Consider the following 288,358-nt stretch of genomic DNA (forward strand, 5'->3'; position numbering starts at 1 on the left):
TCTCGGGCAGGGTGCCAACCCACCGCAGGACACACACAAACACACCCACACACCAAGCACACACTATGGCCAATTTAGAATCGCCAATCCACCTAACCTGCAAGTCTTTGGACTGTGGGAGGAAACCAGAGTGCCCGGAGGAAACCCACGCAGACATGGGGAGAACATGCAAACTCCACGCAGGGAGGACCCGGGAAGCGAACCCAGGTCCCCAGGTCTCCCAACTGCGAGGCAGCAGCACTATCCACTGTGCCACCGTGCCGCCCACCCTTGATATTATTATCTTTTTATTATTATTATTATTGTTGTTTATAATGATTCACTACAAATATAAGAAAAGCAGAGCCATTCAAATTTGAATACAGCAAAAGCAGATGCAGCAGGAGTAATGAAGATTAAAAAAAATGGCTGATGTGCTGTGGGCAGCATGTTGCAACACATTAAGGCAGAGCTTGCTATTCAACATTAAATTTAAAGAAGAAATATAAATGTTATGTCTGTTCATGTCTGTTCATGCTTGTACTCATTTCTCTTTGTGATGGTGCAAAGCAAACCTTCCTGATACATCTGTGTGTTCTAATGCTGTCTTGAATGGCGCTGACTGAGTAGGTGTCCTAAGTGGGGGTCCTGAGTCAAGTGAATAGCGTACCCGAATAACAAATACAGAATTTTGTTATCCCAAATGACATGAATACTTCCTATAAATGAAAAATGGGGGGAAAACTCTAAAGAAGCATATAATACTTTTCCTCAGCTACTCAAAATATCCACTCCATTGTGTTACAAAGGCCATGAGATTATTCAATGAAGCAAGCTAAGCAAGCAAGCTTCACTTAATTTGATCAATCAGGCTTATCCAAGCCATTTTTGGTTCCACCAAAGAGGATTAGGGCAAGTCGCAGTCGGTAACCAAGGTAAATAAATGCACCCTCTCTGTCTGGTGTGACCAGAAGGGGACACCACTGAGACCCAAGCCCTCAAACACAACAACACCAACACAAGTCCCTGGTTTAAATAATAATAATTTATTTTAGCAAATACCTTCACCAGAGACCTCTTTGTGTATCTTACAGAAGCACCCAAACACAATTATTTTCTTTCTCTCTTTTTCTTCCTCACCTTCCACTCCTCCAGGTGAACTTCACCCTCCATCTTCTGAATTTGACTCCCAGATGTGAGGTGTCAGATTCCTTTTAAGCCAGACCAAACAGTACTTACTGTGTTACTGCGCTGCATGTTGGAAGCACTTCCTGGTCAGGCAGAAGTACTTTAAAGTAAGGGTGGTTTGTTGCTGCAGCTCCCTCTGGTGGCACCATGGCTCCCAGTAGGGCTGTCTCACAGGACTGCAATTCCCTACCTACCCTGTGTGGATCCATGCAGGCACCACAGCCCAGGGAGCCTGACACCTATTATATCAGTGGAGCAAATAGCCCATGTGGGTAGTCTCCCATCTCTCCTTTATACTGGCATCCTGGCCGAGTTAGCATACGTGATCCATCCTGCCCAGAATACCAGCTCATTCTTGGTGTCCATGATACTAGATACCAGGACAAAGATGACACTTAGCCCAGTCTTGTGGGTTGAGAGGTTATGGAACTCCAGTTTGATAGAAGGAAACCTCAAAGAAAGGTTTCACCTTCTTTAGCATAACTAATATTATTTCATTTTTGCATACTTCTTATAGTTATTAGCACCTAGATTTTCATAGTAAAGTAAGGTACAAATAAGAAAAGAGAAAGTTGAAGAACCTTTGGGTATATCCATGGTATACCCATTCCAATGAAGTATCAATTAATCAGGTCACTCATATTGCACATTGGGCACATTGGGCTTTCACATCACAAGTACCAAGATTGGTAAAGGACAGGTCAGACTTCTTGTCATTTTTTGATAAGTAGCTCAATCTCCAAACATCATTGATACAATAGACTACATACATATGAATAATGGAATTAGAGTCTGTTTATGTAAACTACACACCATTTATAGCTTTAATGCACATTTAAGACCTTTTTTAAACAACAGTGATATGAAAGGACAGTTTAATTGTGTCATTAGTCATTCTGGTCAGGGCAAATTCCAAAACAAGACTGAGGCATGAAGTTGGGGTTGTTCCACCGTGGCAGAAGCTGCAGGTTTCTTCTTGTTCTCTTAAAGCCCAATGTAGGCTTGCATATAAATGTATATTCTAGTAATTCCAAAGTATACTTTAGCAATGAATTTTCAGTTGCTCCGATGTACACCTCGCATTACACATATGGCTACTAAATACATAATTTCAACACTGCATTAAGTATGACATTCACAAACTAGTACGTTTACAATCAAACTGGGCAATTTGAAACAAATGTCATAATTTAAATAATGCCATTACCATTTAAATATTTAATGCACAAATTCAGAATCATATTGCACTTAAGACATTTAATCTGCTCTACTGTAGATTACCACATATCCTCCTCTTACTTTCTTAATAGCAGATACATTTTCTTTTTGTGTAATTACAGATTTGTATGATTTGTATAACTCAAGTACGACCTGTTATGCAGCTGAAAAGGCCACTACTCTCTCTGTGATATATTTGTCTTTTTTACATAAAAAAACAACAAAACAACTCCAGAAAGTATGGACTTTAACTCATGTTGTGCACTTTTACGAACTATTCTGTAACATTCCATCAGTTTCAGACATAGATTCACAGTCACTCAATCTGTAGACGTTACACTCTCCCGAGTGTCACTTTAAGCCACGATGGATGCTCTTCATGATCGTTTCTATCATCAGTGCACACAAAATCGTGGACTACCTAAGCCCTTCCTGAGATAATGAAAAACACTGCATGTTAGTGGAACCGATCTAGACTAGATTGTAAGACTAGGCTAATTCAAGCGAAAAGTAACCTACTAAATCTTGATTTCAACAGGGCACTTTGAGCAATATTATGCAGTCTGTTCAAATGTGCCTTAGTTTTTAAATAAAAGCAATACTACAATCATCTGATGTTGAATCTTTTTCCTGAATAATTTATGCTGTATCCTAGGATTCTTTGCTCCTTATAACTTTATGTTCACTCTCAAGCGTACAAATCAAACAGCAAAGAATAAGTCCAGGTTTTGTTTGTGAAATACCTCAAAGTAGATTCTTGCGGCTTGTTTTCTTGCAATGATAATTTCATAGCTCTGTTGTCACATAAGTCTAAACAAAGTCTTGAAATTGCTGAGCTCAGTTTCTCAGTATATTGACTATGGGTTTGATTCTTGTGTGCACTCAACATGTTATTTTACTTGTGAATTCCTGGAATAGCCAATATGCGTAAAAGGGGCAAGTAAGTAATTTCATAGAACAAACAATCCACTTCATACCTTCTTTATGCTGTCATGATCTCTTAAAATAGTTCCCATAGATCTCATTTGATTGTTCAAAATGTGTGTATAAAGTTGCAAACTAAAGCAGAGCCAAGTGGAGTTACAAAGTTCTGGAGGCTTTTAAAGTATCCTGGGCTGCAACAACACGATACAGCAATTATCTAAAAAAAAGAGTTTCTCAAATAGCAGGTGTTTGGCCAAAAAAGAACACATTTTCTTGACATAATAGAAGATTTCAGGTGCAACTAATTTTCCTTCTTTCTTCTTTTTTCTCCCCATCAAGACTAATTTCCCAAACCCTTCCAAAGATGTCACTTTTTTCCAATCACTTTGCCTGAGTAGCAGATTAACGACAATAGTGCAGACTGTGATTTGGCTGTAACCTGAAGAAAAGAGGCCAGGTGGTGGGCGGCATTGGAATCAAAACACTGCCGTTTGCATTCTGGCAAGGAAAAGTGAAAGAAAAAAAAGAGAAAAAAACAGGAAGGGATCTTGTCATAATAGCTGACAAAAAATTAAAGAGAGCATAAATTAGAACAATAGTTAAATCATTACAAGTCATTTCTGTAGGTGTCACAGTGTTAAGTCGTTTATAGCATAATGTGTGTTTGTAATAAAGTGAGACACAAAAAGCTTGAAGAATGAAATGAAACATGGAAGATACATTTCCATAATGAAATATAAGAATTTCTAAAACCCTTCACAGTAATCAATGACCAGCAAGCGTAATGCAGGTACAATCTTCAATTGCTGATTACAGCTGTTATTATCCTACCATGAAGAAATGTTGGAGTGTTTAACCGCAGATTCTGTACCTATGAAAGACTCCAACTCAAAGCAACTGTGAAGCATGAAATATCACTAAGCTCATTAGCTCTTACCTTCCTTATGTGAGGTCAGTGCTCTTAACATAATCTAAAATTAAACACTTGTTCTTAAAAGCATTTAATCACTCTAATGGATATAAAGAAAATGTTAAATGAGTAATTGCAGGACTGACATCTGAATGAATGATTTTCCAATTTACTTTTTCAGTAAATGTGCTCACTGCTTCCGTTCCAGCCTTCATTCATGAAGTTTGGCTTCTACAATAAAACCTGAACAGGAAAGTAAATTGTCTGGAATAATATAAAGAGCTTGCCATCCACCTGTTTTTCATACTTGTTTTTTTCTAATATTTTTGATAGGTTTGTTCTCATAACACAGGTACAGGACACCAGTAAAACCAGTAAAGCCCATATTACCACCAGGCTGATTTTAGTGTACAGTAATCCCTCGCTACTTCGCGGTTCACTTTTCGCGGATTCACGACTTCGCGGATTTTATATGTAAGCATATCTAAATACATAACACGGATTTTTCGCTGCTTCGTGGGTTTCTGCGGACAATGAGTCTTTTTACTTGTTTCCTCAGTTGGTTTGCCCAGTTGATTTCATACAAGAGATGCTATTGCTGAGAAGCTACCCAATCAGAGCACGCAGTTAAGTTCCTGTGTGCTGCTGATTGGCTCAGCGACGGAGTGTTGCATTAACCAGGAAGTCTCATCTCACTCATTCATCATTAACGTGCTAATGCTTCAGGGGCCGTGTCCAAGCACCAACAGAAGATGCAAATGATTGCAGAAAAGGTAAAAGTTTTGGATATGTTGAAGGAAGGGAACAGCTACACCGCTGCAGGACATCGATTCTTTTTATTTAAAAAGGAGGAAAAGCATATAAGATCTACGGCCGCAGTGTCCTTTAACCAGGGTGCAAAACGAGTTGCAAGTGGACGTGATAAGGCAGTAGTCTGGATGGAATCTGCTTTAGGAATCTTTGCAACAAGGTCGACGACGTTATGACCGCCTACAAGCTGCTACGTGTACTTCGCTATACAGTAAGTGTAAACTTATCTACCGATTTCATATTGCTTAGCAGTTGTCCCTGTTTTTAATAGAGTAAACGGTGGGTTGTAAACAATACAGGGAGGGTTTAAAAACGTCCAAATACACGTTAAATAATTAAATAAATATGGTGTCCCTACTTCGCGGAAATTCAGTTATCGCGGTCGGCCTTGGAACCTATCTCCCGCGATAAGTGAGGGATTACTGTATAAAGCTTGTCAGACACATGCAAGTTGGGGTAACCACAAGGTAAATCCACCACCGAACTCAAGAGGGTGCTGTTGGTAACACCTTCTCCTGTTTTGCTTCCCTGACAGACCAGCTTAAGGAGTTCTGATATTACATCGCCTACCGCTAAAAAGTCCCATCCCTTCCAAATCAGATGGGATATAAAGAAGGATGAAGTTGTAAGTTTTGCATTCATTTACAGAACTTGCATGTGAATGTGTGCTTCAACACTTCACCCACGTCTGTTTAAAGATCTGTGATCACAGCGACCTATATGGTTATTGTTTGTTGCTTTGAAAATAACCTGTTGGGATTTTTTCATCCATATCATACAGTGAATATCCTTGTAGTATCCAAACCCTTCTTTTTTGTTATTTGTTTTTCTACTGTATAAGCTACTGTATATAAAGAAAATGTTTACTTTTTGACCAAATATGGGCAATTAATGTTCCATGTGTATTTGCTATGAGGGAGAAATTCAGAATATTCAGACAAAATCATAACACTTTCAATTAGAGGCTATGTAGGCATACATCTATTAGCTGATTACTGCAATATATAAGAAGTCCATGATAAAGTGATTGTTTGGTATTAAGAAGACTTGCAATACATCTGTCAGCTTTGGTGATATCATGACATTGTTATTTCGTGGCTTTGTTTTTTATGGGTGCTTCCATTTTTATGTGGCTGCTTTCATGGGCACCACTATTTGGGATTTTTTGGATATTATGATGCTGCATGATTACTACACAAATGATGCACCCATAATATCATCTGGGTCATGACGTGAAAGATGGGTGAACACAGTGAAATGTTTCTGAAATTTAAAATTATATCTTTTAAAGGAAAAAACACTAAAATGGCTTGCTACAAAAAATTAAAGGGAGAGTTACTGGTTCTGATCTTTGTTTAAATCTCACTTTGCCTTTTTAGATCCTTTTAATGCTAACAACTGATGTCTCTTCTTGTGTGCTGATTTTTGGCTTTGTGGAAGACAACTCTTTAGATATTTTTCCAAAAAGCTAACGCTTAATCCACCTCTCCCAGTCAGTTATCAAATAAATCATGAGAGCTTTCATTCTATCGGAACAACAAAAGACAACATCAAAACAGGGGCTACCTATAGTGCATCTGTTAGGCATTTGTTGCTACATAACAAGACCACAACAAAGGCTAAATCTAAAACTATTTTCTTTGAATTAATTTAAAGTCAGTGCTCTTATTTGTTTGACTGATCTGTATTCTATGTGAACATTTTGTTCATAAAAAAAGAGTGTTTTACTTGCTGGGATTGGTTAAAGCTACCCCATGAACCTTCTCAGGATGATATGGGTATAGAAGGTGGGTGGATGGATGTTTGTGCTCCATAGTAATAAGTGAATAATACGTACAACATAGTAAAGCTTTAAAGCCTTTACTGTAAAGTGTAGCTGGGAAAATAAACAGAAACATGATGAGAATATGCCAAGCCCATATAAAATAGAAAAACCAGGCCGGCAGTTCAACAAAGGTCACCCCTACAGCCATACATTGTTGTGTATGACAGAATCCATGTATTCGTTTTGTAAAACATGTTTTTTATAGTCACCTATCAGGACTACATCAGCGCTCCATCGCTGTTTATGATTTTCCTTTGTATTTTTCATTTTTCCCTGATCCCTTAATGTTGTTCTGTTTATGTTTTGTTGTGTATCTGTATTTTCACCCTGATCCCTTATGTTCAATATTATTCTGTGTTTATACGGTAAAGGCCACCACCAGAATTAGCCCTGTCAGTGTTGTCAATCATCTGAGAGGATTATGAAAGACTGCATTTGCCACAGACTTATAGTACTGCAGTGTCATTAGCAGGTTTTGCTCTCTCTGTTTCTGGCTAGCCTTCACTAATATTTTTGTTCTTCTTAGTTTAGCACATCACTTTAAAGTTTTTGCACTATTTTGTACTTTTTGGTTTGCATTTTTGGTTGTCTTGGTAACTTTCCATAGTATTTGTTGTAAATACTACTTCTACAGTCTTGTTTTCATTTCTGTCATTGTTTGTGTATTAATATTGTTTTTAATGGTGGTGATATTTTTTAATCATCACTTTCATGACATCACTGCATCATTATTTTGTAGTTTGTTTCTATTTTTGGCTGCGACTACTTTATTGTTAACAATGACATCTGGTTACTACCATATGACCTCCAGATTTAACACAGTGGCATGCTACCCAGTTTCAGTCAAAGCCCATATGAAGTCCTAGGTGGATGGTCACCCTTGGTGTCTGGAGTATATGCCCCTTGAGTTACCAAAATGGTGCCCCTCAAAGTGGTGAGCTGTGGGGGTGCAACAAGGTCCAGAGTGTGAGCTGTTCGAGTCACACAAATGAAGCCCCACGGTGTCCATAGTGTGTATTCAGTATTATTAAATTTTGAGGCTGGTAAGGGGCTTCCATGGTGTCCCGAGCACACAAAACAGTGCCCCATGGTGTCTATAGCATGGTTAGTTCAAGAGTATACACTGCTGCAGTTCCATAAATGGTGCTCCTCTGTCTCCGGGGTGCACGCCCCATAATTTTCATAAATGGTGCCCAAATGGATTGACTGGCTTTGATGCTAAAAGCAGTGCCCAAGATTCTGGATAAATCTCGAATCTTTGAACTGTGATTACTTGGTACAAATCGTTTTGGGAGTTTGGATTTTTGCTTATTATTTTGATTTTTAGCTAAGTTTTTTTTTGTTTTTTACCTTTTTTTATTTGTTTTAGTTTTTCTTTAATTTTGGCAGCACATTTTAGATTTGCTATTTGCTCTCATCTCCTGTTTCAGTCTCAAGTCTGTCCTTATCTGGCCAGTCTTTTTTCCGTCACCAGCAGTACATTATTTCAGGTGTTTTTGTGGAATGTTTAACCTATGTCTTTGGAAACTTGTTGTAAACTTTCCATATTATTTCCTTCCTTTTCTGGATGGCTTACCTGTTTTTTGTAACTGTGCTTTATTATTATTATTTTAACTTCTTACATATTTTTGAAAGAGTTAATTAATTTTGAGTTTAATTAAATTCTTAGATTTATACATTGTATTTCTGAAGAATTTTTTTGCTATGGTTATTATTTTCTTTAATTTCAGAGTTAAGCTTCCCAATTATTTAGTTTAAACAGTTGTTTAATTTACTAGACAAAAAACTAATGACAAAACATTACCTAAGTGATTTCTTTTTATGTCTTTTAGGGATGGTTTTCACTCTTGTGACCTTCCAGTTTGGAGTTAATTCCTAACATCAGCGGCCCTACTGTTTTTGCTCCAAGGAATTTGGAGGCTTGCAAATAAAGCCAATAATTCAAAAGCTGACTGCAAATTCATCCCAGAAACGGACTTCAGACTAGAGGATAAATGACCTCTTCTTGCTAGGACAGCTGGAGCAACACTTTGAATTAGTGAGCTAGTAGGGCCAGATATTTGGAGAAAATGAACCAAAGACAAAAGAGAGAGTGCTTTTGTGTGGAATTTTAGTACATTTTAAGATACGCCAGCCACCCTACTTAATAAAACTGTCTCAATAGCTAATTGTATAGTTGACTGTCATTTGTGTCTATTCTTGTAACTTTGTATCATCCTTTCTTTCTAAGCTCTTTAATAATATCGCTAAACTCACATATTTTAAGATAATCTCCTGTTTTTTAGGCTATTAATGTACTGATCATAAATTATGTATTGATTTTTTGGACCTTGACCTCTACTAAGGGAGCAAGTATGAAATACTCAAAGAAGCAAAACTTTCTTTAACATACCAACTTCTTTCCGCTTTGTGAAAAAAAACACTTATACCTACTTATTTATTACACTGTCATAATTTTTATGCTTATGATGATGACATTGCACAGTATGGGAGTCCTTTTTTTAATAAAGCATAGTGGTGGTGGCATTTATGTATAAGATTAATTTCATTTAGGGTTAGGGGTAGGGTTATTTCTAATTGAATCTAATAGATGTCCTATTTCTTTGCAACACCAATATATTTTTCCTCTTTATATATTTTTGCTTGAGAAGGTGTACTTCAGGTATGTGACATCCTGCATGCTGTAGTGTGAAATTTCCATGACATCAAAATGTCCTTTGCTGCCCAATAATAATAATTACAGGCAACACATCTCATGGATCAGTAGTGGTCGTGTGGGAGGTCCTGAGGGGTATGCTACAATAGACTGGGGTGGTTTGTCAGGTCTATCATTTGCAGTATAATTAGATTTGGTCTCATCAGATTAGAACTCCACACCACCTGGATCGTCCGTCACTTTAATATTTACTTTAGTTAAACTTCACCTTCTTTTTTAAGAATTACCTGGTTTTACATCTTTCACTTGCCTTTAATTTTATCTTGGCTACTAGAATGGTTCTTTGAAAGCTGCACATCATTGAGGTCTTGAACTTAAGAATAAACTAAATGCTGTTATAAGAGTATTCAGCGTGTGTGCCTGTTATAAAGTGGTGTCAACAAATCCTCCCGCTGATAATTTTGACTTTGACTTAAAGTTTGCAAAGGAAAATGTTAGGACTTCCTTCTAAAGTTACTTTACAAAGTGTATTGGGTAAGTTTTGTTAACCCAGAGGTTACTTTGTTAATTCTCCAGAATACAGACAATTCAGGTGTGTCCATTATTCGGCTACTGCTGTGTAACAAGACCGTAACAAACACTTTTTCCTTATTTATGTTATAGAATTCCATCCATCCATTGTCCAACCTGCGGAATCCAAACACAGGGTTCACAGGGGTCTGCTGAAACCAATCCCAACCAACACAGGGCACAAGGCAGGAACCAATCCTGAGCAGGGTGCCAACCTACTGCAGGATACAAACACAAACACACCCACACACCAAGCACACACTAGGGCCAATTTAGAATCGCCAATCCACCGGAGCGCCCGGAGGAAACCCATGCAGACACGGGGAGAACATGCAAACTCCACGCAGGGAGGACCCGGGAAGCGAACCCAGGTCTCCTAACTGCGAGGCAGCAGCACTACCACTGCGCCACCATGCCACCATGTTATAGAATAACATTTCCAAAATTATGATACAGAATAATTAAATTTCCAGTGAGTAATTCCATGTTTCATATTAAACTACAGGGCCATTCCCAGTCCATCTGGAGAGCTGTGAATTCAGATAACCCATTATGCATTTGTCTTTGAAACATATTGAAGCATCTAAAAGGTTGGCAGAAACCCAGCATGGTTACTTGAAGACAACATTATTAAATTCTTGGCAAACTCTATACAAGCTTTGGAGAATTCCTTGCATGAAATTTTTTTTCTCTAATTTTAATAGAAAAGGGTATGATTTTGCTTCTTTGTTATAGTGGGAAGATTACAGCTCTTTCAATTTAATAAGGTTAGGTGACAAGTGAGCAATGTGGTTTAAGATATCACAACAGATTTTTATTACAGTGATAATCCCACTTTGTATACAGCCATAAGAGGATTAGGAGTTATTGTGGGTCCAATGTTGTCTGACGGGTAAGCAAAGAATTTTCCCCAGTATGGTCTAAGTATAAGGCAATGCCAAAACACATTGAATGGTTCCTGGCTACACTGCTTACATTTACTATCAGGAGCTAATTTCTTTTTGGTTAAGATAAATGGGAGCAGCATATAATTTTTGGTGGAATGGTGCTGTGCTATTCATAAATTGATGATGAGTTTATCTTATCAATAGCCAAGTTACATTCTTTATCTGATATTTTGATGGAAAGGTCCCATTTCCAATGCTCTGTTGAATCACTGGGGTTATTTTTGAAATACAATGATAAAACGTATTAACACTTCCCATATTTTCAATAGATAGATAGATAGAAAGACAGATACTTTTTAATCCCAAGGGGAAATTCACATACTCCAGCAGCAGCATACTGATACAAAAAACAATATTAAATTAAAAATGCAGGTAAATAACTTTGAATAATGTTAATGTTTACAAACCACCCCCCCCCCCCCGGGTGGAATTGAAGAGTTGCATAGTTTGGGGGAGGAACGATCTCCTCAGTCTGTCAGTGCAGCAGGACAGTGACAGCAGTCTGTCGCTGAAGCTGCTCCTCTGTCTGGAGATGACACTGTTTAGTGGATGCAGTGGATTCTCCATAAAACAGTGTTTTGGCACTTACAATATTGTAAGATAGTACAGTTTCTACAACTGACATTGGAGGAATCTAAAGAAAATCTGTCAGATAGTTTTTAACAAAATTTCTAACTACTGTAGCTGAAATGGGTGACTGGATGGCTTCATTTGAGATGTAAGTGTTCTAAGGATGCAAACATATTTTAGTTTAGAAAGCCCCAAAACTGCAAATGCCAAGAGTCTTCCATATGTTAAATGCTTTGTTAAGTTAAGAATGGTTGGCAGTGGTGATTATCTGCAACTGACCATACTATCTTGGACTTAAACCATATTCTGTACTGATATAATATTCTTAGGAAACATCGAACCACCAGATTCACGCTTAATTGACAGTAATTAGTAGTAGCGGAGGGCAGAGCAAGGCACATAAAGACGAATTTGAACAGAATGTTCTTTCTATAGCTAACCAAGTCAATACAGCTTATTTTATTTCTGCATTCTTCAACAATAAGACTAGAACTCAACAATAAGACTAGAAGGTAGGTGGTGCCATGCCCACTTTGCATTAGACCTTTGTACAATACATTTTCTTATTAATTTTGTTTGAAGCAAAAGATAATTTTCTTCCCCTTAAATATGCTTTGGGTGTTCCCCACAGTGTTTGCACAGATGTCTCAGCAGAAGCAGTTTTATTAACAAACAATATATATATATATATATATATATATATATATATATATATATATATATATATATATATATATATATATGTATAAAAATTAATGTAAAGAATTCTTCAGCTTCTATTAATAATGGGCTGAATTACCAGCTGAATGGATTAGGGATATTTAATATTTTAAGTTCCAGGAAAACAGGAGAGTGTTCAGAAATAACAATGCAATCATAATGGCAAGCCTAAATAGAGTGAACCAGGTAGTTATGGATAAGAAGGTAGTCAATTCATGAATATGCATGGTGCCCTGAAGAAAAAAAAGAATATTGTCTAAGATATGGGTAGAAAAACCTCTATGGGCCGGCGAAGTTATGGACCTTGATTAAATGTGAAATTACTAAAACTGTCTTAGACATCAGAGTTGCAGTTGGGGGATGATCTAAAATAGGTTTAAATACACCACTGAAAACACTCATTTCATTATAATGTTTTGCTTGCTTTCGTTAAAGAGGGAAATTACACTCTAAATTCTGTATCAAGTGCATATACAACATACAAAGCTAAATTTAGTTTACTTTATTTTCCCTTTGAATCAAGCATTACCTCAACAGCAGAAAACAGAGTTGCTTTATGGATCAATATTTCCAGTCCTCTAGTCTTCTAGTCATAGTTCAGGTAAAATATCTGGTCTTTAATTATTTTTAAATTGGTCCCCTGCAGAAAGACTGTTTTCGACTTTAATATTCTAAGATGTGAAACTATTTGAATTCATGTTATAAAGTTTTTGTATTTTAGAATTCATATTTCCTTGACAGAAGAAAGGAATGCCATCTTTTTAAGATCCTTTTATTTTCAAATGATGAGAAGTTTCAGATGCCAAGTGTAGCATTCTGTTATGCTGTAATGTCACAGCCTTGGTATGGAATAAAAGAAAATATAAATAATGTAATTACCATTTTTCAACAGTTAAAAAATGCTGACATAATCAAATTATTAAAATATACTAGATATTAAATACTAATAAGTACCATTACCAGTTACTAATTAAGATATCATAAATGATAATCATTAATGATACTCTCACTTAAGGATATGAGTAATAGCTTAAAACTACATACTCGACCAGGTCATTGATACATTAAAGCATTTTTAATGTTTAGTAGATTTTTATCTTTAACTGAACCAAAATCCATATTTCACATGCCGTGAAAGTAATAAATGTTGATTCATTTTAAAATGAAACTGTGAAGAAAGCCCAGAAATAGAGGAGAAAAAGCACAGATAGAAAAGACAGAAAGACAGGGAAGATGGAGGATACACATAAATAAACACAGTAGACAAAAATAAGTAAGACGAATTAAATAAAATAAGTAAAATGTGTAAAGGAAAAGTAAAGAAAACCTTTACTAATCAATGCAAATAATTAATAATACTAAAATGTAAACTCTGACACATTTCCTTATTTGCCCTTTCCCTTCGAATTTACAGTGCTATGTCACCTGTTTACTAATACATGTCTGTTTAGGCTTTCTTTACATATGAATTTTTCTTGTCTCAGGGTATTCAGGTTGAAATAAAACTGGAAGACATAATTTCAAGGCCTTTAGAACATTGTCAGGCATGTCATATGTGTATAAGGAACCTCAGGCTACCACCTTCAGTCTAACTGGATCTCATTATTCTCACACATAATCTCTCTGTTCTGCTTGGTGCTACATGATATCCTAATATTTCAGAATGATGTCCTGATATTTCTCAGAATTTTATCAGGTTAGGGAGTACTAGGGTGTTGTACCGTGTTAGCCATTATGAATGTAGAGAAAAGCCAAGCAAAATTACACCTTTTATTGGCTAACTAAAAAGATTACAATATGCAAGCTTTCGAGGCAACTCAGGCCCCTTCTTCAGGCAAGATGTAATCAGGTTAGGGATGAACTCTTTAAATTTATTTATTTTTTTCTTAAAGGCACCTACCAAAACTTGAGTGAAAAACTCTGCCATGAATTTAGTGGGGTTTTCAAACTCGGCCCTCTCAGGGACCCTAAAAATTCTCAAAGTTTTTAACCTAATCCAAACTTGTGCATTGGTTAGGTGTTCCCTAATTTGGTGAATTTGGTTTCTGGAGATGTAACTCTGTTGTTTGTTCAATGTGGGATGTCACCATGAATCAACATCATTGAGATAGGTGGTGATGATGTTCATTTTAGACTTAATGTTAGACTCCTATCATGGTTATTTTGCACCTTCTGTGTGTACTTAGGCTCTTCACATCAGTTATCTATTATAAATCCTATAATAATAATAATAATAATAAAATATGTATTTGACTATTAGACACTTCCAGTCTAATAGTCAAATCCTTCAAATATTTCAACTCAGCTTCAGAGGTGTGCTTCAACTGCTTAATATTACTGGAGAAAGAGAAGGGGAACATTTATTATAAAAACAGTTTTTGTTGAGGAAAGTGAACATGTACAGTCCCCATGTTTGGCAGGACTAGTTGCCCCAAGTACCTCCAGGGTCTGCATCGACATCCAAGAGCTCCATGTCTGCATATGACAGGCTCTTTTTGGATTTTGGTTATTTTTGTGTCTATTGCAGTGGAGATGTTTTAGGAGACATCATTTATTCTATACCATGGGGATGTTCTCCAAAGTTATTAAAATGCAAATCCCACAAAAGCACCCATGCCTGACAAACAAGTAATATGAAATTTTCTTAATAAAGCTTATAAATCACCAATGGTAACACTTCAGAATAGCGGGTACACATAGATTATCTTCAGGTCATTTCATCCAATGAAAACAGAACACCAGAAGAGAGGCTTTGTTTTATTAACTGTAGCAATGTAGTAACTAATACAGTAGATTAACAATTGAAAAATCATGAAAGCCCCTGTTCTGCAATATTAACATTCATTCTTTATCTTTGTGAGAATATCTCCACCCTAGACATAGGGGATACTTTAGGGAACCGACAGCACATTACACTGACCAAAATATTTTATTCTCATGTGATAAACTAGTAGAATTTGTCAAGGAGATGTTCAAAAGATGAAAAAGCATCTTCTATATAAGCACCAAATCATCTGAATACTATGCTTGTGCTAGAAATTAAGTGTGATATAATCCAGGAAGAGGGAGACATAGAATTAATTCTTAAGGATGCAAAAGACAATAAGTAGACAATATCTTATACACAATTCTCAAAGAGTTCTGATCTACTAAATTTTTGCTGTACGGTAATGTCAGTTAGTGGATACAGACAAGAGCAAAGCATGTGGAAATTAATAAAGACTAGGTCCCATTGCCATAGTAACTCATGCTAGCACAAGCTGAGAAATATATCATTTACAACAGAATCTTACAACCAATGTTACAATCAATCATTCTGGAAAGTTTCGGTGCAGTTGTTTTCTAGCTGCTCTAAAAGTTTGTGAAATATGAGGGTCAGCAGGTGAACTGAACAAAGAATGAAAGCAGACAACTGCTGCCTTAGAAGAACTGAAAACTAGACAGAATCAAAACACAAAGAACTGCTAACTTCACAGGAAAGCTGGCTGGAAAAATTACAGAAGTAACTGACATTTGCTAGACAGGCAACTTGAAAAAGGCAAGACAGAAGGTCCTTGTTTTTAGAACGTCACTAGGATAGACATCAAGTAGGTTATGAGTTAGTTGGGTAGATGGAAACAAGACATCTATTTCTTCATTTGGCCCACTAGACTGACAATTTACAATAAAAACACTCTTTGTTTTCTGTTTGACTAGCTGGAAAGACAAAGGGAAGCTGATACTCAGAATGAGATAGCTGGCAGAGAAGACAAAAGGATGGAAAACATACAGGTTCTGCTCTATGTAGTGGTTGGATAAGCATGAGAAGGTTCTGCAGGTTGTAAAGACTAAGGTTAAAAAACATGTTTGTAAACTAAATAGTAATCAGAAGTTTAGGATAAGTACATTATTTGAATAATTGATTAACTGAGGATCCTGGTTGACAACCCCCCGGGCAGACATGCAGTCCAGTCCCATCCTCTGGAAATGACCCTCTATCTGCTGCACCAAGGTGTTACGTGGCCTGGTCCAGCCAATCAGGTCCCCAACAATGAGGATCTTACAAGCTGGAGCACCCTTGGGGAAACGCGCCACATGGCCGTAGTGCCGTAACTGATGCTTCTTCGTAATGCAGGTAATGTGCCTCATTCGGGACTCCATGTGCAACAGCTCATTCGACACAAAGTCAAACCAACAGTACCCAAGGATTTTCCGGCGTGATACGGTACCAAAGGAGTCCAGTCTTTTTCTCAGGTCACTGGATAGCGTCCATGTCTCGCAACCATATAGCAAGACAGGAAGCACCAGGACTCTAAAGACTTGGACCTTCGTCCTTTTGCATAGATATTGGGAGCGCCACATACCCCTTTCCAGCAACCCCCCAAGCTCTCCCAATCCATCTGCTGACTTCATAGGAAGAGTCACCAGAGACATGAATGTCACTGCCAAGGTAAGTAAACCTCTCAACAAGGTCGACACTCTCTCCGCAAGCAGAAATACTGCTGATGGCTATGCCCAAGTGGTCATTAAAGGTCATTAAATATAGAAGAACCGCTGTATTTAAGAAGTGTTTGAAGACTCTTCTCTTCTGTCAATATCTAATTGATAAAGGCATTGATAGACTCTTGTAACAGAGTAAAGATAACAAATACTTGATTTATTTTGTTTTGTTTAAAGCTGTTCCCTTATAATGTTCAATATTCTTGTTTCAAAACAGTCCCCGACACTGATGTTCACTTGATTGTGTTAACCTGTTTGAAAAGTCTTTTTTTTTATATATATATAATTTTATTGACTTTATTGAAATCACACAACATTCCATACAAATAAATCAATTTTACAAGAATAGGATTGAAACAAATCAACCCCCACCCCTAAGAAAGACAGCATGGGCAGCAGAATAAAACTTAAACCTAGTAAAAATAAGTAAATAGATAAATTAATAAGTGAATATAGATAAATGGAGAAGAAAAAGAAATGGGGAGAGAATCTGCTTCCTCAGTGCTTTAAAAGCTTATTCTAAAATGTTACTGATTAGATCCTGCCAGGTTTTCTGCACAGATCCTCTAATTGAGAATTTGATTTTTTCCAATTTCAAATAATATACAACATCAGTTACCCAATGACTTAAAAGAGGAGAATTAGGATTCTTCCAGATTAGCAAGATAAGTCTACGTGCCAATAGTGTAGTAAAGGCGATCACAGTTTGTTTGTCCTTCTCCACTTTAAGCCCATCTGGGAGTACACCAAACACAGCTGTTAATGGGTAAGGAAGGATTGTGACACCAAGGCTGTCTGAAAGGCATTTAAAAATGTTGGTCCAGAATGATGTTAACATGTGACCCAGTGAGGCTGGAACTTGATTGCAGCGTTCGCAGGTTGGATTTTGCCCTGGAAACATTTTGGACAATTTTAAACGAGACAGATGTGCTCAATATATAATTTTGAGTTGAATAATTGTATGCTTTGCGCATATGGAGCTCGAGTGAATTCTGTGCATGGCTGCCTTCCACTCCTTCTCTGAGATGTTGAGTGAGAGATCCTTTTCCCATTGTCCTCTTGGATCTTTGAAAGGGAGGGACTGTAAAATAATTTTATATATTGCAGAAATGCTGTCTAAGTCCTCAAAACCTGAGCAATATTTTTTCCAGCATAGAGGGAATTGGGAGGTGAGGAAAATTGGGCAGGTTCTGTTTAAGAAAGTTTCTAATTTGAAGATAGTGAAAGAAATGTGTTGCTGGAAAGTTAAATTTAGAATGTAATTATTCGTAGGATGCAAGGACGTTGTCTATGTACAGATCTCTAAGTGATTTAATCCCAAATCTGTTCCAGACATTAAAAACTGCATATGTTTGCGAGGGTTGAAAAAGGTGGTTCTCGTGCAGAGGTGCCACAGATAAAAAATTCTCCATCTTAAAATGCTTTCTACATTGGATCCATATTCTGAGTGAGTGAAGCACAATTGGGTTGTTAGTATATTTGCGATAACTTGCATTTATTGAGGCACAAAGCAAGGAATGTAAAGAAGTACTGCAGGATTTTACTTTTATTGTAGACCAAGCCTGTATATGTTCATCTATTTGTGTCAATGTCCAGGTTTTAATATGTTGTATGTTTGCTGCCCAGTAGTAAAATTGAAAGTTAGGTAGAGCCATGCCACCTTCTGCCTTTGGCCTTTTTAGGGTCGCTCTTTGGATACGTGGATGTTTTGAATTCCAAATAAATGAGGTTATGGTTGAATCTAATTTCTTAAAAAACTATTTATTAATGCTTATTGGGATGTTTTGAAATAAAAAGAGAAGCTTAGGGAGGATATTCATCTTAACAACCAACGTTAATTCTTCCAGCTAGAGTGAGATGGAGGGTTGACCATCCATGCAAGTCTTGCTTAATGTCTTCCATATAGACAGCGAAATTTTGTTGATGAAGAGCTTTACGTTTACTTGTGATATTTACCCCTAGATATTTAAACTGATCTGCAACGATAAAAGGGAAGGTGTCCAATCTAGTATTGTGTGCTTGAGAATTCACTGGAAAGAGCACACTTTTAGTCAAATTAATTCTGAGACCAGAAATTTTTTGAAATTCTGTTAGTGCTGTTAGGACTGCAGGCACAGCATTTTGTGGGCCTGATATATACAGTAACATATGAAAAGTCATTTTGGATAAAAGTAAATGTAAAGGTGAATAATCAAAAATGTGAATATTACCAGTAAGAAATTATTTTGTCCTGAAGTACCCCTCTAATTTACTGGAAATTCTGCACTGTTATAAAAATATTTTTTATGTGAGTCAACAATGATAAAAAGCAAAAATGTCTGACTTTTTTGTTTTATTCAAGTCATGACTATTAGGACAAACTTAAATCTGTACTATGTAGTGAACAATTCATCTGAATGTCTTTTCTAGTACCTGCGGGTGACATTGTAGGAGTATATACAGTATTTTGGTACATTAAATAAATGCTATTGATAAGGTAAAGGAAGTGCAGTTAGATAGTGAGTTGCCAAGACTTTGGTGTCAATATTTAAATGAGAAATGGGGTTTTAAGATTATTAGTTTCAGAGATTTTTGTTTGTTTATATAGCTGGTATCAAAGTTTTGAACAATTCTCCTCAATCCCTCCATATTTTTGATCTGCTTTTTCTTTTGTAAGTTGTGCTATCAAAATGCCAAGGTGGATGCGTGTTATTTTTCCTACCGAAATACCAAAACCAAGCGAGAAATCATCAGGGTAAATCCTTGACACTTAAAGAATTTCATTAAAAAATATATTTAATAGGAGTCATGTGGTATCCCATTCATAATGGCAGCTTAATGCATGCAGTCCAGCTGCCCCACACCTTTCAACCTGTCTTGATACATTCCCCTATTCTTTCAAACAGGCTACTTAAAGGTAAAAAGAGTTTCCTTACCTAACTGAGCTACAAGATGCCTCATTCTACCTGGAAAACTCATTCTGAGCCTTTGAATCACCAAAGATATCCTCTAGGCCTGTGGTGGATGTGGCAGAATCTGACCTCTCTTATTGGGAGGTTATGAAAAGTCTTTCCTTGGAACAAACAATTTCCTTGGAACAAACAAGTGCCTTAAATGCTAAAATGCAATCACACTTTACCGGACTAGCAATGGAAATCACCAGTATCAAGTCTGAGCAATGCCACATTAAAAAAAAAATGCAAGCTGTACACTCCATCATCTCAACAACATGGCAAGGAAATGGGATACTTACGCAGAGAAATTGCAGCTCCTAAATTAATAATGAACAGACCAAGAAGACTATGACTGGAGACAAAATTTACAAATTGTGGGCCTCCCTGAAAACTTGGAAAAGGACAACGTACTTGCTTTTCTCTCCAAAACCTGGCCACAGTGGTTTCCAGCTTTAAGTGTCACTTATATAGAGATTGAAATGGCTATAGGATCTACTCTAAATGATCGGATACTTCCAAGCCCCATGTCTTCATTGTGAGATTTTTAAAATCCCATTAGGTACCACAGATTGTCCACAAAGGAGCCTCCGATAAGTGGGTCTCTGATTTCTCCTTGGTGACCTCCCAGAAATGGTGAGTAATGAGATAAGCAAAGGAACTTGGTCTTCAGTCTTTCCTTATATACACGGCATTACTAAAGCTCAGCTTGGGCAATTCTCATCGACTTTTTGATTCTCTCGAGGGTGCCCTACAGGCTGTTGATGAGTTCACAGGCTGCTTTCCGATGTAAGAATCTTTCAGTTTTGCTTTATCCAAAGATTCCATTGATCATTAAAAAATGTTAACACTGACTGTCTTTTGATGAAATCTTGTTTTTTGTTTTTAACTTAATAGTATAATGATATTGGCCTGGTGTTGGACCTTTATTATGTATTTTTGTGTACTGTAAACCATCATTTCTTTTATGACATGTTCTTTTTCATGCAATGCATATTTATCTCAGTTTTGGTCAGTGGGGCAGCATCGGTGGAATAGACTTCATCCTGAGCTCTATGATTTCCTTTGCATTCATGGTGTCAAGTGTCAACATCAGGTTCCTCCTTTGTATTCTGCTTTTTATATCTCTGCAGCACTTTCTAGATGTGTTTAACTTTCATTACTCAGTCGAATGCAGGGGTGGGATGGGTTATATTTTGGGTTTTCTCTTTGCTGATTACTCTGTCTTTGACTTTTTTCCATTCCATCCATCCATCCATTATCCAACCCGCTATATCCTAACACAGGGTCACGGGGGTCTGCTGGAGCCAATCCCAGCAGGATTTATGGGATATATGAGAGGGGTGTGAGGGATAGTGAGTCCTGTACCGTGGTTCCGGGTCCTGCTGAGTGATTTCTGACCAACACGCTGTTGCTCTATTGCAGCCAATTTACAACTCTAGATTTTCTTCTTCAAATATGAATAGTCTTTCTATCACCTCATGGCTTGTTTGTGGCCTGAATTGTCCAAATCACTATTAGTGGTGCCTTGATCTTTTACACAATCACCATACTTACATTTCTTTATTGCAGGAAACTCACTTAAGGGTGACTGATGTTAGACACTGTTAAAATAGGTATTACCAGAACACTGCCAAATCAGCTGGTCACATCAGCTTCTATGAAAGAATGCTGTGGGTAGTAAGGATAAGGGTTGTTTTTGTTATTTATGCATAGAGCTTTGAGGACAGAACATTATGTTTATAAGCATTTATGCTTATCAAGTTGCTTTTCTGCCTAGTCTATGCTCCCAGCTGCTTGGTTTTCAGGACTTTGTCTTGATAAATACGGTTATGGAGCCACTTGTTAAGTCCCGTCCTCCAGCCTAGGTGCTTGTTGCCTCACTCAACTTGGTCCATTTCTAAATTCTGTGAATACCTCAGTCTGACAGATAGTTCTTATCTTTTTAATCCATCTGCTAGAGAATACTCTTTTTTTTCTTCTAGCCATAAATCCCAGTCACAAATTGATTATTTATTTATTTATTTATATTAAGTGCTCCATCCATCAGTGATAATCAAAATGTCCTTCACAAGAATGTGATAGACTACAGTAAAATGTTTTCAGCCAGAAAGTGGCAAATGTGTTTGCATTTAATTAGTATGTTAACTTGTTACTATAAAGAGAGACTAGTAATGGGTGACCGCTATATGCTATTTTTATTTTGTGTAATTTTATCAAATTTTAGCTTAATTTGTAATTTTCTTATTGTACTGTTTTAGACTACATTATCGTCAAAAACAAGCTATAGTGCAATATTTTCCAAAATGTTGTGTTCCTTATAGCTTATGGATAGATTAATAACATTAATGAATTTTTTATACTGCTGAGTTAGGTATCAGTCTCGGCATCATGATTTTTATTCATTTATGAGGCCAACAGTTTCAGAAAATGAAGTGGATGCCTGGTGTAGCTTTAATTTAGTCTTGGAAGTCTTTTGAGGAAAATGCTAATATACACTTAATTATTATTTGATTTTGATGAATGTCATGTGTGGCAAGTGGCTGGGGGTGGTACCCAGCCAGGACGCCCGGAGGGATTACACCTTCTCCAGACCACAAGGGGGCGACCACCCTGGGGGCTTTGGGGACCACTGAAACAGAGCTTCGAAGCTCAACCCTATAGGAGCCTGTGGTCACCACCAGGGGGCACCCAGATGTCAGGAGAGCTCTGGTCCTCAGCACTTCTGCCACACCCGGAAGTGCTGGGGGGACAAAGACCAGAGACACCCGGAGTGCTTCTGGGTGCACGGCCAGCACTTCCGCCACACCAGGGAGTGCCGGCAGAAGATCATTGGGAGGGACCTAGAGCACTTCCGGGTGAGCTTAAAAGGGGCTGCCTCCCTCCATTCGATGGCTGGAGTCGAGTGGAAGAGGACGAAGCCTGGAGAAGAGGAGTGGAGGCGGTTAGGAGAAGAGGCATTTGAGAGAGAGAGGCCTGGACTAGGTGTGTTTGGTGCTGAGGCACTGGGGTGTGCATGCTACACTTTATTGTAAATAGAGCTTGTAAATAAACGTGGTGGTTGTTAAAAACGATGTCTACCTGTCTGTGTCTGGGCTGTTCCCCAGACATGTTAGATAATTATCCTTACATAATTTTTTTTTGTTTAATTTCATTTAACACTTTTTGATAAATCCATTTTATTTGTTTCAATATTAATGTTAGATATTCTCCTTTTTAAATTTGATATGCTAGAACAGTATCTTTCTTATCAACATATTTGCAATGTAAATGATGCAATTTGTTGCTCAGTTCTTTTTGTAGACTAAAATCCAGATTCACACTGGAGATCAAGTCAGTTCTTATAAAAATCTGAGATGTGTAACTGCAAATTGCACTTGGTAAGTCTTGAAATGACCTCTGTCAATTCTGATGTTCTCTCTTTGTGTTCCTTCCTCTCATATGTGGAGTAGAATATTATTTTACTTCTCCAGGATGCAGAAAAATATTCTGACAGAGAAGCACGTGAAATATTTGGAGTAACGCTAATCATTTTGAAGTAGTACATAAGGACACATATTTTAAAAAGTTATGGCCAGGGAGCTGGAATAGATTAAAACATTAAGGGCTTTTAATTCCGTACCCTATATAATAAGTGCTGTATCAGCTGTAGTTACAATAGATTAATTATTGCATAAGCATACAGAAGAAAGCATATTCATATCAATAAAGAAGCAATCGATTTATGACTAATTGTGAGGCAATGAATGCTGCCCTTGAAGATACAGTTCACACAAAAATCACAGTGTATGAGACACCTTATAAGCTTTCAAAAAGTCTTGAATTTCTAAAGCTGTGGATATGTGATCTATGGCCGAGTTAAGAATGCAATTTAAAAGTTTATAATTAAATATGTTAGGAGCAGAAAATAAAACAGGACTTAAAAGAATATGTATATTTTTTTAAATGTTTCTCACCCCATGTGGTGTGTAGTGATAGATGAGAAAAAAAATTAATTTCATGTTTTCATGCATTACAAAGCTAACAAAGTGTATGCTTTAATGGAAGTGAGTGGTGAACAATGCTGCGCGATAGCAAACAACATTAAAATGTTGAAGAAAAAATCTCACATTACTTGTGTTGTATCCATGTCAAGTCATCCAGTTGTATACTCAAAATGTGGAAAATGCATGCGTTTTTTTGCTAAAATGATTCCTCTAATAAACAGAAACCCTCTTAACCCATTGCTACATTTCCAGTGTGTTTTAGGCACTCCCTCACCTGCGAATTTTTTTTCCTTTTTTATTCAATGAGCACAATTGTTCTCCTAAATACCTGTAGGGTCTATTTTGTATTCTTGATATTGTAACCCCACCCTGCACACCCACAGCAGGAACAGAAAAGAAGCATCTGAACTGCAGCCTGTTAGAGACAGGACAAAATAAGAGGCAAAACCCGAAGAACAAAAAGAATGAGTAGCTGAGGAACATGGGAGATTCAGTAGAATAACAGGCAGGAAAGTGAGAGAAAGAGAGGAAAACAGTGCTAGCTAATGCAGTGAGCAAGGCCATAAGCGCTTGTCATTTTCTTGTTTTGATGGTATGTCTGGGACCTTAACATCGGGCTGGTGAGCGGGAAACCGCGATAGGGACTACTTTGCATTAATAAAGTAAGGTGTTCCAGCATCCTTGAAAAGCTTACTCGATGTCCTGTGTGATTCCTTCATGGCTCTCTACAGTATTATTGATTCAGAGTCAAAGGTCACTCTTAGCAAAACCAGTTGTTTTAGTGAAAGAAGGAAGAGACAAGCTTAGTAGCAACTCAGCACTGCCATCCCTAAGCTTGAAATCTCAAATACAACAATTATATGTGAAATTCTGCAAATGGAACAGTCAGAATACACATAAAGAGTTGGGGACCAGCGAGATACCCCGTTTAATAATAATGTAATTAATAATGTACACTGTAAGTGATGTTACTGTTTTGGGGGAATGAACAAAGAATTGGTGAGCAATCACTTTTGCACCTGCCCTACTGTTTTTGTTCTTATCTCGGTTGAGCCGTTTAGACGTTCCCCAAGAACTCACTCACTACGCAGCACAGAAAATTACAGTATATCATCAACAAAATTTTAAAAATCATCTGTCTCATTAAGAAATACAGTCACATTATTTAAGAAATTACACATTTCAATGACAAATTTCTATATTTGGATAATTGGATGTTTAAATTTGCTCATATTTATGAGTCAGTGGGGGGGATTGGGCCACCTACCTCATGGTGTAGGTCAGGGTCAAACAGTGAGTCAATCGCACATCAGCGGAATGGCTACCTTGTGGTTTAAGTCACGGTCACACGCAGAAAGTGTAACTCAGTAGAGCGAGCAAAGTGGCTACCTCGCGGTTTAAATCGAGGTCACACAGTATTGGGCAGCGGAACAGCTACTTCATGACTTAGATCGATATCTAGAGTGAGTCAGTTGCGCACAGTGGAGTGACTATATTGCGGTTTAGATCAGGGTCACTTAGTAAGTGTGAGTCAGTAGCAGGGTGCAGACAGGCTACCTCGTGGTTTAGCATCGTTGTGTTTGCGCCCCAGTACTAACGTCAACACTTAAATAACAATAGTAACTTTGTCTTTATAAACCATTAACGACTTACTCAGAACTGGTGTGGTCATTGTTCAGACAGACTGAAAACCACTTTATTGGAGCACAACTCTTCTATAGTCAGGAAAATGAGCAACATGTTGGCGTAGTTCTTTGAGAACACATTCCAATTCACAGCTGAATTCACTGTTTGTATCGGAATGCTTGCTGTACACATTTTTGACTCCATCTTTGATGTTTTCAAACATAGAACAAAATGGGAAAATGAGATGATAGCAATCTTCAAACTGGCCTGTAAATACTAAGGGTCACAAGACTCCAGAGTCTCCCGCAGTGGGAGTGGGCACAAAGCTGGGTTACACTCTTGAACGAGATGCCAGTCAGTCACCGGGTGCTTGCACAAAAGCGCTTTCCCACACAAAAACACTGGGGCAATTTAATCCTATTAGATAATGGATAATCCTATTAGAATGCTTTTTGAGTAAAGGAGGAAATCTGAGCACCCGTAGAAAACCCGTTCAAAACTTTATAAGGAAGCTTTCCTGAAACTGAGACGATTGCTAAATTAATTGCTTAAAACCATGTTTCCAGCCTTGGCAGCTTATGAATTAAAAGCCTCGTCAAAAAAGACAGAAGTAATTGGTTGGTAAGTTTTTTTTTTGTATAGCCACCTAGTTCTGAATTTGTGACAATGAATATCAACTACATAAAGCATTTATTCTCCAGTACAGCTTGAAAAAGGAAAATCTTTTATATGCTTAGAATAATCGTACTTCAGGAAAACATCTCAGCTCTCTAGAAACAGGTATTTTATCAGTTGCTTAAATGAATTCAGCTACTATTTGCCAAGTCTTTCAGTCCAAAATTAGTGTGAAATCTGCATAACCTTTCAAGTTGAATTTGAAGGAGAATGAGTCTTGCAGGCGTATTTCTTTTTCTTTGCGCTTTGTGATTGTTGGTCCAATAGGACGATATTGGGGCAGATGTGTGAGATTAATTGTGCTGTATACTGTATATCGATGATGCCAGGATTTTTCAGATTGCTCAGATGAAGACAAAAAACACATAGGAGTTGTAGCTTCTTGTGATGTTTGGAGAAAACACTGTCAGATGGGCTTTGAACCAAAAGAGCCTGAACTTCTCTGAGCACCTCAGTGTAATGGATTATAAAAAGCATTGTTCTGTTATGTTTGTAAATTTAATCCAGCAGCCACTTCCTACTACTTTACATCTACAAATATATAATTTTAGCATTGTTAGACGTCTGCTTCTAATAAGGTAAGGTATTTTATTCTTTATAGGTGTAAACCGAGTCACATTTTTCTCAAAAGAAAAAGATATTACATGCACAAAGATCATTATTTTTTTATCTCTGTAAAGAATAAGACTGAGCTTTGATCATAATGAGTTTAATAAGAGTTTAATACTGGAGTGCAATTTTCTTTGAATTGCAGAAAAATGATTACATGCCCCTTTGAATTTTTCATTTTTTCTGCCCAACATAATATACGAATCAAAACTTGTCAGCATTTGAAGAAGCATGTGACATAAAAAAACCTAACAAAATATAGGCAAGAGCTTAAAATGCAAATAAAACAAATTCTATGTGTTTCATGTCAATTATACTGTAGTTGTGCTGTGCAGACATCAAATAACCAGCTGATGTTCAAAGAACTTTCATCTTTTTGTTCAATTATTTTCTGAAACTGCTTTTTCTATTGCCAACTGGAGTTTATCCTGGAGGCCTTAGTTGCAGGAGACAGACCAATCCTAGATGGGATGCCAGAGTGTCACTGGACACAGCTCCACTTGCTCATGCTTGTCCAATCAGCATGATTCAGGGTCTGCACTGCTAAGCATTTTGCCGTAATGCTGCTTATTAACCACCTCAGGTAAGATTGTGCTGCACCCCGAAGAATACCCAAACGTGATGGTGATATAATTTTAAACCACTCACTCCCAAAGAGATGTAGCTGGAATAACAAGAGAAACGGATGAACCGCACATCTTCCCTACAGGCCACTAACACCCAACCATTGTGAAAAATACATCTTGGTAATTGGGTGTCCTGTAATTCCTGAATACTACAATCTTGTTCTGGTACTATTGAATATACAATACATTAGTAATGGAGAATGCTGTTATACAATCATCAAACCTTACACTTCTGAACAACCTTGTGCAGAACAGCCACTTTTCTTGTATACTCTTAGACACTGCATGTGTACAATGATAAAATGGCTATTGTATCTTAAAGATTAAGGGACTTGTAAACCAATTTACCACCCTGCTACAGACAAGCTGTGCAGCTTTAGTTAGACAAGAGCCCTGAAAAACACCATTTTGAGATGTACAGCATTGTTCCACTGAAACATGAACATGGCTGATGTCACTATTGGCAGTCTTTGCCACTTTCTGCTCTCCACCATCACACTCTTCAATATCACAGATACCAAGATCAACACTAATACATCCTATTTATTTCTTTTCATAAGAACATAAGAAATTTGACAAACAAAAGGATTCAGTCAATCAAGCTTGTTTATTTAGCTAATAGCTAAGCTGTGCCAATATCTCATCCAGATTCTACTTAAAGGTTGTCAAGGTTTCTGCTTCAACTACCTGTCTCCGTAGTTTGTTCCAGAGTCCCAAAACAAACTTTCCTAAAAAAGTCTCTGCCAGATGTGGTGCTGCCATACAAGCATCTAACCATATCCAGACTGTGAAACACTAGCAGGCAGCTGCCTTCCAATTGAAGGTCATTCAAGGCCTAACCTATAAAGAAATAAACTCTGAGAAGTCCACACTAGCCAGCATGGGAGTAGGGTGCATTCTGATACTGTCAGTTTAATATTTCAGTATTCTAGAGAGCTGTTTGTTTTCCTAAATCCACAGTTGACCATGGACATTCTTCTGTGACAACTATATTCACATTCAGTTTAATAGGTGTGAGTAATGGGGGAGCTCATGATCAGTCCCAAACCCAGAATAAGTATCAAGGTGGCACTGTTAAGGGAAAAGGTATTTGCTTAACTGAAGTAATAAACACAATAAGGGATTAACAGAGTAACAAAGTACAAAATGAACAAACAAACACTATACTCCGCTATAACAGAACCAATCTCTGTCTGGTGGGGTGTCCTACACACTTGCCCACCTATAGCTAACTCCAAAATACTCTTTCATCCTTACTTTCCAAACCTTTTCCACAAGGCCCTATCCTTCTTTCTTTCCAGCAGTTGAACCCCTTTTCATTTCTCCTTTCAAGTACAGTTTTGCCAGCCCAATGACAGGAAGGATCTTTTAGGCCCCGGCCATGAACTACAGGTAGATTCACACAAAAGAGACCCCAAATATTCGGTAATAACTCTCTCTAAACAACGTATGATGTGCTACTCAGTTCATGGAGCTTTGAACAAATCGGATGCCCCTGCGTCAAATCGATGAGGTTGGTGTCGGACAGCCGTTGTGACGTTTAACCTCTGTTAGCAACTTCTGAGTGCATACCGCCTGTACCTCTTCACTCAGTCACTCGACTTCTCATCAGGTTGGTGGCATACAGTATTGAGCAGCGTGTCTTCATGGTGCAAAGCTGTTGGGTCACCAATTCGTTTAAGCAACATCAGAATCAACTGGATGATCATGAGTTAACGGAAGGTTACTTCCAGTAAGATGGAGCAACGTGTCACACATTGGCAAGGAGCATATAGCTTTTAATATCGTGTACACATTTATATATACAAAAAATTCCAATGGTGTTTAAATAAAATACTACTTCCAGTTGAGTAATCTTTCTTAAATTTCATATCTTTTTGCTTTTTATCAATATAAATATCGATACAAAATTTGAATCATCTAATTATAACAATAATTTACTGTAATTATAACCATAGTTTACTTGAAAATACATGAAAGTATTCAGTTGAAGTACCACTTCTGGCTGTCGGAAGTGGCCCAAAAGTTGATGGGATTCCTTATTTTTGATATAAAGCAGGTGTACAGAATCTCATTAACCTAGGTCAAAGCGTTTTCAAGTTATCGCGTTTACACACAGACAGACATCATTTCAAAAATGGTATTTTCGGACTCAGGAAGGTCTAAAACGTCAAGATTCATCAAAATCTTGAGGTCAATTTTTTTGTGCGATTCCTACACTTTCTCTATACTATGTATAAGAGAAAGTAAAAACCTATAAAAAATAAAACTACTACAGTACATAACAGTTATAAGAAAGGACACTGACAACTGTGAAGAACTAGGGCAACCATATGCAAACCCTGTATAATTCAAAGAAAGCACAAGTTATAAGCGTGTCAAAAGAAAAGAAGAACGTTGTTGCAGCAGCAAGTCTCCAAATAGTCTACTCAAGATGGCAGAGCTTCCTCTAATAATGACTCCTGGCAGGAAGAGGTGGGTCCAGGCAGACGGACACCGGAAATGATGTCAAGGGTGTTAAAGCCATCAGTCTTCTGGTCTGCAGAGGGAGGAAGATTTAAAGTGTTAGTCAACTGTGCAATCATGTGGGAAATTGCCTTTATCAGAGCCGTTAAGCTACCCACAATGTGCATGCGTGTGGCACAGTCAACCAAGAATAACATAACAATTCTGAACATGACCTTACACCTCCTCTACAGGAGATAGTTGAATGTGATGTTTTCATTACAAGTGAAAGTAAACTCCAGGTAATCCAAGATGATGTTCCTTTCTAGCACTTAACAAATCATTACTTATAATAACCATCAGGGTGACTTGGGAGGCCACCAAAGGTTCCTGCTCGCAGAGGTCCTTAGCATTACCAAAAAAAAAAAAAAAGGTTAAAAACCCTTTCTGATCGCAGCTAAGGAAAAGGCTTTTTAAAAATATGAGTCCTGATTGGTTGATATTGTTGGGGTACGATCAGAGCAGGTGTCTCATAGGTCAGTTTTATGAGCTCATACTTGTACATTTGACGTGTTACCATGACACAAAAGAGAAAACGTCCACATGAATGGTCATTCAAAACAACAGCCCTGTGGAGCAGAAAAAAGTAAATTTAAAATAAATTAAGAGATAGAAGCAAAATACCCTGGGGAAAACTATACCAGACATTTTCCTAAAATAAACCAAAGTAATTATACGAACAAGCCGTAAATACTGCAGTTAAGACTAATGAGAAAGACTTTACAAGACAGGTAGTAAAAAGGCTGAAATCACTGCTTCTGGCAACAATGTGCAGTCCGATTCTGCGGTATCCCACAACATCGACATAGACTTGCCCAACTATGTGGAGGACAATGAGGCCAGTATAAGAAATAACATGCACCAAACAATGCCAAACCTGGAAGAACTGTCTTTTAAAAATGTTACATATTCATTAACTGCACCATCAGAAGAAAGTTGATTTCCTGTAGATGAGATGTTGCACTCATCTCTTCGTTTCACTTTCACAAACATGGCACCTCACTGTACTGCCACATTGTGATGCACAAAAGGAAAAAGTGAAGTTAATCGGATGTTAAGTTGTGGATTTGTTTTTCTTCTTCAATAATACTTACTTTATTTTTTACAGGTGTGATGTTCATAATATGTGAGTAAATGCGAGTGCCTGGTGAGGGTAGTGAGGTGAGGTAAAATGAAGGTTGCCTTTTGAGCTTTGACGCCCAAGGTCCCTGTGGAGGTCTTAATCCAGCTTTGTTTCTAAGTTTTATTTTTGTATAGTGTTATATTGGGCGGCACGGTGGCGCAGTGGGTAGCGCTGCTGCCTCGCAGTTGGGAGACCTGAGGACCTGGGTTCGATTCCCGGGTCCTTCCTGCGTGGAGTTTGCATGTTCTCCCCGTGTCTGCGTGGGTTTCCTCCGGGCACTCCGGTTTCCTCCCACAGTCCAAAGACATGCAGGTTAGGTGGATTGGCGATTCTAAATTGACCCTAGTGTGTGCTTGGTGTGTGGGTGTGTTTGTGTGTGTCCTGCGGTGGGTTGGCACCCTGCCCAGGATTGTTTCCTGCCTTGTGCCCTGTGTTGGCTGGGATTGGCTCCAGCGGACCCCCGTGACCCTGTGTTCGGATTCAGCGGGTTGGAAAATGGATGGATGGATAGTGTTATATTTTTTTCATGAACATTTTTTTTGACCAAAAGAAATACCACATTGACATTATATACAGTATGTTACTATGCACTCAGGTCACTTTTGTAGAAACTGTGGAAGTAACTGTATCAAATTTATATTAAATATCCATTCATATAATTCATTCCAAAGTTTCACACTTTCTGTTTAAGCAAATGCTCTCAATGAAACAACTCCTTTGCTTCCAGGGATTTGTTTGAATGAGTATTTAGTCGACTGGTAAACTGGTTTGTATTCATTGAGGCCAGTATAGCGTGACGTAGCAAGATGGTGTAATCAGGATCTCTCAGTTCAATCCATAAGAAAATCAAACGTTTCTGATGAGAAGGGAGGCCTTTTGGAGTGCAATGTGGAGGAGACCCAAGGAGAGCATGCAATTTACACACAGAATGTGTCTGAAGTAGAAGATATCTTCTAAAAAAAGTGATATTTGGAAGGGTTACACCCCTATATCCTCTCTGTGAGTAACAATTGTATGACTGTGTCTCTTTGTAGTCCTCAGCCACCTTGTGAACATACAGAAAATGTGCAAATTCCAGACAAGCAGTAGCTGGGCTGGGAGCTGAACTCTGATCCCTGGGGCTGTAAGAAAGCTGATTTCAATTTCTTGCTTTTTTTAGAATATTATTAGCTAAACACCTTCAGGATCATGATCTAAAAATCTGGTGCAATATGTTCAAGATGAACAAAAAAGCTGCACCTTCTGTTTACTCTGAATTTGACTCTCATTGCAGCCATCTGTAGCATCGGCTGTTTCCCATGAGCTAAAATACCAGAAGCAAAAAGCTGGAAATGTTTGAATTGCTTCCTTTTATGCAAAGGTGTGGTAGGCTGTCTGCATTTTTCACCTTAACTCAAAGTAAAATCTCTGGTAAGAAAAAAAAAATATATAAACACCACCAGATGGTTTAATTTCTTTACATTTTGAAGATAAAAGTAGAACATAATAGCATCAGTATTCTCAAACAGAGCTGTTATAATAGCTTACTATATAGGTGACAATGAGCCCCTGTTCTGGCCGCCACGGAGTACAAGGCCACTCTGACCTTTGACACCAAGACACTTTGTAACACTTTTAAATCATAAATCATAAGTGAGATGAAAGACGTTACTTCTGAGAATCAATTCACTGGCACATTTTTTTGCTTACACAGATGGATATGCTTACACGCCGTTTTGTCGTCATCTCCCAGCTCTGTCCGCTGAACTATTTCACAGAGGCATTTACCACTTTAGCCCATTCATTTCATCTTCACATGTCAAGAAAGGTGGCAGCGGTGGGACTATATTACCTACAGTGCTGTATAGTAAGTGGTAGACAGAAAAGAGATTTTAGTGTTACATAGGGATGATAAAACAGATGATTCAGTAGTACCCTGAATTTGCTCGAATAAAAGCTACTTTTATATATGACACTATTAAATTTACAATCCAGTTCAGGCTTCTGTGATGGTCCCAGCAAAGCAAGACTGGGTGCAGAGTAGAGAACAGCACAAGAGATGGTGTCACTCCATTGCAGGGTCCTCTCATGCACACTGGGGCACATTCAGAGCCTAAAACTATCCTAACACACAAGTCTTTGGGGATGTTGGATGAAAATCAGACTACCTAAAGGAAAATAACGTGCAAACTCCACACAGACAACAACTGGACATGAAAATCCATCAGACTCTACACCACTATGCCAGCCCTCCTTTCTCCAGCATTATTACATCATACAGTAGTTATAAATATGACCTGCACTCTGCAGCTTGTGATTGTGTCCTCTTCTGTTTCATTATTTGTGTACCCTAATCAATAATAAATAATTCTGTTCTCTTGCTTCCATTTTTACAGTGTATTATATTGGTGATCATTGAATTGAATGAAATTTAGCAGGGAAAACCTAAAAAAGCCACAAAATTATTGTAGGAATTAAGTGATGATTCTTTAGTATGTGGCAAATTGTCTCTATTTTCTTTGTGTATTGTCTTGAGGCTATTTTGATCATGGAGGAATCAATACAGAGTGCCTCCTTTAAGGCATTACATAAATTATCAGGTAATGGGTTCCAGCTTCCTAAAATCTCTGAATTATATTAAGCAGGTTTAGGAATGTTATATTATGTTACAAAGACATCTGTAATTGTAACATTTTAAGGAGGCACAGTGCTGCATAAAAGGTCTAGTTAACTGAGTTCAAATCATGAAGGAAAGACAGAATATGTTGAGTTTGTATATTCTTCTGTTTTTTCCAGTCCATTTTTATTTCCCACATCTCTTTGTCAGATGGATTTACAACTGTAAGCTACTTTCGAGAGAGTGATTGAGAGTTTATGTGTAATGGTGCTCTGTGATGAACTGACCGTTCCTGTTGGATGTCCAGCATCGTTGACCTGGGCTTCCCATAACTCTTATTAGAGTAAGTGGATTTGGTAATTGCAAGCCATATTAAAGAGATTTTATAAAAATAAAAATTGGATGTGTTCAGCCCAGTTTCAATACATTCCGTGCATGTCACAATACAATAAATCATTGCTATCCGCCGATCTCATTCCTGCAGATTTGCTTCTCCACTATTATGAAAGTATAATACATTTTGCGTCAGTCATGGTCTAGTTGTGCTTATTTGTGGATATGTTCCTTGCTGAGGGCCACGAGATGGTCTGCGATATACATCGGGGGTCACATTTGCGCCCATGTATCACAGGAAAAATATTCTGAGAGGCCTGTCGCACATGAGCGACACATGAAATTGAGCAATAACATGCCCTTAGATGTCTGATGCTGCACGCTTCCTACACTCAATAGATTGACATATATCTGGTGCCAAGAGGCGTGGGTAAGTCATTGAGCCCCATTTATGATGGGGACTGTGGCTTACAATCTTTCCCCATGAACAAGAAATTCCCAGTAAATGTGGATGATAAACATGCAATGATTATGTCCCTGCACACACCTCCTGTCGCTATTACCGATTGGATCGGATAGTGAGGTCCTCGGATTGGCTTTACTGCTGATGCTGTCATCCTCTGGTGGAGTGCTTAGAAGAAGAATGAATTTGACTATAGATGAAGTAAATGTCGTAACAAGGTGAACATGTGCATTGACGATGTTGTCACTAAAACCACCGTTTGCATATATCCTAACTAGAAACCCTGGGTTAATAGGGAGACTCGGGCTAAGCTCAAGGCGCGGACCTCTGCCTTTGGCTCAGGGGACTCTGATGCCTACAAAGCAGCCAGATACGACCTCTGGAGGTCCATCAAGAAGGCCAAACGGGACTACAGGGACAAAGTGGAGTCAAGCTGCCTCAGCCCTGACACCAAGCGCCTGTGGAATGAACTGTGCTGCATCACTGACTATAAAAAGAAAAACACAGTCAGTGTTCAGCCCACTGCATGTCTTGCAGATGAGCTCAACACTTTCTATGCTCGTTCTGATGCAGCCAACAAAGAACAGGTGCTATATCCTCCAGGGGGCAGTCAGTCTGTCACTCTGATCCTTGAAACGTCTGATGTGAGAAGGTCCTTCAAAAAGGTCAATCCTTGCAAAGCTCCGGGACCAGATGGCATCCCAGGCCATGCCCTCAGTGCGTGTGCTGACCAGCTAGCAGGTGTGTTCACCAACATCTTCAATCTCTCCCTGAGGCAGTCAGTGGTCCCCACTTCCTTCAAGGCATCCACCAGCATTCCTGTCCCAAAGAAACCGGTGGTCTCCTGTCTGAATGACTATCGCCCGGTTGCACTGACATCGGTCATTATGAAGTGCTTCAAGCAACTGGTCAAAGGTTACATCTGCTCCTCCCTCCCCGACACGCTGGATCCTCTCCAATTTGCTTACAGAGCAAACAGATCTACAGAGGATGCCATTGCGCTAACAATAAACACTGCCCTCACCCATCTGGAAAGAGGAAATACATACTATATGTAAGAATGCTGTTCATAGATTACAGCTTGGCATTCAACACCATCATCCGCTCAAAACTCGTCTTGAAGCTTGACGACCTTGGGTTGGGGACGACCATCTGCAGATGGATTTTCTCTTTCCTCACAAACAGGCCCCAGGTGGTGAGAGTCGGCAAACACACGTCCTCATCACTCATTTTAAACACAGGAGCGCTGCAGGGCTGTGTGCTTAGTCCCCTCTTGTATTCCTTGTTCACCCACGACTGTGTTGCAAAACACGGCACAAACACCATCATCACGTTTGCAGATGACACAACCACCATAGGCCTTATCACTGACAACGATGAGACAACCTACAGAGAGGAGGTGCTGGCATTGAGTAATTGGTGCCTGGATAACAACTTGTCTCTTAACGTCAGCAAAACCAAGGAGATGATCGTGGACTATCGGAAACAACAAGGCAGAGAATACCAGGCCATCTACATCAGCGGCGTAGAAGTTGAAAGGGTTAACAGCTTCAAGTTCCTCGGAGTAAACATCACCAAGGATCTCTTGTGGACCCTTCACATAGACACTGTGGTTAAGAAAGCTCGTCAGCGGCTCTACTTCCTGAGGAGGCTGAGGAAGTTTGGCATTAATGCCAACATCACCTCAAACTTTTACAGGAGTGTGGTCGAGAGTCTGCTGACGGGCTGCATTACCGTCTGGTATGGGAGCTGCTCTGCCAGCAGCCGGATATCACTACAGAGAGTGGTGAAGGCAGCAGAGCACATCACGGGCAAGAGTCTTCCTGCCATTGAAGACATTTACCTCCATCGGTGCTTGCGTAAGACAAGCACCATCATAAAGGACCACAGCCATCCATCACACCAGCTGTTCTCCTTGTTACCGTCTGGCAGACGATACAGGAGTCTGGCTTCTCGGACTACAAGACTTAAGAACAGTTTTTACCACCAGGCCATTTGACTCCTCAACAGCAACACCTGAATACTTACATACACTTACATTACACCTACATTGCACTACTCACACACAAACTGTACCTGCACACACTCTGAATACTGACTGGAACATGCATCTGCACTTTATGGAATATGCATCTGTACTCATAAAACATTATCTGTGCAATAACTGTCATTTGTACTTGCTGCTCGTTCAACTCATATTGCTCTATAACGTCTTTTAAAACGTACACATTTTATTTTATATGGCTTGTCTATTTTTAACTTGTAATTTTTTTTTTTTTTTTAATTATTTTTTAGCTTTATCGGATCTAGGCTGAGTGACTTGTTTTTCACGTCATACACATTTCATTGTATGTTGACCCTGTGTTAACCTATATATGACAAATAAACATAAACCTAAACCTAAACCTATACCTATGTGGAAGGATTGAGGGGCAAGAGCGGAGGATACTTCTACTACAAGGGTCGTTCAAAAAGTTTCCACACTTTTTTTAACTCTATATATTAAGAAATTCTAACGCAAATTGCATCACTTTTCTACACAGTTACCTTCCTTTGCAATTCAATTTTCCCAGTCACATGGCACTCTCTGACACGACTAATTACTACTCCTCCCGCCTTCACTGTTTCCAACAAAAATACAAAAGTGCGGAAAGTTTTTGAACATTTGTCGTATTACGTGACTTACTATGCATGAAAATGTGATTTTAGCACTAAAATAATTCAGTCAAACTGATGGATGGATGCTGCAAAAAATAAAAAATCATTAAGTTGTTAGAACAAAATCTATTTTGCTAGAAATCAAAAGCCATTTTATTGTGCTAACAACATTGGCCTCCACCAAATTCCTTCTTAGCAAAAAAATGACTGTACTTTATACGAAGATTGAGGTGTGCTGAATCCAATTTTGAATTAGGAATTTCTCCATTACAAGCTGTTTCTACAAAATATAGGATTCAGTGAAAAAGAAAACAATTAAGAAACAAGTTACATTTGTTTAATAGCATTAGAATTTTTGAGCCCAGAATATTATCTGAAGTATAGTTGGAGCTGAAAAATGAGTCTTCCTCATTCTTAACAGTAGTTTAGGTGGAAACAAACTAAAGTCAATTATTTCTAACACATTTTTTGCACTAAATCAGAATGTTTTTCTCTTCTTATTCTTTCAAAATAGCCAGGAATTTATATTTGGAAAGTTAGAAAGATGCTTTTTTTTGTCCAGAAGAAAGAAAGTTATTTAAATGCATTTATGTGTAACAGGTCTTTAAAAATCCATTTCCTACCCTGTCATTTAGATTTTTTTTCCTTGAGAACATTAGCAGTCTCTGATGAACATGAGAAGAGTTTCCAACAGGACATCACTCAGATGGAGATACACTACAGTGGAAAGTGGAGTAAGTCTACGTTAGCAGATATCTGCTAGTCATTCCACCATGAAAAACCTGCTGAGAACACCAAGGGAAAAACATTAGCAAGTGACTACTTTTTAATTTTTTATAATTGATAATTATATTTAAAACAATTATATTTGTAATGTATATTTTTTCAAGTCTAAATAATTACTTTTAAAAATCTCTCTATATAAAATAGAATGTCTGTCTGTCTGTCAGTCTATCTATCGATATGTTCCCAATACAATCCTATATTCTTTGACCGTTCTGGACCAAATGTTGCAATAGTTACTCTCTAGGACAAGGGTGGGCAATGTCAGTCATGGAGGGCCACAGTGGCTGCAGGTTTTTGTTCCAACCCTGTTTCTTAATGAGAAGTCAATTATTGCTGAGGAAGTACTTAATACTCAAGTGACATTTTGAAGTTTCATTTTAGTTGTCTTGATTGTTAAGGTTCTCCACCCCTAAATGCTTATTTCAGTCTTAAAACGCTTAATTCACTGTTTTTAATGGCTCCTTATTAGCAATAAGCTGCAAATGTCAAATGAGCCACCAGTTCTCTATCTGACTTGTTTCCGTTTACACCTGTGTGGATTCATCATGCATTATTTAGTTTAATAAAACACTTAAGAGAAAAATGTGACAGACTGAAAATTATCCATTTTAGGCTTCAAATCATTTAGATGATATTCTTGGAAAGCAAACAAATCTGCAATATAAGAACCTAACATTGCAAACTAAGAAGCCATAAAATTAAATCACTTCTGAGATTAGCAAGGATTGGTTTCTAATTAAGTAACTGGATTAGAATGAAAACCTGCAAACACTGCGGCCGTCCAGGATCGACATTACCCATCCCTGGCTCTAGGACCATGCGGACAAGATAGATTAGTTTGGAACCAACAATTTTGACCCTGGAGGTCCCAGTGGGTTTTTTCCCCTGTGTGCAACAGTTATCACACCAGTGCCACCTGCTGTCTCAGAACAAATGAAACATCTGGACAGACTGAAGACAGAAAAGCAGACAAAATGAACAAAGCCTAACATTCCTTACCCAGGCAACACCACGTGCTGCTCCTGTCTACTGTCTGTCTATCAAAAAAAAAATCTTTGGGAGGAAGACTAGGGAGACGAGACGTGATCTTCTTGGAAGACAATTTGAAGTCCCGTGAGAGACACTTTAACTTGCTCTCAGCTCTTAAAACAACAACAAGGAACAAGCAAAACATGCAGCTTGCCAGCAGCAGAAACCCAACAGATGATCCGACCACTTCTCCTTGCGTGCATTCAGCCACCTTAACCTTCACCCCCTTCACAACATGAGTGGCAGAGATGCGAAGTGGCAACAGGACAGCTGCTGTACAGGCTTTAAAATGATTGACAGGCAGCATGATAGCAGCAACAGCAGCAGAAAGACAGCAGATGATCTGACGGCATCTCCTTAGCATCCGTTCAGCTGACCCCCCCCTTCACAACACAAGCAGCGTTATACGTCCTGCGAGAAACAGATTTAACCACGCCCAGGGCCGTAAATAAAGGACAAGTATTGTTTTTACAATGTCACGCGAGACAAGGCAGTGAGACATCATTTAAAGCAAGCCCATGGACAACTAACCTAGCAGTTGTTGGATTGGTTTTGGCAGACATGCTTCATGTGCTCCCAGCTCTTAAAACAATGACAAGCGACAAGCAAAACACGCAGCTCGCCAGCACCAGAAAGCCAGCAGATGATCCGACCACTTCTCCTTAGCGTTCGTTCAGTCATCCTAACCCACCCCTCTCCCCCTTCACAACGCGAGTGGCAGAGACACGAAGTGGCAAAAGGACAGCTGCTGTACAAGCTTTGAAATGATCGGGCAGTGAGACAAGCAGAACACGCAGCTCACCAGCAGCAGAAAAACAGCAGATGATCCGATGGCATCTCCTTAGCATGCATTCAGCCTCACCCCCTTCACAACACGAGCAGCGTTATACGTCTTGCGAGAAAGCGATGTAACCACACCCGGGGTCAGAAATAAAGGGCAAGTATTGTTTTTACAAAAGTTTTAAAGTAAAAGTGAGAATAATGCATATGTAACAATTCCCATGAAAATAACAGTGTCTTTAAATTGTTTATCCAGTAAACCAAACCTGGGGGTGGGCGAGCGAAGTGAGCAGGGGGCAGAGCCCCCTAGTAATATAAAAAGGAGTATCATGTGCTTTTGCAGGAGGCTGTTGGGTGAGGGTTGATCAAGAGTGGAAGAGCGACACAAAACAAAGTAGGATCAAAGGTTTGTTATTTAACTCAGAATGCCTGTCTGTATGTTCCATACATGACTAGCTGGGAGGAAATGACAGAAAAGATCTGAAGCTCCCTGGGAGGATTATATCTTGGGATCCCACACCTTGGGATCCCACAGTATGAGTGGGCAAGTGTGGCTGAGAAAAGCGATGTATGGGCCTCACTGCTAAGACTGTTGCCCCATGACCTGATTTCAGATAAGCGGTGGAGAATGAATGAATGAATGAATCACACCACCAAACAACAGATGCAGTCCCAAAATAAAGCACAAAAATGAGAAATTATATAAAGAAGTAACAAATATTAAAGACTCAATATCAGCCAGATGTAAAATTTGAAAAAGTCTGATAGTACAGAGTAAGAACAAAAGGTACCATGAATATATCACCAATGAGCTGTTATAAACATAAGAAAAATGTCTTATTCTACCTGTAAATGCTTAGGCACTGCAAGGCAATACAAAAGAAAAGATCCTTCTTTAGAGACATGGCCACCTCGCACATCCAAGTATTTCCTGCACTTTTCGGTTGCTCTCTGCTTCTCCTTGAGTTGTCACTCTCTCTCTCTCCCTCCTCAGTTTTTATATTTCCAGGTTAAATCCGCTTTTTTAACCGGTCTTTTCTGTGCTGCATCTTCTTAAATTTGTAGATCCATATTTTTTCCCTCTAAAAGTCTAAACCACACAAACCTATAATCATATTGTATACATTAGGGAGTGCAAAATCTGACAGTGTCGATTATATATTTGGCGCTCACTTCAGTATGAAACGTGCAATGGTGCTATTTAGCCACATATGTTCAAGAAAAATAGGAATCCTTTGAGGATAGCATAACATTTTCAAATCCAATTTATCAAATTCCTGGTTGTGCGGAAGATCTATCTCAGCAGCATTGGCCACAAACCATGTAACAGCAGGGTGCCAGTCCAACTTTGCATAAATATTCATATAGTTTTACTTTCCATTTGCCAAATATACTAACTCACATGTCTTGAAGTATGGTATGGGAAAAGTTTGGGTAGTTCTTTTTCCTCGAATTTTAAACTTTTGCAGTTCCTGTTATATACGTTTTTCACATACATCTGTGCTTGCACTATAATCAGTAATGATCAACCTATTATCAATAACTTATTGGCTGAGATTTCCCAGAAGTGCAAACGCAGTAGCATTTGAATGCTTCTTCTGATAGATAACACGGTTATCAGTGATAGCAATTGATTAATATTTGATCATTTCCATTTTTCAAAAGTCCCACAGTCTAGCATCGGAATGGGTCAGGCTAGTCATTCTTCTGTACATGCTTTATTGTTTTGCCATTAGACATTGGTTTCATTGCTGGCTACTGTGCCCTCTATGAGTGGTTTGCATGTTCTTTCCCGTTCTGTGTGGACTTGCTACAGGTGCTTAAGGGCCAGGATATACTTAATGCTACATGACGCGTACTCTTCCAGATGGTGCTGCTACGCAATGAGTGCACTGACTATACTTGCGTCTGTACTTTATGTAAATCTGGAGGATTCCACCGGGTGGCAGTGCGAAATGCTGTTGCGAAGGTGCAAAACAGTGATACAGAAGATGGTATGTGAGACCTTTAAATGTATCACATGATTACCGAATGGAATATGTGACGCTTGTATTGCATTTGTGAGAAATGGACGAAGAAAAACAACATGCATACTTCACTATGTCAGCATTTAAGTTTGATGATTTGCTTCACCGCATCAAAATATTCAAAGATCAAAGCACACACATTGATCCTGTTGGAGCTGCAATCCGGCTTGCTGCCACACTGTGTTATCTTGCAACAGTCAAATTCCCATTTCTTTTCTCTGACATTTTCCGCTTTGCACAGGCGTATCTGTCTCTAATTTGCTTCCATTTTGTCTTACATGTTTCCACATCCACTTTCAAAGAGCTGGCAATTTGATGCCAGTTGTTCTGACAGGCATGTTTGTCACTATAGAGATGTTGATAGTAAACAAAGATGCTGACATCATGTACCTAAACCTGAACAGACATGCAATCCAAATTTTTGCTGGTACTGCAACTCATGCACATGTTGCATTAATTTCTGACAATGTGCTCAGAGGACACGTCAACAGAGCAGTAGGAACATGTGGCAGCCATGATGCATGTGAGTAAGCATTCTGAGTGTCATGTATAACCCGTCTCTTAGTCTCCTCTAGACATTCTGTGGATTGGAGCCTCTACTTTGGTCAGCAATGAAGAATTGGTGCTCAACCAACTTTAATTCTTTCCCCGCACCCATTGCTCTTACTTCTCCAACCTGAAACTAGCAGGGTCAAAAAATGGACAGGCTGCTGCTCGCAAATATTTTTTGGCTTGATGTCCTTGATAAATTTTCTGAGGGTTTCCGTCTACAGAAAGGTTTGTAATCAATGAAGCACATTTTATGATAGATACTATCAGGCAGGAATTCCTGTGCATGTGAAGACACCAATGCCAATGCAGAGAATTCAGAGGAGGTTAAGGAGCTTTCTTAGAGTTACATGCCAGGTCAGCCAGAAGATTTAAATTGTTAATGTGAGGATTTAAATCTACAAAACAAAATGCACAGAAACAAAAAATGTGTTGACTGCATGCTTGCATAAAAATACAAGTTATACCATAATGTGATATATACAGTATGTCAGATAAAAACACTTGACACTTTTGTTCTCTGATCCTTTGACAGAAAATAAATAAATAAATAAATGCATTACTGAAATGTTAACCCAAATGAATCAAGTCCCTACTTTCCGACAAATAATGACATTTTAGTGTTTCTTTGCTGATTGCACAGAGACACATAAATCACAATAGCTCTTTAGGCTTAAACCTATTTTAGAACTAGGAAGAGATTCAAATTTTAAAAAGAATAACATAGTGGCTCATTTACTTGGGGCTAAATTGGAAAGCTAAACAGAATGTGGCCTGGCAGACATGAATTAGTGAAGTGTTGCCATTGCGGCCTTAGGGGTAACGTGCCAGCAGCAAGCCTGGCAATCAGACACTTGGCTGACATGACACATCAGGCTGCATCCTCCCTGCTCGACTTAAGGATACTCAGCTCTGACTGGCAGTCTAGTGGAAGAGATGATATTGACATTTCCTCTTTGCAGACTAGTAATGGTAGTGCATGTATTGTAAGTCCATGTTGGCCTTAATTCAGAGTTTTTGATTTCTTTTCATGTTTACTGAACAATTATATTTTTTCTTTGTCTCTTAATTGTGACGGAAAGAATAATATTACAAATACTGTAAGAATATAGCAAAAGTGTCTAGTACATTGTACTCTGTAGACATGATAATCCTATTATTACAACAGCTAGTACTGCACAACTTTTCCTAACACAGCAGTTCTCAAACTGTGGGGCGCAAAGTAACAAAAAAGCGGGCGCGAATGGTGCCATATGTGGCGTAATTTCGCTATTCGTTGGGAAATTTTAAACTTGTAGCGGTGTATCAGCAGCAAAAAATATAGGAATAAATTTTATTAGGGTTTCAAAAAAACATTAGGGGGGCACGATTAAAACTGTTATGAAAACTCGGGTCACAAATACTTAAAGGTTGAGAAACAGTATCCTAACAAATCTCTGATTTTTTTTACAATGAAATATTGCAGGGCATCATTTATAATGTAGAAGAATCATATCTTGCTGTCAAAAATATTATGTTCTACAATTTAGCTGCAGCTCAGGCACAAATATGCACAAAGATGCAAAATCGCCTATGCAGAGCAAAATCTACTTGAACAATTTTGCTGAAAATCAATAAGCATCTTGCGTTTTATAAACACTAATATCTGCCAGAATGGTTGCCTAATTTTTGAGTTATTGTATCCATTCTCAAATTATGACAGATATACAGATGTCATTTCAAAGTGGGGGCGGCACGGTGGCGCAGTGGGTAGCGCTGCTGCCTCGCAGTTGGGAGATCTGGGGACCTGGGTTCGATTCCCGGGTCCTCCCTGCGTGGAGTTTGCATGTTCTCCCCGTGTCTGCGTGGGTTTCCTCCGGGTGCTCTGGTTTCCTCCCACAGTCCAAAGACATGCAGGTTAGGTGGATTGGCGATTCTAAATTGGCCCTAGTGTGTGCTTGGTGTGTGGGTGTGTTTGTGTGTGTCCTGCGGTGGGTTGGCACCCTGCCCAGGATTGTTTCCTGCCTTGTGCTCTGTGTTGGCTGGGATTGGATCCAGCAGACCCCCGTGACCCTGTGTTCGGATTCAGCGGGTTGGAACATGGATGGATGGATGGATGGATTTCAAAGTGGTCAAATAATTTTGGAGATGAATAAAAGTCCATTGAAAAATTAAAGATGAAATTTTGACCACAGCCCTGCCTTCACCTCTGCTTCTTCTGGTTTCCTATACTTATTAATACCTTGGTACAAAAATTCACTCCTACTTTAACCATTGGAAAAAATGAGACACCTTGATGTCACTAAACGTTTCATTCTTTTTCACTTCAAAGGTAGCTGGACATTAACCACCACACCAAGACCACAGGCTCCTGTTAGAGTGTTGCCCAAATATGAAGACGAGGTGTCAGAGCTAACACGTGTAATACATGTTAAAGGATGTGGCACCCATTAGATGACGCCATACTTCTTAAGTGCTCCAGAAGTGACTAATCTGGGGATGGATGCAGTGGTGTAGAAGGGGCATTCTGCTTTTGGCGGCACATTTTTGGGGGCAGCATTTTTGGCCAAAAGACTGGGAAAATCCCTTAAAGAAATGGGCCCTCTAAAAAGACCAGGGGTCTCATTTATAAAACGCTGATTGGTTTTGAGTGCAAAAATATGTAAGCCAAAAAAAATGATTTATAAAACCTGGTGTTTGATTATTTGTATGCAATTTACCCTTTATAACTCACAATCATCTTGAAAATGTTCATATGTGAGTGACTTCGAACCCCACTCGGTTGCCACCCTGACAAAAACAATATATGTACCATGCTTATCAGCCTCATAAATAAATAATGAATAGATTTACCGGTAAGGTGAGACTATAGTAACAACAGGGAGAAAAGGCAGAAAGCAAAAACTGTGAAGAGTATGTGATAGAAGTTCTCATCTCTAAAGAGGAGGCAAACAAAGAACATTTATTAGGTGGCCTAATTGTGGATGTTATCGACAAGCGCAAATATGTTGAATGGCACCCTGTTACTGCTGCTGTGAATGCAGTGAGCTCTACCAGCCACACTATGCCTGAAATATTACAAATAAAGGTCCAATCTCAGTTAAAGGAGCAGATCACTCATCACCAGCAGAGTATGAGTAGAGGAGAAAGCACATCTATGCTCACCGATTTCGATCTGTGAATGGAATCTCTAATTAGAGATGCCTTATTATGCGGCATTATGGCACAATAGTCCTGGCATTTGTCAGTCTCATCATGGCATCAAAATGCCTCTTTATGTTGGCCAGTACAGTCACACTATATGGAAACTGAATGTAATGCCTAATGGGTCGGTTTATAACTTTCAGCACAGTGGTTATGATAGAGCTGAAGCCTGGCTGAGATATTCCTGACTTGTCCTGTTATGTATGTACCTGTTGCGAGAAAGTCAGCCACTGTTAAAACTTGAATATGAACAGGTATTGCCTAATTTCAGGCAGTCTTTATTTCTAATGCCAATTCAGTACATATTCCAAGAGAATGGCTCTTGGGAGCCTAAATCGACTCATAAGCCAGTCATCATCATAGGCAAAAATATCCTATTGGTTCCTAGAAGCTTCAAGAAGCACCAAATAAGCCATGTTGTGTCACACCTTTAAGCTTCCAATAAGATGAAGGCATGTGACTCAGAGCTTTTCTGTATCCAGAGAGCGAATCACATCTGTGCTTTTTACTTAACGCATTTATTCACCACAACTGAGTGCAATGGTTTCTAGTCCTGAGAAGTGACAACAAGTAGCCAAATGCATTTACGAAAAAACAAGAAGTTCTTCAGTGCAAATATGCAGCCTTGGCCTTTCTTAAATTGCATCTGCACTACTGTGTATCCGTCAGTGTCATCACTTTTGAGGTATATTTGTCATGTCAACCCACAATGTAATAATGGCTCAGTGATATTAATTATTAGACATGTGAGTCGCCATTTAGGTGGTTTCTCTACTTTATCAAAGGTGTTATCATCTCTCGTTTTCTCCAAAATGTTGCTTACACATGGGTCAGACTTGCTGTTGTCATCGACTGTGAAGGAGTCGAAATGAAATGTTGAGGTGCCAACCAGGCCACCCTGTTTACTTGAATTAATAAGATGAGACAAAATGACAGGTGCATGATGGTGCAAATAAAGAACAAGAAGTTATGCTCAGCCATTGGCTACAGTTTAGGAAGCTCTAAAGAATGGTCGAGCTTCAGGGTCAGAGCTTTTTCAAGTGGGTGGTTCATTTCCCAAATGAGATGCATCTTTATAGGGGTGCTCAGCTTTTATAGCTTATGAACCAGAAGGGGCAAACTAATTTGCCCTCAGTGGGTGTCTTCTTGGAGCTGAGGGTGGAAAGAGAGAAAGAAGAATCAATAATCATTCGTCCTGATGTCCTGGGTTGGCAGTACTTACCTGTGACAGGCCTGAAAAGTGACACTCTGATGCACATGCGTGACACAGTACATTTATACAAGATCTCCTGTCCAGTTTTCGGTTGTAAATCCCTGGTGTTTAGAGGTACATCAGTGGCAAGGGCTGAGCCTGGCTGGGAGGTGGTGTGGCCAATGATACTAACAGAGCCGATGTTTCTTAAACTGTGTGCCAGGATGGGCAGCAATTTCACTTTCACAGGATACTTTTACTTTAAGAAAGCACACTTTCTCATTTTATCATGAACTTAAACCAAAGTTATAGTTCAACTCCAGAAATATAAAGTCTTATAATCTTATTTTTAATATGAGCATTTTTCTCTAGTATAAGAAGCGTTTCTCCGGATGTTTTTTTTTTCTATCTTTCAGATCACAGATCAGCAGCTCTGATGTCTTTGAATTTTACGAAATCTTATAAAACAAGCGTGGAGTCAACTTGTCCCAGATGACTTACAAAGCTTTCTTTTATACTTTTAAGTTATTTTAGAGAACTCTGCAGTTCTTCTCAAAAACATGGAATAAAGAATGTTTTGGAAGGAAACTGAATCTCCAGATTATATGTGCAATGCAGAGCCCAGAATGTGATACACACACCCGCCTATGGTATATAAGATATACTGTAAGCAGGGAGAGTAAAAATGTACACCTATCGATGAACACTAGCTAGGAACCAGTGCAACTGAAAACACTTAAATAATTTTAAATCTTTTGAAATACTGAACAAAATAGTAATTTCAAATACTCTTTAGAACATCAATAGGATGAATATCACACAATACCTTTAATTTAATATAATACTATAATTTAGTAGATCATCTTATGTTATCTGTTTACCTTGACAAGCCATACCTTTGCTCATGCTGTAACTCAGTAAAGGTGGAATTCAGTTCAATTGAAGTTTACTTTTGTTTAGCACTCTTCACTGAGCGCAGGTTCAGAGCACTGTAACAAAGTTCTTAATAAAAGAGAAACATTCTTACTTTACAAATTACTAATTACACAATGACTACACATAAAAACACAGATTTGCCTAAACAGACATAGTGTGAAACTGATTAACATAAATGGAGCCCAGGAATACCCGTCCATTAATTCATTGTTGAACTATAGAAAAGTTGGGTGCTACTTGAAATTTGGCACAGCACTACCATGTAAGATGTAACTTTGGTGAAGAAAGTCAATAAATGCACCAACTTTTTCAAGGACGAGTTTTAGACAATTGTATGCCTATCCTCCCAGAACTTCACTCCTCCTTCTCTTCCTACTATCATGCACATTGGCCATACTCCATGAATAGCAATGTGACTTATGATCATGATGAAGATTCTTTTATTGCTGTTGTGGGCACAGAGTTCAAATCATGCTGTTGTGATATTAAGGTATTGTTTTCTAGTGTAAATTTGTATGAGTATGTGACTAGAGTCATTGTCCAGATCATCAAAGTGTGCCAGCTGTGTTATGGTACTGTGTCCTTAGACATATCATGCTGCTTATCACAATATAAAGTAATATGTATCACAGTCCACCATAATAAAAGGATAGGTGGCTGTGTGTGTGTCTGGTTGCTATGTCTCTGTCATTCCAACAGATGGCACATCACAAACATTTGTAGTAATAAAATACCTTGCATTTGTCATTCCAACAGATGCCGCATCACAAACATTAACATTGCTTTTACGAATCTCATGCCAAATGGCATATAACACAGACATATACATTGCACCTTTCATTCCAACAGATGGCACATGACAATAATTTGTAGTAATGCATTTTATTACCAAAAATGTTTGTAATGCTCCTTGTGTTGAAATGACAAATGCAAGGCATTTTATGACTACATGCATTACAAAATACATTCCAGTAGATAGTGCACTGCAAACATTTACATTGATTACTTAGATCAGGGGTGTCGAACTCCAGTCCTGGAGGGCCGCAGTGGGTACAGGTTTTCCTTCTAACCATCTCCTTAATTAGTGATCAGTTTTTCCTGCTAATTAACTTCTTTTGCCTTTGTTTTAATTTACGTGACTCAGACCCCTTAGTTGTTTCTTTGTCCTTAATTAGCAGCCAAACAATAATGAGACACAAAACAAGCAGCCACATGACCAGCTCCCCTGTGCCCATCACACAATAGCTGAAAATAAAGAATGGTGAAGGTCTCAGTAAAACAGACAATCAACAGTTTTGTAAATGTCTGCTGTGGCAGAACGAGAGCAGCAACAAGCCATGGAATTAAATGACGGGTTCAATTAACAAGAAGAATCAGCATCTCATTAAGAAACTGGTTGGAGTGAAATTGGTTGGAGTTTGAATCCCCAGTTTAATTGATAATCTGTTGGCTCGTATCACGTCTAATTTCTGTTTGGCTGTCATTTAATGAAGAAAAGAATTAATTCAGGGGACTGAATCCTTAAAACAGGGCTAAAGAAAAGAAGTTAATTAGCAGTGAAAACTGGTCATTTGTTATGAAAAAGGTTAGAATGAAAACCTGCAGCCACTGCGGCCCTCCAGGCCTGGAGTTTGACACCTGTGACTTAGATTAAAATATTTTTCAGTATTGTCACCAAAGCAGCTTGATGAGAAAGAGGCAAAACAGTATGGCCTTCAGGGGGCACACAGCTCCCCAAACCCAACTCAGACAGATACAGGACACAAGTTCAGTGCAACACCTTTTTTATTTTGGCTGTGGGAAACACTTCCCTCATTTACTACCTTCTCAGCATGGTTGCAAAGCACAATATTTACAATGAATCACTTTGTCTTTTCTTCTTTTCTCTCTCTCTCTCTCTTCATCTTCTTCTGCCTCCACTCTTCCTCCAGCCGGCGTTGTCCCCTCCCTCCTGACTTTGCCTCCTGGAGTAGTGCCAGTGGGCTCATTTTATCCAGCACCAGGGAGTACTTCTGGTGGCCTGTTAGAGTGATCCAGAAGCACTTCCAGGTGAGGCAGAAGCTCAGCAAAGTAGGGTTCCACCAATACTGCAGCACCCCCTGGTGGCACCCACAGAACCCAACATGGATGACTTACAGGACTCCAGTTTCCATGATGCCCTGTTGGAAACCGTGGCACTGCTGCAGCCCGGGGGGTTGCCATCTAGCGCACTGGAGGAGATAATGTTCTCTTTGTGTTCTCTCCCCCTGTCCTTCCATTAAACAGGCATCCCTAGCTATAGACAATGAAATTCAGCTTTATGTGTCTGTCTCTATCATAAACGCTCCTTTTTAACTTTCGGCTTCTTTTGATGTTCTTCAGCTTTGGCTGATGTCTGCTGGGCACCTGCTAAAGGCCACAATGTTTCTAGTGCAGTGAACACTGAACACTCTCTTATTTTAACTTATTTAACTAACTGCCCTAATACATTTGCCTTTAGGATGTAGAAGAAAACCGGAAGAAGAACTAATGCAAACAAGGGTAGAATATGCAAACTGCACACAGGAGGTTATATGACTGGAAGCTGTAAGTTAGCCATGCCAACCATTACACCACTATACCACTTGTTCTTAAATTACAAAATTAAAAAAATCTCTGCCACCTGGTTTTGTTTCCTTTACTTTCACAGGTATGCCTGACTGGAATCTAGTCAAAAACAACAAGACTGATGAGAAGTCATGTAGCTCTCTGCTTTTCAGTTTTATTGGTGGTGGCATAGCCCAGAGTCTGATGTTTTTATTTCCCCCTGAGCAACTGACAGTAATGCCGGTTAACGACTGTGGTTTTGACCTTGGTAAGACAGAGTTGGGAGTAACCTTACCGTTTCTTTAATGCAGTGAGCTGACACCTTAACAAGAAACAGAAGACAGTTTTTTGCATTACGAGATTTGCTGGAGATAATGGGTTAGAGGTGAAACTGAGGTAACTGAAACGTCAGTCATCGTTTCAACAGTTTGAAAACTAGAAGAGGACATTAATAGGTCAGAGTCCAACTTGCACATTTTATTTAGCCAGCCAAGGGGGATTTTACAAAAAGAAAATCAAACCACACATACAACAGATGTCTATTCTAATTGTTCCATCCCACCCTATTTGGAATGAGCTCTCTGGTGGTTAACAGGAGATCTAAGCAGAGCAAAGCCTACTGGTGTATCCAGCCAGCAAAGTGCTGTTGTTTCATTTTGTTGAACTCGTCTTATGTATCTCTTAAGTTGACTTGACTCTTTCTTCCAGTCCCGAAGTAGTTTGTCCAGTTTTTGGTCATTAAGAACCTCATTGAACTTGACTACCCATGGCACCTAACAGTTCACTGGAACATAGACTGTGAAGTCACCACCTGAGATGCCAGAATTGGCAGTTTCTTTATTACAGGACAATAGAAATGAATTAGGATAGTAATTAAATGTAATGATAATCATTAATATAGTGTGTGGCTGTTTGAGGTGCTCTGGAGCAGGTCTATTAGACTGAAAAAAAAAACCCTCAAAACTCTTCCATAGTTCAAGAAATAGGGGTTTGTTGGAGAAGGTAAGGTCCCTAGGATGACAATAAACAAAAACTGTCCCCTTCAACAGGTCTAGCTAAGCACAGTCATTCCTCTATTTCCTAATTAGATCCCTACTCCATTTCTCTGACCTTTCTTTCTTGTCCTTTTTAAATTCGCCAGGTGAGCTCTTGCCTTTACTCTTCTCCTGACATTGGGCTGTTTTTGTAGAGAGTGTCACATACATGTGTATGTGTGGCAGTCAATGGGCTTAACTAAAGAGAATGATAAGCCAGAACGGGGGTTGACGATGAGCACTAATGCCTGTGATACGCTCACTCCAGCCTCCAGTACTGACCCCACTTCCAGCCCAGACGATGACCTCACTTCCATCTCCTACACTAAAAACATATATTAAGACTACTCACTGTCTTGTTTTCTTACCCATATCGTTAAAGTATATGGGGTGGCTAAACCAAACCTTTTTCTTGGTTTTGTCTCGTTATTACAAGGGGCTGACCCAGGAGTAGTTCTGGTGTCATATCTTCCGTTGTGAGAAGTATTAGGGTCAGCCCAAACCTGATATAGTACTTGTAGTGTTTTTTTATGAATTTTGGTGATTGATCACGTAAATGATCAGGGTCACTTTAATGGCTTTTCTACCTATTGTTACACACATGTGCATGGGAGGCAACTAAAAGAAGTAAAAAAAGGTAATTCCATGCCAGTCCAGGGGGGTGGCAGAGTGCACTAACCCTTTCTCTGTTATCTCTACAGCTCAAACACGAGAAATTCTGCCTGGATCCGATGACATCACTTCCTGTTCTGGGCCCGAAGACTTCACTTCAGTCTCTGGTTCTGAAGATGTCACTTCCGGTTCCATCCCCGAAGACGTCACTTCCGGTTCCACACCCCATGACATCACTTCCAGTTCCGCACCCCATGACATCACTTCTGCCGACCTACCTTAAAAGCCAGACAACCTCCTGCATTCTTCAGTTTTGTTTTGGACTCAAACCTGTACACTGCTGTACTAGCAATTCATCGAATTTTGCAGTATATGGGTGGACGGATGTGGAATTTGGTGCCACTGCTCTACTGCAAGGCTGCTCTCCTACATATGGAAGAGTCACCCCAGATAAAGGAGAGTTGGAATGATCAGATGGAAAGATTCTGTCATCAGATTGGACAGCCAGCACAGACTCCTCAATAGCAAATCCAGGAGTGTCTAGATGGCCAGCTGACCGAGGTCTTCAGGACTGTGACTTTATTTTTGACTTCCTCTTTTACAAATTTAATCTCCTCCATTGTCAACTGGCCTTAGTGCATCAATTAATTAATGGACAGATATCGTTGATTTCCATTTATGTTTAATCAGAACTTGGTGTCCATGTGTTTTAACAAATCTGTTTTTATGTGTGTATTTAGTAATTAGTATGGTCTATACGTGTATTTTTACTGAGAATTGTTCACCACACTTTGCACCTGCACTGAGTGAAGAGCGCTTAAGTTGTGGGTGAGTGGAATTTGGAAGATTTGGAGGGCTTGACTTTGAATTTTTGAAAGTGACTTCAATGCAATAAAGCATTGCTTGCCTTAGTAAAGGAGGTGGTGTCACACGTGTGTGCATAGGGGACAGTTTAAGGGTTTCTTATTATTGTAATCTTCCTCCAGAAAGCCAGAGGGTGCTGGCGACTAATACCTTTTCTTTTCCTCTCCCTGCAGACCAGAAAACTGACAACCAGGACACCTCTGACATCATTTCAGGTTTCCACCCGCCTGAATCTGCCCTTCCTGCCGAGGACCTTTAACACCGAAAGCAACGCCATCTTAATCATTCTTTGGAGACTCGGGTCATCACGATGTTTCCTTTCTTTTTTCCAGCACACTATACCACACATTTTATTTGAATATACAGGGTTAGCCTTCATTTATAATCTCTCTTGGTCTCTTTATTCCAAGTTAAGGTTACTATATGAGGAGTATGGCTATATACTAGAAGCTCTCCTAATAAATAAGCAGCCACCATTGGAAGGAGCCTGGAACACAGATGCAGTCTCATGCTGCCGCCAACTCTAAAGCAAGAAGACTGAGCCTCTACCCAACTTTTTTCTATAGTACTCATTTATTTGTTTGCCATCCAGTCCAGAAGAAGGTGTTCTCAGCTACCTCCAGAATTTGACACAAAACAGTCTGATCTGCCACCATAGTCTCTTCGCAGCTGCTATTATGGGACAAGGATGAGGAAATCTTCTAACATATTGACAAAAGAAAAATGAGAGAGAGTCTGATGATTAAAAAAAAAAATCAACTTATAAGATGGAGTTTCTGTTTATCCAGTAGATGTCTTTTCCAGCCTTATTTGGCGCCTATTTCTAGTAGCCCATAGTAACAGTGTTATGGGCTCCAATAGCACTGTAACATGAAATTTAGTAGAAAAAATGTCTTTATCAAAGAAATATAAGGTGGATTCTGAATGTCAAGTGTTCCAGGAGAAATGGATAACAGCATATTTTTTGGGGGGAATACACTACAAACCTATTTGCTTAATTTTCTCACAGCAGGTGGCTGTTCACAAAGAATTCAATATTTCAAGGCACAAACAAACAAATCATGGTAAGAAAAAAAAACATGACAAGTATACATGACAGCTATGAACAGACAAGTTAAATCAGTTGTTTGCAGCTCTTAAAAAGCAACAGTCTGTTTTCTCTAATAGTTGTGAGATGAATAATGCAGCTGTGAAGGCAAGTTATATTATTGCCAATTAACTGCATCAGCATCAAAGCGATATTCTGAAGGGGTCTTCATTAAAACATACAGTATATGTTCAGGACAGATGAACTGGTGTGTTCTGACGAGCAACAGGCTTTTACTAATATAAATTTGTTGAGACAAATGGTAGCAGACAGAACTATGGACTTAACACAACTTAAAGAAAAAGTAAAGGCATTTTTTTCTTTTTTTTTCCATTTCAGTAGATGAGAGCACCAATGTTACTGATGTGCCTCGACTTGCGGTTTTTTCATCAGAGGTGTTTCTGAGTCTTTGAATGTCACGGAAGAGTTTGTTTGAACGGATTCCTATAATGGACACAACTGCTGCTAGTGACATTTTCAATTGTTTGGTTGGATCTGTGGTGCCTGGGTTACCTGCAGCTGGCGTTACCTCCTAAACTATGATGGACTGGGTAAGGAGGATAAATATCACAGCAAGAGTAGTGCAAACAGTGCATTGTAGCAATTTATTAAAAACAGTAAAGTGTCTAAAGTACAGTGCAAAATCTTAACAAATAATCTATAAAATATATAGTGCGGTGAAATGTCTTTAAAATCAAGTAATAAATTAAATCCATACGGGTTTCAACCAGCACCGCAAGCAGAGGTAAAGATCTGTGCGCATTTCATTTTATTACACATGGCAGCATAGCCAGTACATTGAGGCCTGTGGGAAAAATTATTGAGGGAATCCCCAATATAGTATTAAAGAAAAGAAGGTTTAATAAAATGTATATGAAATTGAATATACAGTTTTTGTATGTCAATTATTTATTTTTTTGTGTAAGAGGATAACTCTGAAAATGCAGCATTTCAGAAACATGAATAGGCCACTTAAAATTAAAATATTGGGTAAAATATTTGTAGGTTATTTATTTAATTATTTGAAAGCATATTTAATGCAAAGTAATTTAAAACTACTACTGTTGCATGGATTTTTTATTAAGTGGGCAGCTCAGAAGAAGTGGACACTTTGTTTTATATGCTATTTTCATTAATGTGTATGGTATTATTAATGACGGAAAGCATTCATTGAATTACATTATATAATGTCAATTTATTATTTTCTATGTTTCACCTGCTGTGAGTCGTAATTTATAAAAATGATACTGAAATATCACACAAATGTAGTACTTGTTTAAAGTCAGCGTCAATCATAAGCTCATGTTAATGTTCACAGTTGATCATTCGAATTTCACAATCAAAACTAGAAAAGTGTTCTTATAAATATAGGAAAACTAATTACACAATGACATTAGACAAGCTTTTTCTTTCTAGATTTCTTTTCGGTAAATTCCTTAACTCCTTGGGGGCTGAATTTTTTTTTTTTCCAAAAAAACACAGTTTTATGAAAAGCAGACAAAGAAAAGCAGAAATCAACATAAAATGTCTGTTGCTGTGTGCTGTGATCGCCAGTTTGTCACAGTGCAGCACAATCTGGTTTGCACATCTTGTCATTGCAAGTGGTGGTCCTCCTATGCCAATGTTGCCATAGGCATGTCAAGTACATGAACCGCCATCAGCTGGGGACTGATCAGCTGATGCTGGTACATCATATTCATGTTCGATTATTTATCAAAATTGGAGTCTGACAAGTCAGCGACGAATTCAGCGATAACATGCAAAACGTTGTCCATGGAATATTTTGCTTTACACATTTGCTTCAATCTCTTGCCAGATGTCAATGCCATTTTTGCCATTGTTTCCTCCTTGCTACTCACGCAAGTGCAAGGGATCTCAGTCAAACCAATGAAGCTAACTTTCCTCCTAGCAATGAGAGTCCAACTAAAATGTAACGTTTTCAGTTGATTACCAACGTCAACCCCTCCTTTTGACAAAAGTCGACATCAGCCCTGAAAGAGTTAATGAGACTTCCTATGTTTATTTTTTTCATTCTCTCTTTTTCAATAGACAGAATTACCAAACATTATAGTCTCATTTGTGACATCTCAAATTGTTCTTCAAGCTCAGTTTGCTGAAAGATATTTCAGCTGTTGCTACTGTTTAAGGATTTGTGAAAAACAAAATGCATGCAGTGCAAACATCAGACAAGCTTAAAGCTGATGCAGATACCTGAACAGAATTTATTGTACCTTGTACACAGGAGCAAAAATAAGAAGCTGTATTTTCCGAGAGTTTAGCTTTAAGTTGTTGGCTAAAAGCCATTTGTTGATCTCCGTCAGACAATCAACTAGAAAAGCAAACTTGTATAGTTGTTGGCTCGTGAAAGAACAATGTCATCGGCATAGAATTGATCAGAAATATCCTTAAAATAATTGATAATATGAGCTAACGGTAGCAAATATAAGGAAAAAAGAAATGATACTATGATAGCATCTGTGCACTTCAGCAGAAATTAAAGCAGTGGTAGGTGCAACAAGCAAAGAATATTCCTATGCATTCCCGTCTTTGCGACGTAAGGGTTTAAAACACTGATTGATACTAAATTTAAATTACACTACTGAAGGCTAAGTTTCAATAACATTTTCAAGTCCTGAACCAACCTGAGCCAAAAGATAGTGTGTTTACCTTTATGATCATAATCAACCCAACTGACATGCCAGAACTGTGTTGAAGGACAAATTTACCAAGTCTGGACAGATTTTATAATTAACTTGGACTGAAATATCCAAAACTGAAATGTTTTGAGTTCTTTGATATTCCAAAAGCACATACATTTGTGAGCAGGCATTTTCTGTTATGGACATAAATAAATCAAATCTGCAGTCTCACATGGTTCTTGAACAATGTAATGAATATTGCTGTTGCTCAGATGCACTCTCCAAATTTTAATAAATTGGTTAGAACCAAAAGAGTCCAGATATATCGTGGGGGATCTAATAAGTAGCTTTCACTGATTTATTTGTGTTTTACTGAACTTAAAATTTCTTTTTGTCCTCTAGGAGTGAATGTGTGGTAACCTATAAAATACTGATATTCAGTCAGTAGCCCATTAATGACGAGCACAGTCACTGAATGGGCCTTGGCAATATGTGTATTTACACAATGCTTAGAGAAATAGTAAAGTTTAGCAAATTAAAGTGATAATTACTTCATTTAATATATTCATACTACTGGTCCAACAAAGGTGTATTTAAATAAACATTCTAATTAATTTATACAAGGGGGCCAAACGCCCGGGTTTGGTTAACCAGATATACAATTTAAAGAGATCGTTATTTTCATGGGATTTGTTATATATGCATTATTTTTACTTTTACTTTAAAACTTCAGTTAAAACAATATTTGGAATTAACTTTTCTTCAATATCGCATTGAATTTTGATTCCGTGTTGGGATTTACACTGTGACAACACAACATATAACTGCCTGTGAGTAAATATCGTTTCTTTTTCTCTAATAAATAAACTAACTTTTTTGAATGTTTATCCCTGTGATTTGTTAATTGTTATAGCAAAAGCTATTCTCACAGTAAACTATAAACATTTTAATACAAATGGCATATCAAGATCTCCTTTGGTGTCTAATGTTATTCGCAGATTATGTACTACATCACCTTTCTTGTCGCCTGTTAAAATTTTACATGTTAGAATTGTTCAACCAATTTTTAATACAACTAATCTTGTTTCATTGCATAGTCCATCACTCATACATAAATTACGCAATTACATTACATCCTTCTTTCAACAGTAATTCGGCTGGTGGAAGACCAGACAGTGTTAACGGTTGTAGATATTCTATGGGATATTGTAAATTGGTGTTTTCATCTTCCGCACCAACTGCTTCAGCATAGTCTATTGATACGCATTTAATCAATTTGCCGTGTAACCGATCGACAATTTTCGCGTTAATTCATTTGACTTCATTGTTTCTCGCTGCCATATTTAGATGAATGACTGATTCTAAACTGGATCTTTGTAAGTGTGTACGTGTGTGTGTTCATAAGTGAGCCCTTTAATGGACTGGTGTCTTTCCAGGTTAAATGCCAGAATGTACCTGATAACCGTGGTCTTGTTTGAAAAATAGTTGTAAATAGGGCGTGACTTGAAAGAATCTCATGTTAAAAGTCTCTGTCTCACGGGACTTCCTTCCAAAAAGTCTCTTCAAAAAGTCATGTCTTGTTGCAGGATTAGTCTTGTCTCGTCTCATCCCAAGATTTTTTTATTATAATAGAGAGATATAGGCATATATTAAGTAAGACAATAGAGGTTTTGCAAGGTATTGATCTAGCTCCTCTATATAAACAGTGCAGCCCCCATATGCAAATGAGTCTTCCATCCCTGCTCCAGCCATTGTCCAAATTTTCTCAGTCTAATGAAGGATTGTATGGAGATGTGTTAAATCTCTCTGGGTGTAATACCTCTCTGTCACCAGGCACACTCCCGCACAGACCCATACCTATTTACAGCAGAACAATTTAGATTTGCCAGTCAATTAAAAGGAAAATATTTGGGGTGTCAGAGAAAAAAAGTACCTGGTGAAACATGACACAAACATGGGCAAATTGTGCATAATCCACACAAACAGTGACCTCGCGAGAAATCAAAACCAACTTCTTGGAGCTGTGAGGCAGCGGCATTAACCACTGTGCCACTTACAAACACAATCAGGAATATGACATGGATTTTATCTCTTTACAGTTAAGAATTCTGATATATTTAGTAACTGTGAAGACTTCTTTTTTACTAATTAGACGTTCACTAAGGAAAAGACGTGTTAGAATTCCTAATAGGAGAAGGAAGAATATAGACATTAGATAAAATTATCTCTATTGATTTGGTGACTTGATAAAAGTTCTCACTGTCATCTCAAGCTTGTCTAGATGAGTGAATATTTGTGAAGTGCAGTGGTGACAACCAAGACCTCACTGAAATAAGAAACTAAATCAAATTAAACTCTTCATCTTATCTTGATTGCTTCCTTTTAGAGGCTTGGAGGCTCTTCAGGATTGAAGGTCTCTTGTGTTCACATTTGTTAAGCTCCATAAACTTCAAAAGTGCCTGAAAGCACAAACCAAGTCTGAAAACTCAAAGTAAGTTTGGTTCTGAAACTCAAAAAGTGGCGCATACCAATAAATTCAGTAACAATGGGAAGGAGGAACCATTAAAAATACCCAGGCCTCCCGAAAAAAACTGAATTCTAAATTAAATTGTCTAAACTACAGAAGCAAACATATCAAAAAGAATGTATATATTTTAAACAAAATCATTTCAAAATTCTAAAATATGATGGCAAAATGTTAAAATCTCCAAAACACAAACCTGGAACTGGGAGCACAGATAGGGAGTTGAACATCACAAGCAGATGCTGATTTCTCACCACTAGGCTGAGGTATCTCAGGCCTTTACATAAGCCAAAGGCAGTCCCTAAAATTTTGGGTTCAATGTACTATATAAAGAACAAAGATAAAACAAGACAAATAACAAATCAAAACCAGAAAATACAATAAGAAAATCAATTTTAAATAACAGAACACAATAATAGCAATAAAAAACAAAACAGAGACCAGTGACTGAGCCCTGGTTATTCAATCTGTCCCAGATTGGTTGATTGAACCTTTTATCTGCTTTCTTGCATTCAGATTGATTTGTTAAACTGATATTTTGGTGGACCTTTGGGTCAGTTACAATGTGCCTGAGATAGGAGTGTACTAGCAGAGGGTTCAAGATCAGACTGCATAGTATGGTACTGAGAGGAGATGATTATTGGGTGTAAGTTCAGTATCAGTGAACAGTGGAACAAGATCAATACCAACCTTAACTAATTCACAGGTAGACTTGTTTTGACTTTGTGTTTTTCCTCAGTTTATTCAGTTGGCCATTTGGTTGCCCATTAACAGCAGCACGGCTTCAATTAATGTCTTGTCCTCTCTTAATTACTGATGAAGAGCTCCACATTCTTTTTGATTAAAAGGGACACAGCACAGGGAAAGTGTTAATCCTCACATAAACTTAATAAAACATTTCAGTTGTTCAGCTACATTAGACCAAAATGAGTGTTACTGTTGTTATTATAAATATTCAATTTGAGCGTGTGTAAAGGCCATGAAATCTATATAGAAAGTATATAGTGTCACACACGCGTATTTAGGGGACAACCAAAGGGCCTGAATTAATGTAGTTTCACGCTGGACCAGAGGGTGGCGAAGTGTGCTAATTCTCTCTTTCAATTCCTTGCAGACTATTCTTGGGAAATCCAGCCCTGTTCTGGGGCAGCCAACGACATCACATCCGGTTCCGGCCCTGATGACATTACTTCCCCTGCGAGGGTTTAAAAGCCACCATCTTAAGATGATACCCAGTTCTGTTTTGGACTCGATTATGTGAACATGTCTTTGTATTTGGACAGATTTTGCAGCCGGGAAATATTATACAGGTGGCTGCCCCAAACCTTCCCAATGTCTCTGGGGTTTTCTTGTTACAATAGAAAGTAATGACAACGAAAATTACACATTAGGAGAATCATATCTGAAGCATAATTGTCTCTCTGTAAATCATTTCCCAGTACCGTAGTGTAGCCAGCATGGGGCGCACCATCTCCCCAAACCCAACACAGGCTGACACCAGGCACAAATCCAGCAACACACACATCTTTATTTCAGTAGGAAAAGCTTTTCCATTTGTTTCCCACCAGCACCAAGCACAGTACAAAGCAGAGCAACAAAACAGCATTTCTTGCTTTTCTCCCTCTGTCTTTGTCCTTCTTCCTTCTCTGCCTCCACACCTCCTTCAGCAATCTTCACCCCTCATCCTCCAAACTCTGGCTCCCCAAATGAAGGTAGGCTGCTCCTTTTAAGTTGCACCTGGGAGTAGCTCAGGTGGCTTGTTATGGAGGTCTGGAATCTGTCCCAGTTGTGGTGAGAGCACAAAGTAGGCCTCTGTAGCTCCCCCTGGCAGCTCTCTTGAACCCAACGGGGCTGTGCCAGACTCCAACTCCAATGGAGCCCAGCAGGGATCCGAGGCGTCACTACAACCTGGGGGGGTTGCCATCTAATGCGCCGGTGGAGGCAGTGCACTGTGTACATCTGCTCACGCAGTCCTTCCATTATGACGGCCTCTCAGCTGGGGAAGGGGCCCCAGCTGTCCATCACAATAGATAACACAGTGACAGAAGAGTTGATACTTGCCATTCTTATACACCCACCTTTTTCTAATAACCAAACTAATCCAACAGTCATCAAAGAGCATAAAATACCTAGTCAGATCGGAGGTGGGACAATATTCGTAAAGAATGTCTCATCATAGCACAAACATTCACAGCAGAGCACAAGCACTGTCAGGTAATTGAAAGGAACTACTCTGGGCATCTCTCTAGTAGGAGGTTTCATTTTGCCAACGTGCTTGCCTCGCTTGTGTATCAACGGCAGTAGGAAAAGTAAAAGGGATGCCGTTTTGCCGATGTGCACGCATCACTTGTGTATTAGTGGCTAAGTTAGTTTCTGTTTTCTCAGAGGTGGAGCCCTTACCCCAACTCCACCTCTTACTTCCGGGCCGGACAGACAGACAGACACACTTCCATGCGTAGACGTTTCATTATAAAATACGTTTTTTCATGGTCTTGATGTGGGCGGAATTATTTTATAATATTACCCATTGTACTAAGCAAGTTAAACCTGCTCACGAGGTATTCTGTTTTGTTTTTCTTCTGCAACTTCATGAAGCCCACTGCAACTACACTTACTCTTGGTCTTGATCTGACACTAGTTAGCCTTGAAACCCAAAAGTTAGTCTTGACACATTCTAAGACCAGAACAGCACCATATCATCCCAACCGACTGCAACTCACACACTAAGGTTTCATGGTTGCATTTATTTATTGGATGCTTTGGTTACTATTTTCCTTTTTCAATTGGCTTTCCTTAACGGACATAATGAATGCAGTTTACACATCCCCTAATTGTAATCAGTTTCTTTTTGGATTATTTAGTGTGAATGACTGATTTGACACTGTAATAAAAACAAAAACAATTTGACTAGGTTAGCACAGTTCATCAATAGACTGGGACACTGCCTGCGTAGAGTTTGCTTGTTGTCCACATGTCATGAGAGGTTTTTCTCTATTATTTAATCCTGCATCCTGAAAATCGGCTTAATGTGAGTGTGTTCTACACTGGCCTTGCAGTCCATCCTGGGAAACTGGTTTCTAGCACAGCAATGAAGTTACCAGACCTCAAGACCAAAAAAGGAACTCAGCAGGCTACAACCCAGATGAAGAAATTTTATAAAGGATAGGTGACCATTGTGGCCATCTGTAATGGAGCAGAACATTTAGTGATAGTTTCTTAAATGATGGCAAGGAATCCCTGGCTGATTTATGACTGCTGATTCTGTGAATCATTACAATGAAAACAACACTAGTTGAGAGAGAAAGTGGCCGTGCTGTTATCCTGCACAGAATCAGGAGTGTGCTATTAGTGATGTCTTTATTTTATTTGTTCTTTCTCATATTCCTCTTCAGAGGGGAAAGCTGATCTTGGGAGCCTGTTCTTGTTTAACAATTGTCAAAGTATGGCACAGGTGGCCCCACACTCAGGATAGCTTCACTGATAAAAGAGAGAACAAAAAAAAAAAGAATCACGACTGGGGGCTGAAATGTTTTAGTGACAAGAGGTGGGAACCAAAAGCAACTTGACTGACCTTGGTGTGAATAGAACTTAAACATAGATGCCATTTTATGCTCAGAACAAAAATGTAGAAAGGCAGGTCTGCAATGAATGTTGTGTTCCTGTTTTCTTAGAAAATAAAACCACGAAACGAGGTCACCATCTGGTCTGCATTATGAGGATTTGACCTGTCTTTAAATGTGGAAATGAAGGTAAAAAGAAACCATTCAGTTAGTAAATGAGAATAGTTTCCACTGCTGTATATCACATTTGGGGGTGGATGGGGGCATATAATGCATTTTTTGTTTTTAACGTGTTATAAAGTAGGTGGAAAAGCGGCGTCTGGTCTATTGAATGTGATTAAGAAGTGCATTGTTGGAGCTGTTTAACTGTTCAGCCAGAGCACAGTGCTGGCTAGTGAGGGTCCGATCAAAAAACAAAATCCACCTGCCTTTATCCTGAGATCGTTAAATGCAATTACAGAGTTGTTGGGGTCAGGCACAAGTCAAGAGGCAGCCCTTGTCAGGATGTCAATCCATCAAACTGACCTCGCTGGGCATTTTAACCTAATGCACGCACACACGCACACACACACGCCTTTGGGATGCAGCAGAAAAGTGGAACACAAAAGAAGAGTCATGTAGACACAGAGAGACTGCATAAACTACATACAGCTTTTTTTGCTCAAAGTCTTCTTTCAATGAATCCTAGGATCCTATGGCCTAGTAGTAGTAATAGTACTAAAATGAACTGAAACAAGTAACAATTAGTTGCTGTGATTCTCCCACCTCATTGCATCCCAAACATTAGACACCAATGGACGACAAATTGGGTGTTTCTTCACAAAGGAAGTTCTCTCCTTCATGGGCTTTAAAAAAGACTCTGAGGCAATGGAGGAGCTCATCACTTTGATTGATGTCTTTAATCGGTAAAATGAAAAATCTGATATTGACGACTGAATGATATTGTCTACCTAAACAGTTCCTTATTTATCGACAGAACTTGTTCCCAATGGATATCTGTAAATATAAACTTTGCTGGGAAAACAACCAAAGGTAAACATCTTTTCAAAATGCAACCATGCAAGTTTAATCTGATGTCTTGTCTCTGGGTGGTCACCAAGGGGAAACCCTGAATGACAGAAGTAAAGATGCCTAAGATCAACAAAAAAACAAACAAACAAAAAATCCAGAACACTGGACGTTAATAAATAATGCAAAGCTAGGCTTTTGGGAATGTCGTAACATTTACATGCTGCAAGGACACGCAATTGATTTGCTCAAAACTGCAAAAAGAATGAATAATTTAGAAGATATGCATTGGTTAAGAAATATTATTAAAGGGCAGGTAGCATGAAGACCTTTGAAACAGAGATTTTTATATTAGCAAACATTTTATATTACCTGTCTCATGAAATAAGCAAGACATACATTTTTTTTTATAATTTTATTTATTAATTTTATTGTAATCATTCCATACAAATAGATCAATTTATACAAAAAAAAAAAAGAATTGAAGACGAATCAAACCCCACCCTTGAGAAGGAGAGCATGGCCAAAGGAGAATTGCTTAGGGTTTTTTAATAGGGCAAAAATAAACAAAAGAAAGGAAAAAATATATATAGGTAAATAAAAAAAATGGAGAAGGGAAAGAAATGCGGAAATAACTATTTCTTCTTATTCTAAAATATTATTGATTAGATCCTGTTAGGTTTTGAAAAAATTCTGTACAGATCCTCTAACTGAGAATTTGATTTTTTCCAATTTCAAATAATATAAAACATTGGTTTCCCACTGACTTATCAGAGGAGAGTTAGGATTCTTCCAATTTAACAAAATAAGTCTGCGTGCCAAAAGTGTAGTGAATGCAATCACCGTTTGCTTGTCCTTCCCCACTTCAAGTCCATCTGGAAGAACACCAAACACAGCTGTTAATGGGTTAGGAGGGATTGTGACACCAAGGCTGTCTGAAAGGCACTTAAAAATTTTGGTCCAAAATGATGTTAGTTTGGTGCAGGCCTAAAACATGTGACCCAGTGAGGCAGGAGCTTGGTTGCAGCGTTAGCAGGTTGGATCTTGCCCTGGAAACATTTTGGACAGTTTTAAGCAAGACAGATGGGCTCGATATATAATTTTTAGTTGAATAATTCTATGCTTTGCGCATATGGAGCTCGAGTGAATTCTCTGCATTGCTACCTTCCACTCCTTTTCTGATATATTGATTAAGAGATCTTTTTCCTAATGTCCTCTTGGATCTTTGAAAGGAAGGGACTCTAATAAGATTTTATACAATGCGGAAATGGTGTCTAATTCCTCGAAATTGAGCAGTATTTTTTCCAGCATGGTGGAGTGTACGAGATGGGGCAGTTTCTGTTTAACAAAGTTTCTAATTTGAAGATAGTGAAAGAAATGTGTAGCTGGGAGGTTGAATTTGGAACGTAATTGTTCAAAGGATGCAAAGATATTGTCTATATAAAGAACTGGATATGTTTGCAAGGGTTGAAAGAGGTGGTTCTCTTGCAGAGGTGCCACAGATAAAAGATTTTCCATCTTAAAATGCTTTCTAAGTTGGTTCCATATTCTGAGTGAGTAAAGCACAATTGGGTTATTAGTATATTTGCGATACCTTGCATTTATTGGAGCGCAGAGCAGGGAGTATAAAGAAGTACTACAGGATTTTACTTCTATTGCGGACCAAGCCTGTGTATGCTCATTTTTTTGTGTCCAGGTTTTTGTGGCTTGTATGTTTGCTGCCCAGTAATAAAACTGAAAATTAGGTAAAGCCATGCCACCTTCTGCCTGAGGTCTTTGTAGGGTTGCTCTTCAGATACGTGGGTGTTTTGAGTTCCAAATAAATGAGGTTATAGTTGAATCTAATTGCTTAAAAAATGATTTATTGATATATATTGGAATGTTTTGAAATAAAAAAAGAAGTTTTGGAAGGATATTTGTCTTAACAACGTTAATTCTTCCGGCTAGAGTGAGATGAAGGGTTGACCATCTGTGCAAGTCTTGCTTAATTTTTTCCATACAGACGGCAAAATTTTGTTGATAAAGAACTTTATGTTTACTTGTGATATTTACCCCAAGGTATTTAAACTGATCTGCTATGGTAAAAGGTAGCATGTCCAATCTAATATTATATGCTTGTGAATTCACTGGAAAGAGTATACTTTCATTCAGATTAATTCTGAGACCAGATATCTTTTGAAATTCTGTGAGTGCTGTTAAAACTGCAGGCACAGTGTCTTCTGGGTCTGATATATATAAAACAATATCATCTGCATATAGAGAAATTTTCTGTTCCAGTCCTTCTCTGGTAATCCCCTTTATCTGATAAGAATTTCGACAGTGAACTGCCAGTGGTTCAATGGCGATTGCAAACAGCAGTGGTGACAAGGGGAATCCTTGTCTGGTGCCACGTTCTAGCTTGAAGTAGTCTGAGCAAATGTTGTTAATACAAACTGAAGCTTCTGGATTGGTATACAGTAGTTTGATCCATGCACAAATATTCGGGCCAAACCCAAATTTCTCCAATGCAGCGAAAAGGTAGTTTCATTCAATCATATCAAATGCTTTTTCTGTGTCTAATGATAGTAATATCTCTGGGGTGAAGCTGATTTGTTTGGATATAAGTTCTGTGCAGTTCTCGTCTGCCAATAGAAGAGGGTTAAGACGCCATCTGCGAGGTGAGTGTGAGGGGCTTAATGATTTTAGCTCCAAGACTAGAGGGGCATGGTCGGAGATAACAATTGTGTCATATTTGCACGATTTAATTGTAGGCAAGAAGTTATTATCTATAAAAAAATAATCAATTCTTGAGTAGCTATGATGCACTGGTGAGTAGAACGAATATGTTCTTGAGTTTGGGTTAAGAAACCTCCAGGGGTCTGATAAGTTGTGGTCAGTTACAAACTGTGTAATTGTCTTTGCAGTATTAGATGTCGTCCCCCCTGTCACAGGAGTCCTATCTAAGAGTGGATTTAAAACACAATTAAAGTCCCCAGCCATTATAATTTTACGAGTGTTCACATTGGGAATGGATGCAAATAAATTTTGCATGAATTCCTTATCATTGACATTGGGTGCATAAACATTTATCAAAACCATTTTACTGTTAAATAAGTTGCCCATGACCATCACATATCTCCGTTCAGGGTCCGTTACTACATCTGATGCTACAAATGGGACTGTTCTATGTATGAGAATTCCCACACCTCTAGTTTTCTTTGTAAAGCTAGAATGGAACATTTAGCCAGTCCAGTCTTTTTGTAGTCTGGACTGATCCTTGCTTAGTAAGTGGGTCTCCTGTAAAAATACTATTTTAGCGTTTAAGCCTGTTAGGTGAGAGCATACTTTCTTTCTCTTTAATTCGTGATTCAGGCCTTTAACATTCCAGCTCACAAAGTTAACTGTCCCATCATGGAGACATTGATTCTGAGTTTTTAATGTCATTTTATAGTCTTAAGTGGTAGTGAGGCAATTTTAATCTTAATTTCAAATTTCCCCACGAGTTATTGCCATATAGCCTATTGTTACGTTGATATTTATAGTTATAAGGTTTAGAAGAATAGATTAGATATAGCTTGCTCTCCATCTCTCCCCCCTTTATCTCCCCCCCCCCCCATTTTGCCTCCCCGCATGAGGCTAAATACCACTTCGCAATGTCCCAGTCCTCTGACATACTAAGAGACAGAGCACGTCCAAAACAAAACAATCCCCCCCGCAGCGGTGTTTGAGAATTAAAACAAAGTAGAGATATCTATTGCAGCTAAAGTCTAAATACCATCTGCCAAAAATATAATCATTAACAGTCTTTAAGCTTAAAATGATCTTCAGCAATTTTAAGATATTAATATAATAAAATAATGAACCCTGGGAATGATTTTAAAAAAGTGGTCTAGGATAAACATAGTAGATCCTAATGCAATAGTAGAAATAGCAATAAACCAAGGGTGTGATATTAAACAGTCTACTTTAAGGTAAGACATACATTTTTTACAGCGTGAAATTAGTTACTGTTTATTTTAGTATGTTTGCTAATTTACATGAAAAAAAAATACAGTAAAACCTTAGATTGTGAGTAACTTGGTCTGCAATTGTTTTGCAAGACAAGGAAAAATTTGTAATAAATTTTAACTTGATAAACGAGCAAGGTCTTGTAATACGAGTAGTACATATTGTGAACACGGCCCCAAGGCGACGTGGCCGCTCCTCTGAAACCCCCTCTTAAACAGTGATACAATGGGAAACAAACACAGCTTTTCATCTCCTCTTTGTGGGATTTGCTGCTCGCCTCCTGCTTGCTGCCATGCCGCATGATCTGCATCTCGCGCGGGGTTTCGAACATTTAAAAGACCGTACCGTGGCTGTCCTAGTGTCTCACTGCCTTGTCACTCTTTTTCTCCCAGACATCCTCTGCTCCGGTTTGGGCTCCAGAGGCGCCACACCCCTTTGAGAAGGAAGATTTTGTGTTCTTTTGATCAAGAGGTGGAGCTGTGGCGACCGGTTTTGACAGGTATCCTGAAACAGACTTGTTCCGCCTGTATTCAAATAAAGTTTCTGTCTCTTGAAAACCTTGAGTGAACCTATGCAACTTTGTGACCCAAGCCTGACAGTATACACTTTGTCTGCCGAGTGTTACGTGATCACAACTGAATGGTTCTTCTCTCTTTCTCGCTGCGGGATTGTGGGTAATCGTCTCCCATGCTCGGTCTCAGTCAGCGTGCCTCACTTATATAGTCAACATCTGTACGAGCGCATACTGTATACTAAAGCATTGTGACCACGTATGTGTGGGTAACAATTCTTTTCAAAGGTAAAGTGCAGGTTAATTTGTTTTATTTATTTTTACTTTATATTTTTTATTAATCATTTTTATGTGAATATTTTTGGGTTGTGGAATGAATCATCTGAGTGTCCATTATTTCTTATGAGGAAATTTGCTTTGATATACAAGTTCTTTGAATTACAAGTATGTTTCCGTAACGAATTATGCTCGCAAACAGAGGCACCACTGTAATTCAAGATATATCTACGCTTGACTTAGATGTTTGTTTTCTTCAAGTCAAACTTTACATTTTTAAATCAAAATTTAACTCTGTTTTGTAAATTATATCAATTCAATAAATCACAGTTCAGTTTCTAGTCTACTCACATTTTTTGTAGAGTTTGCCCATTCTCGCTTTATCCCTTAAAGATGATGTCACATTACGGGACTTCTTGTCATGGGGCATGTCAGTCTTGCAGTTGCTGATCTTGTGCCTGGACCGTATCAGTTTAAACAATTGAAAATCACTGGACATGTTTAATTTACCTTCCAGCACAGTCATGCTCGCCCCTTTTTGTGACAGCAAATAGCGTGCTGCCTGATGGAGCAGGGGCAGTACAAAGGGTTAACAGGTACAGCGAATTCAGCCGCAGTCTTAGCTCTTTTTTGTTTTTCCATTCTGTTGTGTTATGTAAAACATGAGACATCAGACAGACGGGCTCGCCTTCTGTTTTTGAGGTGCAAAACACCTGCAGTTCTTATTTGCCGTGGCTGCATTATATAAGCTGTACATCTGGATGAACATTCATTGGTTGTCAGCTGTCATGCACACAGATCCCACCTCTACAACTAAAGGCAAACCCAAACCTGTTATATTTCATCTCAGCAAGTTGCAAACTAATTGGAATAAGTCTCTGGGTATGTCATATTAGACTCTTCATGGGATTGCGTTGCCAACTGCCTCCGACTTGCTAAGATTGTGTAAATTAAGGCTATGACTGCAAAATCACTGATAAAGGTATGTCATGTGACATGGGCTTAATTTTTTTTTGTTCCCTGGTACTCTAATTTTAGAATGATGTAGCAAATGTGTGCATGAGTGGACTGGTGTTCTATCCTGGGTTTTCTGCCAATGCTGGGATAGACTCTGCTACCACGCTGTTGGTAACTATTGTTGGTGTCACTCATTGTGCTAACCAAAGAGGTGGATCCCCACATGCCCCTGGGTGCCTTGATGAACACAGCTCCTTTACATAGAGTTGATTATACTAATAATGCAGCGTGCAGATACCTGGCCATTTAATGCAGCGTGGTAATTCACACTATTAATGGAGCAAGGACACACGATCATTTCATTGAGTGGTCCCCTTTGGTGATTTCAGCCTGAAACAATGCAAAAATTGGTAACACTTTAGTTCTGGTACTGCAAAAATGCATCTATTACTCATTTACTCTTATGTAACAAGAGCTTAACAAAGTCTTCTGTTGGTCTTAATAACACTTATAAAACATCAGTAGATTGGTTATTTATCTCTGTGCAGTGTGGCGTATTGACAATATGGTGAAATGACTTGTTAATATGAAGGATTCACAGGTCTTATACTCAATATGTAATATCAAATGAAATGTGTCTGAGTTAAGCCACCTCAGACCACCCTAAAGTGAAGTTTTGTTAGTAGGTCACATTGCAGAGACGACTAAACACTGCTTTGTAAATGTTATGAAGACCCAAAAAAGTGTATGTTAAGTTCTCATTGCATAATAGTAAATAGATAATAAATGCATTTTTGCAGAACTTTATATTATATGTCAGTTTGGGTGTCACCCTTTCTGACGGCGTCACCTGGTTCTGTTCACATCCCCCGCACCCCCCTAGTGATGCCACTACCTCCATGTATTCATGTAATGGTAAAGAGTAAGCTGGGAAAATGAATGGAGATAACTTAATAAAATGTTTCAGTGAACATGAAGGAAAAAGTATCTTATATGAGCTGGAGATAAAAAAAAATAACTTTCAACCTGCATACCAGTGTCATTTCTTTGTTTTTTCCCCCCACTGTTAAAATATGAAGTCCACCTTTCAGAATGTTTCACGTAAAATATCAGCCACCATCCTTTAGCAAATGTAGTGTTCCTCAAACCATTTAAAACTAAGGGAAGAGCCCACTTCATAATTTTCAATTCATCGACTCAAAATTATGGCAAACAAGACAGTTCTGAAGATGCTCAATCAATCCTACCAGGTTTGATATTTATGGAGGGTGGGGTGATAAGTAATGCTGTTTCATATCTCCAGGAAACAGGGCCAACTCTCTGCGTTCTTTAAGCCCTCATGGTATCTAACCGGTGGTGGTAAAATGGCCTTGTGACCATGCATGGGGGTTTGTGAGAGAAAGTGTCCTATGATAGACTGGTGCTTTGTCTTATTTCTTGAACATGACACCTTAGTTTTGATTTCCACTAATCGATAATTAGGTAAAATTAGTTACACAATTTGGGGCTGGTTTTACCTGCATTCAGAAGCCTTGCAAACAGAGCTAATCTGTTGACTTTGCATCATTATTTTCTGAAAACACAGTTCACTTCTTAAAGAGAGGTTTCCTGTAGTGCCAGTCAGTCACTGATGCCCACAGCACACAGCATCATTGTTGAATCTGTGTCTCAGATTTCTTTTCCATACTCAGGTGCTTCCTGGACAATTTATTTCTTCATAGCTGGCTGGCAGTTTGCTGCTGATGAGCAACTAATGATGCAAGATGTATTCCCCAAGGATAGCAGAAGGAGACTTTTTCTACTGCATTTTCTTGGTGGTAAAAGTCATCCAAATTACTTGAGAGGTGCTCTTGCTGGCTTTTAGAATAAATTGCTGGACCGCATCGGAGCTTGCTGACTCATCAGTACCATCATAATGTTTATTTCAGAGTTGAACTGCAGGGTCCAGACATATTACACTTTACTTCTTCAGCACTTAACAGTCTGGCCCAGAGTCAGACCTAACATGCTTGAAGCCAGCGTAACGAGTGAATGTGTCAGGCTGTATGGATATGTCACTTAATAAATTAAATTCAACCATGTGTGACCCAGTTGGCACAATAAAACAGGTATGCCAGGCAATTAGAGATGTTTTTTTCTTTTTGCAGGCTAGATAATGAATATTTCAGGTACTCTGTGCTATAAGGATATCACCCGCATGCCTTGTCAATTTACAGATTACCATCTGCTCACCTATTGCTAGAATTAATGGAAATGCTGTAAGGTACCAACGGTGACAATCTTCTCCTCATTATTTTAAATTTCGAATATTGTCTCTACAGGTCTCTATTTTTACTATGAGTGTTTTACATACAGGAGACATTGTGGTAATTAGGCCTTATTAAGCGTGGATGTTAAAGGTAGGGAGGTGCTGATCATTCCCTCTTCTATTTTATTTGATATGATCTAATGTTGAAGGCACTGCAAAAGCTCTTTAAATGCCATGACAGGTGTTTACTGGTATAAGTGAACTATAGTGAATAACTGCTTGGGATCCACAAAGAGTGGGAGCCCCTTACCCACACTGAAAAGACCAGTGAAGAGGGGTGGGAGCCCCAGAAATACTGGAAATGGGCACAATTCAAGCATACACATACAGGCAGGTATGGAGAAAAAAAATACATGGATAAATCAATTTTATGATGTTATAAATAATGGGAATGCAGACAGGTTAAGTCATGTGGAGCTAGAGCAGATCGCAGGACATTCTCATAGAAATACACCGGATGTCTTGTAATGCAGAATCTCAAGGAGCTGAAGCCTTTAGTAGAAGAATCAGATGCAAGATAGTGACCTCCGATAATGGCACAACAGTTCATTGCAGGCTACCAGCACATATTTATACTAAGACAATTTAGCTCCACCATTTAACCTAACAATACATCTTTTTGAAGTGGGAGGACATATTAGACCTGCAATCAAACATGGATCCCTAGAAAAACATAAATAATGGTTAGTAGTATTATCCTGGGTACAGATGCAATGGTCTCATTATAATGTGTATGAGTTTTTATCGATGTACTACTACCTTAAAAGTGACTCCTCTGTAAACAGATGTGCAGGTTGACTGCAATGAAGAAGAAGACCTTCCTCCTTGCAGGTCTTGAATTAATTGTGAAGGGTATGTGGTTGCTTACATTGGGAGCAGAAGCTGGCAGCAAGAAAAGTTGTGTCATCTTGAGAAGCCTTTTCGCCATGAGTGTGAAACTGGCATGTCGTCACTACGTCAATTAATCCAGAAAGTGAACTCCTGCTCTGGTCACTGGGATGGAACAACTGTTTTTCACTACATATACAGTAAATCTTATTCAGAAGTCCTTTTCTTAAATTGTTGCTTAATTTGAAATACCTAAAAAGACTAAACTATTTATTTTTTAATTCTGAACTCTCAGTGGCATTAGGACTGGGTAATATATGGGTTGATCTGATATTCCAAGTGAAACTCTTCTTCTGGTATTGATTTAATAAAAAAATGTTTTACAGGCATGATAAAAAATATTGGAAAACTTGCAGATACATTTAAATGTGCAACAAAAATATACAAATTTGTATGTGCAAAAGGAAACAGGAGATAAGACTTTTCCATTGGTGTCTTTAAGGTAATGTCTTTTTGTATGGACTTGTATACAAGCTGTATGCAATAAGTGAGCCTACCTCCTTTAAGAATATTACTCAGAATTCTGCATGGTTAAACCTGATTGGTGGATCGACCGGGAACTTTTATTGGTTCAAGAGAGGTGAATACCTGCTATTGAAACTATTTGAGTAAGTCAGGGAAAAGAGAAAAAAAAAAACTACTGGAAAATGACTGTCTGCGTAACTTGGACATCCAGACTTGATTTGTATCAGCACATTTAAATTAGAAAATGAGGTCATCTATAACTTTTAACTTTATATTTTCTTCTCAAAAAACAGTTTACATATAAGAAGTCTTATTTCTCCAAACCAGGTATTTACTTAGGACTTTTAATATGATTGACTAAGTTTGGACTTTACATACTTAATGAAATAAGTGGTGTTACTAGAATATACTATGCATATACTGTATCTGCTGATTGGTTCAGATTAAAATATGTAAATGTAAGGACACTGCTCTGTTAGATTTCTTCAGTCTGTTATGTTGCATTGAACAAAGCAATGTGGGACTCCACCTGATGGTGTAAAATAAAGGGCATCCATGTAGAAGATCATTTATAATGATAACTCTTTTTATTTTTTTTTTATTTTTAATAAATTTGCAAAAATCTCAAGTAAACTTTTTTCACGTTGTCATTATGGGGTGTTGTGTGTATAATTCCAAGGAAAAAAATGAATTTAATCCATTTTGGAATAAGGCTGTAACATAACAAAATGTGGAAAAAGTGATGCGCTGTGAATACTTTCCGGATGCACTGTATATATATATATATATATATATATATATATATATATATATATAAATACACACACACACATTTATTTATTATGTATGTATTTATATATTTAAAGAGCTTCTGCAAAAAGCCAAATTTCTCCCAGGGGATAAATATCTATCTATGTGTCAATTTGTATAGAGTGCTTTAATATCTATCTGTCTATGGTGTTAACAAGTGTTTTGAAAGATGAGATGCACAGTGTGCACAATTTATTACTAGTATATAAAATATAAAAAAACGTGCTAGTCTCTGAAAAGTATAAATACATTATACCAGTATATTATTTATATTGTGACATGAATTTTTGGCCCAAAGGCACTTGTAGTTGGCTCAGTTTCTATATCTCTCAGAACATTCATACATTTCCTCCCAAATACATCATCCAAGCTGTTTTAAATCTGGACTGCAAAGTATCTTTGCTTTTTGTTAGTGTCTGCGTTACATGTTTAATTCTGTATGTATTTAGTCGGGACATTGTGTCTCTGTATATGAATATCTTTCTGGAGTTTGGTAATGTGTGCACAATAACTCAGTACATTTTTATTGATTTATTAATCAATTAGCATGAAGTTAATATCTGGGTGAGTGGGTGGTTGGATGGAATTTGGGGGGATGGCATGCAAACCTGACAAAAATAAATAACTGCTGTCACCTTTTGGTGGTTTTGTGAATTTTGCCCTGCCCAGATGTACAGGTTTACATGGCGTACAGTGCATTTCCAAATAACATGCAACATGTTACCACTCTCCACTGTTATAATAGATAAGACAATTATCATTAATCACAAAATGAAGTGGCAGTAGCATCAACTATTGTCTGGCCTCCATTTACATTATACTACATTTACTTTAAAACAAATGTTTTCATTTTTGCTGCTCTGACTAAAGTAAAACACATTTTGATCTGGAGTCACACTGTATTTATAAAATAAATAACATTTTTTAATCTTGGTAGGGCACAGTGCTACCCACTTGTACTGCTAGTTATTTAACTGTTGATGCAGAGTGAAGCAAGTATAAGTTCAGGCAAGACTGGGGTAGACTTTGTTAGATGGAGACAGCCTCAGAACGTTAAAGAAGGATTTTGATTTTGGACTGGCACAAGCAGCCCACTAACAAAATAATGTGAGCGAATGAATGAAGAGGTGCTTGTGCAAATGGCCATCTTACCTACTCCTGAGTCATCTCTGGGACCTGTTAGGGAGCGTTTCATTGCTAAAGGACTGAACAACTTGTAATATCATATACATTCACATTATTCATCATCTTTATACTTGTGTGGGATTTGTTTTCTGAAAACCAATAAATTATTTTTAGATGGAAGAGCCATGCTTATCGTCATCCATGCCACAAACCTTGAAAGAATGTAACATTATTTCAGTCACTGAACAACAGAAGACCACTGCAGTTTGGTCGAGAGTTATTAACGTAATAAGAGTATTAAAGGGTAATGACTCATTTCCTAAGTATCCCATTTCAGAAATTACACCGAGCTGCAGTTTATTAGTTCGGTAACTGCTGGCTTAGTACATCAGGTAGTTATAAGATGTGAAATGTGAGCTACAGGCCATTTAGTAATGGCTTCAGTCAGGCTTCTTAAATTATTAGGAGAAACCATTTCTGCACCTCCAGCCATACACCACCTGCTTTCTAACAATGGTCTGCTTGATCATATGTTAAAAATGGGCAGAATGATTTTTTGCCTATAGAAACAGGCTTATTTTCACAAAAGGGACTGTTTTCTTTAATGACATGGTTTACAAGATGTTTTTCAAGGAAAGAAGGAAATAGGAGTATTAAAACACACACACACAGTGGACTAAACCAATGGACCCCCCTTGTAATTCCTAAACTGGTATAATCTCACTCAATGTTAAAGGGACTTATAAACACTCAAACATTGTTCCCCGAGTTCTGCTATTTCAGAAGGGAATAAATGGGAGTCTAATTCAAAACTGAGCCCACAAATGGCACACAGGCGAATACAATCATTTAAAACAAATCTGTGGTATATGTGATGGGATTTATACTTGAAATGGGTAGGCAAATTAGAACTAGTGTAAGACCTGAGGTTACAATAGTTACTGCAAATGCTGCCAGACTCACGGCTCTGCGGGTGTAGACTATGGCGGGTTACACAACACATGCCACAAAGTTGCTTGAATTAAGTTGTGACAGTGCAATTTACAAAAAACAACACGAGGTGTAAAGCTCTAACCAAACTTAACGCTAACTTGGAAAAGAAGACAAAAGGCAAACCTACAGTGGATTTAGAAAGTATTCAGACCCCTTCACTTTTTTCAAATTTTGCTATGTTGCACCCGAGTGCTTAAATATTTCAAATTAATTTGTTTCCTACATCAAGCAGCACTCAATACCCCAGAATTTTAGAAACTGAATTTTGTATTATGTATTAAAGTTATTACATAAAGTTATTATGTATTAAAAATGAAAAAAAAAAGAGAAAAATCCAATTGAGACAGGTGTTCAGACCGTTTACCCAGTACTAGGGCAGAAATTAAAGTCTGGAGACTTCTCGGGTCTGACGCGATAAGCTTTGCACACCTGGATTTGGGGATTTTCAGCCATTCTTTTCTCTGCAGATCCACTCAAGGTCTGTCATGTTGAATGGAAGCCATTACTGGACAGCTATTTTCAGGTCTGTCCAGTGATATTTAATTGGGTTCAAGTCTGACTTCTGGCTGGGCAGCTCATGGACAATTTCAAAGTTGTCACTTAAACCACCCCTGTATTGTCTTTGCTTTGCGCTTATGGTTATTGTCCTGTTGGAAGGTGACTCTTTGGTCTAATCTGATGTCCAGAGTGCTCTGGAGGAGGTTTTCATTAAGGCATATTGTTGTGGATAAAACTTATCCTCAATGTTCAAATAAATCATTCTTGGAGACCAGATGAAAATGCAGAACAATTTTTTACTTGCACATAGATATGCACAAGTGTCTCAGTCCATAGAGTGAGCAATTAAGAAAACAATAAATTCCCTTTTATACTTTCCTATTACTATTACCTTATCTAATACATCACGTTATCTGATTCATAATATGCCAAATTTTATCATCTTAGCCAATCAACTACAGCCATCAGTAACTTCATATACGTGTTGATTCTTTCAATAATCTAAACATCACTTCATTAATACTGGTGTCCTACGGGTCTTCCCATTGATCTTATCACCCCTGGATAATAAGGGTGTTTGGGCTTTCTGATTAGTATGTCCTTGCTTTTTAAGGGGGTGTTCATCACACATCTACTTCATTTTAACCTTAGCAAGTATAGAGTAATGTTAGAAAATGAATTCCAAATGCATCAGAACTGTCCACAGCTGTTATAGACATGAGAATGTAAAAATATGCCATTAAAAATATGGAAATCATATTTAATAATTACATTTTGACTGAATTATAATCATGATACTGAATTAAATATACTTAGCTCAATGCATTGAAAAAGATAAGGGATGCATGGAAGTATTTATATTACATAATATAGGAAACACAAACAAACAAGTTAACATACATTTAACCATTCATCTTCAGTACAAAGATACAGATTAAGAAGTTGCCTGGCTGCTGGTTTATAAAGTACACCTTGAAAGATGTTGCCAGTTTCTTCTATAAAGAGTACTGTGGAGATTACGTTGCGGGTGTTCTCCAGATATGATAGGAGATCTCTCACAATATGTATTAAATAAAGCTTATGCTCTACTGTGAATTCTTTACGAATATTGACTGCCTCTGACTAGGTATTTTATACATTTTGGTGACTGTTGGATTATTTGGCTATTAGGAAAAGCTAGGCACATAATCAACGGCGAGTATCAACTCTTCTATATTATGTACGAAATTTGGAAATGAAATCTAACAAGGCCAGATTAAAACCCTCAGAAACACCAGGGTGTCCAACGCATATATTTATACCCTATGAACATAATGCATAGAAAAAACTGTGGGGATGGGGGTTGTGCCCCTTGGAGATTCAAGGTCAATGATATTCATAAATTTAATTGATGAGGAGTTTTGGGGGGGGTCACTGTAATATGCGGATAACTGTATATGTGTATTGCAAGGAAGAGCATGAGGTAGAGAGTGGACCCAAGTCACCCTAATGGTAGATCCATCCATGAGTTAGACAGAGACACCTAATCTTCAGATAGAATTCTACTAATGTGTACCACTCATCATTATTACTATTCATATAGGGATTTCAGGGCCACTTCATATGCTTAAAGCAAATAACACAATAACAACAGTGACACTCATTTCGATATAATGTAGCTTTAACAATTTTTATCAAGTTTACATGAGGATGTACTTTTTGACTGCCTCTCTTTAAATGTCTTTAAGTGTCACCTATTAAGTGAAGACAAGATGTTAATTGCCAGCAATCTGCTATTAATGGACAATGAAATGGCTAGCTGAGCAAACCAAGGAGAAACAAGAAGCCAAAAGAAGACTTGCTGTAGATTAGTTAAGCTTGGTTCTGATCTTATTCTGCTGAGACAGCACTTAGACGTGAAGATTGTCTCTTCTTAGTACCGTACAATGTAGTGTGGTCTTGATCCATTGCTAGTAACAGATACTATCTCAGGTAGATTGTAACCGACCCTAAATATTGCCAAAAATCAGAGTGCTGTAGCTGAATTGTTGTTTAAAAAAAAAGAGTGAGAGGTATTTGAAAATTTTCCTAAAGTGAGGATTTTAACCTTGCAATGCTGCTATCTTTCACTGGCATGTCTCATGAGGAAATATGTCATTTTACCTCTGAGTCACGTGACCAGTAACAGGCACAGCAACTGTTAACAATAAAGCAGCTGCAACTTATTAGCAGATATACAAAAAAAATCATAACAAACATTTAAGATTTTTTGGCATGTGTCACTAGTACATTGGCATTCTTATTTACATTTGTTATCAGCCTCAAATCTTTGTGGCTTGGTTTCTGTGAACTCAGAATACTAAGACATGGAAATATTCAACTACTGCAATTTGTAAGACTATTTAAACTGATTAAAGTTGCTTGGGGAGTACTGGTGAACAGAAATCTCCAAAGTCATGACACAAATGTTTGACTTGGTTTAAGTTTCCCTCTGACTAGACCATTGATTGACATTAAGTTCCGTATCACTCAACTTGACTTTTACGTGTTTTGGAACTTTATTCCAAAGTTTCACTGTTCTTTCAAAGGGGAGCAGATTATTCTCATTAATCTTTGAGTAATTTTATTGCAGAATCTGAAGCCAAAGAATCTTGAACTTCGTGGTTAAACGACTCCAGAGGTCAGAGTGATAATCCAATTTACTGTGGTATTGTATAAATGTAATTTTCAAACAATTTCCCACTGTGTGTCATATTGAAGTAGCTTACATATATATTCATTTTCTAAAATATAGCTAAACAAACAGATTACTTTTTATCTCTATTAAGTATATTAGAATAATAGCACAGCTGCATAAAATAAACATCCACTCATAAGTGTGCTCAGCTGAAATGATACTAGGGCTGGCATAACAGCTGGGCCACCTCTGTTTGAAAAAGCAGCACTGACACATCTGTTCGATCTATCTTCTGTTCTTCCTTAATTATTGTTCTCTCTGGTTAACAAGAATGCCAGGAGTTCATACTGGAAATAAAAGGCACAAAACATATAAAAAAACACGTCCACTGTATTAATCATGCACTGCCAGACAAACAGTTTGCACGTCTGGAGTCCTGAAAATGGGAAGGATACGTAAACTCTGCACAGAAGACATCCAAACTCAAATTTCTTGGTATTTTTCCAGTATATTATACATACATACATACTTCAGTTCTGTCACTTAATCCAATACAGGGTCATAGATGGCTGCAGCCAAACCTTGGGCAGGAGCACCAGCCCACTCTTGGACACACAATCCCAATCATTCACACTGGGGTCAGTTTATTTATGTAGTATTTTTTTTCAAATTACATTATAAGGAATGAAATATGAGTCTGTCAGATATACAATGCTACATCTTACTCAAATCAAATCCAACATTCCTTCTACTATCCACCTAGAGATCACTAAATCGCAGGATTTCATATGAAATATTGATGAGAAATGTATTTTATTGATGATTGTCCCCCATTCACTGGTGACTCCCATTTATCATGTGACATCCTGATTGAAAGGTCCTGTTCCCATTGCTGACTTAAATTATCTAGGGGTGCATAAATGCAGAAAAGGTTTAGATACTGTATGTTTATCTTAATCACTCCAGACAAATTTCTTTTTGAAAAGTCTCTAATTTACATATGGTAAAAGAAACATTTCTGATTAAAGGCACAATTGTTCACATAAGCATGTTATTAGTATAAAAATCTATAAAGACCTTAATGAAAGGTGCTTTCATGTGCTGATATTAGCATTCACCCTTAAAATGTCTCCTTCATTGGTACCAGGTAATGAATAATTGCTAAACCTCTGGATTTCAGCACAGTAAATGGTAATTATTGGTGACTAGACAGACAGCAAAGTATTCAGGGATGAGTTATGCAGAATTTTTTGCTCTCTGTGGCTAGCCAGAATTGCACTATTTGGTCTCGTCTTTTTGATTCCTTCTGTAGTCACACAGTACATACAGTATACCTGTTCTGCTAAAGGTGGAGAGCTAGCAGGTTTAAAAAAGTGCTGGAAAAGAAGTTTAAATGTAGTTGAAAAACAAAGTTGCGACAAGAAAGATGAAAGATGCTGTCATTGTCATAATTCTGGAGTCAAAAGATCAGTAACCATGGAAACTTTTAAAAAGAGAGCTGCTAACAAAAGGGTAGTTTCTATCCACAACATTCAGATAGGAAATGGAAGCCAAAGATGACCTTTAGCCTGTTGCATAAACAACATCAGAAGTCAAAACCTCTAAGGCCACAAACCTGGCAACTGAGAGTCGCATCCTAATGAGAAGATGCACAAAAATGACTATGTCTTAGAAAAAACAAAATGGCTTTTAAAATGATGCAAAATAATTTTCAACACTTAAAATACATACTAAATTCAAAAACTAATGCTAAATGCCGATTCCTTGTGTTAAAAAAACCCTGTGGGTACAAAACAGCACAAAACGTTACAGTCAAAAGTTAACTAGCGCCATAAACTTCTCTGCTTTTGATTTCTGAAGATTTTTTTAAAACTTATGTTACAAATAAGTAAAGTCACACAGTTGTCTATTTTTTATACGAATTTGTTCACTGCAAAACATTTTTTCTTAACAAGTAAAAATTTCTTATTTTAAGGTAATATATCTAATATTTTGCCCCAAGAGATTAAATATCTCATGTTGCAATACTTGCTAGATTATTTTGCTCAATTTAAGATAACTGGTCTTAAGATATCTGACTTAGATATAAAAGTGTAATTCCAAGACAATTTCAACTTAAAAAAAGCACAACTGTGAGAGAAAAGCCTGTTATCAACTACAGCGATGAGCATAGCAGGACATGTATTCTTATTTCAAGAACCAAAACTTTCTAGGTTTTTCTTGTTTTAAGAAATGAGTAAGACACAACCCCGAGACTTAAACTCTTTTTATTCCAGAAAGGTTTTAGAATACAAACTTGATTTTGTTAACAACTACGACATTTCAGATTAACACTTGCCTAATTCAGTGGCCTTTCTCTGTAACTAGTATGATTTCACAGCTGGATTCCCTGCAAAGGGTAATACTTTATTATATTCAAATGGTAATATTTTTCTTCAAATCAAAATGGTTTCCACATTTTAAAATAAATGACCCTTGTATAAAAAATATGTCTGGTGGTTTGATTGAAGAGTATTTTCACTGTGTCAAATAAATGGCTTAATCCAAACAGTGTTGCTGGAATTTATTAACATAAAAAGAAAGGTTCAAGAATTTAGGAATCTTTATAAGTTTTATATAGTTCAATTATATCCCCATGGTAGTACTTCACAAGAATATACATTTTGTTTTTCAGTCATATAGTCTCACTGGAATTAAAATTAACCAGCTTTATAGCATCAACAAAACAGATGGATTTATCCAGGTTAGGGATTTTAATTTCAAATGACAAAACATCTCTATCGAAGACACAGCATCATGAACTTGAAACTCCAAACAATATAATGTGTAGCGTTGATATGGTTCAAAAGTCGTTTTAAACTCAAAGCCACAAACGAGCAGCAAATAAAACAACGCCAAATCATCTTTGGTGTTTAAACAGCAAAAAGCATGAGTGCTACGCGACTGTAGCTGTTATGTGATGTAATATACAGGATTGTTCCATTATTTTAGGAAAAAAAATTATTTACGTCAATGACATGGTTGAGTATATGAAAAGCTAACGGTATAATTACATTGTTTTTGGTTTTTTTTATAAATACGGTTATTTTTTTTCTCCAAATATAATATCCAGCGCTCTTTTTGACCCCTTCTTTGTCATGTAATGGAACAGGGGTCTCCAATCACAGTCCTGAAGGGCCACAGTGGCTGCAGGTTTTTGTTCTAACCCGGTTGCTTAATTAGAAAGCAATTCTGCCAATAATTTAATTTCATGGCTTGTTAGTGCTTTAACTCTGCTATGTCAGGTCATTCTCATATCCTAGACTTTCTTCCCCTATCTAAGGATATCATCCAAATGATTTGAAGGCAAAAATGGACGAGCAATTCTCAATCATTCACTTTTTTCTCTTTACTTTCCTTCCAAGTATTTAATTAAACCAAATAATGCAAGATAAATACATCCATCCATCCATTTTCCAACCCGCTGAATCCGAACACAGGGTCACGGGGGTCTGCTGGAGCCAATCCCAGCCAACACAGGGCACAAGGCAGGAAACAATCCCGGGCAGGGTGCCAACCCACCGCAGGACACACACAAACACACCCACACACCAAGCACACACTAGGGCCAATTTAGAATCGCCAATCCACCTAACCTGCATGTCTTTGGACTGTGGGAGGAAACCGGAGCGCCCGGAGGAAACCCACGCAGACACGGGGAGAACATGCAAACTCCACGCAGGGAGGACCCGGGAAGCGAACCCAGGTCCCCAGATCACCCAACTGCGAGGCAGCAGCGCTACCCACTGCGCCACCGTGCCGCCCAAGATAAATACACACTGGCGTAAATGGTAACAAGCCAAATGGAGAAATGCTGGTGTCTTTTGTCATTCGCATGTTATTGCTAATTAGGATCCATTAAAAACCAAATGAATACAGCTGTTTAAGATGAAAATAAGCAATAACCATTCAAAATCTTAATGAGCGAGACAACTAAAGTGAAGCAGAAGTGTTACTTGAGCAATTAGTGCTTCTTATTAAGCAATTGGGTTGGAGCAAAAACCTGCAGTCACTGCGGCCCTCCAGGACTGTGATTGGAGACCCCTGTATGGAACATACGTTTCTTTGAGCATGCGTAAACGCGTTCCCTGTGAAGCGTCCTTACCTTTCCCGCGCATCAGATGTTACATTTTGAAATGCTCTCACCATAAGGTTATTAACAACGTTACATAGTTAGCTAAAATACTGCTTTGCTCTTAGCAGCTGATAAGTAACATATTTACGCATATAAACCAATGGATTCACTTGAAGTCACACTGGAAATATTAAAAGGTAAGTTTCTAATTGACATTTACTGTTGCTGCAGTGCATTCTGTTTTTATGAATCCACAAGAATTCACCTGTCCACGTTGATACCTATAATCATTACGACACAAAACAGAAGTAGTAGGGCAAGCTAGTTTCGTGTAACCATTACGTAAAATTTTAAAAATAAATGCAGGTGTTCATGTTATAAATATTCATTTTTTCATTTCCGGTTTTCACCTTTGCAATTTATACAGCAAACACTGGCCTGAATTATAACTTACACTGCACGCAGTTCTTGCATTCGAACATATTGGTACATTTAGCGCTTCTCTTGCCATTTTAGGCATTAATGAGTAGTTTGAGGCTGCACAGCAACACCGGACTCTTTTTATCGAGCACCATGATTGTTAGATTTCATATATACAGAGAGTTATTATGAAATAAATGTTAGTTAAATGTCATTGATTTATTTGTTACAGTGATTTATTTAAAAAGTTGTTAAAAACGTTCTGATACAGACTTCTGCTTGCTTAAAAATAAATTGGAATGTATCTTTTAAAAATGTGCCAAGTTCTAACTGCGTTGCACACGCCTCGTGTTATTACAGGTAGTAAAAGCAAACACGACCCAAGTCGCTTCTATTTGAGATACCTTTAAAGAAAAACTTTAAAATTTAGAGGCCAGTATTTTAAAATTATTATCGATTTTGAGGTATCCACAATTGTAAGCTCATTGCTCGAATATAAAAAGTTCACTGCACTTGAAACTGCAATGGGAGCACCTATCCCCCTTAACTTATTTATCAATACCATACATGAGCGCGTCATATTTATATATTCTACTGTAGAGTCAGCCCTGAGTGAGACAGTGCTCTTTAATGGCACAGGTGAAGGCCCCATTCTGAGTGAAATGTTAATGCCCTGCTAATTTTATACACTCGCAAATTAAGTTAGTAAGTCGAATGTATCGTGTCCTTGATCAGGCAACATGGTAAATACACCTCTGTAGGATATCTCTACTTGCCTAAAACCTCAGTATGATATACTTGTTCAGAAAGGAAACAAAATGTAAAACATTTATAAAAAGGTATCATGATTTTCACTTGTACCATCTTTCAAGAAACTCTTAAACTTATAAAAATTAGGAAATTTAGCACTTAAAGCCTAAAACCTGAGTTGGAAATGACTGCCGGTAATTGTGCAGATGACGTCCAAATATGAATGAATTACTGGTCTTCTCTGTTGCTTTCAAGTTGCAAATGTTACAGAAGATCTTCTAGGGACTCTTTCACGTGAAGATCTGACCATTTCCTTCAAAGAAAACCTCATGGCCAGCAGTACATCAAGAGGTCAGCATTATTTATTTATTTTTTTTAAGAAATATTGTTGAGCAAACAATGTAGTTATTATCACTTTTGCTATGTTCTTTTTGTTGAGATTAAAGGCTTCTGTAGCAACTTTTATGTCAAAAGTGTCCATGTCCTGATGATATTTGAGATCATGCAGGGGAGAAATATAAATGATAATAGGGAAAAGGAGGACGTTTATGATATGAAAGTGATGACAACATAAATATATATTTATAGATATGGAAATTTGAAGAGTAGAAACTTGGGCTTTGTCCTTCTCAATTAAAATTTTCCATAATTCAATAAAAGCAGTTTGAAATGTCACCTGAGCACAGGACAGCTCATGCATCCATCAAGGCTGTTTCCCCAACATGTTCACCTCACCACATGAATCTTTGTGTAAACACATATTTTTGTATGTTTGTCATTTATACAAAGTCTATATTAATTAACAAATGTTTTGATAAACTTTATCATGGTGCCAGAGAATGACGGTGTGTTACATGTTAATTAGCACACAGAAGTAAGAATTTCACAGTTTTCATGTAGCACTTATTTAGTTCCAATACAACATATTGTGAAAATACTCCATATCAATAGATATCTGAACACATATTGTTTCTGTGTTTTATCAGGAAGTAAAGATGATGACTACTATCTTGTTTTTAGTTACCTAAAAATTTTAACAATGAAAATATAAGTGGTCAGATATTTGAGCATTGCTGTTTTTAATTACTAATTTCATTTACGTTAAATAAAGTAAATATTTCCATTTATGTCAGGCTTCATCAAATTTCATAATTCATAAACAGTTTTGATAACTGGTGACTATTTTCAATATCCCTTTCCTGTATTTTTTTTAACAGGAGCTGCAGTTTTCTCTGCAGCAAGATAACTTACAAGACAGCTGCACATCTCCCTCCTCTTCTGAATGCAATACTCTAAAAAATGCCAGTATTTCACCTACCCATCAATCCAGTGAGCAAGGATGTTCCAGAAAACTTTGAAGAGAAGCCAGCCCCTCTAAAATCATTCAACTACCAAGCCCTGAATACATACTTTATAGTGACAGTGAGTTGGAGCAGTTCAGAAAACACTGCAGCGCATAGGGAAAAAGGAGCATTGTATTCTTTCAAAGGATCTGCGCTGTAGATTAATTAGAACTACAGTGACCAACCTAGTGCCCATACTGAGGACAACAACAAAGGAAGACAAATATATCTCCAAACATGTGGTTTCTTCAATGGCAAAATGTATAGTCAAGTATTATCCAAAGCTATGTGCAGCTGAAGATCAAAATTCATGGGTGAGTGTAAATAACTAGTTTTTATAGGGGTTTTAGACTGAGCAGTCACACCTTGTATTCACTTGCACACTTTTTAAAAGAGTGTAATCTCATTACAGGAACCTGTGTTTAAACAACTCCTGAAAAGGCTACAGAATATCTGCACACCTCAGAAGCGACAGAACTGTATGCCTCAAATAAATAAAGAGATGTCTTGGCATCATCACTGACAAGCCTGATGCTGCTGAAGTCGAGAATTCAGGCAAGGCCGATTCCACTGCATTTTCGGGGAATTCTATTGCTTCAGCGACGCTTGTTATTGTGTCACCTTCTAGTCGTACCCAAGAAGTTACAGCAGAGAAAGAATGTGAACCATCTGGTAAGTGCACAATAGAGATGGTCATATCCCATCTTAGTTCAGACTGTTTTAGAAAACACAACTGATTGGATTATTCATTTATATGTTTTTGCAGCTGTTGACACAATAGTTGACAGCCACTAAATACAGGCCAGGCACTACAAAACACTACAGGACCTTTACAAGAAACCAAAGCCAAATAAATTTGTAGTTACCTAGCTCCTTGATCATGAATTTAATGCACAGAGGTCATTTAATAATAATAATAATTCATTACATTTATATAGCGCTTTTCTCAGTACTCAAAGCACTATCCACACAGGGAGGAACCGGGATGTGAACCCACAATCTTCCACAGTCTCCTTACTGCAAAGCAGCAGCACTACCACTGTGCCATAGATTCTATGGCTTACCCATGCTTTAAAGAACTGGATCATGTAAGTACATAAAACAGACATTTGACTGAAATATTTTTGAAAATGGTTTCTTAAAACAAAATATGTGCTGACTTAGAGTGTGCTTATTTTATAGGTAATGGATGAAATGCGTTGTATTCTTAGTTGGAATAATCTTAACTACATCACAGAAGTTAAGAGGAGATGGACCAGTTTTTATGGAAAAGCACAGCAGTATGGAGTAATGAAGAAGATCCTGAAACCTCCACATATGCACGATGATGGTAACATTTGTCATGCATATTTTATTCAAACTCATTTTATAGTTAGTTATGCACTTTACTCAGTGTTGCAGCATGATAGGCCTACATGAAAATCAAATTGAAGTTGTTTAAAATTATGATATTTTGCAGTTGATGCTCAAAGGTTTGCACTTTTTTTATGCCATTTATTCCATAAAGACCAAGTCTATATTATAGTAAGCCAAACTTTGAGAAATTTTCATGCAAAATATTATTACAGTAATCCCTCCTCCATCGCGGGGGTTGCGTTCCAGAGCCACCCGCGAAATAGGAAAATCCGCGAAGTAGAAACCATATGTTTATATGGTTATTTTTAGAATGTCATGCTTGGGTCACAGATTTGCCAGAAACACAGGAGGTTGTAGAGAGACAGGAACGTTATTCAAACACTGCAAACAAACATTTGTCTCTTTTTCAAAAGTTTAAACTGTGAGAACAAAGCAAGCAGTCAAAAAAAAAATCAATGGGGCTTTTTGGCTTTTAAGTATGCGAAGCACCGCCGGTACAAAGCTGTTGAAGGCGGCAGCTCACACCCCCCTCTGTCAGGAACAGGAAGAGAGAGAGAGAGAGCCACAGAAAAACAAAGTCAAAAATCAATATGTGCCCTTTGAGCTTTTAAGTATGCGAAGCACCGTGCAGCATGTCCTTCAGGAAGCAGCTGCACACAGCCCCCCTGCTCACACCCCCCTTCGTCAGCGCAAGAGAGAGAGAGAGAGAGAGAGAAAGTAAGCTGGGTAGCTTCTCAGCCATCTGCCAATAGCGTCCCTTGTATGAAATCAACAGGGCAAACCAACTGAAGAAGCATGTACCAGAAATTAAAAGACCCATTGTCCGCAGAAACCCGCGAAGCAGCTAAAAATCCGCGATATATATTTAAATATGCTTACATATAAAATCCGCGATGGAGTGAAGCCGCGAAAGGCGAAGCGCGATATAGCGAGGGATCACTGTACTGCTCTCTTTGCCAGTAACTATTGATTTGTGAATTCCAGATTCCCTTTTCTTTGTATTAGAAAGTTGTACTGTGTTATTCTGAAATAAATTTTTCCCTTTAATTATATTAGTGATTTATTCTCTTGTTACTTGGCCTTCATTTTTCATTGTGCTAAAATTAAGAATGCAAAACAACTGAATTAAAAATTATTTTCTAATATTCAGTGTATTTCCACTGTAGAGAGTCTAACCTCAAGTAATTTGTTCTAAAAAACAGCATTTTCTACTTATTTCAAACCTTTGAACACCTATAAGAGCTTTCTTATTTCTAGACTGGAACTAACTTATTTTAAGGTTTCTTCGCAAGTAAAATTATCTTGCTGCATGAACAGGTAATTTCACTAATATTGTCATTTTCTCCTGAAATTCTGTGTTTTTATCTTATTTCTAGGCTAAGTTTTTTTGCAGTGTTAATATACTGCACATATGGGTACTCAAACTAAACATAAATAATGTGAAATGAAGACTGGGCTATCTGATAATGTCTCATTTAATTCTTTTCCTTAGGTTGCTAAATTAAAATTTGAATATGGTTTGTTGTCATTGTGTAATTGTGATTTCTATGTATGTCAACTGTTGAGGTGCAGTTAAAGTGAACAGACTGAATTAAAGATATTGTGGAAGGACATTTACAAGAAATAATGTACAGTACTTGATCTCAAATTAATCTTTAAACCTGAAGTTTTCTGGAGCCCCTTTAAACACACACTGCATCCTGAAGAAGAGATGAGTGTGGGTAACTAATTTAAAGTATCACATCATTTGCCAAGATACTTTTTGGTCTAGTCCTTCACTTAGAATTCCTTGAACCTTTGGAAATACAGTAGATGATGATGGCAATTAAAATTACTGATGAAGAACAACCCTCCATTTTTAAAGGAGAAATAGTCAGATTTTTTTTTTTTTACATGAACTGAAACTTCTAGGTGAGATAATTTAATCCATGCACATACACTGGGTATAAACTCAAATCAGTGTAATGCTCTGAATAAATAATCCTGTTCGACTCCATTAATTGTCTAATTGATAACAAGAACAAAAGGAGTTCTGTTTGCTGCTGCGGTATACTGAATATTACACTGAAAGACAGTAAACATGTTTTTCAGAAACCTAGACTGATCATTGAAAAATTACAGAAGAAAGGATTTTCTCTGTTCTATTCACTAGTGCTTTGGCCATGATCTTGAATATCACTATACAAAAAAAAAAGAGAAATTGGCCTGTAACACAGGTATCGTAATTTTTTTTTTACATTATTTTTCTTGGGAGAACAGAAATTTTAGATAAAAAGTTATCACCTCTAGCTTATTTATGAATTTTTGAAGTGTTGAGTGTTTTACAGTATTCTATGTATGTTACTTATGTTTACATATTCAGTGTGCCTTTGTTACAGCTGCATTATTGATTTCTGTATGTTTTGTCCTATAGGGTCTGATAGTAACCCTGTTTTCCATTTTATATTCTTTATCGTGTAGACTCAACCGAAATGCATCAAATCCCATACACCTTCCACTCTGCTGTTAGATACACTACTTCAGGTCAGCTCTTCCTCCCCCCTTTTGCTGCTTTATCTATAACCTCCTGCAATTAGGCAGAGTGAAAAAAAAAAAAACAGGCAGGAGAAAGAGCTACATGTTTAACCACGTATTATAGGTAATACATATTATAACTAGTTCCATACAAACAAATAGAATATAGCTTTTACACCAAGACCATACAACCTGATAATGCAAGATATGTAATTTCTGGTTACACAATAACTATAGTAGCATTCAATTCTTCCTGGTTAACTCATCATCTGCACAGGCCCTGGCAGCCTGCTTTCTTCAGGTCATCCTCTGGTCTGCTTTTGTCAGGATGCAACACTGCAGAGACAGCATGCCTTTACTGGCCTCTCTCTTTATTGTCCCTGTGTAGCTCCTGACAAACACACTTTCCTGTGCCACATTTCTTCAAACAAACACTCAAGAAAGAAAATAAGATGTCAGTAAGCAATAAATCTAGCCCTCTCTGTTACACATGATAGCAATACAGTCATAAAAAAAGCATTGATAAATATTGGGGGTAGAGAAAAAATGGTTTATCCATTTACCTTGCTCTTTAAAAATTACAACAAGTAAAATGCTAGTTCTACAAATAAAGACATAAAAAATATTTATCAACTTATATGTAACATATTATTCCACCACAATGGACAACATAAAGAATGCATAAGCTTCATGAAAAACATGTTTTCTAAGAACTGCTTTTCAGCTAGAAATGTACTACCAAATGTTCAGGAGTGCTTTAATATTTTGTATTGTATCATTTTATTTACTTTCTGGTTTACTATTATTGAATTTTGTGTTGTTATAAATGTTTTTTGTAATTTTCATAACTTCATTGTACTGCCCTTTATTTAATTTTTTTCAGTGGGCACAGTCATTGTATGTAATATCTGTTGTTGATCCTGTGAGTCAAAGGCCAATGTGACTCAAGATGTCTTTTAGTCATAATTAGGAAATTATCATTATAAAACATGGTGACATGCTAAATAAAAAAATGCAATAGTCATAATCTAAAATAAAATATTGTATATTAAAGAAATGTTAAGGTTTAGTTCAGTGAAGAACGTATTTCATTTGGGTGAACTCATCTTCAAGACCCTCTTTCTGTCCCATATTACTCTCTCTCACTTTGCCTCTAAAAAAGTTATTCTGTATCATGACCAACTTTTTTTGTTGCCTATTTTCACAACACATAAAGTAGAAATGCAGATTAAATAAATAAAATACAAAATATCCTTTAAAAAAAAATCAGATTTTAGTTTATGTAAAAAAAGATAATATAATGTGAATTAGTTTTACACAACCTTCTTTGAAAAGGAAAAGAATATTTTAATGCTCAACATCAGGAAGGTTACTACATTAATTAGATATTAGAAGGTTACATTTAGCATCTGTTCTTCTAGATCCATGGAGTCTTCAGTTAATAACATCACACAGCCTGCTGTTACCAAGTTTAATGACATCATGTGAGGGAGTCCAGCTGTGATTGAATAGTTTCAAGCTGGAAGATAAAATCATATAACATATTTTGTAATTAACCATTTACATTAAAAATGTCAATACAAGATACTGACTGATGTAAAAATAAAACTGGAAAATTATAATCCAACCTTATTGTAAAAATGAAGAAGGTTGTTGTGATCAAACTCTAAGAACATCTTTTCAGAGTCCTGCAAAGAAAAAGAAGAAAGGGAAATCATTAGGTTTAAAAAAATATCATAAGAGCTCCAGAAATAGTAGGGCCATTACATTTCTACATTCTGGAACAAAATAATCTTCAATGATGCAAATACATCATTAAAGAAAAACATTCCAAAAATAGAGGAATACCAACCAATAATATTAATTCCTAAAACCAAACCTGCTAAATACTGAATAAGAAAAAAAATCTGAACATAAATACACCAAAGTTAATTATTAGGACTCTTGATATTTATTTACATTTACATCAGACCACAGAGACCACTTGATTTTTCCAGCTGAATCTGCTAAACTACATTACAGCAGTGATTTTCATCAAAGACTAACAATATTTGGCAGTTTCCAAAAAACATCCATCTGTTAAATTGATGAAGAAAAAAACCTTCTGACCTGTTTAAGTTACCAGTGAGTTCTGAAAGAAGTCCAAGTACAACTAACATTTTCCTATCCATATATGACATTTAGACAAACCAGAATCTAATTAAAACTGAATACTCTGCAGCTCTTACTGCACAATATATATAAGAAAAATCTAAGGGAAGCTGCTGTGTTACTTATTGTTATGATGTATTTAAAAAATACATATGCAAACTAAGTAAAAAAAAAAAAAAGGCCCAGGATATTTTTGATAGAAGGATATAGGGATATTTTGAATATGTTAATTTATGGCATTTTTCATGCTTCATTTAAGGGCTTTTTATTGAAATTTTAATCCTTTGATGTGTTAAATCATGTTTACAAATCACCCAGCAACAATCACAAAATGTAAAACTGAACTGAATCAGGAAAATAATAAGATCATGCCGAATCAAAAATAAAAATCAAGTGTTAATCATGAATGCAAAACAAAATAGTAAAAAATACATAGTCAATTGTGGTAGTTAAAATATAGTACATGATAATTGTCCACATTACAATATATTTTTGCAATACCTTATTTTACAAAAGACCTGACCTAAAAAACTGCATTGTTCTCATTCCTGATTAAAAAACAAAATGGCTTCTTTTCCAGCATTGATTTATGAAAAATGGGTTTGTTAAAGCAAACATTTATTTGATGACCTGTTCTTCCTTCTCTTAAACCCTGCTGCACCATAAATCGCCTGAAAAGGGTACACCTAATTAGGGTTCAAAACCTGAAGCATTTTGTATGCATTTCCTTTTTATGGATTTTTGTCCCTCCTTACTATAGTTCATTTAGACAAATAATTAAGATTTTGAATTTTATTTAATGCTTTTAATTGGCTGCTCTTCAACAACAGACAGAAAATGTTAGCAACATTCACAGAAGCTAGAGACAATAAAATTCTACCTCAAACTTTTCGTCAAACATTAATCACCGTCTTTCCTAAACAAAATAAGGACGTATTACAATGTGCATCATACATTCTGAATAATGATGTTAAAATACTGTCCAAAGTCCTAGCTAGAAGGATGGAGAAAGTGCTGCCTTCAGTTATATCACAAGATCAAAGTGGATTTAATAAAGGCCGACATTTAGCGTCCAGTCTTCGACGCCTGTTTAATGTAATATACTCACCCGCAAAGTCAAACATCCCAGAGATTTTATTATCCTTGGATGCAGAAAAAGCATTTGATATGATTGAATGCAACTAACTTTTCACTAAATTGGAGAAATTTGGGTTTGGCCCGAACATTTGTGCATAGATTAAACTACTGTATGCCAATCCAGAAGCTTCAGTTTGTATTAACAACATTAATTCAGACTACTTTAAACTAGAACGTGGTACCAGACAAGGATGCCCCCTGTCACCACTACTTTTTGCAATTGCCATTGAGCCACTGGTAGCTCACTTTCGAAATGCTTATGAGATAAAGGGGATTATCAGAGAAGGACTTGAACAGAAAATTTCTCTATATGCAGATGATATGGTACTGTATATACCAGTCCCACAAAATTCTATGCCTACAGTCCTAACAGCACTAACAGAATTTCAAAAGATTTCTAGTCTCAGAATTAATTTGACTAAAAGTGTGCTCTTTCCAGTGAATTCTCAAGTACACAACATTAGATTGGACACCTTCCCTTTTATCATCGCAGATCAGTTAAAATATCTAGGGGTAAACATCACAAGTAAACATAAAGCTGTTTATCAACAAAGTTTCGCTGTCTGTATGGAAAATATCAAGCAAGACTTGCATAGATGGTCAACTCTTCATCTCATTTTAACAGGAAGAATTAATATTGTTGAGATGAATATCATCCCTAACCTTCTTTTTATTTCAAAATATTCCAATATACATCAATAAATCGTTCTTTAAGAAATTAGATTCAACCATAACCACATTTATTTGTAATTCAAAACATCCACATATCCAAAGAACGACCCTACAAAGGCAGAAGGAGTCATGGCTTTACCTAACTTTCAATTTTATTACTGGGCAGCAAACATAACATATTAAAACCTGGACGTTGACACAAATAGATGAACATACTGAATGCAGACTTGGTCTGCAATAGAAATAGAATCCTGCAGTTCATCTTTATATTCCTTGCTTTGTGTCCCAATAAATATAGACAACGTCTGTGCATCCTATGAACAATTACATTCTAAATTTAACTTTCCAGCAACACATTTCTTTCACTATCTTCAAATTAGAAACTTTGTTAAACAGAATCTGCATAATTTTCCTCATCTTCCACCGCCCTCTATGCAGGAAAATATATTCATCAGTTTCAAGTACACAACATTAGATTGGACACCTTCCCTTTTATCATCGCAGATCAGTTAAAATATCTAGGGGTAAACATCACAAGTAAACATAAAGCTGTTTATCAACAAAGTTTCGCTGTCTGTATGGAAAATATCAAGCAAGACTTGCATAGATGGTCAACTCTTCATCTCATTTTAACAGGAAGAATTAATATTGTTGAGATGAATATCATCCCTAACCTTCTTTTTATTTCAAAATATTCCAATATACATCAATAAATCGTTCTTTAAGAAATTAGATTCAACCATAACCACATTTATTTGTAATTCAAAACATCCACATATCCAAAGAACGACCCTACAAAGGCAGAAGGAGTCATGGCTTTACCTAACTTTCAATTTTATTACTGGGCAGCAAACATAACATATTAAAACCTGGACGTTGACACAAATAGATGAACATACTGAATGCAGACTTGGTCTGCAATAGAAATAGAATCCTGCAGTTCATCTTTATATTCCTTGCTTTGTGTCCCAATAAATATAGACAACGTCTGTGCATCCTATGAACAATTACATTCTAAATTTAACTTTCCAGCAACACATTTCTTTCACTATCTTCAAATTAGAAACTTTGTTAAACAGAATCTGCATAATTTTCCTCATCTTCCACCGCCCTCTATGCAGGAAAATATATTCATCAGTTTCAAGGACTTAGACAGCATCTCTGCAATATATAAAACCAATTTACAGTCCCTCCCTTTCAAAGATCCAAGAGGACAATGGCCAAAGGATCTCTCCCTCAACATATCAGAAAAGGAGTGGAAGGTAGCAATGCATAGAATTCACTCGAGCTCCATACGTGCAAAGCATACAATTATTCAACTAAAAATTATATATCGAGCACATCTGTCTCGCTTAAGATTGTCCAAAATGTTTCCAGGGCAAGATCCAACCTGGGAACGCTGCAATCAAGTTCCAGCCTCACTGGGTCACATGTTTTGGGCCTGCACCAAATTAACATAATTTTGGACCAAGATTTTTTTATGCCTTTCAGACAGCCTTGGGGTCACAATCCCTCCTAATCCACTAACAACTGTGTTTGGTGTACTTCCAGATGGGCTTAAAGTGGAGAAGGACAAACAAACTGTAATTGCCTTTACTACACTATTGGCACGGAGACTTATCTTGCTCAACCGAAAGAATCCTAACTCTTCCCTTTTAAGTCAATGGGTAACTGATGTTATATGTTATTTGAAACTGGAAAAAATAAAATTCTCACTTAGAGGATCTGTGCAGAATTTTTTCCAAACCTGGCAGGATCTAATCAATAACATTTTAGAAAAAGCTTTTAAAGCACTATGGAAGCAGATTCTCTCCCTATTCTCTTTTTTTTATTTTTCTTCTCCATTTATCTATATTCACTTATTAATTTATCTATTTGCTTATTTTTACTGATTTGTTTTCAATCCTATTCTTGTAAAATTGATCTATTTGTATGGAATGTTGTGTGATTTCAATAAAATCAATTTAAAAAAAAAAGTTTAAGACAGATTGCCGAATTTTCAACAATAACTTATACAATGGGCCATATAAAATCTTGATAAACCTATAAATACAAGCATTTAATCTGTGAAAATATGTGCTTCCAACTGTATGTCTTCCACATAATGATACCACATGTACATCATATTGGTAAAGCCTTACAAACAACTCCTGAGTAATGTGCAATCTGTATAAATCACGTGAAGAAACTTTTATAAACTTCTTATTAAGATTACTATTGCACTAAGCCTCAAAAACATCCAGCTAAAAGACTTATGGAAAATTGTCCACATTAACACAAACGAAGATGCAAAAGCTGAAAAATCTGTCTCACTACACCTAAAGTTTTACAGGCGAGATTCAAATTCACAAAGGAGGATAGAAGTCTGAGCTGCATATCTGGTAAAGCCCACACTTCTGTCAGAAAAGACAGGTTTTTCATGATGCTCGAAACTGAAGCATAAAAGTATTGGTGAGGCAGCTTTCTGTTTCTATGCACCAAAATTCTGGAGTACTTTAACATTAGAGATATGCAGGGTTAGTTCAGTTGAACACTCTTAAAGCTACTAAAAAACCCACCTCTTAAATCTGGCGCTCTTGATCACTTAAGAAGTTACTATTATCAGTTTAGCATGCCTTCATACTGAGAGGAGGAGGAAGCTGATTCTATTTGCTGTTTCATAGACTGGTCACTAATACCTACTTTTGTGTGTTTTCTTTTTTCCAGTGCTATGCACCACTGCCCCCAGGCCTTAGTATGCTGGGAAGATGAAGAAAGCTCAACAACAGTTTCCTATTGAAGGAGACACCGTAGTCTCCTCAGTGTTATGTTTACAACTGAAAAAACAAGTCAATAATTGAATTTTTTTCAACAAGAAAATTGATGTTATTACATATAATAGAAACATGCACATTTCAAAACATCAACATAAAAACAGTAGGAAAGGTATGAATGTTGTCCACTTCTGTACTAATGAAAACTTGGTACACATCCTTTGTGTGGCACATTTTGAAACACTCACCAACACACAGCCCGATGCTACAATCGGGATAGCAGAAGTGTGTTTCTTTGCACACTTTTCTTATATTTTTTTTTGACATGAACGACAGTTACTGCATTATGAACACTGTTTAGAGGGCCAACATCTTTCTTGTTTGTCTACTTGATCGCAATCATTTTACCTTTTTGCCACGCACCTACTTGTACCACAGTGAACCTTAAGGCAACCAAATTCATTAGGCATATCATGGTGGATCAGTTGTACAGTGCAATAAGCATCAGTTTCACTATTTGTGTCAACTTTTGATGACCAATTCACACTGTCATCACTATTGCTTGATTGAACTAATGATTCAATTTCAATTTGTTATAAAACTGGCTTTATAGCTTCTCGTTTACAAGTAATTGTGCTTAGGTTGAAGGCTCTGCATCATTCATGAATACTGATGAGTTCACCTTACAGTGGCAAAACACATAAATATCTGTGATTTTTTAGGAGTATAATGTTATTTAATCCAGTACATGACAAAAGAATTCTGTCTGGAGAGTTATTCGGGTTTAACATTGTAAAGCAGATCACTACACATCACCCTGAGTCTGACTCTAAGTTAACTGTAATTATTCTGAACCTGAATTCTGACCAATAAAATTAATTCCTAAAACCAAATCAGCTGAACACTGAATGAGAAAAAAAATCAAAAGATAAATTCATAGAAGTTAATTATTTGGACTCAGATATTTATTTACATTTACATCAGACCACTTGATTTTTCCTGTTTAATCTGCTATACTGCATTAACATGGCGATTTTCATCAAAGACTATCAATATTTACCAGTTTTCCAAAAAACACCCTCTCACGCTTGATGATGTTAATGGACTGTAGAATGCCCAGAGGGGGCTGGGTGGTTGTTTGGCCTTGGAGCTATACAGGTTTCATTTCTCCAACATTCCACTGGCCGGAGTTTTTACTTGCCTGTTCTCCTTGACCAACTGACCAAAGTCTGTAATTAAGCTGGATATTATGATTCTTTACTGTTTGAAATAACTAGTTATTACTCTCAATTAATACTGTTTAGCTACTTATTATTGTAAAGCACTTTGAGCTACTTTCATGTGTGAAGCATGTTTCAAGAGTGAACAGACTATAGAATTTTAGAGTAAGGCAATAAATTTGCCAAGTCAAATCTTCAAGCTCTCGATAAAGACTAGATCTGTAAGATGACAAAGGAAAGCTGTGTGTGCTGACCAGCTGAACTTGACAAACTTATCCAGCTTTCTTCTCTCCCCATCTAAACTCAACCTTGACCACTGAGTTAGATCACCCAGCTGTTTAAAAACAGTTAATTATGATTTAAGAACATCTACTATTAAACTATAATGCACTGCCTTTCACAGATATCAGAGAAGAGTGACATGTTTGTCTGTCAACATAGTACTCATACAGAAAAACAGAAAAAGAATGTTAAGAATGTTAATATGTCACATGATCCAAAAAAGACTTGTTTATATACTAGCTACTCACAATATAATATTTACAATATTTAATTCAATAAGCCTGAATATCTAAATCTCATTATAATTATTATGTTAAAGTCAATAAAACAGAAACTTCAAACAGGTCATATGAGACTTATTATATATATTTTGTTTTAAATCCATGCACAAAATCTGATTATGTGAGTTTCAGGGTCCCTTTTTCCTTTTCTTTTCTCTTCTCTGTCATTGAATATGTCATGGTCAAACAGATGCGTTGCGATGTGTCTTAAACCCCAGTTCAATAATCAGCAATAAAATCTTCAAGCAAAATCAAAAGCATGCTGCTAAGTAAATCAATAGCTTTGGAGACTAGGTATGCAAGGTTCTGGAATCATTGTTTTCTAAATGCAGCAAGGATTAACTTGATTTTGTTAAAAAGAGACACTTAAAAGCAAAGTCAACCAAGGAAACACAACAATTACAGCATGAATAAATCTTAATTATATCACACAATTGCATGTGTAGCAAGAGAATTGATTTTCATTTCTTATTCTTTATAGTACAGAGAATTCATTTCAGGCAGATTAATTCCCTGCCCACATGCTTGTATCAGAAAATAAACAGACAAAGTGCATACAAAGCATAACAGATTTTTGGCTGTCATGAAATAGAAATGGACTTTGAATAAAAAATAATTCATTTTATATATAATTTTCTTTACACTGTTTAGAAAATTTGCATTTGAAATCTTTAAGCCAGTTATTTCAAAATGGGGAGAAAGACTCAAATGTTTATGCCTTTTCATTTGTACTTCTATTTTACTTATTTATTTTTAAAAATATGAATAAAACTGAAAAAGATATATTAAGTTACAGATGTTCAGGCACAACATAAAAACAAATATAACAATCTGACATTTTAAGTGTGTGCGCTTATATTCAGTGCTGTTAGAAGATTATTAGGCACTATAACTTAAGTGAATGTTAAAAATAATATATTTTATATATGTGGATGTCATATTTATGGCTTTTGATCCAAGTGTACTCATTAGTGTAGTCAAGGAAAGATATTACACATAAATAATCTATGATAATAAAACTTAACATTTTGCTTCCTCAGCACTGTTGATTGTGCTTTGTTCTTAATGCTAGGATTAGTTTTTAGTGACTAAAACATATTCTGCTCAGCAGCTTCTGAGGCAATGGCAATGATTGCCTAGCAGTGCTTATGGGTAATGAGAAAGAAAGCAGGCTTGCTTGTGCTTTACCTATTTGGGAGTTTCAGTCTCCCACTTATCTATACATTATGAGATAAAAAGCTCATTTTAAACACTAGAAGACACAGATGCCCCACAATATAAAACAGGTAAGCACAACATGTTTCTTTGGATTTCCAGGCATTTACTGAAACACTTGGATGGGTCAGATAAGATTTGCTTTGGCCCCTTAGTTTTTGCTGCTGCCTGCTGTTGGGCTGAATGACATATATGGAAGTTTTCCTGTGAATTGCCCCAGCTGCAGCGCCTGTCTGGCTTTACCTGCTTTTATTGCCCTACAGGCCATGTCATTTTGGCAGCTGCATAATTTCTCTCAGATACTTTTGAATAATATGACAGTCTTTACCTGCAGACACAGCTGGCTGCTTTTAGACTCTTTTGTTAGATGTGTTGTGCAAACTGAGCTGTCACATGTGAACCTTCCTTCAGTTTCACAATCTTGCCTGAGAATAAGATCCCAGTCGATGCTAAAAGGATTACTAAATAACATATATTTTGTGAATTGCTTTGCTTAGTCATTAAAGTTGTATTTTTATTGTGAAATGTAAGTCAATGAAACTATTATATGTGTTTGTTTACTTATAAGAGGGAAAGTACAAAAATTTGCTTCCTTGGAGACAAATATTAATATAGTACTAGATGTAAAGTAAACTAGTATTTACAGTACATAGGGGCTACTGACAATTTATTGCACTTTTACAGTACATTTATACAAGAATCCTGGGAACCTTTGTTGTTAAATAGGATGAGCTCAACTTTAATTGGTATCACTGGTGAACAGACGAAACATCATATAAATTAAACAGTACAAACAATGAACCAAGGGTTGTGACTCAATAATGAGATAACCAAGAGCTTTTAATCTTGTACAGTATTATTTAAAAACAATGTGTAATATAATTTTTTTTAAAGATACAAAATTGGATCCGTTTGTGTAGGACTTGGTACGCCCTCTTCTTGACTAGACAGTGACACAAAACTTTTACTTATGATTATTAAAAGCAGGACCATTGCTCTGTGCAGGTATTTTCTAGACCTTTCATATCCTTAGGTCTCTGATTTAATTAGGATCACAGACTAAAATGGGCCCCTAATGCTACTGTTTCCATGCATTCTTCTTGTGACATGAAATGTACTGAGAGCAAGTATGATTGATTTTGCTCTTATTTGACCAAAGCATAACATAAGGTTATACTCAATGTGTCAGATGGATCGTGTAAACTTCAGCTGGCTCAATTTGTTTCTTGATGCCAGTAAGGATTTATTTCTGGCAAACCTTCCAAACAGCCTGTTAGAGACGTGATGATCTCAAGATGCAAATTGACAAACCAGCTTCCCAGCTCTGACTCTTGGATTTGTTCATAAATCCCTCAACAACTTACTTATTTTGTGTGAGGTGAAGATACACTAGCATTTAAGGATTTACAGGTTCTTATTTATTGTCTTCTTATTCTTTTGGCTGCTCTCGTTAGGGGTTGCCACAGCGGATCATCTGTTTCCATATTTTCCTGTCCTCTGCATGTTGCTTTGTTACACCCATCACATGCATGTATTTCACCACATTCATAAACCTTCTCTTAGGCCTTCCTCTTTTCCTCTTGCCTGGCATCTCTATCCTTAGCATCTTTTTCCCAATATACCCAGCATCTCTCCTCAGCACATGTCTAAACCAATGTAATCCCGCCTCTCTGACTTTGTCTCCCAAGCGTCTAACCCGAGATGACCATCTAATGTACTCGTTTCTAATCTTATTTATCCTCGTCACACATAATGCAAATCTTAGCATCTTTAACTCCACCTCCAGATCTGTCTCCTGCTTTCTGGTCAGTGCCACTGTCTCCAACCTATATAACATAGTTGGTCTCACTACCATTCTATAGACCTTCCTTTTCACTCTTGCTGATAACCATCTGTCACAAATTGCTCCTAACACTCTTCTCCATCCATTCCACCCTGCCTGCACTCTCCTTTTCACCTCTCTTCCACAATCCCCGTTACTCTGTACTGTTGATCCCAAGTATTTAAACTCATCGCCAACTCTACTCCCTGCATCCTCGCCCTTCCACTGAACTCCCTCTCATTCACACACATGTAATCTGCCTTGTTCCTACTGACCTTCATTCCTCTCCTCTCTAGGCCATATCTCCACCTATCCAGGGTCTCCTCAACCTGCTACCTACTTACTTACTAATTGCTTAACACTAGAATTACCAGAGCCAACGAAAAAACTCATAGATCCGGCCCACGTTAAATCTGTTCGCACCTCTCCCTCAGCGTCTTTTGTCCTGTAAATGTGCCAATAAAGACAAGCAGCAAGCAGCCTACTATTCCATCCCCCCACAGCTGCAGAACATGCAAAAAGTTCTCCCAGCTCATGCCTTGATTGATTATCTGGGAGTGAAGTGCTGGAGTTTTAGAGTGAAAATAATAGATCGTTATTTGGAACACATGCATTTCATGTGTGTTCCGTTTCTACAATCTGTATAAACACATTGTTAAAACAGAAACGTTTTCATATTTTAGTAGTAAATGACAAAATGTTGGCATAAACTATATAATGTATGAAGTCTGAAGTCCAAAGATCAAATAAACACTTTCACAAAATGTTCAAGGATAAAACAGCAGCTTCTGTGGCACAACGGTAAGATTTGCTGACTTGTAATCAAGGGTCTCCGGTTCGATCCCCACTGACTCCTATATCTGCCGTTTTCAGTAGTGAGCTGCTCTTATTGTTAATATTATACAGTACACACATACACATTTGGTTTGTGTCCGTAACAGATGGTATACATTTATAGTACTTGTGAAAGTTACCTTTTATTTTCACTTTTATTCTCTCAGTCACGATCACGATACATACTACCGCCCACCCAAATCACCCCCCCCCCCATCCCCCTCATATCCACAATGATAGTTTTTATATGAAACTGGGAATAACTGTAGATGTGAGTGGTGTTTTGAGGCAATGGAACTGGAAATTCTCTGATCTGGAGGGATAAAAGCTGACACACTAACGTTGGTGAATCTGCCTTCTTTGTATCTCACCATCACTTGATTTTTTTTTAATTCAGTTTTATTGAGTGTTCCTGCTCATGCTGAATTAGTATGCACCTTATGGTCTATGATGTCAAAAAAAAACAAAAAACACAGACATAGGTATATATGATATTTGGAATTATTCATTTTATGACATGTATAGGACATTTCAGAAAACATTGTGGCACGGATGCAACATTATTCATATTATTCATATTCATTTGCATAACATCTTGCGCTTGTAATCAATGACCACGTGTTTTTTTTTTTCTTCGATCTTGCCTGTCTCCATGTTGCTCTGTGGTGTTGTTTCTTTTGTACTCCAGGACATGCAGAGGAAAAATAGTACTGAGTGGTCAGTTCAGCGCTATATGCAATCATCAGATTCAAATGTTAACAGTTCACACACACGCAAGGACCGTCCTACCTACATTTACGAGATGTGTACTTGTTGCAATGTGCACACTTCTATCTATGCTGTGGTTTCTATTACACATCTAAAAGAAAGAGACAATATATGTGACATTTTGAAGAAATAATGTTATGACCCGAATAGTACCAATCAGAAAACAACATTGCACTAATGCAATATTATTTGAAAACGAAGAGCATCAGATCGGGTGTGAATTTATGCTGGCGCTGTTACTTAGAGTCAGATCAGGAGGGGCCGAGTGGGGTGGTACAGCGTGATCATGATTGAGAGAATAAAACTGAAAAAAGCTAACTTTTACAAGTACAATGTCCCATATATTTGTCTCTTTCTTTTGTTCTCCGTGCTGAGTTGACACTGTGCACCAGAAGGCGTGAGCTTATTCAGTGCAAGCAGGAACATGCAGGTGGCCATTTGCTGTGTACTATAACACGTTTTATTCTCTCAATCACGATCACGCTGTACCACCCCAACCCGCCCCTCCTCATCTGACTTTTTTTTTTTGCAGCACCCAATGATGCTTTCTGAGGCCAGCATGACATCACTGAACTGTAGCAGCTATACACTGAACTTTCAAGCATGCCTACAGTAAGGTTGCTGCCTGATCTGACTGTGCATGCTTAATCTGATTCAGGTATATTTGTACCTCATATACATTAATGAAACAAAAACAAAAAAACTGCAGTATTTTCATTTGAGGGGAACATTCGCTGAACATAATGAGATTGTTATGAGTAATGCCACCAGATACAGTATATAAAACAGATCCCTGAGCACTCTATGGACCTTGGTGAGCACAATGATTTATATATATTTGCAGCTGGAGATCCATTTTTTCTCCCTTTGTGGATCTCCAGCTGCAAATATGCAAACCGTATCACAGACCTTCTCTTCCATATAGATAGATAGATAGATAGATAGATAGATAGATAGACAGACAGACAGACAGGCAGACAGAGAGACAGAGAGACAGACAGACAGACAGACAGATAGTACTTATTATTAGTTTATGGCCATTTGCTGTATTTTTTTTCTCTTTATCATTCCATCAGCGTCTGTTCCTGCTTAAGGCATGGCATCACAGTGATGAGAACTGCTGTCTCACAGCTTAGATCACATTTTTGGCCACATTAAAAAGTCTAGTATGGTTGGGAACTAGTTCCATTCCTCCTTCTCCCTTGACTTCAATGCTTCATAGACTTCGGCAAAGCTTCTGAACATTTCCGCGATTTTGCAGAACTCACAGTGAAGTAAACTTCATGGGATCTGCTCATAACTAAGTATGGACCAATTCTGGAAATGCATATTTTTAAATCTGGAAACATTTAATTTGTTTGTCTGCAAATATACCTTCTGGAAAAGACGGAGCACAGAGAGATCAAATGGCAAACTAATCATTTGCTACTGTCCTTTGTCTTAGTACATTTTCACATTTGGTATGAAACTCTGGTGCTCTATCAAGCATTTTAATGTAGAATAAAGCCAATATTTCAAAGTATTATTCTCATACAGCTTGGACACGAAGTTTACTATTTACAGTACATTTCAAAAATATTACTATTTCAGTGAATCAAGTGAGAATTTACACTTTGCATGCCATTTACACCTAGAAAACAGATCACTAACAAAGCAGAACATACTGTATTACTGTTACTAGTCTATTGATTGTATATACATACTAGAGTACTGGTTAACACTCATACTCCTTGGAAAGCATGTTGCACATTTTTATATGCATTTAAAATAATTTGAGGCCAACCCTGCTTTTAACAGGATATTAATATTGATAAAATGTCTTGTTGTTTGTCTGTTTTAAAATATGTAGTGATCATCCACAAATATTCAACAAGGTTTATAGCTTTTCAAAGGAAATTAAAAAATGACTAATTGAACTAAATATTTTCTTCAATTTTCATGTTAAGAGTTCAGTTCACTTCATATTTATATAATTATTGTTATTTGTTGTTGTTGTTATTATTATTATTATAATAATAAATCTGTTGCTAAGGAAGATAATGTTTATGTTTCTTATCATTTGCACCTGCTTTCTACATTTTGTTATTTGTTAATTTTAAAGAAAACTATAAATATCCAAGACAACAAACACTTGTGTAAAATGTGGGTAAAAAATGAGTAAAGTAAGAAAATAGATATTACAACTGCGAAAAAAGTAAATGTCTTACTAAACATTAATCACACACTGTGCCCCTAGTTGCTAACATATCGGGGATTGTGAAAAACAATACCGCACATTCAGCTCACCACTGAATCTGACCCTACGGAAGTGTGTTTAACCTGCCAGTGTTTAAACATAAAATACACAAATAGCTGACCAATTAAATTAAAATGTTAGGCAGCTAAATAAATATAACATGAATATGAAACAACAAAATTAAGTGCTTCTCTGACTGTTAAGTAAAATGGGAGCAGAAAAAATGCTATCTGATTAAACAAGCAATTTTCTTAAACTCAGAAATCCTTCTCTGAAACAAAAACCCTGCGGTCAAAGTTTTCCCTCAGGATTAAGATTGGAAACTTTCAGACTAAAGCTTTTGCCTTGCGTTGCTAAAGCAGTGAATTGACTGCTGTCTAACATGGCTGAGAAGATCTGAACAAGGTAGTAAGCAAATTAAGCCATTATAAAATATCATGGAGGAGATTACGGTTAAATGGCACCACCAAATTAGCAAGATGTGAAGTCTGGCTGCATACTTGAGTGTGTCCTGCAATGGACTGCCATCTTGTCTTAGCATCCAATGATCCTGAAAACAGGCTCTGGTCCCTATAACATCAAAACATTACATAAAACAGGTTTATTAAATAATTGGATGAATTGATGGATTCCTGGATATTGATATTTCTATCAATACTTTTTAATGCCACTGATAAGATAATTTCATTACTGTATATGTATTTCCTAACAAGATTAACTTCTTCTCTTTTGATGGTACAGTGCAGTCCCAGTGACATTACTATTATCACATTTTGTGTTGTCAAAATTTAAATTAATAAATTAGGACAGCTTTGTGTACAGCAAGACCAAGGGAATGGTAATTTTACTAGGGCTTAACTTCAGTTCTTTTGTCTTAGACTTTATCTTGCTGGTTTCCAGTTAGTTTCACAGTTCAAACTGTATTTCACTACATTTATCATCTTTTCCTTTCTCTTCATTGTTAGCGTGGGTATTATTTGTATCATATCATAAAAAGTATGCAAATATTAAAGACAAAATCTTGATACTATATTTGGTTCATCTTTTTCATCTGCCATTTTAAAACAATTTTTTTTGTCACTTACCACAAAATAAATCTACTTGCAATTATTCTATACTACATATGTTTTCTTTAATCAGGAATCCTTTATATGAACACTTTGATAATTTTCATGTACAAAATTATTAATCTTTAATTCAAACCTAGATTTACAACCTATTTCTGATTAGATTTTAAATGCATGCAAACATACAACTTAATAGCAGGTCTTGGCTTTTTTTTCTTAATACTTTTGTATAACATAGGGTTCTCAAACACATTTAATAAATTTCAGGCTTGGCCTGTGCCAGAGCCTATTCGTGCTGCTTTGGGTGAAAGGCAGGAACCACCAAAACATTATGTTTTATGACAGTACAAAAAGACTGATGAACAGAGTTGTATTCTCCCTATTGGAAGAGCAAGTTAGGCTTTTAATTGTTTTTCAAAGTGAGCAGACTGGACTCTATGGCATATTTTTATTTTTGCCATTGTCAGAAAGAAATGCACCAGTGTCTAGTCTATCCAAATCTCCACTACTCTGAAATGTTGCTTTATTATAATAAATAAATGCCAAATAAGATCAGTTTATTGCGAAACATTTTTTTTATCTTCCTATAACCAAATGCAACAGGAGTGCACATTACTTATGTTGCTTGTAGATATGATGCCCAAAAACCTATTCTGAAAGCAATTAGGACCAACATTTTCAAACCACTGATCACTGTTTCAGTACCACTATATTTTCTGTTTTTTATTGCAACAAATTTATAAATAAGGGGGACACCCTATAATTGTATACCTAGTTCAACTGAAAATGTGTTTTTGTTGTTTCTATATTTAATGTGCGGTTTACAAAATTACAAAAGCCTCTTCTTTGTTTTATGTTTATGTGGACCAAAGATTTTTGTTCTTCATTCAAAAAGAACTGACTAGTATTCCCAACCTTATCTGTTATTAAAATAGACAACTGTTGATCAAAATGCAGAAGTGAATGGTATATGAATGAAAAGCACCTTTTTTTTTAGGACACATCATTATTTGCATGAATGCCTATCTATCTATCTACATTATATATATATATATATATATATATATATATATATATATACATACACATACATATACAGTCAATGTGTGTATGTTCCAGCATCACTTCCGAACGGCTGGAGCGATTTTCATGAAACTTGGGACACATGTTTCTCATTGGTCAACTAAAAATACTGTAGGGTGACCCACCCCTTCTGGGTACGGTGGGGGCTGATCTTGCAATCTTGTAATCTTGTATGCATGTTATCATCAAGTTGACTCTTAGAATGACCACCAGATCACGAACTGGAGGTGACTGCCAGCATTCTTTATGTTAGAGCACCACCGCGGCACTGTTGCTTTTGAAATTAATAAGAGTTGGCTGGTTATGAACATCAACTAGATAATAACATACACACAAGACCGTAAGACAATCACATTAGTGAGTCTTCATTGTTTGTTTTTTTATTTTTAAAGTTGTGGGTTTTTTTTAAATATACTTTTCTCAAACAATTAAAAAAAAAAAAAAAAACACTTTATTTTCCTCCTGGCCAACGCTGGGTATTTCAGCTAGTTGTCTATAAATTCTGATTTATAATGGGGAGTATTTCAAATCAGTTAAAATGTGTCAACAAAAAATGAATTTATAATAAACTATCGAAAAATAATTAACACTTGATAGAAATATTTATGCCATGGCAGAATTTCCCTCTGAATTGCTTTTTACAACAAAGATGTTTGCCAAATTCTACTGGAAAAAGCAGAGCCAATCTGGGCATTTCTGTGTTGAAACATTAAATATACTACCAAGAAAATAACAACATGTTCATTAAAATTAGCAACTGAATTAAAGGTGCAAAATGGCCTTTGAATAATAACACTGGCTGGAGTTAAAACCAGAACGAAAAATGTCATTCTTGGACTCAGTATGGAGCCCCCTAGTCATAGACACACACTTACAGGCTAGTACAAAAAGTCAAACGTCAGACAGCAAAACATTTAAAAAAAAAAAAAAAACCAAAAACAAAAAAAAAACTGATCTGATGCATACATTTAGCAGAAAAAAATATTATTGTCTAACACACACATTTTATTTATAACTTTTTGAACCAACGCCTAGACTTAAAAAATTAACTCAATATTATCATCAACAAGACAAAGAATTTTCAATGGATAATGAGAATTTGGAAAACAAATCTTAGCTGGTGCTGGCCTAGTATTCTTCACTCTTTAATCTTAATACAGAATTCAATGCAGTACATGAAAATCTGCTTGAATTCTTCTGATTAAAAATAAAAAACAACATCTAATGAAATGATTCAAAGAAATGTCAAAAGTACTCTTTGATATTTTAAATAAAAGTTGAAAAAAATTTAATTCCTATCCAAAAAGTTTTTAACAAACCATTACTGTTATTACGGGTGCTCCTCTCAGAAACACAATCAGCACTCAGGGACTATGAATCTTAAATAAAACAAACTCATAGGCTTTAATAAGGTATTGAGTAAACATCATCAATATTGTAGAAAGGATGAGCAAGGCAAGCTCTGTAATTTAAGTACAGAAACTCCAATTAAAAAGGAAAACAATGAACGTACCATGTAATATGAGTAAAGAACGTCACACTGGACAGAACATCTAGGCTTACATGAGTCATCCCTTCTTCTCGTCTGTTCTTCTGTGAGTAAACTAACCTAATGAAATTACTTTTTAAAGGTACTCTACACATGTGTCATCAGACTAAATAACTCTTTTTTATTTCTGTGGTTTGGAACCAGTTAATGGCTGGTTTACTAAAGAAACTCTCCATGCACATTATATTAAACATACTCATTTTTCTAACAAAGCAAAAAAGGGTTGTCATTCCTCCAGACATTTTAGACTATACTGGACTATTATAAACTACTAGACTCTGAAACTGTCACAGAATAGTTGAATTTGTTACTTATGACACATATTTGCTTTCAAAATTTCATTTCAAAGCAAGTTTTCTCATTTCCTGTTGTATTTTCAAAGTATTGTTAAATTATTTTGTTCTGTCTGCAAAGTATGCCTTTCTGTGCAATTGTCCCTCATATGCTTTTGCAATGTAGTTAGCTACAGATCTTAACATAAAATATGAAAACTGGCAGATATTAAAATGCATTTTTATAAAGCCTTTAAGTGGACATATTTTCATAGGATATAGTTTAAAAGACTGACTTATCTGTTTGTGTTTATTTTCAGCACCCACCATTGTAATTCCATCTCTGTGCCTAAAAAAAATCTGTGGAATGGTGTTTAATACATAAAAGTCTCTACAATTCGCTGAATAAGCATTGTCTGTTGGGCTAATGATACACTTCTATTGTTTTAATTAGTGATGTATACATTATGATTTTATTATAAAATTAAAAATGAAAGTTATAAAATATATCAGTGTAATCCTGGTCTCAATTTTTATCTATTTTTGTAGCTTCTTGTTTCTCCTAGTTTGACTAGTGAACGGTACCACTTCATCTACAGTATAAGACATACGTGAGGTATAGTTCCTACTAGCTTGTAAGATGAGAAACCTGTTGTTTACATCTTACTGATTTCCGTAAATGATTGACTATAGTTCAGTGTCTGAAGAACTCAGCTCAAGCATGATATGCTTGAGTTTCAATAAAGACCTGCATTGTTTTTTGTGGTATAAAATGATGGCTATTTGAAGTGGCAAACCACATAAAAATCAATTTTCTTGAAATACATAAAATTTGAATACATGCAGTTTGCCAAAAGTATTAATGTCTAAGTATGTTATATTCTGACCATAACAATATCTATTATTAATTTATTTCCAACTTTGGCTCTTTAATCATTTATACATCAGATAAACATGTGATAAGAGACCTGATGATTTAAAAAATACTTTTTGTTAAAGGCTTCAATGAGGCAGAAAGGCTATCAATTCCACTTCACAAGCTCACTTTTGAGTTAGTCTACCATCTGTGTTAATTTTACATGTTTCCCACTTGTTTTGGGAGGTTTGCAGTGGGGACTTATGACAGTAACATGGCAATTGTAAGTTGCCCCTGTGTGACTACATGTGAGCCCTGCAAAAGAACCACTCATTTTGACTGAGGGCTTAAAAAAAAGATGATTAAATTAATAATTTAGGATAATTAAAGAGAAAAGAACAAAAAATGTCAGAGACAGATTAAAAACAATTTACACAATATGCCGCATATGATATTACATGTACGGTTTATTTGCAGACAAAATAAAAAGGGTCGGTGATGATGCTCCATGCTCCCATCTTACTTTTGGGAGCCCTCGAACCTGATACTGTTGGTAATGTCACCGATAAGCTAGGCAGTGAAGACATCAACCATGAAGCAAGGGGATGGTGCAAAAAGTGCGAAGTGCTTTTATTAAAAAATCAACAAAATCAAAGTGTTCAAATAACTGAACTGTGGAGGTTAAAAACACAATAGAAAAAAAAAATCTTTTAAAAACCGAGGTTAAAATAAAGGCTGGAAGCAGTCTTTCTTTAAACATCCGGTGCTTACTTATTCCTTACTGGCGGCTCCCCTGCTTCTCCCCTAATGGGCCCCGCAACAGGTTAGTCACCGTACCAGCAAATGCAGTTCCTTCATTTCTGGTCTGGTAGCCCTCTGATCCCTGGCTACGTCGGGCTTCAGCTGGACCAAGACTTGGGTTCCTTACCCAGCAGCCAGGGCGCTCACGCTGGGGCTCAACATGCCCAAAGCCTCTTCGACTCCGCTTCTTTCCACGACCAGTCGACCCCTCTGCTGGTCACTCCAGCTCCTCAAAATTGCTCAGCTGGAGTGACCGCTTCAATCTGCCCTCTCTGAGAGTTGGCCAAACACTCCTCTGGGACTCTCCTACCAGCTGCCTTTCACCTTAATAGAGTCTGTTCTCGCTCTCACTCTCCTGCACCGGCTTTCTCCTTCCTGCCGCTTTCTTCCCTATTAACCTCTGATCTTCCTCCCTCTTTTTTCTTTCCCTCCTCTATTTTTCTCTCTTCTTTCCTTCCTTTTTTTCTCCCCCACCTGACTGCCTCGCACTTCTATAATATGCTCCGGGGACGTGGATCAGATGTGGCAATCAGCAGCTCCCGCCAACAATTACGGATACGGATGACTCCTCACCTGTGCACTTAAGCGAGGACTGTCCACATCACGAATTCACCCGGAAACTGCTCTGGCTACACTACCACGCCAAATCTCTAACGCGGCGATTATTTATTTAAAAAAGTGGCCTTTGATCTGAGCTGTGGACCCACTATACTATAGGGTCATGTAGAGCTATTTATTTTGAGTAGTTTAACTTGAAACTGCAGCTGTGGGAGAAACAGGAATTTACAGCATACTGAGCAAATAAAAATAAAGATTTGGTGCATACTGTTAACATTTTTGTTGTTCTCTTCATTTATAAATTTTCACTCTTAACCACTTGTTTTCAGCCTTGTAAATTCTAAACCACTATTAGGAACTAGTTCCTTTTGAATATGTGTGTTTATATTCATTTTATAATTTGTTATTATTTATTTTGGAGTTTGTTTATTGTGCTACTGCAATTGTTACCTGTAGATGATCTCTGTCAGGCGCAGTGCGTGGCCCCTGCACGATACGAGTGAATACATATACTCACAAGGAAACTGTTCAGTAATAAAAGCTCACTAACCTGGTTTTGAGTTTAGGTGGCATAGAGTAATATGTCCAAAAAATATCAACCTTTCTTCCTTAACTACTGAAAATATCAATAAGGTTCACACAGGTGATTATAAATGATTTACACACTGGCAGTTTTTCCAAGTCCAGACTCAAAAACTACAAGATCAGTCCTAAAACTCAGTAAAGACTAATTTCAGTGTAGTGGAAAGGCACCTGAAGGACACATAACATGACATAAAGCAACAAAAGAAAGCCTTTAAAATCAAGTCAAGGACACCCATTGCATGGATGTAAGTATGAAATTTCTTACCTGCCCACAGTGAGATATACAGTAATTTATTTGCAGTGATTAGGCATATGTCAGCAATGACTATCTTAGAGAGTGTGAGAAGAATGAGGCGTGCTGTATGTGAATGATTGGTTGTTTAGCAAAAATAAATTCTCATGAAAATTCAAATATGAAATTGAAGGCAAAATTAATTCTTGAGGGAAACAATAAAATAGCATACCACACAACTTAAATGATTTTTTTCGGATGGTGATTACAAGATTTCTGCATTGCAAACCTTATGGTCCAAACAAGCCAAATTACACAAAAGCAGTTCCAAACAAAATAACTGTATTTGTGAAAAATTCTGGTTGGAGCTAATTAGGTCCTTTGCTCATATGATACAGAGAAAGGTCTTTACTTTGACAACAGCATATGATAACAATAGAGCTCTAACACTGATTTCAGATTTGGAGGTAACTTTTCATTATTTATGTAAAGTAATAACTTCAGAGCTTCAATATCCAGAATCCAATAATGTACCTTTTCTTGACTAAACCTTACTCTCCAGCATAAAAGGTACGTATTCAAGATCTCTGAAGAAACTGAGCTTATCAGGAAAACACTTGTTAGCTCACCATAGCATTATGTTGAAGAGCCAAATACTCTTTACTGAAATAACAGTTCCATGATAGTGTTTTAGAACTTATCAAACACATGTCAGCTAATGCTGTGTCTACATCCTTTTGCTTCCTTTTAATTTTTTAAAGTATGTTTTTTTTGCTTATTCACACTAGTGGAGTTTGAATATAAATTCATTTCCATATCTAACCAAGGAGGTACAGTTTATCAGATTTTTGTTTCCTTCCAATGTCTTAAAGTAAGTACAGTACACCCCCAAAATTCACGGGGGTTGCGTTCCTAGAGCACCCGTGAATTGAGAAAAACCGCGAATTTTGGATGTGGTTACAAAAATGCCTATCTTTATAGTTTAAACCCTAAATATGCCCCCAAAACACTTTAATTTAATTTCAAACTCAGCTTAATATATTACCTAAAAAAAGAGAATGTAAAGGTAAACCCGTATACTGTACTGCTATGTCTCCTGCAGTGCTAGAATGTAAAATACAGGTGTTACCGCTATATGTACTGTAATTCATGCAAGCGCGTTTTCATTGCCAGAAACAGTGAGGCTGCAGTGCTGTAGGGTGTCACGCTTGGGTCACAGAATTGCACAGAAACACAGGAGATTGTAGAGACAGGAACTTTATTCAGACACTTCAAACAAACATGTCTCTTTCAGTGTGCAGTTAGTTCTTGATTAAAGAATAGACAAACATCATTGGGGAGCACAACGGGAGGGGACCCTCAACAAGAGCAGAGGGTGTCTGGGGGAGGAGAGAGAGAAACAAAGCAATCAGCCAAAAAGGACAGGTGCTGTTCAGGCTTTTAAGTATGCGTAGCGTCGTGCGAGAAGCATATCACGTGACAGAGCAGCTGCAAGTAAGCTCAGCAAGTAAGGGAGCAATGTGAAAGTAGTCTATCAGCGTTTTTAAAGAGGCTTTTTTGAGGAGTGTCTGTGTCAGTCCCCCTGCTCACAAGGAGTTGGCAGTGGTCATGAGCTGGCTGCTCAACGAATGTACAGCACTGACTGATCAGCTCCAGTGTGCTCACAAATGGCACTTTGAAACGACTATAGCCGGTTTTGGTGGTTTAAGGGTTAAGAGGAACAAAACGGAAAACACTCAGCTGGAGATGCATCACAGTCAATCAGCAGCAAGGACAAATGAATAACACTGTAGCGGTCCGGTGCTGCTAAGATTCACACAGTCAAGAAGATGGCGATTTATTTATTTTTATGGTGGAGATTCCAGGGACGCACCCAGCCTTGGCCTGACCCGCACGCACTCACAAACAGAGACAAAAACAAAGCAAACTGGTAATCAAACAGCAAATAAAGAATGAAATGAAAACATGGTACCACCCCCGTTCCCCTTACAGTGATTACATATTAAATACAACAAACCACCAACAAAACACACACAGTAAATCATTAAAAACGTTTATGAAAAACGGCAACGAATGAAATGTAATGATGAAAATAGATAGTCTAGAGATCCGCACGTTGAATGGGAATGCAAAGACAGTCCTACCGCTAGTTCCTGAAATGGTGAAGACAGGTGGACTGGTTCAGGTGCGCTTCTTTCTTTCCATGATGGCCATAATCTACTTACAGTCCTCATGTACACAAGTAGACGGCAGACAATCCAGCCGCCAACCACGAAACAATCCAGGACAAAACGAATAATTACAGGTAACCCAACAGAAGGCAGGCAGAGAGACAGGAACTTGAAACACAAATTACAAAAACTTTTGTTTTGCTTTTGGTCACCGGCCCCCTTTTGACCCATCCTTTGACCCCAACAGCCCCAGCACCCTCAGCAGAAGACCAATCAGAGCCACTGCAGGGACTGCTGGGAGTTGCAGTTTCAAATTCTATTGGCTACTTTCACCATTCTAAGCCACGCTTCCTCTACAGTTACTCCCTGTTCTCTCTACAGTGCAGTATTGCCACGAAAAAAGCCATAAAAATTGTGGAGGATATTTGCGGTTTCCGCTAACAATTATTAGATAGGTTCTAAGGAAAAATCAGCGAATGACTGAGGCCGCGAACTCTGAACCGCAACTTTGCGGGGGTCTACTGTATATTCTTGACCCTGCAATAAAATTGGAAATTAGGTAATGCTATATTTTAAGTCATTGCAAAATTGTCCTTTTTGTACATGGTCATTTTGTATTCTATATGAAAAAGGAATGTGAAAGGACAGGGTAGACAGCGTACGCAGGGAATTGTCTCTGCTGGATCGTTGGGTTGTGGTTATTACCACGAAATCCCAAAGATCACATTGGTAATTGGAGTTCATAGGCTCAGCACTGGGGTCCATGGGTGCCGCCAGGGAGCTCAGAAGGGACTAGCAAACCCACTTTGTCAGGTTCCAACCTTACCAGGAAGGGCTGTACTATAAGTACTAGAACTATTATATTAACATCCCTATTCTGTCTGTCTGTTAATGACAACTGTTTTTTTATTTGGTGTTTTCAAAGACATGCCAGTTAGGTGAATTGGTATAGCTAAATTGGCCCTGGTGTGTTTGGTGTCTATGTGTGTGTGCATGTGTTCTCCCTGAGATGGAAGAGTGCCCTGTCCAGGGACTGTTTTTGCCTTGTACCCAAACCTTGCTGGGATAGTCACTATCTTCCCTGTGACTCTGCTCAGGATAAGCAGATTTGAAATGGATGGATGGATGGAGTTTTCAGGTAAGGAAGACAGACATTTTGTGGTGATTTATCTATACTCGTTAATCAAGACAACAGATAATGGTAACATATGGAATGGTGATTAGCACATGCAAATAAGAATTTCACTGAATTCTATACACATGACAATAATGACACTAAAAATGAATTTACCTTACATCTTGCAGAGAAAATCTGCAGTCATATAAAGAGAAATCAGAAACAGGAAGTAACACCTTTCCATGTTATGACTCTCCTTCAAACTTAACTTTATCTTACCCAAGATATTCACATAGTATGAATAATACATATGGATATTTTTAAATGGTGAAATGGCTTGCTTCTCCTAGTAATAAAATTTCCACACATCAAAGGAAAATATTCACAGCAGAATTAGAAAATTGCCTGAATGTTCACATATATATTTTGCTGAAAGTAAATCTAAAGTGCACATTGTCACTTTAATGATAAAAGTAAAAACTCTTTCCACATTTGAGCTCCAATTATGTTGAATTATGTTACTTCTGCATCAGTTCTATTGTCACTGAGTTTACAATACAAAAAAACGTAAAGGCATTTGAAACTCACATAGTAAAACTCAAGAAGGCTGTTTTTCAAGCACATCCTGTATATATAAATTATTACAATACAGTGTACAAATGAAATAAATCCACAAATTTACTTTCATTTACTGTATAATGCTATTCTTTTTCTAAACTTGACAGCTGTAATTCACAGTTCCAAAGAGCAAAAGGGTATCCCCTACAGTGGTAGAAAATGCCACCCGGACACAAAAAGAACATGCATACTCTATGAATATTTTAATGCTACAAAGTTAATTCAGTATCTCCAGATCTAGCTATACTGCTTCAAACTATCGTGACAAAGCTTTTGTACAAAGGGGATATGTTTCCAATCAGTATTGACTCTTGTCATGCAAAGTAAAATATCTTAATTTGTCTACAGCTTTTTGTTTCAATGAGTTAATTTTTCCTGCTGTCTGACCTAATTTTTACTTTTAAATTTGACAAGAATTGCTGTAAAAATATCAGTACCATAGTATATAAGATATCCAAGTTCAAATATTTAGAGAAGCTGAGTGTAGCTAAATAAATACAAATGTGATTGATAAACATGAAAGAAACAAAATAACAGCTCTAAGGAAGGCTGCCATATTTGGAGATAACTCCAATCACTAATTTATGGTTTAAAGATTAATTGAATGGAACTAGCAAGCTGTACTTAACATTAAAAAACAGATAAATGAGTCTATACAAGAGAATAAACCTAGGAAAAAGACTACCTTGCATATTGAAAACAGTAAAATATAACTAAGATACACAACTCTCTTGAAAAAAATGTTACAAAATTAAAAATAAAAATGCAATTATTTTCTTGTGGGAAAAATAGGGCCGTAACTTAGTATACAAAATAGCTGGGTTGCACTTGCCTATAAGAGGAAACTAGAAAATAATTTGGGTTGAAATTACAGGACACTTAGAAAAGTGGTAAATTAGAAACAAAAACTACATTATTTGCTCTTGTAACACTTATACATTTTAGGTTAAAAAAATCCTTCTAAAAGATATTCAGAATTTCTGACACTGAATGTTACATTTTCATACAAGTTCTAATAGTATATTAAGGGGAGCACAAGTCTGAAGGTATACATTTTTATTGATAAAAGTCACAATCAATTATTAAGGGAGAATATAAATTAATAATTTTAAAAAAAGTTTTAAAAATTTAACTTTGTAGTAGTGAGTTTAGCAAATCTGAATAAGAAAAGTAAATTCCTTAATTCTATAGCTTTTAGTACTAAAAAATAAAATTACATCATCTGCCAGTTTGAGTACTTCTCACACAATGTCAGAAGCAAAATGTAATGAAGGCTTATTATCATCAAATAATAAAATTAATTATAACAACGTGGCTTAAACTATTAGAATGCTTCCATTTTGTGCATATTTAAATTGTTTATATTAATTTTAATACTTCAATGCAGCATTAGTTTATAAATGAAAACAAAGTGTCAAGATGGTACACTTCATATCAGAAGAAAAAAAATTATGACCATGAAACACGGAGATATATAACTACCTACATGCAACAGTAGGAAAACTAAATCAAAACTTCCATGAAATGCACATCAAAGGGGGCCAACTCACCACATTAAAAAAGGGTAGGGCACTTTTACCTACTGTACTTAAGGATATATTATCAGATTATGACAATGACTAAAGAATTTTAACTCTGTCCATTTTCTAATGTGTTATCTCACCTACACATAAAAAATAAGATCTTTACTATCATAATAAAACAAAGAAATTCACAGAAAAATAAATATTAAATAACAGAGAACAACTATGTTTACAAATCATCTTGGGAAATTAAAACTATGGTATACCAGATTTTTAAAACTTATGTTTTAGTGCACAAAAATGATCAACTTCTCAAAATAATGGGATGAAAAATTTTTTTAAAATACATAAATATTAATTGAAGGAGACATTACACAATAGCCAAGGAGCTGATCTACTTAAGACTTAAAGCACATGATCAATGTACCCGTTTATGTAACCAGACATTCACTGCAAGTATTAGATCTCCAGTTTTCAGCCTGTGTCTCAGCATGATTGCACAGAGCTAATAACATCAACATCAAAGATGTGACCCAAAATAGCCTAACACATTATAGCTTGTTTTGTTGCCACATCTGAAATCTACAGTGCTTCTATTGATCAGTTCAAGTTCAGGCATGTCGGCTTCTCTTTTTTTATTTCTTTGCTTGTTACCCGACAGAATGGAATTATTTTTGCAACATTTCATTCTGATATTATTGATACAGTATCTACAGTATATGCTTAACTTCATCATGTGTACTCATTACTTCATAAAAGACAAAAACTGATTATAATAAACAAAACTAAAAGCCATATGACAATTTAACAATTCAAATAATGCTCGTAGAATTATTTGTCACTGTTGTTTTAATATTACTTTTTTGTCAGCACATAAAAAAGAGTAAGCATACTACTTTTAAATCATAAGTTGAACTATGCATGCATTATTGAAAGGACATCACATTCTTGCAACAATTTGACTGCCCCATGCCGCATACCACCTCAGTGCCATCAAAGTTTTCTTTGGTGAAATGTTCTTTTTCATAGTCCTTGCAGTTCCAAAAACAACCATCAGTTGGTGAAAATTTTCTGCACAAAACCAGCATGGTAACTTGCACAGGCTAGGTGTGAAAAATCTTACCTTTCTACTTTTAAAGAGATTGATGTTTCTTCCTTTATGGAACAGAAGATTATGATTGCATTATTTTGCAAATGTATTACTACATTTCAATCACTAACATTGCCCAAGCAACTATAGCCAATATAAGGACAGAAATCGACATATAAACTATCACTTTATTTATACAGATAATAATTTGACACAGAGATAGACGTAATTTCTAATATCGACAGTCTGTATGTTTGATTGCTTTGAGTGACTGTGCATGGCTGTGCCTAGTGAGGGATTGGTGAACCTACCATGTCTGATTCCTGCCCTTGACCCCATGCTGCAGATACAATCTCTACATATTTACCAGTGGCATCAGTGTGTATATGTGTACTCTATCCTGTGGGGATACAAATAGAGAAAGGTTTCAGCATGTGTGTAGTAGTAAGGCAACCATCGTCTAAACCAGAACACTGATAACATCTAAACTGCATTAGAATCAAGGCTGGTGCTGCTGACAGAAGGAAAATTCATACTATAATTATTTCTGCTGCTAGTAAATAACATTTTAACTTTTTCTTAGCAATTTGTTTTGCCAAAATTACAACACGAATAATCAAAATAGGTTTATAATTTATTTTCATTGTACATCTTAGCAACTACAAAGCAGAAGGCCATTTAGCATTTTTAAAATTACTCACTATTGTGGAGAAACATTATCTTGAATTACAGAAAAAAATGTAATCATTTTTTAGCATATTTTAAAACAAAAAGAATAGGATATAACTACCAGTATTGTATGAGAAATGAAAGAAATTATTCTTATTACAGTATGCAAGTCACCTTATCATTTAAATTAATATTTCAAGCTTAAGGGCAAACACCTGTTTAAAATAAATCCCATGGTCAAACAGTGGCTCATTTTATTATCCATCTTGACAGTGCAGAATTCCTTTAATAATAATATACATTAATTATATCAGCTTTCAAATCCAGTTCTCCACATAGCATTCAAGTTATAATAATGACACACATATCATGTAAAATACATTGAGCTGCTGAGATAATACACACTATTTAAATGACAATTCTGCACCTTCAGTTTTACATAATCAACTTGAACAAAAAACAAGGCAAGATGGTATAAACTACATTAATGAATCACATTAAATTAATAATAAGCAATGTGAAATGTGTTGTGTAAAAATATGTGCTTAAAACTGCAAATTGCAGTGGTATTTTAAAATATCTTTCTTTTTTGCAAAAATATTAAACTATTATATATTTTTTTCAACAAAAACCAATTCTATCCATTTGAAGACCTATGAACATCTAGCATATTTTAGCAATTGAGATAGCACTGATAGTACTTGTTGGTAACTAATAATTAGCTGATATCTCAATGTAAGTACTTGTACTCTGTATTGACTTCATTTTAGAGCCATTCACAAAATGCAGGGCATTCCAGCTGTAATGCATAGAATGACAAGAAATTAGTCTGTATGTACAAATACAAAAAGACATTTGTCAGTGGAGAGACTTATCACTTGCTACAAATTATCCGAAGATTTGACAAATGCTCGTATTTCTGTCCATAGTAGGAGTGACCAGGACACTGGCCACATATAGTGCTTGCAACTTGATTTCCCCTCTGTATCTAACCACTGCATTGATAGAGGTTTAAAAGAATACTCCACACAAAAATAAGCATTTTCGTGTTTGCTACTCACGCCACATGGTTTGTAATGATGGGTGAGAAGATTGCTTAATTTCATATTTTCATGGAGATGTAACATAATTCCTGATACAACTGGCTTGAATAGGCACCCAAATTGTACAAAAGCAAACAAAACCAAAACATTCATGAAACTATCTCAAATTATTTGTGTTGCATAATCCAAATGTCAGGTATCTAGACATATGCTCACAATGCTCCAAACAATGGTGCTTTTGCTAATATTTTGTTAAATCCTCTAACTCATGACAGTGGGGCATACTCAAATGAGACTGAGCTTTTGAATTGAAGACCTGCCTCCTCTTCATGTCCGTGTGCCTTGCAAAGAATTGGTGCCTCCTTGTGCAACAGGTTCTACTGACTGATTGATTGATTCTTTATTTGTCATATACACAGTTATACAAGCACAACATGTAGTGAAATGTGTCCTGGCCATGAGACTGTGCAATAAAATTTGTACAACAAGAAATTTAAATTTAAAAGAAAAATAGGAGAACTAGGGTAATACAATATAAAAAGGAAAAAATATATTCTAAATAAGCATTACAATTATAAATAAGATCTGAACAATGTGCAAATGTAATAGAATAGAATATCTATGTACTGTAAAGTGCCGTGTGGTAGTTTGCTGGTTAATGTACATAGACTTAATAGCGGCTGAGATGCAGTGAAGTAAAGATTTCAGTTTATTTTATAATGAACAGTTGAAAATATTTTTGGTGGGATGTCCAGGTTAAAAAGTCATTTGGCATGTGGATAAGCGCTTCTCCTGAGCCTCTCTATTTTGACCATAATAATCTTAAAGCATTTGCCTGATTTCATCAGGTTGAACAAATAGTTACTGGGGTGAGAAGAGTCTTTGATAATCCTAGTTGCTCTTGTCCTACATCTCCTGGTACAAATATCCTGCAGAGACGGTAGTTCAGATCTGGTGCAGCATTCTGCTGCCCGGTCCACTCTCTGTAGTTCCTTAATGTCTCATGCACAGGTGTTCCCAAACCAGGAGATGATGTTTCTTAACTGTCTCAGATAGTAAAGATTCTGGCTTGCCTTTTTGGACTGGGCTTGAATATATTCAGTCCATGTCAAATCCTCTGTGATGTGAATACCCAAGAATGTGAAGCTGCTCATTCTCCCACAAACTCTGAATTTAATAAACTGAACATAAAATTGGTAGATAATAAACATACAGGTGTTATCACCCTACTGGTTTGCAGAAAGTCATGCTGTATTAGTGCTTAACCTTTGCATAGCTTTTGCCAAGGTGGCTAAATGCATTTTTATCACTGCTGTTAAAACTGTAAAACTGTTGTTATTTTGCAATGATTAGTGGTATACGTGATGTGATTCTAAAGTGAATTAAGCAGATTTGTTAATGGACAGATAAATAATATAATTATTTTAAACAGAATGAATTACGGTTCTGGACAGTTTTTTCATTTCTAGCATGTAAAGAGGCAACTATGCTTTTCATTCGTTCATACTAACAGAGGAATGTGATTCTGAAAAATTCTCTTGTGATTGACTATTTCCATGAGTGGAAATAGTGGCATCCATGTGTTACTGCTCAAAATTACGATGGAAACACTTCATATTTTTGCAATCAATACAGAGTGTTCCTAGTAGTGTGAAATTGGGGTAGCCACTTTTGTATAACATATCTGATCTGGGTTAGTACCAACTATAGCCTGGCAGTTCAGAAGGGTTTGCTCCTATAATGCACATATCATATTAAATGAACTGCTTTATTCATGAAGTTAATTTCTTCTGCAGCTGTTAATTTCTAGTTCCAAGCTGTATAAAACTAATCAAATTGTTTTCTATATCTTCATTTAATAAAACGCCTTTTGGAAAACTTTGCAAAAATAATAAAAACTGATTATTCCAACAATGCTTGTACTGCACAGAGTAAGTAATTATTAAATGTAAAATCGGTGTAAGATGGCTAAGAAGCTATAAAGTAAGCCCAGCTAATTTTGTAAATATCAAAAGGTGACAAATATGATCTTTAAAAGAAATCAGCCAAGGAAGTCATCTTTCAAGTCTTGATATGAAATACTTAAAAATAAGTAAAGATCAAACAAACGGATGCTTTTTCCCTGGGAAATAACTGAAAACTGTTGACAAAATTACAGCTAGAATTAAACAAATCTTGGAATAACAATTCTTATTAATGCAGACAATTTCAATTACTTATACTATTTAAGATGCATTTAAAACACCTCAACCACATATCAATTGACTGGCTCTATATATCTCAAAAAACTGTGTAAACAAATTATGTTGACAAATTAATGGGATTTCTTTTTAGTGGCACATAAAAGTAGTCATCATTTATACATTAAGATGACTTGTTTCCTTTCTGCCTGTCACAAACTTTTTTTTTAATGCCTGAAAAAGCACTGACAATCTTACATTCTCCATATCTTTCTATGTAACAAGGATAGGCCAGTAAGGTATGAATTTATGTCTTCAAAAAATAGGGCAAGATATATGTCATTTATAGATGTGTGAGGTGAGAACTAATTTTCAGAATGGTATACACTGGGTTGATAGTCCTGTCAAATTCAGAAGATAAACAAGCAAATGAAAAGGCAATGTGAAAATGTCTCAGTCACCGAACCAATGCTGGGATATTGGTTTTGTAAGCTAAAAAAAAAACAACACTGGCAGACAGGTCATGATAAGAAGATTGTCTCAGATGACTAGCCATCTAAAATACCTAGTATAATACCTTATACCTAGTTCTCGTTCTTGTCAATCCATTCCTTTTGCATTCATATTATATATATATATATATATATATATATATATATATATATATATATATATATATATATATAAAACGATACATACATTCAGTTTTATGCCATGCTTAAAAGAAACAGGAAAAATGGTTTTAAAAACAGCAAAAATAAGATCCAATTAACTGATTTTTATTTATTTAAACAAGCAAAGGGAGTAGTTAATACACAATTCATTTTGTAAACATTCCTTGAGGAGATGAAGCACCATGTTACTGGAATGGAGTCTGACAAATTTGAAAACTTTTGGATGAGATATTTAGATAACATAAATTGGTCTGCATTATGTGTGATCTCCAAATGAAAATGATTACCCACTATAAAGATACATGTAAAAATACCAAATGTCTAGAATTATAATTTATGTGTATTTTTTAATTTACAGCAAAGGTACACTATTTCCAAGATAAAGTTAAGATACATACAATGAAAAAATCAATCTGCTACTGTACGTGTGGCTTTTCAGTAAAGATTATTTTTAAATGCAGAGAATTAAAAAAAAAGTTTTGATGTGTTTAAATGCTAAAAGAAAGGTATGTATGCACTAATAACTATAGTATAGCCATAAATTATCTGACTACTTTAATACAGGAAGGTGTGCTCTGGATGGAATTAAAGCTAGTACTATGATTAACCCTCTGCTTGGCTCTAAATAAGTGAATGTCTGTATGTGGGTAAGCATGCTCTGTGACAGATTTGCGCTCTTTCCATGAGTTGTTCTTACATAAAATCTGATGCTTCCAAGATAGGCAAAGGCTTCCTACAACTCTGACAGGGATATGTGGGTTGGAAAATAGATGGATGGATGGATACAATTATGCAATTTCAGTGAATTTTATGCTTATATCTGAACTACATTTTTGATCAGTGTTATGTTCTATTATTATTGCAAAAAATTACATAATCTTTCTTTGTCTACCCTTCTGCGTATCCCCTTCCTCCTCTAGACTGGAAAGGTGCTCTGTAGGGTTATGATTAGCAGCTTCTAATGGGTCACTCCATGATAACAGTAATAAAACATTGCAGGCTCACCAATGACAACATTCCAGTAGATCACAGGATGCAATCCAGGAAATTGAGTAAATGCATATTAAGAATTGTGCCATTCTCTCTAGTTTGCATTTTCCCTGTATGTTTCCTTACATTCCATTTAGCCCCAGTTCTCAAACTCACAAATCAAATTAAACCAAACCAAAAAAACTATCATTGCAGGTTTCCTGATTTAGCTTCACAATGCTTAATATGTATTGCACATGCAAGAGTTTGGGCAGCAAGGAAGGTCTTCTGATTATCGTACATAATAAATGGCCATTTTATTAGTCACACCAATTTAGTAACAGGTAGTACGTATGCCCTTTTCCTAAGGAATAGCCTTGATTTTTCAATGCACATATTCAACTGGGTGCCCAGAACACTCCTTAGAGACCCTGGTTAATTTCAAATCAACAGCACCATCCACCTCCTGCAGATTTACTGAACACAGTATTATATTACACTTATTCATACAGATACACATTTGATTAAAAAGTGGGGACTAAGGTAGGTGTTGGGTTTGTTGAACTGGCATGATGTAATACAAACTTTGTAACATGACTCATTATCCAGCTGTATATATCCATTTGAAAATGGGTACATTGTATCCTTTAAGTAATACTACACCCAAAAGGTATTCTTTTTATACTGAATGTCAATTATTCCATGGTATTTGTAGTGATGGGTGAGAAACTATATTAATCTCATACTCTTAGGTAAAACAGAGATACAAAGTAATCTATGAGGACCAAGTCTGGACAACAGCAAACAATTTCAAAAACAACCATGTAAAAATCTCAAAGCACTTGTATAACATAATCCACATGTCATGTGTTCTAGTTGTATTATCACAACATTACAAAAACCTGTATTTTTACTAAAATATTGTTAAATTACACAAAGAAAAATATCTTGTGAACAAACATGTAACAAGCTCAAACATGAATTAAAGACCAGCCTCAACACCTCATTCATTGGTCCTGAGACTTCAGCATAAAAAGGGCTTATTCATTGCCTAATATCGCTCTTCACGTGACATTAACATGTCAAAGTGCAATGAGAGACGTGTAAAAATAAAAGATTAAAAGTTAAAGGGAAGTGAGTGAAAACATTATCTGGAAGAAAATATGCATCATACTTGTGCATATCTGAGATGCTGCAACAAGCAGAAGATCAATTCACCTCTACAGGTTTACTGACTGAAGCTAAATAATTTTAACAACATTCTAGTAAAAATAAATGGGGTTGGGACTTGAGAATATATGAGTAGATGGTTACAGACACCTATTATATCAGAAACTTTGTTATCTTCGACCTGCATGAAAACATGAGATTAAATTTTTTCTCAGCAATCACTACAAACCATATGGAGTAGGTAACATATAAAAAAAATATAAAATTTTTGAGTGGAGTATTCTTGAAAGGGATACACATTTTACGGAACAAAAAATAGATATTCTATGCCAACTGATATTAAAAGGTCTAAAATTTGCCAAGGAAACATTCCCCATGCCTTAACCTTATCACCACCATCCTATACTACTTGCAAGGCTTTAATGGATCCATGGAATCTTGCTGTTTATAGCAAACTAGCCAACCCGCGGCGTATCATACACCGCATAATTATTTATTGAGGTATGAACACTTCTTGAAAGACACAACCATGGGGTCACAGTTCATATTGAGTACAGAGATACGCTTGCAAGCATCTCCCCTTGGGTATATGCAAATGTCGCGTTGTGCAGGAGGTTCCCCGTCTTCACCTACAAAGATAGCAGCAACATCAGTTTGACAGGACGGGGCATTATACCTTCTCATATCCAGAGTTGGATTTTCCATGAACACCATTCGTACAGCAGCAACAGAGTTACTGTGAGTGATAATGTCATTCATTTGCATGTAAGACTTAGTGAAGGGATTAACCTGTCGTATCATTTTGTCTAGTTGCAGCAACACAATGTCACTGCAAGCGCTGTTACCTTCCTTTTGCAAACGTTGAGTGGTAGCCTAAGCAGAATCGAAGATATATAGCTGATCGTATTGTGGTGACGTGTTAGGATTGGTATATAAAGGAGAGACCTGGTGATAAATTTGACCGTGGATTCTGAAAGCATATGGTCCATGGCCAGATGGTTGAGTGATGTGGGCGCCCATTAAAGCGAAAGCTAAAGCAGAGTTGTATTCCCTGATACGATCACAGTAATTTCGTGACAGCGGGTTCTTGCCAGTTAAGAGGTTTTGTAATAGAAGAGGAGGTTGGGATAGCGGTGGTAAAGACACCTTGCCGGTATGACAACACTTAGTATAATGTCCGGATTTGTTGACCTCTGCTGGCCAATAAAGAGCATTGCAAGAAGTACATTGTGCGGTAGGTAGTCCAATGTTATGTTCTTGGACGGGAATGTCGGTATCTTCTTGAAAAGCAGCGGAAACTTGAATGCGATGACTGTGCATGTGGTTTGCGAGAAGATGCAAGTTTTTGAAAGAGCTTTTGCAATGTTCACATTCAAAGAATGTGTCATGGGAATGTGTTTTCTTATGTTTGTTGAAAGGATTTCATCAGGGAATGTGTTTTGAAATGGTTAGTAAGATATCGGTGTGCGTGAAACTGTCGCAAATGTTGCATACAAATGTTTGTGTTGAATAGATTTGCACATGGTTGGATAGATCCATCTCAGCCATGAAGTCCTCGTTACAAATTGTGCAACTGAAGGTGTGAGTGGAATGAGTTTGTAAGTGCTTCTTGAGAGTGTGAATTGTTTTGAAGCATTCCTGGCAATGTTCACATTACATCATTCGTTCAGTGGAGTGTGTTTTTAAATGTGCGGTGAGATATTTCTGCATTCGGAAGGTTTTGGAACAAATGGTGCATTGAAAGTCCTGTGTGGAATGCGTTGGTCAGTGGAGTGTGTTTTTAAATGTGCGTTGAGATATCTTTGCAGTCGGAATGTTTTGGAACAAATGGTGCATTGAAATTCCAGTTTGTGTTTGTCCGAAATGTGTTTGTACATGTTTTTCAGTAAGAGGATAGTGGGAAGGTGATGTCACATCAGTGTGGAGATCACGTGGGTGTGTATTTTGTGTGCACATACCAACATTGTCAACAGATGGCACCAGAAGGTCAGCACGTGTGTTTGTGAGAGGCAAGAGAACTTCGTAATTCCCATGATCCAAACGACCACTAAAGAGCAGGGATATGGAGAGACGTTGGCCCGGATTGTAAACTCTAGGAGAGGCATGAGGACGTTCTCGGAAGTGACGAGGCAGGAGGGTTAGAGTTGGCGGGCGGGGCTCTGTCTTGCGTGTGTGCGCATCCCATGGTCGGGCGACTTGGTGGAATATATATAGAAAAGCAGCCGGAACTGAAAAGAACAATGAAAAGTAAACGTGGCTCAGAGGTGCATGTGGACTGTAGCAGAGATGAAAGCGACTGAGGCGGTGTTTGGTGAGGTCTTGAGTGCGGGCACATGAGAAGGCAGTGTGCATGCCTCAAGAGCGAGGGTGGACGCGGAAGGAGGGTTAGAGTTGGCGGGCAGGGCTCTGTCATGCGTATCCCATGACGCGAGAGGAGGGTTAGAGTTGGTGGGCAGGGCTTTGTCGTGCATATCCCATGGTCTTCGAATTGGTGGGCGGGGCTCTGTGAGTTGGCGGACGTGGCTCTGTCTTGCTTCTTGCCTGCCTGAGTGAATTATGGGCGTGGCTCTGTCTTGCGTCTTGCCTGCCATGGTCGGCTGCCTTAGTGAATTATATATATAGATTCTGATCCTATCATCTGCATGTTATTGCAGTAATTGAGGTTCATTGAATCAGGTAAGATTTTTTTGGTTTTGGTGATCACATATTCTGTCCCCTTATGTTCCTGTTCTTGAGTAAAAATCAGAGTGGCCATTTAGTGTCTTAGCCATTCTGATTCAGGGTCCAATATGATCCCTTTTTGTACAACAATGATGAAGAAACAATAATAATTGAGGATTCCTGGTCTCTCGTTAACTAGATGTTTTCATGCAAAGAACTCACAGATATAAAACAAAAGAAGAAAAAAATCATTAGTGATATATTGTTTCAACTATCACACATACTCTTCCACCCTAACTGTGAAAGAGAAAGTGGAATAAACGGTGGAATAAATAATAAAAAAAAATAATGGAGGAGCATTAGAAACAATGATTTAACTTCAAGATCTGTATCTGTTACAAGCTATATTATACATATATTATCATTAATAATAATAATTCTTTACATTTATAGCATTTTCTCACTACTCAAAGCGCTTGAGCAAACATACAAAAAATAAACAGTCAAGCCATAAACTCTTTGCATACTTATTTGAAAAAGGAACCAAGGTTTTAATTTTGAGGTTGCCATATTCAAAAGTTTTGTATAGGTATTCGGAAACCCACAAACAAATCATCTGCTTAATTTCATTTGTGAGACTGAAATACTGCAAAAATAAACCACAAATTACATCAACTGTGGAAAAAGGAACAACCAACACACCTGCAGGATGTATCTTTCTTGAACTTCCTGACCCTAAAAACGTTGATGGAAATAACTTGCACACACACAAAAATTTTATAAATATTATCATTCACCACTTCCTTTAGCATACAGCGTAACTATAAGTAGTTCCTTTGGAAAATGAAAATCAATAAAATGTTTCCTGAAAAGGCTTTTCAACACTAAAACCAAAAGTACTTAAACATCTGTGTTAATATCTGTCTCAGCAAAATTACCAGAGCACTTGAAATGTAACTAAATAGAGAAAAATGTTATCTAATAGAGAAATACAGAGAAACTGGTACATAAAAGAATATCAAAGCAAAGTTTAAACCAAAACAAAAACCTAATTAACAAATAACCTTTATGAACTGACAGGTGGTTCACCATTCAAATACTTTGTGCGTATATGCATACACAGACAGACAGACATTATATTGCCAAACGTTTGTGGACACTTGGTCATCACATCTATATGAGCTTGTCTGACATCCCATTCCAAAACAATGGGTATTATTGTGGAGCTGCCTACATCCCACTTTATGGCAGAAACAGCCTCCACTCTTCTGCTAAAGCTTTCCTTAAGATTCTGGAGCGTGTTTGTGGAAATTTTTGCCCATTCAGCAAAATGAACATTTGTGAGGTCAGGTACTGATGTTGTTAGCTAAAGTCAAGCCTTTTCTTTCGGCACATGATTTTCAAAAACTAACTCATGCTATTGTCTTTTCTGCAACTCATTATACACTGGAGTTGACCAGTCATCAATTGTTTGTCTTCAACTAGTCCAGAACGCTGTGGTCAGGTTACTAACAGGCACAAAGAAACATAATCACATCTCACCAATTTTAGCTTTTCTTCACTGGATTCCAGCTCACTACAGGATTGAGTTTAAAATGGTTTGTTTTTAAGTTTCTTAATGGTTTAGTCCCCTCTTATCTTTCTGACCTCTTACATCCTTACTCTCTAACACAATCATTTAAGTCCTCTGACCAAAAGTTACTGAGCAAGCCAAGATCTAAACTTAAGTAGAGAGTAGGGGTGGGCGGTATGACCAAAATTCTATATCACGGTATTTTTCTAAATTATCCCGGTTTCATGGTATTTGACGGTATTTTTTCCCATGCATGAGTGGATGTTAAACACATTTTCCACTGCAATTACTGGCTAAGAATAACCTATTCCACTGTCAAGAGCATTGTACATTGTACAAAAAAAAACATTTTAATGTGCACACAAGTATTAATACAGGTTTGCATTGCCCCATAAAGTGATACTTTTCAAGGGGGTGGCACTAATGAAGAGAAGGAAATCACATTGCATGACAGATGCAGTCAAAATATAGAACCTTTTTATTTAACAAATTTTGCAAAAACTTAAATTATAATTTTGACAACATATTTTCAACCATCCAAAGAGGTATTTAGACTTAGGAAAATATCCAGAAGTGCTTGTCAAAAGTTGTATTGCACTGAACATGTCTTAGAAAAGGAATAAATAAATATTTTTTGTAAAACAACTACACTTTCTGTTAATGTTAACAATCTCTGTCCACTGACACATTAAAGTGACTTTTTAAACAACTTTACCATCATTAAACTTCATAATATTTAAACTAATAAATAATAACAATAAAATAAATAATTGTATTATTACTGATAGTTGCACAATTGCTTCAAAAGCCCAGGTGCATTACACAGTATTCACCAAATTAAAATAAAATAAAACAAGTGCAATCTTGGTGATGACATCTTTACCAACTGAACTATCATTTAGGCAAACTGCATTAATATGGACCTTGCTTCAAGCTAAGCTATATACATAAATAATACAACTGTAACTTGCATTTATAATTGTATTTGTGGTATAGCCCTACGGAATCATATTAGGGCCGCAGTGAAGAAAAAAAAATACGGACACAGGGAAGAAAAGAAAAAACTATATGTCGAGAATAAAGTAGACATTTCCACTTTATTCTCGCCGTTTATGTCGAGATTAAAGTCGACATTTCCACTCTATTCTCATAGTTTACTTTATAATTAAAGTAGAATGTCGTAAACTAAACTTCATCCTAAAATTATTGTTTAATTTACTAGATTTTCTCAAACCCCATCATAAGTTAATGTAGCACATTAAATGCTTTGTGTTGTGTTCCCCGACCCAGTTGTTAATCACTACACTTCTTAAACTGACTTCCTCCGCACTAAGAGGAGACAGCGATCACCATACAGAATCACAGTATGATATTCCTGCTCTCTGAAAATTTAGAATTTATATCAAGTATTTATTTATATCAAGTATTTATCTTGGCATTCTAAATGTTCAGAGAGCATGAATATCATGTGAATGGATTTTGTTTGGCTGCCGGTGCCGGTGCCTCCTCTTAGTGCAGAGGAAGTCAATTTAAGAAGCTCGGGGAACACTTAACACAAAGCATTTAATGTGCTATATAACTTATGACGGGGTTTGAGAAAATCTAGTAAATTAAATATTCATTTTACAATGAAGTTTAGTTTACGATGTTCTACTTTAATGACAAAGTACGAGAATAAAGTCAACATGTCGTCACAATATTACACAGTACCCAGGTACATTACACTGTATTGAAAACAAATAAAACAAGTACAACTTGGCTTGCAGTATTATCCAGTAGTATAGAAACAGTGTTTACACATCTGACCTTTTAAAACTAAAGCATCTCCAGGCGACAGACGTGACTCATTTTTTTCGGCTCTCTGTCCATTTTCACCGCGCGGCATTCCTATGCTACCGCCCACTATTTGGTGGTGTAGCAGTGAAAAAGAGCCCTAGTGCAACAAATCTGTGTTTAGCGGTGTAGCAGTGAAAAAGGTCCCCACTTGAACAGTTTCCCACTGCGCCACGTTCCGAATGTCGTTTAGGCAATTTAAACCGGTGTTGCGGTATAAGAAAAATCCATATCATAAAAAACGGTTTTCGGTATGAACCGGTATACCGCCCAGCACTAGTAGAGAGTGACTGTGCCTTTGCAGTAGATGTCCCTAAGCTTTGGAACTGTCTAATGTTTCATAAAGTTTTATAAAATGACTCACTCACTTTTAATCCAGCCTAAAATCTTTTTGCCTTAGCTCTTTAAACTTGCATGAGAGTACTGTTTTTAAAATTATTTATATATTTTGGTGTATTTATTTGCTGTATTTATTGGAATAGGTTTGTTGTTATAAATGTGCTCTATAAATAAAATTGACTTGACTTGGCCTTCAATCAATTTTCCAATTCACTCTAAAGATATTCAATATGATTGAGGTCAAACAGAAGGTGGTCACACCCATATTTGTCCACCAGACTGCAAGATAATGAAGAAGGATTCATTAATAATGAGAAGATATATCCTTTGCTCCAGAATCAAATGGTGGTGTGCTTTACACAACTCCAGTCAAAGATTGTTATTGTGCATAGTGATCTTTAGCTTGTGTGCAGCAGCTTGGCCAGGAAAACTCATGAAGATTCAGACGCACAGTGATGAAGCTTCCATAAGCAGTTTGGAACTCTATTGTAAGTGATGAAAAAGAAGATAGGTGATTTTCATGCACCATGTGTTTCAGGAAATGGTGGCTGCACTCTGAGTTTGCAGGTCTACCACCTCATGGCTGAGCTGTTGTTACTCCTAAAGGCTGTCATTTCACTTGTAGTTGACTAGAAGAGATCTAGCAGAGCAGAAGTTTAACATACTGACTTGTGACAAAGGTGGCATCCTATGACAGTGCCATTTTTAAAATAACTGACCTCTTCATCAGAAAATATTTTACTGCCAATGTTTGTCAATGGAGAATGTATGGCTATGTACTTGATGGCACCAGATAAAAATGGACGCAGCTTACTTCTATAGTCAATAATTTTGAGGGATGTCCACATACATTTGGCCACATTGTGTATGTTATAAAGGAATGTACTGATGAACTGGCAACCTCGCTGGGGTGGTTGGTGGTACCTTTCCTGGATGGGAAGCCAACAGAATTAATCCATATGCTTTAGTAAGATACAATAAATACAGAAATGAAAAAATAAATCTTTGAAAGACAAACCTAACTGCTATTTTTAACAAAAATATTAATCTGCATTATCCCCCATATCTGTGTGGATTTTCATCTGGGTATTCTGTTTTTTTCCCCCTCAAATCCCCAAAGACATGATGGATTGATTACCCAGTCATTCCTAAATGATGTTGGGTTAAGGACATGTGTGGAATGTGTGTGGCTGGGCTCTACAATGAATTGATGCTTTGTTTAGGGCTTTTTCCAGCCTTGTACTCAAGGCTGTGACCTGAATTGGATTAAATGGACTTTAGAATGCCATGTTACATATATATGAATTTGTGTTTACTTATTGCTTGGCAAAAATATAGTTATATTATTCTGGTAAACAACCTTTATTTTAAATATTAAAGGTAATTTATAGGTGTTATAAATCAACGAGAGAACAATTTTAATGTAAAAATAATTACCAATACATTAACCACCATAATTCTAGGTAGAAAAAAGTGACACACTTTATTTACAGTAAGTACATATGCATTAGTGCTTTAACATTCCATTTTAATAATGTAACACAAACTTGCACAAAGTTTGGTAACAGTGAACTTCAAGGTAAATAATTCTAAACCTTAGCACACCTGCAACCACAAAGTTTCCAACATGTGTAAACCGATCTACAGAGGTCTGTATTTCTAATGCGATGATCCGGAAAGCAAGTAGACATCTTCAGTTACTTGCTCCAAACCATATACAGTTTACAAAAGGGAAAACCTACACTAGACAAAGCCTGTGGCCAAAGTACATAATCCATGTATAAATTATACTAACAAATATTTAATTTAAACTAGGATGATATTTACATGTCTATTGCATTTAATATTTTCATTTTAATAAAATGAAGAGCTGCAGCTACCATTCTGATTACACTGTAGTGACTGAAGAGAATAAAGACCATAAAATTGAAAACCAGTATTTAATTTTAACTTCACAAGCATCACTGTATCTCATGCAAATGCCAGGTCATTAGAAAGCTAAAAGAACAGAATAAAGCTACAACTTTGCTTTTCATTTACAGAGGAGTATGCATTTACTGTTGAACACAACAGCAACATTTTCAATTCTTACATAAAATTCCCTTACAATATATAAAATCAGGCCATAAAAGCATAGGTTGGATAAATTAGTGTATATGGAACAAAAAGATAACAGCATTTTCCATTTTCTACAAGTAATAAAGGTATTAAGTTTATACATTTTAACTGGATGAGAAACACTAGATTTTTTCTAGAGAATGTAATGGGCCAGAGTAGCTATGGCTAAATAATCCAATTTGTATGTTAAGTGAGGACATTTTGAAGTCAGGAAATGTAAGTGTGGGCTAGAGACCACAGTATCTCCAAACTGGACATGTATGTCCTCCCCCTTTTTTAAATAATGAAAATGGTTATTTAGGAGATGTTAATTTGATCCAAAAGCATTCTCTGCTGCATAAGATAATTGATACAGATAGACAGATAGACCATTATTTGTCTCCAGGGGCAAATTTGGCTTTTTAAACATTTAAGCCTAATAAACCTTAGTATATGCTAAACATCATCATGGAGCTGAAAGATTACTGTTTACTGAACTTAAACAGGTTCACTCGATGTTATTGTGTTTATTGAAACTTAGAGATAATTGAGAAAACGTGGATGACACAATATGTTTGTATATTACTATTAATAAAGCACACAGTAAATTATATAATATATGTAGCAATAACAGAAGATGCTCTCTGAGCAGGTCTTTTGTATGGTAAGAAGGTAGTGTGTGCTACAAATCTTTAAAAATTGCTTTACCTATGGATTTTTCCTTGTTTGCTATAAAAAGGTATGTACCGTAACAATTAAAAAGTGGTGCTAATATTGCTGTCATTGGTTTCATGGCCTTCTGTCTCCTGGAAACTTTATTCTGTGCTATTAGAACAAAGTTTTTTTTTTTTTTTTTCTTTTTTCATTATTATCAAACATCCTGCATGAAACCATATAGCTAAGCCCTGATGTATCTGTTAACAAAGCTTAAACATTAACCACTGGCTGAAACGGGAACTGGAATTAAAAATAATAAATACTTATTACCCCCATCACCTACATAGGAGAATTATAGCATAGATGGAAGGGGCCATTCTAATCCTACAATCACTTCATGGGGCAGAGGTCCCTGTCAGACTCCTGTGGGCATCAAGCAACAATAACACAACAGTGCACCTTTCGTCTTGGAACTGCAAACCCAATCTTTGGGTTTTTGTCACGTGCTCTGTGTGGGACACCCAATGACAGCATGAAGAATCAAAATTTATCAGTTTTAATGTACAACGGTTAGAAGACTCCAGTAGAAACTATTACCAAAAGGCAATACTTGCTTCAAAATTAACAATTATATACATATACAGAAGAGTGTCTCAACCATCATTTGCATTTCAGATCAGCAGAGTCAATGATGACAATGCAGTACATTCCAGAAACAAAGTGACGAAACAAATGGATGAGGAAAAAATGGCAAAAGCAACAACAGTGATACCGTAACCATTCCACTATTAATACTATGTAACCATGAGCAAGTTCACTTCACGTGCCTGTGCTCCAGTTGGAAAAATAAAAGAATTGTAACCAAGATCCAAGATACGTGGCAAAGACATCTCTCTCTATTGCCCCAGTAGTGTTTTGGTATTTCTCAAGAAGGTCTAGAGAACGTTGCTGGGAATAGGAATACCTTGTTGCTTTAGTTCAGTGTGTCAATTACAACCCTAAAAATGATGATGATATAATGATAATCTTTAAATTTTACATAATTAGGGGAATGCATGCTTATGTAAGTCTGACAGGGCTTGAGTCTCATGCTTCTACCTTATAATTGCAGGAATAAGAACATTTCACTGTTTGTTTATTGTGGACTTAGAGAAAACAGGGAATCATCATGTGGGATATGAAATAGTGTTTAAATGGTGAATCTACGATAAAAAATGTATAGAATGTACAGTATTTGTATTTCAACTAAATGCAGGAAATTAATTTTACAAAATACTGTTAAAAAGATTTATACTATAAAAAAAAAAAAAGATCCTGCAGAACCTATTCTGTGTTCCATACTTTTAGAGTAGTATAGTGACAGGAAACAAGACATTCTCCACAGCTACTGTGATGTTCCTTGACAAAGTAATTTACAAACAGCACTAGCTTTCTTAATTTGTCTCTCAAAGTTTTTGATCTTCAACTCTAGGAGCAATCTCACTCATATCACACCTCACAATAGTTTCTCTACTCAAAACACAACCTCTCTCACAATTTACTCTGTAACTAACCCTTTTCCTACACTTAGTAGTGAAAAAACTGGTGCCGTAAATTGATTTACTTAATTAGGAAAGGGTAAACTGTACTGAAAGTAACATAAATAAATTGAGGTTTAATTTAGTTCAGCTCTCTTGAAGAACAGTTCTGTGATTCAGTAAATGTTAACACAACAGTAAACAGAGATATACATCTCCTTATTTAAAAAGCAAAAAAAGAAAAAAAAAACTTCTTTGCAAACAGACATGGAGCATTGACAAAAAGCAGATTTATTTTCATAGGTCTCAATGATCATCAGAAAGAAACAGTTGTAAAAGTTACAGGTAACAGAAAAAGTGTGAATATCATAAAAGCGTGGAAAATCTTCTCTTTAGCTAAAGCAAACCATGTTCATCATATTAAAATCAGAAGTGAAGACCACTATCTGACAAATACAACCTGGTGTAATTGGCATGATTCAGTGCACTTTAATGAAAACAGTGACTGAAAGTACATTTTTGATTTACTGGAATAACATAACACAGATCGAACTGTAATAAACATCATCATTACTATATTTCATAAGTATTTGCTCATTGAACAGATTTAGTGTTAGGACTAAATACATTATGCTTTTACCATAATAATGAAGAAAGTACCACTAAAAGATTGAAAACAATACTGAAAATCAACCAAATTTTGCAATGCTTTTTAGACTATACTGTTTTAATATCTAAACTGCTTAATTCAAAAAAAACAAAAAAAAAAAACACACACTTAGTGTTGATTTACAGAAAAATTTAGGTTTCACTACAGAGATAACGGCTTCCATATTCTGCTGTATGATATTCAAATTACTTTGAAATAAACAACTGATGCAGTAAATTAGTTGTATCTTCCTTTTTTATACTTTGAGTAATCAACCAGACCTTTATTTGATGATGAAAGGCAAATGCACTGTGGGAAGCTCTGTCTAGCAATTACTATCATCTGAGCATCCCTCTGTGAATATGAGGGGGAAAAAATTCCATGATGACGGAGAAGCTCAAACAAGTACTGCATTTATTTAAAAACTGGAATTTCATGATAAGCAGTGTTACATTAAAATAATTATATTTCTCCTTTAAATACTATGAAAAAATTTCTTAAATGTTGGCTGAGAAATAATCAATATTCCACTTTAAACTCATTATTTGCTACTTAAATTGTTGCCACTCCACTTTGAAGATCATGATTAACATAAGGATCACGATTTGTAAAGACAGGAAGGCTAATGTATTGGTACTCAGCTGGAAGCAAAGATGACTATTAAAATGGGAATGTAAATTAACCAAATTGAGTTGTACTCTAAGACTGGCCATTTAGACTGAACAAAGAGCCAAGCTGCTGTTAACAATAAATTACTTTGGTACATACTGAAATATAAAATGGAAATTACTATAAAAAAATTATAGATTACAAACTACTTCAGAAAACAATCCCAGTTCACATTGTATGTTGTTATTATTTTAAGGATATTCTGTATTTGTTCTTTTTACAGATTCCAACTATTCATTATACATGCAATTTTATTGTTTCTGAACAGACACTGATATATACTTTGTTTCAGAAACCTAAAAAGAATTACTTTCATGGTAAATACATGAGGGATGTCTTAGGGACTTATAAAGACATTTTCTTTTAAGGCATTATCAACTGTCAAATATCTGAAGGGTGAAGTTGCACTCATGAAAAAGAAATTCAAAAATATTAAGAAAATAATCTTTATATCATCCTGAGAAAAGACATATTCAATCTTTAAGTGCAGTGGATTAAAGAAGCTGTAAAGAAGTTAATAATTCTTTTGTTAAGAACCAGCCTTAGATTAGGCTTTTACAGTTTTAAAGATGCAATAATAAGAATTGTGTTAATGAACCCTTACTGCTTTTGGAGGTGGTTAATCTATACTAATAAAAGGCAAAGCCCTCACTGACTGACTGACTGACTGACGACTGACTCATCACTAATTCTCCAACTTCCCGTGTAGGTAGAAGGCTGAAATTTGGCAGGCTCATTCCTTACAGCTTACTTACAAAAGTTAGGCAGGTTTCATTTCGAAATTCTACGCGTAATGGTCATAACTGGAACCTGTTTTTTGTCCATATACTGTAATGGAGGAGGGGAGTCACGTATCGCGTCATCACGTATTAGGCCTCCTACGTAATCACGTGAAGTGAAAACAAGGAAGAGATTTACAGCACGAGTCAAACGCGGGAATGAAGGTAAATGACATTAATTGTTGAGTGTCTTTTAATACTGTGTAATTGTTGAGTATCTTTTAATACTTTGTAAGCATACATATTAACAGATGTGCAATTAAACGTGTGCATTTACGGGGTGATTTCTCAGGCTTAAAGCTCGAAGTGATCACTCGAGTGAAGGCAGCTTCACAAAAAAACAGATCCTTAACAAACTGTTATTGGTATATTTTACCTCAATTTTAAAAGGTTTTCTTTTCTTCTTAATAAAAATTTAAAAGCACAACTTCGCCGGTGCGAACCGTGGGGATTTGAGCGACTGACGCATACAGACATATTCATGAGTGCAGGTACTTCGGAAAGAAAGCACCGTGTAAACCTAAAGTTTAAATTAAGTTCATAGACCTACAAAAGGTTGCCATTGATTTCAGGCAAGATTGCTTTTCTCCTGTACAACTATACGTTGCATTCTCAAGAGTGTGCTTGCACAGCTTGGTCATATTATAACCGGAGTGCTGAACTGACAACGTGATATACAAACAGAACAATCGTAAAAACAGGATTAAATAAAAAGGCTGCTTCCGTTGGCAAAGCAACGAAAAAGGAAGACCTTATATGACGTTCGTTTATAAAACAGCGGAGAGGCTGTGTGAAGTCAGCTTCACAAAAAAAACAGATCCTTAACAAATTGTTATTGGTAGATTTTCACTCAATTTAAAAAGATTTTCTTCTTAATAAAAATTTAAAAGCAGTACTTCGCCACTGCAAAACATGGGGATATATATTATATATATATATAGATATAGATATATATAGATATAGATAGATAGATATAGATATATGTGTATGTATGTAGATATGTATATATGTGTATATATATGTAGATATGTAAATATGTATATGTATATATGTGTCTGTATGTTTATATATATATATGTGTGTATATGTATGTGTATATATATGTTGATATATGTATATATATATGTGGATGTGTATATGTATATATATATATATATATATATGTATATATGTGTATATGTAGATATGTATATATAAGTATATATGTTTATGTATATATATGTTTACATAACCTCTTTAACACACTACTTCTCCACTGCAAAGCGCGGGTATTTTGCTATATATATATATATATATATATATATATGTATATGTGGATGTGGATATATATATATATGTATATGTACATATGTGTATATGTAGATATGTATATATATGTATATATGTTTATGTATATATATGGTTACATAACCTCTTTAACACACTACTTCTCCGCTGCGAAGCGCGGGGATTTTGCTAGTTATATATATTTGAGCTACATTATTTGTATGAAAATGTGCTATATAAATAAATGTTGTTGTTATACATTATGAAATTGAAACATAGCAGACTTTAACACTGTCTGAATAACTGAACATACAAATACAACACAAACTACAAGGTTCCTTTAAACCACACTAAACTTTCATTTTTAGTCAAGTAATACACTAGCCTCTTTGTTAAATGGGGCACACTGACGTTAAAAAGTCTCCATAGGCAAACATTTTTCACATTGTAAAAAGGTTTGATTGAAGTGGGAAATTAGTATTCAACAAATGCCTTTAGATTGGTTACTAAAGTTAAAAAAATAAATAGTTTTTGAACAACTGAAATAATCTGCACAACAACTGTAACAGCAAAACCAAATTATTTTAGTTATTAAAACTGCTTTTAGAATAACATAGTGTTAAAAATGTAAATGTCCTGTAAGTCTGGAAGTAAATCTAGAATAAAGGTGTAAAAGAATACTAAATAAAAATGGCTTAAAAATCCAGTTCTTTAAATCTCTCTTGTGTTGCAGTGTGATTAAGTGGAGACATTATGGCTCCTCCAAGACATAGAACATTAAACATTAATGGCTGTATTTCAAAGAATGTTGAGGAAAAAGCACCATGGGGCATAAGATTATTGCAAAAACATTGAAACAAGTGTTGAGTATCAACTTAAAAAACATAACCAATATGAACCGATTGCAGGAATGAACTACTGCTGATGAAACATGAAGTAGTGCATAGCTTTGACAGGTAGGAGAAGATTTTGTAAAAATGCTTTAAGTTGGATAGAAATACAAGTCTGCCCAGTATGACTGTAAAATATTAACTTCTTTTTATAGTCTGATGACTAAATTAACTCTGGTCTGTTCATAGCACACTGCTGCATCTGGTAGAATATAGAGAGAGGTCATCAAATTTGGAATAAAACTCTGCATAAAAGGCAAGTGTTGAGTAGGACAAAAATCAGTGAATGTTGCTAGAGAACAACCATGTTGTTTTCTTTACTTTTTTTCCCTAACATTTTTCACCCTTCATGGTTAATAATAGCACTTATATTTCAAAACAAAATACGGACTACTATATTTTGCAGTTGAAAAAAACATGAGTTTTAGAATAGTGTCATTTTTAGGCCAAGAATTAAACATGAACCATGGAACCAACATCCATATCCAGTTTTCTAAATAAAACCTTAGGAGTATTTAAAAAAATCAAAACATGTTTAACTCCTTTCTAGAAAAAATTATGTATCATTGAATAACACTGAACATTTCTGTATCTGTGATACTACACATAAGTAAGCACAAAGCGAAGCAAAAAGAAATAAACAAGCAAGAAGTCAACAAAGAAAAGGCTGCTGATGGTTTTAACATATGTTGAAGTCACACAAATTATTTACTGATAAGAAACGCATTTGAAACGGTTTTACCAAATGTAAAACCAGACACGTGATTTACAGTTTCTGTCATTTAAATGTTTAAAGTACTGTATTCAAAAGCATAGTAATAAGACCAGCAAAGCAAAGCATTCTGGACACTTGTATAAATTTCATAATAATGGGGGTTTTCTTATTCAATTTTTTTTTTAAATCTCTGCTCTATGCCTACTTCAAGCACTTATTGAAAAAGTTGAAAGTTGAGCTATCTTGAATGCCTTTTATTGACATTTGAGATCATTAATCTCAAAATGAACCATATGGTAGGGCTCTTTTAAGTGTTTCATAATGTGTTCTTCTTTATTTCTATTTATAACACAGTGAGTCATCTTAAGAAGTTTCTGCCAAAGGAGTATGACTGTGAAGCCTCGAGACCAGCTAAAATATACTGCAGGCTTACAAGCTGTTGTAAATTTTACCCCTAAAAAACCTAGCTTAGTGTTAGCTAGTGATCAGTTTGCCATTCCTCGTGGGGACAACTGTTAGCACTTAGTGGTTTTGACAAAGCAGGAAGGAGAATATTAAACACAATTTAAGCCACAAAACCATGTACATTTCCTTTTGGAAAACTTCGAAGTTAAAAAAAATATAAAGCCAGGCTGTTTTACTGTGCTTTTCAAGAACTACTTTTGCCCAAAATATTTATTAAAATATGATTTATGCATGTTAGATTATTATGGAATTATTAAAGTACGATCATGTCAAAGGGTAAAGGGGGCATAACGAACCATTCCTAGTGAGCTATGGCCCTGTGCCACCTCTGAGGTCTGAAATTGTTTCAACAGCACATAGGACCTCTAGGCTGTCAGGGAGAAACATCTGAAGATTATGAAAATGTATACCGTGGTGCTATCTTTTTGATTTTACTAACATTGGTTTACACGAGCTACCTGGTTTAACCACTACTTCTGGGATATACTGACAGTTATAACTAGTATATCAAAATGATTATTCTAATTATTGTTATATGAAGTTCCTATTATTGTCATCTGTATTATCATAAAAAACATGACACTCTAGTCTCTACAGCTATTTAAATACACAGTGACCTTTAGAGTATCAAATTGTCCTTTGGGCCTTCAAAAACAGCATATTTAGACTGTCATGGACTATCTGCTTTAAAAGTAACTAAATGGGTATGTGACAAAATAAATAATTTTTTCTTATCAATAACACAACGTACTGATGAAAAAAATGACAAAACAATTTATAATATGACAATCTAAATTTTCCAAAGTTCTGGGCAAATATGTTTGTCTTACACTAGTGAAAATCAGTAATTGTTGTACTGTGTTAGGCTATATTAGGAGTTTTGCAGTTTCAAGCATTATTTTCAGCAGCTGCATGCCACAGATAATCCGCAGCACACGAATAAAACGAATTGTATTCTGTTGCCCTGATCATATCACTGTGGAGAAGTGCAGTGTGTTTAAAAAAAAAGCAAAAAACAAAAAAGACATGCTGCAGATTTAATGCAGCACACCTATACACAGAAGGGGCACACTATGTTTTAACACCTTTTTTCAGCATTAAACCACACATCAAGAGGAGCTAGATCCTTGACATTCCCTAGCAACACATGCCCAATCCTAACCACCTGAGGGATGTTCCATTTCTGTATGCTGTGAATTTGTGGTTTCTGCTGAGATTATAGTTCTCTACTTGAGTCTTTTCCCCTAAATGAACAAGCAAGGTTTTTGTAAACCAACAATGGAAAATGACTTATTTAAACATTTATGGTCACATATTTGTAAATGTTCTCTGCTGATGTACATTTTACATGTAGTATACCGTACTTTTGTATGACTACCCTGCTGGGAAACCTTCAATGAATTAAAAGCCAAACTGAAGCCCTGTTTGCTCCATTGCCACAGGCGGGATTTAAAAGACTAACTGAAGGCAGAGTATGCAAACAATTCCATTAATATATACAGTTACACTAAAGGGACTGTTCATGTTGTTATTATCATTAAATGTCTGTGTCAGTTTTAGTGGTATCTGCGATCATAACTGGCAAAGCAGGCATCATCATACCAGAATGCCATAAAATACCTCACATAACTCAAAAAAATGTCTGCACATGATAGGAAATGAGTCAAATGTTTTTTTATTGTTTTTATTTGTGTAGAGATTACTTTTATAGTTTACAGAAAACTAATGGCTAAAACATATCGACTGATATCTGAATATGCATAAACATATGTCTTGTTCATGTGCATTAAAAACACATTGTGAAAACACAAAAATGTGTGAATCTAGCCTTACTGAAAATGCATTTTTTTGAGTGCATTAATTTGCATTTTTTTTTTATATGTTCAGTGGTTTAATGATTTTATAAACAATACACATAAAGAAGAAGACAAGCATTAAGGACAGTAAACCTCATGAAATTGCTTTTTTCTTTGGGTTGATCGATATATGAAAGTACTAACAGATTAACAAAAATGTAAAAGGTTTCTTTGCTAAATACATATTGAGACAGACAACTGCACAACCCTGAGAGTCAGATTGTCCATGAATATCATTGAACTAATAATACTGAAATTGACATTTATAATTATCTTAATTAATTGTTACACCTGTTTTATGAAATAATTATAGTGAATGCTATGTGAGTGATTACCACTTCTAAATCTCACCTCCAGAGTCATGGGTTCAAATTCAGCCCAACTGTATTTTACCACATCTTATGTGGGTTTTCCTACTTCATCCTAATGGCATATGTGTTATTAATTGGTAACTCTAAAATTGGCCCTGTGTAAGTGAGTGTGGGATTGTGCGAGTATGGGAAGGGCTGGTACCCACATACTTTAGTGATGGCCTGCCTTGCTTCTGGAAGACAAGAAAAAAACCTTCAAATATAAAGAATCGTATCTTGCATGAGTGAACACAAATAGATAAGTTCATAAATGTGTCACATGAAAACAGACTGACTCAGAAATATATAGTGAATAAGGATGCACTATCGGAGTGTGTAAATAGTACATATAGTGCTGTTTTCAGAAACTGCAATTGTGTACTCTTCTTTTTTCCTTCAAAAGATTTTAGTAAAATTGACAGGCAATTTTTTAAATTGAATGTAATCACATATGATGAATATTGGTTTCCTGGTGGCATGGTGTTTATTGAACTGCATCTATAGTTTACTTATTTTCAGTGCTAGCATTTAATGCAAATAACACATTTTTATCAATTCATTTAATGAGTCTGTGGTTTGATTAGTATTACATAATTTCCTTGTTCTTTCTACAGATGGAAGCTCATTTCTGCTACACAGTTTCTTTTTTAGTCAATACCCAACAATTGTGACCATGGATAAGGATGGAGATGTTCACTCACTGGTAAAGTGAAAGTGGTGCCCTAGGACTATAATTATGTGTAGAAGGTGATGGAGAAAGAACTTAAGACAGGAAGAAGTTACTTAACCAATACCCTCTCTGCTTCATCTAAAACGAAAATCCACAGAATCCAGAGAAAGAAAAAAAGACAGCAGAAAAAAATAGAATGCTTGATTAAATCAGTTACATCATGCTCCAGCTGGTGAGTGTTTGTGTTAGGAAGGGATCAAAAGCAAAGCACACATTAACAGTGGAATATAATCTGTGAGTGTAGGAGGAGACATTTGTGCAAGAAAATGAAACAGAGAGTAAAATATTATAGGGAGCAAAGCAGTAGCTAAGTGTTAAACAGTTTTGTACAGAAGTGAATAGAAGGTTTAATTCCCAATTCACCGTATTACTCAAATTTCCACCCCTATCCATATGCCACGAACGGTGCCTCTGGGTACATTCAAATCCCATAGATTTGCACATTAGGCTCAATGGTAACTCTTAAAAGGTCTGATATTTGTGACTGTGGGTTTATACACAAGGGTGTCGTACAAGGTACTGGTATACTATCCAGAAAAGGTTTCTACCCGATACTAATTTTGTTGAGATGGACGCAAGATTTTGTGTAAATCCACAACAGAATAATGGAGTAAAAACCTGGACCTGTGGAATAATAGTTTATAATGTCCATTTGATAAAATAATATTAAAACTTTAAACATTAGCAAAATTATTAAAAAAAAATAAAGAAAAGCCAATGGGAGATGTGATCAAAAAGGCAGGTAAGATAGGAGAAAAATATGACATTTAACAGACCAATGACGGAAGGGATGTTTGAAACCTGGATTTGAAATTTTAAATTAAAATAACTTCAAAGAAAGCGTTTCTGACAAGGAATACCATTGAGTTCTTTCTTTCAAAAATAAACTTTGGGAATAGTTAGAAACAATAAAACTTAAAGAAATGAAAATTCCACCAAGCTTTCATGTGGGTGTAATTATTTTTTAGATGCCAGATGGCTTTTCAGAGTATTCCTAGTAATTTATTTTATACATCTTTCTGTTTATAATCAGGTAGAATTCAAAAACAAAAACATTAAATGGTATATACACCAAAATGACCATTCTGTAATAAAGCTGAAAAAGTAACATGAACTTCCAGCTATTCTTGATGATTTATGTCTGAATCAAGAAGACATCATTACAACGTGTAAATATTATATAAGTTAAAATCCCATACTCTGAAATAACAGCAAATTAACAAAAGTTCTAATTCATAGCTCTTCAAGGTGGTAGAGAAAGCAAAGGAAGCAGAAGAATAGTCTACATTTAATAGTACCAGTGGAGTATATTAGACATTACAAATATCACATTTTAATTACAATTTATCTTTATTTTATTTGAAATTAATTTTGAAAAATTAAGATTGCAACACCAAGATCAATATCTAAATGGTATATTGCTCTAACAAGTACTGCACCATGTTTAAGAACAGCTTCAAATACACTTTACAATTAAAAAAGTTTTATGAACTAATAAAATTCTAAAAGGCATTTGCTAATTGTATTAAAAATGTTTTTAATTATATATATGTTAGTATCTCTGGATTCAAAGTGGATCAGCCAAAAAAATTAAGAGTATTAGTTACAGCATCATCCATTTAATTAAAAAGTAGATTATCTATGAATTTGATACAATTCAATTTCCAATATTGGTCTGGTACACTTACAGTACATATACTGTCCCCTATTCTGTTCACTCTCTTCAGCTTTTTAGATTCTTTTAATTGCAAATACTGAAGCAAACAGTATTATAAGTGAGAGATAAAAAGAACGCACCATCCACAGTCATCATAATAAGCTACCCTATTGCTTAAATCCTAAGTTGCTTTTTGCAAATTTTTAAAAATATTTTTCATTCTGAGTCATCAACTTTTTAGCTCTGAGTAAGGGATACAGATTGTACATCATGAAATTAAGAAACTTGTTTAAACAGAGCTGTTTAAAAGTTGACTTACAGATTTTAATAAAGTTAAGCAAAATGACACCTTTTATTGGCTAACTACAAAGATTACAATATGCAAGCTATCTAGGCAACTCAGGCCTCTGGTACTCTCAATAGACAGGTTTTAATTGTTTCTTGTTTGGTCAAAAATTGAGCCTAGGTATCACAGAAGATGAAAATAAAATGCAGAACCATAAACCCAGAATATTGTTTTATAAATCCTGTACCTGGTTGTTGTTTGTGTAGAATGTGCATGTTCATGCCCTGTCTGCATGGTATTTTCTTTAGGTATTCTGGTTTTTCTCCCATTGGACAAGCATATTCAGTTAGTATTACAGACAATTTCAATTTAACTCTATTTTAGTATGGGCAACATAGGTAGAAAATGTAAAACAAGTAGCCACAACAACAGTGATGACAACAGAACAAGTGTAAATCCTAAGAGAAGACAGGAAAAAATACAATCAATGGCACAAGACCCCAACACTGCAGGGTATAGTGGGAGAAAATAAACTAAGTAAGAGTAGGGGTTTGTGCATGAGTGCACTCTAAAATGGACTGGTGTGCTGTCCAGAGTTGTTTCCAGTCTTACACCTGATGTTGCTAGGATAGGTCCCAGCCTCCTGTGATCCTAAATTAGATTTAGCATATTTGATAATGTTATGCTACAACCAACCAACCAAAAAAAAAAAAAAAAAAAAGATTCTTGCATTCTGATATTGTTAATCTTTAAACATGACAAAATAAAAAAATGGAGAAAAACAAATGAAAACCTGTAAAATAGCTTTACATTTGTCCAAAACCTGTAGGGCATGGCATCGTCTTGAGTTGGCAGAACAAAATGGTGCACTGAATAGCATGATTTGATACACTTTACAACTATAGATTTTTCAGGAAATTTTGTAATGCCGAAAAAGCCAGTATAGTATAATTAATCTTATATGTTACAAATACTGCGGTGGGTTGGCACCCTGCCCGGGATTGGTTCCTGCCTTGTGCCCCGTGTTGGCTGGGATTGGCTCTAGCAGACCCCCGTGACCCTGTGTTCGGATTCAGCGGGTTGGAAAATGGATGGATGGATGGATGTTACAAATATGTTACGAAATAACAATTTGTATGATGAAAGGTAATGCCAAATAAATATGATCTGTATCTCTTTAGGTATGGTGCTCCAATTATTCAGCATTATTATGTCACTTGTTACATTTCAAGGCACTAAATAGCAGCATTGACAGATGTTTTGCATGCTTGGCTAAAACTTGTATGAAGGTAAGGAATGGAATATATGACAGTGACTTTCAGGAAAAATAAATGATAAATATTAAAACTTCTTTTGAAAATTAGGAGCATCACCAAATAGTAAAAAGATACTGATTCTGTATACAGTGGAACCTCGGTTCACGAACGTCTCGGTACACGTACAACTTGGTTTACGACCAAAACGTTCGCCAAACTTTTGCCTCGGTTCACGACCACACACTCGGTATACGAAAAAGCAAGTTTCCCTTTCGGTTTGTGCACGCCGATGATTTCCACACCTGTTGCATTGTTCTAGGTCAGACGTGCGTGCTTTCGCTGTGAACTCTTTGTGCTCTATTTCATTTCCCTTCCGGTTCGTGCGCGCCGATTACTGCATTTAAGCACGTGTTCAGCCTCTCCCTGTTCATTGTTCTCAGTCAGACGTGCGTGCTTTATCTGTGAACTCTTTGTGCTCTACAGTATTTCGTGTGCTTTTGCAGTTAACCATGGCTTCTAAGCAAGTGAAGAGTGGTGAGAAGAAAGTGTTGCAATGTTACTTTTCTTTTTTTTTTTTCAAATGTTTATTTTTTTTCCATGTGCTTAAAACTCATTTAAAAAGAGTGTTTACAGTGATCGGGTTGTAATGCTATTAGCGTGAACTCCTGCAATGTTACTGTCTTGGTTGACTTTTAAATAAAGTTCGGATTTGTTGAAATGTTCCTTTTTTCCCCCTGTGCTTAAAACTCATTTAAAAAGAGTGTTTACAGCGATCGGGCTGTAATGCTATTAGCGTGAACTCCTGCAATGTTACTGTCTTGGTTGGCTTTTAAATAAAGTTCGGATTTGTTGAAATGTTCCTTTTTTCCCCCTGTGCTTAAAACTCATTTAAAAAGAGTGTTTACAACGATCGGGCTGTAATGCTATTAGCGTGAACTCCTGCAATGTTACTGTCTTGGTTGGCTTTTAAATAAAGTTCAGATTTGTTGTAATGTTCCTTTTTCCCCCTGTGCTTAAAACTCATTTAAAAAGTGTTTACAGCAATCGGGCTGTAATGCTATTAGCGTGAACTCCTGCAATGTTACTGTCTTGGTTGGCTTTTAAATAAAGTTCGGATTTGTTCAAATGTTCCTTTTTCCCCCCTGTGCTTAAAACTCATTTAAAAAAAAAAGTGTTTATACAACGATCAGATTGTAAGGCTATAGAGCGAACTGCTGCAATGTTACAGAGAGACAGAGGGCTCGTGTGCTTCTGAGAGACAGAGGAGGAGGGGGCTCGCGTGCTGCTGAGAGAGCGAGGGGGGGGGGCGGCTGGGGAGGCTCGCGTGCTGCTGAGAGAGAGAGAGTGCCTGCGCGTGCAGCTGAGCAGGGAGCCTGGGTGTTTGTGTCAGTGTTATTCAATGTTTTTACATTAGTTTAATATTACACTGTGCATTCTATGGTGTAATTAACTATATTTGTGCTTAAAAATCTTTAAAAAAATATATTTACATACAGTTCGTACGGTCTGGAACGGATTAATTGTATTTACATACAATCCTATGGGGGAAATTGCTTTGGTTCACGACCAAATCGGTTTACGACCAGAGGTTTGGAACGAATTATGGTCGTGAACCGAGGTTCCACTGTATTATTCAAAAATACCTTAACATGAGGCAGCACGGTGGTGCAGTGGTAGCACTACTGCCTCGCAGTAAGGTGACCTGGGTTTGCTTCCCGGGTCCTCCCTGTGAGGAGTTTGCATGTTCTCCCCGTGTCTACATGGGTTTCCTCCGAGTGCTCCAGTTTCCTCCCACAGTCCAAAGACATCCAGGTTAGGTGAATTGGCGATCCTAAATTGCCCCTGATGTGTGGGTGTGTGTGTGTGTGTATGCCCTGCGGTGGGCTGGTGCCCTGCCCGGGTTTGTTCCTGCCTTGCGACCGGTGATGGCTGGGATTGGCTCCAGCAGGCACTCATGACCCTGTGTTAGGATATAGCGGGTTGGACACTGACTGACCTTAACATGAATATCATTTTTTTCTAGACGCAGCCTTGAATTAAGAAAGAACTTAATGGGATCCTTTTCTTCAGTGGATAGATGGATGGATGATAGCCTTGTTAGAATGCTGATTTATTGCTAAAAACATTGACACATACACTCCTCGGACTTACTGGGACAATTTAAAATGGCTAATAAAACAAAGTTTTTGGCCTGTGGAAATAAGCCACAGCAGAATGTGGTAAGATGAAGGTGGGTGCGTTTTAATTAATTAATGTATGTAATGATTTTAGTGTAACACATTTGGCTTGTGCCAGAGCGCAGTTGACACGTCAAAGGATGCGCTAGCTTAATGCAATGATTGCTGCAAAGTGCGCTAATCAGCAGGCACTAGTTGTGGGTCAACTTGGATAAAAGGGTGTTGGTTACCACAGGCATGAAAAGGATAAATTTTCTGTTGAGACATTGTGTTGTTTGGGGTAGTGAAAGTGATCTCTAGCTTTGAAAATGTAACAGAGGATGAGTCCAGAAGCATCTGTCAGGCTGACTAGTTTGTGGAGCAGGACAGACAGCTGAGTTCTCAAAAGCAGATAAACTGAAACGTGGAGCTGGCAAGGGAAGGAGGGGTTAAGGGAGTTGGGTGGAGAGAGAAAAGTTCAAATGCAACAGAATCTGGGTAAGGGCTTGGCACCCTGTTAGCTGCAATAACTGACAAAACTTGAACTGTGGGCAGCAGAGAAGGTAGTAGTTCAGATCCGTGGTGCTGAAGAGAAAAGACAGAGAGAGAGCACAAGATGAAAAAAAAAAAAAAAAAAGAGTTTACACTTCTCCACTATTTTGAAATAACATACTTATTTGTATTCTCTTCTTTTTTTAAACACCCAAAGACTTTGGTTTGTCATAAGGCATGATTTTATAGACTTGAATTTGAACTTATTTATTTGAATGAACTGTTTTGTACATGTCTGGGAACACTGTTTTATCTATTGTGAAATAAACTATCAATCTTCTGATCATAAAGCCTTGCTTGTCTGCCTCATTCTCCACAGTTCATCTCAGTCATGACTATCCATGTCCTGGAACTGAAGGAACATGCGAAGGTTGTAGATCAGAGGCACCACACAAACATGTCAGCAGAAAGTGTCTACATTCTACTTGAGTACTTAACTGCATTGTTTTGCTTTTCTGTGATTTTTTTTTTGGTTTTACAGACAGTGACCGGGCAGGATGCAAAGCTAACCAAAGCGAAATTAATTTATTAAAAAAGAAGGCATATGAACTATTTGATAAGTATAACAGCAACAGAATATACTCAAAAAACAACAAATAAAATAAATTGCAAAAACTAAATTAAAGACTTTATGCATATGTCATACACAATTAAACACACTGGGATATAAAAAGTTAATTGATCTTTCTGTTTTCAAAAAGAAAGTAATGCATTTTAGGGCCATTAATGCAAGATAAGCTCAATGTGAGGGATGCTGAGGTGTTATGTGGCAGAGGGAGTATGGAGTTTGGGAACCTGGGCACATTTTCTCAGAGTGATTTATCCAGTTTATTATTTTTAGGTTTAAGGAAACAGAAATACTAACTATCACTTTAACTAGATAACTTTAGTCTAAAATGTATGAAAGTATATTTAGATTAATACATACTTGTAAAATAATGATGTAAACTATCTCTGTGGCATAATGAATATTTGAGTTAGAGGTATCTACTATATATAGTATTTTCCTCTTACTCTTATGCACTTTAAAAAAAATACTACAATAAGGTTATTTATGAAATAGCATGGGCTGAGGCACTCAGTGGGATTTGGAACAAACTAAAAAAAGTATGACCCCTAATCCTAAAATAAGACTGACATATAATAATTACATGTGAGGACAGTTGTCTGAGGTATTGCTAACATTTCCTTTTCAATGGAGAAACATCTGAATATTCAAAGTGACAGAAGACAAATAAAAGAACTATTCATTTCTAACAGGCTTATTCCATTACAAGGCTGTCAGTAACCTGGACCACTTGTACACAAAGAAATTACTTTTGTATGTCTGTTATTCAGATAGCAATAATGCTAGTTACACAAACTACAGAGCAGTAGACAACCAGAAAAAGTTTTTAAATGCAGGAGTAATGAGCTAAGATAATCTCGAATTGCTCTGCAAAAACTCTCTTGTGGTACTGTGGAAATCCGAAACACAAGGTACTTTATCCACCTGTCACTATCACAAAATACTATATCAGAATGGCTGAGATATATCTATGTATACATGCTTATCTGTAGACTTTCCACAATGTGCTCAAACCTAATTAATACAAAATATGAAAATGACACCATACAGTCTTTATAATTTCTAGCAATAGAACTGATAATTTAAAGATCACAATGAAATGATAGTTTTCAGAAACTAGTGTAAACAAGTATTGAGAAACAAAAAATGGAACATGTTTGTAACAAAATAATGAACCATGTCAAAAGATTCCTGTAAACTAAAATAGAAATGGGGCTCAAGAAAACAGGTCGACTACAATGTAGATGTCATTCATTTTGCTGAAGATATCACACTTAACAATTTACTTTGTTTTAATAGTGTATACATCACAATATTAATAACCAATTAATAATGCTGTCTAGACTGAAATCAGATTCTTAATATATATGTATATATATATATTTGAAAAAATAATATCACTATATGCAGTTAACACTGTTGCTTAATAATTGTGGTATTGACTTTAAATAAATAAATTGTAAAAGATTGTGTTAGCAGTGGAAATCAAAGAAATGCACATACATATAGTATTTACTGGTCTATAATAACAACAGCCAATCCATATTTAATTTTGTTTTATTAACAACCAGAACTGCCAGTCACAATAATGTGTGTTTGTCTTGCTTTACTACTGCTATAACGCTGAAAATTTCAGTAATTTTTAAAAACTGACTTAAAAAATAAGTTTGGTGTTTATTAAGTATAAGTTATTTCTTCATAATCATGGTATTTGCTACATAAAATTGTGGTATAAAATGAAGAATTTTTTTACAATTTTATTAATTCCTTGCCTGCTTTAGCCGGTTAAAAAAGAGGTAAAGGGTACCAACGTCCCAAAGCAAAAAAAAGCCTGAAAACTTACTTAAAATACACCCATCTTGGAAGAAACAATGGGTTTAATTTAAGAAAATGTGCCTTCTGCCTAACTGAGTTGTTATTGTGACAATACAGTAAACTGGAAATATTACATATTATAGGTACTATTTTCTTTTTATTTTTTTTTTATTTTTATTTTATTGATTTTCATTGTAATCATTCCATACAAACAGATCAATTTATAACACAACAAATTTGAAGACTAATCAAACCCCACCCCTGAGAAGGAGAGCTTAGCTAAAGGAAAATTGCTTAAGGCTTTTTAATAAGGCAACATTAAACAAAAGAAAGGGAGAAGTAAATATTTATGTAAATAAGAGATGGAGAAGGGAGTTAAATGTGGTAATAGTTATTTCTCTTATTCTAAAATAATATTGATTAAATCCTGCCATGTTTTGAAAAAATTTTGTACAGATCCTCTAACTGAAAAGGTGATTTTTTCCAATTTCAAATAATATAAAACATCGGTTTCCCACTGACTTATAAGAGGAGAATTAGGATTCTTCCAATTTAACAAAATAAGTCTGCGTGCCAAAAGTGTAGTGAATGCAATCACCGTTTGCTTGTCCTTCTCCAATTCAAGTCCATCTGGAAGAACACCGAACACAGCTGTTAATGGGTTAGGAGGGATTGTGATACCAAGGCTGTCTGAGAGGCACTTAAAAAATTTTGACCCAGTGAGGCAGGAGCTTGGTTGCAGCGTTCGCAGGTAGGATCCTGCCCTGGAAACATTTTGGACAGTTTTAAGCGAGACAGATGGGCTCGATATATAATTTTTAGTTGAATAATTCTATGCTTTGCGCATATAGAACTCGAGTGAATTCTCTGCTTTGCTACCTTCCACTCCTTTTCTGATATATTGATTAAGAGATCTTCTTCCCAATGTCCTCTTGGATCTTTGAAAGGTAGGGACTCTAATAAGATTTTATATATTGCGGAAATAGTGTTTATTTCCTCGAAATTGAGCAGTATTTTTTCCAGCATTGTGGAGGGTGCAAGGTGGGGGAAATCGGGTAATTTCTGTTTAACAAAATTTCTAATTTGAAGATAGTAAAAGAAATGTGTAGCTGGGAGGTTGAATTTTGAACGTAATTGTTCAAAAGATGTAAATATGTTGTCTATATAAAGATCTTTGAGCATTTTAATCCCAAAACTTTTCCAGGTATTAAAAACTGGATATACTTGCGAAGGTTGAAAGAGGTGGTTCTCTTGCAGAGGTGCCACTGATAAAAGATTTTCCATCTTAAAATGCTTTCTAATTTGGTTCCATATTCTGAGTGAGTAAAGCACAATTGGGTTATTAGTATATTTGCGATAACTTTCATTTATTGGAGAGCAGAGCAGGGAATATAAAGAAGTACTACAGGATTTTACTTCTATTGCGGACCAAGCCTGTGTATGTTCATTTATTTGTGTCCAGGTTTTTATGGCTTGTATGTTTGCTGCCCAGTAATAAAACTGAAAATTAGGTAAAGCCATGCCACCTTCTGCCTGAGGTCTTTGTAGGGTCGCTCTTCGGATACGTGGGTGTTTTGAGTTCCAAATGAATGAGGTTATTGTTGAATCTAACTGTTTAAAAAACGATTTATTGATATATATTGTAATGTTTTGAAATAAAAAGAGAAGTTTAGGAAGGATATTCATCTTAACAATGTTAATTCTTCCGGCTAGAGTGAGATGAAGGGTTGACCATCTATGCAAGTCTTGCTTAATTTTTTCCATACAGACGCCAAAATTTTGTTGATAGAGAGCTTTATGTTTACTTGTGATATTTACCCCTAGGTATTTAAACTGATCTGCTATGGTAAAAGGTAGGGTGTCTAATCTAATATTATATGCTTGTGAATTCACTGGAAAGAGTATACTTTTATTCAGATTAATTCTAAGACCAGATATCTTTTGAAATTCTGTTAGTGCTGTTAAAACAGCGGGGACAGTGTTTTCTGGGTCTGATATATATAAGACCATATCATCTACATATAGAGAAATTTTCTGTTCCAGTCCTTCTCTGACAATCCCCTTTATCTGATAAGAATTTCGGCAGTGAACCGCCAGTGGTTCAATAGCGATTGCAAACAACAGTGGCGACAAGGGACATCCTTGTCTGGTACCACGTTCTAGTTTAAAGTAGTCTGAGCAAATGTTATTAATACAAACTGAAGCTTCTGGATTGGTATACAGTAGTTTGATCCATGCACAAATATTCGGGCCAAACCCAAATTTCTCCAATGCAGTGAAAAGGTAATTCCATTCAATCATATCAAATGCTTTTTCTGCGTCTAATGATAGTAATATCTCTGGGGTGTTTGATTTTGCTGGTGAATATATAACATTAAACAAGCGTTGGAGATTTGAAGATAGGTGTCGGCCTTTAATAAATCCAGTTTGATCTTGTGATATTACCGAGGGCAGCACTTTCTCCATCCTTCTAGCTAGGATTTTTGAGAGTTATCTTAACATCATTATTCAGGAGTGAAATTGGTCTGTATGATGCACATTGTAACAAGTCCTTATTTTGTTTAGGAAAGACGGTGATTAATGCTTGTCGAAATGTTTGAGGTAGTATTTGGTTGTCTCTAGCTTCTGTAAATGTTGCCAATAAGAGGGGAGCTAGCTGAGTGGAGAATTTCTTATAAAATTCTACGGGGTAACCATCAGGGCCTGATGATTTCCCGCTTTGTAGTGACTTTATAGTGTCTAGTAATTCTGTTAGCGTTAGAGGTTTATCCAGTTCCTCAGCACTTAAAGCATCTATTTGTGGTATCTGTGATGTATCCAGAAATGCATTAGATTGTGTGTTGTCTAGGTATTATTTTCTTGAGATAAGAATACAGTGGAACCTCGGTTTGCGAGGTGCACATTAAGCTCCATTAGATTGGATGGGAAGCGTCGGTGCACAGCCATTTTAAGATCTCTCCAGAGATTTTCAATCGGATTCAAGTCTGGGCTCTGGCTGGGCCACTCAAGGACATTCACAGAGTTGTCCTGAAGCCACTCCTTTGATATCTTGGCTGTGTGCTTAGGGTCATTGTCCTGCTGAAAGATGAACCGTCGCCCCAGTCTGAGGTCAAGAGCGCTCTGGAGCAGGTTTTCATCCAGGATGTCTCTGTACATTGCTGCAGTCATCTTTCCCTTTATCCTGACTAGTCTCCCAGTCCCTGCCGCTGAAAAACATCCCCACAGCATGATGCTGCCACCACCATGCTTCACTGTAGGGATGGTATTGGCCTGGTGATGAGCGGTGCCTGGTTTCCTCCAAAAGTGACGCCTGGCATTCACACCAAAGAGTTCAATCATTTTCTTTCTCATGGTCTGAGAGTCCTTCAGGTGCCTTTTGGGAAAACTCCAGGCGGGCTGCCATGTGCCTTTTACTAAGGAGTGGCTTCCGTCTGGCCACTCTACCATACAGGCTTGATTGGTGGATTGCTGCAGAGATGGTTGTCCTTTTGGAAGGTTCTACTCTCTCCATAGAGGACCTCTGGAGCTCTGACAGAGTGACCATCGGGTTCTTGGGCACCTCCCTGACTAAGGCCCTTCTTCCCCGATCGCTCAGTTTAGATGGTCGGCCAGCTCTAGGAAGAGTCCTGGTGGTTTCGAACTTCTTCCACTTACGGATGATGGAGGCTACTGTGCTCACTGGGACCTTCAAAGCAGCAGAAAATTTTCTGTAACCTTCCCCAAATTTGTGCCTCGAGACAATCCTGTCTCGGAGGTCTACAGACAATTCCTTTGACTTCATGCTTGGTTTGTGCTCTGACATGAACTGTCAACTGTGGGACCTTTTATAGACAGGTGTGTGCCTTTCCAAATCATGTCCAATCAACTGAATTTACCACAGGTGGACTCCAATTAAGCTGCAGAAACATCTCAAGGATGATCAGGGGAAACAGGATGCACCTGAGCTCAATTTCGAGCTTCATGGGAAAGGCTGTGAATACTTACAGTATGTACATGTGTTTTCTCAGTTTTTTTATTTTTAATAAATTTGCAAAAATCTCAAGTAAACTTTTTTAACGTTGTCATTATGGGGTGTTGTGTGTAGAATTCTGAGGAAAAAAATGAATTTAATCCATTTTGGAATAAGGCTGTAACATAACAAAATGTGGAAAAAGTGATGCGCTGTGAATACTTTCCGGATGCACTGTATCTTCCTCTTCAAAGGAGTGCGCGTCAGGAGCAGAGAATGTCAGAGAGAGAGAGAGAAAAGCAAACAATCAAAAATCAATAGGTGCTGTTCGGGCTTTTAAGTATGAATGTCAGAGAGAGAGAGAGAGAGAGAGAACAGCAAACAATCAAAAACCGATAGGTGCTGTTCGTGCTTTTAAGTATGCGAAGCACCGTGCAGGAAGCATATCACACGACAAAGCAGCCACAAGTAAGTCAAGCAAAGAAGGGAGCAATGTGAAGGTAGTCTTTCAGCATTTTTTGAGGAGCGTCCGTATCCTCTAGGGGTGCGAACAGCCCCCCTGCTCACAAAATATTTGAGGAGTTTTATTTAATACGTAATACGTGCTCTGATTGGATAGCTTCTCAGCAATCCGCCAATAGCGTCCCTTGCATGAAATCAACTGCGCAAACCAACTGAGGAAGCATGTACCAGAAATTAAAAGACCCATTGTCCACTCAAACCCACGAACCAGAAAAAAATCTGTGATATATATTTAAATATGCTTACATATAAAATCCGTGATAGAGTGAAGCCGCGAAAGTCGGAGCGCAATATAGCGAGGGATTACTGTATTTTGGTGATTTCACTTCTTTGTCCTATCTACACTTAACAAACCAACCCTTAAAACGTGTGTCTTTTTAAAATTCTGCAAATCATCCATAACATACAGGCAAAATCAGCTTGGTCAATAACAACTTTCAGTATGGTTTCACAGTCCTGGATGATTATAATTTTCAAAGAAACTATTTTTAAACACCATTCATTATTGACACTTAGAATTTGACCCTTAGAATGTGTTACAGTTTTATAGCTGGGTAAAATGGTTTTAGTATGGTAACTTTAATTACTGCCTAGACACCCTACGTCATCTTCCTGGAATGTAGACTTTCAGAACAAAAGTACATCTTTCGCTTGGCAGTATTGCAATTGGCAATGGATGGCTATAGCCTAGATTTTGACTGATGAATTTTTAAATTTAGCACAACTAACCTGTATAGTACTGCACTGCACAGCAGGAAAAATACTGAGCAATGACAGAATGATGCTATAAAAACCTTACTGCACAGTTCCCTAATTTCAATCCAAATAGTTTTGTTTACTAAACTTCATGACTATACAAAAGTAGTAATAAATCTCACTTTGTTCCAATACTCAATACCTCAAGTATTAGTTCTGGGACCTACTCGGTTTAGTATTTACATGTTGCCCATAGCGCATATTATAACAAAATAAAGTTTTGGGTTACTATTGTTATTCAGGTAATCCTCAAATTTACATAGGTATAAAACTGTAAGTATACTGTATTTCTATCACTAAAACCCCTACCACCTGATTCTGAAAACTAAGATCATGGATGCAACACAACTTCCTCAAATTAAATTGTTCAAAGACTGGGGTTATTTAAAATCATATGGTTCACGTTAACATTAAGATAAACTTATTTTGACAGCCAAGTGACATTACAGATGCACTGTAAAAAATTACTAAAATTTCCTTGAATAATATTTGTAATATTGCCATTAATCTCACAGTCTATTGCTGAGAGGTTTATGGAGGAGGAGGTTGGGAGCATGCGCTGATGCCGCATGTTGTCATACCCACCATATGAGAAAACTTCTCAGGATCTCAGATTAGGATCTGTGCTTATGAAGAAACGGGTAATAACCTGATTATTCTGAAAAAGGCAGTTATTTTGATCTATTTATTTTATACATTTTGAGGCATGGTTTGAAAATCCATTTTCTACTTTTCATGTTTAAACAGTTACAGATCTTATTTTAAAATGTGTAAATTAAAAATGAAGATGGAATATAATTGATATATCAGATACTTTATTCATCATTGGATTTACTATGCTTAGCAGTCACATGCAATGTTTTCATGCAAACTATGTTCCTCCATTACTAAAAGATGTTTCAACATAGTCATATGAAAACAAAGGCAAGGCAAACAGTTTGTCCAAATTTGCTTGATGATTATGAGTAGCATTATTCCAGTTGGCCAAGGAAACAATGCTGAACCACCAAATCCAAACAGAGCACTCCTGTGCATGCAGGAGACTTGCATTATTGTCTAAAACAACCTGACAAGTATAACTTGTTGATTCAATTGCCCACTGCAACAGCAAAAGAACAGTTGAGATACATACATGATTTTTAACTTACATTTGTAAAGTTAATAAATAAAAAAAAAGTATTAAAAAAATTAAGTTTGTAGCAAGTTTGTGGCAGGTCCATTTTAAATGAATAAATAGTACACTCAAGTCTTTGGATGTGATGGGTCGTAGGTAGCATGACAAAAATGCTCTGGAGGCAGATGTGGGAGCAGACAATTACACATTCATGTGTGCAAGTGTGGGACTGACCTCTTCCCTTGTTAGAGCCAGAGGCATGATTGTTGCACCTGCATCCCATGGTAGTTTAAAAAAAGCCAAACCGTGATACCAGGAGGAACAATAAAAGAAGAAGAGAAGAAGGGTGCTATAGCTGACTTACTTGGGGAAGTAGAAGCGGCCCATCAGGCGGTGTCTCCCTCAGGAGCCGACAGACTGGCAACAGGGAAAGGCTCCTAGGCACAGGGAGGGTAGAGCCAATCCAGATGTACAAGAACAAAACTACCAAATCTAAACAGTGCACTCCTGTCTTTGCATCCTTTTCTAATATAATCTGAAAAGTACAACTTGTACATTCAATTGCCTATTGAATATGAAAAGCAAAAGAACAGTTGCTTCTGATCACAGGTCAGCTCACTGGTGCATCACTAGCAAGTATAATGTAAATACCCACATATGAGAAGAATATATAGTTATGGTTGCACCTAAAGTCAGTTGTATCAAAAACAAAGAAGCAGGAAGAAAAAAAACACTTCATACATGCATTTTCCACTTACATTTGTTAAGTCAGTATTTCTATATTTTTTATTAAGTTTTTTTCTCTTACATTTTTGTACAGTGTTGTTATTTACTGCACTGTGTAAAAAAACAACATTTGAGAGCCATTTGTGGGTAAATCAAATAATAACAGTGATTGTATCTGTCTATACATATAATTAATGTATAATTTCATAGACTATGAAACAGAAAAATAACTACTAGAAAAATCCCTAGCTTGATAACAACAAAATATTACTTTTTCTAAAATGAACAGTAAAGATTTTTATTACTCACATATGTAGTAATTTAATAAACTTTCCAAGCACACATGAAAATCACTTCAATTGTTTTAACTGAGAAAAATAAATTTGTGATTTAAATGAGTGTAGAGAAAAGCCAAGCAAAATGACACCTTTTATTGGCTAACTAGAAAGATTACAATATGCAAGCTTTTGAGGCAACTCAGGCCCCTTCTTCAGGCAAGATTTAAATGAGGAAAGATGAACAGGAGAAAACAGAGGTTCCCATAAATTAAATATAATTATATTTAAATATAATTTTACAAGGCCATGAATTACATTCAAAAGTAATTCCATATTGATTTAAGCAACTTCTGTTTGCATAATGAAAACAGCTTTTTCAAACAAACAGCAACAGAAACTAACAATGCAACAATTTATATTTTTTGTAAACACTACAACTGTAGTATGTAGCTAAAATTGAAAAATAATACCTCAGATAGGGATGTTACAATATAATGCATACAGTATGTGGGTGACTGCAAGATTTTCTAAACCACTTACTTAAAACTTAAGCATGATTACATTTTTATTTTAGCATCCCTACTAGCTGGCAATTAGAAATAAACAAGAATGGCAGAGGAATTGTTTGCTCAGACAAACATTCCCTTACACTGACATTATGTGTTAGACACAAAGCTGAGATCAGTGCAAAACATAAGGTGCTATGCCTTTGATTTTAAAGTAAGCCTGTATTACTAGATTTATTACATGTACATTTATTAGAGGTAAGCATATTAGATATAGTTAAGGGTTGCCTAACTGTTCAATCAGCAGAAAAGCATTATTGTAAATATGTAAATAATGCTAAAGAAATGTAACACAGAATAATTAATCCACATGCTAAAAAAGATAAAACACAAGAATATTAAGGAAAGTCAAAATTCAGCACAAGCACCAAAAGCAATTTAAAAACACCTGGACAATCTCCAAACTGTGAAAAAATGTACAAAATACTGTATATAGGAGAAAAGATAAAAGAAGCACTAATTATGAATATAACATAGATAATGCTAGCTTCCTAGAAGTCACTTCTGGTAAGGATTTTGGAGTACAGACTGACACAAAGGTTTCATTGTCTAGGCAATGTGCAGAAGTGCATAAAAAGGCATATAAAATGTTAGAATATACTGTAAAAGCTTTTGCATAAACATAAAAATGTTATTCAGAGTCTATAATGTACTACTGAGACTGCATATGCATTTCTGGTCACCACTCAACAAAAATATACAATAGCTCTAGAAGCTGTGAAAAGAAGCACGGCCAAGTACATCTCTGAATTAAAAGGCTTGTCTTACTCTGACAGGCTATGGGAATTAAAACTGTTTAATCTGGAATACAGAAGACAGCACAGGGACTTAATCCATATTTTCAAAATTCCCAAAGGCATTGATAATATCAATCCATTTGAATTGCTGCATTGAACAGCAAATCGCATAACTGAGGACACTGGAAATTAAGAAAAAGCGTTGTTAAGACTGAAGCTAGAAGAACTTCATCTAAAATAGGATTGTAACACTCTGTAATAAACTATTGAATCAGGTAGGGGGCACACAAAACTTGATAACTATTAATTAAAAAATATCTGTGTAAGATATTTGGACATAATCTGACCCAGGCATTATCCTACTAAAACACACACATGAGTAGTGTTTGTCAGAGGAACAGAATACTGTAAACTTTTAGATGACTCAGGCCTGGTCTACATTTTACAAAATTTTTTTTTTGCTAAGCACATTTTTGTACTGACTGGTGCATTTTATTATTTGTTTTCATAATTTTTTCATGTGCTTTGACTGACTGGCAATTATTCATTGTGCCAAAGATCCAAGATTGTCGTAACACTGTGAAGTCATTGGAAGTCATTTGTCTTCTTAGGAAAGAGAGCCCACCTGCTAAGATCACCAGATTCAGTTTGTAATTTAATTTTGTTTACTAATTTTTTTCATCAATTAATTTTTTTAATTTAAAATTTTTTTTTTTGTTTTGTTAAATTGTTCACGTTTGTAGGTTCATACAGTATACAGTATAAGGCCTTCACTATTAAGTTTTTCAAATGATAATAGTGTCTGTCATGACTATTGGCACTGTGTTACATTTTCTTTGTTTTATTTCAGAAGTGTTGCTAAAATGCAACATTTTACAGATTTCTATTTTCTATAAAGAAAATACTTCCAAATTAGGGTCTATTAACGACGCCGTACATTACATCCAAACTACATCTGGAATTTTCATGTGTAAAACAGTATATTACTACAAGACTACAGCATGTTTTAAACAGACTTTCTCATATGCCTTAAAAAGTCATGAATACCTGTAGTATTTTTTATTTATAATGCACAATTAATAAACAGCATTTTAAGGGGTGCATTGGCAAATTATACCAGTTTATCACTCTTAATTTTTATCACTTTTGTTGTTAATATATTGCCAGTAAAAAGCAAATTCAATACCCAATTATCTTATTAATGACTATTTTACACTTGAAGGTATGGAATTTTATTTAAGATACTAGCCTGAGCAGATCACTGCTGAAGGTGCTAAAGAATATAGTGATATAGTATGATAAATCTCACTTGCAGTGTTTTGCTACTCTTTACATGGAGACCTGGGAGCTGCCATCATTGTATTATAATCACAAGAAAAAGATAAAGTATTGGATTTGCTTATTCTCCCATTTACTCCCATGCATACATACAATCTGAGATTTAAGAGATACATTAGAAGGAAAAGCAGAGTTGCATCAAAGACAGACAGACACACAGACCAACACAGAGAGAGAGAGAGAGAAAGAGAGATAGTACCATCTGTAATATTTGGGACCAAGACACATTTAAAATTAATCACATCTGAATTGTTTGATTTAAAATTAATCACATCTGAATTGTTTGATTTGTAATTTAAGTGCACATTGTAGACTTTTATTTAAAGGCATTTGCATACATTTTGGTCAAGCCATCTAGAAATTACAACACGTTTCCTACATTGTTCTCCCTGCTTTAGGGCACCATAATGTTTGGGACAACTGGTATCACAGGTGTCTGTGATTACTCAGGTGTGTTTTACTGTTTCATTAGTTCAGACATAAGATACCTGGGCTTGCGTCTACCTACAGACCAGAGGTGTGACCAGAACATCATGTGTGGGTGGGCATTTGGCTTGTCGGGGGGGGGGGGGGGGGGGGGGGGGGGGGCAAAAAATATCCATCCATTCATCCACCCCCATTTTTGTAGGGGGGTCAAATAATAATAACAACATCTATATATATAATTCACTAAGCCACCGACAAGTAGCCACCCATGGAAAGCACACTGGAAGGGGCGTGGATTCACTAAGCCGCCGACAAGCAAGACGGCCATGGCGCACGCAGGAAGGAGCCACGCCTACCAACTCTAAGACCACTGGATACAACGACAACTCGCAGAGCCATGCCCACCAATTCGGACGCGACGACTCGGAAAAAACACCATCATTTATGTTCGTCTGTCCTACAGTACACATGCACCTCTGAGCCACATTGACTTTTCGGTTACGACGCACGACCGCGTGCACCATAGCAAACTGTTTTACACGCTACATACAGCAATTCGCATCCGCGACAAACATGCGTCTTCTTAGATGGTCCTGCAGGAACACGGAAAACATTTCCCCGCCCACCAACACTCCTTATTCCCCAACCGGCATCCACCGCATCCGCGACAAACATGTGTCTTCTTAGATGGTCCTGCAGGAACAAGGAACACATTTCCCCGCCCACCAACACTCAGTTTTCCCCGGCCCGCGTCTACCCTCGCTCTCTAGGCATTCACACTGCCTGCTCATGTGCCCGGACACAAAAACTCACCGACCACCCAGTTAGTCCCTTTCGTCTGTGCTAGGAGTCCACATGCACCTCTGAGCCACGTTGCCTTTTCATTATTCGTTTCGGTTATGACCACGTCCACCATCGAAAACGAACAACGAAGCCCCGCCCAGAAACTCTACCCATCCGCCAACTCGAACAGCTCATCAAACACATACTCGCTTTGGTCTGTGCTGCTGTCCAAATCCAGCTGTGAGCCACGTTGACTGTTCTTTTGCCCTCCATGGCTACGGCTTCAAATGTATTTCATAGAAACAACACTTCTTTCAATCTTATAGAAATTCCTGCATCAGGTAACTGTTTGTTTCTATCAGTCGGGTTTTTTTGGAAAAATGTCATTGACGAAACTGTTGCTCTCAAACTTCGCAACATGGCTGTTGGCTTTGTTTGCCAACATTGGGATAACGTCGGCAAGGTGGTCACAAACTGCAACAACTCACCACACAAGGACGCCCTGTCTCTCGAGGCATTCACACTGCCGGAAGACAACCATGGGATACGCAGAAAATAGCCATGTCAGTCAACGCATCTCAGACACCCAGGCAAACAACACTGAATAATCAATAGCTGCAACTACTTTGCCCGCCCCCACTCCTCACCTGAGACGGTTTTGTCTGTGTTCAGCAGTGTTTCCCAAACTCGGTCCTGGTGAACCCCTGTGGATGCAGGGTTTTGTTCCAACCAGATTCCTAATCATTAATGCCGGTGAAACTCATCCGGGATAAGTCGGTTTTTCAAACGCAGCCGTGTAGCAGAAAACTTAAGGGGACAAGTCCTAAAACAAGTAGTAGTGGAAGATACTTAAGTGATGTTCATGCATCACAGATTTCATGATTGCATGCAAGGGATATGCAACAAAGTACTAAATGTGACTGCTTTAATATACCCATCATTGCTATGTCCCAAACATTATGGTGCCCTGAAATAAAGAAGACCATGTATAAAAAGTGTTGTCATTTCTACATGGTGTAATCGAAATGTATGCAAATACCCTTAAGAGAAAATGCACTTTAGAATTACAAATCAGACGTTATTAAATTATGGAGTAAAGGGGTAAAGCAAGGAAAAATGTGCCTTTGTCCCAAACATTATGGAGGGCACTATACTGTATATATAGAAATAAATATATATTGTACATATAAATAAATACATAAAATAGAAGGTAATAAGATGAAAATAAGCTTAGAGCATTGAAGTTTTATGCGTTTAACCTTCATCATGTGTGTGATGTTGAAAATGAAAACTACTAAGAAATCACTGATGATGTGGTAAAGTTTCAGGGTTTTGGGTGCCTATTTTGAGAGCACTATATTCACTTTGGCTCTTCTAAGTAATAACTTATGTATAGCATAGTGTGTTTTTTGCATTGCTTTCTTTTGTATCGACAATTCTATGCTTATTATACCAATCGATCAGTGTCTTTTATTGCTTTGCTGACCAGCTTCTTTCTTTTCATGGGCACTGCTATCCGGCCCTGTTTTGTAAATTACTTTGACACTCGTGGCTGTTCTCAATCAACTGCTCTATACTTAAAAGTTCAGGTATTTTGTTCTGAACTCTTTACTTATGATGATCAATTTGTAAACATTCCTGTAACACTTGTTTCTCAAACAGTCCCCCAGATTGATGTTTACTCAATTATGTTGACCCCTTTTATAAGTCACTTTGAATAAATGTGTTTGCTAAGCAAACAAATGTAAATGCAAAAACAATATTATCATACTGAATATGTTGCTCAAGTGAATAACGACTGCATAGCTGAACTGAGATCAATGACCAAGGCAGAGCTTAATGGCCTGTTCCCATTAATGATTTATTATAATCTTAAACTCACATGTCTGTTTTCTTTACAAAGATTTTACTTAATTTACTGTATTATGACATGACTTATAATTGTGACTCACTTTTAAGGAAAAAAATTATAATACGAGAAATACTATATGGCAGAGGACATGATCAGGATGGGAGCTAAAAATAATAATTCAACTACAAAAGAAAAGGTTAGCTGAAAGGCGCCCTGGTACGGAGTTACAATCTGACGACATTATTTGTGGCTGCGTGTTATAACTACAATCAGTATGGGGTACTGTGCAGGGTGCCCTGAATATTTTTATGACAGGGAAGCTCATAAAGATAAAGATGATGAGAAACCTCGGGGAACCTACTAATTTTCGCACCACAGGCCAGCTAGCTTGGTGTTTGATGACCCCTTGGTAAGATGGCAGCAATACCCCAAGTTAAATCCATCCATACATTTTCTAACACCAGTTATCCAGAGCAGGCTTGCGTGAAAGTTGGAGCCTTTTCCAGTAAGCATTAGGCGCAAAGCAGGAACAGTACCTTGATAAACACCAGCTATTTGCAAGGTAAAAACATAGCATCACCAATCCACCCAACCTGGATATTTCAGACTGTGTGAGGAATCACATCTACACATGGAATCCTAAACTCCTTCTTGAAAAGGAGTAGTGCTACCATTGTGCCACCGTGCTATCCTCTAAATTAAATGTGCTATATATTGTAAACTTTGTTTAAATAACTGAAATATACCTTTTAATGGTATTTTGCAAGTGCACCTGACTGACTAAAGATGAATATTTCAGTCTAATCAGACAGTAGTTAAAATGGCATCTCCCCTAATCAGTTGCCAGAGCTTTGCTAAAAAATTTCAAATCTATTCACAACAAAAAAAAAATTAATGTCTAAATATTTAAAGAAATCCATTTGGTTTCTTACATTTGAGAAACTCATTTGTTTTTTTTTTTGGAGATCAGCAATTAATCCAAGGTTTAGTGACTGTCGATAACTATAATATCAGCAAAAATCTATAATGAGGTTTTTTATTTGATAATAAATTCAACACATAATCATGATGCACACTCTAGAAAGCTGTAATATAAACTGGATAAAATATTGGTTGGAGTAGAAAAAAAATTAAACTTAATTCCTAGCTGAACAGAATAAAAGGAAAGGGACACAAGTGTGATTAAGGCTACACTGCCGAAATGCTCACTATGGGAATGGCCTTTACTTCTTTTCCTTTGCTGATGTATGCATTTGCAGCCCTTCACGGTTATACAGATTTTCATGTGTCCTTACCCTTCTTCGCAGTCATGCATTACATAATTGCCTTTTTCAAATACAAACATAGACCTTTCAGAATTAAATGTGCAGCTAGAATATGCCAGCTTATTAAAAACTTATTTACATTCTACTGTAATACAGTACGTCAAATGTTTATTTTTACCTTAGAAACTACGTTGTTTAATAATATTTGATTTACAGGCAAAACAAGGCTTAAAAGAAAATTAACAAAACACATTTGATTAAGTAGGGCCTCCAAAACATTTATCATTAAAACACAGCACATAATAGATAATGAATTTAAAATGAATTATATGCATATACAGTATGAAATTAAAGACACGTCTCATGGAACTGAGGGCAGAAAGGAAAGTACAAGTCGGTGAGATGATATTGTACAGTAATCCCTCCTCCATCGCGGGGGTTGCGTTCCAGACCCCCCCGCGAAAGGTGAAAATCCGCGAAGTAGAAACCATATGTTTATATGGTTATTTTTATATTGTCATGCTTGGGTCACAGATTTGCACAGAAACACAGGAGGTTGTAGAGAAACAGGAATGTTATTCAAACACTGCAAACAAACATTTGTCTCTTTTTCAAAAGTTTAAACTGTGCTCCATGACAAGACAGAGATGACAGTTCCGTCTCACAATTAAAAAAATGCAAACATATCTTCCTCTTCAAAGGACTGCACGTCAGAGAGAGAGAGAGAGAGAGAAAAAAGCAAACAGTCAAAAATCAATAGGGCTGTTTGGCTTTTAAGTATGCGAAGCACCGCTGGACAAAGTAGCTGCGAGGAAGGGAGCAAGCATTTTTCAGCATTTTTTAGAGGAGCGTCCGTATCCTCTAGCCCAGTATGCGAACAGCCCCTCTGCTCACACCCCCTCCGTGAGAGAGAGAGGAAAGCAAACAATCAAAAATCAATACCTGCTGTTTGATCTTTTAAGTATGCGAAGCACCATGCGGGAAGCATATCCCTTGCAAAGCAGCCACATGTAATCCCAGCAAAGAAGGGAGCAGTGTGAAGGTAATCTTTCAGAGTTTTTTGAGGAGCGGCCATGTCCTCTAGGGGTGCGAACAGCCTCCGTGCTCACAATATATTTGAGGAGTTTTATTTAATACGTAATACGCGCTGTGGTTGGGTAGCTTCTCAGCCATCTGCCAATAGCGTCCCTTGTATGAAATCAACTGGACAAACCAACTGAGGAAGCATGTACCAGAAATTAAAAGACCCATTGTCCGCAGAAATCCGCGAACCAGCAAAAAATATGCGATATATATTTAAATATGCTTACATATAAAATCCGCGATAGAGTGAAGCCGCAAAAGTCGAAGCGCGATATAGCGAGGGATTACTGTAAACAAAAAACACCTATAAAAATTTTCAGAATTAGAACACAAGATAGGTTTGTATACAAACAAGTATTTAATCCAGTTTCATGTAGTCAAGTTGTTTTAGATCAGGGGTACTCAATCACGGACCTGGAGGTCCGCAGTGGCTGCAGGTTTTTGCTCCAACCCAATTGCTTAATAAGAAGCACTTACTGCTCAAGTAACACTTCTGCTTCACTTTAGTTGTCTTGCTCGTTAAGATTTTGAACCCTTATTGCTTATTTTAGTCTTAAACAGCTGTAGTCTTGGTTTTTAATTGCTCCTTATTAGCAGTAACATGCAAATGACAAAGGAGACCAGCATTTCTCCATTTAGCTTGTTACCATTTACACCTCTGTATTTATCGTGCACTAATGGGTTTAATTAAATATTTGGAAGGAAAGTGAAGAGAAAAAAGTGAAGGACTAAGAATCACTCATCCATTTTAGCGTTCAGATCATTCGGATGATATCCTTAGAAAGAGGAAGAAAATCCAGGATATGAGAATGACCTGACATAGCAGAGTAAAAGCACTGAGCCATGAAATTAAATTATTGGCAAGAATTGCTTTCTAATTAAGCAACCGGGTTAGAACAAAAACCTGCAGCCACTGCGGACCTCCAGGACCGTGATTGAGTACCCCTGTTTTAGATCATATAGTGATAGCATTTTGTTGGGATTCTACTTGTTATTGAAGTAATTTCCTTGGTGAGAAGAGCTTGGCTAACATGGACCTACCAAGGATGAAGTGTCAACATGGACTGCACAAGGACAGGACTACATTTTCAAAGTACAATTCCAGGAGAAAGAGAGAGAAGGAGGCACACTTGCAGTAGCAGGAAAGGCCCCCATATGTCAGTGTAACAGCACAGCTATGGTAAACTCCTGTAAAAAGGCTGCCTGCTCCAGAATGCCATTAGGCAAGGACACAGACATAAATATATCAGAGGTAGCCATGAGCTGAAGCAGGCAAACCTCCCTCAGTACTAAAGAACAGATGTTAAAGGATGTTAACTGGGATTACATGCCCTTTGTTAAAGGATAAAGTGGACTGGGGTAACAATAAAAGGGTATATAGCTCAGAAAGAAGTGATACTGGATAAACATGATTCCTGAGTCAAGTGGATAGTTGGTAACATTGGCTCAACTGGTGGTACAGAAAAGAAGTCACACACCGGGGACAGAGACAGAAAGATGCTAATTTATGATGGGCAAGCCATGCTACCAAATAGGCAGAAGATCAAAAGCCATTTGGGAATGCTCAGAGAGTCTATTGGTCTGTTGCTTGTTTTTTCTCTGTTTTTATCTTTACCTGTAAAGTGTTCAGTCTTTTTTTTTTTTAAATGTGACAGACAAGCACCTTTGACAGATCAATGACATCATTTTTTTATTACCGTATTTGTGCATTACATTATTTACTGCAAAAATTGTTGGAGATACATTTTATAACAGTAACAAATGATAACAAATTATTGCCACCAAAGGCAACAAAAAGCATTTAGGGTGGTTGCTTGCACTGAATTGCAAGAAAAATGAAAGGCTCTGAAAGTAAGGCAGTGTATATTTTGATACTCTGAGTGATCTGTATTGGAGATGTAGCTAAGTGGAAAAGGTGTTGAACTACAAACAACAAAGCTGTCATTCTACTACTCACCTCTGACTAATTAAATGATTACAATCAAGTAATTTACAAGATAGAAATAAATAGCAAAATTAGACTTTTGTGGTGGCATGGTGGCGCAGTGGTAGCGCTGTTGCCTAGCAGTAAGAAAACCTGGGTTCGCTTCCCAGGTCCTCCATACGTGGAGTCTGCATGTTCTCCCCGTGTCTGCATGGGTATTAACCGGGTGCTCTGGTTTCCTCCCACAGTCCAAAGACATGCAGGTTAGGTGCATAGGCGATCCTAAATTGTCCCTAGTGTGTGCTTGGTATGTGGGTGTGGGTGTGTGTGTGCCCTGCCCAGGGTTTGTTCCTGCCTTGCGCCCTGTGTTGGCTGGGATTGGCTCCAGCAGATCCCCGTGACCCTGTGTTAGGATATAGCAGGTTGGATAATGATTGACTGACTGACTTTTGTTAAGTTGCTTAAAATACAAATTTTAACTAAAAATATAAACAAGAAATCTTCATTCAGCAATTTAGTTACCATAAATGAAAAAGGTTAAGGTACTTTCAACATCCTTTCTATCATGGTGGAATTATTCACATATCTGAGGTTTCAACAAGCTTTGAGTTAAGCTGCCTTGCTTTTCTATAGAATCTACAAAGATGCAAATTACACAGATACACTGCCTACAAATATATTCTAGCTAATTAAAAGTTTTCAAATATTTCAAAATAAAAAGGTTTATAAACATGTATAGGTTGATTAATATGGTATACTTCCATCTACTCATTCAATTTCTGAGTCTATTTTTGCAATTGTCAATCAAACTTACTAAGCAGTAATGTTGAAAGTAACAACTTGGATCCATATATCCACTCATTTTGTAACCTCCTTCTTTGGCCATATTTTGGAAAATACTGAAGAGAGAATGATCACTCATGTTCTTGTGTAAATATTCTCTTCTTTTAGACAGTTTATTTATGTACTTTTTACAGGGTTACAAGATGGCACTTAAAACTACTCCAGAAACAATTGAGGAAAAAGCAAGAAACAAATCTACACCAGAAGTGAATTAATTGCAGAGCACCTGACACATACAAGAATTTGTTAATTTAAGACTGCTTGGTAATTTGCTCTACATTTGTTTCTTAAACACAGAAATAACAGTACAATACTCTGTCTTTATGATATGACATAATGGAGGATGACCAGTGATTTTTTCATCTGCAATATGTTTAATGTTCAATATAATTTAAGAAAAACTCAGTAATAATGTACTTAATTCCAAGCTTTGAAAACTAAGTATATATTTCACTCAAACATGTTTTGCTGCCTTATATATACAGTGTTTCACTAATTATTCACAAATTAAAAAAATGTAAAGGGATGATATAAAATTAAACTAAACTTAATACCTAATTAGGCTTTTATAACAAAATATGTGAATTTTATTATCACTAGAAAAAATAGAACTAGACAGTCTAGCACATTTAGTATAACTTTAGCTGTATTACTGTGATGCGAAGCTGGCAAACTGTCACAGAAATAGGAACTGATTCATTATTTCTAAAAATAGAACTACTATGCTGGTAGAAGTACATCAGAGGTAGAAATGTTGATAAAGGTGGGAGAATAGTAACAATCAGTCAAGATGTAGACTTGTTTTAAATCAATACAACAAGGAATATTTAATCTTTTGCTTGCTAGGGGATACCATGTTCCTAAATAGTATTCATATTGCCAAATAGGACCTTAATTGTTACATTTGCATTTTCTCAGTGGATCAACTCAAAATCTTGCAAAATAAAAGTTAAAAAAAAAAAAAAAGTTTCATTAACTTAATGATTATGGGGGGGATAACCACAGCCTATCCTGTCCGACATCCGGAATGCACTGACACCACATTTTCTCTCCCAATGTACTGACCTCAGAATATTTTTTATATATCTACAAGCTATTTTATTTTTTGAAAAACAGAACATTATAATGGCATGCTACTCAATCAAACATATACTAATAACATAACATATATTATTAACATAGATATAACCACTTATTTTGAAATGAATACATAAGAGAAAAACAAAACAAAAAGCAAAACAAGCTTCAACCCCAAACCAGGAAAAACTAAAAAAGAAGAGCGACAAGAGTACAAAATATAAAAATAAAAAACTGGTACTTTTTGGAATATGATAAAACAATTAACATATGATAGTCAATCATAGGCCCAGCATGATTATTCTAAAATAATATTAATGAATTCTTGCCATGTTTTGAAAAGGTTTTGGACATATCCTTTTTGATTAGAATGTGGGCTGGGATTCTTCCAGTTTAGCAAGATAGGTTTGTGTGCTAGTTGTGTGGTATAGGCTACTACAATCAACTTGCCTCTTGGCAATTTAATGCTGTCTGGGAGTGCAACAAATACTGTTTCAATTTCGAGTGACCATAGCACCAATGCTATTTGTGAAATATATAAAGGCTTTTTGTCCAAAATTATGTTAATTTAGTATATTCCAAAACAAATGCCCCAGTGATGCTGGAGATAGATTGCAGCACTCACAGGTTGGATCTTGTCCTGGGTACATTTTAGACAATTTTAGATTACTGCAATCGATGAAAGATGTTTAGTTGAATTATGGCACACATAGAAGTAGAGTGTACAGTATATTATGCATGTCTGAGTTCCACTCCTTTTCTGAGATGCCAATTCAAACAACCCGTTTCCACTGTTCCCTAAGATCTTTGAAAAGTATTAAGAGTGCTCTCTGACTATTCATCAAGATTAAGCAGTATGGCCTCTTGCATTAATTTGGATATAGGGGAAAAGTGTTTAACTGGAAAGTTACATTTCAAGTATAATTGTTAATAACATGCAGATATGTTATCTATATAAAGACCTCTATGTGTTTTAATTTCTAGCGTTTTCACACTGAGTAGGTCCGAGTAGGTTGAACTACTCAGGGTAGGTTGTAACTACTGTTTAAAGCAGCAACAAATAAGAGCTTTTTTACTATGAAATGTATTCTGCATTAGTTCCATATTTCAATTAACAGTCAGACAACTGGATTTCCAGTAAAGGATGGTAGTTAGTAGTGAATGGATTTCAATGGATGGAACAGGATTTGTTTTCCATTGTAAGCCAGGCCAGTGTGAAATCATGAATTTCTGCTGATTTTCAAGATTTTATTGTGCTTATACTTTATGCCCAGAAGTAAATTGAAAGTTAGGTAGTACCATTCCACCTTCTTCTTTACATATTTGTAGAATCGGCTTTTGAATGTATGGCCCTTTCAAATTTCAAATGAATGATGCTATAATTGAGTTTTGTTTCTTAAACTGGAATAGATATAGCAGCTTAGGGAGGATGTCCATTTTGATGGTATTAAGTCTTCCAGCTAATGTGAAATGGAGGGTGGACCATCTATTAACATGTTGATTTTATCTATAGTACTTCCAAAATTGCACAGGAAAAGATCTTTGTATTCACTTGTAATGGCTATCCCCAGATATTTAAACTGTGTTGATTTTATGAACAAATAGCTACCCAATTTAGCATGATGTGCTAGAGAATTCACTGGAAAAAACACTTTCATTCTGACTATTTCTGAATCCAGAAATCTTACAATGCAAAAAGCACTGGTAATATTGTGCACACTTGTTGAGTACCTTGTTCTTATTTAATCTGAGTTTGTATTATTAATATGGACAGAGGCTTCTGGACTTGTATAAAGTAATTTAATTCATACATAGATACATTGGGGCCAAATCCGAATCTATGCAGTGCAGTAATCAGATAACCCATGTGACTCTGTCAAAGGCTTTTTCTACATCCAATGCCAGTAAGACTTCTGGTGAATCAGAATTTGTGGGAGAGTATACTACATTAAACAGGTGCCGAAGGTTTGAGTTTAAGTGTCTGGCTTTAATAAATCTGGTTTGGTCTTGTTATTTTACGGAGGGAAACTCTTTCTCAATCCTTCTACTTAAGACTAGCATCTTAACATTATTATTCTAGATTGAAATTGGCTTATATGATGCACATTGTAGTAAGTCTTTATTTTTCTTTGCAAATATAGTTAATAATGTTTGGCAGAATATTTTGGAGTTTTGCGTTCTTTAGCTTCTTTAAAAAAATTACTTTTTAATTATAATAAAGACAATTTAGTAGATTTTTTTAAAAATAAAGCTCATCTGGGCCTGGAGATTTCCCATTTTGGAATGAGTTTAAGACATCCTGTATTTCTAAAATTGTCAGTGGATTTTTCAAGTTCATCTACACTCAAGAAAATAATTATGTTGCATTTGTATTTTAACAAAAAACTCCTTAGCTTATATTTCATCTGCTTTACACTGAGAGGACTATAAAGGCTTAATAACATTGCTTAAATATATCAGGTATCTCTTTATGCTACCTGATTTTATTTCCAGTTTTGCTGGTAACTTCTATCATTGCATTGTACACTTCCTGCTTGTAGAAGCTTATTAGCCTTCTTTCCATGTACATAATATTGCAACTTAAAAATAAGTTGTTCATTTCCTCTTGTTGTCAGATTAAATTCGGACTATGAAGTGAAATCTGGCATATTCATGATCTATTCTGGAAATCTCATAGTCATAGTCTTTAGTTTGCTGTTATGAGAGAGACATGAAATAATTTGTCCTCTTAAAACAGCCTTCATTGTTTCCAAGAATGTTCCTGCAGACACCTCTGAGGATGAATTAGTCTCCAAAAAAAGTTGATTTGATTGAAGCTTTTGCCAGAGATGAAAACCGTGTTGTACTTACAAGAATGGATAGTGGGCAAGAAATTATTATCAATAAAGAAAAAAAATCAATTCTTGAGTAACTATGTGTACAGGCAAGGAGGATAAATATTCTCATCAATTTAGACATAAAAATCTCCATGGATTTGACAGACTGTAATCCGCAAAGAATTGTAAAATTTTCTTCTCAGTTTTAGATCTATAGTTGCAGTTATTGAGGACCTATCCACATCTGGATTTAAAACACAATTGAAACCTCCAGCCGATATAATTTTATGAGTGCCCATATTAAGAACCAGTATAAATACATTTGGCATAAATTCTCTGTTATCATCATTAGAAGCATATTTATTTACCAGAATTACTTTAGAGTTGAATAAATTCCACACAACTATGACATAGTATCTGATCTGGATGGGTACTAAGTCTGTTGCAAAAAGTGGGATTATTTAATGAATTAAAATGAACACCTCTGGCTTTCTAATAGCTGGAATGAAATGTTTGGGCAAAAATCATCCCTACTTGTTAGACAAGTCTCCTGTGAAAACACCATCTTGGCCTTTAAGCCTGTCAGATGAGAGGATATTTTTTTTTGTCTCTTTAGGTCGTGATTGAGACCTTGGACATTCCAGCTTACAAAACTCAATATACTGCTTTTGGGAGTTATGGGACATTTTGTGATCTTAACTATGAGCTGTGAGTTATTTCAGATTTGAGATGTATTAATTCCAATGTTTACTGCCAGGTGTGGTAGTTAATAATCGAGCACATAAATTGACAATTATAACTGTGGAGTAAAAGAAATACAGAAATTATAGCTTGCTTTTTCTCTTCTCTTCCATCCTCAAACCCTTCTCCTGAACTCGGAGTATAATACCTAGTTCCGTTTATTTTTCTTCTTTACTTTAAAATCTGTTAAATTCACTATGAAAATGATCGTGATTGTTCTTTTGTGTGACACAATTCTATATCTGCACATTACTTACAGTATAAGTGTAAACTTTCCATTTCCACAATAAACCTGTGAATTCTAAACATTCAGGGAAAAGAATTACAACTGAACGCAACAAAACTGCATTCAAAGTACAGACCTGTAAGTGCAAAAACACACTGGAAAATAACCACAGAATCTTCACAATAAATAGGCTAGAAATAACAGCTCTACATAAGCTCAATGCAACTCCTGAACAATATATTATTCAAAATAAATACAAAGTTGTCCTAAAGTATAAAATAATGGAGTCCCGTCAACTGAATAAAGAAAATCGATCTACAGAAGTGAAATCATACAGGTCAGCTATAAGAAAAAGTGGAAACAGTGAATAGCATCAATGCTCACTTAATCAGCAATGGCAGGTTCTTTTTGTGAAAAATGTGTTTTTCTGTATTCAGAGAAGTCCTACTTTAGTCTAGATTGTTGGAGGCTATGCTAAACAGTCTTGCATGTGTGGCACTAGTGCAGGGAGCATACAGGAATTTTATAGCAAGTATTATCTTGTTTTGCCAGTACAAAATAGCTACAGTATTCATCAAATGACTATTTATTTAAATGGTAACAACTTAAATCTTGAAATTATAATCCTATTGTTCTCTAGACAATGCATGCTGTTTCTTGAGCATTGTTATAATATAATCATTGCGTTCCACTAATACAATTTGCTGTAGGAGATGAAACCGATTAACACTAGCAGACAAAGTCCTTATTTAATTGATTTCTACATGAATAGATAGTTTCATAGCAAAAATCAATTTCCAATGATATCTAAAGGAACACTCAAAACTATATCTGAGGAAACAAATCATCTGATGTGTTTTCCATAAAAATAAACTGCAAACTAGAAGGACATCTGAAGTAATTACTAAGATTTCTAAGATCAACTAAGCATATACAAATTTACTAAATGTTACGCTAGAAAAAAATCAGTTACTACAAACAGAACTTACCTTACCACACAACAGTGTGATTAATTTTAAAGTTCTTCTTCATTCGACACTCTAATAAGGTTTTAGCTCAGGAAACACATATGATGGTAAGTCAAAAAGTATTAACAATAATGTTTTGACTTTTAAATATAGCTGATTACAGAGATAGTTGTGCATGTGTGTGTGAGCTTTGTTTGTTTTAAGTTACTGAAAAACAGTTCCAAGTTAGTCCAGTACATTCAATATTGGGTGTTGGTTCCTGTGATTATTACACCTGGTAGGTTGTCGAAAGTTTAGGAATTAAAGACTATTTTTACATAAGTGGCGTGTACACTGCTGTGATCACTGCTGCTTCCAAAGAAAACCTGTATACTTTTGTTTTTTTTTCCTGGGAGGATAGCGTATCAGGAGCACAAATCCATCACCAGCTTTTGGCACATAATGGAAAAGCACTTTACATGAGCACAATGTTTAAGAATGGACTGAAAAGTTCAAGAATGGCTACAGATAAAGAACAGCTAGGTTTTCCATCCAAATCTAATACTACTGACAGTATTGAATGTACCCATAACATAGCTATAGCAAACAGGCATGTTAGAGTTGGATTACAAGTAATTCACATTAGAATTACCAGAGTCTACGAAAAAACTCGTAGATCCGGCCCACCTTAAAACCGTTCTCACCTCTCCGCCAGCGTCTTTTGTCTTCTACATGTGCTGATTAAAACAAGCAGCAAACAGCCGGCTATTCCATCTCCCACCGTCGCAGAACATTCACCAAGTTTTCCCAGCTCATGCCTTGTTTGATTATCTGGGAGTGACTGAACTGCTGGAGTTTTAGAATGTAAATAATAGATCGCTATTTGGAACACACGCATTTCATGTGTGTTCTGTTTCTACAGTAATCTGTGTAAACACATTTTTAAATCAGAAACGTTTTTCATATTTTAGTAGTAAATGACAAAATGTAGGCATAAACTATATAATGTATGAAGCCTGAAGTTCAAAGATCAAGTAAACACTTTCACAAAAATTTCAAGGAAGAGATAACAGCTTCAGTGGCATAGCGGTAAGATTAGCTGACTTGTAATCAAGAGTCCCTGGTTCGATCCCCACTCACTTCTATATTTGCCATTTTCAGTAGTGAGCTGCTCTTTTTTGTTAATGTTATACAGTACACACATACATTTGGTTTGCGTCTGTAACACACGGTGTGCATTTATAGGACTTGTAAAAGTTAACGTTTTTTAACTTTTACTCTCTCTAAATCACGATCATGATACATACTAAGGGGATCTGACGCTGTTATTTTTCATTTGAAACAGAATAACTGGAGATGTGAGTGGTGTTTTGAGACAATGGAACTGGACATTCTCTCATCTGGAGGGATTAAACCTGACACACAAACGCTGGTGAAGCTGCCTTCTTCGTATCTCACCGTCACTTGATTTTTTTTTTATTCAGTTTTATTGAGTGTTTCTGCTCATGCTGAATTAGAGTGCACCTTATAGTGTATGATGTCAAAAAAAACAAAAACAAAAACACAGACATAGGTATATATGATATTTGGAATTATTCGTTTTATGACCTGTATAGTACATTTCGGAAAACTTTGTGGCACGGATGCAACATTATTCATATTCATTCGCATAACATCTTGCGGTTTGTAATCAGTAACTGCGTGTTTTTTTCCCCGATCTTGCCAGTCCCCACATGTTGCTGTATGCTGTATCTTTTGTAGTCCAGGACATGCAGAGGATAGAATAGTACACAGCAGTAACTTCAGCGCTATATGCAATCATCTAATCATCACGTTAGAGCGCGTGAGCTTATTCAGTGCAGTAGGATCAATGCACATGTTGATCTTTTTTTTTTTTCTTTCAGTACATGTGCCTTTCCTGTTTATTTATATATCTAGTGACTTTTCTGCCTGTCTGTCTCTCTATTACATAGTGCTCTGTCTGTCACTGTGTTATGGATCTTAAAAATAACAGTTATAAGGACACTTGTTCATGTTAATTGCAGTGTCAACTGTTAAAAAATATTTTAAAAGGAGCATCCCACATGAAAATATAACAATCTCATTAACTGACGGTGCATACCAATTTATACATTTTATGTCCATTTGAGGTTAAAAAGAAAAACAAAATAACACCTTCTCCTCTACGGGGAATCAAACTCAGGTCTCTGAGGGACTGTAAGCCCGCTGCGCTCTGAGACAGCAAATCTTACTGCTACGCCGCAGAAGCTGTTGTATTATTCCTGAACCTTTTGTGAAAGTGTTTATTTGATGTTTGGACTTCATGCTTCACACATTCTATAGTTTATGCCTACATTTTGTAACATTTATTACTAAAATATGAAAAAGTTTCTGTTTTAACAATGTGTTTACACAGATTACTGTAGAAACAGAACACACATGAAATGTGTGTGTTTCAAATAACGATCTATTACTTCCACTCTAAAACTCCACTTCACTCCCAGATAATCAATCAAGGCATGAGCTGGGAGAAATTTGTGCACGTTCTAAGTCGGTGGGGGGATGGAATAGCCGGCTGCTTGCAGATTGTTTTTATCGGCACATTTAGAGGACAAAGGACGCTGGCGGAAAGGTGCGAATGGTTTTAAGGTGGGCTGGATCTACAAGTTTTTTCGTAGACTCTGGTAATTCTAGTGTTAATAGCAGAGGAAAAAAATAGGGCTCAAGTAAATTCTGAATTCTTACTGCCTTCATTTTTAGAAATACACTATACTGTGGTTTACACTGATTAACTAGAGGTTTGGAATGCATTTGTAGAGATTAACAGTATAGTTGGCACTGAAATAATTAACATATTTATTTACTATGTTAAGTTTCTATACATATTAGAGTTTAAAGAAATTTTATGTAAACAGATTCCACAATAAAGTGGAATTTCCACATGTTGATACACTACACATAGGAAAGCTAGTGAAAGCACTAAGGTTTAGCAAAATCCAAAATGCTATAATTTCTGCACAAAGAGAGAAAGCTACAGGTCCAGATTACTTTCCAGCACAACATCATAAAAACCTTTCTGTTGAATTAGCCCTTCTAATGCTACATATCCTTGTGGAATCTAAGGCTAAAGATCTGTGCTGGTATCTGGAAGACTGCCAGTTCAAATTCCATTAATGCCAAAAGGGATCCTACTCCACTGGGCCCTTGAGCTAGGTCCTTAACCTGAAAAATCGCTCCTGTGTTGCTGTACAATGGCTGAACCCTGCGCTCATGCAAAAAGACAATTTCCCATTGGGGATTAATACAGTGTACCAAATACCAAAAAAATAAACAACAAAGATCCTCTAAAGTGTGCCTCTATTATCCATAATACAAGATTCTTTAAGGTATACATCAATTGTATAACTTTTGATGACTGATGTCGAATATATATTTATTGCAGTTTTGAGTAACCAGATATACTTTTATTTATGTATAGATATAAGGTTTTTTGGAAATGTGGAATACCATAAGGTTTTATGGTGTCACGCCATTTTTGTTTTATAATTGTAAATAATTTACACCACTTTGCAGAGATCTGTTTTCACTTGGATATTAAAGTGTTTTCTTTCTGTTGGCAAGTGCATGTGCACACTAGCAGCATCACATCCTCCATGCTGACCCTTAACACTGATACTACACAGGTAAGTGTGCTGAGCCCACTTCTGTTCTCTGTGTTCTCATATGATTGTGTTGTCAGACACAACTCCAAGTAACCAATTAAATTGCTGATAACACAACTATCATAGGCTGAGGCTGAGGCCGAGGCCTGATATATGATAATCAAAAATCATAGGAGAACATACAGAGAAGAGGCCTGTCAGCTGACTCAGTGGTCCCAGTTCTACAATCTCATCCTTAATGTCAGTAAAACCAAGGATTAGGTCATAGACTTCAGAAAAGAGAAGGCAGACCACACTGACATCTACATCAGAAGGGATGTTGTTTAAAGAACAAACAGCTTTAAATTTCTTGGAATGACCATCCATATTACTAACCGAGACTGCTAAACCGGATGATGGACGCAGGCACATCCGGCAATGGGCCGTAGCTGCAAAAAGACGTACTGCGCAGGCGCAAAAAGAGTCCGCGAGAGTCGGCTGAGGAGCCGAGAAAGGCGGACAAAAGAGGGCGAGAGAGGCGGATGAGGGTCCGCGAGAGGCGCAGGCGCAAAAAGAGTCCGCGAGAGTCGGAGAAAGGCGGACAAAAGAGGGCGACAAAGGCGGATGAGGGGCCGCGAGAGGCGGACAAGACCACAGAAAATAGGAGTGAGCACATACAAAAAGTAGTCACAGAAATGAGGCGCAACAAGCACCAAAAAAAGGAAAAGGCACATAAAAGAGTAGTCAAACGCGGGCAAAGCACGAAACACATTGCACACGAAACTAAACACACCAAAAAAAAAGAACAGACGAGTGCACAACAGCAGGGCACGACCACACCCCACCCCCCCACCCTACAGGCACTGGACGGGACGGGACACACACCAAGAGGGGGATTCATCAAGCCCATGGAAGACAAAAAAAAAGAACACAAAACCACCCCACAGACCCTACAAGCAAGGGACGGGACACACACAAAGAGGGGGATTCAAACAAGACACAGGAACACAAAAAGAAAGAAGACGCTCACGCAACAACAATCCCCCCCACACATCCATAAGAAGTGACACCCAAAGCCACATATTCTAAAGTGAACGTCAACACCTTCACAATAGGCAGCATAGGTGTCGGCATAGGTGTCAGCATAGGTGGATGTCCTTTCAATAAAGCACTATTTAACCGTTCAACTGCAGAAAAGGATACATATTAACAGTGAGTGCGATCCTCCTTATTACTTATCCATATTTCGCATGCTGAGAAAGAAACAAGTCATGAATACACGGTCACGGGTACAAAACGATTCGCGTGTCAAAGTGCTGCATCGAAAGAAGCACGATTTCAAACTGAAAGAGCTCGCGTATCAGACATACAAAAAAGGGAGCGAAGAGACAGAATAAATGAACGGAGACGTGTGCAAAGCGCAAATGAACTGACAGAAAAAAAAAAAGCAAGACGCGAAAAGCACAAAGCTCAAATGACCGACATACAAAAACGGACAAGGCTCGATACAAACAATGCACGGCGTAGACTGAAACGGACTTTGCGCAAAGCGGAGGCGAAGAAAAAAAAAGAAAAAAATAGCGCGTCACAAATAATGGACATGCAACAAAAAGGCAATCAAACGCAAAAAGAAAAACATGCCCGTCGCGGACATCAACGCCACACACCTGTTAAACGCTTACGCCAAATGGCTGAAAACGCCTTCAATAAGGAATCCACTATTGAAGAAAATTCATTGGGATTAATGAATGTCATTTGCAATCATTGTCATTCACTTAACTTCACAGAAGAAACAACTGGCAATACAAATAATGAATTTACACGTTGTTGTCAAAAAGGTCAGATTAGACTGCCTCCTTTACATTCATATCCTGAATATCTAAAGAGGCTTCTAACTAACGATGTGCCTGAAAGTAAAAACTTTATGAACTGCATTACATCCTACAATAGTTCATTTGCTTTTGCATCTACCGGAGTACATATCAGGCCACCAAAAGGCAATGGCCCATACTGCTTTCGCATATGTGGACAAATATTGCATCGCATTGGAACAGTGCACCCTGAAACAAATCAACAACGCAAATATGCACAAATCTACATCCTAGATATCAACGCATGAACCTTCCTGAAAACAAACAATGCACGGAGCCTATAATGAGAAACGTCACTCATGTCATAAACAATCACCCATTAGCTAAGTCTATAAAAATGCTACATGAAGTTGAAAAGGAGGCAAATACAAAAGCAAATGCAGAAGTTATAGCGGCAAGTACAATTGCTTTGGTCTTGATAAAGGACAAAGAACAAGATCCAAGACGATACAATCTGCCCGTCGTTAATGAAGTGGCAATTGTCTTTCAAAGTAAAGATGGTGAGCCTCCATTTCACAGAGATATTGTTCTACATTTACGTCCTGATAAAAACAACACACCTACATTCCAACGCATAGACATTTGCTTTCCGCTTCTTAATACTTTAACATACCCCATATTATTTCCAACTGGACAGGAAGGATGGAGTGCTACAATTTCAAGAATTAAAAAATAGCGGGCACAGAGACGATCACGTGTATCCATGAAAGAATATTTCTCCTACAGACTCTCAGTAAGGGACGACTTTAATCCATTACTCAATGCAGGAAAGCTGACTCAACAATACATCGTTGACGTTTATGTTCGAGCGGAATCAAATGATCTGCAGTGGATAAAAAACAACCAGCCTTCACTTAGAGCCGATAAATACAAATCGCTGCTGGACTACATTAATCGGGATGCTGATGTCATGGAGCACATTCCAATAAAACATTACTATATGCCAAACACTCTATTTGTTATTTCTATGCGCATCATCCAAAGCTGCACACTATTCTATATCTAATTCATACATCTCACTCTTTGTCATGTCCCAATGCCAGGGGTTGGCGAGCGAAGCGAGCAGGGGGCGGAGCCCCCTAGTTAATGTAGAACTGAAGTGGGCATTACACAGTTCGTCTCCTGTCAAAAAGGCTTCCCAGTGTCTCTAATTCCTCAGAAGTCTTAGGGCAGCTTACATTTCTCTATTTGTTTTCATGAACTTCCATGGGCAGTGAAGTTCATCCTCACAGGCTGCATCATATCCTGGTACAGCTTATACTTTGTTCTGGAATATACAAGCTAGTGTGCAGGACTGATCAACAGTTACCGGAAACGTTTAGTTGCAGTTATTGCTGCAAAGGGGGGGTCACACCAGATACTGAAAGCAAAGGTTCACATACTTTTGCCACTCACAAATATGTAATATTCGATCATTTTCCTTAATAAATAACTGACCAAGTATAATATTTTTGTCTCATTTGTTTAACTGGTTTCTCGTTATCTACTTTTAGGACTTGAGTGAAAATCTGATGATGTTTAAGGTCATAGTTATGCAGAAATATAGAAAATTTTAAAGGGTTCACAAACTTTCAAGCACAACTGTAAGGCACTGCAGTGGATGATGAAAGTTGTACAGAATATTATTAGCGCCGAGCTGCCTTCTATTCTCACTGCCTTAAAAAGTAAAACAGTATTTTTAAAGACTTCATCCATTCTGTACAACTCACATCTTTAGATTCAGGTACAATTTCAACCCCAGATAATATGGCTGCTGAACAGTAAACCATAACAAGAAATTTTAACCTTATTTTCTTGTTCTTTTTCCTTTACAGTGTTGAGAAGCCACCCAGTAAGTGCACCAAGTTCCTGCCCCTTCTGGTCCAGTTGTCATAAAATAAAAGTCTAGGGAATAAAAGTCCTAGGGGAAGGTGTCAGATGAAGACCAGAGTCTACTGCAGGACGGAGCACTGTCTTAGCAAAGCACAAATAACATATTTTGTTTTATTTAATTAGAAATCCTGGTATGGGGAACAGCACAATGCCACGCATTTTCTTTTCATTTTTTTGAACCTTTAAGTTCGTTTGGCAGCGAATAAAAGGGATGACCTGGTTGGCATCACAAAATTTCAGCAGAATAAAAGGTTTTGTCTTGTTGTCGCAACCACTTTTATACTGCTGGAATCCAGGCACTTCCAGATAGGTGGCACAAGTGCATTGAGAAGGGTGGAGACTACACTGAGAAATTACATTATCAGTTTTGTTAAGAATCATTCCATTTTCTGATAAATCCCATTTTCTAACTGTAGCTTGACTCCCCCTCGTGTGCGTATATATAATTTATAGCTAGTAATCCAAAAATAAATCAGAGGAAAAATGATAAGACATACAGAAATCAAAGGCAATATATAGCAATTGTATCAATAAGGTGGGGTTCAGAGGGTGTTGGTTCCTCTGATGATGACACCTCCCTTTGCGGATTACTAGCTACAATATATATATATATATATATATATATATATATATATATATGGGCTCTAAAATAATTCACAATTAAAATAGTTACTTGATTAATCTTTCATCTCAATTAAACACATATTTAAGAAAATTCAGCAATGTCTAGTAGTTGCCTAAAAATGGCTGCTCAAACTGCAAAGATTTGTGCCTTTCATATAAATCCTTGATACGTGACACAATTTTCCCATGTGAAGGTATTGTGAAAGAATTGTCAGACCTTGCTAAATGATGTCTCTCAGCCCTGTATCTTCAATTACTTTTAGAGGTCTGCAGTCTGATGTGATCCACTTTGCAATAAACAGTGATAGTTAAAAGTTTAGATCTTGTTTCATTCAAGGACATAAGTAGTGTTGAACATTTATGGATTGAATATATACTGTACATATATACTGTACATACCATATGTGTGTGTGTGTGAATGTGTATAGAGTGCTAGGCTAAAGTTTAAAAAAATAATTTGTTTTAGAAAATTTTTGTTTTCTGTATTAGTGTATCAGTAAAAATGAGAAAATTACAAATTTCCAAGCATTTATTTTTCAATAAATTAAATGTTACAAATTTGTATATTAAGTTAAATAAGGTACCATAATAAGTAATAGACTGCTTTTCAGACAAAATCTTTATTACTTAATAGGTTTACTGCCTAGTGCAAGATTAAACAAAGATAAGCAATAGGTGCGAATGATCAATAACATAAGCTGATTGAACCAAAGTAATTGATTTAAAGAGAATCAGGTGTAGAAGGAATCAAACTAGGTAAAGAACAGCAAATTAAAAGATGAGGGTGTGGTAGCTTAACTTTCAAATCATTTTTTACAGGCAAGAGGGAGCAAATTAACAAGACACAAGTGGTCATACTACATCAAGGTCTCTCCCATGCAGATATTTTGCAGTAGGAGTTTCAATATGAGCTGTCGAAGCTCTTCTAAAAACACACAAGACTGAGGTCCACAAATGCAATGATTGGCTACAGAATCTGGGTGAAGCAGACAAGAAATACAGTACATCAATTTGAAAATTCCTTCAATATCGGAAAGACACCCTGCACTTCTATCAGCTCTGAATTCACAGAAACCTTAGGAACCCAAGAACATTAATCAGTCTGGAGAAGACTTGTCAGATGTGGCCTTTCTGGAAATGTTGCTGCGAAATAGCAATTCCCACAAATAGGAAAAAAGAAAAAGAGACTCACCTATACACAAAAACATAAGGATGATATGTTGAAAAATTACAACAAGTGCTCTGGACTGACAAGTCAAACTCTGGAATTTTTGGCTCCAACAGGACATAGTTTGTCCAAAGGACTGGAGAGCGGTACATGGAAGAGTGGCTGCAACCAGCAGTGAATCAGAGTTCTGCAAGCAATGATACGGCCTTCATGGACCTCTGATCTCCACAAGTCTGGGATTAGTTTTAAAGACAAAGGATGGTGACACCAAATATTGATTTGATTTAGTTTTTGATAAATTGAAATCTTTCATTTAAGTTTTTTTAAAGCATGTTTTACTGAATTTTTGTACATTTGCCTATGACTTTGGCACAGTACTGTATGTGTGTGTACACACACATATAGGAACTTTACAAGAACTAATTCTTCATATAATTGATGACCAAAATTCCATAAACACAAGGATAATAGCTTTTTAAGGTATTATTAGTACCAAGTGAAAGACGGTACTGCACTCAGGCGTGACTGCAAGTAGACAAATACTTTGCGAGGCACAATAATACCTCAGAAAGACACGAGTAAAAACAACATATAAAAAACGCACCACATCAATGAATGACAAAAAGAAAAACAGCAGAAGTCATGTATGAAAATTATTTTTATTTAAGGCAGGAGAATTAAAGTGTGCGATTGAAGGAAGTTGTACAAAAAAATGTTAAAACACACACCCACATAGGCTTTTTGTTATTGCTACTTTTATCCTACGAGTTAGTTAAGAAATTTATGAATGCATGCTTGAGAGTGCAATGATGTGACTGAACAAATGTAAGTTCTAATCATTTAACTTGTATTGTCATGAACTTGTAAAAGGAGATGAAATGATGGTTAGAGAAATCACTTTTTAAAAGAGTGCCCTAAAGGAACAGAGACTTTGCATTCATTCTCTGATTGCTCATCTACAGATATCCAAGTATTTATTCATTTTTTAAACGGGCGAACACAGTTCGAAGTCATGAAGGAAACTTCACAAACATCCACAATTACGCACATTGTGGCACTGAGGGATTGCACTCTAGCAATGCCGACAACAGCTCTAGCAAGTAAAAATCCAGCTAAGTTTCAACTGAAGTGACAATTTGGCTTGTCTACACCAGCAATGAAATAAGCCTCTCCATTTGTTAATACCAAAACCAAATAAACATTTAGTGTTTCAATGCTTCAAAGCACAGTTCCCTATTAATACAACATGTTAATACATAATCAATGAGACGGAAAAAACGGCTTACTTCATGGCTGAATACGAATATGGAAACGCTGAACCGGCATCATTCGTTTATTTTTTTAAAGGCCTTCTAATGTTCATCCATATAACCCTAAAATGTGATGAATGCAGTAAAAGCACATTTTACATTTGAATTAAGATTAATTGACTACAGGTAATGTTAGTCCAACTGATGTTCTAATTCTGAATTTGTACACAGGTTAAGCAGTAACAAAGTCCGATCACTCATCTAAGATACACGGAAAACAGTACAACAAAAACGGTTTTACAAGAGTTATGAAATATGGATTAATGTAGAGTGTAAATTACAAGATGATTTTACACAGGAAGTCTTAAAGTTTAGACTAGTGTAAAAAAAAGAGTTACAGATCTGAACAATTAATGCACCAGGAGTTTGTGACATTTCAAATTTGAATTGATTTGACTTATTTGATAAATATTACTCATTAGTAAGTTTTTCACCAGCTAATGATGCATACATTAACATCAGGTAGTTAATGATGATATCATTCTTTATAACTGCCCCACGCCCTTCTTGGTACATTTGGGGATCCTTATGTTCATCACACATTAAAATTAAAGCCATGAATTGTATTTTAAAATTTATGAAATTGTGATGCCCGGGCACATACAGCTGCCCTAACGCCAAAACAGACAGGCTTGACACAGCTTAAGCACACAACACCTTGTTTATTTACACAGTGCACAAATCACCAACACAGTCTCTTTGTCTCTGCCTTCAATCCTCCACACAGGCTTTGTCCTCTTCATCCTGACTCGGGCCATTGGATGCTGGCAACCGGCCCCTTTTTATAAGGCAAATTTTTATTCTATTACAGAAAAATGCCTAATATTGTTCACTTGAATAATGGAGGTATTTTTAATAAAAAAAAAAAAAAAAACAGTGAGATGGGACTTCTGCTTTTGCCATGGTATTAAAATGGGATCAAGTATCATAAAATTTCACTGGTATTGGTACTAAATACAAAAAGTCTGGTATTGTGATGTCCCAATATGTGTTTTTGTAATACAGTGCATGATGTTCGAACCTTACTTTTTGTGTACAGTAATCCCTCCTCCATCGCGGGGGTTGCGTTCCAGAGCCACCCGCGAAATAAGAAAATCCGCGAAGTAGAAACCATATGTTTATATGGTTATTTTTATATTGTCATGCTTGGGTCACAGATTTGCGCAGAAACACAGGAGGTTGCAGAGAGACAGGAACGTTATTCAAACACTGCAAACAAACATTTGTCTCTTTTTCAAAAGTTTAAACTGTACTCCTTGACAAGACAGAGATGACAGTTCTGTCTCACAATTAAAAGAATGCAAACATATCTTCCTCTTCAAAGGAGTGCGTGTCAGGAGCACAGAATGTCACATAGATAGAGAAAACAATCTCTAGCAAACAAATCAATAGGGCTGTTTGGCTTTTAAGTATGCGAAGCACCGCGGCACAAAGCTGTTGAAGGCAGCAGCTCACACCCCCTCCGTCAGGAGCAGGGAGAGAGAGAGAGAGAGAGAGAGAGAGAGAGAGAGAGAGAGAGAGAGAGAGAGAGAGAGAGAGAGAGAGAGAGTTTGTTTTTCAGTCAAAAATCAATACGTGCCCTTCGAGCTTTTAAGTATGCAAAGCACTGTGCAGCATGTCGTTTCAGGAAGCAGCTGCACAAAAGATAGCAATCTTTCAGCATTTTTAGACGAGCGTCCGTATCGTCTAGGTGTGCGAACAGCCCCCCTGCTCAATCCCCATACGTCAGGATCACAAATAGTCAGCGCAAGAGAGAGAAAAAAGTAAGCAATCTAGCTTCTCAGCCATCTGCCAATAGCGTCCCTTGTATGAAATCAACTGGGCAAACCAACTGAGAAAGCGTGTACCAGAAATTAAAAGACCCATTGTCCGCAGAATTCCGCATATATTTAATATATTTAAATATGCTTACAAATAAAAATCCGCGATGGAGTGAAGCCGCGAAAGGCGAAGCGCGATATAGCGAGGGATCACTGTATATCCTTCTTTATGCATAGTACCTGCATATTTGTAATTACCATACATTCTATATATCATGCTTAATTCAAAAGTGGAAGTGAGCATAATAAAAATAAATGTAACTGAATTGAATTTAACAAATAGTACACAATTTCAAATATAATTCACAGTCTCAGCTGAATCACTACAAACATCATGTGTAAACTCAAAGAAACAAATGAGGTATCAGAATATCTGGTATCAGGCCAAGTTAAATGATCAACTTTGTGTCTTAAGATTTAAGGCTCTGTCTTTTACACACGTGGGTGAAGTGAAGTGGTTCAGTGAATGTTCACTGCTAATGTCAGGGAATGAAGTAGAGCAAACATAGGTCAAATACATAGGGAAGGTAAAGCTGTAAATTTTTAGTGGATGACATGCAAGAAACCTTTAACTCCTGTTTCCAAATAGGTTCCAACTGTATTCCAGATGAAATTAATTTTAAAAAATGGAATTTGAATGAACCTTTGTTATATTCTCACTCATTCCGAGTAGCCAAAAGTTGTGTAAATAGAGTTACTACCCATGGGGGAGTACCATTGGTAACTGATTGCTGTTAGCTCAGAAAAAGAAAACTTTGGTGTACTGCTCCCTCCTGGATCTCTGTACTTTTTAATAAATAAAGATGCCACAGTTTATACTTGTTATTTAGTCAAGTGCATAAAATCTCTCACCCTTAATAAATACAGTATATTTTAGAACATTAGCAAGCAAAATAACAATAATATCTACAAAAACATACAAAAAATAAACATTGTCTCACTTTCAGTCATTAGGATGTCATAATACCAGAATTTTAGCATTCAATACCAATAAAATTTCACAATACATAATACCTATTCATTACCATGGAAAAATCAGAAATCTCATTCAACAGCTTTTTTTTTTTTTTTTTTTTAACATAAATATAATTCATAATATAAAATACATAAATACTAATAGAATTATTTGCTTGGATGATGCCTTTATTGTATGTGACTAACAACATTTATGACATAATTGGCTGCATTGTTTTCGGTCTTCCAACTGCATCACAGATAGGTGAAGTTTCTTGCTCATGGTCACTCAGTGATAGTAGTGGGATTTGAATGCACAACCACAGAGTTTGAATTCCAAAGCCTTAACCACTGCACCACACTAGTAACAGCAGCTTTAAAATACTGGTATACCCACGAAGAAACTATCATTTAAATAAATGAGTACAGGCACTCATAAATATCAAAATACAATGCAGGGCTTGAACTTTAATGTGTGATGGACATGGGGATCCCTCAGTGTAACAACAAATTAAGGAAATGTTGTAATCTTGAGGGGATTTCAGTAAAATGTTTATAAAGGATAATATTACCATGGACTACCTGATTTATCTTACCACGTAAACATTCTAAATTTATTCTGACATTTTCTCTCCAGAAACTGAAAAATACTGCTTAAAATCAATACTAAAAATAAAAATGTAAACGTTATATATCTGTATTGTCAAATGAGTGAAATCCAATATCATTGTGGATATTTTATTTTAAACTGTTTAAATCTGTTTTTGTAACATGCTTTTAAAATCTGTTGTCAGAGAATCACTCTGTTAGGTTTGTAATATTTGTTATTATAAGATTTGTTTTTAACATCATTAGCTAGTTAAAAACTTACTAAACAGTAATGGATGACTCAAACTGATTCAATTTTCAAATGTCACAAAATCCTGGAGCTTTTATTTTCCAAATGGGTCCCTCCTTTTTTTCCCCCCCAACATTTGTCTGAATTTTTAATTTTTTGTTTGGAATCAACTTGTCAACTTTACATTAATCCATTATTTCAGAGCTCCTGTAAAACACTCTTTGTTGAGCTGTTTTCAAATTATCTTATATGACTGATCAGATTTTGCTATTTCTTAGCTTGTGTACTAGTCCAGAAGAAGAACACTAACTGAACCACCTGCAGTTCAACTAGTAAACTGCATTAAACTCACCAGTAGTGCTGGGTGGTATACCGGTTCATACCAAAAACCGTTTTTTATTTTTGTTATGATATGGATTTTTCTTATACCGGAACACTGGTTTAAATAGCCTAAACAACATTCAGAACGTGGCGCAGCGGGAAACTGTTTAAGGGGGACCTTTTTCACTGGAGCACCACAAAATACGCATGCAATAGAGTACATGCGTTAGTGGAGGTATTGAGTGGTGAAAATGTACAGAGAACGTTCTGAAACTGAAGCTGTAGCAGATGATAAAGTTGAATATGATGACACAGAAGAACTTTTGACGAAAAAAGATGCTGTGTCTGTTGTCTGAAGATACTTTGGTTTTAAAAGGTCGGATGTGGACCATTATGTTCAACTGTGTGAATACTGTGTCTATACTACTAGATAATACTGCAAGCCAAGTTGTACTTGTTTATTTTTTTTTTCCAATACTGTGTAATGTACCTGGTTACTGTGTAATAGTGTGATGATGCCTGTCCCCTACAGACTCCCTCTTCCCACATGGGAGTCTGTTGAACCAACACCGTCGATAGTTATGACCGAGATTAGCTGAGAAATCTCATTGAAGCCAGGGGATGGTGGAAAGTGCTCAAGTGCTTTTGTTAAAAACAGTCAAAAGTAAAACCAAAAGTGTCCATTGTTCAGAAAAATACAGTACCCAAATAAATAGCAAATCCATAAAACCAGTGAAACATGGGGATAAAATCCATAATAAATAAATCTGTTAAAATGCAGTCTCTCTCCTCGCCCGATCACAGCACACCACCTTCTGTCTCCATGGCTCACCCTTTACGGGCGTTGCTGGCGGAGCCTTTGCAGCACGAACTGCTTTGTGCCAACTCCTGTCTTGGCTGCTGCCACACTGCACAGCCAGAACGTCCTTTGCGCTCACTCAGTTGCTCCTCAGATCCATTGGGAGGTCTTACATTTCACTCGCCCCACTCTACACGCTTAGTCAGTGGGATGAACCGGCCCCTAGATCGCCTCAGCCTGCGCTCCCTCACGGAGCCCCAGCTAGTGCTGCCTTCACCTTCCTGGTGTCTGTATCATCTCTCATGACTGCCTTTTCCCTTCCCTTGTGTTCTATCTTTTCTTTTTTGCTTCCCCCTATCCTGCCAGCCCATACATATACATCTCCATGGGTGCAGCGCCTTATTCACACGCCGCAGTAAGCCGATGAAGCAATAGAGAACGATCGGGTGCGACTCGCCCCAATCACCTTATCAACAACGGTCGTGCAATCGCGTTTTGAAGGTTTGATGTAATAGTATTATTACTGGAAGTTGCACTATTATTTATTAGTTTAAATATTATGCAGTTTAGTGATGGTAAAGTTGTTTAAAAAGTCACTTTAACGTGTCAGTGGACAGAGATTATTAACATTAACAGAAAGTGTAGTTGGTTTACAAAAAATATTTACTCTTTATTCCTTTTCTAAGACATGTTCAGTGCAATACAACTTTTGACAAGCACCTCTGGATATTTTACTATGTCTAAATGCCTCTTTGGATGGTTGACAATATGTTGTTAAAATTTTAGTTTAAGGGTGTTTGCAAAATTTATTCAATAAAAAGGTTCTATATTTTGACTGCAACTGTCATGCAATGTGATTCCTTCTCTTAATTAGTGCCTCATTAGTGCCCCCCTCCTTGAAAACTATCACTTTATGGGGCCATGCAAACCTGTATTAATACCTGTGTGCACATTAAAATGTTTTTTTGTACAATGTACAATTCTCATGACAGTGAGAATTGCAGTGGAAAATGTGGTTAACTCATGCATGGAAAAAAAATACAGTTGAATACCGCGAAACCGGTACAATTTTGAAAAATTCTGTGATATACAATTTTGGTCATACCGCCCAGCACTACTCACCAGTGTAACTTTCAACTATAGGACGTATGTGCTTTCACTATGTTTGTCACATTCTAGAGATTATACAAAACAACAGACTGTCATAATCACAGTGGTTTGTGCTTCAAAGAACTGAATAAATTTTCTTTTGCATTGACAAATAGAGCAGTTAATTTTATCACCAGTGTAGGCATGCGAAATAGCCTGTTCGTCTGAAACTTGCCTCAACCTTTACTTGCTACAGCTATTCAAACAGTCATCACATACAGCCCTATATACATAACAGTGCAAGGTGCATGCAAAGTTTCCCTGACTGGTTTGAAGTGGATCAACCTTCTACAAAGTTTTTCAATAATAGTTATGCTGGTCATGGGAATGGCTACGATACAAACACAAACCAATATTTCTAGTGCTACATTTTCCAACAAAGTGTACACAGTGAGATTAAGATTTTCTAAAAGTGATTACAGTGATCCCGTGCTATATCGCGGTTCAGCTATCACATCCCCGCTACATCACGGATTTATTATTATTATTATTATTATTACTAGGGGGCTCCGCCCCCTGCTTGCTTCGCTTGCCCACCCCCGGGTTTGGTTTACCAGATAAACAATTTAAAGAGATTGTTATTTTCATGGGAATTGTTACAAGTGCATTATTTTAATTTTTACTTTAAAATTTTGCAAAAACAATATTTGTCCTTTATTTCCTTCCCCGGGCGTGGTTAAATCTCTTTCTTGCGGGACTTATAAAACTGCTCGCGTTGTGAAGGGTGTGCCTGAACACACTCTAAAGAGATGTGATCGGTTCAGCTGCTGTCTTGCTGCTGGCCAGCTGTGTGTTCTGCTTGTCGTGCTTTGCTTCAATCACATAAAAGCTTGTACAGCAGCTGTCGTTTTGACACTTCACGTCTCTGCCGCTAGCATTCTGAAGAAGGAGGAAGGGGGTGGGGGTTGAGGGCTGAACGCACGCTAAGGAGAAGCAATCGGATCATCTGCTGGCTTACTGCAGCTGCTGCTGGCAAGCTGTGTGTTCTGCTTGTCGTTGTTTTAAGAGCTGGGAGCACCAGAAGTGTGTCTGCCAAAAAAATTCCAACAACTGCGAGATTAGATGTCCGTGAACTTGTTTTAAACTGTTTATAAGTAGGGGGTGACGTGCAAAAATCACTGTCTAACGTGTTTTGCTTCCTAAGGTTGTAATGTCTAGTCTCGCGTGCTGTCGAAGTGTCTCTCCAAGATGATCTGTTCTTGATCGCCTCGCTCAACCCCCCTGAAGGCGCGCTACACTCCTGCCACTTCGCGTCTCTCCCGCTCCCGTTGTGAAGGGGGGGGGAAGTGAACGCATGCTTAGCGGATGGATCAGCTACTAGCTTTGCGCTGCTTCTGCCATGATGCCTGTTCTGCTTGTCACTCTGCTCGTCGATCATTTAAAAGCCTGTACAGCAGCTGTCCTTCTGTCTCACTGCCTTGTCTTACGTGATGTTAAAATGTCTCTCGCGGGATGTCAAATTGTCTTCTGAGAAGATCACGCCTTGTCTCCCTGCCAAGATTTTTTTTTTTTTTTTTATAATACAGAGATATTACTCATATCCTTAGCCTGACATCCACATATCATATGTGTTTACAAAGTGTGTTTTAATAAGTTTACATGTTGTTAAAGCATGTGGGAGGGGTAGTTTAAGGCTTAAACTATAAAATAAAATGTTTATTTATATGGTCTTTCTATATCATGGATTTTCACCTATCGCTGATGGGTCTGGAATGTAACTTCCGTGATAGGTGGGGGATCACTGTATTCTACATTTCAGTGATATTGCCAGAGGAGGTTAACATTTCTCCATTCTTGTTTTGAACAAACTGGGCAGCAGCCAGCTTACTCTCTTTATTCAACTCGATTACTTCTTTTATTGCTGTTATCCAACAATTTGTTTGAGGCATGCCACTATGACATACAATAAGAAAACTGTGATCACAGGGACCTTCTGTTATTTCGTTAATGAGGTTTTTAAAAGTGTCTACATAGATTCCATGTGCCTAAACTCTACCAAGAGACCGTCACCACCTCTTTAGCACTTCTAGGTTTGTCCACTGGATGCTCTCTTTGTCTAAGTCAGCTGACAATCAGGAGGCGATTAGTTCACAGTTCCACATCTCCCTTCAAATTAGTGTCCAGAACATACAACCTCAGACCAGATGACAAGACAACAAAGTTTATTATCAGCCTCCAACCTAAAGTACCCTAACATCTGGCACACTGATGAACCACCTTGTATTTGCCATGACTAGTACTGAAAACCAGTGACAATATGTTGCTGGTATTCAGTTATGCTGCTTCTTAAACACATCCTTCAAGATGTCTCTTATTCCCCACATTACAGTTTAAAGGTACCAAGCAGAACTACAGTGTTTCTAGATGATATTCTTCAAATAACCAAATCCAGTGTCTCTAAAACAACTAAATACTCAAAAACGTTGTTAGTATGCAAAATGCTTTTATGTTTTAAAACTCCAAATCAAATCAAATGTCCACTAGTACAGACATTAACTCCACATCACCCAGTCAGGCACTTGTCAGTATACCTGTCATGACAGCACCTTGCAGACAAATTGAAGGATGAGGGTTGAGTCCAACCCAAATCCCATGACAGGCAAATCTGGAAAAAACCCTGACATACTAGATTTTGCCAATGGAAACTGGTTCTGGGTAAAGTGTGAAGTAACTTCCCAGATGAGAAATAAGCTGAAGCTTATTCAGGATGTTGAAAAATACCAAGTATAGTTTGGGTCACCCATGCACACAGCAATGTCTCTAGAACCAGACTTCTTGATCAAAACAAACAATATAAACAAAATGAGCCAGTTTTCAAGTTGCCAAATTATTTGTGAGTATTGGTAAGCAATTTACAGAGGGAGAAGATGTCAAAGAATGCCTCATTGGCATTGCCCAGAGAAGGCAGAATTTTTACTGCTGTCAGTCTTTCAGGACCAGCAATTACAAAAAAGATTTAGGAAATGGGGACAATTTGCATTTGCAGAATAAATTAAAACACCTTTGCTCATTTTTGTTGGCACTTGACGAAAGCAACAATGTTTGTGACACAGCACAACATGATTTTTATTCAGGGAAACAAATGAGTTTGAAATCACAGAAGAGCTTGCTGCACTACAAAACCTCAAATGAAGTGAACAGAGTAGGAGCTCTATGAAAAAGTTGCCATACTGTGAATGATTTGGTGCTTGACTAGGTTAAGCTAATCATTGTGACAACCAATGGGGCTCTGAGCATGGTGGACTTTATGAAAAGAGCGGCTGCACACAGCAATAGAAAGATGACCGAACGCAAACACTCTTATTCACCAGCAAGCACTGTGTTGCAAATAAGTGGGACAATATCCTGAACGCTGTGAAGTATTGTGTTAACTTCAACAGAGTGAACACACTTTATTAAAGACAGTTCCAGGAGTATTTGTCTGAGCTGAATGCTGCATAAAGAGATGTTTTGTACCACACTGACATCCTCTGGCTGAGCTGGAGGTAAGTTTTGAAGAGATTATATGATTTACTTCCTGAAATCAATAAATTTCTGCTCTTGAAAAACAAAGAAGTACCACAGCTACTCAAAATGTAATGGTTCCTTATCTTCCTAATGGATGTAGGAGAGCTACTCAATGAGCTCAATGTGTGACTTCAAGGGAAGATGAAGCTCATCTGTGATATGCATTCACACATGAAATCATTTAAAGTAAAACTGAACATCCTAATTAAAAAAGTGAAGAAGGAAAATGTTGGTCATCTTCCCATTACTCAGAAGCTATCAGCAGGGAAACCAATAGTTGCATTCCCAGACAAAAATTGTGTGCAGGCACTGGAAATGGTGCAAAGGGAGTTTTAAGTGAGATTTCAAGAGCTTCATAAACATTCTGCTGTTTCAGAACCCTTTGATGCCGACATTAAAAGTGTTGATGCAATTTACCAGATGGAACTGGCTGAACTACAAAAGTGTAATGCTCTGAAAGATGCATTCAAATTAAGCCCATGATCGATTTTTATGCTTCTCTCCCCTCTAAGGCTTACCTGAATCTCAAACAACTTGCACTGAAAAATGACAAGTATTTCCTAAACCACCGATATCTGTGAGAAAACCTTTTTAAGACTGAAACATCTCAAATCTCCAACCAGATCCACATTCACTGATGCACACTTATATATACCCCCTATAACTATTGGCAGTGACAAACTTGGAACCTGACATTGAACATCTTGTCAACCAAAAGCAAGCCCATATTTCACACTGAAATAATGGCAGATGAGTTCATGTTAATATTGGTAAAAATATTTATTTTAAATAAAGTTTTACTTAGTTTTGTATTATTTGATTAAAATAATAAATGTGTGTATTATGCATTATAGTCATTAACTTCTTATGGCCATTTCCATTTAGGGGTCTCTGCAGTGGACTATCGGTCTCCATCTATCCCTGTCTTTTACATCATTTTCTGCCACACCAACTGCCTTCATGTCCTTCCCTCACCAAATCCATAAACCACCTCTTTAGCCTTTCTCTTTTCCTCTTTTCCTCAGATACCTCAGGATATCTGACAAATAAAAGGTATCATAATCATTAACTAAAAGAAAAATATAGGCCTTTTGTGCATAGTATGAGAAATATAATATATACAATACAGTTTTCTCTTTTTAACACATAGACTAGCCCCCTGAAAGTTTGAATGGCAGTAAACTGGCTCTTTGGTTAACATGTTTGAGGACCTCTGCCAAATGATATGTATTCTCATGAATTTAATTGCAATGCTGAAACATCTTTTCATTTTGTAAAACATAATACAAGCCTTATTAAACACAAATTAAATTAAGCAGAGATATAAGGAAAATACAATACAAATTTAGAAGGAATTGAATAGAAAAATTTATCATGATTCCTTTTTCAAAATCAGTCACTACCAGTAAATCAACAGAATGGAAAAAAAACACAAATCAATTACTGTTTACTTAAAATGATGTGCCTGAAATACAGTCTCAGTGAGTAAAGGTTTAATTTATGGTGTGACTGCTTCTCAAAACTGACTAAATAAATCATAAATTGGTCAGTAATTACATATTTTAATATTTTTCTTTTTCAGAAAAATCCTTTATTAAATATGTTTGCTATTAAAATTTTCATTATTACTGAGTAAAGACTGTCTACAACTGGTTTAAATAATTTAAATAGGGAAGCTTTAACAGCATTTTTTTGTTGTCAGCCTAAGAGCATGTAAAATGTAAAGTGACAGCTGTAGTGTTGCTGTTCAAATGTTGCAGCACTGCCATCACGTGTATGTCTTAGGAACAACACGCTTCACATCACCATCAAGCAGAACTGCATTCACTACAAGTTAAAGTCAATTCTGTTAATACAATATTTAAGGAAACAATTTGACCAAAATAATATATATAATTAATTTAAGTTTTTAAAACAAAATATATTATGTATTAAATGCATAAATGGCATTAACAATGTAATATTTGTTCTCAAATTTGTTCTCATATTTGTACTACATTCAAAGTTTTATGAAAAGTCAGGCATTACAAATTAGTAACATAAATAATATTGCAATTATATGACTGCTTTTTTCAGAACTAATTTCCCTAAAATTGATCGAATATATGCAAGATGGCAGAGTGCCACACTTATTAATTACAAAATAATGTCATGAGCTTAACAGGGGCCAATTTTCAAGTGAATAGCAGAAGATGATGTCTGGTGAACTCCAGATACTAACTCCAAATACTAACCCTCTTTTATTTGTCCTCTCCAGTTCTGATATCTCAGAAATATTCCTCTGAGCTCTTTTCCTGCATTCAGAAAACTCCATCTGTTATGTTCATTGCATTGCAATTTATAAAAAGCTATCTGTTAAATTAGCTCTGCTTAAGGAAGCTAGAGTAGAAAACATATTACCAAAAACAATCTCGCTGGGCCAGACATGATTCTCAAACAAGAATAAACTTCTGGGGACAACTCACTAAAAATATGCAGTGAATAGTGCCACTGAAAAGGCTATGCTCAAAGGGTTTCTTCCTAAACACCTGTCCCCAATTTCCTCCAGTCTGTGCACTTTAAGCATTCAAGGATGCAGTGTCCCATTTCTACTTGTGTATTAGACAAATATATAAAACAGCAATATAAATACAGGGGGACAGAAAAACAACCAGAACAAAAGACTTGATTTTGAGAGAAAATAAAAAGCTCAGTAACCAAAGCTTAATGGTTAACTTGGTTAATTAGCATCAGCTACTGTTTTTCCAAATAAGGGTAAAAACCTCTGTATGTTGTGCATCTTTTAGACCAGTCTACTTACTGAATAATGATGTCAGATTCTGGTAAAAGATTTTGAAAAAACAACTGAGAATAAAGCTTACTACTACAATATGACAAGAACAAAACAGATTTGTTATTAAATAGAAACATCTACTATTAAACCGTCAACACCTGCTTATTATTAGATATACAATTCTGCAGTATCTGAACATCAAAAGGGTTTGCTGGTGCTGGATGTAGAAAAAGGTCTTGTATGAGTTGTATGGACATATCTGTTCACGATGCTACACAAATCTGAGTTTGGGCCCAACATTTTGTTCCTAGAAATATCAGATGGGATACCATTCAGGAAAAAAAATACTGTTGTGATATTTTACGCTATACTGTACCCTGTCTTACTTTATGCATTGGAAAAATATTTTACCCTGAAAAATTGGTTAAGGGACTCTAATGCAGCTTACATGTTCAATAGTTCTTATGCTGACCACAGCATTAGTGGTACAATTGCCTGTTATGTATGCAGCTGCTTTTTATGTTTTCTTACATTTCCCTGAAGCCGAAATATTAATCTTGGTGTTGTTTCGGGAGGTTTAATATCTAAGGAATCAATTCTGAAATCAGAATTTTGTTGAGTTATATATTTTTTATCATCTTTTTCCAATGCATTTTGTTTTGGGGTTGGCGCCACTATTTGGTGGGTTGCGGAGTCCATTTCCATACTACACTGGAGGCGAAACTGCTTGTGATGTCATGGACACGACAGTAAAAAGATTACCCTAAAATATTCATGAATATCTGAGATTGGACCAAATCTAGTGTGCTACTTACTTTGAACTTTTACTACTGGTATCCCATAGACTTCTGATTCTCCCTCTTTAATTATTCAGACTGACTGCCCTTTTACAGTCAGTACCACCAGAAATTCTTTCTTATGTATGTAATGTGCTAAAGTCTTATTAGCCTTTCTTTCATATTCATAATAAGAATTGTGTGATTTAAATAATAATTTTGATTAGAAACCAAACTGTATTTTATAAAGATGAGCAGAGCACAATGTGGCATGCTCATCATCAAGTTTAGCAAGATGATGAGTATATTTGGTTATCCTTCTCATTTGTAATATAATATATACTGTATATTATAGGAAAAAGGACAATACCTCCCTCGGGACAGGAGGGGGCAGCTGCCCTGGTTTGCATGGGGGCCACAGGACTGCAGCGTAGAAGCTCAACTCTGTTGGGGCCTGTGGCCACCGCCAGAGGGCACCAGGGTAATCCCAGAGACATGGACTTCTGCCACAACAGGAAGGTCATCACGGAGCACCTGGAACACATTCGGGTGCGTTATAAAAGGTGCCACCTCACTCCAGTTGGGGAGCCGGAGTCAGGAGGCAGTGGGAGGAGCTTGTGAGGAGTAGAGGCGGTGGAAGACAAAGGAAAAGAAAGGAATGAGTATCTGTGAGCTGTATTTGTGGTGATTTGTAGAAATACATTTAATTAAATTATCATACTTTATATATTATATTATATAATTATATATATATATATATATATATATATATATATATATATACATACACACATATACATATATACATACATACACACATACATACACACACACACACACACACACACACACACTTCTACGTGTGGAAATGTGTGCCTGTCTGTCCGGCCCAGAAATCAGAGGTGGAGTTGGGCTCCACCTCCAAGGAAACAGAAACTTGCTTAGCCGTTAATATACACTCAAGGCCAGCATGTCGGCAAAACGAAACCTAAGAAGAAAGAGTCACTCGCTTAGCCACTAATGCACAAGCAAAGTGAGCACGTCGGCAAAACGAATCCTCCTAGGAGAGAGATGCCCAGAGTAGTTCCTTTCAATTACCTGACATCTCTACATTTCATTTTTTTTTTTCTGACAATTTCAATAGTTTCTAGGACCCCGGGCTTTTTACAGCATGGGCTTACACAGCTAGTATGTTAATAATCACTTATTACACTAATAAACACTGCAAAATTGAGTTCCAAGATAAATAAAACAGAGTCAAAATAACTATCACATCATAATTACAAAGTGTGACAGAGGATGACAAGCTCTTAGCAATGAAGAAAGAGTTTGCCCTTAAATAACTCAAGATCTGCTATAGAAAAAAAAGTCTTCAGTGTGTACAGAAAAACATGGGTTTGACAAGCTATAGTTTTTCCAAGAAATGTAAAATTCTTAAGGCAGTTTTAGATAACAAAATTGTAATTTAAAAATGAGTTCTCTGAAGCAGGATTAATATCCATTTAAATTCTCTAATCAATCTAAGTTTACGAGTTTACAAATTGCGAACTAGTAAGAAAATGTTATCTGTAAATTCATTATTACCTTAATTAGGTACATAAACATAGTCAGCTTTATTTTATTTTACTAATTGCATAGTGGCCTGCTGGGCAGAGGAAAATTCTTTATAATCATTACTTCTATGTCTCTAATTTTATTACCATACTTGGAATAAAATTTCTCACAAATCTGTCCTTTTTTCAGTGTAGGCTGACTTTTAATATGATACAGTCTCATGTATATAAAAAAATATATACAATACTGTGCAAAAGTTTTAGGCAGGTGTGAAAAAAATGCTGTAAACAAAGAATGCTTTCAAAAATGGAAGTGTTAATATTTATTTTCATCAATCAACAAAATGCAGTGAATGAACAAAAGAGAAATCTAAATCAAATCAATACTTGGTGTACCACTATTTGCCTTCAAAACAGAATCAATTCTTCTAGGTACACTTGCACACAGTTTTTGAAGGAACTCGGCTGGTAGGTTGTTCCAAACGTCTTGGAGAACTAACCACAGATCTTCTGTGGATGTAGGCTTCCTCACATCCTTCTGTCTCTTCATGTAATCCCAGACACACTCGATGATGTTGAGATCAGGGCTCTGTGGAGGCCATACCATCACTTCCAGGACTTCTTGTTCTTCTTTACGCTGAAGATAGTTCTTAACGACTTTGGCTGTATGTTTGGGGTCGTTGTCCTGCGGCAGAATAAATTTGGGGCCAATCATATGCCTCCATGATGTTATTGCATGATGGGTAAGTATCTGCCTGTATTTCTCAGCATTGAGAACACCATTAATCCTGACCAAATCTCCAACTCCATTTGCAGAAATGCAGCCCCAAATGTTCAAGGAACCTCCACCATGCTTCACTGTTGCCTGCAAACACTCATTATTGTACCGCCCTTCAACGAACAAACTGCCTTCTGTTACAGCCAAATATTTCAAATTTTGACTCATCAGTCCAGAGCACCTGCTGCCATTTTTTTGCACCCCAGTTCCTATGTTTTCGTACATACTTGAGTCGCTTGGCCTAGTTTCCACGTTGGAGGTATGGCTTTTTAGCTGCAACTCTTCCATGTAGACCACTTCTGGCCAGATATCTCCGGACAGTAGATGGGTGTACCTGGGTCCCACTGGTTTCTGCCAGTTCTGAGCTGATGGCACTACTGGACATCTTCCGATTTCGAAGGGTAATAAGCTTAATGTGTCTTTCATCTGCTGCACTATGTTTCCTTGGCCAACTACTGCATCTATGATCCTCAACGTTGCCCGTTTCTTTGTGCTTCTTCAAAAGAGCTTGAACAGCACATCTTGAAACCCCAGTCTGCTTTGAAATCTTTGTCTGGGAGAGACCTTGCTGATGCAGTATAACTACCTTGTGCCTTGTTGCTGTGCTCAATCTTGCCATGACATGAAACTGTCTTCCAAAACCTCACCTTGGTAGCAGAGTTTGGCTGTACCTCACCCAGTTTTAAGCCTCCTACACAGCTGTTTCAACCTACGTGTGACATTGATAATCATTAGCACCTGTTTGGTATAATTGGTTGATCATACACCTGACTATAATCCTACAAAATCCCCGACTTTCTGCAAGTGTACCTATAAGAATTGATGCTGGTTTGAAGGCAAAAGGTAGTAACACCAAATATTGATTTGATTTAGATTTTTCTTTTGTTCGCTAACTTTGCATTTTGTAAATTGATAGCAATAAACAATCATTATTTATATTTCTGAAAGCATTCTTTGTTTACAGCATTTTTTCACACCTGCCTAAAACTTTTGCACAGTACTGTATATATATATATATTTTTCCAGCTCTTGGTTGACAGGCACTTGACATTCAAATAGATGAGATTTAATAAGCACACTATAAACACAAATTAAAAAATTAAAGATGTAACATACAAACTGTAATGCTGATAACTTACCTGCTTTTGTGTAATTTATTTCCTAACCATTTAATGAAATTTAAAAACAAAAAATAAAAACATACATATATCCAGATTTATAGATTTTACTTCACATGTATTACGAAAGAACATTTTACTAATACGCAACAAAGAAGTATAAAAAAGGGTTATAAGTTAGAACTGAAAATTTCAAGACCACAGCTGACAAATCTGTAATTTGCAGGCCTCCTTATAATTGTAATTGTCTTCAGCTAGTTTGGGCATCATTTATGCATCTAAATGCTGACAACAGTACATAAGGCTTTAAACAGCAAATTTTACAATAAGTTAAGATGGATACATTACAGCCACCGCAGAACAATGTGAACATGTACTATACTATTAATTAACATAAAAATCTTGTTCTTCAAACATTGTACACAACAGAACATGCGTTCAACTGTTCTCAGAAAAAATAAAATATGATAAGTTAAGAAAAATTCAACTAAATAATTTATAATAAACCAAATCAGTGTATGAAATCTTTATTAATGGCATGCATGAAAGAAAGTATTTTTTGTTTCATTAAAAACACAAGTCTAGGTTCAGCAGTATTTAAAAAGTACTTGTTATGTTCTTACATGATGATTAAAACATCTCTCTATAATAAAAAAAAATCTTGGGACAAGACAAGACTTTTTTTCTCAGCGACGAGACGTGATCTTTTGAAAAGAGACACTTTCACGTCCCGCAAGACCGTCAAGTCACGTCAAACTTACAACCTTTGGAAGCAAGTCCCGTGAGACGGTTACTTTTACGAGTCACGCCCTACTTACAACCATTTTCAAACAAGACCAAGGTCATCTAACCTCTCAGTTATTGGAATGCTTTTGGCAGACACACTTCTTGTGCTCTTAACTCTTAAAAATTGTATACATTCTAGATGGCACATCAACGACTAAGCAAAGAAGAAAGAGCAGCGTGTCGAAAAGAGACCCAAAAGTGTTGGAAAGAAAAGAATGCAAAAAAGAAAGCAAAAAGAACAAAAATAATCAATGTGCAAATTCTGAAAATAAGGAAAGTAATAATCAGAATGTCCAGCGGAGACTTTGTGCCAAGAGATTTAACCAAGCCCGTGGCTGAAAAAAGACAAAATAGAACGTCGTAAAGAATTCAAAAATGTTGGTGCAATACAGATGCAGAGCAGATTAGAGATAATGGAAGTAGGAAAATTCGAAAGTCTCAAAAAAATTATAGTAAAGATCGCATTAGCGCAAACAAACAGAAAATATTGCTTGTTGAAATAACAGAACAGCGAAAAATCAAACAGTGTTTGAGAATGTTGGAGGAGAAGAGAGACAAAGCAGTGAGACAAAAGGACAGCTTGAAGCGCCACACGAGATGCAGATCATGCAGCATTGCGGCGGCGGCAGCAGCAGCAGGCCAGCAGCTGATCAAGCAAAGAGGAGGTTAAAAAAAAAAAAAAAAACTATTTGTTTCCCATTGTATCACCGTTTAAGAGGGGTTTCAGAGGAGCGACCGCGTCTCCTTGGGGTGCGTTCAGCCCTTCTCTTCACAATGGCGTGCAGCGCAGGCAGGGGGATTGGCAAGCGAAGCAAGCAGGGGGCAAAGCCCCCTAGTTTTCAAAAAGTCTCAATTAGACATTTAGATGTTTTTTGCCGATCCCTGCCTGTGCATGAAGTATAAAACAGCTGTCAATACATGAAAGAAAATTTCAGAAAAATAAAAACAGGACACACACTGAGTATTCGCAGTGCTGATCTCGGACAATCTTGTACAACTTTGTCATGTTCAAATACACAGGAAACAAGATAATTCCATATACCATGTTAAAAGTAAATCTTTTTAAAACTTGCTTTCATTGTGCACTATGCAGGACATGAATTTTGCTGCTGCTGCAATACTTTGCCATGCCTAAGCCTTTAACTTGGTTATACATTGTTTAACTCTACTCTAGACTCATCACCTTGTAATGTATGCATTGCTCAAGTGGAGTTTAAAACCTTAATTTGAAATTCAGCTTCTTAACATGATACACAGTATCACATCATAATACAAAACATTACTTTCTAATTGCTGTTTTAAAAGAAGAAATAAGTTTGCTGAAAAAGTCAAATGATGGAAACATGATTAGAAAATGTTAACTTTCTAATGAATTTAAACAAATATTAATGTTCAATTTTTGTTAATCTATTTTACAGTAGTACATATGTTCAAGATTCTTGAGGTCCTGTTTATTACATGAATTATACTATCATTAACTACTTTGTAAGGTCTTCAAGCATCTGAAGCAAATAGCATGATACTATACTTAACATACCTCAGAATCTTCACTGTTGATCCCAAGTTCTAAAACAGCACACGGTGACTTAACTTTAGCTTGAGAGGACTGAGACATTTGAAGACTGAGTTGCCATCCAATGCTTTCAAGCTGAAAACCATATTAATAACAAGTTAATTTTCAAATATTATTTAAGAGTTTATTATATGAATTCTCATATAGTATACTATAATTTGTCCTTGTTATAAACATGCAAGTTTTTATAACCAACTAATATCAAAACAATTTTGCATAAAAAAAACAGAAATCACACTGTTTTACTTCTGATAATACAAAGTGAATAAAAAAAATGGTTGATATTTTGCTGATGTATTTTTAATAAATATTGTACCTACTGGTTCTCTTAATTTAAAATAAAAAAATCAAATAAAAAAAAAAACAAACATGAACAACTGACAAGTCATAGGAAAAACACCCTGGATAAGTGGGTTAGGAAAATTGATAAATTGATGATTTCGTTTATAACCAACTACTGTATTAATATTTTAATATATTTCAGTAAAACAGAAAAGCGGAGATTCAATAATGAAGGTTTAGCTCTGCATGCTTTCCACTGCTACTAGATCACACTTGGAATCTTTATCTTATAAACAAAGTAAGTACATAAACTGAAAATTAGATATGTCTAAGTCTAAATTTATTTTGACTTGCATTGTGTTTAGCAAATGTTAAGATTTTAGCTAAAACTCTTAAAAAATGTAAACTTAATATATAAACAATCATAAGAAGCTAAATATTGAGCAAGAACCTGTATTTGAGAAAGGATTTATTAAAAACATAGTAGACATTGTTCAAGGCTTTATGCTTGGGAAATGTGCAACATAAATGTTTTCATTATTCTGGTACATATACTGGAGAGAGGTGTTAACTGGATATCTTCACCACATGCTTAAATCACCCTAACGGTATCTTCTTGATGCACAGAAATAGTAGTTATATTTTAATGTCTTTCTGTACTGCTGTGTTCCTTACCCTATCACAATAGATGAACCAGGAGACCCTGTAAGCCCATTTTGGTCACCTGCATTTGCAAACTTGTTTCTTTTCCTACTACAGAGAGTTGATGACCATATCTATCAAAGGACAGAGAGTAGGACCAAATACTAAACATTATAAGTTTTGTTCCGAAACTGCAGCCACTGTACCAGTTTGTTGGTCAATCTCATGATCACCCCTATCTTCATTCACGTATGAGACCTTAAATGTTAACATTATTCAAAGTTATTGTCTGTTTTTACCTACATTTTTATTACTCTTTAATTTAATATTGTTTTTTTGTATCAGTATGCTGCTGCTGGAGTATGTGAATTTCCCCTTGGGATTAATAAAGTATCTATCTATCTATCTGAATATACTTCAGTTTCTACACTTGGTGCACTCCCATTCTTTCCCTGGATAGGCCCACGACCTCAGGGTTCAAGGTGCCATTTTCCAACTGAACCGCATCACAGTCACTTGCACATCTGAGACCATAGTCTAATGAGGACAAGAGGACAGCATATGCCAGAAACACTAGAAATGAAACTTATACTGTATGAAAACTGAATACTCTCTAAATGTTGGCCATACTTTTATATACTGTTTAAGAAAATCATGAGTAGTAGAGATGGCAAATCTTTGTTGAAGTTCCATGAACATATATAAGAACCTTGACTTAATGCCAACTATGCACAAACACAGAGACTGAACAGAATGCTAGCTGGGAATTCCATATTCCTGTAGTATCTTCTGCAGGATACCATAGGATTTATGATCGTGATCCACTGTCAAGTTCAAAGCAAAAAAAATACTCAGAGGCAGGATTGGAAAATTCACATAATCCTTCCAATATGTGTGCAAGGACAAAATTGCCTGTTTTAATTACCCTAGGTTCTTGTCTATAAGCCGGACTCATGTATAAGCCGGAGACCAAAAATCATACGAATTTTTTAAATAAAATCGTATCATAGATAAGCCGGACTCATGGATGGATGGATGGATGGATGGATAGATGGATAGATACTTTATTAATCCCAATGGGCCGAACGTACTATAACCTATAACTAATAGAAGGGAGGGAGGTCAGTGGTCTCACTCGCAACCATTTAATTTCTTTAAGGGGGGAGAGAGTGTGAGATATTGGTGTCTCTCTCACTCCCCGCATGGCGCGGTTGGAGCGGCCGGAGCGCGTTCTTTCTGCTCTGGGCGTCGCGGAGTCAACACGCGCGCATAGCGGTCATTTAAATTGTGATTTTATATGTAAGCATATTTAAATATATATCGCGGATTTTTTGCTGGTTCACGGATTTCTGCGGACAATGGGTCTTTTAATTTCTGGTACATGCTTCCTCAGTTGGTTTGCCCAGTTGATTTCATACAAGGGACGCTATTGGCAGATGGCTGAGAAGCTACCCGGCTTACTTTTCTCTCACTCTTGCGCTGACTATCTGTGATCCTGACGTATGGGGATTGAGCAGGGGGGCTGTTCGCACACCTAGACGATACGGACGCTCGTCTAAAAATGCTGAAAGATTATCTTCACGTTGCTATCTTTTGTAAAGCTGATTCCTGAAAAGACATGCTGCACAGTGCTTCACATACTTAAAAGCTCGAAGGGCACGTATTGATTTTTGACTGAAAAACAAACTCTCTCTCTCTCTCTCTCTCTCTCTCTCTCTCTCTCTCTCTCTCTCTCTCTCTCTCTCTCTCTCTCTCTCTCTCTCTCTCTCTCTCCTCCCTCCCTCCCTCCCTCCCTCCCCTCCTGACGGAGGGGGTGTGAGCTGCCGCCTTCACCATCTTTGTGCCACGGTGCTTCGCATACTTAAAAGCCAAACAGCACCACTGATTTCTTTGCTAGAGATTGTTTTCTCTATCTATGTGACATTCTCTGCTCCTGACACACACACCTTTGAACAGGAAGATATGTTTGCACTCTTTTAATTGTGAGACAGAACTGTCATCTTTGTCTTGTCATGGAGCACAGTTTAAATTTTTGAAAAAGAGACAAATGTTTGTTTGCAGTGTTTGAATAATGTTCCTGTCTCTCTACAACCTCTTGTGTTTCTGTGCAAATCTGTGACCCAAGCATGACAATATAAAAATAACCATATAAACATATGGTTTCTACTTCGCGGATTTTCTTATTTCGCGGGTGGCTCTGGAACGCAACCCCCGCGATGGAGGAGGGATTACTTGTATAAGCCGGACTTATGTATAAGCCGATATTCTATTTTTTCATTTTCACTTTTTTCCTTAGATAAGCCGCGGCTTATAGACAAGAACTTAGGGTAACTGCACTTTTTTCCTGAATCTGAGATTCTACTATCAGATGGAATGTTGATTCTAATAACCTGGTTAGGACACTGTTTCTCAGGAAGGATGAGGAGTTTGATGCCTTACTAACTGAAACACATCTATCATTACCCATCGCGCGCGCGCCCCCCCCCCCTTCTAAAAAAAAAAAAAACAAAAAAAAAAAAACAAAAGCAACCACCGGGTCCCTCTTCTTCCCCTTCAACATCCAGTGTTTTCAGCATTTCCAGTGGGATCTAATCTGCCATGGTAGTCTTTCTGCTGTTCAGTTTAAATCAATGCATTGAAGTTAACATATAAAAACAGACTCAATCTTACTAATAATTCTAGCACTTAGTACTCTCTAAGAGAGTGTATACAGCAGATTCTTCAAAGGACTCCTTACACGTCCTCTAAATTGACTGTTATGATGCAATCTTAGCGCCATTCTCCATAGCTCACTAAACTCCTCCCAAATACGTGTTCTCTCTTTGACCACTTCTGCTACTTGTTAAATTTCTGCGCTTCTGATGGAGCTTTTCAACTCCATCTCTCCAGCAACAGATATTTAAACTGCAGCTATGACAGAAATCTACCACCATCTGACCACAGCTCTTGAACAGGATCTATTCCATGGTCATCACACCTTCCATTATACATGATAAACTCATCTGAAAGTGAGAGTTTGAATCAATCCATAAAAGTGACCCTCACTATCTATGTCACTCTTTTTAATAATAAAATTTTGCCTACATGGCGTCAGACAAATAGAGCTGGGGCATGTTACACAGCTTTGGGTGTGTCTAATTGTTATGGGGAAAAATTTTGATGCAACGCACCATTTTGCGCAAATTAGACTGGAGGAGATCTCAACTGACAATTACTGATGTCACTGCCTAGCTTTCATCTTCTGCTCCTTCCCTTTTACCTTCCTTGCCTCAGACAGCATCACCGTAGGATGTTCAATATCAGTCATGATGAAATATGTAACTGAAGCAGAGCTCTCCAAGAAGGAGTTTTCAAGCTGTTTTCAACACTGGAAATTATATGGGGTTACCTGTGGTTTCCCCAACAATTTATCTGTTAATCTGTGTTTGCGTGTCAAAGCCCTAGTATTAATAAGATTTGTTAAGACTATATGAGCCCTGTAGGAATAGAACCGATATATTAAATTTGTACCACTAGTTTGTAAAGTGTACATACTGAGAAAGGGCATTTTATAAACATATTCAAATATGATATATGAAGGGTATTCAAAAACATAATTTTTCTGGGGGAAATTTATTTTGAAAGGTCAGCCTCTCCCCCTTATTAAGTAGGCAAGAGTCCCGTCTTCTACTTGACCGTATGATGAGTTTTCTAGAAAAATACATGCATTTTGCACACAAATGGGTAAAAGACATATAGATTATGTGACACAAGTTACGTGAAAATTGTTTTTTACATGGATGTCTTTGACATTGCTTGTCTTGGTCCAGTGCAGCTCACTATTGGATCCCGTTCAATTTACACTCTTGTTATTTACTTTCTTCATGAAAACATGAGAAATAAAAATTTTTCTCGGCCACCACTCCAAAACTACGTAAAGTAACATATTAAAAAAAATAATAATATTACTTTTGGAAGAGTATTCCTTTTAAAAGACCAGTAACTCACATAAATAATTTTTAGGGCATAGAATTAAGGATACACATTTTAGTAGAAAAGGAAACAATTTGCACTTTTAAATGAAAAGGCCATTATATTTGAGAAAAGGTTGTACTGGAGAAAATGTAAACAGTTTCATATAATTGTTGCACATTAAGTATTGCAAACTGCAGTATAAAATAATATAGGAAATGTTCATCCCAAAATGTAAGTTTGCTGCTTTGCTGAAACTACCAGTGGCATCTCTGCCTTAAGGGCAGTGGGACAGTGTCCCAAACCCTAGAGTGGACAGCGCTTATCTGCAAAATTTAACTAAGTAGAAAACTTGCCCTGGTAAATTAACATATTGTTAAGCTGTTTATAGCAACATCAACTTAGTTGTCATAATCTAATTTTACAAAATTTTTCATAATATGCTCAATATATTTACTTATCCATCCATCCATCCATCCATTATCCACCGCTTATCCAAGGTCAGGTCGCAGGGGGCAGCAGCCTAAGCAGGGAAGCCCAGACCTCCCTCTCCCCGGCCACCTCCTCCAGCTCCTCTGGGAGGACCCTGAGGCATTCCCAGGCCAGACAGGAGATATAATCCCTCCAGTGTGTCCTGGGTCTGCCCCGTGGCCTTCTCCCAGTGGGACATGCCTGGAAAACCCCCCCAGGGAGGCGTCCAGGGGGCATCCTGACCAGATGCCCGAACCACTTCAACTGACTCCTCTCAAAGCGGAAGAGCAGCGACTTTACTCCGAGTCTCTCCCGGATAACTGAACTCCTCACCCTATCTCTAAGGGAAAGTCCAACCACCCTGCAGAGAAAACTCATTTCGGCCGCTTGTACCCGTGATCTTGCTTTATCGGTCACTATCCAATGATTGTGGCCATAGGTAAGGGTAGGAACGTAGATCGACTGGTAAATAGACAGGCTCACCTTTTGGCTCAGCTCTCTCTTCACCACGACAGACCGTTGCAGAGCCTGCATTACTGCGGATGCCGCACCGATCCGTCTGCCGACCTCACGCTCCATTCTTCCCTCACTCGTGAACAAGACCCCAAGATAATTGAACTCCTCCATTTAAGGCAGTAATGTGTTCCCAACCCGGAGAGAACATCACACCCTTTTCCGGCTGAGAACCATGGTGCTGACTCTCATCCCTGCTGCTTCACACTCGGCTGCGAACCACTCCAGTGTGAGCTGGAGGTCATTGTCCGATGAAGCCAACAGAACCACGTTATCCACAAATAGCAGAGATGAGATTCTGAGATCACCGAACCATACCCCCTCCTCTACTTGGTTGTGCCTAGAAATTCTGCCCATAAAAACTTATGAGTAGAATCGCTGACAAAGGGCAGCCCTGGCGGAGTCCAACCTCAACAGGAAACGAGTCCGACATTACCGGCAATGCGGACCAAGCTCCTGCTCCTCCTGTACAGGGACTGAATGGCTCGTAACAACGAGCCTTGTACCCTGTACTCTCGGAGCACACCCCACAGGATGCTTCAAGGGACACGGTCGAATGCCTTCTCCAAATCCACAAAACACATGTGGACTAGTTGGGCAAACTCCCATGCCCCCTCCAGGATCCTGGCCAGGGTGTAGAGCTGGTCCAGTGTTCCACGACCGGGACAGAATCTGCATTGTTCCTCTTGAATCCGAGATTCGACCATTGACCGAACTCTCTTCTCCAGCACCCCTGAATAGACCTTAACGGGGAGGCTGAGGAATGTGATCCCCCTATAGTTGGACCACATCTTCCGGTCACCCTTCTTAAAAAGGGGGACCACCACCCCAGTTTGCCAATCCAGAGGCACTGCCCCCGATGCTAGAGGTGGGCGGTATGACCAAAATTCTATATCACGGTATTTTTCTAAATTCTGCCGGTTTCATGGTATTAGACGGTATTTTTTTTCCCCATGCATGAGTGGATGTTAACCACATTTTCCACTGCAATTACTGCAGTAGACTGGCTAAGAATAACCTATTAGACTGTTATGAGAATTGTACATCGTACAAAAAGACATTTTAATGTGCACACAAGTATTAATCCAGGTTCGCATGGCCCCATAAAGTGATAGTTTTCAAGGGGGTGGCACTAAAGAGAAGGAAGCACATTGCATGACAGATGCAGTCAAAATATAGAACCTTTAATTGAACAAATTTTGCAAAAGCTTAAACTATGATTTTGACAACATATTTTCAACCATCCAAAGAGGCATTTAGACTTAGTAAAATATCCAGAGGTGTTTGTCAAAAGTTGGATTGCACTGAACAACATCTTAGAAAAGGAATAAATAGTAAATATTTTTTGTAAACCAACTACACTTTCTGTTAATGTTAACAATCTCTGTCCACTGACACGTTACAGTGACTTTTTAAACAATTTTACCATCATTAAACTGCATAATATTTAAACTAATAAATAATAACAATAAAATACATAATAGTATTACTGATAGTGGCACCATTACTTCAAAGCTTCAAGCCCAGGTGCATTACACAGTATTCACCAAATTAAAATAAAATAAAACAAGTGCAACTTGGTGATCACATCTTACCAACTGTACCATCATTTAGGCAAACTGCATTAATATGGACCTTGCTTCAAGCTAAGCTATATACATAAAATAATAAAAACTGCAACTTGCATTTATAATGCTGTTTGTGGTATAGCCCTATGGAAGCGCATTAGGGCCACTGTGAAGAAAAAAAAATATGGACACGGAAGAAAAAAACAAATTATATGTCGAGAATAAATTCGACATGTTGACTATGTCAAGATTAAAGTCGACATTTCCACTTTATTCTCATAGTTTATTTTATAATTAAAGTAGAATGTTGTAAACTGAACTTCATCCTAAAATCAATGTTTAATTTACTAGATTTTCTCAAACCCCGTCACAAATTAATGCAGCACATCAAATACTTTGTGTTAAGTGTTTCCCGACCCAGTCGTTAATCACTACCCTTCTTAAACTGACTTCCTTCCGCACTAACAGCAGGCGCCTGCAGCAATCACTGCACAGAATCCATTCACTTCATGATATTCCTGCTCTCTACCAAAACCCCATTTCCTATCTTTCCTTTTTCTTTCTCCACATTACCAATCACTACACGATAAACGTCTTTGTGAAATTAAAACTAGTTATTAACTTAGCCGACGGAGTGTTCAGAACTTTAAAAATATCTTCGTTATACATGTTTAATTATGCCATCCACTCAGAGTTGCGCCCATCTCTGAACGAGTCGCCAACACAGGATGAATACAAGCAAAACATACACTAGCAAGTACAAAAACAAGTACAACTTGGCTTGCAGTATTATCCAGTAGTATAGAAACAGTATTTACACATCTGACCTTTTATAACTAAAGTATCTCCAGGCAACGGACGTGACTCCTTTTTTTCGGCAAAAGTTCTTCTGTTCATCATGTTCAACTTTTAGTTCAGTTTCGGAATGCTCTCTGTCCATTTTCACCGCGCGGCATACCTATGCTACCGCCCACTATTTGGTGGTGTAGCAGTGAAAAAGAGCCCTAGTGCAACAAATCTGTGTTTAGCGGTGTAGCAGTGAAAAAGGTCCCCACTTGAACAGTTTCCTGCTGCGCCATGTTCCGAACGTCATTTAGGCAATTTAAACCGGTGTTGCGGTATAAGAAAAATCCATATCATAAAAAAAATAAAAAACGGTTTTCGGTATAAACCGGTATACCGCCCAGCACTACCCGATGCCCATGCTATGTTGCAGAGACTTGTCAACTAGGACAGCCCCACACCATCCAGAACCATGAGGAACCCTTGGTGAACCTCACCCACCCCAGGGGCCCCGCGAACTTGGAGCTTTTTAACTACCTCGGCGACCTCGGCCCCTGATATGGACAGGCCCCCCACCGGAGTCCTCCAGCTCTGCCTCCTCTAAGGAAGACCTGCTGGAGGGATTGAGAAGATCCTCGAAGTATTCCTTCCACCGGTCAAAAACGTCTGCAGTTGAAGTCAGCAGGGCCCCCATCTCCACTGTACTTATCAAGTAAAATATTTTTTTTGTACCTGTAGCTGCTAACCTGTTTCCAAGATGCTGGGGGAGGCCCTTAAAAATTAAGCATAATTTTGTACATATGTGTGCATGTGCAGACTGAACTTTTCAGTTTCGCCTTGGGGCTTGATGACAATAGCCCTATCATGCGATCCACTATTTTATTGTGGCACAATTTAAATGGCACATCTTACTATTTGTCATCATTATTATACAACTTTATTTTATATATTATTATATTTTTAAATATTCTTTTACATTTATGCTTCTGGTGTTGGTTACTTGATGTTGATGTTGAGATTATCTATTAATACTGTTCTTTGGTGGTTGCATTATTATGACAAAATAATATACTGATGTCTTCAATTTGTGTGAATTTTTTTGGCATTAGTCTAATATATTGTGATATACAGTGTCTCTTCCTCACTCCCATACTCAAAGTTTACTGCAGCTAGTCATATTTCTTGACTGCTCTCCAAACCCACAGCCCTTGCTTCAGTCTTCCTTTGAGGTATCTCCAATGATCTTTCCCCTGCCACTTCCACTGCATGCACATTTACACTATTGGCTCCACCTCAAACCGTTCACTTGGGGTCACAGGCAACACCATTTGAGCTTACTTTCCCCAACTTTGTGAGCTGATCCAAGCCAGAATTCTTTCTGAGACTCATTGGTGGACATGTACCCAGGCCAATAAATTTAGGCAAAGGAGCAGATCTCATATTTGCTGCAAATGACTGATCCCCCCCCCCTCTCTCTCTCTCTCTCTCTCACCCTCCTACTCATACTCTCTGCATGGACTCCTTTTATGACTGGCTTTTCAGGATGGTTATCAGTCCACAAATAACCATGTACCATCTTTCTCCCAAGTCCATGTGTCCACAATTTTGATAATAATAAGAAAAAATGATTACCTTTTTAGGTGCAAACATTCTTTGCCTGAATTTCTCTATGCTTTCTTGACCAGAAGTTGCCCATATCTGCGTAAAGGCCTCTGCTTTCTCAGGAGAGAGATGTATATTTTCTAGCTGTTGCTGAAGTGATGCAGGTTTTATATTGTGATAGACAGCCTGGAAACAGACAAATGTAATTGAAAAAACAAAATGACCAACACTTGAGGTTATATATATTACTGTTATTACCCATAACTCAGGAGCTTCAGTGAGAATCTAAATATCACTTCTGTGTTTGTTCTCTATGCAATATATACCATATACCAGTTAGCCTTCAAGAACCATCTCCGCATAACCTGGAGTGACAGGAGATTTCAAGGATAGTGATTTTGAATTTTCAACCTATGATACATGTTTGAATGTATTTGAAATCTGCATATCAATGATATAGTTTGATTGTCCATAGGACTTACATGAATTTTAACATAAAGATGCTTTGAAGCAGTTTATAGGTACATAATATGGTTATCATTCTTGCCCCAGACAACCTGAAACAAAAAAACAGTAGTGATGATGCTAGAAAAATAAAACTGAATTTTACATACCTGCAGAAGACACCTTCTCACATAATACCACATAAGACTGCACAAAACTATTTTTATTTTATATGCCATCTTTTATTAAAGTATATTACTTCAGATGAACAGGGTTCAATTAATAAATCACACTTATTGTATACATAACTGGAGCACAGGCTGACAAAGTGAGCATGTACAAGGCAGAGTCTAGAACTGGTCAACCTTCAGTTTAGTGTTTTTTGCCAACAGGTCACATGGCTATGTGCAACATTTTTGATCAAAATGAAGTTAATATAAAACCTTACACTGCAGAAAGATGGGCCATAACTGTAAATGCAAGTTATAAGGTATACTGTTCTATTTATCAATACATTCAATTTACCTTCTTAACCAAATCCATGTTTGCAGTGGGATGAAAATTATTTAGACAAGAATATATAGTAATTACATGAAAAAACATAACTTTAAAACTGCCTTAAAATGCAAAAGCAATATAAATCAATCTACTGAATTTCTCTTTAGTAAATACTCTAACATACTCCACTGCTACAGTACAGCATTTGATAGACAGAATGTACATTAATATTTAACCTGTTAATGACTCACTACAGTACTTTCATATACTGTACATACAGTGGCTAATTTTGTTCACATAAATGATTGAATGATTTTCTTTAACTTAGATTTTGATCAATTTGACTGGGAATTTAAACCAATCATGCATATCAAAAGCACTTCCCAAGAAAGAAAATTATAAACCAATAAAAATGTAAATTTGAAAAACTCAAAAATGTTAACAACTTTTAAGTATTTAACCAGTACTTGTTTAAATCACCTCTCATACTCATTTGAACCGCCTCCTATAACTATTGTAACAAGTAGTCTTTTTGGATAAGCCCCTGTTCATTTTGCACAACATGATGGAGCAGGATTTGCCTATTCCTTCCTGCAAAGCTGTTAAAGCAATGGCGGACTGCAATTTTTAGGTCTTGCCACAGATAAGTTATAGGGTTATGGTGAGGGCTATGGATGCCTAGGACATAAATTCTCTTCATTTCACGCAAGTCCACAGTTGTTTCTGGCAGTGTGCTTTGAATTGTCCTGTTGAAAGACAAATATCCTCCCCAGTTTATGCTTTACTGGCAGATTAAAATAGGTTTTCCTCCAGGCTGTGTATGTATTGTGCAGCATTCATTTTAATATAATTTCTGACTAGACTGCTAGTACCTTCTGCTGAAAAGCCTCGCCATTACTTGATACTGCCACCACCACATTTTAGGGTGGCTGATGTTAAGGGTAAAAGTTACGTTTCACATGTCGCTTAGTATTCAAGCCAAAAAGTTTCAGTTTAGTATCATCACCACATAACTTTCTGCTGCATTTCTTTCGTGAAATTTTGCAAATTCTTCACAGGCTATGACATTTCTTCTCCTCCTTTTTTATTTTAGCCAGGCCTTCTTTATTCCCACTCTTTCATGAATGCCCTTTTTATGCAATGCCTTGGAGATTGTTCAGCTGTGAACATCCTCGCCAATCACAGTCACTGACTTGTGCAGCTCAGTCAGAGTGACAATTGGCATCACAGTAGCCTCTCTGGCTAAGTGCCATTTTTGTTTGGTGACTAAGTTAAAAGGGTGGCCTGAACTAGGCATTAAAGCTGCAGTTTCATATTTGTTTCCTCTTCTATAAGATAGATTGCAATGTACTGCAAGGAATTTTCAGTGCCTTTGAGATCTCATGTACTCTCCCCAACAAACATGGTGAGCTGCTCAGATAATACACTTCACCTTAGTAAAGTTAGCCTTATATTTACAAAAGGGAGAAATATTATATATTATAATATAATAATAAAACTGTTATAAAGTTTTACATTTTTTTCTTTGATTTGGCATGATGTACACTATTTTGCACAGCAGCTACAAAAATTCTTAATCTAAAATTATTTAGGATTAGAATCTGTATGAAAAAATGTGAAAATAGTTTCTGACGCTATATACTTTTCCAAGGTACTGTATATGATTCTGTTCTGTTGTCATTTACAGTTTTCCATATTGCATAATCTCTACCTTATACTGTTGGTATTATATGATTTCTCTGTGATGGAAATTGTGCTTCTTCTAGAGAGGTTCCTGGTCTGTATCTGAAGCTTAGGCTCCAACCTTAGATTTAGTGGTCTGGAAAATGCACGAACAGACTGATGAGAGAATAAGGCTGACAGTTTTGCGGATTATGAAATATACTCAAAGAAGCAAAAAATATACTCTCAGATTTTATTATAATATTTTTAATATACTGTATATCAATAAAAACCTCATAAAACAACAATTATAATTGAATGCAATTCCACAGCAAGATACTGTATTATGCTATCTGATGCAGATGTAATAAGTAAATCCCACTTTAACCATTTTTTACATTTAATCATCAAAGCACAATATGAATCTGTAACTAGAATACTTTTACATATTATGGAGCCTAACTCTGCAGAAACCTATAAAATTAAAACTCCAAAAGGTTTTATTCTTTCAGAATATTACACATTCTCACCAAGTAGATATAGAATGAACGACCTATCTATCATAGTTAGCAATCACCATACACGCAATTTCACACTCTATAACAAGTGGTAGCTCTGACTCTATCAAGAGTGGCCTCTTTTTACAAACCTACACATGTACTATATTTATAGAAAACAATGTTAAAAAAATGCTTGCAACAGCAAACTACAAAAATCTTTTTTTCTCTTGTATCCTTTTTTGTACTCCAAAGCAAATTACAGTAATCCCTCACTTATCGCGGGAGATAGGTTCCAAGGCCGACCGCGATAACTGAATTTCCGCGAAGTAGGGACACTATATTTATTTAATTATTTAACGTGTATTTGGACGTTTTTAAACCCTCCCTGTATTGTTTACAACCCACCGTTTACTCTATTAAAACAGGGACAACTGCTAAGCAATATGAAATCGGTAGATAAGTTTACACTTACTGTATAGCGAAGTACACGTAGCAGCTTGTAGGCGGTCATGACGTCGTCGACCTTGTTGCAAAGATTCCTAAAGCAGATTCCATCCAGACTACTGCCTTATCACGTCCACTTGCAACTCGTTTTGCACCCTGGTTAAAGGACACTGCGGCCGTAGATCTTATATGCTTTTCCTCCTTTTTAAATAAAAAGAATCGATGTCCTGCAGCGGTGTAGCTGTTCCCTTCCTTCAACATATCCAAAACTTTTACCTTTTCTGCAATCATTTGCATCTTCTGTTGGTGCTTGGACACGGCCCCTGAAGCATTAAGCATGTTAATGATGAATTAGTGAGATGAGACTTCCTGGTTAATGCAACACTCCGTCGCTGAGCCAATCAGCAGCACACAGGAACTTAACTGCGTGCTCTGATTGGGTAGCTTCTCAGCCATCCGCCAATAGCATCTCTTGTATGAAATCAACTGGGCAAACCAACTGAGGAAGCAAGTAAAAAGACCCATTGTCCGCAGAAACCCGCGTGGCAGCGAAAAATCTGCGTTATTTATTTAGATATGCTTACATATAAAATCCGCGAAGTCGTGAATCCGTGAAAAGTGAACCGCGAAGTTGCGAGGGATTACTGTAAATTAATTTAAGTACACAAGTCAAACCTTCAATGTCCATGAGGTATCACAATGGGCTGTGGAAATTATTCTACTGTACCTTTGAAAGATAAAAACAAAACAGAAACCTCTACCATTTGAATACAGTTATTGTACAGTTTGGCTCAACAGTGAAATAGACCTCAATAAAGTCAACTGAGTATTAAAAATTAAGGTCCATCCATCCATCCATCCATCCATTGTCTCCCGCTTATCCGAGGTCGGGTCGCGGGGGCAGCAGCTTGAGCAGAGATGCCCAGATTTCCCTCTCCCCGGCCACTTCTTCTAGCTCTTCTGGGAGAATCCCAAGGCGTTCCCAGGCCAGTCGAGAGACATAGTCCCTCCAGCGTGTCCTGGGTCTTCCCCTGGGCCTCCTCCCGGTTAGACGTTCCCGGAACACCTCACCTGGAGGCGTCCAGGAGGCATCCTGATCAGATGCCCAAGCCACCTCATCTGACTCCTCTCGATGCGGAGGAGAAGCGGCTCTACTCTGAGCCCCTCCCGGATGACTGAGCTTCTCACTCTATCTTTAAGGGAGAGCCCAGACACCCTGCGGAGGAAACTCATTTCAGCCGCTTGTATTCGCGATCTCGTTCTTTCGGTCACTACCTCATGCTCATGACCATAGGTGAGGGTAGGAACATAGATCGACTGGTAAATTGAGAGCTTCGCCTTGCGGCTCAGCTCCTTTTTTACCACGACAGACCAATGCAGCGCCCGCATTACTGCGGATGCCGCACCGATCCGCCTGTCGATCTCACGCTCCATTCTTCTCTCACTCGTGAACAAGACCCTGAGATACTTGAACTCCTCCACTTGGGGCAGGATCTCGCTACCAACCCTGAGAGGGCACTCCACCCTTTTCCGGCTGAGGACCATGGCCTCGGATTTGGAGGTGCTGATTCTCATCCCAGCCGCTTCACACTCGGCTGCGAACCGATCCAGAGAGAGCTGAAGATCACGGCCTGATGAAGCAAACAGGACAACATCATCTGCAAAAAGCAGTGACCCAATCCTGAGCCCACCAAATCGGACCCCCTCAACGCCCTGGCTGCGCCTAGAAATTCTATCCATAAAAGTTATGAACAGAATCGGTGACAAAGGGCAGCCCTGGCGGAGACCAACTCTCACTGGAAACGGGTTCGACTTACTGCCGGCAATGCGGACCAAGCTCTGGCACCGATCGTACAGGGAACGAACAGCCCTTATCAGGGGGGCCGGTACCCCATACTCTCGGAGTACTCCCCACAGGATTCCCCGAGGGACACGGTTGAATGCCTTTTCCAAGTCCACAAAACACACGTAGACTGGTTGGGCAAACTCCCATGCACCCTCCAGGACCCTGCTAAGGGTATAGAGCTGGTCCACTGTTCCGCGACCAGGACGAAAACCACACTGTTCCTCCTGAATTCGAGGTTCGACTATCCGACGGACCCTCCTCTCCAGGACCCCTGAATAGACTTTTCCAGGGAGGCTGAGGAGTGTGATCCCTCTGTAGTTGGAACACACCCTCCGATCCCCCTTCTTAAAGAGGGGGACCACCACCTCGGTCTGCCAATCCAGAGGCACTGTCCCTGATGTCCATGCGATGTTGCAGAGGCGTGTCAACCAAGACAGCCCTACAACATCCAGAGCCTTGAGGAACTCCGGGCGTATCTCATCCACCCCCGGGGCCCTGCCACCAAGGAGTTTTTTGACCACCTCGGTGACCTCAGTCCCAGAGATGGGGGAGCCCACCTCTGAGTCCCCAGGCTCTGCTTCCTCCTTGAGAGGGGCTGGACTCTGTACCACTCTGGAGTTGCCCCCGGTGAGAGGCGCCGAGCGGGTGTGGGTATACTTATTGCCCCCCGACTTGGAGCCTGTACATTGGGGTTTACCCCGGTAGACGAGAGGGTAGCCTCCCTTCGCCTTCGGGTGGGGGGACGGGTCCTAACTGTTGTTTGTGCATATGCACCGAACAGCAGTTCGGAGTACCCACCCTTTTTGGAGTCTCTGGAGGGGGTGCTAGAGGGCATACCTTCTGGGGACTCCCTCGTTCTGCTGGGAGACTTCAATGCTCACGTGGGCAATGACAGTGAGACCTGGAAGGGCGTGATTGGGAGGAATGGCCCCCCCAATCTGAACCCGAGCGGTGTTTTGTTATTGGACTTCTGTGCTCGTCACGGATTGTCCATAACGAACACCTTGTTCAAGCATAGGGGTGTTCATATGTGCACTTGGCACCAGGACACCCTAGGCCTCAGTTCGATGATCGACTTTGTGGTCGTGTCGTCGGACTTGCGGCCACATGTCTTGGACACTCGGATGAAGAGAGGGGCGGAGCTGTCAACTGATCACCACCTGGTGGTGAGTTGGCTTCGATGGTGGGGGAGGATGCCGGTCAGGCATGGTAGGCCCAAACGTGTTGTGAGGGTCTGCGGGGAACATCTGGCAGAGCCCCCTGTCAGAAGTAGCTTCAACTCCCACCTCCGGCAGAACTTCGACCATGTCCCGAGGGAGGTGGGGGACATTGAGTCCGAATGGGCCATGTTCCGTGCCTCTATTGTTGAGGCAGCTGACCGGAGCTGTGGCCGTAAGGTGGTCGGTGCCTGTCGTGGTGGCAATCCCCGAACCCGTTGGTGGACACCGGCGGTGAAGGATGCCGTCAAGCTGAAGAAGGAGTCCTACCGGTCCCTTTTGTCCTGTGGGACTCTGGAGGCAGCTGATAGGTACCGGCAGGCCAAGCGGAATGCGGCTTTGGTGGTTGCTGAGGCAAAAACTCGGGCATGGGAGGAGTTTGGGGAGGCCATGGAGAATGACTTTCGGACGGCTTCGAGGAGATTCTGGTCCACCATCCGGCATCTCAGGAAGGGGAAGCAGTGCAGTGTCAACACCGTATATGGTGGGGATGGTGCGCTGCTGACCTCGACTCGGGACGTTGTGGGTCGGTGGGGGGAGTACTTCGAAGACCTACTCAATCCCATTAAAAATTAAGGTAAATACAAAAAACAGCATGGCATTAGTTCAGATATAATCATTTATCAGTAACAACCTTATAGCCTGTTATACAACAGGACAGCAAATCAAGAAAATAGAAACTTACCTAATAATTTGTTTAAATTACAAAACAGCACTAAAACATCACAGTTTGTTAGCTTTTTTCTTTTTATACTGCTGTTTCTTGGGGGAAAAGGAATTTAACTGAGATACTGAGGTTAAATGTGAACATTTGTGGCAATGTTCTTTTTTATATTAATCAATATAGTTTTAAAATTCAAGACTGTCATTCCTAACCTCACATCATAGTCTGGATACTGGACTTCACTTATATTGCATTTCTTAATGTCTTTTAAGGGTGAGCTAGAAGCTTCGGATATTGAGGTATAAGCTGAAGTTTTTCTGACAAGCTGACAGACAAGACAAAAGTAGCTGTACTCCATAAATCGAGTAGCTACATGTAACTATAGCTTTATTCTGTGCTCTTTACATAAAAGCAGCATAAAGAGACAACAGACTTGAATTCCATCCATAATTACAAACTATGGCTTTGTTAATAGTGGAAGTCTACTATATTTAGAAAGGGTGAAAGAGGGATGCTACTCTGAAGACTAATGTGCATAAACTAGCAGTTGTAACATATTTATAGAACAACTCTCTTCTAAGATAAAACCTTAAACCTTAATATTCATGCAATCATGGGAATGAATGCAGAAAAAGGTCTCATGTTGCTACTACTAAAGGTGAAGAGAAATGTGGCAGAATTATCCAGCAGCTGGCAACCATATATTAAAACGTAAGCTTTAAAAGTAATATAAACAGAATAATCTAACTAATAACAAGATGTTTCCACATTTACATTCTGAATAACATGGACTCACAGTATGGATGCAATGAGGCTAAAGTGTAACACAATGACGTGAGCCCATGTTGATACGAATGAGACTCTTAGCTTTTGGAAATTGTCAGTAACGTAGTGTCACCTCTCATTTTACAGCTGCTTGACTGGACTGACACCTGGGGCCTCATGTATAAACGGTGCGTATGCACATAAATGTTGCGTACAAACGTTTCCACACTCAAATCGCAATGTGTAAAACCTAAACTTGGCGTAAAGCCACGCACATTTCCACGGTACCTCATACCCTGGTGGACGCAATTTCTCCACTCGGTTTTGCAGACTGGCGGCACCCAGCATCAAAGCAGTGCTACTGTTCCTGTGTGGTCACCCTTTCTTTCTTAGATCCACATTCCTGACGCGGCTTTATAAATACACTGAAACTAACTGCATATTGTTTATTAGTGTAATGCATCTGATTGTAATTAACCTGCAGCAATATAATGGTCCAGGGAATAGCCATATTATTCCAAATACCATAACTGCTTTAGCGTTGTTACGCTCACTGCATCTTCTTCTTCTTTCAGCTGCTCCCGTTAAGGGTTGCCACAGCAGATCATCTTTTTCCATATTACTCTCACTGCACCACTCGGAATATTTATATCACTGTATCTGAGTGGGGAATCACAGCAGCAGCTGATCGGAAAGAGAATTATCGGTATACAGCATGAAGCAGACGCTGCCTCAGCCACGGCAAAACGCTTCAGAGACTTTCCTGTACGGACTTCGTGGTTTAGAAAAAGTTTCATCCCAAGAACTATAAATGCACTCAATCAGTCCATCAAGTGCTCCTTGTATAACTGTTTGTACTTATAAGTACAATTACCTCACTGTAAACTTGCACTACAGTTATAATATTGCACAACCTGTGCCACTTTATAAAGCACGTATTAACATATGATGACGATATCATTTTTAAGATGAAATACAGCAAAATATGTTGATTATATTATACAGATAAAACTTTAATTTCATTTAAATAATCTGTATTGTTAATAATTAAACATGTGAGGACACAGTGCCGCAGCGCTAGCTAATTCAGGGATAGTTCCTGCATTGTGTTGTATTCTTGCTGGTGCTGACGCAACACTGGAAGGATAGATGGATAGAATAATTAAATGTACTACGAAGATATTCCTTAAAAGTTTTGAAGAATCGGTGTTCTAAGCTTACAAAAGGCTTCACGTCTATTACAGAGCTGATTGTGTGGCGATTGGGTATTTGGAGAAAGAAAAGTAAGGACAGGAATTGGAGGTTAGTACGTTTGAAAGAGACAGTACTTCTGTAATAAATTATTTCATCGAAGGTCGTGCATGGCACAGCAAGCCTCTTGCGTGAGACATAAGCAAGCACTGCGCCACCGTGTTCTCATGTTTAATAACATGCTTTCATTCCTATCATCATGAAAAAGATATCACGTATACATCTCAGTATTTTAATTATTGAGAGAGCTGTAATATCACGAATGTAATGGATTATGTGTCCTGTCAGAGAAAGAGAAAGCCCGTTTAAGAAGCAGGTAGTGATTCACACACATAGAGCACATAGAAGATCAAACACAGAACAAAGCATTTAACGTGCTACTTTAGTTACAATGGGATTTGAGAAACTAGTAAATTAAACGATTTTAAGATGAAGTTTATGATGTTCTACTTTAATGGCAAAATAAACTACGTGGTTAAAGTGGAAATTTCGAGATTAAAGTTGACATTTTGTGCTTTTTTCCCACTGTGTGCCTATTTTTTTTGTCTGTACCCTAATAAGCTTTCATATGACACTCAGATGGTGGGCTACGACTCGCCTTTTCACGGCAACTTTGATATGAGATTTCTTTTTTATTTCGGGCACTGTGCGGCTTTGTGAACTTGATCTTTCGAGTTTCTCCGACACTCTGTCACTCGATCAACTTCCTTTTGTTGATTATACCACTGTTTAAACCAACAAATAGTACATTTTTCCTTTGCCTCCACTTGGTATTTACTGAAATTCTTATATTTTTCCCCCGTGCTTTTCCCACTGTCTTTTCACAGAAGGCTATTTATACTGATTTGCATATTCAAAGAGGCATAATTCTGGGAGGAGTTGGGGAGGGACAGAAGGCACGTACACGTGCGTTACTTTTCACGCTGATCGGGATTTATGTAGCAGAAGAACGTGGAAGTTTGCATACGTACAGATTCCTGCATCTGGATTTTTCTGTGCATACGCACATTCCCGCTTTTGTGCTTATGCCATGTTATAGTGTGAGTTCTACACACGGCATTATACATGAGGCCCCTGGTGACTAGAAAGGTCAGTGCCTTTGGGTGAAATCATGGTCAAATCCTAGGAAGCGTTCAAGGACTTTCTTTTTGTTAAAAAGGTAGGAATTACTTTGCTATTAAAACAAATATGCAAACAGATTAACTGCTACAAAAAAATACAACTGATCAGCAGCGACGCTCAGATATGTTACAAAAATCAAATGTATTCCCTGTAAAGGGAACAGATGAGACCCAAGAAAACATACCGACTACCACTATTCTAACACTATAAAATTATTCTTGAAACAGACATATCCATTTTTCTTAATGGGTTTTCATTATATTCTAGCTGTTCCACCAGTGATGGGAACTAGGATTCATAAGACTAGTCAATGTTTTTCAAATAATTCAGTGTTTGATGTCAACGCTTCTTAGCCTTCTGGAACTTAACCCTTATGTGAATTTTGCCTTAAAATGTGTCTCTTTTGACACCATTGTCGCCATTCTTAGTCATCTGGAATTATCTAGAATTTTTAAAGAGCACACTCCTGACAATGATGTACATAGTAGAAGCCACAGTAGCATTGTTGTTTCTGAATTGCTCGTGCCACAGCATCTGTATACATGACAGCTTCCTCCCATTAGTTGTAGTTTTATCAAAGGTGCAGAGTACAGTGAAATTCATGGATGTACAGTATGTCAGACTAACATGCAACACATCGCTACTATCTAGTACTATGATACATTTTGCCTGTGATCAATACTTTCCAGAAGTGGATTAAACTATAATTCAATATCAAAAGATTGCATTTTACTATTCTAACATGGTATTCTAAACTGGAAGTAAATGAGAATTATCAAATTGTGTTTCATTCCTATTTATCATGAAATTGTTTATGATACTAGCCATATAATCATTTTCAAAGACCACCTAATATAGTTATAGTGTTTCAGAGATCTACAATTAGTACAGTTTTAAAGATATAATGGTCTATTTATAGTTAAACAAATTCAATGTTTATTTTTAATATTACCTTTCAGAAAGCACAACAAAATAAGGTGCTTTAAAAGTGTACAGAGTACAAGCCAAAATAACAAGACGAAATACAAGAACATTCTTTCCAAAAAATCAACACAAGTTGAAATGAACTGACAGTATGTGAAATTGGATTGGCAATATATGTAAAAGGACTGTTGAAGTGCTCAAGCAAGTTTAAAAACCATAAAAGTTTCCATTAGGTGCTGAGTTGGACGAACATAAAGAATACTGCCAAGGTTTTGGACAGAACAGAAAAATTTAAAACTGAAAGGGCATTTACCAAAAGAGAAGAGCTCATTTTTAGGTTCTTCAGAGCAGGAACAAATTTTGCAAGCTTGTAAACAACAGGTACAAATCAGGACTTTTAACTAGAGTATGCATTACCTGTTCTAAAATGAAGGAGACTGTTTCTATTACAAGATGAAGATTTGACTTCTCTAGTGACAGTGCCATCTGTAGTTTTTCCTCTTCCTCATCACTGAAAGACCGTTCTACCTATAAAATAAAGTGATAGTTGGAACAAATTTAATTGCAATAATCAGTTCAACTTACTGTATTGTGACTTTGAGTTTTTTTCAAATATACAAATCTATACTGTTAGTGGGGGTGGCACGGTGGCGTAGTGGTAGCGCTGCTGCCTCGCAGTAAGGAGACCTGGGTTCTCTTACCGGGTCCTCCCTGCATGGAGTTTGCATGTTCTCCCCGTGTCTGTGTGGGTTTCCTTCGGGTGCTCCGGTTTCCTCCCACAGTCCAAAGACATGCAGGTTAGGTGGACTGGCGATTCTAAATTGGCACTAGTGTGTGCTTGGTGTGTTTATGTGTGTCCTGCGGAGGGTTGGCGCCCTGCTCGGGATTGGTTCCTGCCTTGCGCCCTGGGATTGGCTCCAACAGACCCCTGTGTCCCTGTGTTGAGATTCAGTTGGTTGGAAAATGGATGGTTGGATGGATATTATAAGATCAATACTAAATGTCACTTGCTGGAATTAATTTCCAATGTTGGTCTCAATTCCCTTGTACCAGATACTGTAGATTTCAGAGACAGGAGCTGGAAAGAGAAGTGGCACAGAATTGCACTAAAAAAACGCATGTAAAATTATAAAACTTCAATCATGATGAAGTGCTTTGAGAGAATAGCCCTAGGATACATTATACAGAATATTATGGATAGTCCCAATTATCTTTAGTTTGCTAATCGCCTCAGTTGGACAATAAAAACTTACATCAATGTGAAGTTTATAGATTAATATCAAAGCATTGTAACATTGTTGCCCCTTCAAAGCGAATTACCAAACTCCTCAAATTAGGACTTAATGCCACCCTCTTTGACTAGTCTTCGGGCTTTCTAACAAACAGACCTCAGCAGATTGGCAGCATCCTCCAAGCTAACCCTCAACACAGGCACTCCACAAGGTAATGTATTGAGCCCCCTGGTAGGCACATGTTCAGCTCAAGATCGTAAAGCAATGCAGTGGATAGTAAAACCAGCACAGAATATTAGCAGCACCGAGCTGCCTACTGTTTAGAACCACTGGCACATACAACAATAGATTCTGGGACAGTTTCTTTCCATAAGTTGTCAGGTTGATGAACAGTCAACCAAAAGAATAAACATTGTAACATCAGTGCTGCCACAAACTTGTATTCTGTTAAATGCTTAATCTATCAACTACTTTATTGAGTAATGGCCAAATAATTCAAGTAAGTACATAAATGTATGCTATATTTGAATAATTACTAAATATTTTTATATGCAGAATCTCAAAACATCAGGATTTGAAAAAAAAAAAACACAACTAGAATAACTTCAACAACAAAACAAACAAGACAACACTGTTAACAATAAGTTAATGGGTTACAAGTTGCTGTCCCTGGCATAAATACAGTATCTGGTAAAGGGTGAAAATGCAGCTCTGCCCAAAAATAAAGCTATCAAGGACATTTAGCAGACTAGTCTATTGCATTTAGCTAGTCTAGTTAATGAAACTTTTTTTTAACATTAGTACACTCACAAGTAATAATGGTGGTAACTGATAGGTGCATTCAGTAAACAATCTACTTGTTCTGTCTAAAGAAACACTGTGGCTCTAATTTTCATTTCAATGCTAGACATTATCATGACCACATTTAGCCTCTGATGCAGCACTTCTAAACTAAATGTAGAGGAACCTGTCCACATGAACAGTGACCATATTTATTAAGCATCTCAGAGCAGAATAATAATCCTAACTGACTCAAAAAACGTTAAGAGTGATGCAAATTTTGTCCTGCTTTTAGGAGTAGGACAAACATAATTTTATCAATTTTTTTAATTGAGAAAACTCTTAACTTCAACAGGATTTAGGACAGCTTGTTAGCTGTCCCAGCTTGCAAGGGCTTCTAGAAGATGGCATCCAAGCAGAGACTGGGACAAACATTCTGAAAAAAGTGGAATGTTTTGGAAATGATGGACAACAATGATCTAATAAAAAGATATCAATTTGACAGAGATAGAATAATATTCATATTATTCATAATAAATCTTGCACAGTTGTTGGTAAAGTAACATTTTTTGACCACCGGGAAAGTGCAGCTTTGCAATGGAAATGATTTAGGCATGTCACTAGATTAGATGAAATAAACTTTATTAACCCCAAGTGTTCTCTAGGAGTGGGTGGGATGCTTCATAACTTCTTCAGGTTAAAATATATATCTTATACGCGTGCTGGTATTTGTAGTATTGCAGTACTGCATCCCCATTTGGGAGTATTACAGCCGTGTCTAGTAAGTGAGCTGGCTTTTTGGTTGTGTGTGCGGGAGTGCTCGTGATCAAAACATAAAACGTTGTTAATGTTAATTGTGTTTTATGTTTATTGAAGTTTAACACTTCTCATGTCCTACTCTGTGATAGGGCAAATTTTTATCCCAGCCAGACTTTTAGTGTAACTCCTAGGAGTAAATTCTGAGACACTTCATAAATATGGGCACTGGTCACAATTTACACAGTAAATGGTTTGAAGAGTCCAGCAATGATGTGAAGCATACTGTACATCGTGATTGTTCTTGCCAACATACTGCAACCCAATTGAGTACGTGTGACATATATTGGAGTGGTGCCTACTTAGTGTTCTCCAGCACCACCATCAAAACTACCAAATTTTTACAGATGAATTCTTGTCCTTTCAGTGCAGTTCCTAATACTTTTACAATCTACAACAAGATATTTGAAACTGTATTAACAAATTGTGGTGGCCAAGTGGCCATTTAGGCTTTGATGTCTGAACTACTGTACTTTTCATTTCTTTCGTTTTCATAATAACTCTTTTACTTTTATTTTGGTTCTTATTTTTAATACTAATATCTGTCTTTTTATTTCAGTTATATTTTAGGTAGATTTCATCATCAACTACTCTAGAGCCAAGAAATTTTGTTTTATTGTACCTCTTCAAAACAAGTATTTTACACAATGATATGTATAAGCCAAACCCCTATAATTTTGAACACGGGCATTTGCTCTATGCTGAAATTCATCTCTCTAAAATTAGTAGTATCAGTTTAAGAAATTCTATTTCTTAATGTGTATCAAATGCCCCCAAACTGAACTTCCTCCTTTTCACCCACCTTCTTAAAAAATGATTGCTGTATACTGCTGTGTTCTTATTTTGTCTCCATTATACATCTTTCTGGAGTTACATTACCTTTACCTAACTAATTACATAGTTGCAGACCTCTAAATAGAAAGAAACAAAATATGGGTGCTCATATTTTGCATTTCCAGAACAGCTTCAGTTTCACTGGCATCAAGGGTAGAACTTTTCCACTTAGTATAGCCAGTAGCAGTATACCTAATGATCAAAACAACCATAAATGTAAATGTGCAGCAATTGAGTTTGGACATTTTTTTTTGTATTGAGCATGGGAAAGGCGCTATATAAATAAAAGGTATCATTATTATGAAATCAAAAAAGTAATATCAAAAATATGACCGATTACACTCAAAATAAAACTTGTATAGCGAATTATATAGACATATATAAAAAAATAGAACACTTGTCACTGAGGATTACTGTAAGGAAGATTGACTGGGAGAAGGTAAACAGTTGATACAATAATAAGCATGAAATTTGTTAGAACAAAGAAAGAGATAATTCATGATAAACGATACCTCATACTTACCTTCTTGATTTAGAATGTAACTATAATTTAAAAATTTATTATTTTAAGAAGGGATAATGTCTTTCAGAAACACTGCTACAGTGTATACTTTTAACACTAGTGACATTACAAAAGCAATGGCCACAATCACCTGGCAAAAAAAAACACATTGCGTAAGCAATAACGGGTGGAACAAAATTAAAAAAACACTTTGTAAAAATTAATTACAATGATTCCAAATCCTTAACAACTGATTGTCCTCACCAAAAACCTTAAAACAGCTCAAAACACGTGTATAAGAACAAGTATTGCATAATCCTAAATTTCAAGGGGAAAAAAGGGATGAAATCTGGTCAATAAATGAGGGGCATGCACATCACAAGAAGAAACTTAAGAAAGCTACTTTGGACAATAACCTAGCCAATCAACCAGATACTCCACTCTAGTCCCCAAACTCTTTTGGACCTCAAATTCATCATGTCCACCAACCCGTACCAGGGGAGGAGGAGCTGATGTAACACAGAAGTGACAGGCACTGACTGGCTTAAGGGATGACACATGAAGAGAACAATATGTCTTGAAATAAGCTAGCTGTGCCAATTTGTGAGTGACTCTGGTCAATTGCCTTAATATGGCGTAGAGACCAACATTCTAGGGACCAAATTTAAAGGAAGGAAGCCTCAACCAGATATCAAATTTGAGCCAAACTCTCCACCCGACTCTAAAACTGGGAGGGCAGCATCTCTACCTATATTTAGAAGATTTAATAGATGTCTCTGACATTAACAATTGCTCGTGTATTACTGGTGATTGTTGTCGCTCATCTATTCCAGCTTCTTAAATTCAGGGTCAGAGGTTCCGATGTATGGTCTGTATTTTCCTCCTTGGTTCTACTAGGCTGTTCTCGCTTTATCTTTTAAACAGGGCAAAATTTGTGGGTGGGTGGGGTTGTATTTGTACTGTTAATACTGCATTTACAATTATTTTTTTTGACTTCTTTTTTTTTTTTTTTTTTTTTAAACTCTGTTGATGTTATTGTTTCTACTTCTCATTATGATATGTAAACTTAAATAAATATTTGATTCCCACCCCCCAAAAATTTTTTTTTGCAGAGATGAAACAAATTTTTCTGAAAGAGCTGGAACAGAAGATGGACACTTACTACACCATAAAACAGGTATTTTCAAACTATATTGACACTTCAAAGATTACATTTTTGGAGAGCAATTATATAACACATTCGGAGAAAACGTATTTCACTAAAACAAGTTCCTTGCTTGTTAGTATTTCACTGTCTCATTATCATCCTCTAGTCAATGTTTCCCAATTACACCGAATCACGTTAACAGTATGGTGCAAACATTTTTCTAAATCTTGGTTCAGTCTTTCATCAGTTATACTCTGGGTGACAATGACAAGTTAATTTATTTTTAAATCTGTCCTTTTTTCAACACCCTCTGCAAAATCTAAAAACAAACTGAAGACCTTGATTTAAACGAATGGATTTTGGAACCCCATGCAGCAAAAAAACAGTTTTTAATAAAGATATCAAAAACAAAAAAGAGATCTTCTTCCAGCTGTGTATCACTTCCATGATTGGGGCTCATCCCTTCTGGCTAGAAAGAACTCAGGCCAGAAATTCTTTGTGTTGCCTGCACCATGGATTGTATGTTGCCTTTAAAGAGTTGGGTCCCTTATGGACAACCGTAAGAAGGCAACACGGTTTCACTCCTCCAGTTGGAACTGTTGGATGCCACTCAGTGTAATGCAAGATAATAACTAGTGCCCTAGTGGACCTCAACCTTACTCTTAGAAAATGTGTTAAATGTACAGAACAACTGAACATCAAGTTAAAATCTCCAAATTTACAAAAACAAATGTGTGGCTCTAGCCACTTGTGATAATACAGCTGTATTATGCAAGTTAAAGAAATGGATGGATGGCTGAATTTACACAGACAATGAGGTTTTCTTTGGTTAGAATTTTAAAATAAAAAATGTTACATTTTAAGAGAACTGTCATACCTTTAAGTGAAGCCTTTGAAGAATTCGAGACAACAGTCTGGGAAATTTTCCAGAGTCAATGCCATTGATCAATACAACTGCTTCTTTTATGCTGTGGGTGGAAACACACAATTAATAAAAGTTGCTTCTTTTCAAAGCAATATTTTATTTCATCATGAGAAATTAACAGAATAGGGAGTCACATAGATTATACTATGCACATGTTTGTTAGTAAACTAAAAACCCATTTGAAAAATTAAACATTTTTGTTGTTTGTATTGCAAAGCCAGTAATTAGTGGAAAATACTATTGTTGATTAATAACTAAAATCATGCACAGGAACCCATTAATAATGTTTTATCCAGTGTATCCACTTCGGACTCGTGAGAAGCAAAGCTGCAGTCAAGGCTGGACGGGGTAGCAATAGTTCAATACAATAAGAAAGTGTCGAATACGACAAATAAAAAAAGGAGATGAAGCAGAAAGCATCTGCAGTAAACACGTAACTTTTACTACTGAAGATTTTAAGACACGTATTGCAATTAACGCATCACAGAAATAATGTAAGCAAAAATTCAGGCACAAGTATTAATATTTAACAGAACACATATGTGAAGGTACGTGTAACATTTGTATAACGGTCACTGTTCAGGTCTTGCAGGCACAGCAGTTTTCTTTCAGTCTGAAACAATGAATTTCCCATTGGGATTAATAAAGTATCTATCTATCTATCTATCTATCTATCTATCCATACTTCAAACATATTCGACTTAAACTAAATAAAACTAACTAAAGTATTAAACAAATCGCATTTCAATGACACTAGCATTGCATATATGCAAGTTACAACTACCCCAAACAGTCTCAAAGAATAGATGGAATGGAATGGCCAAAACATAACTGTGCAATCAAGGTAAAATTATCTTGATGTCCGTGAAGTAAATTAAATACCGTTACAATCCTCTGTGCAAGATTAAAAGAAATTCAAAGACAACAAATGTAGAGAAAAGCCAAGCAAAATGACACCTTTTATTGGCTAACTAGAAAGACAACAAATGAAACATTTCTCTCGTCTACGCTCTTTAAGTAAGGGAACCGTTTCGTTAGTCTCCCATAAGCAACACGTTAATGTCAATCTAACATAAAAGGAAAATACCTCTGTGTTTCTTTAATGATCGAAGCCATCCTTTTTTGCCAGTCTTAACACAACGCTTCCTGACTCTGTCACGTGCTTCATCAGCTGGGACGGTGCCTCACGCGGCTCATGTCACCAGCAGGACAGAAATACGAAATCCTAAATGTTCCACTAGGAGGAGATCGACGATAAGGTTTGCTTTTTAGAGTACTATATTCAAAGCCAAGGTACAATGTGTAAAATGCCCAGATATCAAAAAGTTAAAAAAATGAAGAAAAAAAAAATACAGAGGTAGTGAAGCTGCTGCTCGTTTTTTGGTTTGGGACAGGAAATTATGATTCTGTATTTCCAATTTTAGCCTCTTTACACTGGCTGTTAGTTTAGGAATTGATTTTAAAAATTTGCTGCTGGTTTTTAAATCAATACATGGACATGAATATGCTCCTGTCTATTTATCCGAATTGTATGTTTTATACCAGCCATCCAGAAAGCTTAGATCTACCGGTCACTTGTCTCTGGTTGTCACTTTTACTAAGTGTTACACAGAGGGGCCGGGGCTTTTTGCCTCTGTTGCACATCACCTGTGGAATTCTTTCCCTAAGTACACTAAGGAGTCACCTTCCACTGGACTGTTTAAAACTAGCTTTCTGTGATTTTCAGTGACACTGATGGTTCCCACCTTTTTAGTCACTTGTCTGTTTCAATTTACTGCTGATTGTATTCTGTTTTATTGTATTTATTTCTATTTATTTTATGTTTAGTGCATGTTTTAATGTACAGTAAAGCACTTTGACTACAGCATTCTGATGTTGTTTTAAATGTGCTCTATAAATAAATTGAAATTGACATTATAGATGTGAGGAATTCAGTTATCCTTTGCAAAATATTTCTTATAGTTAAACTGCATCAGATGAGAAGTATAAAAGTATAGTATCTAGACATAAAAACAGTGCCTAATTATTCAAACGCAGTGCCTAAAGTTACATCAGAGGCTTCATCTAAAGCAAACCTAATGTGGAACTATTATGTTTGCAAAGGTATACAGTGATCCTGGCTTTTAAACAGTGGCATGATAACAATCAATCTACAGTAAATTCAGAAAGTTTTCAGCCCCCTTCACTTTCTGCCCACTTTATTGTGTTGTAGATTTATTTTTAAGTGGATAAATCTGCCATTTTTGCTCATCGATCTATACTCAATGGCAAACTGAAAACATGCCTTAGGAAAGGTTTGCAAAGTTTTTAAAACTCAAAACGTTTTAAGTATTAAGACTCTTTGTTGTGGCACCCCAAATTTTGATCAGGTGCCTTGTTTTTGCTTTAATTATCTTTGAGATGTGTCTATAACTTAACTGGAGTCTACCAGTGGCAAAATTAATTGATTGAACATAGTTTAAAAGGACATGCACTTGTGTATATATGATCCCACAATTTACATTGCATGTAGGGACAAAAATCAAATGATGAACTCCATGGAACTCTCTGTAGACATCTGCGATAAAATTATGGTGAGGCATAGATCAAGGCAAGGGTATAAAACCATTTCTAAAGCTTTGAGTATTCCCAGGAGCACAAGAACATGAATAATTGTGAAATGGAAGAAATTTGGAACCACCACAACTATTCCGATAACAGGCCATTCTGCCAAACTGAATGACTGAGCAAAAAGGATCTTGTTTAGGGTGAGTGACCAAGAACCCAGTTGTCACAGTGAGTTTCAGATGTCCTCTTCTGAGAAAGGAGAACATGTCAGAAGGATGACCAGCTCAGCAGTGTTCCATCAATCAGGCATTTATAGTAGAGTGGCTAGAGGTCACTTGTAAATAAAAGATATATGACAGCCCATCTAGAGTTTGCCACAACATTTTTTCGATTCTGGTTCTAGACAAAAATTGGGCAGAACTCCAAGCACTTTGTCTGATGAAGACCAGGCACTGGTCATCAGCTGCTTAAAACCATCCCTATAATGAAACATGGCAGTGGCAGCATCATGCACTGGGAATGCTTCTCAGTGGTAGGGACAGAGAGACTGTTGGAAATGAGGGAAGGTTAAATGCAGCTACATACAGAAATGTCCATGAAAGAAAACCTGCTTAAGAGTGCACATAACCTCAGACTTTTGGCGATGGTTCACCTTTCAGCAGGACAATGACTCAAAACATCCAGCCAAGACAATGCTGCACTAGGTTTTGGGGCAAATCTCTGACTGTCATTGAGTGACCCAACTAAAGCCCAGACCTAAACCCCATAACTGATCATTTTCTCCTCTCATTTAATGTTAAACTTACTCTTTCCATTACTAAGCCTCCCCGTCTCATGTCTTTCCATAATATTAAGAACATTAACTTGGATTTTCTTTCCTCTAATATTGATTCCCTCATGGATATTCATAATTTATCCACTGCTGAAGAACTGGACTCACATTATAACACTGGACTCTATGGTATTCTTAACTCCCTTAAAAAAATAGATCTGTTTCTTTGTCTTTTTCTGCCCCCTGGTTCACGCCTGAACTTCGATTTTAGAAAGCCAAAGGCCGGCAACTTGAATGGTTGCATAAAAAAACTGGACTCTTTGTTCACAAAGAGATGCATAGGAACCATATACTATATTACAAGGACTGTATTGCTCAAACTAAATCTAACTATTACACTCACATAATTTCTTCCAATAAAGGTAACACCAAGTCACTGTTTTCACTGCTAATAATATCACAAAACCCCAAGACTCTTTACTATCTCACCTTTATTCAACTGCTTTTTTGTAATTCCCTTATGTCCTTCATTAATGAAAAAATCCAGAGGATGCACCAGTATCTCGGTACGCATTGCTCCAGTACTTCATTTGAATTTCATCCACCTACTCATTCATTTTCCTCCTTCCAGCTTCCTACCTTCTCAGAAATCTCAGATCTTATCTGTAAGTCTAAGCCATCCACCTGTCAGCTGGATCTCCTTCCCACAGTTCTGGTTAAAGCCTGCCTTCCTTCATCTGGTCCCCCTTATTTCTGCTACAATTCACTCCTCTCTCATAACTGGAACTGTTCCTTCATCTTTCAAAAGCGCTGCAATAACCCCAATACTGCAAAAACCTGGTGCAGATCCTGCTAATTTCAGTAATTTTCGTTCTATTTCTAACCTAGCCTTCATCTCCAAAATTCTTGAAAAATAGTATCTATTAAACTTCATTCCCATTTATCTCATAATAATCTGTAAGAACAGTTCCAGTCTGGTTTTCAGCCCCTCTATAGTACTGAAACGGCACTTATTAAATTACTAACATACTCCTTATGGCAGCTGATTCTGGTTTAATCACTATTCTCATCCTCCTTGATCTGAGTGTGGCCTTTGATACTATTTGTCACAACCCTCAACTCAATAGATTATCTTCGATTGGCATTACCCATACTCCACTAGATTGGTTCAGATCCTACCTCTTAGGCCGCACTCAGTTCATTCAGCTCAAAACTTTCACATCCCAACCCACCACTGTTACTACAGGTGTGACCCAGGGCTCTGTCCTGGGTCCCCTTCTCTTCATTAATTATCTCCTTCCCCTTGGTAGTATCTTTCGTAAGTATAACATTAATTTCCACTGTTATACTGATGACACCCAGTTCTGCCTCTCTAGCAAACCTTCTTTTTCCTTCGCACCCTCCTTGCTCATTGACTGCATAGCAGAAATTAAATCCTGGTTCTCTTCAAAGTCTCTTAAATTAAACAGTGACAAAACTGAAGTTCTCCTCACTGGTACAAAATCAACATTATCCAAAACTGGTAATTTTTCATTTGTTATTGATCACAGGTCTACAAAAAAATTTTTTTTCTGGTGCCAAGGTTTTTTGAATGGATTTAGGGTATTTTGAGGGTGCTGAATTCAAAAATCCCATTAGTTTTGCTGAATTGGTTCTAGTTTTTGAGATAATGGACATCCATGAAAATAATGCATTCCCTCAATGCAACATGTGTGTGATAACAAATGCAACAGCTTTTGGTCTGTCTTTTGACTCTTTAACAGTGTCTTAGGTAATGAAATATCCCATATAATTATTTTGTATTTCAATTTGTAGGCCAACAATGCTATAAAAGTGACTTTTTGAAGCCAGAATTCAACTGTGAATTTGCAGAGGAAAGAAGTTGGCTACAGTATAAGTTTGTCAACCTAGTCTTGGTTTATACCCAAAAAGTTCTGTCTTAATAAGTATATAAATATATGTAAAAATTATGACTTCATCAAGAAGAGCCTGCATCAACAATCCTGATATATTCTGCTACATCTGTGGAGAGGACAGGGTTGAAAAACAAAGAAGAAATATCACAGACTTTGTGCATCGAGTATAACTGGCTTATTTTGGAGTACAGCTTGGAGACCAGGATAAGTCTTGGGCTCCACATATGGTTTGCAAAACATGTGTGGAGCACCTACAACAGTGGACAAAAGGTGAAAGAAAAAGTTTAAACTTTGGTGTGCCAATGGTATGGAGAGAACTGAAAAACCACCCTGACGATTGTTATTCTTGAGTTGTAAAGAGTAAAGGCTTTAATCGTTACAAGAAAGCTCGGTGGGATTATCCTGATTTGGAATCAGCAAGACGACCTATTCCACATGGCATTGATGTTCCCATACCAGTGTTTACCAGACTACCAAGCCAGCCACTGTCAGACTCTGAAGAGAGGCAGGGATTGGAGTGTATGGCAAGTAATAGCAGTGGAAGTGAATTTGAGGGAAGCTCTTCGACGCCTCAACCATTAAGCCAAAAAGAACTCAATGACCTGATTTGAGACTTACATCTGTCCAAGCAAGCATCTGAACTTTTAGTGTCCAGACTTAATGAACGAAATCTTATAAAGGTGGAAGTTAAAATGACAGCCTATCAGACAAGAGGCTTCTCCCATATTTCAACCAAGAGGAAGAACTTGTATACTGCAATGATATCCCAGGAATTGTACTTTAAATGGGACTAACAGAATATCGACCAGAAGACTGGCGGCTTTTTATAGACAGCTCCATTAGAAGCTTGAAATGTGTTCTTTTGCACAATGGTAACCGTTATGCGTCTCTTCCCATTGCTCACTCAACAAAACTTAAAGAAGAATATGAAAATGTAAAAATCGTATTACAGAAAATCCGTTATCAGGAACATCAGTGGTCGATTTGTGTTGATCTGAAGATGGTGAACTTCATGCTTGGAGAGCAATCTGGATACACAAAATACCCATGCTTCATGTGCCTCTGGGATAGCAGGGCAAAGCAAGATCATTGGACAAAAGTGGCATGGCCTACAAGGGAAGAAATGATTGTTGGCGCTCTGAATATTATCAACAAGCCACTGGTGGACAAAAACAAAATCATTCTCCCACCACTTCATATTAAGCTAGGATTGATGAAGCAATTTGTTAGGGCTTTGGACAAAACGGGTAATTGCTTCAAGTACATTTGTAGATCATTCCCTGGACTGAGCATGGAAAAACTAAAAGCTGGAATCTTTGATGGTCCTCAGATTCGTAAACTCATGAACGATTCCAATGTTACCAAATGCATGAATGACACTGAGGCTTCGGCCTGGAAGAGTTTTGTCACTGTTGTGAAGAACTACTTGGGTAATCACAGAGCAGACAATTATGAAGAATTGATGCAAGATATGCTTGCTAACTTCAGAAATTTGGGAGTTAATATGAGCATAAAGATGCACTATCTCCATAGCCATTTAAACAGATTTCCAGATAACCTTGGAGAATTCAGCGAGGAACAAGGCGAGAGGTTCCACTAGGATATGAAGGTGATGGAGGAGAGATATCAAGGCAGATGGGACATACTGTACACATGATGGCAGACTACTGTTGGAGTCTCCAACGTGATTGCCCTGATGACACACATAAAAGGAAATTGCATAAACAGCATTTTTTGAAGCATTGACATTAATAACAATTAATAACTAATTAATATTGTATTAATTAATCAAATCATACATAACTTTTTTCCTGTCACTATTAGATATTTTTAATTTCTTTTTTGTATGATGTTAGACTGTTTACTTACTAGTTGTAACTAAAATAAAAATATTCTTGCAATTCTGAATACTTTTCAAACGTGTTGCGTTAATTAATTAATTAACTATTAAATATCTCAGAAACTAGAGCCAATCTGGGAAAACCAAAGTCATATTCTTAATCAGTACCATAAACTTAATATAAAACTGTTCAGACATCGTTGGCACCAAAATCACTGGATACCAGATCTGTTTCCCCTTCCCCACAGGTCAAGAGTCTGGGTGTCATCCTTGACAGTACTCTAGCATTTCAGTCCCACATCAATAACATCTCCCGGTCTGCATATTTCCACCTGCGTAACATTAATCGTATTCGCCCCACCCTCACTGCCCACACCACTGCTATCCTTGTTCATAGCCTTGTCACTTCTTGCCTGGATTATTGCAATTCCCTCTTCTTTGGTCTCTCTCACAAATCCCTCTATAAGCTTCAACTGGTCCAGAATTCAGGTGCTTGCATTATTACTAGAACCCCCACTATCTATCTATCTATCTATCTATTCACCATATCACTCCCATCTTGCCGCAGCTTCACTGGGTCCCACTCAAGTTCCGCATTGACTTCAAAATTCTCCTGTTAATATTTAATTCTATACACGTCTTTGCCCGTCCACATCTGTCCAACCTCCTCCATGTTGCCATTCCCTCCCGCAACGTTAGATCCACTTCCTCCATTCACTTGACTTCACCCGTCTTACCACCATGGGGAGCAAAGCATTCATATGCTCTGCTCCCCAGCTTTGGAACTCATTACCATCCGAACTCAGAAATATTTTTACTTTTCAAATCCAAAGTTAAAACTCATTTGTTTAAGACTGCTTTCTCTTGTTGATTACACTTGCTCTGGGTGATCTTAATTTTTTTAGTTGATTTTTTTTTTTGTAATGTGGTTTTTATCTATTGTTCGGTGTCCTTGAGTGTTTTGAATGGTGCCTATGAATAAATAAAATGTATTATTATTATTAGAACATCTGTGGAGAGACCTAAAGATTGCATTTAACAGACATTTCCTATCCAATGTAACAGAGCTTGAGAGGAACTCCCTGAAAGAAAACGATAAAATGACTAAATTCAGGAAAATTCAAAGCTGTAATTGCTGGTAAAAAGGCTTCTACAGTCTGGATACTTATATGAATGAGAGGTTTTAGTTTCAGATTTTTAATACATTTTGTAAACCTTTCTGAAAACATGCTCATTATGTTTCAAACATGGGTTGATGAGTATAGATTGATGGGCAAAAATGGAAAATCTATCATTTTAAATTAAAACTACAACACCATAAATTGTGCAGAAAGTGGTGGGGTATGAATACTTTCTGAATCCACTTTATATTTTTTAGAACCCATCTAACAGTTTATGGATGTAGAAGGCAGGAATCCTTCCATGAAACTTTAAGGTCAAGGCCAGTCCACCAATGTGTTGCATTAGTCATAATGTTTATTCATAATTAGTGATGACCAAACCCTGTGGAATTCTGTTCACTGCAAGTTCATCAATACTTGGAAATGCTCAGGAGCTTGCCGAACTCTGCAAAATGTGTTTAGGTCAATGGGAAAGGAGGAACTGAAGTAGTTTTGAAAGGATTATAATGATACAGTGTTCATTTATGTGTCCTTTAGCCCTAGGAAAGCAACTATGAACTATAGAATTTCTAACTATGACGGAATGATTACTATGGCCAAAAATGTGTCCTGAGGTATGAGGCAGTCAGTGCTAACCACTCCAGCACTGTGTCTCAAGCAACAAAAGATGCAGACATAATGATAACCAAAAACGAAATACTGTATAACAAATGGCCACAAGCTAGCAATAAGAAAAAAATACACAGTATACCATTGCACTTGCAGAGTTCTAATCTTTGGTGCACTGATTGGGCATGCCACACAGCATTTTTTGAAGTCTGTAGATGGCTTTATCCTAATTATCAAGTTAAAATGATTAGTTCCCAGTATCAATGTAGGTATACTTATAATTTGGTGAAGGTGATACTTTGTTCCTTTCAGAATCTTCAGTGTGCTTTCTTTCTTAGTTTTAGAAACTTGTCTCATTTTTTACCTTGTTCGCACCTTCTGATTGTGGGCGGTACTGAAGTTTCTATTTGAGGTTTAAACATACCATGCCAATCCTTTTGCTGCTGGCAAAATCATGACTTCAAGGCAACTGGGAATCAGTTAGTTATTGTTTTCAGCAAGACAGATATACAGCTTTTTTGTACTAATACAGTCTCTCTATGCTTGTGTACTTGTTATTCCTCAGCAAGGTTTGGACTACATTAATGGCACCCTTGTCCAACTCCAATACAGGCAACTATTCCACCCCTCCTGTTCAGCACAGTTGCACTTCAGAGTGAAAAAGGAATTTTTCCAACCTTTGTTATGGCCACATCCTATAGGCTATGGGATCTGGCTATAGACAGCCAAAGTTACAGCAAGGTTGAGAGTACTGAGCTTGATTAGGAGAGAGATGGTCTGGGTTTTGCATGGGTTTTAAAGGAAGGGATAGATGGCTTGCCATTGGTTTCCTGGGTGCACATAATTCCATTCTTTTGGTTGAGAATTGGTGCAAAGTTCTGTTTATCAAGGTTGCCACTCTTTGAATTATGGTTTTGTTTTAATTTGGGTATCCAGCAGGTACCTCTCTGCAATATTACTTGCTCCAGGATTGATCATCTTATCAGATAAAGCGCCGAGGCTACATTCCAAAGAGGGGCCCTGTCATGACATTTTGACTAATATTAAGAGTACCTGGCAGTGGCTTACTAAGCCAAGGACCTGTGATCCAGGCAGATCAGAATGGATAGAAAATGTAACCATTCTACTAAACTTGAGAGACCAAAGTTATGGGAGACTCAGCAAGGCATGGTGAGAGATGTTTCAAAGGCAACCTCTCTGTTTTTTTTTATTACTTTTTTTAATGGTTCAAAAATCCAAGGAAAAGAACAATGACTCCCAACCAGGAACCACCTATGAGCTCACATGCCTACATACATGAAGAACCAGCACAATGCTTCAGGACTGTCCCTGGAGCAGATGAGAATGTCTGTTATTCAGCCTAAAAACTCTGTATAATAATAATTACTGGTGGTGCACAAGAACACATTTAATACTTTCAGCTGTTTCATTCAGGTGTTCTAATAAATCATAATCAGAATTTACTTTATTGGCCAGGTACACTAATGTGTACTAGGAATTTATCTTGATGGTATTGGTGCAACATACAAGAACAACACAGAATACAAAATATATATATAAGAAAATAAAAAATAATGCAACATGAAAGGGCAATTAAAAAAAATAAAGAGACATTAGAATTAAAATGTCCGGGCAGTCTAGTGTGCAGGTATACATAGATACTGAGTAGAAGCTCAGACCTGTTTAGTAAGAATAACTGCATGATGAATAAACTTTAGGTGATGTATTGTTTTAGCTTTCATTGCACAAAGACGTTTGCCGGAGAGAAGTCTTTGGAACAGGTGATGCCCTGGGTGAGTCGGCTCAGCAATGATCTTTGCAGCCTGCTTCCATACCCTAGACTCATATAAGACTTGAATGTTAGGCACGTTACAGCCAATGATCCTTTCCCAGACTCTGATGATGCATTGCAGGTCGGCCTTAGCCTGAACAGAGGCAGCACCAAACCAGACAGTTATAGATGAGGTCAGAATGGTCTTGATGATGGCTATGTAGAAATATACCAGTATTGCTTGAGGGAGATAAATGAGGTTTTCCCACCCAAGATCACATTCATCTTTATGTTTCTCTTGTGTTAGTTTATTCCATAATAATTTATAATTGAATCATATGGAATTACTTTTTTGTGTAGACCAGTTTTGAAGGTTTTTGCTGACTCATGATGTTAGTGGATGTTTGAAATTGTTGTAATAAATTGCTAAACATCCTCTTGGGCTTGTAAAACACTATGAGTTATATACATAAATGTGCATGCATGCAATAATGTAATAAAGTCAAGTAAAACTAATGAAAACTTTGACTGAAAAAAGGCAAGACATGAAGCTCACAGTAAATCATTTTAAAGACATAATTGGAGGATATATTAGTACGATAAAATTGGAAGCATTAAAATAGGAAAATTACTTTTTTTTGTCATTTCAGCCTATTGATCTATGTAACGATTTTTGTGAACACTGCGATAAGAGGGGGCCTTTATGATCACCCTGCACATCCATGCAAACAACTTAGGTAGAAATAGTAACAAAATTCTTGTTTTTTTCATCAAATATAATAAAAGGTGATGGATGATCACAGATAGAACATAAAGTACAAATGAAAGATAACAAAGTAGCAAATATTGTTACGTACGCTCCGAGAAGGGAACTGAACCTGCAACCTTGTGAATCCATTTCCTCAGCCACTACTTTATATTTCTTTTACAGTAATAATGTGCATATGAGGTTTACTGATAGTACAGACAATGGGAGCACAGAAGCTATAGTAAGGATGTAAGGCATGTGAGAGACACCCCATGCCCCAGCCAGTGTGGACCCCACTCCCTTACCTGGTAAAGAGGACTTGATAATGGAAGGTCAGGCAGGAATTAACAAAATCTCCTCTCCATGGCAGGACCCAGATGTGAAAGGAAGTTAAATTGTTAAAACTACGACTATGGCAGGGCTGGCATCCTGACAACCACTGAGTGACACCTGGAGTGGACTTGGGAACAGGGAAGTACAGCACAGTGGGTGACTGCCCAGGGCCATCTTAATGTATGGGCACAATAGGCACTGGCCCCACAAACTGCCTGCTATGGGCAGAGCGTCCACCCTGTAAATTGAGTGGCAGCATCCCATCTAGCAAGCCCCATTATGGATGCCTTCAGGGCAGCATGTGAGCTGTGGTCTCATGGATGTTTTCAGGTTCTGTGGGGGTCACCAGGGGGATCTGTCAGATAATAACAATACTAGAACCATTGTAGTTTTGCCGGACCCAGAAGTACTTCCTGGAGGCAAATGATTAAGTATTCCCTGTCCGAAGTTAAAGGAGAGCCCTCTGCTCAGCTCAGGGAGTCGGAGTTGGGAAAGGAGCTAGACAACATTCCCCTGGGAGAAGTGGAGGAAAAGAGAAGGAGCAAAGAGGTTGCTGTGTGAAAACTGTTATGACAATTCAGGAAGGGAACATGTAAAAGGCACACATTATTGAAAAATAAAAGTGCTAAATTTGAACCCAGGACTCTGTGTGTGCAGTTGCGTCTGGTGTTTCGGGTGCTGGAAAGCCCCCTGCACACTGATTTACTTTTCTGTTGACTGAAATAAAGGTCTATATTTTAATACTTGTTTACCATAGCACCAGAGAGTGGCAACATTTTACATGCTGGTCAAACATGTAAGAATTTCACTGAACTCTGTAATCACGACAATATGACTACTGCTACTACTATTATTATTATTACTGACAAACCCAATGCTTTTTTAGTTTGGGGTTTATGTGCACAACTTAACTTATGGAATTATGATGATAATGATAATGATGATGATAATAATAATAATTATTATTATAATAATAATAATTATTATTATTAAGTAATACTTATTTTAAACACTATTTATATCATACTCTAAAATGCTGCAGTAACACACAAGATCTTTTCAAACTATACCCATAGCCATTTGGATAACAGCTTGCAGTTGGCACCAAGATTGGATAAAGAAAATATAAAGAAAAAATTTACATTCACTAAAATTGTTTTTATAGTCTTGCAATGCACCATTAACTATGAAAAATGCAGACTGGCCACATCTGTAGAGAATCATGATTATAATTTAACATGCACAGAGAAGAAAAAGCTACCCATGTTTTAACAGGCAGGGGTGGGACACCACTGGTGTATACAGTAAGTTTGAACTAAAGCATACTTGACTTCAGTCCAAATCAAGCAAGCCACAGAAACTAAACACCATTCATCCACTCAAAAAAGAGCCCAAACAGGGAGGTCTTTGTCACATCTCAGAATTTAAAGGCAGACTGAGATTAAATGTTGTAACTAATACAAACAAATGATGGAATGACCTACACCAAAATTTAAAGCCTTTCTTTCATGAAGAGCTTGAGGTGTGCTGCACAAAACATGTCTATCTGTTCCTTGAAAACCATTTGATTCCGAAATAGAAACTGACTTGCCATGATCAGTTTTAAATATAGAAAAAATGTTTTTCACATAAAATGTGACTTTTTTGCAGCAGTGAAACTAAAGAAACATGCAATTTTAAGCTGTAACTTTATTTATTCCACCTTATTACTTATATACAACACATTACAATACATATAGTAAAAAAATTGTATATTTAATTTATATTGTTATTTATTTGTCTATTTATGGATTGGAGTTGTAGAGAACAGATACTAAAGACTAAAGATTTTCTTGTACACAATATTTTTGGTAAATTGTTTTCTTTCTCCATTAGCTGGGTGTCATACATCCACACAAAGGTAAATCACACAATACAAGCAAAAAACCTCATGGAGTTACTCTCCTGGCACCCATAGATGCAAATGCTAAGGCACTATTGATTGATCTTATGTTTTCTATAAAAGTTTTTATATATAGAGTCCAGTCATTAACTATCTTTTAAAAGATATTGTTGTGGATGCAAGATGACCACTACTATGCTATGACTGGTTTAATGTGTAAATGGTTTTAAGTACTTTTAGGGCTAGTGAGTAAATTGTCTGCTAAAAAATATGTCAAGCGAATAAGTAAGGTTACTATATTTTTAAGAAATATAACTGTGCAGTTGATATGTTGTATGGTACTTTATGAATATTTCATCTATTAATGTTTATAATTGTTATTATTATATTACACCTGAGCCTGGATGGACAGCAGATGGTTTAGTGCATTACACCAGCCACAAATGGACGGCAAACAGATGGCAGATGTTTTTTTGTTTTATATATATGGAGATTCCTGGAATTTATAAGCTAGTCTTTGTGAATCGTGGAACCTCCTGGGACGAAGTCCCTGGCAATCAAGAAATGCTTTCTACTGACCCCATTAAATTCCCACTGAAATTCTAAAAGAGCTGCTTGACAACTTTAGAATATAGAAAAAAATTAAAATGTTTCTCAAACAAAGATGTTAAACATAAACACACATATGAAAGTTAATGCTTGTAAAATTGGCTTTCAAAATATTAAAGTCCCACAAATAGAGAAAAAAAAAATATCTAAGGTAATACCAGGATTTTCCAGTTTTTGACAACCATAACCACTGCCACATTCAACTTTTGTTTTTTGTTGTGCTACTGCCATTCAACTAGTCACTAATGTCTAAAGCTCAATATGTCATATCTGGTGGGTATTTTTAACAGTACACCACACAGTCACAGATAAATTTGCTAAGCAGATGTAATACTTCAAATCATAATAATAATTATGTCTAAGAAAAGAATGGGTCTGTCTATAGCCATCCCTACACACTACTTTTTACTGTAAGCAACGGCAAAGTTTACAGAATTGAATTATCAACACTTCCTGGTAGATGTATTTTTGATTGAACACATCACTATAATGTCAATGGATCATTTACATCATTAGGGAAATCTAATTTATTCTTGATTTTACAGTCATCAGATTGTTATGCTGCATTCACTAGTTTTCTTAAGTTATGCCTGTAGGCTATTCATCTTCAACAAAACATTTATTATTTGCAAAAATTATCCCAGCAGTATTCTGTGCAGGACAAGAACCAACCAAAAAATGTAAGGGCTGCTAACATATACAAAGCAAGCAAGCATACATACATTCACAAACCCATTTAATCTAACTCAGGGTCGCAGGGAACTAAAGCTTGTCCCAGCAGTACTGGACACTTCTTCCTCAAGGAGAAGGGAAATGATGGCAGGTCTGCATGACAGAGAATGATAGTACCATGAGGCAAAAGAAAAAAAATCCAAGAAAAGAAAATGTCGTAACTGGATTACCTAAAATTATCCAAAATGCTGATCAAAACTCATAGTCAAAATCATTGCAAGGAGGTATTTAAATACTGTATTTAAGCAAACTGAAAACCACACACAAAGTGTTTGTTTCATATCGAAAATCTTGGGACAATATGGATGTCCAACATCCTGACCTTTCTAACGTCATAATAAGGATATCACAACTAGAGAAATTCCAGATGCAATGTGTTAACAAAGAATGTAACCAACAATAAACATTCAAAAATGGCAGTGCCCATGATAAACAAAACAATGTTAAACCAACAATAAACATTCAAAAATGGCAGTGCCCATGATAAACAAAACAATGTTAAAAGTTAAATAAACTTTGCATGTCAGCAGGAGCTCTGTCCATGTTGATGGTTCGGGTCCGAATGAACACCATCTTCCTGGGAACACCCATTTTTATGGTGGCTAAGGTACACGGGGGGGGGGGGGGGGCTATTCTGGGTAATATGGGTGAAGTTAGGTGTGTAAAATGAGGCAGATAGAGAGGACACAGCTACTATCAGTGCCCCCTCTCATTCCACTTACCTTAACATGGCCAGAAATGTGATCCCAGGGCACACATGACACCATGTATACGTCTCACATGTAAGAGAAATGGTTACATCAAAAAATAAATCTATACTGAATTATAATGGTTAATATTTATCATGTGTTAAGCAGATCTCACGTAGTGTTGTACAGCACTACTGAAGCATGAAATAAAAGCATTAATATAGCTTGAAATGGCACTACTGCGTAGCTAAGCCTTCATAGATAGGCATCCAGTATTAGTAAGATGTTACAAAAATAACACAAATAATAATAATAATATAACAAAAAGTAAACTAAATAAACTATAGAAAATAAATAAAAACGTTGCTAAAAGTCAATGCTGATCTTCCCTACAAATAGTAATGGGATAATTTATTCTTTCTTGACAATAGATATGGCCAAATGCCAATGGAGGACAGAAAAACAAAAACCAAAGGAGGCAGAGTCTAGAGAAAATAAATCTCCAGTGCCCACAGTTTTCAGTAGGTAAAAAAATGTAAAGTTTTGTCAACCTGCAGAGCTTTATACATTTATTATATCAATTACCAGACAGGAAATCATAGAGCTTTGATGACGTCTGAAGTCATTGCAAACATTTTGTCCTTCAGGTTGATAACATGTTGTATAAAAAATGTCAATGTAACACACAGCATCAAAGCAGTACCTCAAGAAGGTAAAAAGAGGAAGGGAAGAGTTTAAAAATTATCAATCATATTACACATTTGAATGGCTTGTCTATGCATCTTATGAAAAAGACAAAACTTTAAATGACAAAAAATCCAAAATTTATTTAAGCTAACCATGCCTTGGGAAGCCATTGCTCTTCAATACTAAAGAAGATAAACATTATTTAACTGTTGTCACACACGGGTGAGTAGAAGGACGTTGTATGGACCAAGTGAAGGTAATTCCACACCAGGCCAGGGGGTGACAGGGTGCACTAAACCTTCTTCTGTTGTCTTAGCAGACCAGCCGCGGGAAAACCTTTTCTGACCCATCCTTGAAGACGTCACTTCTTGGTTCTGGTGCCTGAGATGACGACACTTCCAGTACTGACACCTGAAATGACATCACTTCCAGCTCCCGCGCCTAGGCTGAGGTCACTTCCGGTTTCGGCCCTTATTGTGACATCAGAAGAAGGTCACTTCTGGGTCTCCTATGTCACTTCCTGTCTTCCCACTTAAAGACATCATCTTCCCAAACCTCAAGCAATTCATGTCTGGATTCCAACTAAGACACTTCTGTCAAACAAATCAACCCATTACAGCCTGGGATAATATACAGGTGACTGTCCCAAACCTTTTTAAGGATGTTGAGTCTGATCTTTCACACTGTGAACTTTTTTTTTTAATTTTATTGATTTTATTGTAATCATTCCATACAAATAGTTAAATCTTTACAAAAAATAGGATTGAAAACAAATCAACCCCCACCCCTGAGAAAGAGAGCATGGCCAACAGAGTAAAACTTAAAGCTAGTAAAAATAAATAAATTGATGAGCTTAATAGGCGGATAAAGGTAAATGGAGAAGAAAAAGAAATGGGAAGAGAATCTGCTTCCTTAGTGCTTAAAGAGCTTATTCTAACATATTATTGATTAGATCCTGCCAGGTTTTGAAAAAGTTCTGCACAGATCCTTTAAGTGAGAATTAGATTTTTTTCCAATTTCAAATAATATAAAACATCAGTTACCCACAGACTTAAAAGAGGAGAGTTAGGATTCTTCCATTTTAGCAAAATAAGTCTACGTGCCAAAAGTGTAGTAAAGGCAACCACAGTTTGTTTGTCCTTCTCCACTTTAAGCCCATCTGGAAGAACACCAAACACAGCTGTTAATGGGTAAGAAGGGATTGTGACACCAAGGCTGTCTGAAAGGCACATAAAATTTTTTGTCCAGAATGATGTTAATTTGGTGCACGCCCAAAACATGTGACCCAGTGAGGCTGGAACTTGATTGCAGCATTCGCAGGTTGGATCTTGCCCTGGAAACATTTTGGACAGTTTTAAGCAAGACAGATGTGCTCGATATATAATTTTGAGTTGAATAATTGTATTTTTTGCGTATATGGAGCTTGAGTAAATTCTCTGCATTGCTACTTTCCACTCCTTTTCTGATTTGTTGAGTGAGAGATCCTTTTCCCATTGTCCTCTTGGATCTTTGAAAGGGAGGGACTGTAAAATAATTTTATATATTGCAGAAATGCTGTCTGAGTCCTTGAAACTGAGCAATATTTTTTCCAGCATAGAGGAAGGTGGGAGATGAGGAAAATTGGGCCGGTTCTGTTTAACAAATTTTCTAATTTGAAGATAGTGAAAGAAATGCGTTGCTGGAAAGTTAAATTTGGTAATGTAATTGATCATAGGATGCAAAGATGTTGTCTATATAAAGTTCTCTTAAGTAATTTAATCCCAAATGTTTTCCAGATATTTAAAGCTGCATATGTTTGCAAGGGTTGAAAAAGGTGGTTCTCATGCAGAGGTGCCACAGATAAAAGATTCTCCATCTTAAAATGCTTTCTACATTGGTTCCATATTCTGAGTGAGTGAAGCACAATTGGGTTGTTAGTATATTGGCGATAACTTGCATTTATTGGGGCACAAAGCAGGGAATATAAAGAAGTACTGCAGGATTTTATTTCTAGTGCGCGCCAAGCCTGTGTATGTTCATCTATTTGTGTCCAGGTTTTTATAGCTTGTATGTTTGCTGCCCAGTAATAAAACTGAAAGTTGGGTAGAGCCATGCCACCTCCTGTCTTAGGTCTTTGTAGGGTCGCTCTTTGAATACATGGATGTTTTAAGTTCCAAATAAATGAGGTTATAGTTGAATCTAATTGCTTAAAAAATGATTTATTGATGTATATTGGAATGTTTTGAAATAAAAAGAGAAGCTTAGGAAGGATATTCATCTTAGCAACGTTAATTCTTCCAGCTAAAATGAGATGAAGGGTTGACCATCTATGCAAGTCTTGCTTAATTTTTTCCATACAGATGGTGAAATTTTGTTGATAAAGAGCTTTATGTTTACTTGTGATGTTTACCCCTAGGTATTTAAACTGATCTGCAATGATAAAAGGGAAGGTGTCCAATCTAATATTGTATGCTTGAGAATTCACTGGAAAGAGCACACTTTTATTCAAATTAATTCTGAGACCAGTGATCTTTTGAAATTCTGTAAGTGCTGTTAAGACTGCAGGTACAGTATTTTGTGGGTCTGATATATACAGTAAGATATCATCTACATATAGAGATATTTTCTGTTCAAGTCCTTCTCTGATAATCCCCTTTATCTGATAATCATTTCGACAGTGAACTGCCAGTGGTTCAATGGCGATTGCAAATAGCAGTGGTGACAAGGGGCATCCTTGTCTGGTACCACGTTCTAGTTTAAAGTAGTCTGAACAAATGTTGTTAATACAAACTGAAGCTTCTGGATTGGTATACAGTAGTTTGATCCATGCACAAATATTCGGGCCAAACCCAAATTTCTCCAATGCAGTGAAAAGGTAGTTCCATTCAATCATATCAAATGCGTTTTCTGCGTCTAATGATAGTTATATCTCTGGGGTGTTTGACTTTGCTGGTGAATATATTACATTAAACAGGCGTCGGAGATTGGAAGATAAGTATCGGCCTTTAATAAATCCAGATTGATCCTGTGATATTACTGAGGGCAGCACTTTCTCCATCCTTCTAGCTATAATTTTTGAGAGTATCTTAACATCATTATTCAGAAGTGAAATTGGTCTGTATGATGCACATTGTAATAAGTCCTTATTTTGTTTAGGAAAGACGGTGATTAATACTTGGCGAAAAGTTTGAGGTAGAATTTGATTGTCTCTATCTTCTGTAAATGTTGCTAATAAGAGGGGAGCTAGCTAAGTGGAGAATTTCTTATAAAATTCGACAGGGTAGCCATCAGGGCCTGCTGCTTTCCCACTCTGAAGTGACTTTATAGCATCTAATGATTCTGATAGTGCCAGAGGTTTATTCAATTCCTCTGCACTAAGAGTATCTATTTGTGGTATCTGTAATTCATCCAGAAATGCATTAGATTGTGTGTTGTGTTCTTTAAACTCAGTAGAATATAAGGATTTATAGTAGTCTCTAAATGTGTGCATTATATTTTTATGGTCAATGATTTTATCTCCGTTCATGTTGGTGATTGCTGGGATTGCATTGCGAAACTTCTTGCTTGTGGATTTGTTGAGCTAAGAGCTTATTCGCTTTCTCTCTGTTTTCATAGTAATGATGTCTTGATTTAAAAATGAGTTGTTCAGTTTCTTTAGTTGTTAAGAGGTTGAGCTCTGAGTGCAGATCCTGCCTTATCCTATGAAGAGCTTCACTTGGACACCTGGCATGTTCTTAATCTATTCTAGTAATTTTGCTGGTTAGCTCTTATACCTTCTTGGTTTCTAATTTATTTCTGTAGGAAAAATATGAAATAATCTGTCTTCTTAAGAAGGCCTTTAGAGTTTCCCAGAGTATTCCTTCAGAGACCTCTGAGGGTGTATTTGTCTCTAGAAAGAAACTGATTTGTTTTAATATAAATTCTGTACAGTTCTCATCTACTAATAGAAGTGGGTTAAGACGCCATCTGTGAGATGAGTGTGTGGGGCATAATGATTTTCTCTCCAGGATCAGAGGGGCATGGTCGGAAATAACAATAGCGTCGTACTTGCAGGATTTAATCGTAGACAAGAAATGGTTATCTATAAAAAAATAATCAATTCTTGACTAGCAATGATGCACTGGTGAGTAGAAGGAATATGTTCTTGACTTTGTGTTTAGAAACCTCCAGGGGTCTGATAAGTTGTGGTCAGTTAAAAACTGTGTAATTGTCTTTGCACTGTTAGATGTCATCACCCCTGTGACAGGAGACCTATCTAAGAGTGGATTTAAAACACAATTAAAGTCCCTAGCCATTAGAATTTTATGAGTATTCACATTGGGAATGGATGTAAATACATTTTGCATGAATTCCCTATCATCGACATTGGGTGCATAAACATTTATCAAAATCACTTTACAGTTAAATAAATTGCCCATGACAATCACACATGTCCCTTCAGGATCAGATACTACATCTGATGCTACAAATGAGACTGTTCTATGTATGAGAATTCCCACACCTCTAGTTTTCTTTGTAAAGCTGGAATGGAACATTTGACCAGTCCAGTCTTTTTGCCGCCGGAACTGATCCTTGCTTAGTAAGTGGGTCTCCTGTAAAAATACTACTTTAACGTTTAGACCTGTTAGGTGAGAGAATACTTTCTTTCTCTTTAGTTCGTGATTCAGGCCTTTAACATTCACACTGTGAACTTTTTAAACTACACCCATCTAAAATGTGGTAGGCAATATATGAAATTAAATACTGTACATTTCTCACTAAATTGTTTTTATTTTAATGTTTACAGCAAAACCTTGGACTTTGCAAGACAAGCTAAAATTTTTAATAAATTTTAACTTGATAAACGAGCGAGGACTTGCAATACAAGTAATACGTATACGCTTTGTCTGCCGAATGTCACATGATCACAACTGAGCTGATGGTTCTTCTCTGTCTCTCGCTGCGGGATTGTGGGTAATCGTCTCCCATTCTCGGTCTCAGTTGGCGTGCCTCACTCATATAGTCAACATCCGTACGAGCGTATATTGTTTACTATAGCATTGTGACCGCGTGTGTGTTATAACGTGTGAGTCCCTGTCTTGCACCCCAAAACACAAAGCTGAGTCTCAGTACTTTAGCAACACCAGCTTTATTCAGCTTGAAACAGGAACAGCACGGTTATTTATTGTAGCGGAATCTGCCACTCTCCTATACACCGACACAGCAGTCAGGCAGGTTCATGGCCAGGTTAGTGGCCAAGTAATACTGTGCCCTGCATTTATAATGTTCCTTGTATCACCCATCAACAGCAGGTGCTTATAGCGGCGAACTGCTACAGCGCTGGGAGCCTGCGGTTGCTTCAGGACACTCTTCTGTGTGTTGTCCCTTTGGATGGAATACCAAGAGTTTAGAAACCTTACAGTGCGTAAAGCATTTTTAAAATTTTGTGTCCAAGTGTAGTGACTCTTTAGGCAAAAGCAACTGTCATTAGATAGGTTCCTTGTTAAAGTTGCAAAAAAAAAGAAGATTCCAGTGAGCCAATAGATAGCAGGGATTCCGTTAGTTAGAGTGAAAGTCATCCTACACAATAACCCTCCTCTCTCTCGTCTCCCTCACACCAGCTATGACTCTTTTCAAAGGTAAAGTGCAGGTTAATTTGTTTTATGTATTTTTATTTCATATTTTGTATTAATCATTTTTATATGAATAGTTTTGGGTTGTGGAACAAATCATCTGAGTTTCCATTATTTCTTATGGGGAAATTCGCTTTAATATACAAGTGCTTTGGATTACAAGCACGTTTCCGGAACAAATTATGCTTGCAATCCAAGGTTCCACTGTGTTTTGTTTACACGAGTTCCTTTTATTAGAATAAATATGTCTATCTTAATTATTATGAAGCATTGTACAGTATGACTGTATTGTATAAAGCCATGCAAATGGTATACATTTTGAAACATTTTGTTTCTTCATGTAATAAATAAGAGACAGCAGGACCAGCACAAAACTAGCCAATAATTAAACAAAAATGATAACTCTCTATTGAAGCATTATACTTTTAGAGCAAATGTGTTCTTGGATATTTTACATCTTTGTCAATTTCCACATTACATTCATATAGTATATCAACACAGCTGCAGTATATTCAATTCATATTTATCACTGAATATGCAATATGGACTGACGTGGGGACTAATGTTATTTCTATCTGCAGCTCTATCTTTTCTTGTTTTAAACATTGCTTTGAGTGCTCTAGGACCTTTTTTCATTTCCTGTAAGCAGCAGGACATCTGTTTACAAGAGAAAGTGCTTGCATGCAGACATTTTTATCTATTTCATCTCCATTTGTCTATTTAAATGTTTAACTAATCCACTCCTCTAGAGGTACATTTCATGAGCAATTAGCCAGGCCATTATGCTTTATTATCTGTAATGGCTATCAATCCACCTTTATTCTCCTAAAGAAATAAACTAAACACTTTTCCTATTATTCATATGAAATGCATCAATTTAAAAACAGAAGAGCTAATTGCTCACTATGCAAGTGCACATGTACAATTTATATTGTCTTCCAAAAAGCAATCAATAAATTTAAATTAGACATCAGTGTACTGTGTGAAATATCCTATGGTAATCAGGTGGTTCCATTAGCGCTTCAGCGTTATCTGAACACTGAAATCTTACTCTATGGCAGCGGTTCTCAAACTCTTGGGGGACCCCATGTGTCTGCAAGGTTTTGTTCCACACAATCAGGGAGTTATTTAACCTAAAACTGATATTGTGTATTAATCCAAACTTTTTTTGTCTCTTTTCTCTTATTCTGCATTTAGCATTTAGCAGCACAGCAGTGTGATTTTTACATTTGTCAAACATTTAGAAATATTTGTATTTTGGTTATAGCTTAAATGATTAATGGGCTTTGATTATTTCCCTAGTAATTTGCTGTTTTCTGTGTAGCTTGCTCCCTTATTTGTATCATAATAAAGACAGTTCACAACAAGGAGAGCTGATGCCCTGGAAAATGACACTATGCTGAATACATTAGCACCAGACCCACTAATGTGTTCACTAGTAAAGAATGAATTAATTAACAATAAAAAAGTAGAATGAAAATCATTACGTTGATGAAAATCTTAAAAAAAAAACAAGTTTTAAAACACACTGAATTACCCTCATGTAACAGGCAGAAATGCTTTGTACATTCGTAACAAAAATTTACCAAACTTAGTTTTGTAATTTCTACATTGGCTCCATAACACAGAGGAGTTCAATAAAAACAGAACTTGGTTGCAACAAAAACCTGCAACCACATGAAGTCCCAATGACTAAGTTTGGGAAAAAATTTTAAAAAGTAATCCTAACACACATTACTTTTAACGTTTTACCTTACTGCTCTCCAGCTTGTGTTGATGAGTCTAGTACTGTATCGTCGGCTCATCAACATAAATTTAGTGATTTCTGAAATATTGAGACAGATTATTTCAGCCAGGAGAAGGAATAGTGAGATCGCTCAAACATTTGCCACTGGAAATTTATTTTGTGGATGCTTCTATCCATGGCTGTTAAAAACTTGTGCGAAGAAAATACATGTACAGGCTGACAGAGTGCAACAGACATGCGCAGACTACAAAATTCTTACAGTAACTCGGTTAAGAGTTTACATGGCCACATAATTGTATTATTCATGGAGAAATCTAATCTTAAACAGATTTCTCAGAGGCCAATAACCCAAATTCCCTAACAGGAATAAGGGTTTACATGGCATTTGAGAAACCAGGATTCTGTGAATAACATTTGTCTAGTGTCTCAACTGATGAAGTCATTAATCTAACTTTAAAGATGGTTTCAAGATTGGATGAGTGAAATTGAATGCAAAACCAAGCAATCTACTGTACTAGCAGATAAAACACTGACTACATCTAAAGGTACTATTGTTCCTATAGAGTTAGGCAAAATTAATTAATTGGAAGGAAAAGCAAAGATTTATTCTTGTTGGTCTTTGTTGAACATAAAATAGCAAACTGTCCAAAATTTAAAGATAAAGTTCAGGGAAACTATAACAGTTGCCCTGTTCATGGATAGTCAGGGTGAGTATTTCTAGCTAATATGAAATTAATGGCTTCTTTCATTTTTCTGCTAGAAATTTTATGAATGTGGGTTTAGTTGACCACTTACAGATTTCTAAGATATCCTTTAACAGTAAAATTAAGATTGATAAATATGCACAATAGTCTAATAGAAAAAGACCTAGTGGAGTTTGCAACATTCTTTTTAACTCTCCAAAGTACGTGCTTACATATTTAAGAAATCTCTTTTTACATATTTATTTGCTCTTTCTTTAAAATCATTTTTAGTTACCCTGATCTCAGTTACACTCATCAATTTTTGACTGGTTTAAAAACAACTAATCTCGTTGTTGTCATGTTTTCAGAATTGCAGTGAGCCTGTTTCACATCTTGCTATGCAGTGCTGTAAGTTAAATGTTATAACCATGAAAACAGACATTTGAAGGTGTATTTAATAAAAAAATAAATCACTGCAATTGATGCCACATCAATCGTATGGCTATTCAATAGAATTATTTCCTGGTGTTCCCTTGTCTAAATGTTAAATCTATGCCTTACCCAAACCAGAAACTAAGGCCACAAATGATTATACACAGCAAAGCCTTGCAATTTTTTATTAGAATGTCTCATAGTTATATTAGTGCTGCATTTTCTGTTTTATTTTTTACATCAAGGGTATTATATTTAAAATGGCAGTGTGGTAGTTTTGATGTCTTAAATTTGGGGATAAAATCTCAAAAAACCTTCTTTATGTTTAGTGGGTTTCCTTAAATCATGTATTCCTTCAGGTTTTGAAGTTTGGCCTATTTTTTTTGCTTTGATTTTTGTCTTTTGATTTTTTGTGTTTGTCATTCAGTACTTTGTGCTTTTCCTACTATTTAGATAATTTTCTATCCCTTAATACTGTAAATGACTATGCCTGTTCCTATAAACAAACTGATTTCATGGTTCTGTTTTTTCCCATCACCACCTCCCAGTACCTGCTACATATAAACCAATTTATAACTCTGGCTTCATGATTGACACTTTATCATGATTGTTGAGTACAATTAGTCTTGGCACTTAAGTTCTTGTTTTTCTTTGGTAATAAGGTAAAAACACTGAAGTCAAGCTAACTTGTGGCTTTTCCATATAATTTTATGAGTTCTTATATACAGTACTTTTCTGTTATTTGTAATTGAATATTTTTACTTGCTCTAATAGGATTACACTTTCCCTCATCTTTCTATCTTTGGAGCAGGTCCACTACTTGTCCAAAAATGTCTTCACGTTGTTCCACAAGAATCATTTACAATAATGTACCAATCTCATTAGCAGTACAAAATGCAAGATAATTAAATTTCTCCACAGACCTATTAAATATTACACATGATTTGTTGATTCTAAAACCAAAGTCACCAACTCTGATTTCATGGTATAGGTTACTGGATCTGTAGATCTCAGGGAAAAAAGGACTGGTGATATTTATCAGTCTATTATTACCAGTCCTTTTAATATATCACAATTTGTACTGACTCCTGCTTGGTTTTTAGATCATGTTCCAATTTCCCCAAAGTTGTCCGTTATCAGATCTAACATACATAGTGCCTATTTGGAAAGTGATAACCTTATGTACTACTATTATGAAGAATTATTATTATTATTTTTTTTTAGCATTTCAGATGTCAAAAGTATTGAATTAAGTAGGTCATACAGATGTAAGATCTTTCTGCTAATATATTTTTTAGATTTTGTAAGGTAAGCACTGACCACTTGAGCACTTTGATAAGATAAGAACTTTTTTGAACCAGCTGATTAAGCAGAACTGCTTGCTCGTCTGAAGCAAATATAATAATCAAATGGTGACTACTGACTGATTTCACGTGTCACAATCATAGTTTGGACCCCGGACCATTCATAGATAACACAATAAAAGGAGACAAGTGTACTGTATCTGGAGGAGAACAACACCTTAGGACAGCATTATAAGGTCAGACAGTGTGCTGATTGAGAGCAACAAGCAGAAAGAAAAATATAGATGCCAAGTCACCTCCATGCCTTAATTCACCCGAGTTACAGAAACATAATTGAAAGAGCTGATAACTACCTGAATACTGATATGTAGTGAGTACATCAGAGAACATAATCTGTGACAGCTACCAAACATCCAGTTTGTATGGTTTAATCGACATACTCATTTGCCTTGCTTCTGCTTATGGCATGTTAAGTAATGGTAATGACTATAATGACTGTATAAAGTGCCTAAACATGCAACCCTGCTTTCCTTGTTGGGCTGTTATACAAATCTGGAGAAAGAAAAATAAAGGAGTGACACTGCCTAAAGAGAAGAGACACAGTAACAGTTAATTCTCCATTTTCAAGCTTAAATTGTAAAATAATGGCTGTACACTGCCTTGCCTAGTTCAACTTATTCCTTCAGGCATTCCAGCACAATAACCAAAAATTGAAATATGATATCCTCTACCATAAATGATAGAAATTTTGTGTCAAATACACTTCTTTCACTTACAGTAGGTTATACATCATTAAAAGTAATGTGTGTTATGTGTATCACAATCTCTTCTGTCTTTCACAAGAAAAATATTTGAACCAACAGTTGTTTTTCAGAACTCCTTACTTATCTAAATCCTGTACTTTACAACTACCTTCTTCTTCTTCTTCTTCTTTCGGCTGCTCCCATTAGGGGTTGCCACAGCGGATCATCTTGTTTCATATCTTCCTGTCCTCTGCATCTTACAACTACCTTATTATATAGTATAAATCTGTCTTGCAGGGGCTATAAAGCAAGACAATATTATCAGAAAATGCAGCATTAAATGGTACTCAGGAAATATGTAACAATACTACATGGGAAGATATCAATGCGACAAATGTATGCTGTTTTACATTCTACAAAGCTTGCACAATATTATATACATAATACAGTAGGCGATGCATGTACTTCAAAAAAATCTTAAGGACACAACTTGAGGATTGCACAATTGCCTTTACACCACTTCAGTTTAATTAAACAATATATGATTTATGACAAGTAAACCTTAAATTATAATTTAAGTTTTTTCAAAACCATTACTACCATCAAAAGGGCATTTTTCTTAACTATGGTAGAAAAAAGTTTAACTACTAATTAATAAGAAAAAGAGAGACTTGAACCAATAAATATAAAGAATATCCTCTGGAAACTCATTAAATAAATATCTTGTAATTAATAAGTATAATTTATTAAATTATTTTCATGCATATTACATATTTTATTTATATATCATTTTAACACATGCAGTTTAAGCTACCCATTTTTGTAAGGAAATGCACAAATTTTCCCATCATTTTCTGAAACAAAGCTTTCATAAATCCATTTCCGGTTACAGCGGCACTCAGGTCCACACTTCTTTGACTGGCATTTTGGACAAGGATAAAAGCAGCCAGGACAGTGTCTGTTCAAGCAATCACAAAGATCTTCTCTGTTTGGAAGAAGCAGACCTTTTTCATCATATTTCATTTGTCTAGAATGAAAACTATACAAGACAGTTAATTAAATTAAATTAAAATTTATATTTTATAATTCATTTTAATACTATTTAGCATATTTTCATTAAAGGAAAATTTGCCATTTGAATGGATTTAGCATTATTTTATAAAAGGTTTGATACAAACAAGAAAGTTGGGTGATATCTTGACCATACCAAAGAGTTTAAATGTGACTAACAGACATATATTTAATCAGCCACCTATGTGGCATATTACTGTAAAAATACTCCCATAGAGATCTGTTAAGAACTTGGCATTAAGAGTGAAAAATACTTACAGATCCATTTATCTTTGTTGATGTTTTAAAAGGGCACAAATATATATTATCCAAGGTGCTGTATACAATATGCAATTCTAAGGCTTGTATGCAGAAAACCTTAACTACATTTTTTAGTCCAGTGCCAACACTACAAAGGAAAAATTTAAAAAATGCTTTTATTCAAAATATTTCTTAATTTTATATATCAAACTCAGATTCAAACTAAGGTGAAAGATGCTCAAAACTCATACACTTGTAAGGATTTCTATTAGCATTTATATTCTTATACTTTTCCCTGTTACAAATTGGAACACCACAGTTTTCTTTAGTAATTTGTGCCTTAGGTAAACTTTCTTTTTGTTAGACTTTAAAGCTTCAAAAGTAGACTTTACAAGTTTAATTTCTGTGTGTATTTTTTAATTTAACATCATTATTCAAAGAAGATTTTAATTTTTTTAGAATTACAGTAATAATTAAAGGCTTTCTAAGGACCACCTTCCAGGACATACCACAATTCATGTCATGAAGACCTACTTATAAATTCCAGCACAGCACCATTAGTCCTTTGTCTGAAATTACAGATTTTAACAGATTTGAATGGTTAACAAGTCCTGGTTAAATACTTTAGGTTCTAATTTTCTGATATTAACTTATAACTTTCCACTTCTTAATCCAACTCTCAGTCTTAGCATTTTGGCTCTGGTTGAATTGTTGTACTGTTGTTAATGTCTCCTGAGCCATCTGATTTTTGATAGCTACCCAATGTGGTATAGCAGCTCTGCAGCTCAGAAAAGTGGCTGTTTTTAATAAATAAATAATTGGTTGTGCTCACGCTGGGTTTGTAGCAGGTTTGAGTGATCTGCCATGAAGATGCCTCATCTCTGGATTGGAGCAAGGCGGTCAACCAACTGTGCATTGCCTTGTCGTCATGTGCGGGCGGTCTGATCAGCTCATTATCAGGGGTGGCAATCAAATGATCACATTTGTCCTCATCTGCCAAGCTCATCTGGTTACGTTACTGACCATGTCGGGTTCAAGACTCACCCAAAGTTGACGTGGGAGAAAGGAGTCGACCCACACTGTCACATCCACAGCCTAGTTAGAAACTAGTTTGTTCTAGTGTCTGTCTTGAAAACGACACATAACTCGATGTCCATTGATAATAACATCTAGCAGTTGCTCGCTCTCATTTCTTCAGAAGCTATTTGAAGGGGAGTCTGGAAATTAAATTTAGAAGTAGAGCATCTGTGCTGCAGTATTAATAGCTGGCATTACATTCCAACGCTAGATGTATTCTTTTCTCCTCCTCATAGTATATTTTACCTTTTATTTTCATCACAATTACAATAAAAAATTAGATGTAGTAGCTAACATGGAAAACAGTTAAATCATCAACCTGAACTAAAATGCAATCCAAAAGTCAAATTCAAGAAACATTTTGCAAAGTTCTTATTTTAATTTATTTTAGTTGCCCCTTTCTAACTCAAGAAAGTATTGGTATTTTTTTCTGATAAGTATTCAACTCTACATAGATAAATAAGGCATTCACACTACATTTTAAAATTATCACGTGGCCTCCATGTCATGTGATCAGCAAAGGGCTTAACAAAAGTAAATAATATAGCTGTGTCCATACAATGGCAGCCATGAAATGGCATAAACTTAACAAGAATACAGTAAATATGGTATTCTTAGATTTATTTTTAATACAGCAAGAAATACATGTGCAAACATTCTCGAAATGAAACAAAATAATACAAAGGTTGCCAATATGTGGATTAATCTCAGATGGTAGATATTGTTTGTTTTGTTTTTGTTTTTTTATTGTTGTTGTTCTTCCTGATGCCTAGCACTAAGGTTTCATGTTTTTTTTTCTTCTAAACCATGTAATTTTTAAGAGAAATAGACAAAGTCTCCAGAACCTCTAGTGGGGATGTTCTGCTCATCCCAAGACATATATGCAAAAGGATTCTGCTCTGCTGTACTGCTACATTTAATAGACAGCTGTTTATTTCCGTGTCTACTTTTTCATTACCAATTGTATTGGACTTTTTTAAAACAATTCCTGCAGAATAGCAATGAAAAGTTCTCCAACAGTAGTTTTAGAGCAGACATGTTGTATTTGACAAGATCAATGGTCAACCCAGCCACAGGGGATGCACAAACTAGTGTGTTTCTTCGTGCCAGTCCCAAGCCTGGATAAATGGGGAGGGTTACGTCATGAAGGGCATCCGGTGTAAAATTTTTGCCAAATCAATATGCAGACAACAATACAAATTTCCATACTGGATCGCTCGAGCCCCGGGTTAACAACAACCGCCACCAGTACTGTTAGCCAACAGGGTGCTGGTAGAAATTGGGCTACTGTTGGCCGAAGAAGAAGAAGGAGAAGAAGAGGGGGGAGACATGTCCGGAGGCAGAAGGAGAGGAGGAAGGTAAAGAGAGTGGAACTTAGGGTATGAACTTTGACTGTTGGCAGTATGACTGCTAAGGGGAGAGAGTTAGCAGATATGATGGAGAGAATGAAGGTTGATATATTGTGCATGCAAGAAACTAAATGGAAGGGGAGTAAGACCAGGTGGATCAGAGGTAGATTCAAATTGTTCTATCATGGTGTGGATGAGAGGAGAAATGGGGTAGGGGTTATTCTGAAGGAACAGTATGTCAAGAGTGTTTTGGAGGTGAAAAGAGTGTCAGACAGAGTAATGATTTTGATAGATGGAAATTGGAGGTCTGATGATGAATGTTGTTAGTGCATATGCCCCACAAGTTGGGTGTGCAGTGGATGAGAAAGAAGATTTTTGGAGTGAGTTGGATGAAGTGATGAACAGTGTACCCAAGGGACAGAAAGTGGTGATTGGAGCAGATTTCAATGGACATGTTGGTGAAGGGAACAGTGGAGATGAGTAGGTGATGGGTAGGTATGGTGTCAAGGAGAGGAATGAAGAAGGTTAGATGATAGAGGATTTTGCCAAAAGGATGGACATGGCTGTGGTGAATACATATTTTAAGATGAGGGAGGAACATAGGATTACATACAAGAGTGGAGGAAGATGCACACAGGTAGATTACATCCTATGCAGAAGAGTCAATCTGAAGGAGATTGAAGACTGCAAAGTGGTGACAGGGGAAAGTGTAGTTAAGCAGCATAGGATGGTGGTCTTTAGGATGACGTTGGAGATCAAGAAGAGGAAGAGAGTGAGGGCAGAGCCAAGGATCAAATGGTGGAAGTTGAAAAAGGAAGACTGCAATGGTGAGTTTATGGAGAAGGTAAAACAAGCACTGGATGGTAGTGAAGAGTTACCAGACAGTTGGGAATCTACAGCAGATGTAGTAAGGGTGACAGCAAGAAGGGTGCTTGGTGTGACATCTGGACATTGGAAGGAGGAAAAGGAAACCTGGTAGTGGAATGGGGAAGCACAGGAGAGTATACAGAGGAAAAGGATGGCAAAGAAGAAGTGGGATAGTCAGAGAGATGCAGAAAGTAGACAAGAGTACAAGGAGATAAGGCACAAGGTGAAGAGAGAGGTGGCGAAGGCTAAAGAAAAGGCGTATGATGAGTTGTATGAGAGGTTGGACACTAAGGAGGGAGAAAAGGACGTGTACCAATTGGCTAGACAGAGGAACCGAACTGGGAAAGATGTGCAGCAGGTTAGGGTAATAAAGGATAAAGATGGAAACATACTCACAAGTGAGGAGAGTGTGTTGTGCAGATAGAAAGAGTACTTTGAGAGGCTGATGAATGAAGAGAACAAGAGAGAGAAGAGGTTGGATGATGTGGAGATAGTGAATCAGGAAGTACAATGGATTAGAAAGGAGGAAGTAAGGACAGCTATGAAAAGGATGAAAAATGGAAAGGCCGTTGGCCCAGATGATATACATGTGAAAGCATGGAAGTGTTTAGGAGAGATGGCAGTGGAGTTTTTAACCAGATTCTTTAATGGAATCTTGGAAAGTGAGAGGATGCCTGAGGAGTGGAGAAGAAGTGTACTGGTGCCGATATTTAAGAATAAGGGAGATGTGCAGGACTGTAGTAACTACAGGGGGATAAAATTGATGAGCCACAGCATTAAGTTATGGGAAAGAGTAGTCAAAGCTAGGTTCAGAAGTGAGGTGATGATTAGTGAGCAGCAGTATGGTTTCATGGCAAGAAAGAGCACCACAGATGTAATGTTTGCTCTGAGGATGTTAATGGAGAAGGCCAGAAGGAGTTGCATTGCGTCTTTGTGGAGAAAGCATATGAGAGTGTGCTTCGAGAGGAGTTGTGGTATAGTATGAGGAAGTCGGAAGTGGCAGAGAAGTACGTAAGAGTTGTACAGGATATGTACGAGGGAAGTCTGACTGTGGTGAGGTCTGCTGTAGGAGTGACGGATGCATTCAAGGTAGAGGTGGGATTACATTAGGGATCAGCTCTGAGCCCTTTCTTATTTGCAATGGTGATGGACAGGTTGACAGAGGAGATTAGACAGGTGTCCCCGTGGACTATGATATTTGCTGATGACATTGTGATCTGTAGCAATAGTAGGGAGCAGGTTGAGGAGACACTGGAGAGATGGAGATATGCTCTAGAGCGGAGAGGAATTAAGGTCAGTAGGGACATGACAGAATACATGTGTGTAAATGAGAGGGAGGTCAGTGGAATGGTGAGGATGCAAGGAGTAGAGTTGGTGAAGGTGGAGGAGTTTAAATACTTGGGATCAACAGTACAGAGTAATGGGGATTGTGGAAGAGAGGTGAAAAAGACAGCGCAGGCAGGGTGGAATGGGTGGAGAAGAGTGTCAGGAGTAATTTGTGACAGACGGGTATCAGCAAGAGTGAAAGGGAAGGTCTACAGGACGGTAGTGAGACCAGCTATGTTATATGGGGATGGTGGCACTGATCAGAAAGCAGGAGACAGAGCTGGAGGTAGCAGAGTTAAAGATGCTAAGATTTGCATTATGTGTGACCAGGATGAATAGGATTAGAAATGAGTACATTAGAGGGTCAGCTCAAGTTGGACTGTTAGGAGACAAAGTCAGAGAGGCGAGATTGCATTGGTTTGGACATGTGCAGAGGAGATATGCTGAGAATATTGCAAGAAGAATGTTAAAGATAGAGATACTAGGGAAGAGAAAAAGAGGAAGGCCTAAGAAAAGGTTTATGGATGTGGTGAGAGGACAGAAAGATATGGAAGATGATCCGCTGTGGCAACCCCTAATGGGAGCAGCCAAAATAAGAAGAAGAATGGTCACCACTTTATATTTTTTTCAAGCAAAATAGATTATCAAACAGAAAATTATTCATTATGCAAACAAACATATGCCTGCTTTATTCATACATGGTACAGTTAGATACACAAGTAAGAAGAAGCAAATTACAAAAAAACAGGTATATTTAAGACTTACATTTTTCTCATCTTTGTACAACAGGCTCTTTTTGAAAGTACTCTTTTCTCAGGTTTGAAATCTGCCAGTTGTGGACCAGGGTTCTGAAATTGTAGCCATTTTAGCTCCCGGTCAACTTGCTTAGGCTTCTACAATGAGACAGAAAAGACATATTGTTCAAAAATAATTAGCATAAGTAATCCTTGCATTTGCTTATGATCCTAAATGTTTAATTATATAAACTTGAAAGGTCTGAGCTGCATCCTGCACATGCCTAATGGAATATTAATTAATTGCAGCGCACACTTACAAACAGTCCCAGCTTCACTTGTACTACAAAAAGTTTGAGTTGCCAGTGAGTTCACTAAGTGCATCAACGTAATGTGAAAAGCAAGCAGAACACCCGGAGCCTCATGTATAATGCTGTGCATGGAATTCATAATAAAACATGGTGTACAAACAAAAATAGAAATGTGCATAGGCAGAATAAAATTCAGATGCATAAAACTGTGTGTAAGCAATGTTCCATGCATTTCCCCTTTATAAATCCCAATCAATGTGAATTTTAACACACATACACGCGCCTACAGCCCTACCCTGACTCCTCCTAGAATTTTGCATATTTGAATATGCAAATCAATATAACTTGCCCCTTCCATTCAGTGCTTTGTTAAAAGGCAATGGTAAAAAAACATGTAAAAAAGAAGAATTTCACTGAATGCAGAGTGGAGGTCCTACTGAGTGAAGTGGAGGAAAGGAAAAATGTACAAATTTGTGGCTTAGGCAGTTGTATATGCAACAAAATGTAATTGATGGAATGGAACTCAAAAGTTCAAGTTCAGAAAGTTGCACAGTGCCCAAAATAAAAAAGAAGTGGTTAGATGTCAAAGTCGACCTGAACAGGCAAGTGTCAGTATGTCATATGAAAATGTATTAGGGCCATAGAAGAAAAAAAAACCCAAGGGAAACAGTGAAGATAAAAAGGTCTATGTTCAGATTAAAGTCGAAATGCTGACTTTAATCTCGAAATGCTGACTTTAATATCGAAATTTCCACTTTAATCTTGTTGTTTATTTTGTCTTTAAAGTAGAATGTCAAAGACTTCATCTTAAAATTAATGTTTAGTTTACTAGAGTTTCTCAAATTTAATTGTAAATAAAGTAGCACATTAAATGATTCTATTCTATGTGTTCCCCCGACCCATTTGTTAATTGCTACGTGCTTGTTAAAAGGGCTTTCCCTTACACTGACAAGAGTGTGCAGGCAGTGATCGGCACACAGAATACATAACATTCATGATATTACAGCTCTCTGAATGTTTTAGAATACTAAGATGTCTACTTGTTATCATTTTCATGATGAAATGCTTTAAAACATATATTAAATATGTTGTGGCACAGTGGCACAGCAGTAACGATGACTGATGAGGATTAATGCAATAATTTATTGCAGCAGTATTGTGTCTGTCAAACATACCAACCCCTAATTCTTGTCCTTCCGTCTTCTTTCTCCACGTAACCAATTGCCACAAAATAAGCATCTGTATTAATTGTAAAAACAGCTGTAAGCTTAGAACACCGATTCTTCAAAACTTTTAAGGAACATTGAAAAATCTTCATCATACATGTTTACTTATTTCATCCATCCAATTATCCATCCAGGGTTGCGCCAGTCCCAGCAAACATAGAGAGTGAGGCAGGAACAATGCCTGCACGGGGCACCAGCTCATCACTATCACTGCACCACCATTCCCCCACATGTTTAATTATTAACAGTATGCATTATTTAAACAAAGTTAACAATTTATCAGTAAATATATTGACTTTAATGCATTTCATCATAAAAATGATATCAAGTATACATCCTAGTATACTAACAGCATACAGCTTCAAGAGGATAGCTCTTGCAAATCTAAATCGACTTAGAAGCTAGTCATAATCATCTGTAAATACACATTCTCTTCTATTGAATTGAATTGACTTCCTTTATTGTCATTATATGGTATAATGAAATTCAATATGCAACTCCTATAAAATGAAAATAAAATAATACAATAAAAAAACAAAGAAAAATATACAATATGAAAGCATAAGTACAATATACATGTAAATATAGTGCAGACAGTGCAAATGGTTTATAAAGTGGCTTGGATTGTGCAATATTACAGTTGTAGTGTAAGATTAGAGTGAGGTAACTGTAATTGTAAGTACAAATTGTTATACCAGGAGCACTTGATGGACTGATTGGGAGTGTTTATAGCTCTTGGGATGAAACTGTTTCTGAGCGTCAAGGTTTGTGCAGGAAAGGCTATGAAGTGTTTGCAGAATGGGGGAAGTTCAAATAGACTGTGGCATGGGTAAGTGGAATCCATGCAGATGTTGGTGGACTTCCTTGAGGCTGCAGCGTGTGCTATTAATGTCCTCCTGGAGTGGAAGCTGTATCCCAATAATCCTCTGTACTCTCGATACAACACACTGTAGAGCTTTCCGATCATCTGCGGTGCAGCTGTGATACCAGAACCACACACACTAATACAACGGGTTAAAATACTCTTGAGTTGCACTGAGAGTAATAACGCTAAGGCAGCTATAGTATTTGTAATAGTTTGGCCATTCCGTGCACCATTACATTGTTACAGAATGATAACGATCAAGTGCTTTAAATGTGTAAATGATATGCAATTAATTTTGTTATTTTTTTTTGATAAGGTCTGTCTCATGGATATAAATTTAAAAAAGAAAAGGATGAAACACAAAAACAGTAACACTGCTTTGATGCTGGGTGCTGCCAGTTTGCAAAACCAAGCAGAAATGTACGTATGCATGGTGTGAGGCTGCTGTGAAAATGTATAAAAACTAAACTTGGCATAAAGCCATGCACATCTCAAAGTGAGCATGGAAATGGGTGTTTGCAACATTTTTGTGTGTATGCACTGTTTATACATGAGGCCTCTGGAGATGGAGTGAGGATTCAAGAACAATAGATAGGAGGCATTTTACTCGAGCAGGGATGACAATGTTATAATGCATCATTAAAAAAGAGAAGCTATTAGATTCACCAGAGAAATTTTCTCATCAGATTTTACTATTTGAAAATGATATTACTATGAAAAACTGATTTCTTACCACTTCTTTCCTTTCTTGTGTGTAGCTCAAACTGGACTTTTCACCATTTCTAGAATTAGAAGTCTTTATTGTTTTTAATCCACGGTTTCTCTTCCTGTACAACAGTGGCATTGTGTTCAGATTCCCAAATCATCCAAATATTTTCCAAGCTGTGTGTTACATATGTATATCATTATAAAGAGCAGAGCTGCTAGTGTTATTTTCAAAGGTTTATTTAATATATGCATTGAACTGTTAACTCAGTCAAAAGCAGCAGTTCTTTTTATCATGATATTAGCAGAGTGCACCACCTAAACATTTAGTAACCAAAAAAATATATTCAAAATACCTTCTCATAAATGTGCTTATTCAACAGAGCACAGTTTGTTAAGTAATTTGTTTATGACCCATTTATATTTAGTACTTGTTATCAACAAATTTAAAATGTATTCAAAAATGTTTTCTGACTAACAGTACAAATACCCAACAACAGAAACTCTGAAAGTGCTGAGTGAGGCGGGAATAAAGAAAAGATTCCAGATGACTGTAGAAAGAGTGAACTAGTCACTCTATTTAAAAACAAGGTAGATACACCAGATTGTGTGGTTATGTTCAACCTGTGGCACATTTCAAAATTTCTAGTTTGGAATGGATATCAGACTTAACAGCTACAGTTGCTAGATCTTGAGTATGTCAGGTTATACAATTGGGAGTTGCAGGGGATAACAAAATTACATCACTCCAAGCAGATGTTTCAGCACGGTTCCACATTTCTAAGTATTGTGAGCTTGCCTCATTCTGACAGTTAATACCATGCTTCCTGATAGCACTAGTGACTGTATGAAAGCTTTCAACCACACAATCTTAGCCCTTTTATTTTCCTTTTTCCAATTCTGCCATGATATGAGAAACTGAAGGCAATTTGTGATCCAAAACATGTTTTGTCTTTCCTCAGGACCGCATTGCCGTTCCTAGTGATCGCTCTTTGGTTGTCAACGCTTGCTCACACACAAGCCTACCCCCCCAATGCTGTCATGGTGAATCACAGACCTGTCTGACTGAGTTGCTGGGAATGTCAAAATATAAAACTACCATTTACAGGAGAGCTCCACAACTGCCCGAACTTGTTATGATTATGTAAAGGAGGTCTGTAAATGACAATTGCTGGAAAAGTTATGCAGTATGATGGGGACTTTATCTGAAGTCTTGATGAAATGATAGAATAAGAGAACCTGTAAGGATACATAACAGACAGAATGGGTTCATTAAAGGGAAAGATATGTATGTGCAGTATTTTTTTGTGCTGGAACTTCAGGGGAACAGGCTAGAGAAAACATGAAAAACAAAATGATCCATTTATTGAATTCAGTCCCAAGGGATGGGATGTTTTGGAATCTATGCAAGTGGAAAGTTCTGAAAAAGCTAGTAACAGTGTTATACATGAAGTCTGAAGAACTGATAGCAACAGTGGGATCTGCATATGCAGAGACAGAAATGTTTAATGTGCAAGTACAGTAACATGATCAGAATTTAGGTATTTTTCAATTTACCATGAATGGTTTACAATGATCTACTGTTCATGGACCACATGGGATATCTTGGTGTGAAACGTACACCCATAGCAATTTATGACTAACAGATTAATAGTACATATATATTCATGGAACTAGTATGGGATACTATGTTCATTCTTTTCATGTTGTTTTTACTATGGTACTGTTAGAATTTTGTTAAGAGGAGCAGAAATGCAAACAAGTTGTCAGACAAGCAAAGATCAGAGTAACCAAAGCATCAAAGCCAAAATTATTTTTTTTTGGATATACTTTTGAAAATCCCCAAGGGGAAATTGTCACTTCATATGATCTTTGGGGGTCAGAGCACAGGGTGAGCTATTGTACAGTGCCCCAAAGCAATTTTCATCTTAAGGATCAATTCTCTCAGCGAAGGGATTTGAACCAGCAACCTTCCAGATACCAGTGCAAATTCTTTTTTTGACATTTTATTGAATTTATTAAAAGCAAATTCTTAGCATAGAGCCACCGTTCTGCCTTGTATTAATAATACCAAAAAAACATCAAAAACAATAAACCACAGTTCTTAGTCCCTATATTAAAGTTCAGACTCTTGTTTATGCAAACATTCATCTTATATATCATGGCTGCCACAGGACACATGGCATGTACATCACATGCCTACCAATCACATAGCATCATAGTGACCAGATACACAAAATGACAAAGTTAATGAAATAAAAAAGGCAAAATGGCAGCACTCAAAGAATGACATAAAACAAAATGGCAACGCAACGGTGTCACAGAACTAACAGTATAAATTATACACAAATCACAATGATTATGACTAAAGAAACTTAAAGAAAATCAATGAACACATGAATTAGTGAGTCCCTGACAGGTACATGCATAACTCTGATATTATGTTAATGAAAGCAGAACAGCTTATCAAGATGTATATAATATATATGACAATGGGTCCAAAGATTTCACCCCAGTACCTAATGGCAGTCAAGGTGCTGTTGTCTAGCCTGTAGATGTATGTGCATCCCTCCATGGATATGCCTCCCCAGACCATCACTGACCCACCACCAAACTGGTCATGCTGAACGATGTTACAGGCAGTATAACATTCTCCATGGCTTCTCCAGACCCTTTCACATCTGTCACATGTGCTCAGGGTGAACCTGCTCTCATTTGTGAAAAGCACAGGGAGCCAGTGGTAGACCTGCTAATTCTGGTATTCTATGGCAAATGCCAATTGAACTCCATGGTGCCGGGCAGTGATCACAGGGCCCACTAGAGGATGTCGGGCCCTCAGCCACTCTTATGAAGTCTGTTTCTAATTGTTTGCTCAGAGACATTCACACCAGTGGCCTGCTGGAGGTAATTTTTTTATGGCTCTGGCAGTGCTTATCCTGTTCCTCCTTGCCCAAAGGAGCAGATACCGGTCCTGCTGATGGGTTGAGCATGGGAAAGGAGCTATATAAATAAAATATATTATTATTATTATTATTAAGGACCTTCTATGGCCCTGTGCAGCTCTCCTAGAGTAACTGCCTTCTCCTGGAATCCGCTCTATGCCATTGAGACTGTGCTGGGAGACACAGCAAACCTTCTGGCAATGGTACATATTGATGTGCCATCCTGGAGAAGTTGGTCTACCTGTACAAGCAACCTCAGTAGGGCCTAGGTATAGCCTCATGCTACCAGTAGTAACACTGACCGTAGCCAAATGCAAAACTAGTGAAAAAACAGTCAGAAAAGATGAGGAGGGAGAAATGTCTGTGGCCTCCACCTGTTAAACCATTCCTGTTTTGCGGGTCGTCTCAGTGTTGCCCCTCTAGTGCACCTGTTGTTAATTTCATTAACACCAAAACAGCTGAAACTGATTAACAACCCCCTCTGTTACTTAACTGAGCAGATCAATATCCCAGAGGTTTCATTGACTTGATGCCATACTCTGATTAAAAAGCGTTCCATTAATTTTTTGAGCAGTCTATATATATACCCTAACCCTATGTTTTCTAAAAATAATATACAATACAATGCTATTGGAATACCATAGAATAAGACCATAATGTGTTCTGTGATAGACATCAGTATCCGTTTCTTAAGTAAAAGAAAGTAAAATGAAGGCAAAGTAAGAATAAGGCAATGCTGCTTCATAAGCAAAACAGTTTCAGAGCACCTGCCAGGTATGTCAATTTCTTGTAATAACAGCTCTCACAACATCTGATTTGAAGGTCTTCACCTTTCAAAACAACATGAAAGCAATGACCATTTTACTGAAGGATTCTTTTATCAACAGTTAAAACTGAAATTTTCATTTTTTCATTTTGTACCTCTCACATAAAATCATAAAACGGCAGGGTTCACATACCAGATTTGTGCTTGTAAACACCGCTCTGTTGTGTTGGATTCTCTACAGAGAGGGTGTGATCTCAATTCCTCTTGGCCTTCTGGGTGATTTGCTTCATGCCACCTGTTTTCATTGTAAATTCATTCATCAATTATGTCAATGATGATAAATTAAACAGAAGATAAGTAATTGAATCCAATCATCAGTTTTCCATAATCTCATTTTTTACATATATTGTATGGCACTAACATAATGAATGAAAATATTACTCTTATAATCTGTTTTATTTGAAATAGAGGACAATTAGTTGACTAAATAGTTAAATCAATTAGTGTGATTAAGAGTTGGATTCAATTAATTCACAAAAGATAAATAAGATTATACAGTAAATTGTTGATGATATAAACCTGTTCTTGATGTAAATATGAGGTCCCTGTCTCTTCAACAGAACAGCCGCAGTAACTTTGGGCTTTCATAAGGAAACAAAACAATCAAGTTGTTAGAAAAGTGCAATATACATTATTTGGAATGTGGTCATCCAATGACATAGTTTTATTGATCATTAATTCACTGGAACCATTTTATGTTATGTTTTGTGTACATTTCAGTACATGAAAAGCACCCTACTTTTCCACAAAATTAGGTAATTCAACTGAAGATTCAGGTGGACTAAGTATATGTAAATCATGGAGAAAGAGAATTTGAAATCAATTCAACTCTTTTTTTCTCCTTAACACAATCAAATATTTAAAATTACTTCTTCCTGTATTCAAATTCCATTCATCCATTCAGTGGAGTTGAAACCTTAAGTAGCAGGCAGAAGCTTAAATACAGCAGGCGGACTCGTGCACACACCCACATGCACCTACAATGACTCAATTTCAATGAGGCATTTAACTTGGCTAGCAAGTGGGGAGAAACCAGACTTCCCTGAAAAGCTCTCACATGAGCACAAGGAGAACATGCATATTGCCCTCTGATAATGATATGGCTGGATACTAAATCCACATCCCTGAAGAGATACTTATTACAATGTCACGCCTCTAATCATTTACTGAACCTGCTAATCTAATTTAGGGTGGAGGGGAGCAGGAGCCTATCCTGGAAACATACTTCTTTTTACATACACATAAATACATACTTATATTTTTTTTCTATTTTATATAGTTTATAGATTTTAAGGATTACATTATTTTGAATAAATCATGTGTCACTAACATATATAATATGTGGAAGATGACCTGGACACAGACAGGCTGGCACGTTCAAATCACCCACAGCACGTTTATTATACATTCCTATTATTTACAATTGTGTAACACAGCCCCAAAGTCCCCAAAGTCCTGGCCAACAAACAATGCCTCACTTTCTCCAGGCTGCCTCCTTTCCTCCTCCAAGACCTTGTCCTTCCTTCTCTCCTGAACCCAGCCCCTGAATGAAGGGAGGCGGCCCCTTTTATAATCACCTGGATGTGCTCCAGGTGTCTCCCGACAATCTTCCGCCGGCACTCCCCAGTGTGGCCGAAGTGCTGGCTGCACATCTTGGAGCACTCCGGGTGTCCCTGATCCTCTTCCCCCCCAGCACTTCCGGGTGTGGCGGAAGTGCTGAGGTCCAGGGCTCCGTAGGCATTGTGGCGGTGACCACGGGCCCCTACAGGGCTGAGCTTCAAAGCTTTGTACCCGTGGTCCCCAAAGCCACCAGGGCGGTCGCCCCCTCGTGGTCTGGAGGAGGCGTAAGCCCTCCTCCGATCCTCTTGGGCGTCCTGGCTGGGTACCACCCCATTTTAGCCTCACCAACTAACCTAACACACATGTCTTTGTAATATAGGGGGTACTCAGAGGGAAAAAAAGAGAAACATGGACATGGAGGAAAAGAAAGAAAGCAGCCAGGGATTCATGACCTCCTCACCTGTGAGGCAGCAGCACTAACTACTGAAATAGCAAACTACGGTTCTTTATTTCTTCACATAGTAGTGATACATTTCAGAATTTTTCCCAGTTTAATCTTTCATCTTTTCATATCCCAACTTACTTTGACAGTACTTCCTTAAAAAATTTCATTTTTATTTCTATTCTTAAATCCATTTGCCTTTTATGATATCTACTGTTTTAAACAGTTTTATCGTTTGCAGCATATTGTCACAGGTTATAGCTTACTGGATTCTGTAAGTACTCAGACTAATATATTGCAGCCTTGTGCTAAAATCATTTAAGTTAGTTTTCCCCACATCAAGCAGCAATCAATACAACAAAATGACAAAGCAAAAATAAGATTTTAGAAATTTTTGCAAATTTATTAAAAATAAAAAGCTGAAGTCTCACATTGACACAAGTACAAGGGATGTCTGATAGAAAGTGAGCCTACCTATGAGGGAATAACATAAGGTATGTGAAATTAAATATTTCTTAAATAGACCAGTCCTTGTTTGTAATTTCCGCCAACTTTATTTCTAGCTGCCTGCCACTGCTGAAAAAGTTTCCAAAAAGGTGTACCTCAGAATCATCTTTAATCAATGCTCAGCCACACAGAGATATGTGACAGTGGAAACATTACATGAAAGCAACTTTGAACTGTTGGCCAACCTTCCTTATTCTCCACATTCTCTGTCCTGAGATGAAGGATCACCTACATGGTTGCCATTTTGACACAGACGATGATGATGTCATTGATGAGGTGGTACAGTTGTGTGACTCACAACAAGTTTTATTTTTTTCCGAGGGTATCTGGAGGTTGCAACACCAGTGGGAGAAGTACATTCTTCCACAGGGAAACTTACATTGAAAAATCCTAAAATGAGATTGTGCTGTGCCACTTCCTTCCTGTTTAGGCTCACTTCCCATCAGATACCCCTCGTATTCACCCTTTGCTATGACACTTGAAATCTTCACTCAGTTGCATCCCATTCTCTTGATCCTCATTGAGATTTTTCTACATCTTGTTTGGAGTCCACAAGTTGTCAATTCAATTGATTGGACATGATTTAGAAAGGCACACACCTGTCTATAGAAGGTCCCACAACTGTTTATTGAAGGCCCCACAGCCAACAATGTATATTAGAAAAAAAAGCCGAGCCATAACGTCGAAGGAATCTCCTGCAGAGGGTAGAGTCATTATTTTGTGGCACAGGTCTAGGGAAGGCTAAAAAGTTCCCAAGAACACAGTGGCTTTCAAAATTCTTAAATAAAAGAACTTTGGAACAGCCAATACTCTTTCTAAAAATGGTCTCCCAGCCAAAGTGAGCAATGGTGTGAGAATGGCCATGGTAAGAGAGGTGACCAAGAACTCGTTGGTCAATATGGCTGAGCTCATTGAATCTGTGAGATGGGAGAAACTTCCAGATGGATAACCATTGCCGCAATACTTCATCAATCTAGACTATATGACTGAGTGGCCATGCCTTTCCTCCGTAAAAGAGACATGGAGGCCAACATTGTAAAAAAAGGCACCTGCGGGACTTTCAAACTGAGAAACAACATTCTCTGGTCTGATGAAACCAAGATTACCATTATATCTGGAGGAAACCAGGCATCACTCATCACCTATGCAATACCATTCCACCTGTGAAGCATGGTGATGGCAGCATCATTTTGTAGGGTTGTTTTTCAGTGGTAGGCACTGGGAGAATAAACAGGGTTGAGGGAAAGCTGAACAAAGCAAAAATGAAAACCTGCTCCTGAGTGCTCTGGACCTCAGTCTAGTATGAAAGTTAACCTTCCAACAGGACAATAACCCTAAGCATAAAGCAAAGACAACACAGAAATGGCTTAGGGACAACTTCGGGAATGTCCTTGAGTTGCCCAGACAGAGCCTGGACTTGAAAGCAAATGAATATCTCTGGAGAGACTTGAAAGTAGCTGTTTAACAATGCTTTCCATTCAACCTGACAGAGCGTGAAAGGATCTGCAAAGAAGTCAACTTAAATTCAATAGCACTAGGCTTTTTAAGTCTTATCCACAAACCTGGATAACTGGAAAGTGTATGATGCTGACCTTTTTATCTATACCTTTTTATTCAACCTAGATCTATCTACGCTGCACACTACCAGATGACCTCATAACAATGCCATATAAACAATATATACAAAGTGTCACAAAATTTTGGCACTCATGTAAAAACAAAATGGTGCTACAAGAGAATGTAATTCATTTTTAGAATCAGTAAAAACATACTGAAATCTGTTTCTCTATCTGTTTGTTGGAGGGGTTTGCGTGTCCCAATGATCCTAGGAGCTCTGTTGTCCGGGGCTTTATGCCCCTGGTAGGGCCACCCAAGGCAAACTGGTCCTAGGTGAGGGATGAGACAAAGAGCGGTTAAACAAACCTCCTATGAAGAAAAACCATTTTGGACGGCGTTTTCCCTTGTCCGGACGCGGGTCACCAGGGCCCCACTCTGGAGCCAGGCCTGGGGCTCGGCCGGGCACAGCCCGAAGAGGCAACGTGGGTCCCCCTTCCCATGGGCTCACCACCTATGGGAGGGGCCAAGGAGGTCGGGTGCAGTGTGAGTTGGGTGGTGGCCGAAGGCGGGGACCTTGGCGGTCCGATCCTCGGCTACAGAAACTGGCTCTTGGGACGTGGAATGTCACCTCTCTGAAGGGGAAGGAGCCTGAGCTAGTGCGCGAAGTTGAGAGGTTCCGGCTAGATATAGTCGGGCTCACCGCGACGCACAGCTTGGACTCTGGAACCAATCTCCTTGAGAGGGGCTGGACTCTCTACCACTCTGGAGTTGCCCCCGGTGAGAGGCGCCGAGCAGGTGTGGGTATACTTATTGCCCCCCAACTTGGAGCCTGTACATTGGGGTTTACCCCGGTGGACGAGAGGGTAGCCTCCCTTCGCCTTCGGGTGGGGGGACGGGTCCTAACTGTTGTTTGTGCGTATGCACCGAACAGCAGTTCGGAGTACCCACCCTTTTTGGAGTCCCTGGAGGGGGTGCTAGAGGGCATACCTTCTGGGGACTCCCTCGTTCTGCTGGGAGACTTCAATGCTCACGTGGGCAATGACAGTGAGACCTGGAAGGGCGTGATTGGGAGGAATGGCCCCCCTGATCTGAACCCGAGCGGTGTTTTGTTATTGGACTTCTGTGCTCGTCACGGATTGTCCATAACGAACACCATGTTCAAGCATAGGGGTGTTCGTATGTGCACTTGGCACCAGGACACCCTAGGCCTCAGTTCGATGATCGACTTTGTGGTCGTGTCGTCGGACTTGCGGCCACATGTCTTGGACACTCGGGTGAAGAGAGGGGCGGAGCTGTCAACTGATCACCACCTGGTGGTGAGTTGGCTTCGATGGTGGGGGAGGATGCCGGTCAGGCGTGGTAGGCCCAAACGTGTTGTGAGGGTCTGCTGGGAACGTCTGGCAGAGCCCCCTGTCAGAAGTAGCTTCAACTCCCACCTCCGGCAGAACTTCGACCACATCCCGAGGGAGGTGGGGGACATTGAGTCTGAGAGTGCCTCTATTGTTGAGGCAGCTGACCGGAGCTGTGGCCGTAAGGTGGTCGGTGCCTGTCGTGGCGGCAATCCCCGAACCCGCTGGTGGACACCGGCGGTGAAGGATGCCGTCAAGCTGAAGAAGGAGTCCTACAGGACCCTTTTGTCCTGTGGGACCCAGGAGGCAGCTGATAGGTACCGGCAGGCCAAGCAGAATGCGGCTTTGGTGGTTGCTGAGGCAAAAACTCGGGCGTGGAGGAGTTTGGGGAGGCCATGGAGAATGACTTTCGGACGGCTTCGAGGAGATTCTGGTCCACCATCCGGCGTCTCAGGAAGGGGAAGCAGTGCAGTGTCAACACTGTATATGGTGGGGATGGTGCGCTGCTGACCTCGACTCGGGACGTTGTGGGTCGGTGGGGGGAATACTTCGAAGACCTCCTCAATCCCATTAACATGCCTTCCAATGAGGAAGCAGAGCCTGGGGACTCAGAGGTGGGCTCCCCCATCTCTGGGACTGAGGTCACCGAGGTGGTCAAAAAACTGCTTTTTGCAGATGATGTTGTCCTGTTTGCTTCATCAGGCCGTGATCTTCAGCTCTCTCTGGATCGGTTCGCAGCCGAGTGTGAAGCGGCTGGGATGAGAATCAGCACCTCCAAATCCGAGACCATGGTCCTCAACCGGAAAAGGGTGGAGTGCCCTCTCAGGGTTGGTAGCGAGATCCTGCCCCAAGTGGAGGAGTTCAAGTATCTCGGGGTCTTGTTCACGAGTGAGGGAAGAATGGAGCGTGAGATCGACAGGCGGATCGGTGCGGCATCCGCAGTAATGCGGGCGTTGCATCGGTCTGTCGTGGTGAAAAAGGAGCTGAGCCGCAAGGCGAAGCTCTCAATTTACCAGTCGATCTATGTTCCTACCCTCACCTATGGTCATGAGCTATGGGTAGTGACCGAAAGAACGAGATCGCGAATACAAGCGGCTGAAATGAGTTTCCTCCGCAGGGTGTCTGGGCTTTCCCTTAAAGATAGGGTGAGAAGCTCAGTCATCCGGGAGGGGCTCAGAGTAGAGCCGCTGCTCCTCCGCATCGAGAGGAGTCAGATGAGGTGGCTCGGGCATCTGATCAGGATGCCTCCTGGACGCCTCCCTGGTGAGGTGTTCCAGGCACGTCCAACCGGGAGGAGGCCCCGGGGAAGACCCAGGACACGCTGGAGGGACTATGTCTCTCGACTGGCCTGGGAACGCCTTGGGATTCTCCCGGAAGAGCTAGAAGAAGTGGCCGGGGAGAGGGAAGTCTGGGCATCTCTGCTCAAGCTGCTGCCCCCGCGACCCGACCTCGGATAAGCGGGAGACAATGGATGGATGGATGGATATCTGTTTGTTTGCTAATCATGCGAAAACAGCTGAACTGATTTTCATGAAATTTTACATGTGCCTTGCCATCGATCCAATTTAATATATAGGGTATCAGGGAGAGGGGTTAAAATGGGAGAAGTGGGCAACCCAAAAAACAGTGATGACCGGGTACTACATTTACCATCAGGCAGCAGGAGTGCACTACGGTTGATGGAGGACATTGTAATCAGCTTGCACAAAGTTTTCTACCGACCAAAGCACGAATTTAAAGAGCACAGGCATGCATAGCCTTTTCTTCTCAACAAATCTGGATTACTGTTTTATTTTCTTGCTGGATTATGGCTTTTATCTAAGAGTACATCTTTATGCCTCATCGTGGGTTGAATTTAGCCATGTTGATGGATGAATTTTCAAAAGAATGTTTTTCCTCTATTATTTATACCATCAATGCCAGGTACTTTGGCTATTAAAAAATATATCTGTCCATTGGATTCCTGAAATACGTCAAATAATCTATACATTATTCATAGTGACCCAGAAACTATATTGAAAATTTTTAAAAAGGGTCAGATCATGACAATTACAACCTACCTTCAACTGGTAAAGTTTATTCTCAATTCAGTTCCCGAGTTAAAAATTAATATAAATTTGTCAGAGAAATAAAGTAAAATATAAACTTCAAACAGTATTATTATAATTATTTCATAAAATTGCTACCATTTTAACTTCCAAATAAGAAAGCTTTGGATGCACATTCCCCTGTAACTTGTGTTATTTTGTAAAACAACAATACTAAGTCCTAGGATCAAGTCTAGGTAAAGGTTCAGGTAAACACCAGCCATGTTCCACATGTGGTGGAAATGATCTGGAGATAGGACCATACTGATTAGTCCACACCTTATCATCCAGCTATAGGCTAACTTAGGAAGTTCGCTACAATTGACTCTAAAAGTTCCCAAATACTTGTCTAATACTGAAGATTTAGGATATCAGAGCTGTGTAAATTATTTTTATAATGATATGTTGAACTCGTGAGATTCAGGATTTAAGTCTACAGACTCTATTACGGTACATTTGTCTGCTGTACAGTGTTATTTTGTTTATTAGCATTATTATAAAGAAGTTTTTGAATTTACATTAAAATAGTATTTTTGTTGCACTGGAGGTAGCTAAACCATCGTGTATAGCATTGATTCTAAAATAAAATAACAAAAAGTACTCCACCATAAAAGCTCCTCTTCAGAATGTGGAACTTGTTGGCAGATGGAGAGTAATAAAGTAAGAAGATATTAAAATTAGCAAATGAAGATCCATAAGGTGAAAAATTGGTTATATCGGAAATAAAAGATAATTAGATTCAATGTTAAAAAAAATGCTGAGGGTTTTTACAAAGTCTCCTCAGTTCCCAGACATTTGCAGACTGTTGTCAAAAGAAGAGGGGATGCTACACAGTGGTAAACATGGCCCCGCCCCAACTATTTTGAGATATGTTGCTGCCATCAAATTCAAAATGATCTTATTCTTTTCTTAAAATGGTACATTTTATCATTATAAACATTTCATATGTTGTCTATGTTCTGTTGTGTATAAAATATGGGTTAATGAGATCTGCAAATCATTGCATTCTGTTTTTATTTACAGTTTACACAGCGTCCCAACTTTTTAAGAATAGGGGTTGTATTTGTTTGTTTTTTTAGCATTGAATTATTCTGTTTATAAGTTAAACTGAAGCAAATAATTTATTCATCCACTTTCATGTACAGTATGTTTAATCAGATTTATGATCACATGGAGCTGAAGCCGACTGTGTTTACAGAGTAAAAGTGCGAAAGAAAGAGCCAGTAAAGAAACAATTCAGCAGTCTTGTGCCAAAGAAACACATAAGCACAGACATACTGGCGTAATTTAAGGTTCACTAATACCTATTGTCAGGAAAAACAGAGCTCCTGCAAACAGAATTGGAAACAAACACGATAAAGCCATTAAAAAGCTGTTCTGAAAAACACATGCTATTTTATATAGCACTTTTCCATAAGCCTGAAGTGCTTTGCATGCTTATTGTAACATAGATATATACTTAAATGTATTTATTTTAGTTACAATTAGAGCAAAACCAGGTTAGCAGAGGTAAGAGCCTTTTGTTAGTTTGTTAGGTGAGGTTAAATTGATAACAGTATTTTCTTAGTTAAAAAGTTTGCCTATATAAATATATATTAGTGCATAGTCAATGGAAGGTTCTATTATAGCCCCTACAAGCTAAATTATAAATGAAATATTCTAATTATTTCTGGTCATTCCTCTTTTTTTAATATATTTATTGATTTTAATTAGAAACAGATAATATTCCATACAGTCAAGTTAAATTTAACAAATCAAAGCAAAATTCAACCCCTACCCAAGAGAAAGAGAGAGAAGCCAGAAACCGAAACTACTCTATAAAAGGAGCAAGAAAAGAAGAGTACCCTTTCCCCTGAAATGGAAGCATATTCCAAAATGTTAATTGATTACATCCTGCCTTATTTAAAAAAAATAACAGATCCTCTAAGTGAGAATTTGATTTTTTCCAAATTCAGGTAGTATAGAACATCAGTTACCCATTGACTTAAGAGTGGTCAGGTTGGATTCTTCTAGTTGAGCAAGATAAGTCTTTGTGCTAGTAATGAAGTAAAGGAAATTACAGTTTGTTTGTCCTTCTCCAGTTTAAGGCCTTCTGGGTATTTCTTGTCATTCTTATTACAGACTAGTTCAGTTTATGATCTGCCTTGCAGTTGATAAGGCATGGAGGGCAAACAGTTTCAAAGCGTATTGAACATACGGCCATACTAAAGTGAGGCCGATGTACGTTTGCCATAGAAAAGTAAAAACTTTGAAATATAGAAAGTAACTGAAGTTTAACAAGATAAAGCTGAGATTGTAATGAAACAGAGAAGAAACCTTTTTTTCTCTTTTTGCTATTTATTCTGCATGTGTAATAACCTACTTTTTAAATTTTTGTAATTTGTTCCTTTTTAAATTTTCACTAAACCTTTTCAAAACAAAGAAACTTTACTGGACAGAGAGATGTCTTTTGTTACGTGTTTGACTCATGCTGGATCCTACCTTGCCATCTCAGTAGCTGCCCGACTTTGGGAACATAGAAAAGATGCAGCTATAATGGACTTTCTAATTCTCACACAGTAAGTTAGTAGGTGAGAGTGAGTTAACCAGCATCACTTTAATGCCCTAGTCACATCAATTAACCACCCACTTGGAGTCAAGTTTTGAACACAGTCCTGAAGTTAGCACAACTGCCCACTGTAACACTACATTAGGAAGAGGGTCGCCTGTTCTTTATTATTAGTCCAACCTACGTTGTTGTTTCTATGCTTTGTTGATCCATCAAGTAATATATTGCATGGTTTGCCTTTTGATTTTCATCATGCATCATCTCCCTTTCAGACAGTTGTTTATTAGTTTTCTTTTTCTTTTAAATTACATAACAGCAACACATCCTTATGAACAGAATTGTTTGTCATTCGTAAAATTTCTTCTGTTTTTGAAAATTAAAATTCCATTCAGACATTAGCTCAAAATAGGTGGTGAGAAGTGGTGAAGCAGAAATTTAGCTGATTCTTAACACAATCAATAGACCTCTATTTAGTGACAATGGGATTAAAAATGTGAGTATATGTGGTTAGTAGAATTAATTACATTTTTCAGTTTTTCAATACTAACTTTAAGAACTACCTGTATGGAGAAGTTACTGAAGATATCTTATATATAAAGCAAAATGTAATAATCGTGTATGTTATCATCCAGTTGACACTTAGTAACCACAAGGGGGCGCCAGAGAGCATTACAATCCACAATATTCTTTATATATAATACGCTACCATGGCTGTTCGTTTGTCTGTCCAGGACTTTAAATCACCTGTAGCTCGCAAACTGTTCGACCTATTGACCTGAAATTTTGTACACGTATACTACGTGATGTCTACTATCCGCTTTCAGGGTGATGAGTGAACTCCAAGGTTATTCCTCTTTTTATTTTTTATTTTATTTTATTGAAGAACCAACTCCTGGCAGCGACCAGCAGGGTGGCCATGCAGCGCATGCGCACAGGCGCCAATCTCACCCCTCCCACCTTTGCTGTCACTTCCCCTACCTCTTCATATCTTAAATAATTCTTGAGGCAGATTGAAGACTTAAGTGCCAGCTTAACTGCAAAGTTAAAGAAAACAAACTAAGCAATTGCAACACAAACACTGACTTAATCAGTTTTAATGCAAAAAGATGCCAACGAAAGAAGAGAAGAAGCGGGCCGTTAGGGTGGAGAAAAGAAGAGCTGCTTAGGAAGCAGCATGCGCATCAACCTCTGAGCAAACGAATGCTAAACGTACAGAGAAAGAGGATGAAAGCTATGAATGCTCAAGTCAAGTGTATTCACTGCACGTTATCATGCAGTGTGCCATTACTGGTAAGACTATAAATACAATAAAGAGTTTTTATTCCACAAAGCACCTTCCAATGAACACCTCTCCAACAATTAACCACAGTCTTATATATAATGCAGACTGTAACAATCTTGCGGTCTTGTATGTATGTTATCATCCAGTTGACGGTCGGAACCTTTCTGGTGTGCTCCGTAAAAGTATCTAATAGTTTTATCATGAAAAATCTTTAGCATTATTTGTTTGTCATTTAATTTTTGTTTTTGTTAACTATATTTTCATCTTACATTATTCTTATTGTAACAATGTTGTAGTGGTAATAGAATTAAATCAACCTAATAATAATTTCAATTTAATTGACATTTTTTTCGGCATCAAAAATTCGGCATGTAAAAACTTATTACTACACCACAAAACAAAAATTAATCTGTCAAGTTGTATTTTTTTTTAATTATATTTTTTATCATCCAGTTGATGCTCGGAACATTTGTCTTTTTACATGATCTTTGGGGGTTGTACGGTGCTTCTGGAGCCAATTTTCAGGTTAAAGGCCTTACTCAAAGTCCTAATGAAGTAGGATCCCTTCTGGCAGTAATGGGATTTGAACCTTCAAGATACCAGCGCAGATCTTCAGCCACAGAGCCAACACATCTTGAAAAGTTACTCCGATATTTTGAATCCTAATTATCTTCTTAAGCTTGAAATATGCATTCATTTGTGTATATTTGTTCAGATGATACAGTACTGCCAGAATCACAAACTAGTGATTGGCAGATCCAGCCGACATGCAAGGTTTTTCAAGCCCCATGCCATCTTCCACTAACAAAGTTTTTCAGTTATACTAGAATCTGTTGTCACGCATGTGCTCCAGGGAACCATCTCCCAGGCTCTGAAGAGGTAAGCAGTACTACCCAGGAATGAGTGGAGGTGCTGATGTTAACAGTATATTTTCCTATCTATGCAGCATTGAACAACCACCTAAGGAAGATGCCTAGTCACATCCATGATGCTCCAAGAAGGCTCTGCCCCTTCTGAAACAAACCATATAAAAAGGAGCCACTACCAGAGGCAGCACATTCAGATCTGGCATTCAGAGAGGCTAAGCAAAGCCATTTTTCTGTTGTATTTCTGGGCTCCTTTTTTCCATAAACAGGGAGACCCCTTTTGTACCCCAACTACTTCTCTTAGTGAACTGGACTGCTTCACATTCACGGTACACTGTAAACATCAAGCAACTACAGAATCATTCATGTTCAGAGTCCAAAAGAGACAGAGAGTAAATGTGACGATCTATTTCCATTTTTGTCTTTATTGTCTCTTTGCACACTATTTTCTGTAATATATTTTATAGTACTGTTAATAGAGCCTAAAGTTTATATTTCATGCTGTTTGACATAACTGAAAAACTGAATTTGTACTGAATCAGAGGACATAAACACATGATGGCAGCTGAACTAATCCTTGCTTTAAAGTCAAATACAAGAATATTCTTGGGTGCATGTTCTGCAGTCTGTGCTGACAACTTGTTAACAGAGTTGGAAAAATGTAAGAGAACACAATACATACATTGTTTTGTTTTGGAGTAATCATCAGGAAAAAAGAAAAAAAAAACATAAGATTGTCTTCTCTTAGTAATTTTTCATTTTGTCCAGGTAGAAGTAAATTTCTATCTATTATAAAAGGAAATCCTGATCTGGAAAGCAAAAAGCAAGTCTACGATACGTGATCTTCTCGTAAGACATTTTAAAGACCCGCGAGACACGCCCTACTTTTAATCTACCAGCGAGACCAAAGACACGCCCTACTTACAATCTATCAAATAGGACAATAGGCAGCAAAACATTCAGTCTTGTGAAGGATTTGAGCACACACAGATCCAGGCTTTCAGCGCATATAAAGCGTATAAGGTACGTTATAAATTAAATGTCAACATCTAAGTGAAGAAGAAAGCAGCGCGGAGAAAAGAGACTCAAATGCGTTGGACCGAAAAAAGAGCAAAAAAGAATAATCGAGGTGCAAATTCAGAAAATAAGGAAAGTAATTATCAGCCCGGAACAAGTGGAATTGAAAAAAAAGCACATCCAATCCGGCTCAGAATTAAAAGACAGTGAGTAAAAGACAAAGTAGAACTTCATAAAGACGCTAAACACATGCAGAGCAGGTTAGAGACTATGAAACCAGTGAAATTAGAAAGGCTCAAAAAAAAACAAAAAAAAAAAACGACGCTATACACATGTGGAGAAAGTTAAAGGATATGAAAGTAGGAAAATTAGAAAATATAAAAAAGTAAAGATCACAGTAGCGCAAACAAACAAACTGCCTCATTTAACTATGCACCAGTCTAACTTTGGTTTTACACAACAATTACTACACTACTGCACCTTAACACTTAATTCTACTTTATTCACATAATTGTACTTATTTATTATGCAATACTATACTGTTACCTTTCAATCTATGACTTTTTGTTAATCTGATATTCTTCTAACGTTGCACAGTTTTTGATAAGTGGATCAGGATGCATTTCACTGCGTGTTGTCCTGTATAACTATGCATGTGACAAATAAAGAATCTTGAGAATTTCAAAAACGGAGTTTACCGCACATGCATTTATTGGTTACTTTGTTCATGTATATATATTTATCTGTCTGCTTATTTAAAAAGCTACATTTACCCCAGGAGTCAAAAACATTCTGTCCAGCCCTTGTACAAAAACCTAGACAAAAGCTGGGGTATCACCTTGGTAACCCCATGTACTTTTGGAACTGTGAGAGGAAAATAGCACGACTTTACAGACAGGAGTCCAATGCAGAACTCTTAATAATTTTTTTTTTACAAAGTAAAAAAGTAACTGCTGATGATGTAGATTGTTTTGTCTTTGCTGAAATTCCAAACAGAGAAACCTGTCCTGACCTCATTAAAATGATTCAGCATATTGGGACTCGCAAGATTACAAATATTGTTTTTACAGAAGTTCTGAAATAAAAGTGAAACTAATGAAACAGAAACAATTCAAAGAAAAAAAAATCTTAAAAGTGTTTATCCGGAAAACCAAACACGGGGGTTGGCGAGCGAAGCCCCCTAGTTTCACTAATGCAAATCTTTAAAAATCCTCTTTTTGTAATCCTCAGAAATTAATGGCTGTTAGTTTTTTTTCATATTATATTTTCTTTACTGACAAATATTATTTGTTACACAGTAAGTTTAAAATTGTTAATACTACATGATTGATCCAATGTTCTATTCGAGAAGATATACAGTACTGCATCAGACTTCTGTATGTTGCTGTGTAATTGCATTCAGAATGTGGATTAGATAACTTCTTTAATAGTTAAGTAAATTTGCTCTATTTTTCTATCCATACATTTTGACAGTTGTGTTCTATTGAAATTAGCATTTAAAAAATACCATTGGGAGAGCCAAACAAAGTGTATATACGTGTGTAAATAACATGATACATACTTAGAGTAACTTTTGTCAGTTCAAACAATGTTTTGATTTTCATTTTTTCTGGGGTCATTGGTTTGTATTTTTGTATTTATTTCTGTTTGCACACGGCTTTAACAGTTTCTGTGACATAATGGCATAATTGGAAAGCATGCTGAATCAGAGGACATAAAATATCACTCCATTACTGCCATTTCAGTATAGCCCTGCACAGATATTTGGGACATACATAAGCAAGAAAGGACTAGGAATTTTAGTACCCTAGTTTCCATAATCACTACATTCACAAAGAAGCCCCATTAAGCCCTGCTTTAGATAGCTCATATGCAGCTGTTACTACAAAATCTAAAACTGCCTTGGAGACTTCATGTTTTATCAAGGATTGCAATCTGTTCTATCCACCCATAATCAAGGTAACCCTCTTTTTCCTCTTCAGTGTTACTCACAAACTGTTTTCTTTACTGATAACTTACTTTTCTCTGGCAAATCTTATTTTTATTGTGTTTCTATT

General features: G+C 37.2%; 2 protein-coding genes across 2 annotated transcripts; both read right to left on the bottom strand.

Moving 5' to 3' along the window:
- Positions 1–90,523: 90,523 nt before the first annotated feature.
- On the bottom strand, positions 90,524–233,985 carry commd10 (COMM domain containing 10). The gene is made up of 7 exons (XM_028805265.2): positions 233,879–233,985; positions 232,744–232,834; positions 226,973–227,083; positions 215,249–215,404; positions 205,371–205,481; positions 90,901–90,960; positions 90,524–90,791 (listed from the first exon to the last, which is right to left on the bottom strand). Exons 1-7 carry the CDS (start codon positions 233,905–233,907, stop codon positions 90,753–90,755), a joined length of 597 nt encoding a protein of 198 aa, XP_028661098.1. The 5' UTR covers positions 233,908–233,985; the 3' UTR covers positions 90,524–90,752.
- Positions 233,986–260,357: 26,372 nt separating this feature from the next.
- On the bottom strand, positions 260,358–269,484 carry LOC114643188 (ARL14 effector protein-like). Its single transcript, XM_028791857.2, has 3 exons — positions 269,347–269,484; positions 266,243–266,370; positions 260,358–260,586 (listed from the first exon to the last, which is right to left on the bottom strand). Exons 1-3 carry the CDS (start codon positions 269,455–269,457, stop codon positions 260,358–260,360), a joined length of 468 nt encoding a protein of 155 aa, XP_028647690.1. The 5' UTR covers positions 269,458–269,484.
- Between the last annotated feature and the right edge of the window lie 18,874 nt (positions 269,485–288,358).

The sequence above is a fragment of the Erpetoichthys calabaricus genome, chromosome 7 (genome assembly GCF_900747795.2).
Source record: "Erpetoichthys calabaricus chromosome 7, fErpCal1.3, whole genome shotgun sequence".
NCBI classification, from domain to species: Eukaryota; Metazoa; Chordata; class Cladistia; order Polypteriformes; family Polypteridae; genus Erpetoichthys; species Erpetoichthys calabaricus.

Coding starts and splice junctions, on each gene's coding strand:
- LOC114643188 (XM_028791857.2), bottom strand. CDS start 269,457: ATGCCACTGTTGTACAGGAAGAGAAACCGTGGATTAAAAACAATAAAG. Junction 266,371..269,346: donor CACAAGAAAGGAAAGAAGTG/GTAAGAAATCAG, acceptor GTCTCATTGTAG/AAGCCTAAGCAAGTTGACCG. Junction 260,587..266,242: donor TGTACAAAGATGAGAAAAAT/GTAAGTCTTAAA, acceptor TGTCTTGTATAG/TTTTCATTCTAGACAAATGA.
- commd10 (XM_028805265.2), bottom strand. CDS start 233,907: ATGGCTTCGATCATTAAAGAAACACAGAG. Junction 232,835..233,878: donor ATCATTAAAGAAACACAGAG/GTATTTTCCTTT, acceptor TTCCACCCACAG/CATAAAAGAAGCAGTTGTAT. Junction 90,961..205,370: donor TCAACAGTGAAGATTCTGAG/GTATGTTAAGTA, acceptor TTTTCTTTGCAG/GACTCTGAAAAGATGTTCTT.